Source organism: Spermophilus citellus, assembly GCF_964194105.1.
Source record: "Spermophilus citellus genome assembly, chromosome: 9".
NCBI lineage: Eukaryota > Metazoa > Chordata > Mammalia > Rodentia > Sciuridae > Spermophilus > Spermophilus citellus.
Genome location: NC_138191.1, coordinates 64,317,366 through 64,605,723, shown reverse-complemented (window position 1 = coordinate 64,605,723; position 288,358 = coordinate 64,317,366). Strand labels below are relative to the sequence as shown.

The window sequence follows — 288,358 nt, the reverse complement described above, 5'->3', positions numbered from 1 at the left end:
AAAATCCCCTGTTCAGGGTAACTTGTGTTCTTCTTATGGGCAGGGAGGAGCCTTCTGGGTTTGCACTTTTCCTGCAGATAACAAGTTGTTTGCTGAGGAATGTAGCATATCCTATTGACTAGAGCCAGGCAGAGCCTGAACACCCTCAAACCAATTGCCTGGCAAAAGAAAACGTGTGGGGATGGGAATAATAGGCCCAGTCTATAGAATTACCACTTAAAAGTCCAGTTTTCACTGTGCAGCTCTATTTGTTACCTACCAAAGAGAGGAGGCCTTGAGGAAGGGAAATCTTTCATTTTAATAACTTAATCAAAGGAACTGAATCAAAACACCATTGGCAATGCCTTGGTGCATAAATCTCTAAGGCTAATAAGAATGTTTTGACAAAAAGGGTAAATAACTACTCTTATTTATTATCTAAATAATTTTATTAGAAATATTGAAATCAAAGTACAAAGTGGGGAAAAAAAGTGCAAAGAGTAGAATATCTGAGGCAGTCCTTTTGACCCCAGATATCATATATAAAACAAGATTAGGCAGAGGGGATGTTTGTACCTAGAAGCTCTAAAACATCAAATTAATTTAGCCTTTCTTCTAACTGCTTTTTAAAAAAAAAAAAAAACTGTATCAGACATCTCAGGGTAAATTTGATCTAATTCAAATAAAGTGGGAAAAGGTGCCTCCTGACAAAGATCTCAGCCTTCTATGAAGTTAACAGTCTAAAAGCAAAAATGGGATTTTCCCCATTTTTTTTTTTTAGAACAAATATGCAGATCCGAGGGAAAAAAAATTTAAACACATTCTTAAGCAGACAGCTGATTGAGAAAGAGCCAGATACAAACTTTGGGCAACAAGACAGCTTTCTTTCTTTTCTCCTCTGCTACTATCCTTTCCCGACCCCTGTACCCAACCTGGCACCTCTTCCTCTCCATCCCCATGAAAACTCAACAAAAACTGTTATGATTAATGACTATAGATGGGCAGGAGCAGATGTACACTTTTCGAACACTTGAGGTTTGGATCAGGTTGACTCTTCTAACTCCTCTTTCTAAAGCCCTGCCCAGGGCCCCCTCCTCCCTTTTCCTTTCTGAGGCATGCTAATGAGAGCTCCAGGCCAGGACTGAGGAAGGACGAGAGCTGGCTCCTTCCCATGGATCCCCAGCTATCTCTGCCCCTGCTTCCTGCTGGAAGAAATCAATGCAAAGCAACTTCTGTAGGAGCAGCTGCCGACGCCTGTCCTCTCCCATCCCCCGCCCCATCACATTCTGTTGTCACATTCTTGGGCAATATTTCAGAAGCTTACTCATCCTGCCACTCACTTCCCCCACTCCCGTAGCTCTGCCCCCAAACAAGACATTAGGAAGGAAACATGAGAGATTTTATTTTAGCCTAATTGAACAATATCCCTTATTTCATCTTGAGTAAGATAAATGGGCTGTCCAACTTCACTTCTCACTTTATCTGTAATGAGGTTTCTCTCTCGACTGTTTACTAAAGTATTAAAAAGCACTTTGCAGGGCCTGCTGCTATATTCCATCAAAGAGAGTCAATAGAACAGATGAAGACACATGAGAAAGGCAGAGAGATAAGGTGCCTTTTATGAAAGTTCAGATTCTAGACTTATTAGAAAGAACTGTTTCCCCTCTATGAATTCAGTGTAAAAACACCACCTTTTTCTCTGTGGCAGCAAAGTGTTTTGTTATAGGACAGGACAGCACCTGACAGGTCAGACCAAGGTGGATAACTAATTGCAGTCATTAATGTCCAGGGGGTAGGAAATTGCCAGAATTGTGAGATTCTAATAGGCCATTAGCATCTCTATGCTGGATGTACTTGTGTGGACTCTTTCTCTCACCCACAGTGATAAAATGTCTGTCTGTTCTTGCCCAGACTCTGTCTCCAGCTGCTCTTAAAGAGAGGGGCACCTTCAGATGTTGGGTGCACAGGGGTTTGGGAGTCCTGGGAACAGATCTTGCTCAGGGTTTTGATGCCAAATGTGTGTCACTAAAATTAACTGCAATATAGTTTCTTCCCTTACAAAATAGAGAGTAAATATTTTACACGGATAGGTATTTCAGTATAGGATGAGTGACCATCTTTTGGATGTATCTCAATTTTTATGTAAGAATTAAGAATGGATTTTTATTGGATTGTAGCCACCGTCCTATTGGACACATTGATCAACAATTTGGGGTCCGACTATGTGCATACATATAGTAGGGAGGAAAACAAGACATAAACATGGAAAGTGAAAGAAAAGGCATGGTCTTATTATTAGAGGGGGAAGTCACATTTCTATTCTTCATTTAAGACCATGCCAAATACTTCTTGCACTCATTCCATAGCAGATCAATGCCTTTATGTCCTAGTACTGTCATCTACCTTTTCAGTCTCCCCTGTTAGATTGTTAGCTTTTAAAAGAAGGGAATGCATCCTATTCATTTCTTTATCCCCTGATCCTAGCAGCAGCTCCTGAAATATGGTCAACATGCAACCTTTGTGCATATACAAATGAATGGAGTGAATAAATATATGTCAAAAACAGACCATAAGTTCAAAGAGAGGCAGTTATACCATGGTGCAAAGAGCCCACATTTGCAACAGGTGCAAATGACAAACCTATTTTGTAAAAATTTGACTTTTTAAAAAATTTTTTTTGTAATTATAGATGGGCAGCATGCTTTATTTTATGTGTTTATTTTTATGTAATGCTAAGGATAGAACCTCACACAGGCTAGGCAAGCTCTCTGCCACTGAGCTACAGCCCCAACACCCCCCAAATCTGACTTTTATAGTGAGCCTCAGTGTCCACATCTGAAAAATGCTATTATCCAAACCAAACAGGGTTATTGTATGAATTCAATAAGAAAAAAATACTGTTAAATCAATTTTAACTCTTATCCTGTGACTCTGTTCCCTAAAGAATTGTAACAGAGCACTGGAGTTAAAAGGAAAGACCCAAATGCAACCACAGATTCCTAGTTTATCCAAGAAGTAAAGAAGTTGTGAGCCACAGGAGCACATGAACTCTCCAAGAGAAAAGAAAGAGTTAAGAAGTTGAAAAGCCAGACCCTCAATGAGGGCAGAGGGGTGGTATTTGAGATCATGACCTAGAGGAAAATCTAAAGAAAGAGGGTCTTGTATTATGGAGGTGATTCAAGAGCATGATGGTGAAATGCATGGTGACCCAAGAAATCAATGATTAATCTAAACCCAGTAGCATTTTGATTCTTGGGCCTTAAATTTTGATCAGTATTTAAAGATTCTTCTAGTTGGGTGATTATAAAAATTCTCAATGTTTTTTTTTTTTTAAGAGTCTATCAAAAACAGAAGATGAACTTTGTGGAGGAAAGGAAACTTATGAGTAGATCCTTTTAAAATCAGTCTTTTTAAATCTCAAAACCACACACATTTCTTTCCAGTAGAGACAAGCAGAACAGGCAACTGTTGTGGTTCAGCTTCCTTTGTTCCAAACACACCACGTGTGTTGTTCCATTTTTGGATTGCGTTCATATTTGTAACAACTATGTTCTGCTCCTGGCTCACATTGAGTCTGTGATTGACTAAAACGGAGTCAATTTTTTTTTTGAATGTTTACTAAGTCAGAAGTTGTTTAATAGTGCATTCAACTAATTAACTATTTAAACCTAAGCTAATGTTCAATTTGGACTTAATTGATTCTGGTTTTTCAAAACTTTCTATTGACTCAGACATGCAACATTTTAGTTACTCCTTCTAGGTTTTTGTCACTTAAAAAAAAACTGATTGTCGTTCTTCCTGTGTCTCCATACCATTCGTTTTTCTAAGGTTGAGTAGCACTACACTAAAAATAGAAATCCAGTTAATTATTCCTTAATTCTTTCACCTGCTGTATTTTTAATTTCTTAGAATTAAACTAAGTAAAAGCCCACTAAATTGAGGGCTCCTTGAGAGAAAACCTATGCTTAGTTATCTTTGTATTTTTATTATCTGATCCAGGGCCTGGGTCATATCCATCCTATATTTCTCTCTCAATATCCTTTAGGAAGTCTCATCCAATTCTCTAAAAGTCAGACCAACTGGACTGCAATTAACTGGGCCACCAATGTGGGTTAGGAGCAACATTGCTCATTCCTATAATGTTTATTCTGAGAGATGTCACTTTCTTTTCTTAGTTTTCAAAATATATGTTTAATAATCATTCTGGAATACTGCCAAACATAAGTATCTGAATACCTGTAGATACAGAAAATTAAGCTGGGCGTGGTGGCTCACACCTGTAATCCTAGACTAGAGAGACTGAGGCAAGAGGATCACAAGTTCAAGGCCAGCCTTAGCTACTTTGCAAGACTGTGTCTCAAAATAAAAAGTGAAAAAGGACTGGTGATGCAGTTGAGTGGTAAAGGGCCCTTAGGTTCAATCCCCAGTACTTACAAGAAAAAAAAAAAAAAGTCAAAACCAAGTTTTTCTAAGATTTCATTACTATCCCAGCCTCCCTCAGGATGGCCTCATGACAACATTCCTCACAATGACCTGCTCACCCTAGTCTTTCACTAGTGTCTGAACAGAAGACAGGATATGGGGAGGGAATAGCACCCTCAGCAATTTGTTTTGCAGGGACCTCGGTTTGTCCCTCGTGGCCCTCTCCTGGCATTGGGTGGCTGTGTGGATGAGTGGGGACAGTGGTTCCACAGTTCTCTTGTTCCTATTCTCTTCTGATTTTGCCCCACACTGTCCCTGTGTACTGTTTCATCCCTAGACTCAGCCCACCAACTCCACGGGGAAACACCGAGTCTCACACCCAAATGCGGTTCACAAAGATGGCACTTCAGCCAACTCCCCTGGCAGGCTTCTTTGGTGAGCCCAAGGCTCCATGCTTAACTTAGGATGCCAGACCTGTCCTGGAGGCCTAGTCAGCATAAGCAGGGAGTGACAATTATTTCTGGTTACACCATCTATCTTGTTTCTCTTTTGGAAGGATCATGCTTCGGTTATTACCCCATTGGATTTAAGAAACCCCATAACCTTTATACAGGAGAGTGGTTTATAACATACTTTCCCACATAGCTGTAATAAATTTCCACAATACTTGATTTCCCATTTTTTTAGCTAGAAAAACTGCTGTATTTCAAAGTCAATTGATTATTCAAAATAATCACCTGTTTCATAAGTAGCCAATTCTGCTCTGATTCCAGGTATCTTGCTCTTTCCATCAACAAATATTTACTGATATATCCAGGCCCTAGGCCAAGAGCCAGAATCTATTAGTAAACAAGCTGTGGAGCTTTCAGCTAAACAGGGAAGACAGAGTAAACAAACACTTGCAAGTGTTACAGGTGCTATGAAGAACAGCCACAGGGTGTTACAAGTTTAGGCTCTGAACCAGATGCCTGTTTTTGAATCTGTACTGCATGTGTGATCTTAAGGAAATTAACATTCCCGAGTCTTGATGTCTTCATTATAAAATAGAGATGATAATCCTATTATCAACCTCATAGGTTTGGAAGACTAAATGAGTTGATAATGTTAAGGGCTCATATTTGGCGCCCAATAAATATTTGCCATGATTACAGGGAGCTCTGAAAAGGGAGATCTTAACCTAGGAGCATGAGGATGAAGTAGGGGTGGATGAGAGTTAAGAAAATTTCCTGAAATGGAATTTTATCAGAGACTTAAAGGATGCATAGGAATATGGCCTGTGGGCAATGAGTGGGGTGTGTGTGGGCGGGGAGGAAGTTGAGGGGAGTGGGGACAGGTGCAAGGAAGAGAGGAGAGTGAGCAAAGTGAACATAAGTGCATAGAACCCATCAGACTGTCAACTAAACCTGCAGCTGCTACATCTCATGGGCTGGCCCCGTTCCCAGATCTTACTAACACTTGTCAGGGTAAAGTGTGGGGAGTTTATCAGGAAGAGAAAACATAAGACTTTAAGTCTAATCCTCTCTCCCCACCCCCCTACCCGCCCACCAACACATACAATGGAAAGAGGACCAAACTCCAAAGGGAACACAGGACTGATGCTCAGGCTCAACCTTCTACACTCTGTGACCCTGGGAACTCCACCCCCTATCTGGGCCTCAGATTCTTTCTCCATAAAAAATAGTGATAATAATTCTTACCTGGAGTTCTGTGAATTCACTTTAGCAAAATACAAAAGTTGCATGAACCTACTCTGGTTGAATTTCCAGTGTAGCTGTTGGGTGACATAATCACTCTGAATCTCAATTTTCTCATCTGTAAAATGGCAATGATAAGAATAATATTTCCCCCGATCTTTTATTTTGAAAACTGAATGTATAAAAAATTTAAAGAATGCCTTTATAACCTTCATATAGATTCATCAACTGTTACATTTTGCCATGTCTTTGCTTATTTTGTGTGTGTGTGACACAATGACATTTCCCTGTAAATATTTTAGCATATATTTTCTAAAAACAAGGATATTCTGTATATTCACCATACTATTATCACACCTAAGAGATTTATTACTGATTTAAAAATACCGTCTAGCAAATAGTGTATATCCAAACGTCATCAATCCCTACATAACTTTTACAGCTTCGTTGTTTGTTTGTTTTGAGACAGGGTCTTACTATGTCGCCCAGGTCAACCATGAACTCTTAGGCTCAAGTGATCCTCCTGCTTCAGCTTCCCAAGTAGCTGGGGACTACAGGCATGCACCACTACACATGGCTGTTCTATGAGTATTTTAAAAAGTTAGAATCTAATCAAACTTCATGCACTTGCATTGGCTATTGTAGATCTTTTGGCTTCTTTAATCTAGAATATTCTCCCTGTTTGGGGGGTGAGGGGAGCAGGGAGCAAGGCTTCTGTGACATTGATATTTTTGAAGCATTTATGCCAATTGTCTTCAGATTATCTCCAGATTTTTAAAAATTATTTCCTCATGATTAGATTTAGGTTAAAATTTTTGGCAAGAAGACTGCACAGGTGATGAAAGCAACTGCACAGGTGATCAGCAAGATGGTATAATAAGAAGGCCCAGAATTAATTCCTCAGTGGAGACATTGATTCAACAACAAAACACTGTCCAAAAGTCTTTGAGAACTCCTGAAACTGGGTAGGAAGTTGCTGTACCCCAAAGAAGCTCAAAACCAAGAACAGCCACATTGAGTAAGAAAGATTGCCTCCTTTCAACTGCATCAGCTCTTGAAACGAGGCTGGCCCAGCTCATTGCAATAAAAAGAGGGCATCTTGGGCTGGGGATGTGGCTCAAGCGGTAGCGCGCTCGCCTGGCATGCGTGCGGCCCGGGTTCGATCCTCAGCACCACATACAAACAAAGATGTTGTGTCCGCCGAAAACTAAAAAATAAATATTAAAAAAATTCTCTCTCTCTCTCTCTCTCATCTCACTCTATCTTTAAAAAAAAAAAAAAAAAAAAAAAAAAAAAAAAAAAAAGAGGGCATCTAGCTCACAGCTTCTCCCTTGGGAGGGAAAGGGGAAAATCAGAAAAAGATACTATGAGGAATCAAAAGCTATAAACTCATATCCCTAGTGAATATTAATGCGAAAATCCTCAATAAAATGTTAGCAAACTGAAATCAATAGCACATTCAAAGGATTATCCATCACAACCAAGTGGTTATATTTCTGGAATGCAATACTCAACATATGAAAATCATCAATGTAATACACCATACTAACAGAGTGAAAGACACAAACCACGTGATCATCTCAATTGATGTGGAAAAGTTATTTAACAAAATTCTATACCCTTTGATGATTAAAAAAACTCAGAAATTGAGGGAAAGTACTCAACATAATGAAAGCTAGATGTGAAAAGTCCACACCTAACAATATATGCATGGTAAATAACTGAGAGCTTTGCCTGTAAGATCAAGAACAAGGCAGAGATATCTGTCTACTCTTCTCACTTCCATTGAACATACTACTGGAAGTTGTAGCCAGACAAATCTGGTCAAAAAATCATAAGTAGAAGGTATCCAAATTAGAAAGGAAGAATTAGAACTATCTCTGTTCACAGATGACATAATTTTATCTGCAGAAAATCCTAACAATTCCAAATAAAACAAATACTTTTAGAACTACTGAACTAATTGGGCAAAATTGCCAGATACAAAATCAGCACTCAAAAATTAGTTGTATTTTTTATACACTACTGGTGAGCAATCTGAAAACTAACTAAATAAAATAACTCCATTTATAATGGGGCAAAATCCCATTTACATGGAGATAAAATATTAGTACATCAAAAACTGCGAACCATTGCTGTTATAACATGAAGAAGACATAAATAAATTGAAAAACATCTGTATTTATAGATCAGAAGACTTAATATTGTTGAAATGTTCATACTATCCAAAACAATCTATAGATTCAACGAATTTCCTTTGAAAGTCACAATGACATTTTTTTGCAGAAATTAAAAAAAATCTTCAAATTCACACAGAATCTCCAAGGAACCTAAATAGCAAAAATATTGAGAAAGGAAAAGCAAAATTCTTCACAGTTCCTGATTTCAAAATATATTACAAAGCTATCATAATTAAAACATCATAGTTCTGGCATAAAGACAGACACATAGACCAATGGATCGGAACAGAGCTCAGAAAGAAACCCTCACGTGTCAGGTTAAGTGATCTTTGACAAGTGTGCCAAGATCACATGAGGAGGAAAGGATAGTGTCTAACAAATGGTGCTGGGAAAACTGGGTATCCACAAGAGGGAACTAGACTCTCACCTTACACCAGACACAAAAATTAACTTGAAACATTTAAAGACTTAACTGTAAAATCTGAAACTGTAAAAATCTTAGAAGAAAAAAATATATATATAAGGACCTCTCCTCCTCTTCCTCCTCTTCCTCCATCGAAGTCATTGTCTTTGTCTTCACTACTTCCTGCTTCAGGCTCCTCCTCTCCTGTGCATTGAAGAAGATAACTTCATTGGAAAAGAAAACAAAGCAAAGAGGTAGCAATGAATGCAGATCATGAAGTTAACCTCCTAGTGGAGGAAATTCATTGTGTGGGTTCAAAAAATGAAGATGAAAAAGTTCAGTGTGAAATCTGAGGTCCTTTTCTAAGACAATTGTGCCAACCTTTTAGAAGCATTGACAGGAACCAAAAAAACTCCAAGCTGTAAAACAAGGGAAGATTGTTATGTACCCAGGAGAACTACTTTTGCAAGGTATTTATGATGATGTTGACATTATATTGCTGTGAGATTAATGTGGTTTGCATAACTTTGTGGATCGTTATTCTTTGTTTCTGATAAACTGGAAGGATAAAGAAATTAATATATACTTACTGTATTTTTACAAATGGTGATGTGTGGCACTTAGTGGTAGACTGCTTGTCAAGTGTGCTCAAGGCCCTGAGTTCAATCCTTAGAAACACACACACACACACACACAAAAAAAAAAAAAAAAAAAAAAAAAACACCTCTATTTTTCCCCATATTTTCTTATTGGTGCATTCTAGTCACTCATAATGATGGCCTTTGTTGTTACATATTCATACAGGCACACAATATAACAATGTAATTTGGCCAATATCACTCCCCAGAGGCTCACATTTTAAAAGTCTGTCCTTTAAATATCTTGAAAGAAAGTCTATTTATTGCACTGTAAAATGAATAAAGCCTATTATTTTTCTCAGGTACTTGACATTCTGTGAGAGCAAGAAACAAACTGAAGACCAGCTCCCCACCAAAAAAAAAAATATGCTCATGTAATAAAGACATAAAACTGTCTCTTTTCAAAAAAAGATAAGAACCAAATAAAGGGTAATCTTTATGACATTGATTTAACAATGGTCTTTTGGATATGACACTAAAAGTACAAGCAACAGACACAAAGTAAATGATGGAATTACATCAAACTTTAAAACCTCTGCACAGCAAAAGAAACAATCAACAAAGTAAAAAGGCAATTATAGAATGGAAGAAATATTTGCAAACCATACATTTGACATGAGGTCAATATCCCCATTATATAAAGAACTCCTTCAGCTGTGTGCTAGTGGATACTTGTAATCCCAGTGACTTGGGAGCCAAGAGGATCAAAAGTTTGGTTCAGACTGCAATTAGCAAGACCTTGTCTCAGAAAATGAAAAGGGTTGGTTGGGGTACTGCTCAGTGGCAGAACACCCTGAGTTCAAACCTTCAGTACTGTAAATTAAAAATTAAGTAAATAAATAAAAATAATAATGAGCAAAGGATTTGAATAGACATTTCTCCAAAAAAGATAACACAAATGGCAAGAAGCATGCTCAATGAATTAATCACCAGAGAAATGCAAATCAAAATTACAATAAGATATTTCAGGGGCTGAAGTTGTGCATCAGCGGTAGAGCACTTGCCTGGCACGTGTGAGACCCTGGGTTTGATCCTCAGCATCGCATATAAATAAATAAATGAGATGAAAGATCTACTTACAACTAAAAAATAATTTAAAAAAATGATATTGCATATCCATTAAAATGGTCACTATTTTAAAAAATGAAAATAGCAAATGTTTATAAGGACTTAGAGAACGAACCCTTGTACCTTGTTGGTGAGAATGTAAAACAGTAGAGCTGCTATAGAAAACTGTATAAAGGTTCCTCAAAAGAATTGAAAATAGAATTATCATGTTCTATCTAGCAATTTTACTCCTAAGTATATATCAAAAAGAATTGAAAATAGGATCTCTAAGAGAGATTTACATATTCATGTTATCAGCAGCATCATTTGCAATAACCAAGAGGTGGAAGCAACCCAAATGTTCACTGATGAGTTAATGAATAAATAAAATGTGATATATACATTCAATGGAATATTATTCAGCCTTAAAAAGGGAAGGTAATCCTGTCACATGCTGCAGCATGGATGAACCTTGGAGACATTTTGTTGATTTAAAGTGGACCAGTCCCAGAAGGACAGATACTGCTCTACTCCACTTATGAGTGGCCTTAGTGGTCAGACCTTAGAAAAAAAGTAAAATGGCGGTCACTGGTGGCTGGAGTGGAGGAAGGAAGAAGTTCTCTGATATACAGTTTCTGTTTTGCAAGATAAAACATGTTGCAGAACTCTATTGTACAATAGTATGCATCTAGTTGATGCCATTGCACGTATCCACTTGGGAATGGCTGAGACTGCAAATCTGTACAGCTTTTTGCCATGATGAAGAGTAATATTGCATAACGTATATGTACTTCTTCAGAAGTCACAGGATTCCAGTTTGTCCTATTATTGGTGATTCAGAGTTATTTACCTTGCTGAGGATTAAATGAGTTAACAAAGGAAAAGAGCATGGTGGCAGGCAAGCACACAATAAGGGACAGCAGTTATAATAATAATAGTTCTTTTTGAAGGGCCTTCCCTGAGTGAAGCTCTCAATTTCTTTTCTTCTATAACTGTGGTTCAGCCCCCTCAGGAGGACTGCCCATAATCTTGTGGTTGTATTTTTCAAAGCCCATAGATTTTAGCCTACACGTAAAGACTCTGAATTATTCTGGTAATGAGATAACAGCATGTTCCCAGAACAAAGACCTCTGAGCTATCTTTGGAGTTAGTCTGACCACTTCCCTATGGGAATAATTGATTTGGTAATGCCCTCAGTTACCTGGATGCTGAGTGATTTTTTTTTAACGTGAACCCAATCAGTCTTTCTTAACCATCTACATTTAGAATTGAATACTTGCTCAGAGCCGGAATAGGAAATTCCTTCATTCCTTCAGTCAATTAATGTATGCCAAGAACCACATCAGTGCTGGCAGTCATTAGACCCAGTCCTCAGGAGCTTGTAGTCTGGAGAGGGCACAGGAAGGGTAGGGTCCCAATCAGCAAGCATCAGCCACCTCATCTAGGGCAGGCACTGAGCTCATATTCATCCTTGTGTGAACTGTATTTATTCAAGTGACTAGAATTGAATATGGAAGAAACTAAAATAAACAAGATATCATGAACTAAAAGGCCACTCTCAGAGATAAAAGAGTTCAATTACAAAGGTGTCATGGAAAAGTGGCAGTAGGGAATAAGGAGGAAGAGCGCAGATCCTGGGGTGGACCGAACTGTCTGACATTACTGCTCTCTTAACCTTTCTGGGACTCAGTTTCTTCATCTGTGAAATGAGACAGCAGTATCCCCCACATGGTTGTTGGGACGTTACCTGAGATACCGGGATAAAACACCCTCAGTGGGCACGAGCTCCAGCTATGAAAGGGCTGTTGTATAATTTGGATATAGACATGGTATCTTATCATCTAAATTATAAATAAGTTAAAATAGTAAGGTTCTGGATTTCTATGGTGACCCCAGGAGAATTTTTCTTGCTAAAAGGTGGAGGTAAGGTTAGGGTTGTGGCTCAGTGGTAGAGTGCTTGCCCAGCATGCGTGAGGCACTGGGTTCAATCCCCGGAATCACATAAAAACAAACAAATAAAGATATGGTGTCCATCAAAAAAAAAAAAAAAAAAAAGGTGGAGGCGATCAATACCACTCCTTGAATCTTATTATCACTGATTCAGGAATTATTTGCGCCTAATTTTCTTTCCCTTATTATCTCTTGTGGTTGCCCCAGAAGTCCAATTCTTGGGCTTTTTCCTCCCCTAGGTTATATTTTAAAATATCATCACCATCACTCTCTTCCTCGGTTCAGATTGCCTGTGGCACCATAATTTTGCTTTGTCAAATTTTATGTGAAATAAATAGGTATGTACTAGAACCTGGACACCTTTCAGCTATTTGAATGTTTTGGTGATGGAATTTGACCAAGAAAGAACTTACTAGGACACATTTAAAAATCAAGTCATAGATAGCTCTGAAAAGGCACTTAAAATTGTATTAAGTCTAAGATTGTGCTCTATTCTTTTAGAAAAATTATCAGGAAAATGGTAAATTGAATTACTTCAAAACTAGGAATTTTGGTTCTTCAGAAGACACGAAGAAAACAAAAGAGAAGAGCTGGGCACGTGACACATGCATTTAATCCCAGCAACTCTGGAGGATGAAGTAGAAGGATTCCAAGTTCAAGCACATTTTCCATGTTGCTGTGTTTATCAACAGTTCATTCTTTTTATTGCTAAGTAATCTTCCATTCTAGCTATATCACAATTTATGTGTCCATTTATTTGTAATAACCAAAATGTGTCCATTTTGGTTATTACAAATAAAATAATAATGAATATTTGGGTACAAGTCATCCTGTGGACATGTACTTTCATCTCCTTGAGCAAATTCCTAGGAGAGGAATGGCTGGGTCAAATGGGAGGGGTGTATTTAACTTTTAAAGAAACTTCCAAACTGCTTTCCAAAGGGGTTATACTGTTTTACATTCCCATCGTCAGTACCATATGAGGTTTCCAGTTCTTCTACATCCTCACTAACAGTTGGTATGGTCACTTTTTAACTTTGGATTCTAATAAATATGTTATAGTTTCACACTGTGGTTTTACTTCAGACTTTCCTAATGATAGTAAGGAAAAGTAACTTTTCTTATGCTTTTTACACTTATGTATCTTTTTTGGTGAAGTGTTTATTCATATCATTTGCCCATTTGTTATTGGTGGTGGGATTCGGTTTTTTGTTTGTTTGTTTTTTGTTTTGTTTTGTTTTTCACTGAGGATTGAACCTAGGGGCACAACCACCAAGCCACATTCGCATCCCTTTTTTATTTTTTTTATTTTGAGACAGGGCTTTACTAAATTGCTGAGTTTGGCCTTGAACCTGCAATCCTCCTGCCCCAGCCTCCTGAGTCACTGGTATTACAGGTATGTACCATCACGCCTGTCTCATTTGACTATTTTAAAAACTGGGTTGTTTATTTTCTTATCATTGAGTTTTGAAGGTTCTTTATATATTCTGGACATAAGTCTTTTATGACTTTACCACAGAGATACATCCCCAGTTCTTATTATTTTTATTTTGAAGCCAAGCTTCTTCTCCCAAAATAAGTACCTTACATACATAAAATAAGTACTCATTTATGTAAAGTTCTAAGAAAGTCAAACTAATTTTCAGTGAAGGAAAGCAGACCAGAGTCAGCTGGGAGTAGAAAAGGGGGAGTGTGGGAAGCTCTAGCCTTCCGGTGGAGAGCAGGGATTACAAAGTTCGCTTGCAAAGGAAGTTTTTCAGAGTGGTCATCCCCGACCATAGGGATGAATTTTTTTTTATTAGCCTTTTAAAAATAGCCTTTATTGGTGGGGGCAGTTTTAGGTTCACAGCAAAACTGAGAGGAAGGCACAAAGATTTCCTGTACACCCTCCCACATGCACATGCACAGCCTCTTCCATTACCAGTGCCCCCCCACTGGGTGGTATGTTATCACAACTGATGAACCCACAAGGACACATCATTATGGTGTTGGGCTTTTCACAAGTGTACGCACATATCAAAACTTCTCAAATGGTACACTGTAACCATGTGCAATTCATTGCATGGCAACAATAACCCAATAAAACTACCTTTAAAAGAAAAAGTGATCAGGGAATGGCTTGGCTTGTTTTTTCTTAATCTCTACTTTACTATGCACCACCCTTTTTCTCTTCTAATAATCCTGGCTTTGTCCTCAGCAGTGAGTAACCAGAGGTCTACAGATCTGTTTCTACCCTCAACTATATCACGACAGCTGCCAGTGGGTGGAGGTCACCCAAGCAACTGCCCAAACAGCTGAGAGAAGCTTGGGGTCAGGAGAGCGGTAATTTGTGAGAGCTGTGGGCAGGAAGAGTGGCCCACACCTGCCACAGGATGCGGGCAGAAACAGCCCCCACTTGGGGTCCAATAGAGATGACTTACACACCAAAAATAAGGAGGCAGAAAGCGCATCTTTGATGGCATATCTTTTCCTCTCTCTTGTCCGACTGACCTCTTGGGCTTTATAAACCATTGGGAGCCCTTTGTATTTGTCTGTCTGTCATTGTCTGAGACTTACAGACAAGGGCCAGTTAGCAAGCTTGTCCCTTTGTTCAAAGAGCCAGAGAAAGAAGATCTTTGACCCCTGCTTCTAAGCACAGTAAACAAAGGCCTTCTTGGCTGCCAGTAAGCTCAAAGTGCTCATTAAGCAAGAAGTTTTCTGGCCAGTGGTTGAGATGACATCATGCTTCCTCCTGGAATCCAAGTAGAGATAAAAATCAGGTCATTCAATTTACAAAGGGAGAATGCTCCCTTCTACTGCCAGCTTTCAGAGGCTGCTGTCTTTCAAAGCTATCAGGGAAAAGAAGAGCCTATTTGAACTGGGACTTTGAAGACATCTCTTAAACTTCCTCTACTTAATTCCTGATAATATGCAAAGCTGGTCCACTCTAAACCACCCGCTGGTGTCAGAGAGCAAGGTGCTTCTCACTCACTGTTCCTGAATCTTCAAATTGAGTGTTTAACAAGACATGGCAGTGGCAGATAGGTCTTATTAGCTAATAATGAGATAGTCCTGCAGGCTCTCTTAACAAAGTACAAAAAGAAGGAAGAAATTGATCTTTTTTCATCTTTTTAACACCATTGATCACAATTTGACATGGAGAAGTAAAAGGCTTTGTGGTCTTAAAGATAAAACCCAAAAGTATAAATTTAAGAAGATAGTGATCTATTGTGTTCTTTTTTTCTTTCCTTTTTCTTTTTTAAAGACTACTATAGAACAAGCAACAATCGGCAATTTTAAAAATCCAAATGAATTTAATACAGTTTTACCCATAGTAAGGGAAATCCTTATACAGTATATTTGCAACCAAAAATTTTCAGATCTAGAATTTCTAAGTAATTTAACCAAAATACTAGACACATTTAATAAAAATGAAAACAGAAAAAAACAAAAACCCTACATGATAGGGGAAGTTTTGTGTAGCATTTTTCATTTGAAACAACACCTTCAAAATGTATTTGGTTTCAAATAAGTGAAATGAGTTTAAAACACATACTCACTTTTCACAACTTACTAACCAATATACCACTAAGAATGTTGCACTCATTAGCCAGGGTTTTTTTGTAAAACACCATAAAATTCTTGTTATTCAGAAAAATGATTCCAAGCTTAATAAGTAAAAACAGATAATTAGGTAAACTTTTGATCATGCGAGGGCCCATCATCTGATTTGGGTAGGGTCTAATGTTATGTGACTTACAAACTGATCAGAGGCCCAGAACTTTTCTAAGTCTATAAAATTTGAGTTTACATTTGTAGAAAACCAAAGAGTTATGATGATATTTGTGCCTCTATAACTTAAAAATTATAAATATGCTAGTGAGTTTTCCATTACTATAAGTACCTGAGATAAGCAACTTTTAAAGATAAAGGTTTATTTTGGTTCACAGTTTTAGAGATATCAGTCCATGATGGGTTGGTTTTGTGCTTTGGGGCCTATGGGAAGCAGCCCATCATGGCAGGACATGTGACAGAGCAAAACCACTCATGGCCAGAAAAAGAGGAAATGGAACGGGCTGGAGTCCCACTATCCCCTTCAAGGGCATTTCCCCAGTGATATCAAGACCTCTCACTAGGCCCCACCTTTTAAAAGTTCTGCTACCTTCCAGAAGCTCCACAAGATGAGGATTAAGTCTACAACATGTGAAACTTTGGGAGCCCTTTAAGATCCAAACTGTAGCAATGCTTTTATTGCCTTGTAGGACGTTAACCGGTTTTACATCTGCTCTAGCCATCTTATTTCAGCATCTCTTTTTACACTGACTATATACATTGAACCAGCTTTGTTATTCTGCCAGTTCTCTCATAAATGAATTAAATAAAACCTTGACACATGCTATCTATTTATACAAGATTTATCTTTCCAACAGTTTGAACATTATGCATTGACACACACCAGCATTTAAGAGAATTTGAAATAGCAGAATGATCCCATTTTGAGCAAACAGACCAGTCTTGGTTTGGATTCCCCAGAAGTAGACTCTAAGACAAGGATTTGAGTACAGGAGCTTATTTTGGAGGTGCAGAGACTCGTAGAAGGGGTGTAAGGAAGTGACACAGGAATGGAAGGCAGCCAACGTGGGCTGGATCATCCAGCCTGCTGCCATCTGCGTGACTCCGGAGTTCAATGTCACAGGGGAAACTATAAGAAACAGTATAAAACCCACATGTCACAGACCATCCAAAGAAGGCAGGGCTGGAATATTTATATTTTGATGATTGCTTCTGAGTACTATTAGTTCTCCAGTACTTCAGACAGATCAGTGGCAGTTTGTCTCAATGCTGAAATTCTTGGACATGAAGAAACAGACATAGGCAACTGGAAATCTTGGAATTTACTGAAATAGTAGAATCCAAAGGATGTAGACAGCAAATGCTCAAGTCATTTTTTAAAATCAAACAAAAATTTCTACATGTTACAAAATAATATCATCCTCAAGTTAACAGAACAAAACTTTAATGCACCAATATCCTTGTAAAACAAAGGAACACATTTTTCCTCTGATAAAATATACAGATTAGAATCTTTTCACCAAAAAAAAAAATTTCCTCAATATTTATCCAATACAAAGTACTCAGAGCATAATACAGTTGATTTTCTGAAAGACACAGCTATGTCCAGACCATTGGGGCTTCTTATATAGTACATATGCCATTAGAAGTAAATTTATTGGGCTGGGGTTGTGGCTCAGTGTCAGAGCACTATGTGAGGCACTGCTGGATTCAGTCCTCAGCACCACATAAAAATAAATTCATTAATTAATAAATTAAAGATATCGTGTCCATGTATAACTAAAAAATTATTTTAAAAAGAAATAAATTTATTAACAACGTAAGATTGTAATTATCTTTTTTCAACATGAATGGAAATTTCTGGTCATGTATTTCATTATTGGTCTTTTATAAAGTATATTTAAAACTTTTCACAATTAAACAGTCCTTTGCAAAATTTTTTCCTAAATGACTTTTTACAAATGATTGAGTTGTCAGGCTAGCATCATTCTGAATGGAGAAAAATTGAAGGCATTCCCTCTAAAATCTGGAACAAGACAGGGATGCCCTCTCTCACCACTTCTGTTCAACATAGTTCTCGAAACACTGGCCAGAGCAATTAGACAGACGAAAGAAATTAAAGGCATAAAAGTAGGAAAAGAAGAACTTAAATTATCACTATTTGCAGATGACATGATTCTATACCTATAAGACCCAAAAGGGTCTACAAAGAAACTATTAGAGCTAATAAATGAATTTAGCAAAGTGGCAGGATATAAAATCAACACGCATAAATCAAAGGCATTCCTGTATATCAGCGACAAATCCTCTGAAATGGAAATGAGGAAAAACACTCCATTCACAATATCCTCAAAAAAATAAAATACTTGGGAATCAACCTAACAAAAGAGGTGAAAGACTTATACAATGAAAACTACAGAACCCCAAAGAGAGAAATAGAAGAAGATCTTAGAAGATGGAAAAATATACCCTGTTCATGGATAGGCAGAACTAACATCATCAAAATGGCGATATTACCAAAAGTTCTCTATAGGTTTAATGTAATGCCAATCAAAATCCCTTCTTGTAGAAACAGATAAAGCAATCATGAAATTCATATGGAAAAACAAAAGACCCAGAATAGCAAAAACAATGCTAAGCAGGAAGTGTGAATCAGGCGGTATAGCAATACCAGACTTCAAACTATACTACAGAGCAATAGTAACAAAAACAGCATGGTACTGGTACCAAAACAGGCGGGTGGACCAATGGTACAGAATAGAGGACACAGAAACCAATCCACAAAACTACAACTATCTTATATTTGATAAAGGGGCTAAATGCATGCAATGGAGGAAGGATAGCATCTTCAACAAATGGTGCTGGGAAAACTGGAAATCCATATGCATCAAAATGAAACTGAATCCCTTTCTCTCGCCATGCACAAAAGTTAACTCAAAATGGATCAAGGAGCTTGATATCAAATCAGAGACACAGCGTCTGATAGAAGAAAAAGTTGGCTACGATCTACATACTGTGGGGTCGGGCCCCAAATTCCTCAATAGGACACCCATAGCACAAGAGTTAATAACTAGAATCAACAAATGGGACTTACTCAAACTAAAAAGTTTTTTCTCAGCAAAAGAAACAATAAGAGAGGTAAATAGGGAGCCTACGTCCTGGGAACAAATCTTTACTCCTCACACTTCAGATAGAGCCCTAATATCCAGAGTATACAAAGAACTCAAAAAATTAGACAATAAGATAACAAATAACCCAATCAACAGATGGGCCAAGGACCTGAACAGACAATTCTCAGAGGAGGACATACTATCAATCAACAAGCACATGAAAAAATGCTCAGCATCGCTAGCAATCAGAGAAATGCAAATCAAAACCACCCTAAGATACCATCTCACTCCAGTAAGATTGGCAGCCATTAGGAAGTCAAACAACAACAAGTGCTGTCGAGGATGTGGGGAAAAGGGTACACTTGCTCATTGTTGGTGGGACTGCAAATTGGAGCAGCCAATTTGGAAAGCAGTATGGAGATTTCTTGGAAAGCTGGGAATGGAACCACCATTTGACCCAGCTATTCCCCTTCTCAGTCTATTCCCTAAAGACCTAAAAAGAGCATGCTACAGGGACACTGCTACATCGATGTTCATAGCAGCACAATTCACAATAGCAAGACTGTGGAACCAACCTAGATGCCCTTCAATAGATGAATGGATAAAAAAAAATGTGGCATCTATACACAATGGAGTATTACTCTGCATTAAAAAATGACAAAATCATAGAATTTGCAGGGAAATGGATGGCATTAGAGCAGATTATGCTAAGTGAAGCCAGCCAATCCCTAAAAAACAAATGCCAAATGTCTTCTTTGATATAAGGAGAGTAACTAAGAACAGAGTAGGGACGAAGAGCATGAGAAGAAGATTAACATTAAACAGGGATGAGAGGTGGGAGGGAAAGCAAGAGGGAAGGGAAATTGCATGGAAATGGAAGGAGACCCTCATGGTTATACAAAATTACATACAAGAGGAAGTGAGGGGACAGGGAAAAATAATACAAGGGGGAGAAATGAATTACAGTAGAGGGGGTAGAGAGAGAAGAGGGGAGGGGAAGGGAGGGGAGGGAGGATAGTAGAGGATAGGAAAGGCAGCAGAATACAACAGACACTAGTATGGCAATATGTAAATCAACTGAAGTGTAACTGATGTGATTCTGCAATCTGTATACAGGGTAAAAATGGGAGTTCATAATCCACTTGAATCAAAATGTGAAATATGATATGTCAAGAACTATGTAATGTTTTGAACAACCAACAATAAAAAAAATGATTGAGTTGTGTGACTTAAAAAAAAAAAAAAAAAAAAACTAACAGGGCTGGGGGTGTAGCTCAGTGGTCGAGAATTTGCCTGGCATGAACAAGCCCCTGAGGTCAACCCCCAGCATTTCAGAGCAAACAAACAAAACAACAACAAAAACTCACATTTCTTTTCAACTTTAAAACAAGACTTCTAGATACCAAAAATGAAGGAAGGCTATGAACCACACCATCAGATTTACAAAGGAAGACCTTCTATGTTGCTTGATGGGTAGAAAGAAACAACATTGTAAGCTTGGAGGACAGTCACCAGAGGACCGGCTCAGCTGTGCTGCTCTGGGGCATCTTCCACATCCTTGCTGGGGCCATGTTGGCCTGGTAGTATGTCCCATAGATCCAGAAAGTTACTAAAAACACCTCCACCCAAGTGACATGGGCACAGAATAATAAATCATCACATATTTAACCATTACAGTCTCTATTTCTTTTCATCATGATGGTCTGATTTTCAAAGATCAGGCCTCCAGCCTAAACTAGAACATGAAAGTTCTTTACGGTTTTGCCCAATTACAAGGCAATGGAGCTCCACTGAACGCCCCTTGCATTGCCACACATTCACACAGAGACACACACACACTGCAGCAGGAACCACCCTTCCCCTCCAGACTCTTCTTTCACACCCTAGGTATTCCTAGGAGTTTCCACCTGGGCCCACGACACTGTCAGCCACAGGACTATGCTCTGCTCTTCCTGCTTGATTGGCTCTTTTACCTTTTCCTGTGAGCAGCTGTTAGGTAGCCCTTATTCTCTCCCAAATCTCACAGAAACACTAGAAGCAATTCTGTTGATTTTTCTTTGTTGTTTTTAACCAGAGAGGCCAGTTGGGAAGATCTGCACACCATCTACACCATCCATCACTGCTTCCACCTCTTCCTTTCCAGCTGGTCCTCCGTCACAATTCATCTCTCCTTCCTGAGTTACAAAGCCAAAGTTCCCTGGCACAAGTGGCAATGGGAGAAAATGCCTTCCATAGATCTTTCAGTAGTGCTGACCTGCAGCAAGAATTTACCACCCCATCTCTTCTGTTCTAACACCACTGATCACCAAGACAAAAGGAAATACCTGAACTACAGACACTGGGTCAGATACCAGTTTATCTGGTTTCCGTGTTACTCTTGTTCAACAAACATGCTAATATGAGTCAGGTCTGTGCAAATGGGGGTGTTGCAAGATCAACACAACTCTTTTCTCCCTTCTTAATATTACCATCTCCGTTCATCACTACATCTAAATTACCTCAACAGCCTCCAAACCCAATACGTTTTCTGTATTGTTGCTAGAATAATTATTCCAAGGTGCTAAAATTTAAAAGCAAAGTCCAAAGCCAGTAAAGCTCTTCTTTCCAGGCCCATTACTGACCTCCCTAATGTTGTCCCTGACCTCCCTAATGTTCTCCAGAGGTGCCACTCTCTCTCTCCTCACATCTCCCTATTCCAGGAATCTTCTTTTCCCTATTCCTTTCACCTGTTAATTCTCATCAGCTTTCAAATTCTCATCTAGCCATAATGTTCTCTGATTCCAAGCTGAGTTAGATTCCTTTCCTTAGGATCTAAGACTAGATTCCAGCTGGGGTGTCTAATCAGCTCAGAAACCACACTCTCTTTCTTTGAGACCTGAGACCCATTTTTCCATTCTCTCAGTTTAGACTCTGGCCCCCAGAAGTCATGTTTCCACTATGACCTGCTCAGTAGACAAGTAATTGAACCTCTCACCCATGGAGTTCATTAGATTCCATTTCCCAGGAATTTCACATAAGGACTTAGAGACAGCCATCCTGTCCATTGGTAAGGGTGGAACCCATAAACTGGAGTGAGCTGTGGGATGATTATATTCCTCTTTGAGGATAAGGAAGCGGAGGTGAGTCTGCAGAAAGAAAAAGAAAAAATAAGACTAACTAGTAGAGAAAGAGTGCTCCTGAGGCTCCCAGTGTTTTTCCAGTTCATGATGCTAGTCCCATCCTGACACCATGCTACATCCTCATTAAAAAAAAAAAAAAAAAAGCAGCAGCTGGGTGCAGTGGCTCATATCTGTAATCCCAGTGGCTAGGGAGGCTGAGGCAGGAGGATTACGAGTTCAAAGCCATTCTCAGCCACTTAGTGAGGTCCTGTTCAACTCAGTGATACCTGTTTCTAAGTAAACACATGCACATACACACAAAAAGTGATGTGGATGTGGCTCAGTTGTTAAGTGCTCCTGGGTTCAAGCCCCAGTACCAAAAAGAAAAAAAAAAAGTCTCTCAGCTAGGAGTGGTGGGACATACCTGTAATCCCAATGACTCAGGAGGCTGAGGCAGGAGGATCACAAGATTGAGGTCAGTCTGGGCAATTTAGTGAGCCGTATCTCAGAAAAAAAAAAAAAGTAAGAAGCGCTTGGAATGTACCTCAATGGTAAGTACCCTGGGTTCAATCCCCAGTACCACACACACACATTCTCTCTCTCTCTCTCTCTCTCTCTCTCTCTCTCTCTCTCTATATATATATATATATATATATATATATATATATATATATACTTTTATTTTTTATTGTTTATTTTTTATATGGTGCTGAGGATCGAATCCAGGGCCTTGCATGGGCTAGGTAAATGCTTTACCGCTGAGCCACAACCCCAGCCCCCATACATTCTCTCTTTTGCTTAAGAGAGTTCAGTTATTTTTTCTTTCTTATAACCAAAGTCTTAACTAATACATTCTTCCTGTGCTTAGTTTTCACACACTTCATTGCCTGTTCCTTCGATAGTCTACATTCTTCATTGGAAGCTGTAACCTTCATAACAGCAAAGATTGTTTTAGGCATTGTTATTCTATCCCACACACAGTGTTTGGAATATATCATAGGTATTCAAAAAATATTTTGTGGAACAAGATCATAGTGAATATTTATTGCCCACTATTGTATGCCAGGCACTATTGTATTAACTCATTCAATTCTCACAACATTTAGGGGTAATTGTGGGTTTCTATAGTCACTTTATAGATGAGAAAATTGAAGTGCAGAAAGGTTACTAGCCCACGACCAGAAAGTGGTAAAACTGGAATTCAAGTCTCCACAGTCTGGCTCTGGTTACCACGCTCTTAAACACTGAGCCATTGGCCTCCCTGTGCCTGCCTGAAATTAGAGAGGATGGAATCAGGTCACCTCATGTCTTTGAGTACAGAATTATTTGCAACCTTTCCTGTGGTTTTCCATGGTTTTGGTGATACCCATCTGCTACTTTATTTTCTGGTCATGTCTGAAATCTCCAGGTTCCTCTTCTATGTTGTTCTATTTACCTAATCACAATATTCCATCTCCAAAACTATTTTGGAAGCTCTTCTAGGGCAGGGACTAAGAATTACACTTCTTGCTATTACCTTCACATTGGTTAAGATGCTTTTATTTGCAAGCATCAAAAAACTCCAATAAAAGTGGTCTAAACAATCAACTATTTTCTTAATTTTTGCACTGAAAGGTTCAAAGGTAAATCTGGTTTCAGGTAAGGTTTGTACATGACTCAATGATGTCGCCAAGTCCCTGTTTCTTTCCTTCCTGCATCTCTGCTTTTCTCTGAAAGATGGCCTTTGTAGTGGTCCCACCAAAATATCTGCCAATAGCAATTAGGACTTTTTCTTCCCTATTCATACCTAGCAGAAAAGAGAGACATATTGGTTGTAATATTACTAGCAAATTCTTATAACTTATTCTAAAAGAATATCCTGAATAATCACTGGATCAATCATTATGGTTTTGTGTGTATGCCTATGGTGACTTGAGCTCAAGTCACCTACCCAGTCACATAGAATAAGCTCCTAAAATCATGTGTGTATCCAAACCAAATTGGGGATTGTTGAGAAGAAAGATAGAGCACCTCGGGATTAGAACAGACTTTGAAAGTTGACCAGTACATCCTCTCTTGTGGGTGCTTTAATTAGTCATTTCTTTGGACATTGCTACCTTTTAGAATACATATCTAAATCAAAACCATGGTTGTAGATTTCACTGCCTGATTCAAGTTCCCTGGAACAAGCCTATCTCTGTTCTCCATATGAACCCTCTACACATATGAACCCTCTTTACATCTGTCCTGCTTTCCTTCAGCCATAAGTAGCAGAATTTCATGATCCTTCACCTGCTTGTGGCTCAGGAAGCTCTTATGTTGGGAATCCTAGGAGCCCCCACGGAATGGACTTCTTTGTGCACTCCCAATCTGCGCCCAGCTCTTGTGGGAGGCAGGGAGAGCTGTCACTTGCTGTTGTGCCCCTGTGGCCCTGACTGAAGCTGTTGATAAGCCTGCACATGTCAGGGCTGGCAGGTATGAAGCTGAGATTTTAGATGCATATCTGTGGTTATTTTCCCCTTAACTGAGTTTTTTTTTTTTTTTTTTTTTTGCTCTCTAGAGGAAAGGGAAAGTGTAACCACAGTTCTCTTCTTTTGTTAGAGTCTCTTCTTTTGTTAGGACAAACAGAGATGTCTTGCTGTTAGGGAGAGTAATATATGGGTAGAAATCCATTTGTGGTTTCAGAAGCCCTTTGCAGAGAGGGCAGGAGGATAAACACTTGCTCAGATTCAAAAGCCCAACTAGGTCCTCAATTTGCTTCTGAGTACTGTTTCTCTTCCCATGAGCTGTTCTTTGGTTGTGATTAGAAAGAAGGGGAAAGTGAAGGAATTTGAGTTTAGTGCAGTGCAGGGATAGCAAAGTTCACTAGGAGAGGGGACAGCTCTGTTCTGTGCTTTGGGGCCACTGTGAATTGCTAGTGAGATTTGTCTGCTGGATACTGAACTTATTTTGAGTTCCATAGCAGGGAGGAAGAGGAGAGAATAGAGAATTTATCAGAGTAAAGGGAACAGCAAAAGAGGTTTGTTTTGAAGCAAAACTCACTTGCTTTTTATAACCTAAAAAATAACTGTCAAAGACAAGAATGAGGTTCGAGTTTAAAAATTGGGCAAGAGCAGGCAGGACTCCTCCGGTTTCACTGCCTAAGGAAAAATGGACTGGGGCCTTCCCTCTAGATCCTGAAGCTATTTTGCTTATTGGCTTTTTGAGGAGGAAACTGAAGGCAGCCTGCTGCTTAGGATTTGTAACCAAATCAGTCTAGCAGGCTAGAAAACTGGGTGGGTTTCTGGGTTGATTGGTGATATCTTTCTCATCAGCACCACTTTGCATTGTTCGATTTCTCTTCCAACTCACCCTTCTAGGTACCCCTGTTTCTCCCTCTCTGCCCCGGCTACAGTTAGCCTCCTTGCCTCCAATCTATTTCTAATTATTTATCCACACAAGACCCTGTCAGCCTTCTGACGGAAGTGCCGATATTTATAGAGCACTCCCCATGGACCAGGCATAGCTGGGGACTTTGACATTCACCCCTTTGAGGCATTTACTCTTAGCCCTGTTTCACAGATGAGGAAAGTTTAGGTTGTTCATCCAAGACCCCAGAGCCAATAGGCAGAGAGCCAGGATTTTTACTCAGCCTCAGGGCCCTCTCTCTATCACATCAGCAGACATTATCTCATATTTTTTTATATTCCCCTCAGCATGTGTTAGATATGGAGAAATAATCATGGTTTATTAACTGCACATTTCTCATGCCTAGTTTCGATCTGATTTATAGTTAAGTGAGAATGTTATAAATGGAAGAGGATGAGGAATAATCTTCACAGTGTCTATCTCAGCTCAAGCTGCGGTAACAGAATACCACAGACTGGGCAGCTGAAACAACAAACATTTATATCTCATAGTTCTGGAGGTTGGGAAGACCAAGACCCAAAGGACAAGCAGAAACAGCATCTGAGGAGGACACTCTTCCACAGAGAACTGCCCTATCACTGCATCCTCCCACAGCAGAGGAGGGTGGGGGCAAGTTCTCCTGTCTCTTCTTATCTACGCACTGACCTCATTCCTGAAACTTCACCCACATGATCTAATTACCTCCCCCAAACCCCCACCTCCTGACACCAATCATGTCAGAGGTTAGGATTCAACACATGAATTTGGGAGAAATAGAAGCATTCAGTCAAAACAATATCTAATGACATCTTGCAATTCATTTACTTGTCTTGATGAACTTTAATTTATACCCATGATTTCTACCAACCTATTCTATTTCCAATACCACAGATGAAGATAAAAAAATCTTAACAGGTGGGTAGCAAAACTAAAGATCAGATACTAGGGGTCATACTAAGGAAGGGCTTCATCTTGACCTTGACCTCTGAGATAGGTATTCTTGCTTCATTTGGCAGTTGTAAAACCTGAGACTGGAGAGATGTTGACTTACTTGTTCAAGGTCATATAGCTAGGAAGAGGGCACCCTGAGGCTCAGACCCACAACTAATTCCAAAACTATGCTCTTAACTCCTGTGCCTACTGGGTGGTGGTCCCCAGCACCTTCAGATAGACAACAGTAAGAAGGGACAATGAAAAAGAAAAACAACAGATGGAAGAGGTTGTTAGGCAACATATTTAAGATCAGAGAGCATAGGAAAACATTTCCCGCATGTGAAACTATAAAATTACTTTCTGAATATTAAGCCTTGTACACATAGTTTTGTGAACCCAGCGACTGATAGGAAACATATTTACATGGGGAGCCAGCAGTAAGTTAATAATCTGAATTTTAAAGAGAGGTTTTTTTTCTGACAACTGAGAATTGTTTTATAAATTTTAAAGAAATGTTAATAGGTGTTTGACATGAACAATGAAAGGAACACGAGTATTGCAGAATGAATTAAAGCTTTAAAATGCCTCTACAGAACCATGAGTAGAAGCAAAACTGGAATTATGAACTGGGAAATTGCCACTTCAAAACAGAAAAGCAAAGAACTGCAAGGCATCCTCCCACAGATCAAACGCTCTTAAGTGGAAGGGGTCTGGAAAGCAGGGAGCTGGGACCTGGGGCAGGAGAGGCCGTATGAGTGAGCCTCAGAATGGGCATCATGGATTGTGCCCAAGTAGGAGTATCTCTCCAGGCGCCAGGACCTCCTTCTTCTCCTCCTCTTCCCTTGGCTTCTCAGCTTTTCTCCTCCTTCCAGAAGAGTATTTCTGCTCACTGTTTCTCAAGCCTCCTTCATCACATGTTTAATACTGTTTTACAAAACTCCCACCACTTAAATGTAGCACTTTTGAAATCATATTTCTCCATGGGAAAGTGGCTGTGATGGTACATACTTGATAATAACTTCACCCATGGAAAACATAAAATGAAGTGAGCTTGGAAAATGTTTTAACACAGGATCTTCATTTTCTTTATAGCTGGGCTTACAATGGAAAAATACCACTGACATTAAGAACTTCATTCTACAAGTAGAACACACACACACAAAAATTCTTGGAGCAGCATGTTTTTAACTTTTGGAAAAAGCACAGTGGTTCATCCACAGTTCTGAACTCATTAGGAGAAACAAAACGTTGCAGATACACATTGTGTCATTATTTTCTTTTCTTAAGTGGTTATTCTTCATAGCAGTGAATTTAATCAAATGCTTGATGGCAAAGGAAACTGGGTGTTACCAGCTTGACGGTCTGAAGGAGTCTTGGGGAACTGGGGCTTGGAATTTGATTCTAGTAAAATTAATGCCATGGTGTTTGATTGCAAGAGTAAAACTCTCAAACTGATATCATATTTTATTTTCCCCTCCCTGAAATCTTCCTGAAGACAGCTTAGAGCTTGTCCAATTTGGGGTGGATGATTTAACAAATTATGGCCTATCTATAATCTATGAAGCCATTCAAAATGAAGATGCCAATCAATAGTTTTCAAGTTTTTATGCAGAACCTTAAATCTCAAAGGACACTGAAGGGAACAGATCTAGTATAACCCAAGAAGAGGACCTGGGACATGTTCACATGTTCTTATGGTGCTATGGACTAATCTGCCATATTCCAAGTTCTCAGCAACTTATGAAAACCTAAAATGTAATTAATCATTATCAATAGATGGTGAGAGAAAGGTAATCTTTTTCTGTTCTATTTTCCCTTTTTTAATATTTCCACAAAATGTGTCTTTATGAAGAGAAAAAAATGACATTTAATTTTAAAAAACACACACATGTAAGGACGCTCAAAAAATATACAGAACTTAGGTTTCTGAATCTTACTGGGGAACAAGCAAGTGACAAAATAAAGGACTTACTTTGATCACTTTGGGGTTACTTGGGAACAGAAAAATGCAGGAAAAGGAATTTTGGTCTTTCTGTGTTCAAAGACTCATGTTTTCATCTTCTTCACCAGGAGATGTCAGTGGTAAATAGTGTGTGTTTTAACTCTGCCCTTGATGCCCTGTGAAGGCTCCCAGCAGATAGAGCAGCCAAGTAGGTCTCCTGCTGTTTAAAATCCAAAAACACAGTCTGACTCACTTTGAAGGCTGTAGGTATCTCATTACTCTGCTTGGGCACCGAGGGTGGTCTCTCCTGGGGGTGTAGTGTCAACTACCTGCAGTATTTTCTACCTAAAGCCTCTTCAGCCCTTTTGCTGAGATGCTATTTTTGCCTCTTAAACTCTCTCTGCCAGCCCTTTGTTCAAGTAGAACTATCTCCCAGTGCTGTTTCCTGGGCTGGTTTCCCCATCCTGACTTCCCAGCTGGACCACATCTATCACTTGTTAGGTTTAAGTTGACAGCTCAAGGAACCAAGAGTGTGTCGGGACCATCCCAAGGCAAGTAACCTAGGAGTTATCAAAGTACTGGCTCTGCAACGTGGGTGGACCTGGAGTGAAATATGCCAGGCACAGAAAGGCAGACACCACATGTTCCCTCTCATTTGCAGAATCTAAAATAGTTGAATTCAGAGAAGTGCAGAGTAGAAGAGCGGTCAGTTTTAGAAGCTAGGAAGGGTAGGGACATGAGGGGAAGGGGGAAAGAGGGATGTTGGATAATGGTACCAAAATAAATTAGGTAGGAGGAATATGTTCCAGTGCTTTACAGCAAAGCAGGGTGACAATAGTGTATGACACTTTATTATAAGAGAGCTGAGGATGTAGCTCAGTAGTAGAGTGCTTGCCTAGGGAGTGCCAAGTCCTGGGTTCCACCTCAAGAGCTGCAATAACACAAACAGAAAACTAAAAGAGAAGAGTTTAAAGGCTGCCAACACAAAGAAATGATAAATATTACATGTTTAAGGAAATACAAAGGCTAATTATGCTGATTTTTATATGTGTGTCTGTATATGTAAAATTATTGCATTGTGCCCATAAATATGTACAATTGTGTGTCAATTAAAAACGTCAAAAAATGTAAAACTTTTGAATGACAAAAAAGAAAAAAAAAAGTACTTGCTTTGGAGGCATGCAGTGCCTGCTCTGCTCTACCGTTTACTTGCTACGTGACTTATGCTAGATTACTTAATTTCTCTGTGTTGGGCTTTTCTTTTTTCTTTCTTTCTTTCTCTCTTTCTTTCTTTTTTTCAGAGAGAGAGAGAGAGAGAGAGAGAGAATGCGTGCACGTTTGTGTGTGTATGTGTGTGTGTGTGTGTGTGTGTGTGTGTGTGTGTGTGATGGTAGAGATAGAATTAAGGATCTCAAGAATACCAAGACGCACTCTACCCCTGAGTTACATCCCCAACTCCAGGTTTTTCATTTGTAAAATGAAGATAATAAATACAACCTTCTTCACAGGGTAGCCTCACAGACTTGCTGTAAGGATTAACTGAGGTTGTGTGTGTAGAATATCCAGCACAACACTCACCATATTAAAACCCTCAGATGAAGCTGCTTATTATTATTGTATCTTTGATATTTAAATTCTAGAGGAAGGGTGATGATGACAGTGGGAAGGAAAAGAGCCCTGGACAGTCCTGGAGATCTCAGTTCTTCTTGTTTGACTTCTTTGTTGGAAAATGAAGGTGCCGTGTCAGACAGTGTCCCCTCAAGACACCGAGCACTTGAGGGGTAATTAAAGAGAGCTTATCAAGGGATTGTTTACAGAGATGTGGCATATTGGTCAGGTTTCTGTTGCTGTGACAAAACATCTGAGAAAATCAACTATAAAGAGGAAAGTTTTATTTTGACCCACAGTTTCAGTCTTTTTAGCACATGCTTGTTTGGCCCCATGCTTTGGCCTACAGACAGAACATCATGGGGAGGCGTGCACAGTAGAGCAAAGCTGCTCACCTCATGGTAGTCAAAAAGCAAAATGAAAGAAAGGAGCCTGGGTCCCAATGGGTTCTCTTTAAGGGCACGCCCCCAATGATCTAACGTCCTCCAATTAGGCTCCACCTCTTAAAGGTTCCACCACCTCCCAGTGGCACCAGAGGCTGGCAACAAAGCCTTTAGTTTATAGGCTCTTGGAGGACATTTAAGATTCCAACCATAACATGGGCAGGACTAAGGGAATGACCGAGAGGCTGTGAAGCATCTAGGGACTCACAGCAACAGGGAGCCATGCCACCCACCAGGCCAGCCTGAAAGGGGCAAAAGTAAGGAATAGTGTTACTAGAATCTGGTGAAAGTTGGAGCCCTGGAAGAGAAGCCAGCCCACAGAAGCTGTGGTTATAGAGGAATTCCAGCATTACCAAAACCCCAGTCCAACAGAAAGGAATATATTCTAGACTTCTCTCTCCCTGTGACTGCTAATGCCCTGCTTAGTGTCTTACTAGCTAAATTCATTAAGCTAGTGTTCTGCAAAAAGCAGAACTGAGAAGGGTGGAGAATAAGTACAGAGGGGCGAACAGAGAATAACCAGCCCAGCAGGTCTATAATTCCAAATCCAGCAGGTCTTAGAAAGTCCTCCTCTGTACTGGCCAGGTCTGCCTGGCCTGGAAGGTGCAGTGAGTCAGTGACAAATGCCCTAAGTCCTTCCAGGAAAACGAGAACCCAAATTGCTGATCTAGGATTGGAAAAAGTAGACCCCCACCCCACCCCCAGGTGACCCTTAGGATATAGACTATGAGCCTGAGAATGTCCTAAGAATCAGCTTCAAAAAACAAAAACTTGAACTGCAAGCCAGAAAGATGGTCCAACAGAAGTATCAGGCTGAAGGAGCTAAAGAGTTGGAATTCTGAGAAAGGGGAAATGAAGAGCCCTTGTGTGGCTGGACAGATGAGGAAGGCATTTAGAGTGGAAGTGCTAGGCTGGGTCTGGGACTTTCTAAGATACTGAAAAGCTCTTTGGGGTTCTTCTAGGGCCCCTGTGGTTCAGGCATGGGATGGCATGAAATTCATTTTCTTGTTCATTCATATAATAAGTATGTACAGATAATTTTGCCTACACTGGCAGAGTACCAGATGCTAAGGATAGAACAATAAGGAAGGCATAAACCCTGTCCTGAAGGAGCTCAGCCCTCTTGTAGGGTCAACAGCCAATCACAACACAATGTGTATGATAAGGGGGCTTGAGGGATAACAGAAGGGAGCCCATCCTAGACTGGATGGGTAGGAAGTGCTTTCCAGGAAGGCAACATCTATCTGTACTGACTCTAAATGCTGAATTAATCAAGAGGGCAGGGTAAGACAGGGAGGTGGGGACAACTGGAGGAAGCTTTTATGTATTTAAGAGACTGCTGGTATGGGAGTTCAGTATAAACAGGTGGGGAGAGATGAAAAGTTGAGGCTGGAGAGGCAGGCAAAAGCAGATCCTAACTGGCATTTTATATGAGGGTGAAGACCCTGAAGATCATGGGCAGCCAAAGAAGAGTTGGAGGCATGAGAGTGACATGATCAGATTTGAATTTTAGAAAGATCATTCGGGCATCACTGTGAAAAGATTCTCAGGAGAAGAGGCACCTCAAGGTACAGGGAAACCAGTAAGGAGGGTTCTTCCATTCTCTGAGAGCCACGGTGATTTTCAGGTGTGCCTGAACTAGGTGGTGCCAGGGGGTATGAGTGTGAGCCCTGGACATGTTTAGCATAAGAGCTGGCAGGACCTCATGACCGTCAGGATGTTCAGGGAGGGGAAGAAGAACAACTCTAGCTTGGTCATTGGGTGGCTGCTAGTACCAGTCACTGCGCTTCAAACCACAGATGAATGAGGCCCAGCTGGGCAAAGGACAATGCAGGGAAGAATTCTGCAAAGATGTGTCTCTCTTTTTGGTGAGTCAGCATGTTTCATAAGACTGAAAATGAATCGTTAAACAGATTACACTTTAGATACGTGTGAATAGTAGTGTTTTTTTTGGGGGGTAGGGGGCTGTGGTATCCTCATCCTATGTAGAAGCCTGGGAAACAATTAATTAAATGAAGCTAAATGGTTTTTGTTACTTCAGAACATTTCAGAGCCCTGAATAGTCTAGGGCCCTTTATCCCAAACTCACACATATTCTTGTTGCTATTTATGAAATCTATTTGACTTCCCCCACAGCAGCACTGCACATATCTGTATATGTCCTATACAGGCATGACTTAGAGCTGAGTTACTGCAAGTGTGGTGCATTGACCAGCACTTGTTCACAAACTGTTAACAGTCCATGACAACATAAGTACAGAAACGAAGGCTATTTAGAAAATTTTAACAGGAATTTTGTGTCTTTGAATCTAATATTGAAAATATCTGGGCTTGTATTTTGCATGTCTGCCTCTTAATCTCATTTTCTAGGAATTTATTTACTTATTGTATATTTTACAGATTCATCAGTCAGCAAAGGATTTGTAGTTCAAAAGAGAAAAATCCAAAGCCAGTCCTGCACTACAGGGAATTAGAGAGGTACCATCTCAGAAGACACTGTGGAAATGTGTTAGCTCTTGGCTCTCCAATGTGGTCATATTTCAATCACCTGGGAGATCCTGGGGCCCACCCCCAGAGATTCTGGGGTAATGCATCTAGGGAGCAGTCTGGCCCAGGGATTTTATTTTATTTTATTTTTTGTTTATTTTTTTAATTATTATTTTTTGGTACTGGGAATTTAACTCAAGGGCACTTTACCACAGAGCTGAGCTATATCCCCAATTCCTTTTTAAATATTTTATTTAGGGTCCTGCTAAATTGCTAAGGTCCTCCCTAAATTGCTGAGGCTGGCCGTGAACTTACAATCCTTCCAGACATCCTGGCTTGGTCCAAGGATTTTGGAAAGATGCCTAGGGAGGTTATGATGGTGCTGAGATTAAGGACCACTGTGGCTCGGGGGAAGCTTAGGTTCTGTGTGCTCTTATTTAATCTTCCCATGCCTTGATGAGAATCAAAGCTGGGATGGTGGGCCTGGGCTGCAGAAATGAATGGGCAGGACTCTCCCAGGTGGGCTCAGGTCTAAACCACCTAAACTAATTAATCCAGAAACTTTGGTGGTGGTACTAGTATTTTAATTAAAATGGTTCTAGATCATTCTAAAGGCAACCAGGGTTGAGAATCACTGACTTAGGAACTCTGGTTGTAGGTGAGACAGTTAAAAGCAGGCAGGTCAGTTTATTGCCCTCTCCAGGGCCTGGAGACAGAAGTAGCTCTCAGGATTGCAAATCATCTTTTACCTCTTCTGGGCCGACAGAGTCAGAAAGCCTTGGCTGTTGGGGACTTGTTGGGCCCCAACACAGGGACCAGGGAGAGGCTCTGTCAGCAAAAGGCGCCTGCGAACTCCTGCATCAGCTCCCACCGCCTGCTCCTGGCAGATGCTATAACTTCAGAAGGCAGCAGCACTTACAATTCTTTTCCACTGAACCGACATGACCCCTGAGAGGCAGGTTTTCTGAGACAGGAAAAAAGTATGGCTCTTTGTACTTGAAGTTGTAGCCCTTTGTGCTGAGCAGCCATTTTCAGTCCTTGCGGCAGCTGTGTTTCAGCGTGTTCCATCACTTCCTAATGCGTCCTCTGAAAGAGTCCAGCTGTTTATTTCCATCAGTCGCTGAAAAGGATGCCTTTTATTTGAGAAAAGCACAAATGCATTAGGACTTGATGTCTGCAAGGGGAAAAAAAGAGGGGAGAGGGAAACAGTAAGACTGGCTTTGACATTGCTAGCAGAAGTTGGGGGCAAATAATTGCAGCTTTTTTTTTTTAATGCTTGTAGAAGGATGATAGGACAAGGTCTAGAATCAACCGAATGCACCCATTTTATTCCCACACTGCTGGGTATGGTAACAGTTATTTCTCACAACAAAGTTCTGGAATACTCTATGATCTTGTCTATGTGACTGCTGCAGTCTAAACGTTTATGTCCTTCCAAAATGTATAGGTTGAAATCTAACCCTCTCTGTGGTTGTAGGAAGAGGCAGGGTATTCAGAAGGTGATTAGGACATGAGAGCAGAGCCCTCATGAGGAGATGAATGCCCTTATAAAAGGGGCCTGGGGAGCCTGTTTGTCCCTTCCACTATGCAAGGACACAGCTACAAGGTGCCAGCCCTGCAGAGAGCAGGAGCCCTCACCAGACACACAATCTGCTGGAGCAGTGATCTGACTTTCCAGCCTTGACAACTGTGAGGAATAAATTTCTGTTTTTCAATCACTAACACCACAATACAAGTAAATTTCTGGTTTTTATAAACTACCTGGTCTGAGGTATTTTGCTACAGTGCTGAGGACTAACAAATGTGGTTCTAAGACAATGGCCAACTTCACTTCTACCAAATGCTATATAGGGCAGTGATGTCTGAAATTGTTCTGAAGTACAGCTTTGTATCAAAATTCTCATCTTAAAAAGCATGTCTTGAACAATATTATATTCCCAAACCAAGGAAATCTTTAATAACAACAAAAGCTCAATAAGGAGAAGATCTCTTTACCCAAGATACTCAGCTGTAGAGCTAAAAAAAGTGTCAATATTTGGTTTCTGGTAAAAAAGGGGGTGATTCTGGTGATGTGGACACTGTAATTGTGTAGATGTGTTGCATTATTAACTCTCCAATTGTTCTAATTTTACTATCGTTCCTTTACCTAATTTATTTTTAAATATGTCTATTTAAAAGAATAAATAAACATTGTTTATTTTTTGCCTATTATGTTCTAGGCACTGCGTTAGGCCCTGGGGATTTGAGACCCATTGAGGAAGGCAGACATGGTCATTGCCTTATTGAAGTTTAAATTTTAGTGGAGAACATAACTATTAAATAATTCATTACAATAGTAGTAAGAGGTCCATTAAAAACATACATGACCATCTCTTTTCTTTTTCCTGTTCTTTCTTTTTCTAAAAAAATTATTGCCTGCCTGCCTGCCTTCTTCCTACTTTCCTTCCTTCCTCAAAAAGCCACTAGGGGGCTGGGGCTGGGGCTCAGTGGTAGAGCTCTTGCCTGGTATGTGTGAGGCTCTGGGTTTGACTCTCAGCAACACACACACACACACACACACACACACACACACACACACACAAATAAATAAATAAATATAAAGGTATTTTAACATTTTTGGTTTTTTTTTTTAAAAAAAGGCCAATAAGAAAGGAGAAGCAGAGCAGGCAGCCAGAGTGGAGCAGACAGGCCTAAACAGGAAATGCAACCTGTGCAAAAAGGGACAGCTTTCCAGCAGGGTCAAGAGATCCAGGAAGACTGAACAACCAAATAGTTATATTAAGGGCAATTCAGAGTCAGGTATGCCTTCAGAAAAAAAAAAATCCTTGAATGTTGAATGTTGAATTTGTTATGAACTCTTGGTTTTCAATACATACAAATATAGGAATAAATAAAGCTGTGAATGTGTGTGTGTGTGTGTGTGTGTGTGTGTGTGTGCATGCACGCAAACACGTTTCCTAGTTCTGTCAACTGAAAGGAGCTAAGATCAGTGATGCCCAATGAGTTAAGAGTACATTATTGCCAGATCTTTGAACCATGGTTTGTCCACTTCTCTCCAAAGAAGGGAGAAGACTGATTCTAGGACTGGGGAAAGGAAGGGACAAATGAGCCTAGATCACTTATTACTTTATGAGTGAAAGCAAGGAAGTGCTCAGGAATACAGTGAAAAGACATGAGTGCTAGAAGGAGCTCCCACCGACCCAAACTGCACCATTCAAGCATCAAAGTAAATGCCAATCAAAATGGATCATAATCTATTGAACCAAATAAAGAACCCATGAGTCCTCATGACATAAATAAATTAATAAATGGGGGGGGGGGAATAGTTCCTTTTTATAGTAGAAAACCAACTAATAAATGCAGAAAGAAGGACAGAATTAGAAAATCACCATTTGGCATCAGTAATAATTATAGTGGTGATCAGGCAAGAAGCATAATGGATCATAAAACTTATGTATGAAAGTGGAATAAGGAATAGGAATTTCCATAGACTGAAAGTATTTCTGCATGAAATATATATTTTTTTAAGATGGCAGCAGACAGAATAGATCCCCACATCGCATTTCCCCAAACCTGTGAACATGTCAAGGCAGGATAGAAGACATAAGGATAGGCAGAAAGGAGACACACTGGACAGCACAAGAGTAGCCACAATTTAAAGTACAGATGTAAAGGTCACTTTTGCAAACCTTGCTCACAAACAGCAATAGTAAATCAGTTATCAGACCTTATCCACAGGTATGCCAATGTGGTACTGCTTAAATTTACAAAGCAGAATACATCAAAAACAAAGAAGAAAAAAATGACCTCTATCTCAGTAATGCCCAACATGTCCATTTACCAACACAAAGGGAAACTAAAAACACACTCTTCAATCATGTTTCTGCACAATGGATTTTACATGTATAAATATGCCTAGTTTAGATGTGGCTCGAGCGTTCCTCTCCAACACTCATGCCCCACCACATCCCACTAAGAGTATGGGCTTGTTTCTTTCTCTTGATAAAAATCAATCTGTGCCTCCATTTGACCTGTCCTTAAATTCCTTTTTGTGATGATGTTAAGAACCCTCATGGCCTGAGTTGAAGTCCCTGTCCCTTTTGTTGAACCTTCTTCTCAGGACACCTGTCCTGGTGATAATGTTATCTTACATGGCCAAAGGGACTTTGATGGTGGTATGATTCAAGTGTAGATCTTGAGATGTAGAATATTCAGTGGGTCTGATGTAATTGCAAGGGCCCTTATAAGTGAAAAAGGGCAGCAAAAGGATCCAAGCAGGAGGCAAGATTTTTGGTGAAACAGGGATCTGAATCAGAGGAAGATTCAAAGTTGCTATCCTGCTGACCTGGCCCATGGAGAAGGAGGTGAGAGTCAAGAGATATAGGTGCCTCTAAAAGCTGGAACCAAGGCAAGGGAACAGATTCTGCCCTAAGACCTCCTGACCTGCCCTGCTGACACCTTGATTTTAACCCAGTGAGATCCATATCAGACTTCTGACCTTTAGAACTATAAGATTAAAACAAAAAGTTGTGTTGTTTTAAGTCACTAAGCTTGGGGTAATTTGTTAAAGAAACTAATATAATTATACAAGGAAAAGAAGTAACTTCACAACAGAGAAATCTGACAGAAATGACCTTAACAAAAGTTTTCAGAATTAACATCATCAGAAACTGTGCGTCACCAGATAGGATACAATGAAAAGACGAAGCAATCTGGCACTGTAATGTGCATCTGTAATCTCAGCTATTCAGGAGGCTGAGGAAGGAGGACCCCAAGTTCAATGATAGCCTGGGCAACAAGACCCTTTCTCAAAATAAATAAATAAAAAGGGGTCAGTGTGTATACAGTGGTAGAGTACTTGCCTAACGTGTGATTACCTGTGTGATTCACTCCCCCCCCACAACAATAACAACAAAAAAGAGCATGTTATATGTCAGCCCAAAACACATAAAACTGAGTTTTATTAATCAACATCAGACAAACCCAAATTAAGAAACACTCCACAAAATGGTCTGAAATTCTTTAAATGTCAACATTGTGAAAGTCAAGAAAAGTGCCAGGAATGTTCCAGATTGGCAGACACTAAAACAAAACAAGAAGCCTGAAACGGTGTGATCTTGAGTCAAATCCTTTGCTCTAAAGGAGCTACTGAGACAACTGGAAAGTTGGGGTCATTAGGAGTAGGCTACAGGGGGATTCTTTGAAGTATTGTAACTTTTCCATAGGGAAACTTAGCCCAGATTTTTCTCTAAGTAGATGATTGTCAAGGCAATATGAATCTTGTGCAAGCTGTTATTGTGGATGAAAGAATGTCAGGGTGGTGGATGGGAGACAGGTGGGGGATACAAAACAGATGGCCCTGGGAAAGACGGCATGTTTGTAGGATGGGAGGAGAATTAATTTAGGGATAATGGTTTGAAAGTTCCCTATGACAGGTGAGGGTCTTGTTCCTGAACAAAAATTAGACACCAGTAGTCTTTGCCTGAGTGCCTGGCTTTGAGACCTATATGAGGCCTGTCTGCTAATGCTGCCCCCCACCCCCAAGCAGCCCCAGAAGAGCAGGAGGACAGCTAAGGCCCATGTGGAGCCTCATTAAGAAATTTGGAAACCAGTGTGATGATAATTTTAGCTTGATATGGCCAGCAGATGGCAGCAGGCAATTCAGGGAAAGGAGGAGAGAGGCCAGGAGCTGGGAGGCTTGCTGCTGCTGCCCGTACCTGGCCCAGGAGAGGGCAAAGGCCTGGCTGGCACCTGGCTGTGGTTGGCCCTCGGTGAGGTGAAGTAAAGGGCTCCCATCAGGCAACAAAACCTCTGGCAGTCCAACCTCACTCTCTTAGAAGTAATGGGAGAAGGAGGAGGACCGAGAGAAAAGACTTCATTGTGTTTTTAAAGAGAAAAGCTTTTATTTCTTCTAAATGATGTAAGAGAAAAAGATATATCATCACTTAATGGAACTGGAATTAGGTGCCTTGAGAGTCCCAAACATTAAGAAGAGAAAGAGTTGGAGTCACAAATCAGGGAGCATAAAGTGGCACTAAAAATAATAAGAAGAATAGAGACCCAGTTTATTTACCTGTAAGATGGAGCAAGGGTTTTGAGAATCAGATGAGTCAATATCTGTAGAGTTTGGTTAAGTACTTAATAAAAATTAGCTGTTATTATTATTTACTAAGCATCACCAGTAAATAACACCTAGCATTGAGCTAAGTGCCTTATATGTATTGTATCATTTATTACTTACTCTATATTTTTTAGTTGTCCGTGGACCTTTATTTTATTTATTTATATGTTGTGCTGAGAATTGAACCCAGTGCCTCACACATACTAGTGCCTCAATCACTGAGCCACAACCCCAGCCCTTACTTGCTCTATTCTTACATATATATATATTATTATCTCAATTTTAAAATATCAGGCATGTAGCTGGGGGTGTGGCTCAAGGATAGAACATTTGCCTAGTATATGCAAGGCCCTAGGTTCAATCCCAGCATGGCAAAATAAATAAATAAAAATTTCAGGCACACAGACACACACTTTATATATATGGTGTATATATATAGTCTTTTTTTTGACTGATCAAACATTTAATAGTGGAATGAATACTCAAGGTATTTTTACATTTCAAGAGTGTCTTGATCAGAAAACAATTTCTGTCTGTCTGTCTTTTGGATGTCCTTGCTCTGTGCGGACCCCATTTGTAGTCAGGCTTTCCCTTCAGGGTTACAAACTGGCTATAGAACCTTCACCATCTGTAGCCTCTTACCTTCAAATCCAGTGGAAAGAGAACATCTCTGCCACATTCAAACAAAAGTCCTGGTTCTGACTTTCATTGGTTTAAATGGGGTCATATGTCCATCACCAAACCAATCACTTGGGCCAGGGGACTAAAATATGCTGAAACCAACTGGAGCCCCCTTGGAGCTGAAGGCTGTCAATCTCTCTTATGACTGACAGGATAAGAGAAGGAAGCACAATTTGGGGTATCATTTCTACTAGAAGGATGGATGGTTGTGGTTGTTGAATGTCTCTCATACCTATCTTTTAGTCCAGCTGAACTGTTTGTAGTGTCTGGAGCTCATTCTGTATTTTCCTGCGGGCAGCCCTGTAGTCATGCTCTTCCCTTGATCTGAAACCCTTGATTTTCTCTTCCAAGCTCTCCCAACTAAGCTGCCATGGCTCTTACTATTCAAATACTACCTTCTTACTGCCCCTGCATATAACGCTGGCTTTCTCCAAGCATCGATATCTCCCTTTATTCTCACATCTTCCCATTAGATTTTAGTTGCTTATATATTTGTCTTAATCCAACACATCCTAAATTTTGATTTGGACTTCTTATGTTAATGAAGAAGACTCTGATAATCTACAGAGGAAGGAATGATTACATTTAGAAATTTTAACCAATAGCAAAGATTAATACCTCAGTGAACTACTTAAAATCTGAATCAGTAGAATTCAAATGAATGAGAACTCACTACATTTGGAGACAGATTACATTTCATCAGTAAAATTTATATTCAGAGTATTATAACCAATATATTTCTGTTGCAACTCTTACTGAAAAATTGATACTGAGCCATCTTTAATGCTGTATGATATCTCTGTGTCTGAAAGGGAATCATTCTGGCAATGGATATTCCCCTTGAATGAATGTGATAGGTAAATTCGTCATTTTCTTGTCTTTCCTTCATGAATCTTTGGAATCCTTGCAGTGGTGCTTGGCCTGTGTCTTCACGGCCAAACTCAGTGCCTAGAATATTTCAGGTATTCCATAAATGTTTATTAAATGGAGAAGGAAAAGAAAAAAAACCCAAAAATGATTAGGGGAAATGTGTTCATCTTTTTAGGTGTTTGGGGAAAAAATCCTCAGATAGTTTATTTTGTTGTCTTTTCCCTATTTCTGCTAAAAGAAAAAATTTTAAGAAAGAAAGAACAAAAAAATAAAAAAAGAAAACCAGTTCTAAAATAATATTCGATGATAGGCTTTGGGTCATAGGCTAAAGAACTCTCCACTGTCAACTGTGCCTGGCATGTAGCAGGCATTCAAGGATTTGGGAAAGAATAGGGATAGTTTGCTATGCATATAATCATAGATCCTAACATTCTGACAGGTTATATAGTCAGATTCTGACTTTCAAACTGAAAATGGGTAAATGAGCAGTATTTAAAGAAGAAAGTATTGACAAAGTCTGGAAAGAAACCAGCCACGTTTTCATTGCAATGAGATAACATACGATGGTGATGTGTCCCAGGGCTAGCAACAGCAGTGAGACATTAACATCCCAAAGTCAGGGCCAGAGAGTGGAGCAGTTCCCCAAACCCAGAAAGAGATGAAGAGGAAGACCACTCAATAGGAGCTGTGGTCTTCGAACACAGCCATGATAGAATCAAGGAAAATAACTACCCAGCCTTTCTTTTTTCCATCCTTTGTTTATCTGCTTCTCCCTCCTATTGGCCAAACCCAGTGGGAAGCCATAGCATAGGGAACCTGTTGATGTTGTCCGTGCAGGTCACAAAGGCACAGAGTAGGGTGAACAAAGGTGAAGAGGGGCTTTACAAGAGCAAGCAAAGAATACTAACAGATCTTGGAGGTCTTCTAGCTCCATAGCTTTAAAAAAAAAAAAACCTTCTTTCTCAGATACTTTAATTCTTTATATATAAGTCTTAGGAAGAAGTCCAATGGAAAGCAGTGGAAATGATGTGAAAGAATGAGTATAGGGGAAACACTTTTTTAGGTGTCTTTTAATCTCTGCACAGACTCAAATACTGCTATGAAAGTTTCTATGTTCTATAGAACAGAGCTTGAAAATCACTGATGTTTAATCTGTTAATTTTATAGATGAGGAAACTGAGATTCTAAAAATTGAGTAACTTGTTCAAAGTTAGCCAGTAAGTTAGTAGTAGAGCCGGTCCCTGGAATTGAGGTTTGCTGAACCCAGGTAAGTGCTCCAGCATCACCCAGGGAGGGATGCCATCACAGAATGAGGTTCTGCTAGGCTAAGAAGGCAGGACAGCATAATTGTAGTTTGGAGTTAGACAGAAGATCTAGATTCCAATTCTGACTCTGAGATTTTTAGGGCAAGTTTGTTGTTGTTGGTTTTTTTTTTTTTTTTTTTTTTTTTTTTTTTTTTTGTGTGTGTGTGTGTGTGTGTGTGGTGCTGGGGATAGTTACCGCTGTTTACCTGTGACGAGTTCTTGCTTCCCCGAATGCTGAAGTATAACACCAGAGAAGCTTGCAGAGGCAAGTTTAGAGTGGAAAGTAGAAGTTTTATTAAAGGACAGCAGAAAAGACTTCTCCCTGGAGGAAGAAGGGGCCGCAAAAGGTGGAATCCGTGGAAGGGCAAGATCTTTCCCTTTTTTATAGCTAAGGTCTTCTTTCAGCTTTCCCACACTCCTGTCCTTTGTTTCTCTTTATCTTGCAGTGATAGAATGCAGGTGGGAAGGCCCAAAAGGTGGGAGATAGGTGGGCTGAAGGAGTAATCTGGGCAGGAAGGGCCTGGGGTGGTTTTTGATTAGCAATTCCCTGTTTTCTGGGAGCTGTTTCATTAACAGTTCCTTAGGTTGGGTTCTGGGTCTTGGGGACATTAAACTTTCAATTTCCCCAAGTGCTGCTCTGGTTTCCTGGACTTCATTCTCTATAATGGCCTCCATTTTATTAATCTTACTCGATATTAGACCCGATTTACCTAACTACACTAATTAACTACTTATCTGTAAATCTGGCTTCAGGATCAGACCCAGGGCTCACACATGCTAAGCAAATACTCTATCTACCTTTGTGCCACACCCCCAGCCCTTTAGGACAAGTTTTTATTAGATCTCTCATCCATAGTCATTCGTTAATAAATGGAAATTTAAAATGTCAAGTATCTTAAATTGACCTATTGATTCAAAGTGACCCCTTTCAGAATCTCAGTGGGTATTTAATATTTTTTCAAAAGCCAACACCCATATTTAAAAAATTCATCTGAAATGCAAAGCATTTTAAATAGTCAATATTCTCTTGGGGAAAAAAAGAAAAAAAACTTTAAGGATCTACTTAACTTCTGGACTTATTATTATACATAGAATATTCATAAATGTGGCAATGGCATCAAGATAAATAAAAAAGCCATTTGGAAGATAAACAAGGTAAGTTTATTAAGTGCTTATCTTAGTGTCTGGCACCAAACCTCATCAATAACTGGTCATTTTTAATAATATTTAAGGGTCGCTGAGATCACACTAAAGTCTCATTGACATGCTTTGAGAAATGTGTGAGATCAGAATGTCCACAACCCTGGGGTACAGGAAGAAGTTTTAAAATGGACCTTTCTTGTTTTGCCTCCCTGGCACCTTTCTCTCAGAGAATCTCTCCCTTATTCTCTGTTCATGTGTCTTGGATGTGGCTGACCCTACCCCAGCACCACAGATGATGGTGTGACCCAGCCCAAGCCATGCAGGTGATTTCCTCCTCACTACAAAAACATAAGTGTAAGGATGAGTACCTCATTCAAGTTGTCAGTTGAGTAAATTCAGGGAATTTTAAAAAACAGTTACCAGAAAAGAAATTTTATTTTCCTACTAGGATTATTAGCACAAATATCAGCATGGAATGAAACCCAAGAGTCAAGTCATCTTGGAGAAAGATCATAGCCAAGGGATGGCAAGACAATCCGGATGACATCATCTCAGACTTGGAGCCAGGGACTGGCAAACATTTTCTGGAAAGGGACAAACAGTAAATATTTTAGGTATTGTCAGTTATAAGGCCTTTCCTGCAAGGACTCAACACCATCATTGTGACATTAAAGCAGTCCAAACAACAGGTAAAAGAGTAAGTGAAGCTGTGTGCCAATAAAACTTTATTTGCAAAGTCAGGGTCTCTGAGATCACACTAAAGTCTCATTGACATGCTGTGCTTTGCCAGTTCCCGTCCCAGGCCGTGCTTAAAGCCAGACAACCCTGAGATTTTTCTGTTAGGTTAGCTACTTAATTGGATGTTTTTGGTTTATGCTAATTTGAGTTAGATTTTTATCATTATATTGGAAAGAGCTGTGATGTGGGCTTCTATTTGATAAAATATGACCTCCGTTAATCTAGTGTGTCACAGATTGCCTAATGCAAGAGAAATTGGTCCTTCCTGTCATCAAATGGAAATTTTCAAAAGAAAAAAACAATCCCTTTCTTTCTAAGCCCCTTCTGCAATTGCTGGTTGTTTGAAGTCATGTGTTGATGCCAGAGAAGTTTGATTTTAACTGGCATTTCCCCACTTCTTTTCACAAATCAGAAACAAGTACTCCCATGAGTCTTTGCTTTAGAGCAAGCAGTCCAACAAGAAACCAAAATGAATTACTGCAGACAAAATCATCCCAGAGCTGTCATCCTTAAATATTTAAGAACTCTGTAGAAGGCTTTTTATTCAGTTCTCAGAAAAGGGGGTGAGAGTGTGTTAGGTACAGGGGAAGGATGGGATCTTTAGAAAAGACAGGTCCAAATGTTCCTGTCAAGGGAATTTATCACCCTTCTTAGGAGACGACTTTGCTGTATGGAAGACCTCATATTCCTTGGATCAAGGCTGCCTGTTCTATCCTTACTGACTAATTTCTTACAGTTACTCAGAATTTCCTGGAATTAAGTTGATTTATTTGAAAGCTGAACACTGTAGTCCTGATCTCTAAAACACAGTGGAGCTCCTGCTGGCAAATTGCAGATATTATATCTAAAATATCTACTTAAAAGGAGTTTCAATGTTTGGTGAAAAAAAAAATGTACCAGGAACAGCAAAGAACTCAACAGTCCACAGCACCTTTATCTGAAGAGTGAAAGAACATCACTAGTGGAGGATGATCAAATGCTAAATTTTATAGTGCAAATTTGAAATACCCTCCCAATTAGAAGAGTGAGATTAATATGGGCTAGAGAATTTGTGAAGGCCTCTTGGAGGGATGCTGAGCGAGGACATTCAAGGTGGAGAGAATCATTGGGACCAGAACTTAGCACTGTGAAGGAGCATCTCATTTAATTTAGCAAGTATTTATGAAGCTCCCTTGTGCCAGACACTGGACTGAGCCCTGTGATTATAATGGCAATGAGAGGAATGGGGTCCCCTGCTCTAGTGGCTCTTGCAGTCTAACAGGGGATGCAAGGGATGCCAGTTTGAGGAGAAAGAATTTATTCATATCAACTGGAGGGAAAGTCATGAAAAGTCCTTAGCACATCACGGAGCTAAGGAAGATGGAAATGATGTGATTGTTGCAAGGTGTGACTTGAGGGGCTGTGTGGTGTTTTGTCTATGGTATACAGAGGGGATTGAGGTGGGGGACATGGAGAAGTAGAGGCCCACTGAATACTGGAAAGGCTGTACTCAGGCCTTGTGTTTCACCCTGTGTCTCTTTTTGTCTGATACCCCAGTAACCTGGGTCCTCATTTATTTCAAGCTCAGGACTGTTACATGTGTTTACAACCCTGAAAAATGAGAACAAATTGTTCCTGAGCCAAACTGGATTGGCCATGCTGTGCTGGTGACAACACATCATGGAGAAGAGCTTTGTCTTGTTAGTCTTTGCCACAAGAATAATTCCTCTGGTGTCTTCATAGCAGCCTCAGCAAACAAGAAAACTCCTCTGAGCTTGTACATCATTTCAAGAACTTTCTCAAGAAAATACTCTTCTATTATTTTAAAATATGTCTACTCTGTGTGAGACAAAGTACATTCAAATACAAGGTTTTCATTCAGATTCTTTTTTGGAACAAATTTTCTCATAGAAAATTGAACTTCAGTGAAGAAGGATGTTAGACTAATACATATTTGTGGTTGCCTGAACCAGAATAGAGTCTTCCAAGACTGCACAGGCAGAGTATAAAAACCATATTTCTGAATGAAGAAAGCTAATTATTCCATTCTTTTTAAAAAAAATTATATATGACAGAAGAATGCATTACAATTTTTATTACACATATAGATGACAATTTTTCATATCTCTGGTTGTATACAGAGTATATTCACACCAATTTGTGTCTTCATACATGTACTTTGGATAATAATGATCATCACATTCCACCATCATTTATATAGCTTTGATATTTTCGTACAAATAATAGATGTAGCACTCTCTGGATGGGTGTCACGGAAGGAAGAGGCCCTCGGGAGGCATGGAGATGACATTCTGGGAGAAACAGAAAAGGACCCTTTGGAAAACTTTGAAGAGAAAAATGATGTCACTTGGTAAAAGATAGTTCACCTGCTGTGTGTGAGCCTTCAGGGAAGATTGCTGAGATTAACCTCAAACTTGCCATCCTCCTGCCTCAGGCTCTGAAATTACTGGGATTATGGGCATGTGCCACTGTGCCTGGCTCCATTGTGGGTTTCTTTAAATAGGAATGTGTTTTCTATTTGCCAACATTCCCACTACTCCCTATTAATTTCACTGGCTTTTGTGTCACCTGCCTGAGCTGGTCCCTGCTGCCATTTGATTTCTTGAAACTTGACAGAAAGGAGGGATAACAAGGTAACCTTGAGAAAACTGCAGGGTCACTGGGGTAGGCGCAGGAGGAATAAACAGTGAAGAAAGATAGAAGAGAGCTAGAGAAAAAAACGGTGTTTTGGAAACAAAAGGTGTTTCCATATAAAGGTGAAATTAATTGGTATTGAAAGTTCAGGGGCTTACTGATAGTGAAGAGAGTTGGGTCAGATATCACAATATAATTGGGTTAAGCAATGCAAAGAACTAAAACAGAACTAGCAGCTAGTGTAGCCTTTATGATAAAATCATGATGCAGACTTGGAATCCAACCCTCCCAATGATAGGTAGCAATCATCATCAGACTTACCCATTTCCAAAAAAAATAAAATTTCAGTGATGAAATCTGACTCTGAAGCTGAGGGAAGGACCTTAACTAAGGTCACTGGGGAATGTGAAAGAGATGCCAAGAAGAAAATATGTTAATTTCTTGGCACAAGGAAGCTAGAGGTGTTCTTGAAGCTGTTAATGCATTCTATATGATTGCTTCATTTCAGGAAATTCTGACTCACTGTCCCTATAGAGTAAGAAGGAAATTCTTGTCTCAATTTACAATCCTGCAAACCAGTTTTGATCAGAGTAGAAATCATTCCTGGCAGAAATGTGTCTGTTCAGTGCCTATTTTAATTTGAAAAAAAATTGAAAATATATTGGTATATATATGTTGTGGGTTTTTTTTTTCTTTGAGAAAAAAACAGGCTTTACTTGGTATGTTCTGGAAATAGTTAAGACTAAATGGGCAAGGCAACACCTCTTGGCTTAACTTTTGAAAAGGAAATGGTATCATTATCAAATCTGTACAGACCACTAAGCCCTTGAAAAATGGCCAAGTAAAGCTTGAATAAAGAAAAATGAGAAAGAAGTCAGAAGCATTTGGATAAACCAGGGTGCTAGTGTTGGGTAATGCAAGAAGCAGAACATTACTCATAATGTCACTGGAAATTTAACCATTTTCCTATCTAATGCTCACAATAGTGTGGTATGTGCATAATGGCTATTATTAACTCTACATCACATAGGAAGATAACATGACAAATAATAAGAAGACAATTTAGTCAGAGTCTCATCGACCATCAGGAAAGATCCAGAGTTATACTCTGAACAGCAAAATCTGTCCCCTCCAGATCAGTCCTTATTCTCTTTTCTACTTTTCCTTAGGGACTATTTCAAACCTTCTTTACAAATCCATTGCTCGACCCTGAGTCTTTTCTCTTGAGTCTTAGAAAATGAGTTTGCTTTCTGCATCATTGAGAGAGCTGATAGCTTTCCATGTCACCTTCCCACTGTGTTGTCTGCTCTGTCCATCCTCACCTCTCTCCCTCCCTCCAGGCTCTCTCGGTTCTGTTGAAGCTTTCCTTCTCATTTATATATTTGACCTGCTGCCTCTCCAAACCCTTTTGTTTCTTCCCTAGCATTATCTTCCCCAGTCTGTTCATTCTCAATTTTTTCTCAGGCTAAAACACCCCTTCTTGGATGCTCAAATCCAATCTATTTTTCTTTTTCTGTATTATTCAAATTTCTCCAAACAGTTTTGTCCAGTTTCCATCTCCCAATTTCTCTTCGACTCATTTCTCTCCCCTAACCTCCCTGAAATCTGTTCTCTGGCAGTGTTTTGGGCTGTGTTCATTGTGCCCCGGACTGTTTACCCCTCATTAATATGCTTAAATCCTAATCCCCAGAACCTCAGAATGTAACTGTGGTTGGAGATAGGGTCTTTTAAAAAATTTCTTTTCATTACTGGGGTCTGAACCCAGGGTGCCTACCACTGAGCCACGACCTCGGTCTTTTTTAATTTTGAGACCAGATCTCACTAACTTGGCCTAGCTGGACTTGAACTTGCCATTCTCCTGCCTCAGTTTCTGGAGTAGGTGGGATTATAGGCGTGTGATGCCTCCCAGCTGAACACAGGGTCCTTAACGAGGGATTTAAATCAAATGAGGTCACTAGGATAAACCCTAATCCAGTGTGTCCAGTGTTTTAAAAAGAGGGGATCAGGACACAAATATCTGCACAGAGAGAAGACCAGATAAGACCACGTGAAGACACAGGAAGAAGATAGCCATCTCCAAGACAAGAGGAGAGGTCTCTAAATTAGAAACCAACCATGCCAAAACCTCAATCTCTGATTTCCAGATTTCAGAATGGCGGAAAGAGTATAAATTTCTGTTGTTTAAGCTTCCTAGACTAACGTACTTTGTTATGGCAGATGCAGCAAACAAATCCAGATAGATGGAAGGGTTCCACCAATGAATTTCTGACCACAAAATTGATATTTTTAAATCCCTACTCCACTAGAACATTTTTCTGTATGTGACATGACCAACCAATGCCTTGGTCCCCATGATACACTCTTGGGCCTCTTCATATCTTTCTGTTTCTTTACTTTTCCATGGGCTCCTCTTTCTCTGCTTTCCTCCTTAGACACTGGCATTCTTCTGGACCCAGTGAGACACCACTGTACTTTTCATTACGCTCTTCTTCAGGATGACCTCATCTTTCCTTATGGTTTTCATACAGTGGATTCAGATATTAAATGGGACACTAAAATTCAGTGTGGGGTGCTCTTGGTGCGGCTCAGCATAGAGTGTTGATTAGCACGTGTGAGACCCTGGGTTCAATTTCTGGTACCCAAAAATAATAGAAAAAAAATGAAATCAGTGGGTAAGGCAAAAATATTGTGTATAATGACATTTATCCTTGAAAAACACTTAGAGAAGCATCTAGAATTAGATGCAGTACAATGAAATGCTTCCTTTTAACAAAGTGGAAACTGAGGCAAAATGATGGGAGAGACATTTTCCATCTTGAACTCACTTTAAAGCATTCATTGAGTACAGAAATCTTCTATTTATTCGTTGTATTTTATTTTTAGTTTTTGATACTGGGAATTAAACCCAGCAGTGCTTTACCACTGAACCACATACCCAGCCCTTTTCTTTTTTTATTTTGAGATGGGGTCTTTCTAGGTTGCTGAGGCTGGCCTTGAACTTGGGATCCTATTCATCCTCCCAAGTGGCTGGAATTACGTACCTGAGCCATCACACCTGGAGAAATCATTCTACATAAATTGTTACTTCTCTCTGTCCTTTTTGTGCCAAATGTGCCTGATTGAGTTTGTACAGATTAAATGTGCATACAGTGAATCTTATTGTGTCAGCCTATTTGCTAAGGACTTCCAAACTTCTCTAAGGACTTTCTTCTGAGCTTCAGATGTATACAGCATTTCATCTGAACATCTCCTCTTGGAAATCTCTCAGATTTCTTAAACTCAAATCCAAAATGAATGCTTTCGTTTTTCTTTTAACTAGCTCTTTGTTCTGAATTCTTAGTCTCAGCATCTGTGAGTTGGTCAAGTCTCCCTTAATGTTCCCTATTTCATCTCATCCAACAAAAGATGGAGAAGGAGGAGGAGGAGGGGTGAGCAGGAAGTTATATTGCAAATTGATTTGATCTGTGGACTTGAAATTATGTTTGGCTTTCATTGAATTTAGGAAAAAATTAAATTTGTTGCCACTATTTGAAAAATGAAGTTTCATATTTTAAATCCCAATTTCCTATTCTCTTGAGAAAATACAGTATTTGATAGCACTGGACTTAATTCCAGCACAGCCAAGATTAGCTGGAACAGAGAAGCAGTAGTTTTTTTCAGATGGGACATGCATTGTGCATCCATCCCTACTTACAGTCTTCAAGTTTCTACACTCATTTACCTGATATGCTCTTATTAGCATTTTAATTTGGGACTTCCAATATATTTTCATATTTCAATTTTTACTAATACTCTATTCTATCCCCATCATTGCTTTCTCAGGTTACTGCAATAGCTTCCAAACTGGTATTTCTCCCAATTCATTTGCAGTGGAATGTATTTAAAACACATATGACAATGCAAACATGCCAAACACTTGCTTATGACCCTTTAGTAGTCTTATTCCTACAAATGTGTTTATAAAAGTGTGGTCTAAGGATTACTGTGTGCATATATGAATGTTACAATGAATTACATTATGAGTAATTACAATACACCAATAAAAATGGAAAAAAAGATAAAATTAAAAAAAAAAAAAGATGTCCCAATCCAGATATTACTGAACCAGAATTCTGGGACTGAGTTTCAGACTTTGTCTTTTTTTTTTTTTTTTTTGGTACTGAATATTGAACTCAGGGTCACTGAACCACTGAGCCACTTCCCCAACCCTAGTTTGTATTTTATTTAGACACAGGGTCTCACTGAATTGCTTCGTGCCTTGCTTTTGCTGAGGCTGGCTTTGAACTAGGGATCCTCCTGTCTCACTCTTCTGAGCCGCTGTGATTATAGGCTTCTGCCATTATGCCTGGCAGACTTTGTCTTTTTAAAGCAACTTTCAATTGGAATTCTAAGGTACTCTAAATTCTGAGAACCACTGATCTATAAGGGATAATGTCCGAGCTTCTTAATACATATTAATGAGTTCCTGGAAACTTGCTTACGAAACTAAACTTTTGTAAGTTAAGCCATAATTTAAATACATTAAATTTTGTGTGTAATGAAAATATGTGATGTGCCACACTATAAACAGTCCCCCATTCCCTAAAAAACAAAGGCTGAGTTTTCTCTCTGATATGTGGATGCTAACACACAATAAGGTGTGTATGTGGTGGGGAAATAGAAGTACATTGGATTAGACAAGGCAAATGAAGGGAAGGGTGATAGATGGGAATAGGAAAGACAGGAGAATGAATTGGACACAACTTTCCTATGTTCATATACGAATACACCACCAGTGTAACTCCACATCTTGTACGGCCACAAGAATGGGAAGTTATACTCCATGTATATATATATCAAAATAAATTCTACTGTAATGTACAACTAAAAAGAAGAAATGAAAAATAAAAATAAAAGAATCCCTTATGAATGTAATTCCTTTCTAATTTATTAGAAAGTGTGGGGACATGATCTCTATGTGGGACAGACTCCAATGCCAACACTTCCACAGAAGTGGAAGAAAGAAGCATTGAAAAGGTCAAAATCCAAAGAAAGCTTTTGATTCCAACTTGTAGAAATCCTAGAGCTCAGAGAAGACAAAGCTCCAATGCATTCCATAGTCATGACAGAAACTGACATGATGCCAGACACTAAAAAGAGAGGGCAGGACTACTTGTATGGATGACCGAAACAAGAACTGAGACACACAAGCAAATTAGTCTATTCCAGGAGAAGTTATAGGGAAGGGAAACAAGTCATGTGCCTAGGAAAAAAAATGACAGGGAATAAGAATTCCCAGCCATGATACCTTTTTCTCTGCCTCTTGGATGCTCACTGCCAAGGACCATGATTCTAGCAACAGTCATATCATAACGGAAAGCAGAAAAAGCCACTTGCTTTGTCCCATGTTGATAGTGATCTGTGGAAAGTAACTAAGAACAAATCCTTCAGCATTCCCACACACACCTGCTTTAAGAACAGAACCATTAGATCATATTTTTTCTAGTTTACAAATATTTATGTAACGTCAGACAGGATAAAATACCTAGTGACATTGAGGACAGATTACATCCATCACTTCCTCCTGTTCTAACAGGCTAATATCTCTGTCAAAAATGATTACATTAATTTGACAAGAAGTATTTCTTCCAGAGCTAGTTTATTACCCAGTAACTTTGTTTCTCTACTTATGTTTTCAAATCTATTACAAAACACATTTTTCGTTCTCTTCTGCCTTTCAGAAACTTCTGAACCCAATGTTGTTGTTGGTTGTTGAATCAACCAACAACATTGTTTACACTTAAAAGATGACTTTTTTTTTCTTTTTACATCTGTTAAGTCCTACCTTTAAACAGTTTTAAGTGACTCATTTAGTCAGCTTTGATGGTATATCCTTAGCAGAACCAAACATAAACACAATCCCACGTGTTACTGCTAATGAGGAAAATACCACCACCTTGGTAAAGGCACTTTGTTGAGGTGGCTGTGAGGAGGAGCCTGTCAAATCTGTTCACTATCATACACTGACAATCTCTGGAGATAGGTTATATACGGAGCCTACAATAGTCTAGACTTGTTGACCTTTTCCTTTCAAATCTTTATAAGTAAAGGTTAATCATTACTGCAACAGATATTCTAAGAGGTGAATTAGTATTCTCTGGAAAAACAGAATCAGTAGAATCTGTCCATATAAATTCTAAGGAATATATATTTTTTTCTATTTTAAGGAATTGACTCATGCAATTGTATGGGTTGGGAAATCTAAAATCTGTAGTGCAGTCTAACAAGCTAGGAATTCAGGTAGGAGTTGCTATTGCAGTCTTGAGAGGGAAGAACGTTATAGATCAGTGGTTCTCAGCTTGGATGTTACCCCTTATAGATCAGTGGTTCTCAGAATTTAGAGTACCTTAGAATTCCAAGTGAAAGTTGCTTAAAAAAAGACAAAGACTGCCAGGCATGGAGGCAGAAGCCTATAATCCCTGTGGCTTGGAAGGATTAGACAGGAGGATCCTGTCAAAGTTCAAAGTCAGCTTCAGGAAAAGCGAGGCGCTAAGCAACTCAGTGAGATCCTGTCTCTAAACAAAATAAATTAGAAAGGAATTACATTCATAGGGATTCTTTTATTTTTATTTTTCATTTATTCTTTTTAATTATACATTACAGTAGAATGTATTTTGATATATTATATATACATGCTCATTTATACAAATTACAGATAAAGTGACTAGATATACAAACTGATGCAGGCAAAGTGGGCAGGGGTCCTGTACCAGCTACTTTAAGGTTGAGAGGGTCTTGTATTAAGCTTAGAGATACTTACATTGCATTGAAAATTACTTTAGCAGTCCAAAGCTGAGGTAGTTGCTTTGCTCAAATTAAAAATCTGGGAGGCAAGTTCTTGTTCCTAGTTATATCACTGGAGTGCCTAACCAATGGACACACTTGGAGTACATGAAGCAACTCAGAACTTCTCATGTAAGCAAGTCTGAAGTGAGAGAAGTCCTTAAGACAAAAGAAAAATATACTTTAAAAAAAGTCACCCAAATGAGCTGGAATATAGTTAGTTATACACATGGTTTCCAGTCAGGGGTGGAGGCACATGTTTGTAATCCCAGCTACTTCGGAAGCTGAGGGAAGAGGATTGCAAGTTCAATGACAGCCTCAGCAACTTAGTGAGAACATGTATCAGAAAATTAAAAATAATAAAGGAAATAAAAAAATAAATGAAATGAAAAGGGCTGGAGATGTAGATCAGAAGTAGAGCACCCTTGGGCTTAATCCCTAGAAAGTACCACAAACAACAACAACAACAAAAATAAACCAATCTACTCTCTAATAAAATAAAAATGCTTCAAAAAGTATTTTTTTTTTTCTTTTTGTGGTACTGGGTTTGGAATCCTGCAATGCTTTGCTACTGAGCTATATCCCAGCCCTTTTAATTTTTTAAATTTTGAGACAGGTCTTGATAAGTTGCTGAGTTGGCCTTGAGCTTGTAATCCTCCTGCCTCAGCCTACAGAGTAACTGGGATTGCAGGTGTATGCTACTATGATAGGCTTCAAAACTTTATTGATGCCTGTTATAATTTGAATCAGGAATCTCCCCCAGTTTCCCATATGTTTAAGGCTTGGTCCCCAGACCGTGGCATTATTTAAGGGTGATGAAATCTTTAGGAGGAGGGACCTTGTGAAAGGAAGTTAGGTCTTTGGAGGCAACCCTGAAAAGGAATATTAGGATCCCAGGATCCCAGCTCTTTCCTTAAAAAGCTTCCTGGCTATCACTATGTGGGCATCTTCCTTTGCTATGTGCTTCCTGCCATGATGTACTGCTTTGCCACAGGCCCAAAAGCAACTGAGCCAAGTGACAATGGACTGAGGTCTTTGAAACTGTGAGCCAATATAAACCTTTCCTGTTTTTAAGTTGTCTATCTCAGGTATTTTGTCATAGAACTAGAAAGTTGATTAAGACAGCACCCCTCCAGTGAGTTTATGCTTGTTCCCCTAAATCGGGGATTTATGACTTAACATAGAAGATGGCAGAAGTGATACTGTCACTTATGGGTCCCAGGACTTAAGAAACTGGCAATTTCTATACTTAGGATGCTTATTTTTGGAACCAAGTTATATACTATGAGGAAGCCCAAGCTACTTAATAGAAAGGAACTGACAGTCCTAGTTTGCCAGTTTAAGTGATCCATGTTGGAAGTAAAACCTCTAGCTTCATTGGGCTGTTCCAGCTGACACCTTGTAAAACAGAGATGAGCTGTCCTCATGAAGCCCCGCCCAAATTACAAATTCATAAGCAAAAGAAATAATCAATGTTTCAAACCATTAAGTTTTGGGGTAGTTACTTAGCAGTATCTACTACAGATTTGTGGCTAGGGTTAAAGTCACTGTTCTAGGATCAGGTTAGGCAGGAAAATGTAGAAATAAGATCAGGGAATACGGGGTATAGGTCAGTACATAAGCCAAAAAGGAAGAATTAGGAACACAATTCAGGCCAGAATAGATTTCCAAATCTGGAATGGCAAATAGGGTGGTCTATTTGGGTAACAGACACTCATGCCCTGAGAGAACAGGTAACAAGAACCAGAAGCTTAGGTCAACAGTCTAGGTGTACAAAAGGGTAAAACTAGCCCCAAGAATCCTTGGTATCAGTTATGATGGAGTAGGAACAGAAACAATGACATAGATATTGAGCTAAATTTTTTCAAGATTAGAGCTCCATCATCATTCATTAGGGCTACAATTGAGATTAGTGTTCAGATCAAAGATGGGATATAGCTCAGTTGGTAGAGTGCTTAACTTACATGCACAAGGCCATGGGTTTAATCCCCAGCAATATACACACACACATACACCCCCCCCCAAAAAAAAAAAAAAAAAAAGAGAGAGAAAAGAACTTCTGGGCTTGGTGGTAAATACCTGCAGTAGTTTGGGAGGCTGAGGAGGGAAGATAACTTGAGCCCAGGGATTGGAGACCAGTTCGTCAAACAGTGAAACCTAGTCACCGTCATCACTACCACAAGAACAACAAAAAGATGGGAAAAGGAAGAGTGCACAAGTATGGTGTGAACCAATAGAATTTCCCTTCACTCACATAAGTAGTAAATGGTCCTTTTGAATATATGTGAATGAACATTACAATATCAAGCAATTTAACATTTATTCTTGGGCTTGCTTTTTTTAAATTAAAAAATATATTTTGTTTTAGCTGTAGTTGGACACAACACCTTTATTTTAGTTTTATGTGGTGCTGAGGATTGAACCCAGCACCCTGCACGTGCTAGATGAGAGCTCTATTACTGAGCCACAACCCAAGTCCTTGGGCTTCCTTTTTAGTTTTCTTCAAAGCTAATTGATGAATAGTTTTAAAAAGCAAATTGTTTAATTAAGACTCCCCAAAATGTTATTAGTCACTAGTGAAAGCATCAGATAAAGTACTTAAGTGTTCACATAGGCATAAATGAGTGTTTACTGGGGCTGGGGATGTGGCTCAAGCGGTAGCGCGCTCGCCTGGCATGCGTGCGGCCCAGGTTCGATCCTCAGCACCACATACCAACAAAGATGTTGTGTCCACCGAGAACTAAAAAATAAATATTAAAAATTCTCTCTCTCTCTCTCTCTCACTCTCTCTTTTAAAAAAAAATAAATAAATGAGTATTTACTGATTGTTAAAATGAACTTTAGAGTTGTTCTTGCTGGATTTCATCATTCCCCTGGTTAAGGATTTTTCCTTTTCGGGTTTTATTCTGAAGCTAATAATATACAGCTAACTTCTTCTTTAAATTTTTTTTTTTTGTTTTTAGTTGTTGATGGACCTTTATTTTATTTATTTATGTGTTTATATGTGGTGCTAGGCGAGTGTTCTACCACTGAGCCACAACCCTAGCTCCAATACACAGCTAAATTCCTAAGATGGTATGAACCATGTCTTCTTTGCCTGTCTTCCCAATCTCTGTTCCTCCTATTCTCCCCTGTCCCACTGGGTTCCAGTTGCCCCTTTTTAGGTGATGCTAGACTTTTTCCTAGGTCAGGGTGGTTGCACATGCTCTTCTTTGACTGGAAGGTGTTTTCACTCTTTTGCTGGGTAACTTCTCTTCATCTTTTAGGTCTCAGTTTAAATGTCATATAATCAAAGATCTTTACACTCATTTATGTTTCCTTTGTAATTCTCTTAGCAACTTTTTTCTCTTTACTGTAACTGCATTTATGTATTTGTGCTTTTAAACTGTTTAAAGATTGCCTCTCTGATTAGAATGTGACCTCTACCACATATGGAGACATTATGGTTTTATTCATGACTGAAGCTGGGGAAGTGGAAAATGACAGAAGCAGGTAAATTTATTACAAATACATTCAAAGATTTAAAGAATAACAGTTTAAAGACTATTTAGTGGAGGGCAAAGTGTTAGTGTATGTCTAACACTAAATGGCTCCTGATGCTAAGACTATAAAATAATGAGTATCTTCTTAAAGATAAACTAAGAAACTAGGATATGCAGAAATTAGAGCCCTCATACATTGCTAATAGAAACGCAAAATGGGTATGGCCACTTTGGAAAAATATGACAGTTCCTCAAAAAGTTAAACATGACGGGGCTGGAAATGTAGCTTGGTGGTAGAATGCTTGTTTAGAATATGGAAGGCACTTGGTTCAATCCCAGAACCACAGGGGGGAAAAATTAAACAAACATGGAACATGATTCAGCAATTTCACTCCTGTCTACAGAAATGAAAACACCTTCAGGGTGGATATATAGTTGCAATATTCATAATAGCCTCAAAATAGAAACCCAAGTGTCTACCAAATAATGGGTGGTATATCCATACAAAGGGATATTTGACCACTAGAAGAACTGAAGTACACTCTATTTTGTAGATGAATCCAGATGATTCACTAAGGGAAAGATGTAAGACACAAAGGCCATAAATGATATAATTCATATGGAAAACAGATTAGTGGTTGCCTAGGTCTGGTGAAGTTGTGGTGAGTGTAACAGGTACAATATATCTTTTGGGAGTGATAATAAAATGTTCTAAATTTAGATTGTGGTTAACAGTTGAATATACTAAAAAACTCCACCGAACTGTATAATCTAAATGGGCAAATTTTAAGATATAAATTATAGCTAAACAAAAAGGTTAATAAAGTTAGCTGATGATGAGTGTGGTGGTATAAGTCTGTAATCCCAGACTTGGCTGAGGCAGGAAGACCACAAATGTGAGGCCAACTTGGTCAACGTAGCAGGATTCTGTCTTAAAAGATTCGTTATTCGTGGTACTTATGATATAAAATCACTGAAGACACTGAAATACTCAATCATTGCTCCTAGGAGAAACATGGAATTAGGTTCATGGGAACTTCTGGTCACACTTTCATCAATCTATCAACATATAACCTTGTTTTATGTGTTTCTATTTAGAGATCTTATTTAGTAGTGTTAATAACATTCAACTCACAGCTAATAGCATTGTAACTCAGGACTGAACAAAGGATCTAAAACATATTCTGTATTTTTTTCTGTAACGTAACTTTCGACCTCAATACCACTCCTGAGGTCTATTTTAAAGTAAAATCAACAACAAAAAGTCCAAAAATGTGTTACTATATGCACTTCTTTACAGTATGAGAGCTGAAACAAGGCAAAGTGTCACCTCATTTGACCTTGGCTGGGAACCTGTGCTTTGGGTGATTCAATTTTTTTTTTTTTTTTTTTTTGCGGTTCTGTGCATATAGCATTGTGAGTATTGTGGGGTTACAAATTAAATTTTCACAAGAGGGGAATTCAAAAGCAGACTCTGAAAAGAGAGGATCAAATGTAGTTTAGTTTTCCTACCACTTATAAAAAAGGTTTTGAATTTTAAAGTCTAACCTTCAATTTCTTCATGATGCTGGATGGATAAAATATAATATTAGGGATGTATGTTTTAGAAGTTGCTACCAGAAAAAGTTCTCGTTTTATTATCTTTAGTTTTAGTTCTTTGGTATTTTTGAATAACTGTTTCATGCTACTGATTCCTGGGCTGAGCCAGTCCAAAGATAAAATGTTTACTTTTCATTAACAAAGATTTATTCTGAACTTTTCATCACAATTGCATATCCTCTTTCCCCCAGAAAGAATATTCTGCCACCACCAGATATAATGAAAACATGTTTTAATTTTCAAACAAAAAGAAATGTAGTTATGTTCATATACACAATCTGTATTGCTTCCCAGGTATTTTTAAACGTTTTTACACCCTAGCTATTGACAGTTTTAACTTTTAATATTTTTGTGATGCTGGGCATCAAACCCAGGCCCCTCTTTGTGCTAGCAAGTGTTCTACCACTGAACTGTACTCTCCAGCCCTTGATTCAAAATTTTGCAGTATTTGCTTTCAAAGGTATTTTCTGCACTTTAATTTTAAAATGGCTTTAATATCTTAAATCCTCTTAACAGAATTCGTCAGTTCTTGCTTATAGCTCCTTATAAGAGCCTTTGCTAAATTTAGAAATTTAGAGATAAATTCACTTTAGAGTTATAAGTAACATAATTTTGGCAGGGGGAGTAAAGTCATAAATATCAAATGACTACCACATATCCACATTTCTGAATTTGAATAAGCTTAATCAAACGTAAGAATTTGGCTATAAAATGGTACTTTTTGGATTAGTATTTATACCCCTTTCTTGGTAATCAGTGGTTTTGTTTCTTTAAAAAACTGTTCTTTGATTGCAATAGGCAAAAACCACTTGGAATTGGCCCATTAGTTTTGAATCTCCAAATTTGAATCTCTAAATTAAAACAGCAGGGCTTGATAGATACCCTTTTATTCATCAGTTTGAGGACCTAAAGCTCTAAGATATTGCAGGGTATTTCAGCTTCTTTGATCTCTCATAATAACTTGAATATAATAGACTTTTTAGGTCTTTCTTTTGTCATTCTATCCCGAATGCCAAATACTCATTTAATTGGCTCTTACTGCCCAGAAACCAATCCAATTAATTTTCTATGCCAATCCCAGAAGTTTTGAAGTTTCATCATTAAATACTACTATTCTCCTGCATGTGGGGACAACTCCTATTTAAAAAAATTTTTTTTACTGCCCACAATAGGTTTAATCTCCCCCTTATTTGGGAGTAGCAACAACCATTAAGGACTGGTGGCAAATTAACCGGGGCCTAGAACTATCAAAATGATAGCCCTCTCCACTGCTATTCATGATCAATAAGTGGACCATACTCTGTTTGCCAGGATTTCTTATATTATTTTGATTAGCCAAAGTATAGAGATTTATATTCATTCTCTTGCTGGCTTTTAAAGTCGACATAATTTATAATATTACATGAATAGGTGAATAAAACTGACCAAATAATGCTACATGTAGAAATATATCACAATGAATTCCACTTTTATATAAAATTATAAGGCACCAATGGAAAAAAATACATAAATAAATGGAAGGAATGGCAAAGAGTAGAAGAGAGGGGAAAAGGGAAGTACCGGGAATATATTAGGGCAAATTATGCATATATATGTATACTATATATAATTATATTGCAATAGGGACATAAAAAAGCTATATAAACCACTGGGAAAGATTAGTAATCAACCTCTATTGTCAACAATAAGAAATTATGATAAAGTTTTAAACAGTATAGTCATTCTTATATTGTGGCTAAGAGAAAAGCATATGAAAAATAAGAACACACTGAGAAGCTTAATCATTTTTAAACATGAGAGGACAAACCAGAATAATTTCAAATTCAGATAGATTTTCAAAGTTTTTATTTATATTTTGGTCTTGTAAATGGTCATTTTTAAGTGGAACTTTTCAGTAAGAACGTAAAACACAAAAATTTGCTAAATATCGGATCTACACAAATCCTCAGAAAGGTTTTTTGTGTAGTCTTCATTAATACAAATCTTTGTGAATGTTTCACTCTCACTGCAGCTTTTGAATGTTTTACAATAATTAGGCTACCAAGTTTTTAAGCAGTACATTCATTACAAACTATAACTTTTCCATTAAAAAGAAAATAGGGTAATACACAAATATGAGAGGCTATGAGGATCAGGCGTTTGAGGCTTGGCATGTCTTATTTGCTTTGTAGTTTTCTGTCATTACTTTCAAAATAGCACACAGCACATGAGGCATAGCAATCATCTCTTATTAACCTCTGTAATTTAAAAATGGGTTGTACATAAACCAGACCAATTATCACAAACTATCATTTGCATAATTAACCAGAAGCCTATTACAAAGCATTTTGTTAGTGGTATAACAAATGCAGGAGGACAGAAATTTATTTAAAAAAAACAAAAAGCAAAAAATGGGGTTTGTGAAGCTTGCCAACTCCTTAGCTATCACGAGCTGTGCTGCCACTTCAACTTCTAATTAGATGTTTAATGCCTCACTGTAAGAGACTCAACTATTTTCTAGGTGCTGTAATATTTCATTTGACAAGGTAACAAAATAGGACAAAACTAAAGCAACATTTATATGCGTTCCAATTTTTCACTCAAGAATTCTTCTACACTGTCTGTGTTCCATTTGAGGATGCTTAGTTCTTCAGCAATGTTCCCATTGTCGTCCAAAAGCTTTAGTACAGGGTCTGAACCACGAACATACTACAAAACAGAGGAACATTATCATTATTTTCTCCTTAAAAAGAGCCTTCTAAGCTTCAACCATGATCAAAGCAGCTTAATTAAAATAGCAATTAAAAAAAGCTTTTAGAAATAACATCACAATCAACAGATCTTAAAGACGTCTTTAAAAAGAATTAAATATAATTTCACAGAAAATGAGAATTTAAAAAATTTACATTTTAATTCTCAAGAGAAAAATGTCTGTTAGTATCAAGACCCCAGTGGTACTAAGGATTAAACCCAGGGGTACTCTACCACTGAGCTACATTCTCAGTCCTTTTTTTGTTTTCTTCCCCCAAAGAGAGGGCAACTAGGTGCATTTTATTTTTATGCAGTGCTGAGGATTGAATCCAGGCTTCACATGTGCTAGGCATTTGCTTGTTAAGTTGTCAAGTATGGGCCTTGAACTAGTGATACTCCTATCTCAGCCTACTGAGTTACTGAGATTTCAGGTGTGTGCCATCATGCTAGGCAAGACAGTTTTATTATTATTAAATGAAACAAATGTTTCTTGCATACAGGACTCTTAAACTCAAATGAGCTAATATTTAATGGTGGAGGCAAGTAAATTCAAAATAATTAGAGGCAGAATGCTTTTATAAGAGCAATGCTTTTGAGATAGGGATTTAGCTCAGTGGTAGAATGCTTGCAGAGAGGCCCTGAATTTTATCACAAGCTCCCCCCCCCCCCCCGGTTTTAAATTAGACTGTGGATAAAACATCAAACACAGAATCCCACACTGGGATTTCCTCAACTTAAGAAAAATAATGATTTTCTAGTGATCACTTTAGAATTAGGCTGGGTTCTTTAAATTTCAGATCCATTAATTAGGTCCAATAATGAGAGAGTTCTGAAAAATATTTACTCTGGACAAGGAAAGGCTGTAACAATAAACATGAACCCATTTATAACTAAAAATATAGCAGTGATGTGTAAGGGAGCTCTTAAGAATCTTTTTCAGCAACTATGCTTCATATATATATATATATTTAAGATATTCTGGTGCTGTGAACTTAAGAGAGAGATAAGCTCTGATATGGTTATTAGCACTTGGTATATTCCCAAACCATTTGTGAAGTTTAGAAATATGGGTACTCATTTTCACACTATTGATGGTGTTGTAAATTATTACAAACATTATGGGAATCATTATGGAGGTTCCTCAAAACATTAGGCATGGAACCACCATATGACCCAGCTATACCACTCCTTGGTATTTACCCCAAAGAATGTAAGTCATCATACAACAGTGATACATGCATACCCATGTTTATAGCAGCACAATTCACGTTAGGCAAACTATGAAACCAGCCTAGAATGGATGAATGGATAAAGAAAATGTGGTATGTGTACACATATTTTATTTTATTGAGCCATAACAAAATATGAAATTATGTTATTTGTAGGAAAATGGATAAAACTTGAGACCATTATGTGAAGTGAAATAAATCAAAATCTAAAGGTCAAGGGTCATTTGTTTTCACTCATATGTGGAAGCTAGAGAAGAAAAAGATAAAGGGGTTGGAAAATATGAAAAACAAAGGGAGATCAATAGAAGAAAGGGATCAGGAGGTAGGAGAAGGCGAGAAAGGTGGGAAATGCTAGGGATTGATATTGGCCAAATTATATTGTTATATTGTGAGCATGTATAAATACATAACAAATTCCATCTTTATGTACAGATACAATGCATCAGTAAAAAATGTGGGGGAAAAAGGAAATATGGGACCTCTGAATTAATAAATCAATGACAGCAATACTATATCTTTCTGTTTAAAATTTTTGATTATTCAAAAGCTTATTTTAATCTAGCAAGAGAAATAAAAAGTTAGACAAAATTGGGATATACTCCAAGTATGCAAGGCTGCTATAACATTTGAAAATTAATTAATGTAATATATCACTATTAACAGGTTAAATAAGAATCATCATATGATATTAACAGATACAGAAAAAGGGCACATGACAAGAAAATCCATCATCATCCATTCATGATTAAAACTCTAAGTATATTATGACTAGAGGAAACTTTATCAACTTGATAAACCAACAACTGGGAAAACTAGATGCTTTTCCCTTTAGATTGAGAACAAGGCAAGGATGTCTCCTTTCATTATGCCTATTCAACGCTGTACCGGAAGTCCTAGCTAATGTAATAAATCAAGAAATGTACAAGTTATGAGGTGTTCAGATTGAGAAGGAAGAAATGGGACAGTTTTTATTCACAGATAACACAACTATCTATAGAGGGTATTCCAAAGAATCAACAAAAATAATCATGAAACTAGGGATGACAGCAAGATTCAAAATATAAGGTTACAAAAGTTAACTGACTTCCTATCTACCAGTAATAATTATGTGGAATTTAAAATTAACATATAAATACATTAGCATCTATTATAGTTTGTATCTTAAATATCCCCCAAGGCTCATGCATTAAATCCTGAGTCCTACTGCTTGGCCCTACTGAGAGGTGATAGAACCTTTAAGAGATGGAGTCTGGTGGAAGTTTTTCCATTCACTGGATATACTGTGGGCCACAATACTCTTCAAGCTCAATCTCTTCCTCCCTTTCTTTTGTTCCCAGTCATGAGGTAAATGGTTTTGTTCTGCTGTGTGCTCATGCCATAATGTGTTGTCACAGACCCAAAGCAACAGGGCCAATCAGTCAGTCATAGACTGAAATGCCCAAAACTGTGAGCTGAAATTAGCCTTTCTCTTTATAAATAGATTTATCTCAGGTATATTATAGTAACAAAAAGCTGACTAGCATAGCAACAAAGGAAGAGAAATTCCCCCCCCCATATATGTATTTGTTAGATTTAGATGAGAAAAATGACAAAACTGATGAAAATAATCAAAGATCTAAAATAAAGATATATTTTTTATTAGAGCATTATAGCTATACATAGTAGGTGGGCTATTTTTTTTTTTAAAGAGAGAGAGAGAGAATTTTTTTAATATTTATTTTTTACTTTTCGGCAGATACAACATCTTTGTTTGTATGTGGTGCTGAGGGTCGAACCCGGGTCGCACGCATGCCAGGCGAGCGCGCTACCGCTTGAGCCATATCCCCAGCCCCGAGGTGGGCTAATTTTCACATCATGGAATTTGATTTTGATCTCCGTTCCCCTCTCTTTATTTCCCCCTATTCTCTCCTCTACTCCACTAATCTTCCTTATTTCTCCCCTCCTTTCTGGTACTGACGGTTGAACCCAGGGGTGCTCAACCATTGAGCCACATCCCCAGTCCTTTGATATTTTATTTAGAGACAGGGTCTCACTGAATAGCTTAGCGCCTCGCTAAGTTGCTGAACTAGCTTTGAACTCAAGATCCTCTTGCCTCAGCCTCCTGAGCTGCTGGGATTACAGGCATGCACCTCTGTGCCTGGCACTAATCTACTTTTGTTTGCTTATTATTTTTTTTTAAATATATATTTTTTAGTTGTAGAAGGACACAATACATTTATTTATTTATTTATATGTGGTGCTGAGGATTGAACCCAGGGTCTCACATGTGAGGGGCAGGTGCTCTATCACTGAGCTACAGCCCCAGCCCCTATTTATTTATTGATTGGATGCTTTCTACATAATACATAAAAGTGAAGTTCCCTGTGGTACATTTATGTGTGCATATTATGTGATCTTGTTGAATTCAATCCAAATTTCCTCCCCTTTCTTGTCCTTCCTCCCTATCTCCTTTACTCTACTGATATTCCCTATATTTATGATATCCAATCTCCATCCCTGTCCTCACCACCTAAAGAATGTTATTTCACATTCATACTTAGGTCTGGCCCTCTGCTTCCTGATTGCCATGTCCCGAGCTGCTTTCATCCACCACACCTTTCTGCTAAGATGTTCTATCTCATCTTAGCCCCAATAAATGGAGTTGGCTATCTTTGGACAGAAACCTTTGAAACTCTTAGCACCAAATAAACTTTTTTTCCCTCTAAAATTATTCTTGTGAAGTCTTTTAGTCATGGTGTGAAAAAACTGACTAAAACAAACCCTAAATGCAAATGATGGAATTTACTTAATACTAATATATCAATATTGGCTCAATAACTGTAAACACTGTTGTAACAGGGGAAACTGAGGGTGAGGGTGGGGGTCAAAGAGTATATGGAAATACTCAAGAAAGCTCAGTTTTTCTGTTAACGTTATACTGTTTATAGTAAACTAAAAAATAAAGCTTAGTAATTTCAAAATTTAAAAAATTTATTTACCCAAGTATTGATTTTAATACCAAAAAAAATGAATACTGGGGAAAAAAAAGACTGCATTTTAATCACCTTACCTTGATTTGTAGTCCTCTGAATAGTTTGGGTTTATCACTTCTGACGAAAGCTGAAAAAAGAAAAAAAAAAAAAAGATTCAAATTCTTCATTTCCAAATCCAAACTGGCTACAGATATCAAAATAAAGAGTGGAAATAAATTTAACAAATGAAACTTTATGTCCTTTGTTTAAAAAACTAATTTAAACAACGACTTATCCTAAAGAGAAGACTAATATTGAAGACATTGTTAAGTGTTTTAATTAAAACCCCACATTCCGATGGAAGTTTTAGAAATTGACAAAATTCTTACATATGTACACTATATTATTATTACATTATAGTGTAGCTCAGTTATAAGAGTAAACATATGAGTCAGGTGCGGTAGTCCATGCCTGTAATCCCAACTACTAGGGAGTCCGAGGCAGGAGTCCAAGTTTGATATCAGCCTAGGAAACTTAATGAGACCATGTCTCAAAAGAAAAAAGAAAAGAGCTGGGGAGTTAGCTCAGTGGTAGAACACTTTCCTAGAACATTTGAGTTAAATACCCATACTGCAAACAGATAAACACAAACAACAACAACAACAAAAATATATGAGAGCAGCCAGGGTAGTTTAAAAAATTAAAATATAAAGGAAGAATTTGTTTAGTAATGTACTATGTAACAGTAATACCAGAACATTTTAAACATACAGATTAGGAAATTTAGAGAGAGAAAAACATCTTAAAAGAGTTTTTAAAGATGATACAGCTACCAAATTAGAGTGGGGGAGGGAGATATTACTAGCACGTGAATTATTCAATCCCTTTGAGAAAACAGCCAACCTATTTGGAAAAAACCGTAAAAATAGGTACCCACACTCTATCTCATATTTAAATACATTTCAGATGGATTAAAAATTTAAATTAACAAAAACTGAGTATTTATTAAATGTCTGACAACAGAGATAAAGTGAAAAAGCTATATAAAACATATAACTTCTGCCCTGATGAGATTTACAGACTGATAAAGAGAAAGAATGGTCAAGAAACACTTGAAATAAAAGTTTACTAATAGGAAAAAAAAAAAAAAAAAGACAAATGAACATGGTACCCATATTGAGAACGACAAAAGATTTTTAGAATACGAAAAGTTAAAGAGGAAGAGAGAGAGATTTTGGTGGAGGTGAGTTTGGGAGGAAATATAAACTGTACCCTACGTAGGGTACTCAGCAAAATGAATCAAAACTCTTGAGCAGTGGAGTGCTTGACTACCATATGTGATGCTCTGGGTTTGATCCCTAGTAGTACAAAGAAAAAAAAGAAAGAAATGAAAAAGTTTGTTTCTTATGGTTGTTAAAAACAACAACTACTACTGGATAAATATTTATCCATAGTTTCATTTCTAAATGAAAAAGGCCAAACTAAACAATATAAAAACAAAAACCAAAAAACGTGCTGTTATTATTTTAAGAGGGTTACACTATTTTTTTAAGAGAGCTACACTAGGGAGTACAGATTTGGGGAAATTTTAATATTTCCCTCCATTTTGATTATTGCTAATCTATGTTTTATGAACTTTTCAATAATAATTTCTAATTATTCCAATTAAAAAGTTTATAATATTTTTTTCTAAAATAAATATATGTTTTATTTAAATACCTCTTCTTTTGTCCCCTTCCTAGTTGTGGGGACTGAGCCCAAGAGCACTTTTCCACTGAATCATATCCTCAGTAGTTTTTGTTTTGAGACAGAATATTATTAAGCTGTGAAGGGTCTCACTAAGTTGCTGAGGCTGACCTTGGCAATCCTCCTGCCTCAGCCTTCCAAATCTCTGGGATTCCAGGCATGCTCTGCCATGGCTGACTAGACCCACCTGCTTAATTCTTAGTAAAAGTTCTTGTCATTTAATCTCTTAAGATTTTAAAGTAACACATACTTTTGAGAATAAGAGCAATAGTATTATAGAGGTATTGTATTATGAAGGTCTTTACATACTTACATTCAGGAAAACAAAACAAAGATTAGAAAATGATATATTTTTAAAGGTTCTGAGGACTTGTTGGTAGACAATCAGATATCCCATGTAATTTTCCCTACAAAATTTAGTTCAAAATAAACTATTATTCTGGCTGATTAGCATATCTTCTCTATAAACTTCAGCCTTTAGAATTTGTTCAAAGGCATGTACTTGAATTCCGAAACAAAAGTGATCTTATGATATCCTATTGCATTTTAGACTGACCGAATGGCAAATGCTGTGACCCCTGTGCAAAACATCACATAACACCACTTTTAAATTTGTGTCAAAACATCTTTTTTACAATATAAGAAACCTCTCTAGGGTATTAAAAAAAAAAAAAAGTGGATCTTGCCGGTGGCGCACACCTATAATCCCAGCTGTTCCGGAGGCTGAGACTGGAGGATCATGAGTTCAAAGCCAGCCTCATCAATGGTGACATGCTAAGCAACTCAGTGAGATCCTGTCTTTAAATAAAATAGGGCTGGGGATGTGGCTCAGTGATTTGAGTGCCCCTGAGTTCAATCTCCAGTATCCCCCCGCCCATAACAAACAAACGAAAGAGCAATTCTTTGCCCAACTAGAGCTTAGCACATTTAATCATTTTTATTCACTCAATAGAGTTAAAAAAAAGTTATTGTAGTTGGACACAATACCTTTGTTTTATTTATTTATTTTTATGTGGTGCTGAGGATCGAACCCATGGCCTCGCACGTACTAGGTAAGTGCTCTACCACTGAGCCACAACCCCAGCCCCCATTCAAGAATTTAAATAAGCTAAAATAAGTGAACTAACTTAAAAGGAATACTGAGTCATTATGACCATCTTCATCAGTTCCTTCCTTTTTTCTCTGCTAAACATAGATCCACAGCATCCTAATTTTGAAAGTGGGGAATATACGTTAAGTGCCCTGTAGCAGGCAAATCACATCCTACAGGCAAGTAAACAAATCTTTGTTTAACAAATATTTCAGAACTTCTATACATATGGCATTGGACAGACCATGAGAATATGAAAAAATATATATTTTATTGTAGTTGTAGATGGACAGACTGCCTTTATTTTCTGTTTATTTATATGTGGTGCTAAGGATTGAATCCAGTGCCTCACATGTGCCAGGCAAGTGCTCTGCCACTGAGCTTCATCCCCAGCCCAGAATTCTTTAATCTAGAGAAACCTACAGGGTGTGGAAGTGAGGAAGAAACCCATGATTTATTTAAACAGATATGCAAGAATTAAAAAGGATAAAAGGTGGGGCTGGGGATGTGGCTCAAGCGGTAGCGCGCTCGCCTGGCATGCGTGCGGCCCGGGTTCGATCCTCAGCACCACATACCAACAAAGATGTTGTGTCCGCCGAGAACTAAAAAATATTAAAAAAAAAATTCTCTCTCTCTCTCTCCTCTCTCACTCTCTTTAAAAAAAAAAAAAAAGGATAAAAGGTGATCATAAAAACAACTGCTGAAGACAGGAGATATCCAGTTCATTAGTAAAAAATATTTTTAGAGTGTATAAGGCTCTGGGTTCAATCCACTGCAGGGCCTTAGGCATGCTAGGCAAGTATTCTACCACTGAGCTATACCCTCAGTCCAAATGCTGGTAAATTAATGATAGTTAACGAGTAAAAATTTAGAGAAAGGAGGCTTTACCATGTTGGTGCTAAAGAAAGAGGCAACAAAAATGGAACTAGAGAAACTGAAAATGTAAAAATTCACATGAATATAAGATGATGTCCTTTCTTCAACATATCTGAAGGATCCAAAAGAATTTTATCTCTCAGTACTTCAAACAATTTATTCCTAAAAACTGATATTTCACAATAGTCAAAATAGCCCCCAAATGTTTTGCTGGAGAAAGTAAACTGAAAATGAATGGTAAAAATGTATGGCAAGAAACGCAATAGTATCATTGGATCTCCATCCAGTCAGGAAAAAAATGACAGCTCCTTAAATCCAATACTGCTATCTCCATTTTAACTTTGAATGTAGCAATGTATTTATTTCCTCAGGTAAACATATAGCATGGTATAGTTTGAGGAAAAACTCTCATGATGATTTACAAATCATAAGCAATGTGACAGTGAATTTTTAAACATTTTACAAAAGATTGGTATTTGAATATGTAATATTGTTGTTTGTTGTAATCCTCTAGTTTAATGATCACACATTATAATCAAATTTCATGTGCTACATGAGTTGTTAAATATGCAAATAGTAAATGAAGTCCAGGGAAATAAATATGGGGCTGTGGCACCACTCCAAGAGAGCTAAAAATTAGGAAAAATAATCATCACTATTTATCACCTGAGTTCAGTGGATCTTGTTTTATACATCTATTTTTAAATGATTTCATAATAATTTTCCAAAAGAAGTAAAGTAAAAGTAAAAAGCAAATCTATTATAAATTTTAATATGAATTTAAACACAATAAACTCAGGTATTTACTCTGTATTTTTCTGATTTTGAAGGTAAATATAACAAAATAGGCAATGTGGTTTGACCTCAACTATGTGTTCACTAACTCACATATGAACCTGGAACAAAGCCGTCTTGTAAAATTGATTCCAAAATTCAAATATATTTCTAGTAGGTTCAAGATTTGATATAAAAATATCACATTTCCTTTAAGTCTTCGGTAATATATATTATTTACTGATTTCTGAATGTGAGAAAGTTCATTCAAGATATTTTTTAAATTTATTTTTATTTTTTTAGTTTTATATTTGCAGGGCTGGTGACCAAACCCAGGGCCTCATGCATACTAGACAGGTATTCTACCACTGAGCTGCATCCCTAACCTACTTATTGAAGATATTATCATATGAAATTTCATTCATAATCTTGAGATTTTGCTTATATCATTACTTTTATTATTATCATTTATAGTCTGTAGCAGCACTAATAGAACTTTCTTCAATAATGGAAATATTCTATATCTGATTTGTTTTGATGATTATTGAGTATTTGAAATGTGGCTACTATAACTCAGGAAATTAATTTTGATTTAATTTAAATGAAATAGTCATGCTGACTAGTGGCTACATAATTGGACAAGAGAAGTCTAAAGTGTCTCTTTGCATTCATATTCTGATCTACCTGATCATTTTGAAATACTTTTGTCAATTTTCTTCTATACCGTTATTTAAGATGGACATAATATCTTTACTTATTTATTCTTATGTGGTGCTGAGGATTGAACCCAGTGCCTCACATGTATAAGGCAAAATCTCTACTACTGAGCTATAACCCCAGCCCCTATTATGGCAGATTTGAAATCCCCAAATGAGTTCAATAAAAGCTAAAAAAAGAAAGAAAGCAAAACAAAACAAAACAATACAAAACATTACAAAGATGGTGTCATACTGTAGGGCACACAATAACAAACTTGAAGAATAATATATATTGATGATTCATTTATTATTCCATCATCCTTATTATATCTTGAGTCTTTTTTTAGCACAGTTGTAAATAAGAGATGTTTAATGATCTCAAATTCTTAAATATATAAATCAACAGCCAACAGAGTTAACTGCAAAATAGAATTTTTATTTTTTTAAAAAACATGTGTAATTTCTCTTTATGTTTTGAAAGATTTCTAAGAAAGAATTCATAAACAAAAATAGTAATCCTTAAAAACAGTAAGAACAGTCCAAAAAAAGAAATTCAAAGAAAACTGAGGTCATTGGACTCTGCTGGTATATTAGAGTTAAAAGTCCACAAACTTGCAAAATGATCTCATAAAGGTAATATATTTTCTAGTTTACTTTCTGTTGTTTTAAAAACAGCTTAATAATATTGACTTGGAGATTTTTAAATTAATCCTATATCTATAGAAAATGTTCTTATGTTAAGTGACCACCTTATGTTAAGTGACCGGGGTTCGATCCTCAGCACCACCTAAAAATAAAGACATTGTGTTGTGTCCATCTACACCTAAAAAATAAATATTTTTTTAAAAAAATGAAGCTCATGACAGGTATAATTAAGACTTGTGAACCATTATATAAAATTACATAGATGGACAGATGTTTTCTTGATTAGATGAGTACATATGAATTAGAATAAATTCTAAATAAAAATGCCATACCATATCCAGCAATAATATAAAATCAGCATAACTAAATATAATTGAATTTTCAAATGAACTCATTGTAAGTTATTGGTTATCCCTTCTACCCTCCAAAAAATCTAAACTGAGAAAATTTATTATTGTATGTGAACCTTTTAGAGTGCAAAAGTAGGAGTCATTTTAGTCAATACCAAGAAGACAATTTAAAAGCACTTAAAAATCCAGAAAGTACAACAATTACTAATAGGGCATTATGTAAAATTGTGGATGTGTAACCGACGTGATTCTGCAATCTGCATTTGGGGTAAAATTGGGGGTTCATAACCCACTTCAATCTAATGTATGAAATATGATACGTCAAGAGCTTTGTAATCTTGTGAACAACCAATAAAGGGCAACCCAAATATTTAAGAGAATTTGGGAGGTCACAGAGATAAAACACAAAAGCAAGACTAACTAGAAAGTCTGACTTCTTGGTTACAAAATAACAAAATCAGAAAAGAAATGCTTAAAGCCTATAAATTAATCAAGAGTAAATACACAATGTTAAAAAGGCTTTTTATTAGATTTCCATTTGTCAAAAGTGGGACATTCCTTGAATTAGAAAAATTCAGTAAATCAATGCAATAATTCAATAATTGAATTTCTCATGGAATAGTGGTAGATTCTGGGTATATTAAGAAATAAAAAAAATCTGGAATTTAAAGGAGTTTCTAGTTTGATAGAGGCAAAAGACTAGTTTGCTGAATATAGCACAATATTATGTGGGATCTGCTAATGGAACACAAAGAGTAAAAATTTCTGTCCAAAATAATGTTGGAACTAAATTTTGAACAAATAGAAATTTGCTGGGAACAGATATTTAATAAATTGGGTGCTATATCAGAATATGTAATTATTCTAACAAAGAATATATTCAATTAGATGTGTATGTGTATCTATTTGGGGTCTCCTAAAAAAAGTCCCTCAAAACAACTGTATTACATTTCTGTGCCAAAATGAGCAGTAATTTGGTATAAAACCATTCCAGGTCAGGAATCAAAGGCACGCGCTAACAAGAAATTTTAAAAAATACTAAATCCAAAAAACTCTCTTGTCAGTAAGTAAATAAGAAAATAAATCATGGGAAAATTCACAAAGTCAAAATAGAATTAGGCACATAATCAGAACACTTAATTAAATGTTCATATTTCTGTTAAATAAAAACAGAGCTTCATTACCTTCAGTTAAGTTCAATTTCATAAAACTGATTTTCAAATGACATATAAGAGTAGAATAAAAAAGCATTAGTTGAAGCCTCCTTGGAGATAAAAGTTCTATTACTATTTAATATTAACCAAAGGAACATATTTTTATAATTATCCTTTAATATATTTACCATTAAACTCCCCACAAGGATATACACATTATGGCTTTCTTTTGTGTATTACAAATTCTATGGTACTTATTCTCTTGGTGATTTGTCATGTTGCACCAGTCTACTTTCAATTCATACAACTGATCCTTAGGAGTTCTAAGTAAATAAATTCACATTAAAAATAAACTAGAATGGTATGTTATTCAAAGTAAATACATTTATATCTGGTAAAGGAAAGGCTGTCAAAGATTTGACCTGGCAAAAGAAATGCAGTGTCCTTTTAAAAATACAACCACTTCACACATTGTTTTAAATCTGAATTTCATATGCTGTTTGTTTATAGGACAGTAACTTGGTATTCACCGATTATGACAAAACTCCACCTCCATAAAAAGAAATGTGAAAAAACTTTGTATACTACTGAGAAAGTATAATCTTGAAAATTCTTATTTGTGAAATTATTTAATGAAACTATTATTTAATGAAACTATTCTTCTGCAATATTGATTTTAAATGATTAAACAGTTTACTACATACCTTGGACTTGAGGGAACCTCCCCAATTTTCATCCACAGACTTCAAGAATAGCTCCTGCATAGAGCTAAAAAAGGAAAAACAGACATTTAAAAAATTGGTATAAATTTTAAAATGTGGTCTGGGGGTATAACTTAATGATACATTATGCTTGCCCAACATGCATGAGGCCTTAAGTTTCACCTCCAGCACTAAACAAACAAACCAAAACAACAACAAAAAAGAAAAAGTTTACAAGAGGAACATTATAGTTCAGCAGATATATAGATCAAAATAATGTAAGACTTCAATAAAACCATATAGTTCCAGTCTAATAGGAGAAGAAATGAAGACCCAGCTACAATAGAAGCACCCCTTTATCTGTATTTTCAGTTACCCAAGGCTAACTGCGGTCTGAAATATTAAATGGAAAAATTCAGAAATAACTTGCAAGTTTTATTTTGGTGGTATTGGAAATTTAACCCAGTACCACTCTACATTCAGTTACAACCCCAGTCCTTCTTATCTATCTATCTATTTTTTTGAGACAAGGTTTGGCTATGTCACTATTTTCCAGGCTGATCTCAAACTTGCCATCCTCCTGCCTCAACTTCTTGGATAGTTGGTTTATAGGTGTGTGCTACTGCAACCAAGTAATTCTTATGTTTTAAATTATGCAGTTTTCTAAGCAGTGTGATGAAATTTCACTTCACCCTGCCTGGGGCATGAAATCATTCCTTGGTCCATATTAGTGTATCCAGGCCATATATGGTACATGCCCAGTAGACACTTAGTAGTTGTTAAAAGATGGACTTCTTGTGGTATCATAGTGCTTGTGTTCAAGTAACTCTTATTTTACTTAATAATGGTTCCAAGAGTAATGATGTTGGCAATTCAGGTAGGCCTGCACATTGCTACAACTGTTCTACTGGCAGCCTTGGAATATAACTCCCATGTTAAGTGGTAGGGGAATTTCAACCTTATTTGGAGTATTCTTATACCTAGCCAAAAAGCTTAAAAGACAAAGGAGATTGGACAATAAACTTTAATAATTCAGATGGCCTGGGAAGGTCTTTATGAAATCTTAAAGATTTCCTAAAGTTTTTTAGGCTAATAAATATACACAGGTATATATATCCATCTATGTGAAATAAATATTTAACTTAGAGAATTCTTTCAGGTTGCTTTTAATATTATGTGATGAATGACTTAAAATTAAATTAAAAAATTTAACACCTTTTCCCAAAGGATCAACAGAGAAAGTACTATGTAAAGATATTGTAGGAACATCAGTACAATCTCATTACAAAGGACTCATGCAAATACTTTCCTTTACTAAAATTCAGTTGAAATAGATACATTAGTAAACATTGTTTTTCTAATTACAGAACCCATACATTCTCTTTATAATAAAGCTTATAATAAAGAACTCAAATGCAAATGTTTTATTGTGATGAATTCAGAAGAAATGGATTCAAAGGTAAATATCACTTTTTTTGTAGCTGTAAAGCCAGCCCATTCCTTTTTTTCTTTGTTCTAATTAGTTATACAAGACAGTAGAATGCATTTTGACACATCATACATAAATAGAGTGTAACTTCTCATCCTTCTGGTTGTACATGATATAGAATCACACTGGTTGTGTAGTCATATATGCACCTAGGGTAACAATGTCTGATTCATTCTATTCTTTCCTACCCCTATACCCCCTCCCCTCCCTTCATTCCCCTCTGCCTAATCCAAAGTACCTCTATTCTTCTCTAACCTCCACCTATTTTGAATTAGCATCTGTGTATCAGAAGGTTGGTCCATAGTTTACCTATTTTGAGTTAAGCTGCTATAAACATTGATATGGCTGTGTCACTACAGTATGCTGATTTTAAGTCCTTTGGGTATAAACTGAGGAGTGGGATGGCTGAGTCAAATAGTGATTAAATTCCAAATTTTCTGAGGAATCTCCATACTGCTTTCCAGAGTGGTTGCATCAATCTGCAGTCCCATCAGCAATGTATGAGTGTATCTCTTCCCCCACATTCTTGCCAACATTTATTGTTGCTTGTATCCTTGATAATTGCCATTCTGACTGGAGTGAGATAAAATCTTAAGAGTAGTTTGATTTACATTTCTGTAACTACTAGGTGTTGAACTTTTTTTTCATATATTTGTTGATCGACTGCATTTCTTCTGTTAAGTGTCTTGTTCAGTTCCTTAGTGCATTTATTGATTGGGTTAACTGTTTTTTTGATGTTGAGTTTGAGTTCTTTATATATCCTGGAGATTAATGCTCTGAGGTGCTTGTGGTAAAGATTTTCTCCCATTCTGTAGGCTCTCTCTTCATGTTATTGATCATTTCCTTTGATTAGAAGCTTTTTAATCCATCCCATTTTATTGATTCTTGATTTTACCTCTCACACAATTTAAGGAAGTCAGATCCTAAGCCAACATGGTAAGATTTGGGCCTAATCTTTGATCCACTTTAAGTTGAGTTTCACGCAGGGTGAGAGATAAGGGTTTAATTTCATTTTGTTACATATGGATTTCCAGTTTTCCCAGCACCATTTGTTGAATAGGCTATCTTTCTTCCAAAGAATGTTTTTGGCACTTTTGTCTAGTATGAGATAACTGAATTAACATGCTGCCCATTCTTTTTATAGGTAGGAATATACTTGGAAATGCCATGGTCTTAAGAGAAGGTTAACAATCTTAAGAATATAACATATTCATTTTATCTTCTGTTAGTTCTTAGATTTGTTTTTTTAGGGAGGTCCAAGAGCTAAATATGGATTTTTAAATGTTTTTTTTTTGTTTTGATAATACTTGGGGACTAAACTCACACATGCAAGGCAAGAGTTCTTTGCATTGCTAGACCTTTTTACTTTCTACTTTGAGACAAAGTTGCTAAATTGCCCAGGCTCGCCTCTAATTTATGGTCTCCAGAGTAGCTGGGATTACACATGTGTACCTCTGTGCCTGATTGGATTTTACTTTTAAAGTTTTAAAATAGTATTTACTTAATTAATAACACACACACAAAAATAGATCCCATGCAACATACACAATTATATAAAATACTCTGGAAAACACAGAAAAGTACAAAGTTGAAATTTCAGAATTACCTTAGTTTAATCTAACAAAAAGATGATTTTTAACATTTTCGTTATTCTAGGCTACATTAGGAGTGCGGGGTATCATATGTCCTTTTGAGAATCTGATAGAATTTTATTTTCATGGTGACTTTTCATGTACTCTCTGAAACCAGATGTGTTTCAGATTAAGAATTCTGATGATCCTCTAATGTTTTTTTGCAGCAATAAAAATTTAAGATTAAATTGATCTGACTATATGACAAATTGCTTTTGAACAAGAAATATAGGCCATATTCCCAAAAATCTAATGAAGAAATGCTCAATATCACTAATATTTAGGGAAAGGCAAATCAAAATGACAATGAGATAGCACTTCATACCTATTAGGATAACTAGTAGTAAAAAAGCAGAAAACAAGTGGTAATGAGGATATGGAGAAATTGGAACCCTCGTGTACTACTGCTGGAAATGATAAGTGGTGTAGCTGCTATGAAAAATGTAAAGGTGGTTTCTTAAAAAAAATTTAAAAATCTAATTACCATATGACCTGAGATTCTACTTCTGGATATATAATCAAAAGAAAGGTGTTAGGAGTCCTAGGTCAGGAGGTCCTACTCTGGGATTTACTAACACATCATGCCACAGGCCCCAAACAGCAAACAAAAAAGGAATGATGAAAAGCAGGGAAAGAAGTATAATAAATATGGTCATAATTAGAAGGAAAAGTGAGATAAAGCATTTTAGCCCTGTCCTCAGGGTACTAACATGTGCTTCCAAATTATGTAGATAATGGAGCCCAGAAATATTACACATAGTCCAACGGTCTTGGTCAAACTATGGTCTGCTTAATCATTATCTCAGGACTGGTCAGGCGGTGATAAGAGTTACTAATGCCTGGGGAATAGTTTCCTCTCACCACAGATGTGACTTGGAATCTATGGTGACTCAGAGCAAAGAAAATACATGCAAACTCAAATGGATATTTGTATGTCATGCATAGCTGCCTTATTCAAAATAGTCATAGGGCAAACCAATTGAAAGGTTAAAACATTAAAAAAATGTGGCACATAGTGGAATGTTTTTCAAGTTTAAAAACAAAACAAATTCTAATACTATGTTACAACATGAATGAACCTTAAGGGCAACAAAGTTGCTCAAGATGAGAACCTCTAAGATATTTTAGTAAGTCAGCCAAAAGATCAAATACTATACAATCACTTACTTTAAGGAGGCAACCAGAGTAGTCAAATTCAGATACAGAAAGTAAAACGGGGGTTTATCAAGCCAGGGAAGGAAAGAAGGGGTATTTAATGTTTAATGGGTTATGGAGAGACTCTGGCAAAGATGGTGATAATGGCTGTACAGCAAACTGAATGTATTAAATGCCTGAACTGTACACTTAAGAATGGCTAAAATGCTGAACTTTATGTTTATATATTTCACCACAATTTAAAAAATGCAGGTCATATTAAAATTTAGCTATTAGATTTTATTTTTGACTTCTGATGTCCTGGAAATTCTTGGTGGAGATTCCACTGTGGTATATAATGGCATTTTCCTAAACCATTATTTATCAAAATTTTTTGTATTATGACACATGTGGAAAGTGGAAATTATATATGGGGCAAAAGAAGGAAGCTTCGTCTATCTGGGGATAAGTCTGGGAGGCCACTTACTCAGGCCCTTCTTTGTTGTGTAAAGGACTCTATCCCAGTAAAATATCGCATTCACAGAAAGCCCTTTTCTGTACCATAAAATACCAACTGCTGAATTAACAATAGTAGTAACATATCCTTCAATGAATAGATAGCTTAGATGTTACTTTATCCAGGAAAACTAGTGTTGATTTCTTACATTAAGCTAGGGACTTTATTAATAAACTTCCACAAAACTCTGCTCACCTCACAATATACTGTAAATATTCAATTAACTTAATGGTTAGTGGAAAATGTCTTATGGTAATTTCCTCCAGATTCAGAAACAAATCTGCTCAATATATGTGCACTGAATATAGATTACTCTTCTACAAAATCTAAAAGCCTCTTATTTCATCACATAACTTAAGAAATATTTTGAGGTAAACAGAAGAAAATATGACTGGAAGTTGCATACTGTTACTAAAGTCAAATTTTAAAAGCATTAATTGTGATGCTAGTTGGCATTGTGCTTATGAATTTACAGTGCTCACAGGGAAATCTTTGTTTTTCATGGCAAACACAAAATTTTTAAATTACCTAAATTGTAGTAAACTTTAAATGCCTTATAATTATAAGCATCTTTGACATTATACCCACAAATTCACAACAATGAAAAATATGCTACTTTTAAATAAATAATAGGAATTCTCCATGGCATAATTTATAAAAAGATTAATAACAGGTTAAAACATGCAATTCCTTGACATTAACTGAGTTTCAGTCTTTACTTTTTGAAAAAGTGACTGGCAAACAAAAATAACCTTCTAAAATTTAGGGAAAAATGTCAACAGAAGAAAAAAATAAGCAATTTATATAACTTCTTATATTAAATTAGTAGGTTTTTAAAAAATCATTAAGGAAGAATTATTTGTATAATCTAATTTAGGTACTAATAGGTCACTATTTAATTAGAATTTTATTACAGTAGCCAAAATAATTTAAAGGAAAATATATGGAAATCTTTAGAAATATATAAAAGTGATACACAAAACTATATCTTTTCCCTTTGGAGTTTTTATGCACTTCCATGTTACTTATGATTGCCAGATATTCCTAAACTTCTATAGGGTTCTTTGGGTGGAAAGTGTGATTATCTAACTACTTTGGCTCTTCCATTTATTTACTTTATTTGAAACAGGATTTCTGAATATGCCAATTTCCTTCATTTAAAATGCCTCATTCTTGAGATAAATTATAGCTTTCTGGTTACCTGATCTTTATCCCAGTTTAAATAAATTTTAAGTATTTTAAGGCTGTATTTGTATGTATCTCAATTTTAGATTCTCTATTTCATTTTTACTAAGATTTTGGGACAATGTATTCCTTCTGTTGTAGAAAGACTTCTGCAATAACTTTACTATGGGAATACAACTACACCCCTGACCTGACTAATATCATATTACAAAATTTTAGCAATGGTTTAAAAGTTTACTAAGAGGTTTCACACATAGTAAAAGGCTAAAATCTTTATTTTGGGGTGATAACTTTTCTGTGATTAGATTCAACTAGTTCCTACAAACAAGTTCACACAGTTTCATATTTACAGAAAGAAAAAAAACCCCAGTAAAATGCTGTTTTCTCATCAGATAGCTTATAAGCTAACTTATAAACTCAACAAAGATAAAATATGTGAATTATATAAACTTAAATAAATTTTTAAAAAAAGCTGCACCTGTTAACTTTTGCTGCCATCATCATACACTACTTACATAGCAAATCTATAAACCTGGTCTAAGTCACCTTCTGCTACTTTCAAACTCTAAGCACTTAACATATTTTTCCTGGTGGTAATAACCATGGCAAAGAAACATGACAATAAGAAAATCTTGAAATAAACTAATTATTTATGTTGAATAGTATTAAATATTAAATTTTCAACATGGCACTGAAAAAAAGAAGTCAAGTTATAACATTAAATGTGGTCCTAATTGGCTTTGCGCTTATTAGCAGCAAGCACCCATAGATGTCATTCTGAGCTCTCATTTACTGTTTGAACAAATGGGATATAAACTTCACTTATAGAGGTGTGATAAGGAGTGAATTGTTAGGATACTCAATAAGTAACAATAGCTATTACTATAGTGCTTTCTTTAATACTATCAGTAAAAATTCAAGTTGTGTACTTGAAACCCATTTTAAGGCACAGTTTAATAGGGTTTTTTTTTTGTGGAAGGACTATTTAAGGCTATTTATTCATGTTCTCCTGGATCAGAATGGCCATTCCAGAGTTTCTCAAACTTTTAAATTCAAATTACTTTAGAACAGTGTTCTCAACTCTCACAGTTCCCTAGAGTTACCTGGGAAGGTTTTGAAAATTACTGAACCATGGAACCCACCCCACATCAACTAAATTATTATCTGAAAGTAAGATTTAGGCATCAGGATTTTAATCGCCGCCACCACCACCACTACTACTACGGCTATTACTATTACTAGCAGCTCTCCAAGTTGTTAACATACAGCCAGGGGTGAGAAATACTGCCTTGTATTAAACTTTAATAATAGCCAAAACATGCAAAATGATGACATAGGAGGCTTTTGTTCAACAGACTATTCAAACTGGTTCTAAAAGGTAAACCCAAAGCAAGGCAAATGTTGCAGTGTTTTTCTTTTATTAAGTATGGCTTGTAGACATTCATCATTACATTAGAAACTCTTTGCTTAAAAAAAAAACCCTGAATTTATTTATGTTTTGTTATTTTTAAAATTTAAATTTGACACATAAAAACTGTACATATTTATGGGGTATCATGGCCTCTTTCAATACATTTTTTACATGGTCTAGTAGTCAAATAAGGGTAAGCTCATCTATTTCTGTATATTTATTATTTCTTTCTGGTGAAAACAAACCCTCTATCTGATTAAAGACAAAACCTTAGCATTAAAGATATTCAACAGTAACACTGAAAAAATTTTCAAAAAGCCTAATTAAATGTGGTTTTTATTTGCCTAAAGTGCTAATTTTACTTACATTCAAATAATTCAAAAAACCCGACATAACTATTAATATAATTATGCATATTAAGTAGTAATATGAATAAAATGCTATTAGGTGAACAAAAGCAAAAATTTTTACTGCTAAATAATTCCAGATCTGAGGAGTAAATATAATTTTTATAGATCTACTGAAGGGTTGCTTTAAATAAAATGACAAGATTTAAAACAAAGAATGGCTATAGTATGAAGAAAGCTGAGCATTATATTATTTTGATGTTCCAACCTTAAAAAATTATGATATACTCAAATAATAAGAAAGGTACTTTCTAAATATTACTTGTACCCATTGTTATTTCTTAAAATAAACTTATTCCTTCCATACAGTGGAAAAATATATCATGTGGAAAGTATTTTTAGCAAAATTTGGCCAACTAATAGTAAAAAAAAATATTTTCACCTAAACCATGTCTAGTGATCTGTTGGTTTATAATATATTGTTCATTCCCATATTTTCTTTTCTTTCTTTTTAAACTATGAATTGAACCCAGGGGTGCTTTGCCACTTGCAGTGAATCCTCTGTCCTTTTTATTTTCAGAAATCATCTGACCAAGTTGCTTAGGGCCTCACTAAGTTGCTGGGGCTGGCCTTGAATTTGTGATCTTCCTGCCTCAGTTTCCCCAGTCACTGGGATTACATATATGTGCCACCACAACTGGCTCATTACCATATTTTCTGATATTTTAAAAACGTCTGATGCTATGAATAAGCTATAATTTTATACATGGACAAATAATGAGAGTGTTAAAATTTTTGTGATCTAATAGTAATCTTTTGTTAAGATCTCACAGTTTAAGTCACAAAGCAGATTTTTTTTTTAACCATGTATAGGGCAAACCATATGTGTTGACATTCCCATATCCACAATGACTGATGATGTTATTATTTAGGAAACAATGGATACAAACTGAAGATTAGGGAAAAAAAATTTGGTTGTAAGTTTTGCAAGCTGGCAATGTACTTCTCCAATACTATACCCTTGAGTTAAACTACTCATTTTTGGATGCCTTCTACTGAACTCTCAAAATATATAAAGCAATGACTTTATGCCCAGTCATTTTAAATTTTTATTTTCAGACAGGGTCTTGCTAAGTTACCTAGGCTGGTTTTGAGCTGATGATCCTCCTGCCTCGGCCATACAAAATAGAAGGAATTACAGGCATTTACCACTGCACCCATTTAGTTTACACACACACACACACACACACACACACACACACACACACACTTTTGGCACCAGGGATTGAACCCAGAGGTGCTTTACCACTAAACCACATCCCCAGCCCTTTTGATATTTTATATAGAGTCAGGGTCTCACTGATTTGCTTAGGGCCTGGATAAATTGCTGAGGCTAACTTTGAACTCATGATCTTCCTGTCTCAGCCTCCCGAACTGGTGGGATTACAGGTGTGTGCCAATATGCTAGGTTAAAGGTGTATGCCAATGTGCCCAGCTCTGACACTATTAAAATGCTAATTATTTTTCTATCATTGTTTCTACTTTGAGACTGAGAAGAAAAGTTACCAAACATGCAAGGTAACTGTGTTACTCAGATTTGCATGGTTGTGACCCAAAGAACTTAAAGGAGGAAAGATTTATCTTGGCTCACAATTTCAGAGTTTGATCCATGATCTGCATTCTCTACTGCCTAGACATCATGGTGGAAGAGCATGGTGGAGGAAAGCTGCTCATATCAGGGCAGCTGGGAAGCACCAACAGAGAGGCAGGAAGGGACCAGGGACAGATACATTTACTAGTGACCTATTTCCTTTAGCCAAACCCACCTGCCTATGTTACCATCCAATTGTCTATACAAATTATTAATCCACTGATGAGGTTAGAACTCTCACAATCCAGTCTTTTCACCTCTAAACACTATAGCATCACCCAACACAGTGTTTCAAGGGGATACTGCAAATCCAAACTGTAATAGTAACATTTACTTTAAATTAGATTCTAAAGAAGGTAAGAATAAACTGGGGGACTTGTTCTACAAAGATAAAATCAATATCCCACTAAAAAGCTCAATGAAAATGTGTAAAAACAAAACAAAAGGAAAATGAAAATACTCTCACCTTCACTGCCTTCTAGATCAGCTCATTCTAACTATGAAACCAAGGGGAAAAAGAACTAGGTTTCTTTTAATACTGTGATGATAAATAGGACTTGTATATATACCTATAACAAGGGGGTAAGACTGTAATTAAGACTTTCACTTGGAAATCAATATAATACTGATGTACCCATACCATCACCACCAAATCTACGCTCTCTGGTCTACCTAGACTTCAGGTACAAATATAAATGACTTAAGCCATCATATGGAGCAATGCACTCAATTTTCTGATGCTTAGGAAATATCACACAATGAAAGAAAATAACTTGAATAAACTCAATTGCTACATTTCTTGAGGTTCAAATCTTCAAAGAATTGGTAAAAATAACTCCAACCTTGAATATCATAGGTAATAGATTAAAATACTTTAGAAAATGCTGAACTATATAGTATGCAGTAAATGTCTTTTTTGCTCCTAAAAGTTTGAAAAATACAACCTATTGTTGAGAGTCACAGCCAAAGCGGCCCCAGCAACATCTAGCTGATTGGCTCCTCTGCGGTGATGTTCATTGGGCTGTTTCCCTGCCCTTCAGACTGCCAGCTGATGATTGGCTCACAGCGGCCCCAGCAACATCTAGCTGATTGGCTCCTCCACGGAGCTGCTCATTAGGGGACTTCTTTGGCTCTGCCCACGAGACCCAGCCAATCAGCCTCAAGAGCAGGATTGTGGGAGGTGGTGAGGTTTGTGTGGGAGTGAGAGGCTTGGGGAACCCGGTGGTGGCAGTTGGGCTCTGAGGGTTTTTTCGGTGATTGGCGTTTGTAGTTCTAAAAATAAAGTTAGTTTCTTTTGACAAGTGGCTCCTGAATTGTGCCCAGCCAGACTGGGGCAACCTATATTCCTGTTAATTTGAGAAATTGAGATCCAGTGAAAATATGGCCCAGCATTTTTACTAGCTTCAAAAACTGAACACGAAGGTATTAATATATGGCAACAAAAGCTGATTTTTTGATTCTCTGTGCTAATTTGCTATATAAAGGGAGCAATTATCTTTTAAAAAAAACTTTTTAAATTGTCGATGACACGATACCTTTATTTATTTATTTTTATGTGGTGCTGAGCATCGAACCCAGGGCTTCACACATGGAAGGTGAGCGCTCTACTACTGAGCCACAACCCTAGCCCTGCAATTATCATCTTTAAGAAAGGTTACAAATATTAGAAATTAACACACAAAACATTTGGCACGTGTATATTTTGTTTATAGCACATATCTCATTGAATTCTTTTAAAGAAACAATGCATCTGGAAACAGAAACGTAAAAGAAATAGTACAAAAAGGCATAACACAGTAAGAAAAATCTTCCTCTACCTCCCTCTCTGCAATTCTAGCAGCTTGGGAGGCTGAAGCAGGGACTGCCAAGTTCAAAGCCAGCTTCAACAACTAGGCAAGGCCCTAAGCATTTAGTGGACCCTGCCTCAAAATAACAAGTTAAAAAGGACTGGAGATGTGGCTCAGTGGTTAGGCACTCCTGGGTCCAATTGCCAATACCAAAAAAAAAAAAAAAAAAAAAAAAAAAGGCAAGTGTGACAAAATGTTTTAATATACTTAAAGGCAGATCCTAATTTGTAAATACTTACAGACTACATTTATTTTTCATATTAAAGGCAGATGTAAAAATAAACTTACTTTCAGTTAAAATGAATAACTTCGCAAATAAACATTAAAATTGTTACACAAACGCATTATACGTATATGTATAGCCACTTATTAGCTCTATGAGTCAGGCAAGATCTGTTTGGCTTGGCTCAACTATGAAATGGGGATTCTATTGATACTTATCAATCATGATTGTTACTACCACTATTATTATTTTTGCACTACTGGAAATTGAACCCAGGGCCTTATGTATGATAGTCAAGTATACTATCAATAAGCTATACCTCCAGTTCTTTAAAAAAATTTTTATTCTGAGACAGGATGCCCAGGCTGGCCTCAAACTTGCTCCTCCTGCCTAATTTAGCCTCACGAGTAGCTGGGATTACAGGCATGTGCCATCATGCCCTGTTATGAGTGCCATATGAACAAATTCACTTATAAGTACTTGGGAGCTGGGCCCGGTGGAGCACATTTGTAATCTCAGTGGCTCAGGAGGCTGAGGCATGAGGACTGCAAGTTCAAAGCCAGTCTCAGCAAAAGCGAGGTGCTAAGCAACTCAGTGAGACCCTGTCTCTAAATATAAATACAAAGCAGGGCTGGGGATATCACTCAGTGGTCAAGTGCCCCTGAGTTCAATCCCTAGTACCCCTCCCCCCCACCAAAAAGTACTTGGAACAGTACCTTCCTATAATAACAACTTGAAGAATGTTAGTGGCCTTTGAAGTAAATATTTGTGTCATGATTTAATATTGCAGCAACTCAAATGTCTAAGTGATACTTAAAATACTTTGAAATGCTGACAAACATTATGTCAGAAAAAACCCTACTTTGTTAATGTTTTTATATTAGAATAATCTGTTGAAGGTATTTGTATTTTTTGTTTCCTTTGAAGGAATCAGTTCAGGGATTAATGCTACCAACAGTACAGAAATAAAGCTATTTTAAGCAACTGTGAAATCTCTTTAGTGACTATAATTTCACGCACAGTTAGCTTAACTTCCATTTCATCCTTCTGTGTTTTACACAGCAACAGGAATCAGTTTCTGACAAGTTAAAACCCAAAATTTGCCACTGTCTTGAATAATACTGTTTAACCTAACTTCTGAATTACCTTAAAAAGAACTACAGAATTTCCATGTAAAATTGAAAACAATGAAAATTCTTTTGCTCTTTTATCAAAATTAAGAAAATTATATCACTTATTTAAAGGTTTGTTCATATGGGCCTTAACTAAAGTAAAATTAGATATATTTTTGAAAAATACCAGTTAAGAGAAGCCACTACGACCTGTGATAAATTGAGAAATAAAAGATTTAATAATTTTAGATAAAAATTAGTAATGCATTTTTGCTAATAATTAGTCAACTATAAATGCAACGTCAGTCTAGAGTTTTATATTTAACTCACTTGGCTTCTTACAGAAAATCTGTGAAGTAAGTATTACTATTAACATTTTCAAAATGATAGGAAAAATAGCATAGAAGTTTAAAAACAGGGAGCTCCAGAGTCAAACTGAGATGCAATCAAGTTCTGGCAACTAACTGCCATATAACTTTGGGCAGATTATGTCCTAGTTTCTTTTTATGTCAAAAGTACAGAAGTATCTACATTATAGAATTGTTATAAGGATTAAACAGTGTGGGTAAAATACTTAGCATACAATCAGTATAAAATAAACACTCAAAGGTGAGCCAAAGTAATTATGACAACAAAACTGAGGATTCTGGAGTATTTGCTAGCTCAAAGTCACCAAGTCAATAAGCAATGGAGCAGAGATTAAAATTGAATTTTTTAAAAAAACTATTACCAAAAGAAGAGGATAAACTTCTAATGAACTATACACACGTTAATATTACCTTTGTATTGTCTCTGGCTCAGAGTATATTTAAATATCAAGGCATAGTATAGTACACACTGAAAATGATAATGCTACTATATTAAGTTGGTAAGTTAGCAAGTAGTGGTATGATAATAGCTTAGACTTTGATACTGTTAATGAGATCATGATAGTCCAAGACTCAAACAAAAGAAATCTCTTCTCCATCTGTAGGATTTGCATTATGAAGAAGAAAAAAAGTCACTTTCCAAATTTTTCTCCACCAAAATTACCTTGAACCTTTAAAATCTGTTATCAGATAGTAGATTAACAATATAAATAAATAGCAGAGGACTAGCAGTGGAAAAATTAAAAATATCAAGACTTTCCCTAGTTTGAAAATAAACAATGTATACTTTATTCTAAATTTACTTTAAAATATGGGTCTCTTTCAATTTTCAGAATAGTTTTATCCTACGAGAATTGAGGTGTTTAGTGGCATTATTTGCCTAGCATGCACAAGGGTTCTGGTTTGAATCTCTCCACTGGGGGTGGGAAAATAAAGCTCTTCTTTAGCAATAGCCTTGAAAAAAATGTTTAAGGAAATAGACACAGTGATCAATTAATTTGTACAAGAATACCACTTGAGTAGCAGAGAGGATCTGGACTGAAGTAGTCTGGTTGTAGATACAGTGTCTTGGCCACTATTCTAAACTCCCTAATTCAATCAAGAAAGAATAAATAACAAGTTAAGGTGAAATAATTTGATTATCGATTATACAGATGAGTAATTTAGCTAGGCATATTCTTATTTCTACCAAACACCTCTGATTTGTTAACAAGCTTGACCTTTAGAATAACTGTTCTGAAACAAAGTATATGTAAATGCAAAAGTGCTAAAACCTTATTTTGGTATAGTGTGTTGGCACAAGCCTATAGTCCCAGCTACTTTGGGAGGGTGAAGCAGAAGGATCTAATCCCAAGGTTGAGGGCCAGCCTTGGAAACTTAGTGAGACTGTTTTTTTTTTCTTAATTTTTATTTTAATTTTTTAGTTGTTGATAGACCTTTATTTATTTATTTTTTAAAATTTATATGTGGTGCTGAGAATTGAAACCAGTACCTCACACAAGCTAGGCAAGTGTGTTATTCCTGAGCCCCAGCCCTGAGACTGTATTAAAATAAAAAAATAAAGGGCTGGGGATGTCGTTCAGTGGCACAGAGGACCTGGGTTCAGTCCCCAGTAGCTCCCCTCTCCCTGCTCGCGTGCTCGCACCCACACACACAAAAATAAAGAAGAAGAAAACAACAAGAAACAATAATACTACAAGGATCTTGTTAAAACCCAAATAAACAGAACCCTAAAAAACAAAAACAAAACCAGAACAAGAGTAAGCTAAAGAATTAGGGGCATATAATAAGGAGAAATGCAAAATTTCTACATAACAATGTCTGAAAGAAGCCAAAATCTTCAAGATATGAAAACATAAACAAATGAAAAGACAAGGAAAAAGGACTTAGATGCTATAACAAGGTAAAGGTCACAGAATTATTGAGATTACAAAAAGATGAGAAAAATAATGCATCTATTTTTAAGTTCTATGCTTTAATTTTATAAATATTAAAAAACAAAAGCTTAAAAATCTTTAACACAAAAATATCTGATTTATGTTTATCCTCAGGAAAATCCTAGGAAACTATTTTAATCTGAAAATCATGTATACTTTCAAAAAGAACTGGAATCACTAAAAAGTTGTGCTAAAAAAATCAACATATGACTTTTTAGGTAGATCGAGGGTGTTTATGATAGCCTTTTAAATAAAATGTAGAAATGAAGGCTCTATATTTGTAGATAGAGAATTATAACCAAAGCATGTTTCCAATGGATAACTGCCAATATGGAGACAAATTTTCTTGTTCTTTCAAAATTTTAAATATCTTTCAGGTTATGTAAATGAAACATATGAAAAGGTATTTATGAAGCAATTACAAAATTCTAGCATATTTTAACATGAGTTTAAAAATCACCTTTTCTAACTTGTTTTTAGTAAAAACAGCCTATTCTAGGACAAAAACTTACGAAATTATGTGTGCTAAAGGCTGGGAATTCAGAAACACATCATAAAACAGTCTTAGACTTCAAAGAGTATATTTATTGGGAAAGAAAGTAAAGCAAAACAAGAGATATTCTATGTAGGTATAGCTAGTAACTTGGCAGTGGAGGAAATTAGATTCTCAGAAAAGGGAAACACTTGAGCTAAATCTTTAAAAAAAAAGTTTAAGATTTAGTAATAGTAATTGAGGGATAAAAAAATAACATGTCTATGGGATTGTTTACATAGTATCTACTCCTGTAATACTTTGATAACTGAGAACTGCTTCATCTATTGTTTCCTAGTGCACTAATCCATTCATTCAACTATTGGAGAAGTTAATAGCTTCTTTCATTATTCCATAACCTAACAAATAACTCAGGCAATAACTGGTCCTTGCAGAAAATATTTTAAAAATGTAAACAAAAAGAATTAGTCCTTTTCCAGAGGAAGAAGTATGATGCAGCTTCTTTTCTTACCTCAGGGAAAAAGCCAGGCAATAGTAAAGAATGTGTAAAAGCAAAAACTAAGAGAGAGACTGCAAGATACAGTCTGTTTCTGATTTCTAGCTGTCTCCTCCTCTAGTGTTGTTCAACTGTGGAATTCATGTGTCAAAACATTCACTTTTTTCTCTAAACCAAGCAGTTCAGATTGTTGGTCAAGAAGTTCAAATATAAGATCAATGGGAAGAACTCTACTCAACAGGATTGGGTATCTTTTTGATGCCTTCCCTTCCATCTTCAGATTCTTCATAGAAATCTTAAGTCATCAGACTTAGTAAATACTGCTTTGTCAGCTTTTTCACTTTTGTGATTAAAAGACCTGAAAAGAACAATTTTAGAAGAGGAAAAGTTTATTTGGGAGCTCACAGTTTTAGGTCTGTCCACAGAGAACCAACTCCATTCCTCAGGGCTAAAGGTAAGGCTAAACATCAGGGCAGAGGAGTGCAGTGGAAGGAAGCACCTCGAATGATGATCAGAAAGCAGAAAGAGACTCCACTTGCCATATACCTAATATATACTCCAAAGGCATGCCCCTAATGATCTACCTTCTCCAGTCACAACCTAATGGGCCTTCAGTTATCACTCAGATAATATCATCAAGGTATTAATTCACTGACTGGATTAAAGCTCACATAATCCCAATCATTTCTCCTCTGAATCTTCTTGCATTGCCTCATACATGAACTTTTGGGGACAACTCACATCCAATCCATAACACTAAATGTACAGAAATAGCACTAAAATTCAAATACTTTTATTAGTTTATATTTTTTCTTTAAGTTACAAATTGTTTTTTTCCTTATAATTAATAACCTTATTATTGTTCACAAACCATACCTAGGCATGTACTTGTGAGCAAAGCTAGTTAAAACAACAGTAAAATAGCTTAACAAAAATCTCATTCTAGAGAGATGTGGTGGTGTACATCTGTAATCCCAGCAGCTTGGGAGGCTTAGGCAGGAGGATTGCAAGTTCAAAGCCAGCCTCAGAAAGTTAGTGAGACCCTTTCTCAAAAAGGTTTGGGATGTGGCTCAGTGGTTAAGAGTCCCTAGGTTCAATGCCCCGTAACAACAACAACAATAACAAAACCCCCACAAAACTTCATTCTAAGTAGTATATGAAATGCAGATCCTTTATGGTAAAGTAGGTCCTTTATGATCAAAATGGGGAAGAAGATCAAATTAAAAAAATAATGCAATATCTACTGGAAGAATGATAAAGGATTTTGGACAGTTTACGTTTTTATTAGAAACATATTTTTTTCAAAAATTTTATGCTGCCGGCTACCAAAGACTAAAGTGAAACTGTAAAATGAGTGACCATTACTAAAAATGATAGGCCTTATCCTTGGGTAGACAGACCTTCAGTGCATTCAACTATGTAAGAATCAAAAGTTCTAGTAACATTTATTTATAATACAAGAAACTAAAACATTCTTATGTAAACTATAATTTTCTTCTAAAAAATTATATTCTCAATGATTCACACACAGAGCCATGTTTAAGTATTTTTTAGCATTTCTGATATAAAACACTAGGATTATATACTACAGATTTTTACTATGATTAAAATAAATTCAACTAGTACTTAAAAATTAAGGCTTAAGCCTGTGTGAAATAGAATATTTATTATATGTATTCTGTTACCTATGATCAAGTGTCAATAGTTGAGAGAAGTACTACACATATTAAATCAAGTATAATTATTTTTGAAAGTGGTTTGCTTTTAAATGGAGGCTTGCCCAACATGTTGTATGTTCATACTTGCAGCATAATTCTAAGTGTTTTTTCTGTTGGTTCCACTAGAGTTATTAAAAAAAAAATTCACTAATTTTTGTATAAAAGGTACTACTAAATGATTAAAAGAAATATGTCTTGGAGACTAGGGGTTAGGAATAAAGAGAAAAAAAACACTGGGTTTAACACAAAAAAATTATTAGGACATAGATTCACTTGTTTTTAGACATTAAATACTTTAGCTTGTAATTAGTTTGACATATATTAACTGGCAGACTACTTGCCTTTTGTTATTGTTGAAAGGTATCTAGATACAACACATAGCTCAATTAATAATGAAAATTGAATAATATAATTAGTTTTAAAACCATGTGATCTAAATTTGATTTCACTAAAACTACCATATAAAACCTGAGAATATGAAGGAGTACTGAGAAAAAAAACAATAAATAGTTTTTATATGTACTTGGTTTATAGCTTAGACATACTGTATATCAAAGGGTAGAAGTTCTCAATTTGCCATTAATTTTAAGGGAATGTGGTTTGTTATAAATTTATGGTCCTGATGAATAATCACTGAGTAGTATGGTCCATAGAACAAGGAAGAGATGATAACTCAAAAAGTTTCTTTCAGTAATGTTGGGTCAGGCCCCAAATGGCTATAGTTTTAGGCTCCCTTTGCTGAAGCTTCTAGCAGGCTATTATGTTTTTAGTGTGTAGTCAGGGCTAGGAACTGGCTGTTAGGGTTAGTCAAGGCCCAAACCCCACTGATTCAGCCTATATACTCAAGGTCATAAAAGTTAACTTGTCAATAGGTGCCCCCTTACGTAAACTGTTGGCAGTGTGTCTTCTTTAGTTGGGACTGCATATAAAAGCGCCTAGAGAAAAGACTGGGGGTTAAATGACTGAAGCTGAGGGCTAAAGCTGAAGCTGGAGCCACCTCTGAAAAAAGCATGTCTACTATCCTAACTCTGTTTACTGGGTCTGTATACGGGCACAAGAAATAATCTGTCCATATGGGTATCTCATCAAAAGCTAAATCCTGTTTTAAATGTATTTAAAATCAAGTTTTAATACTTGTTATTTATATTTTATTTATATGCAATAAAGAGTAATTTACACATATGGAAATCTAAATATAAACTATGTGAATCTAAACATCAAGCTGGAATCTTCGGGACACTTGAGAGTTTCAGGTTTATGATACTGAGAAACTGAGAAGTCACATGTTAACTCTTGGCTGGACTGAATACTTACATTTTAAAAGCTCGTTGGCCTGTCTTTTTTGCAGTACTGAGGATTGAACTCTGGAATGCTCTACCACTGAGCTGTATTTCCAACTCTTTTTCTCTTTTATTTTGAGAGAGTATCTCACTAGGTTGCCCAGGATGGACTTGAACTTATGATCCTCTTGCCTCAGATTTCATTGTAGTTGGGATTATAGGTGTGTGCCTGACTCTTGTTTTTCTTTTAGAACTACAAAAATGTATTTAATGTTAGAAATAAATCATAACTATCTAATCATGAGAAAATATCCTGTTTCAAAGTTATATAAATGAACACCTTAAATAAAATTCAGCATATACAAGTGAAAGAGAATACTAAGAGGAAACTTAGTAGAAAGATGCTAAATTTTTTCCTCAACCCAGAGATCTTTTTTTTTTTAGTGGAGGGGTGGTGCAGGGAATTGAACATGGATCCTTGTGCATGCCAGGCAAGCACTCTACCACTGAGCTATGCCACCAAATACTAATTCAGTTTTTTCTTTTCCTTTTTTTTTCTTTTGGTAGGGGTTGGGGGGAATATTGGGGATTAAACTCAAGGGCACGTGACCACTGAGCCATACCCCCAGCCCCATTTTTGTATTTCATTTCTGAGACGGGGTCTCACTGAGTTGCTTAGCACCTTGCTTTTGCTGAGGCTGGCTTTGAACTCATGATCCTCCTGTCTCAGCCTCCTGAGCCTCTGGGATTATAGATGTATATCACCACACCTAACCCCAAATCAGCTTTATTTGGATAAAACAAATGATCTTTTGAGACTACTTTAAAATTTTAAGAAATCTAAGGATTTTAATGAAAAGATTTAAAACTTGAGCAAGTTCACTATTTGTTTGAACAATACACTCAAAACAAAAATTCTGTTGGATAGAACTACCTATCCTTGACTCAGTTTTCAAATTTTAAAGTGAGTCTAGGTATTCAGAATTATTAATAATGGGTATGTAAGTAAGATTGTTAAGCACTTTTTTCTTTTTTTTTTGTGATACAGAGGACTGAACCCAGGGCCTTACAAATGCCGCAGGTGCTCTACCACTGAGCTTTATCCTCAGCCTTCTTAACCACATTTAGAATTATAATTTATTGCCTACATCATGTGCCTTGCTTTCATATCAAATTTCATCATAAAACTGACTTCTTGCTGCAAATGCACAAAAGTATTTAACTGATTATTTTTGTGTCTTCATTTGGTCAGAAGTTGACTGGAGAGGAGTGGGATCCGGGCATGCTATCGTGACTCTGTTCCCCTGTCTGCTGAATGGAAAACGAATAGGAACCCAGTATATAACCATACATTTCCTTTGTAATGACTTTGATTGTGCTAGTGAGCCAGGCAAAGTTAAGAAAATTCTTTATGCTTAAGTGTATTAAGCAATTTAGTCAAGTTATCCCAACTAAACCATCTAATGGAAACGATATAATAGGAAGCAGTACCTTTTTGGTTTCAAATTGAGCTTCTTCCTGACAGCATCCTCTGCAATCAGGATCCAGCTGAAGTAGGTTGAACTGTCCAAGTAGATCACATGAGCTGCAGAGCAAGTTGCTAGAGAAGCCTAACTCTCTACATGCCTCTGATGAAAATTCTGCCCTGAAAGCAGACACCTGAAAATACAAATGAGGAATAAATCACAATTCTACATTTACATTATAAAACTTCCAAAAAGAGGTTAATGGTGTTATTAAATCGTAATACACTGGAGATGAGTTACTGAAATATTAACTGGTGTAAAGTTTTTCAGTGTTTTGAACTTTATAACCCTACATGAGTTTTTGGTTCTTCCCATCTCTCCTATAGCTTTCTTCTTATAAATTGAACACTTTTTAAATTTAGCAAAACCGTAGACTAATATATAAATAAATAAATAAATAATTTTTTTGGTGTGGGGTTGAACTTGGGAGCATTTTACCACTGAGCTGTATCTCGAGCCCTTTTTAAAGATTTTGACAGGGTCTTGCTAAATTGCCAAGGCAGGCCTTGAATTTGCCACCCTTCTGCCTCAGCCTTCAGAATTACCGGGATTACAGTTGTTGTGCCACTGTGCCCAGCAAGATACATCATTTTCATGATACGTGTATCACATATCTTTTAATAAACATTTACTAGTTTTTAAAAAGGAATTTCCTTGTAAGGAAAAAATAATTCCTGTTTAAGAGCTTAGCACCTGTTTATGTGGACTATATGAAATAACATTAACTTATCTACAGACGTATTCAGCAGGAGAAGGATAAGAAAAGAGATGGGGTAGGGGTAGTAGGAACACATTAGAAATCAAACTTTTTGGTTTTAGGTATCAGCTTCACCATTTACAAGATGTGTGACTTTGGCAAGCTACCCTCCCTGCATTAATTTCCTCACTGATAAAGCAATGAGCAATACTTTCTACACAAAACGGCTGTAAAGATTTAAGGACTTTATTACTAACTGGATTCAGAGTGAAAGGAAAGTGAATTCAAATGGACCAATTTTTGGCTTGGATTTTGTGAAGGTCACTCTGTGGTACATTGTTCAATGGCCATAAATTCCTGTATGAGTATGTATTCTTCTTTGAAATGTGACTCTGTCACTCTTCCTACATAGACAGTTTATTTCCTGAAAAGTAAACTGGTCTTGTGACTTACTTTAACACTTTAACAAGTACTACATGGTGGAAATGATATATGTGATTTCCAAGGCAAGCCAAGGAGGCATTTTAAGGTTTTGCTATTTTGGAGCACAGTCAAGAGAATGAAAGGGGAAAAAAGTTGGTCTAGCTTTTGGAGGATGACAGCTCACACAGAGAAGAACAAAGTGGTCCCAGCTGACAGCACCAACTATGAATGATGATGACCCTCAAACTGTTCAGTTCTACTAACCTACTAGTTGAAAACACAGAATGGTGAGCAATCATTGTTTTTAAACCACTAATATTTGGAGGACAGTTACACAGCCACAGCTAACTGAAAGCCAGAGAAGGTGAATTGGGAGAAGAAAGCTTGAAATATTCCTTTTTATCATTCTGTGGTGATGAGGATGAATTCAAATGACCTAAGATGGGGAAAAACCCTTGACGAGTACAAAGTTCAGGGAACAATGTTCAGTAATTTTAAAGCACCAAAATGACTGAATAAAAGTATTGTAATGAACTGTTAATTAGAGAAGAATCCACCTTTTCCTCAAGATGGCAAAAGCAAAACCCAGGAAGTTGCTTCCAAATTCCTGGGTCAAACAAAGTGGTGCCCAACTTCCATAAACCTTGTATAAAAGAAAGTTTTGTCTTGGGAGAAAACTTTTCAGCAGGCTCAGTAGAGAATGCCTTAAGAATTAAACTGAAATAATAAATACCAAATTCGCCAGAACAGTGCCTTAAGTTTCATTATTCATGTACACTTCTTTGAGGAATTAGCCAATGTCTAGTTGTTATGTAAGCAATAAAATAAGTAAAAATTGGGTCGTCAAAGATTAAGAACCCACGTACTTTGTTAATGGAAAAAAAATATTGATTACACTGCTTGGTGTATGCGCGAGCACGCAGGAGTAGAGTCTGAAAGAGAAAGTAATAGAAGGTGTTCACCGTTCGCAAAAATCTGCTGGTTTTTCCTTTTAAGATTTTAGAGCCTTGTGTTCCTTGCATTTCTGCCTACTTAAAAAAAAAAAAAAACTTTACTCTTTCCCAAGCTTTACTGCTTCCCATCCCCACCGTGATCCTTTTTAGCTAGAGCTACATAAGAGAAAACTACCCAAGACTTGTCGGGAGAAGACGGCCTCTACAAACTCAACCGGGAATTATGCCACGTCGCATTCCGGCCACTGTTCTAAGGAAGCCCAATCTGCCCCCCTCCTTTTCTCAAGTGAGGCCCCCGAACCGGACCGAATATTTTTGTCTTCCTCATTAGTAATCCCTCCTACTCGCCCTAAGGCGGTCGCGGAGGTGACCTACACTCACCACTTGAAGCACAGTAGCCAACAGGAACCGCAGCCCAAAAGCTGGGCCAAGCCATCCACCTCGCCCAGCCGCCATCGCTATCATCTATCCTAAATCTCTGGCTACCCAGAGGACCCCTCGGCTAGGGGCAACCACTTCAGAGCCTGATTGAAAACAGGCCACGGAAGGCCGTTGCCATCAAATCTCTTATTTTGAAGAGACAGTATTAACTAAAGACATATGAAAGGTTAAAGGTAATCAAATATAAAGACAGTTATTGTCTCCTTTCAATTACTCAAATCAGGCACTTTCCTAAACTTCCCACTTCTGCGCTTCTCCGGGCTCCATTCTTTCATTCACGACACTACGTCGAGAAGCCAAGAAACCCCGCCTTCGCCAGTTTCAGTCCTGCCTCCTTCTCCAGGTTCACCCAATGGAATGCCGTCTTCGGTGAGCCCTGTGGCAGAAGAATTCAACCGTAAACCGAATCGACAGCGAAACACTGGGGTTCTTCGGGCCAATGCACACTACCGAATGGGAGGAGGGGGCGGGGCCTCTGGTTGCCGAGCAGCGTACGTAGATGCGTGCGCGAGGTGGCGGAGGGGGATGGGAGGGGGCGGGGCCGAGGGCAGCGCAGTCGCAGCCGCAGCGCTGGTGGAGGAACGCGCGGCCGCGAGCAAAGGAGGGAGGGAAAGAACGAAGAGAAGGAGGCGGGCGGGCAAGCAGGCGGGCGTGGGGGTCGGGGACTGAGGCTGTAGAGCGCCCGGCAGCCGCTTCGCGCTGTTTGCCGCGCGGGCTTTTGGAGGGGGCGGCTGTGGAGAAGCGGGCACCGGCTGCGTTGGTGCTTGACGCCTGGGGGCGGGGGACCCGAGTGGCGAGAAGGGGGGTCGCTGCGGTGGTTCTCCCTGTGGCGCTCTCCTCGCCTCTCTCCCGGCTCCGTGGACTCCTCCCGGCGTCTCCCTCGCCTCCGGGGCCCCGCTCCCCGCCCCCCGCGGTATGTCTTGATCCCGAGCAGCGGGTTTCATGGGGCTCCTCAGGATTATGATGCCGCCCAAGTTGCAGCTGCTGGCGGTGGTGGCCTTCGCGGTAGCGATGCTCTTCTTGGAGAACCAGATTCAGAAACTGGAGGAGTCCCGGTCGAAGCTAGGTGAGGAGCCGAGCCGCTATGGGCTGAGTGGTGTGGAAGGGGCCGGCCGGGGAGGCACTGCAACTGGAGCAGCGGGCTTTCATGTAATCTGGGGTCTGGCTTCGGAGCTGAGATGTTTCAAGGAGAGCTGGGACTGGGGGCATCGAGAGCACAAGCTCCAAGAACTAGGTGAATTACCTTGAGTAGCCGGCTGGGCTGTAGGTCAAGGGGCAGAGGTTGCAAGATTGGGCTTCTTGGAGCTAAGGGGTTGCCCCGAAGTAGGCATTCCAAGGAGAGGGAGCTACGGAGGACCGAACTCAGTGGGGAGCGGGTGCTTCTGGAGGAGAGAGAACTGCTCGCGCGTTCTCTTAGAAGTAGTACAACCAAGCCCCGCCAATATCAGGCGAGGGGTATTCTAATTTGAGAAATGGACACCTAGGTACAGAATCTTGGGGACAACGAGGGTGAGGGGAGGTTCACTAAGATGCGCAGAAATGTAAGGAGACACCAGGAATGGTGGGGAGTAAAAAGAAATACACTATAGCGAATTGCACTTGTGCTAGGGGCACCAAGGGATCTTACAATTAACGTTGGAGGCAGGCTGGCCTGGTAGGACAGGAAATCAAGTAAAAAGGTTCCAACGAATATCTAAATGAGGCATCCGGGTATTTAAATTATTAGTTGTGCTAAATGATTAATTTGGGCTTCCTGATAGGGTTGTATATACACTTTGCTTCGCGATAGTATTGATGTGAATTTAGAAGATGAAGGAAAGCTGAAAGGAAATTATAGTGAAGTTTATGAAAGGAAAAGTAAGATAATGCGGAAAGTTAACTGTACAGTTAAGTACCTTAAACAGTTAGTGGTGCTTTTATGGGCGAAGGGCTCGGAAACACAAAAAGCTGGAGTGTAAAATTGTGAAAGACCAGTAGAAAGAACGGATAATAGGTACTCTCGATTAGTAGAGAACTTTGACATTTGGAAGAGCTCAGGATGGAAAGGGAGTTTTAAAGAATGATAATGATGAATTTTGATTTGAAAATGTATATGGCACTTAAAATCACCTCAAGAAGTTGTAATTTGCATGTGTGAAACTAATGTGAAGTGGTTTTTGCATACTCTTTCACCTCACCATCAACTTGAACATGTTTTGAAAAGCAAGTAAAAAAATTACCTTCAGCAGTGTAATTTAAACAAAGGAGTAAATATGGAAAACAGCCAGAAACTGTTGTGGGTGGTGATTAATTTTTTTTTTTAGGAAAAATGTACTGGAAAATAATTGTAATTTTCCATATAGTAGCTGTTTGCAATTTTGATAGACTTTGCAAGAGACTTGAAGACACTTTAAAGAGCATTGTATCAAAAATCATCAAATAAATTTGATTGAAGTTCAACTAAATATGAAAAAGAGGCTAAAATATCGTAAATCCTCAATTCTATAGTATAATTTGAAATTATTCAATTTATTTACCTAATAAAATAAAATTAATTAATAATACAATGAGTTAATTCTGTTGATTTTATTAATATGTGTCTTGTGTTGTGAAAAATCTTCACTTTAAATATTAGAAGCTGGACAGTATGCTTTTCTTTGCATTTGGATCCATTTAGTGTCATCCAGTCATGGAAAAAAATTGACTCCTCTTAGAAGTACTTGAAAGTTAAAATCAAAAATTTTTGTATTGCTATTGAGAATTCTGCAGTGTTAATTTCTTAGACACATTTTAGTGGGTTAAAATGACTTAAGGCTTTGATATTCTGCCTTACCTAACACTTTTTTCCCCCATAATATTTGAAAGTGGTTTCTACAGACCCAACATGAATGCTTCTTTTAAAAAGAAAGTTATTTGGAGATGTAGAATGCAACAGGTAGAACATAATGTGCTTGCTTACGATTTTTTTAAGGAAAATTTCACCAGAAATAAGTAAGCATGAATCAAAATAAATAATTATATCAAAAATAGTAATCGTTCATTGAAATAAATCTCTAAAATAATCCAAGAAAAGGAGTCTCAAATACAAAACAATGGAAAATGCAGAATGCTGAGACAAATGATTGTGAGTTCAAAGCCAGCCTCAGCAATGGGGAGATGCTAAGCAACTCAATGAGACCCTGTCTCTAAATAAAATAAAAAATAGGTGTGGGGATGTGACTCAGTGGTCCAATGTCCCTGAGTTCAATCCCCAGTACTCCCTCCCCCCCCCCAAAGGAAAATACAAACACGTGGCATATAGAATGTATAACTTTATATCAGCTTAGTAGTCTTGATTTTTTTTTTTTTTTTAATTAAAGGAAAAGCGGTTTATATTGCTCAGGCTGACCAGAGTTTCCTGGGCTTGAGTGATCTTGCTGCCTCAACCTTCAGCCTCCTGAGTAACTAACTACAAGTGTACTCCACTGTGCCTGATTTTTTCTTTTTTGTTTTCCAAGTCTTCTAAAAGGTGGTACTGAAAAACACATTGCCAGTTAGTAATCTGACCTCTTTGGAAAGAAAGGCAAGAAGGCGGCATAGTGTGATAGACTTTATTACTAGACATTTTTTCATCTGTGATGCTCTTTATTTTCCAAGAACACCACAGAAAACTATTTTTGCAGCCCCAGGAATAGGGTAAGAGATTATGTAACTTGCCCAAGACCATATCCCTAGTAAGTGGCAGGATTGGAACTCAGGTATGTCCTGTTCCAAATCAAGTGCTCCTTTAAGTCAGGCTGCTTGAAACTTTATATTATACTAAGATTTAGTTGAATAGAATTTTTAAGTTGTAATATCAATGCATTTGTTGCTAAGAATGAGCATCATTCTGAGAAAATTCAATTTCTTACACAAAGAAATTGGTTTAATGTCTGTCCCTTTTTTGTGTTTATATAACTAGCATAATCATATTATCTAATGAAATGACTGAAATACCTTCTGCTATCAGAGAAGACGATCTTCTGTGGTTTTCTATGTTTGAAATTGCAACATTAAAAGTGTTTTATTTTGGCATCAAAAAAAAACTATTGAACATTTTTCCCTTAAAATTAGTTTTTATTGTTTATTATCTTTTCATTTAGAAGATTCCAAAGGATTGTATTAGCTGATATCTAATAAAGCCTTTAATGTACCTAGATTAAAGACATTATAAGACCATAATATCTTGTGGGTGAGACCTCTAATGGATCAGTAGGTGTATTTAAAACTAAGGTGTATGTATTCATTTAGGAAATTAAGGACATAAATAGAACTTCCTAAAAAATTTATTATTAGTTTCCTTTTCCTTTCTCTTTTTTTGAACAAATATGAGATCATGGTATACATTATTACTCTGCACTTTGCTTATTTTCATTTAATATTGTATACATAGACATATTGTAGTATGTATAAATTATAGCTGTATAGTATTTCAAAGTATACATGTATCAATGTGTCATAAATTATTAAGCTATTATATCAGTAGTGGATATTCAAATTTGCAACCCTCCCCACCTTTAAGGTTCCTTTTCTTTCCTGGTATTACAAATGGTAAGAACAAGAACTCTCCTTATATGTCTGTCTAACTTTTCCTGCATTGATGTCATTTTTTTTTTCCCTAACTAGGATAAATTCTGTATGTGGGATTGCTAAAACAAAGGATATATTATTTAATTGAGGGGTGGTGCATGCCTCTGATCCCAGCAGTTTTGGGAGACTTGAAAATTTCAAGTGAATCCAGCCTAGGAAATTTGGTGAGACCCTGTCTCAAAATAAGAAGGGCTGGGGATATATCTTAATGGTAGAGAATCCCTTCATTTAATTCCAGTACCATACATACATACATATTGTTACTTTCTAAAATTTTTATTTTTCAAAAGGTACAGTAATCTTTACTGTCAGCACACACCCACATGCATTGTAAGCTATCAGCTTTTAATTTTTGTCAGTTTGAGGCTGTGAAGTATGTTGTTAATTTAACTTAACATGTCATTACTTTGTAATTAGGTTGAACATCTTATGTTCATTGCCTTTTTACTTGCTAGCTAATTTTCATTTGTCAGTTTTTCTATCAATAGTTTACTAATTTTTAGTTGTTTTAATTTTTTTTTTTAATTGCTAAAATTACTACCCCTGGTCTGGGGTTGTGGCTCAGAGGTAGAGTGCTCGCGTAGCATGCATGAGGCACTGGGTTCGATCCTTAGCACCACATAAAAAATAAATATTGTGTCCACCTAAAAAACTAAAAAATAATATTTAAAAAAATTACTACCCCTGTATGTCTTGCATCTGTTTTTCTCTTAATTCTTTCATTTGTCTTTATATTATAGTGTATTTTGACGGTACAGAAGTTTTAAAATTTACACAAATAATTAATTTAAGCAAGTAATATTCTTAGGTGGGATTACTTTTACTTTTGAGCTGCATTCCTAGCCCTTTTTATTTTTTATTTTAAGACAGGTTCTGGCCAAGTTGCCCAGACTGGCCTTGAACTTGTGCTCCTTCAGCCTCCTGAGTAACTGGGATTTCAAGTGTGTACCACTATAACTGGCAGGATATAACCTTTTAATTGAAGAAAGTAATTCCAAATAGATGATGTAGTCATCTCCACTGATGAGAACTGTGTTATTATGATCTCAAAACTCTACTAAAGAACTAATTCCAGGGCCAAAGTTGAAACTGCTCTTTGGATTTTCAAACTTTCTACAAGTGCTTAATCATGCAAACAATATTTACAAGAAATTTCACAGTAGCTTCTGTTAGAGAATCTTTAGTTAATAGGAATGCAGTTATTCTAGAATTGCTAATTAGTGCCTCACTTATAGTCTTGAATAGGATACCTAGTGCTATTGAGTGGTCACCCTGAAGCAGTTGATTTCAATTAGTATAATTCCAGGATGTCTATCCACCACTGTTAAGCTTTCTAATAGGTTTTTAGTAAAATTGAAATATTACTAAAATAATTAATATTGAAAGATTGCTCTTCAGAGCTACTTCAGAAGAATATATTTATAGATAAACTTCATAATTGTGGTTCATGTTAGACTATTTACAATTATCCACCAACCTACTGGTACCTGCAGTGTTTTTTCTGCTTGTTAACTATAGATGAACTATAAAGATATGGTGGGTTTTGTTGTTGTTTTTGGTACTGGGGATTGGGTCTGGGCACTCTACCTTTGAGCTACATCCCTACCTCTTTTTATTTTTTATTTTTAGACAGGGTGTCATTAAGTTGCCTAGGCTGGCCTTGAACTTGAAATTCTCCTGCCTCTGCCTCCCCAGGCATGCACCACCACACCTGGTTCCCTCATTCTCTTATAATCATACCTCTCCATTCTGCTGGGTTATTCTCATTAGCACATGAGCATAATATTGGGCTACCATTTTAGCAAGTGGTTTTCATCTATGTGGATGATTCAGGGTCTTGGGTACCTATTATCTGTGGTTTTACCATCTCCTCTGGTCTTGAAGTTGTCTGTTTTTAGCTAGGATAGATGGAAGAGAAGGCTGAGTAGGTGTCCTCTTCTAAACTTCTTTGTCCTCCTTTATTCTTCCTCTGTTAATGAGGACTAGTTACTATCTACCTGCAAAGATGAAGCTGGAAATGGGATTTTAAACTGGCAATCACTTACCAGTTATAACTGTATACTATAGAAGGGGTGTGCACACTTGAGCTTTTTGATTCCTTTGAAATAAATCCTGAAATTTATTTAGACTTCTTTTATAACTCAATATAAACTACCTAACATCAAGATATCTACAAACCATGTATCTGATAATGGGTTAATGTTCAAAGTAAGAAATTAATCTGATTAAAAAAAGAGAAAATGATCTGAATATACATTTGTCAAAAGAAGACATACAAATATCTAACAGTTGTATGAAAATGCTCAACATCACTAATCAGAAAGATACAAATTAAAACTACAATGAGATATTACCTCACACCTGTCAGAATGCCTGTTATCAAAAAGATGTAAGCTAACCTGTGTTGGAGATAGTGTGGAGAAGAGGAAATCCTTGCACACTGTTGTTTGGAAGGTAAATTAGTATAGCCGTTATGAAAAACATTGTATTGTGGTTCCTCAAAAAATATGAAATAGAATTACCATTTGATCCAGCAGTTCTACTATTGGTTATATATCCAGAGAAAATAAAATCAGTATGTCAAAGAGCTTTCTATACTCTCATATTTATTGCAGTGTTATTCACTTATATGTGGAATCTAAAAAAGTTGAACTGAGAAGCAGAATAGGAAGGTGTGGGAATTGGGGAGATGTTTAGTTAAGGGACACTAAATTTTACTTTGAGCTAAAGATTAAATTCAAGAGAGCTATTGTACCACATGGTGACTATGGTTAATAAAAACAGTATATTGTATTCTATTATTTTCTGTTTGTTTGTTTTGTTCTGGGTATGGAACCCCCAAGGTGCTTTACCATTGAGTACATCCCCTGTTCTTTTTCTTTTCCTTTTGTACTGGGGATTGAACCCAGAGGTGCTTTACTACTGACTATACCATCAGTTCTTTTTATTTTTTGTTTTTAGATAGGGTCTTGCTAAGTTGCTGAGGCTGGACTCCAATTTGTAATTCTCCTGCCTCAGTTTCCCAAGTCCTTGGGATTATAGCCATGTGCTATCCTGGGCAGCTCAATGTTATTCTTAAAAGTTGCTTAGAGAGAATATTTTGATTAATGGGTTAAAAGAATATTTTAAGCCAGATGTGGTGGTACAAGCTTCTAGTCTCTTCGAAGTTTAAGTACAGGAATTCAAGGCTAGCCTGGGCAACAAAGCAAGACTATCCTTTAAAAGAAGGAAATATGTATATGTGGATATGTGTGGGGGGCAATATTTTATTTATTTTCTTTAATTTTATATTTTTTGTAATATCTATTTTAAAGGATATAAACTGTCTTGGTTAATTCCAAGTGAATGTGAAAAACATTTCTTCTATGATTACCAGGTGGAGTGTGCTATAAAGGTCTATTAGTTCAAGTTGGTTGGTAGTATTGTATCAGTATCCTTGGTTTTCTTTCTGCCTACTTATTCTATCAGTTATAGCATGATTTTGAAATCTTCCATAATAATTGTGTTTGTCTATTTCACCTTTGTCTATTTCTCCTTTAAGTTCTATCATTTTGCCTCATTTATTTTGACATAATTAATTAGCCCCCTTTTTCATATGAGATGACCTTCTTTATCCATGATAATATTCTTTGCTCTGAAACCAAATTCATGTTCTGGAAACGTAATTCCCAGTACAAGGGTGTTTTGAGATGGCTTCTGCCTTCTCCCATGACCCTCATCAGATACTGCTGCCTTGATCTTGAACTTCCCAGGCTTAGTACTGTCAGGAAATAAGTTTCTCTTTATAAATTACCCAGTGTCTAGTATTTTGTTATGGCAGCACTTTAATGTTAATCTAGATATTTAAGTTTTTCTTTTGATTAGTGTTAGTGTGATATAGCTTTCCCTATTCTTTTAATATTAACTATTTGACTTTTTATATTTAAACAGTATTTCTTATAGGCAGCATGTAGTTGAGTCTAGTATCTAATTTCATAATTTCCTTTATAAATGGGATATTTAAGGCATTTGCTTTTAATGTAATTATTGATGTGATTGGGTTTAAATTTTTGAGCTGCTGTTTGTTTTCTGTTCATCTTATCTATTCTGTTTTCCTTTTTCTCTTTTTCTGCCTTTAGGATTAACAGAGTTTTTTTTGTTTTTTTTTTATTAGATTTTATCTCATTTGATGTGATGCTGTTGATGCTGTTTGCTGTGTATATGTGTTCTTTCTTAAAGTGGCTGCGTTAGGGTTTATGTTATACCACTTAATGTAATGTGTAAGAACCTTAGACAACATTTTAATTTCCTCTTTCCTGGTTTCTTGTTATTGTTGTTATATACTTTACTTCTATATATAAGTCTTATAGTATGTTGTTATTTTTGCTTTAAGTAATCAGTGGTCTTTTAAGGAGGTCAAAATTGTTTTTTCAGTTTTTATTTATTTACTCATGTATATATTTATTCAGTTTTCTTCATTCCTTTGTGTTGATGCAGATTTTCATTGGGTACCTTTTCCCTTCATCTTTTAAGGATTTCTTTTAACATTATTCATACTGAAAAACTGGTGATGAATTCTTTTCAGATTTGTGTTCTAAAAAAGTCTTTAAGTCTTTTTTTTTTTTAGTTCTCGGGCGGACACAACATCTTTGTTGGTATGTGGTGCTGAGGATGGAACCCGGGCCGCACCCATTCCAGGCGAGCGTGCTACCGCTTGAGCTACATCCCCAGCCCCCTTTAAGTCTTTTTTTAAGCCGTAGTGTTATAAAGATATTTTTGCTGGTTGTAGAATTCTAGGTTGATGCTTTCCTTTAACATCACTTTTTGCTTCATTGTCTTCTGGCTTGGCCTGTTTTCAATGAGAAGACTGCCATTGTTCTTAATCTTGTTCCACTATTTCTGTAATATATTCTTGTGATTTTCTTCACTGGGTTTTAAGTAATTTGTAAAAGGCCTTTGCCACTATGTTTTTTGTACTTGGGGTTTGTTAGGCTTCTTAAACCTCTGGGTTCATAGTTTTTTTTTTTTGTTTTTTTTTTTAACATTTGGAAATTTGGAACCATTATTTCTTCAAATAGTTCTTCTGTGCTTGTTTCCCTCTTCAGGAAATCAGATCACATACATATTAGGCCTCATGGAATCATTCCACAGTATAGTGATACTCTACACTTTTTCCCAGTCTTTTTTCTTTGTGTTATTTTAAAATAGTTGCTGTGTCTTCAGTTCACTACTCCTTTGCTTTCCAGCAGTGTGTAATCTGCTTTTTTAAATTTTTTTTTAGTTGTAGATGGACACAATACCTTTATTTTATTTATGTATTTGTTTTTATTGCAACACTGAGGATCAAACCCAATGCCTTGTATGTGCTAGGCAAACGCTTTATCACTGAGCTGTATCCCCAGCCCCTGTAATCTGATTTAAATCCCATTTAGTTTCTGCAACTTGTATTTGGGGTAAAAATGGGAGTTCATAACCCACTTGAATCAAATGTATGAAAGATGATATGTCATGAGCTTTGTAATGTTTTGAACAACCAATAAAAATAAATAAATTCCATTTAGTGTATTTCAAAAAAAAAATTCAACTCCTCCCACCCCCCATTTCTAGAAGTTCATTTTGGATCTTTAAAAAGTATCTTCCATTTTTGCCCTTAACATGTTCTTATTTTCCTAAGCAAATGGAATATTGTTATTATTTTGATGTCTTTGTCTATCAGTTGTATCGTCTATGTCATTTCCGAGTTGCTTTCTTTTGATTTGGTATAGGACTGATTTTGCTCCATTACAGGGTCAGTACTTTGTAGTTTCCTTCAGAGTACTCTTTTCAGTGTCCTGTATATTTCTAGGTTTTCCCCCTCTGACTGATGGGAACACTGGTTTAGTGAACCCCAAGGATTTTTCTACCTGTACCTTTTGAATGATTCTTTTTAGGCCTCAGTTAGTTTCTTCATGTGCATGTACTGATTGGTATTCTGCTGAAAATTCTGTTTGCAACTCTGTTCTCTTCAGTACTCAGCATACTTAAGCTGTTTTGGCTTTACTGAACTCCTGATTCTAGCTCTTTTAATTCAGGGAGACTATTGGAATTCTGAACTTGACTGAATTCTCCCTATACTGTAGTCTGTAGTCTGGAAACTCTTCAGGCAGTCATAGGACCTACCTCATTTCCTTTAGCTAAAGGGTCACCATTCTGTGCTGATTTCCTGTTTTAATATACAGTGTCCAGAAACTGTTGCTACATATTTTATCCATTCTGTTTTATTTAAGATAGGAGTGTAAATCCAATCACTGTTATTCTATTTCATTAGTGAAAGCTGGTTAGATCTTTGTGTATTTTTAGGTTGACTTGGGGAGAAAGGAGTGCAATTGGATTATTTGGATTAAAACTAATATTGTAAATTCAGGGAAAGATTTGTGTTTCATCTTTGTTTATTTCTTCATAATCTTTTTTTTTTTTTTTTAAGAGAGAGTGAGAGAGAGAGTTTTTTAATATTTATTTATTTTTTTTAGTTCTCGGCGGACACAACATCTTTGTTAGTATGTGGTGCTGAGGATCGAACCCGGGCCGCACGCATGCCAGGCGAGCGCGCTAACCACTTGAGCCACATCCCCAGCCCTCTTCATAATCTTTATACGATGTTGGATATAGACCCTTGTAAATTGTTAATGAAAGTTAGAGGCAAGACTTACTCATGATAGCCCCACCTCCCTCTTTCCTTATGAGAGTTTCAAGTGGATAACAGTTAATTCTTTGGTTCTACCATCCCTGCTGCCCCTGATTTTAAGAAGTCATGCTTTATTGCATCCCTTTAGATGCAGCTAGGTTCAGAGGCTCTTTCAGATTGGCCAGTGAAACCTCTGGCCCCAGAAGAGGTGTCTGCTTTTGCTGTTAGTGTGATTATTGAGTTGATTGATCACAATCTTGCTGTGTATGCATGAGTAGTCTTCTTCAGAGATTTTTCTGTGTTCCTTTTGTAATACCCCAATTCCAAACTGAGTAGTGGGAAAAGGAAACATAAGGGATGGTGACACTGGTGATAATTATAGTTATTATGTTGTATTTACAGAAAATGTATCTGGTTTACCTTATGGTCAGCATTATTATAGTTCTTGTATATTCAACTTTGGATGACATAATTCTAGCTAAGTAAAGTTAGATTACGCTGTACTTGGAACAAAAAGTCAGAGAATATTTTTTACATGGCACTCTTGGGTTTTGTTGGAAGTTGGTGGTTTCGAAAACTGCACATTGATTGGGTACTTATGTAGCAACTTAAATTGGTTGTAGAGGGACAATAATGTCCACTTCTTAAATTCTGGTACATTTTAGGAGTCATCCATTAGTTTTGCCTTATATTTTTCCATTACTTATTCCTAAATTTATGACTAAGCTAGAAATAAGTGATTTTGTGCAGCAAAACACTCAAAAATGACTTCAGTGACTCATAAGATATCAGTTGAGAAAGGGAAGTCTGTTGGAAAACATCTTAAAATGTTGCTCAGGGTGGTTATGGGTTTGAAGTTAAGTGACTATGCAGGTACAAACTATTTTTTTTTCTTTAATATCTTTATTTTTTTATTTTTATGTGGTGCTGAGGATCAAACCCAATGCCTCATGCATGCTAGGCGATTACTCTATTACTGAGCCATAACCCCATCCCACAAACTAATTCTCAACATATTTATGTTTAATTATAAATTATGTTTGTGTTGGACTTAATAAATATAATTTAGAAGTGTTACTGGTTTGTTGATACATTTCTGGTGTGTATTCCCTTAGTGTTTTGTTATACATAGGCTAGAATAAAAGCTATTCACTGTTAAATTTCTTCTCTTTGAAGGTTAAAACAAAACAGAAGCAAACAAATATGGGGTTATATTTTAGTTTGTTTTTTTTTAAAGAGGAGAGAGAGAGAGAGAATTTATTTTTAATATTTATTTTTTAGTTCTCGGCGGACACAACATCTTTATTTGTATGTGGTGCTGAGGATTGAACCCGGGCCATACGCATGCCAGGCGAGTGTGCTACCCCTTGAGCCATATCCCCAGCCCTATATTTTAGTTTTGGAAGAGGTTTCAATGAGGGAAATTAGAGGAGCTTAAGCTTTGTGATATTATCTTCTAGAATGAAGGGACCCTGAATTTTCTAAGTAGATTTTTATCTTAAAGTTTTAGTTGGCTTTTTTCCTTGGGTTTTCTTTCTAAATAGTGTCTTAGGACAACATCTTTGTCAATTCTCCCATGCTGAATTGCCAGTTTAATTTGAAAAATTTCATTTCCCTGCCTAACCAAGTATGCAAGATTTTGTGTTCTTACATGAATTAACAGTCTTTCAAGCACTAGAAATTAAGTCCTTTTATGTTTTATTTCTCTAGGTGCTTATAGAAGAAATGAAAGATGAAGCAGAGAGTTGGAGAAAAGCCTTTCAAACTTTAAGATAAATGATAATTTTGGGGCATTGTAATATTTATTGAAGGAAGACTTTTTGAAAATGACCAATTAATGGACAAAATAACATGTTTTTGTTCTAATTAGTTATATACAACAATGCATTTTGACACATCATACATAAATTGAGTGTAACTTCTCATTCATCTGGTTATATGTGGTATAAAGTTACATCAGTCATGTAACCATATATGCATGTACAGTAATAATATCTGATTCATTTTACTAGAAAATAATATTCTTACCTCCAAAAAGAATCTCCTCTGAGATGAAAAGTAGTTTAAAAATTAGTGAATAAGGGGGCTGGGCCTATGGACTCAGTGGTAGTGCACTTGTCTGGCATGTGTGAGGCACTAGGTTCAATTCTCAGCACCACATATAAAAAAATAAATAAAGGTCAATCAACAACATATATATGTGTGTATATATAAATTAGTAAATAAGAATAGTAGGTTATTTTAATTATTGACTCACAAAACAGAGTTGTAGTATGTGATGTGAGGTACACAGCAAGTTTTGAGACTTTTGACTTAAATCTTGTTGGATGTAATTACAAGTTTGCAATTTAATTTCTAATTTGAATTAAATTTTATATTCTTTCACATTACTATTTATTTTAATCTTACTTTGTCCTGAAAATGAGTTGAGATTTATAGATGTATATGTGATACAAAATGGTTGAAAAGTGCAGATTTATGTAGGAAAAGTAGTCAAATCTTTGCATAGATGTTAATTAACTGTTTTTCATTCATTTTCTTTGTGGGCTTTGAGATCCTTACATTCCCAAAATATCTCTATAAATAACCCTTTCTTCCAGTTCTCAGGTAAAATTTGGAGTGATAGCATATTTGTTTTCTTTAAGGATTCAGGAAGGCAGATTTCATACTTGGCATTTGGTCCCAGAATAAAAATAAAAGTATTAATTTAGTAATAAAAGGATAGTTTAGGAAGATCAGGCATATAATCATGAGTTAGGACATTGTAGCATAAGTGATTTGTGCTAATGGTATTCTTAACTATGATACTGAAGGCTTTGTAGTTAAAGTTATTTTTAGTGTTGAACCTTGTATAATTACTGATTACTTTTTGACAGAAGAACATGTTATTGGTTACTTGGAAAAAAATTTATGATAAGCAAGTAATCTTTTTTTCCTATCAATTGTATTTAATGGGTTTTAAAATAACAGTATACTGCAGTGTTATTTCTTTGTGTGTTTTAAGGAAAATCTCATAGTTTATAATTTATGTAGCATGATAATTGAGACAGCTGTGGATTAAGTTGGTTATTCTAAAATACAGTTTTCAAATATGATTTAACATTTAAGTATTAGATTAATATTAAAGGCTAAAATGAAAGTGCTGAAACAGAGATTTGGGGAGAGCTGTTCAGTTTTTACTGTTTTTTTTAATAGTAAACTCTATAAAATTTTATATAATTAATGCAGTATATCCACTTAGACTCAAAGCAACAGCAGCTGAAATCTTGCCTGATGATAAAAACATTTCTGCATAAAGGAAGTGGTGCACAAAATTCATGCAGTGTTCATTTTAGAGTATGGTTATGATCAAATATACTGGTTTACAATTTATAAAGTAAAAAATTCTGATTTAATAGTAATAGCTTATTCTTTCTATATTTAGGATATAAGCAGGATAGTTGCTTAAAAGCACACACACTGTTAGACATAAGAAGTGGGAACTTTCTTTAAGGGAGGAGACAAAAGAAGGCAGGACAAATACAATCTAGATTAGTTTAGAATAATGAACCTATCTTATTCAGAAGTTTCTAAGCACAGTTCTGAAGAAGGTAACATAATTGCAGCATGCTCCTAAAACAACAGGATAAAAAATAGTTAGCATTTTTCAGAGAAGTCGTCTCAAAAGAAGTTTTACATTAAGAAATATAGTTGCTCCAAGTATTTTGAAATTCTTCATGAAATTGGTTTTAGAATCTTATAAAACTGTACCAAGATCATTTTAATTTTTCTATAGTCATAGTTAAGATGGAGTTAGAATTTAAGTCATGAAAATAATTATAGAACATTTTGACAAAAAGGAAAAGAAAAATAGCTTTTATTGTTTTACATATTAATGCTGCTGTTCTTTGCAAAGTTCTTTCATATGGATCCCTTAGATGTTATTTTTTTTATGCTAAGGTATAGATGTTTTCTGTTTACCTGATTTGCTGCTTTTTGAGCTTCATGGATCTGTGGTTTGGTACCATTCAGTTTTGGAAAAACTGTACTGGGCACGGAACCCCAAGACCTGTGCATGCTATGCTAGGCAAGTGCTCTATATACCCAGCCCCACTTTCCCCCTTCCTTTTTGGTCGGGAGAAAGATGTTTCTAAATTGCCGAGGTGAGCTCAAATCTGCAATCCTCCTAATTTAGCCGTCAGAGTTGCAGGAATTACAGGTGTACACCACTGTCCTACAGTTTTAATTGTAGATGGACACAATACCTGTGTTTTATTTGTTTGTTTATTTATTTCTGCCTAGCTGTCGTACAGTTCTTCAATTTTCTGTTCCATTTAAAATATTCTTTCTCTCTTTTGGTACTGGGAATTGAACCCTAGGGGTGCTTTACCACTGAGCTATATTCCTGTCTCTTTAATTTTTTGGAGGCAGGATCTCACTAATAAATTGATGAGGTTTGCCTGTAATTTGCTACTTTTCTACCTCAGCCTCCCAAGTCACTGGGTTTATAAGCATTCACCACTGCATCCAGATGTTCTTTTTTTGCTTTTCAGTTTGGGAAGTTTCTGTTGACATACTTGAAGTTCACTGTTTTTTTTTTTTTTTTCTATGTCCAGTCTTAATAATGAACAAGTGCATTAGATCTGTTAGATATCTTGATATCTGTTACAGTGTTGCTGATAGTTGTTATTTTTCTTCAGATTCTTGGTGCTTCCAAGTCTATGCTTAGATTCCATCTGTTTTTAGATAGTGTCTACATTTTTTGCATTAGAGTTTTCAGCATACTAGTCTTAAGTTTTAATTTTTTCCCCTCACTTGGGAAGTGGGGATTAAACCCAGGGGTGCTTTTACCACTGAACTACAATCCTAGTTCTTTTTTTTTTAATTATTAAAATTTTTGAGACAGTTATGGAGGCTGGCTTTGAACTGATGATCCTCCTGCTACAGCCTCCAGAGTTGCTGTGATTAAGAGAAGTGCAACACTGTGCCCTGTTTAATTTAAAAATTCTTGGTGTGAGAATTACAAAATTTTCATGTCACATCTGAGTCTGGTTTTGATGTCTGCTTGACTCTTCAGACTGGTTTTGCCTTTTAGTATGTCTTGCTTTGTTGTTGTCAGTAGCTGGACATGATATATGGGGTAAAAGGAATTTATGTATACTTCAATGTTCTGCTCATGGCTATTAAGTTCTAAGGGTTTTTCGGTTGTTTTCATTGAATTTTTTAGTTATGTAATCTCATTTGCTAATATTGTTTTTGTCTCTTTCTCTTATAGTATTGGGTTATTTAATTGTGAGTTAGGTTGTGTTTACTGTTTACTATAACTTTGATGTCAGAGATTAAAAATATCCTCCAGTGTTGTTAAAAATAAACACTTGATGTATGTACTAAAAAAAAAAAAAATTATCCTCCCTGGGCTGAGGTTGTAGCTCAGTGGTAGAGTGCTTGCCTAGCATGCATGAGGCACTGGGTTCGATCCTCAGCACCACATAAAAATAAAATAAAGATAAAAATAATTATCCTCCAGTGTACTTATATTTGTCTCCCTTTTCTTTGGTTTCCCTAATAATTCCCTTTTTATCCTTTTAATATTTTTTTAGTTGTAGATGGACACAATAGCTTTATTTTATTTGCTTACTTTTTTAAGTGGTGCCAGGGATGGAACCCAGTGCCTCACACATGCTAGGCAACCACTCTACCACTGAGCCACAACCCTGGCCCTAATAATTTTTTCTTAAATAGGGTCTGTGGTTGTTATTTAAGCTATAATCCCCTTAATTAATATAGGAACCCTGTTAATGTGGGTGAGGGCAAGTTTTTTTTATGATTAGATTTGTCTTTTAGTGAGTCTGTCTCTGGGTCTTAATGAGTGCTTTTTATTTGTAGGTGCTTTTTAGCTTCCTCCACCTTTTCATCCCCACACTTAAGCCAGATAGGAATGCTAGTGGGGCCTGATGTTTGCTGTTTCCCTCTCCACAGGTTTGGTTAGGCTCTGATAAAATAGTTTCCTTAGGGGGCAGGTCTTCCCCTCCCTTCCTTTCAGTGCAGACATGGACAGTTTCAGAGTAGTTACTTTTTTTCTTCCTCTGCTGGAAACAAGGGACTCTTCTCAGATCTTCACAGTGTGAACCTACCTGGTAGGACACTTGGAAAATTTGCATCCCATCTCCCATCCCCAAGTTTTACTTCTTAAGCTAGTCTACCTTGAGTCTCTAAGTAAAGGTTTAAGAGTTCCAGTGGGAACTGGCTCTAACTATGGGGTTCTGTTCCTACAGTTTGTGATTCTTTTTAAGATGTGGTTTTCTGAATTTACTTCTCTTCATTTTGGGTGTTATCAGTTTTCTTTGGACTCCAGTCCTCTATTGGGTTTAAGAAGAATTGTTGATTGTCTTGTTTGTTCAGTTTTTTTGTGAGGATAGAATGATGACTTCCAAGCTCTTTAGTGTCAGGCCTGAAATCCATATGATGATATTTTATAGTCAAACACTTTTTTTCTGTTACTTTTTTGTTGACTCTATCCTTTGGTCTATCTGGAATTCATCTGTGTAGGAATATAGGGAACAGGGTATATGTATAGGGCTTCTATATTTCTCATGTTAGGATTGTACTATTTTTAATTCTTACAGCTTTATGTTCATTAGTACCTTGTAGGCTAATATTTTCTGCATGATTCTTTGCTTTCTTGACTGTTTATCATTCCAAATGACCCTCAGAATTTTTTGTCAAATTAAAGAAAATTAAATAAGAGTGTTTAATATGATTAGAATGATAGTGGTTTAATAATTAGACTTCCCTATTGGAAACATCCTTATTTATCTTTGTATATTCAGGTCACCTTTTATTTTTGGGAGGTTTAATAACTTTGTCTCAGTTACATAAGTTTTGTATGAAGTGTATTTTCTGGATTCTTAAAATCTTTTTATTTTGGAATAAATAACACAAAAGCTGCACAAATAGTACAGAGTTCCTGTATATCCTTCACCCAGTTTCCCCTGATAACATTTTGCCAAAATATAGTATAATCAAACATAGGAAATTGATGTTGGTTTAATACTATAAACTATAGCCCTTGTTTGGATTTTATCAGTTTATATATGTACTTTTTATTTTTTGGATGTGTATTTTTGTTATTGTTCCTGGAATAGTCTTTCACTACATTCCTTTCTGTATATCTTAATAGCTTCCCCTCCCTTCCTTTTTTCTCTCCCTCATTGAATACCATCAATGTTTAGGAAGGTATTCTGCTAATGGATATTAAATTGTAAGCGTTTTTCAGTTGCTTTCATTGAATTTTTTAGTTATGTAATCTCATTTGCTAATAATATTGTTTTTGTCTCTTTCTGTAGTATGTCATATTGTTTTGGTTTTATTTCTAAATTATACTTATTTGTGGCTGATTATATACATAATTGTGTTTGGGCTCCACTTTTTAAGAGAAAAATTAGCTACTATGTACATTATTGTTGATGTCTCTAATAGCTGGTATACAGATTAATCATTGATGTAATGTGTACTTTTATTATGTTTCAGTAATCTTAATTACTTCAAATGATGATTGCATTAATCCTCTCAACCTTCAAAAGTGTCAGTATTATTCTTGTTTGTAGATGAATAAGTTGGGTTAGGTTAAATAATTTATTTGCTTAAAAGTCACCTGGTTTAGGAAATAGGTCAAACCAAATTTTTTTTCATTTAGCTTTTTTTTTTTTTTTGTAACATTAGGGAAAAAAACCAGCTTTCTGTGAAAACTGTTACAACTTAGAAAGTTTATTTTAGACTAATGGTTTTAGAAGTTCAGTCCATAATTGGCTCATGCTATTGCTCTGGAGCAGAGGAGAGACGAAGGGCATGCAGAAGAAAACTGCTCAGACATGGAAGCAGGGAAAGCAGAAAGAGGGAGTGTAGGAGTATGTGAGCAAGGAGCCAGGGATCAATTATCTCCAAGCAAACTCCCCAAATGACCTACTTCCTCCAGCCATACTCTGCTGCCTACAACTACCACCCAGTTATCCATTCAAATTGTTAATGCACCAAATGGATCGGATCAATCTATTAGGTCATAATTCTCATACTTTAATCATTTCACTTTTGAACTTTTCCTCCTTCGTCTCAAAGATTTAGGTTTTTGGGGACACTTTATATCCAAACCATAATAGTAAGTTATTTAGATAAATTTGATTCTAGGGCATGCATTTGTACGGAAGTGACATTCTAAATTGAATAAATTAGTTTAAAAAATAAAATTTAGGTTAAGCACTGTCTGCAGATACTCCAGTGTTTTAAATAGACATCAAAAATGTATGTTTGTTTTTTAAAAGATTGCAGTATGAAGCTCAGCTTTTCTCTGTCCCTTAGCTTCCTTTTTTCCTCCTTTCCCTTCCTTTTCCTTTCCTTTCAGAGGTATTTGTTGGAAAGTATAGCCATTGTTAAGAATCTAGATGTGTCAAAAATTTATTTCAGTGAATATGGAGTTAAATGTAGAAAGTACAAATAAATTAATATTTTATATTTAAAAATGAAGGACATATAATTAGCTTTTTGAGGGATATAAAATATTAAAATGTAAATTCAGCATGCATTTTTGTATTTCTTTTAACATTAAGACAATGTTAAAGTTTTACTATGAATAGGTTGAATGAATCTTAAAGAGAATCTTATTTCCAAGAGGCCTTGAGCACATTTCACTAAGCTTCCTTCCCATTGTGACAGTGTGCTCCTCTCTGACATATAGCATATTTTGGGGGGCTAAGCATTTTTTTTTAAATTCCTAGCTACAATCTTTAACAGTTTTCTTAAAACTGTGTTACTCATGTATTTGTTCTTGTCACATTGCGTTTTATTTTGCCTGGCGCATATTATTTCCAAAACTAAGCTAATCAAGGATGTAGAAAAAAGGGAAAGCTTATAAACTGTTGATGGGAATGTAAAATAGTACAGCCATTACAGAGGTTTCTTAAGATATTAAAAATGCAATTACCATATGATCTTGCAATTCCAGTACTGGATATTTATCTCATTTCCTTGAGATCAGTATTTTAAGAGATACCTGAACTCCCATGTTCATTGAAATACTATTCATGATAGGCAAGATATGAAATCACCTGGGTACACATCAGTGAATGAATAAAGACAATATATATGCACGGTGGAATATCATCAAAAAAAAAAAAAGAACAAGATCCTGTAATCTGTGATAATGTAGATGAACCTGGAGAACAGTATGTTAAGTGAAATAAGCCAGGCACAGAAAGACAAATACTTCGTGTTTTAGTTAGCTTTCCATTGCTGTGACAAGAACCACTAGAGGAAAAGTTTATTTTAGCTCATGGTTGACTCTGTTCCTCTGGGCCCAGTGTGAGGCACAACATATGGTGGAAGAGTGTGGTAGAGGAAAGATGCTCAGTTCATGGATAGCTAGAAAGAGAGAGAGAGAACGTGAACTCGAACGAGCAAGAGCCAGCTCTGCTCACCAGGGCCAAAATATAAACCTCAAAGACATGCCTCCAGTGACATACTTCCTACAGCCAAACCCTGCCTGCCTACAGTTAAGATTCAGTTAATCCATATCAGTAGATTGATCCACTGATCAGGTCACAGCTCTCTTAATCTAATCATTTCACTTCTGACTGTTGTTGGATTCTTACTTCAGCTTTTGGGGGATGCCACATATCTGAACCATAACACTGCATGATCCTACTCGTGAAATTTTAAGAAGTGGATTTCATAGAAGATAAAGTAGAATGGTAGTTACCAGAGGCTTAGGTTAATAGGAGGGAGAAGAGTATGGGGGAGATGTTGGTCAAAGGATATATACATATAGTTAGTGAAAAACGAAGTCCATAATAGGCAGAGATTTAGAGACAGAATAGCTAAATGTATAGAGACAAAGTAGATAAGTGATTTCCTTGAAGCAGGGAATATATAGGAGAAGATAGATGGGAGTTGGGGAGAAGGAGAAATTGGGAATGACTGTTAATGATTTTGGAGTTTGTTTCTTTGGTGATCAGTGCTCCAAAACTGTGGTGATGATTCCACAACTCTGAACATACTAAGAACCATTGGATACTTTTATTGGTGAATTGTATATGTGGATTATATATATATCAATAAAGCTGTTTAAAAATTAAATGCTCTATGGATGTGTGTTCTGTAAACTCAAAGGCTACCAAAATAAAAATTAGTTGGGGAAAAAAACCCCAAAGCTTTGTTTTTACTTTCTCTTCCACCTGTCCTATTCTTACTTTAGTAATTTAGCTCATGTAAAATCTGTAAAACCACATTGTGCTTTTAGAGCTTAACTATATATAGTAAGCCCTTTAAAGTATAGCATATATATTTCTCATTGACAAAATGTGTATTCAGCCAATAATCATTACATGTGTACTCGAAATAATCATTTTGGGGAATTTAACTAGATCACTTGTTAAGCGTGTGTAGGTTGTGTGCCTTGCACTGATCTTACTGTAACATTGGCACTCTGAAATCCTCTGGAGGGAAATGATAAGATTATATATTGTCTCCTTGTCAAAGGTCATCTCCCCGTAAAAGTTTTGTTCTAAGTTCATGAGAAGTTAAATGAGCTTATTTTCTTCTAGAGGCAAACAGCTAGAAGCTTTTGAAAGTGTGGTGTATACAGGCTTTTCTGTTTGGGAGTGGGGAAATTTCTAGATTTTTCAAAAACAGTTTTGCTTATTTAATGAGGAGTTTCTTTCCCAACACTTAAGTTGCAAAGTGATTTTTTTTTTTTTTTGTGAAGAAGTATTCTTGTTCTTCTTTTCAGGGTTTTTATTCTCTTCCCAGTTGAGTTTTTAATTTTTACTCTTGTTATTTTTTTGCCCATTCCACCCTGCGCCCCCTCTTTTCTGTCTGTCTGTATTTCAGAAGGCGAGGTCTTCCTAAATATAGCCTTTGTGATAGCCCAGTTTTAAAAAGTAATGGGATAAATGTTCACATGCTGTACCATACTTTTTTGACTGGGCTGGGCTGGATTAGTAAAAGATAAGTAAACTAGTGAATGTTTGCAGTTCAGATATTTCTTCTTTTGTGCCATCACCTTGGCACAGTTGGATAGCTGCTTATGAGTAAGTTTCATACAGTCTCCTTGAAAACACAGAGTTGAGATAAATATGTGTAACTGATTAGTATCCATTCCACAGTGTTGGATGGATTAATTGAGTCTTATCTTAGTTAAACTGTATAAATGCAAATTACTAAATGCTAACTACTATTATAAACTAAGTGCTATTTTGGGAAAAAAAAAACAACTAGTAGAAGAAACTTGCTTAAGGGAGAGAGGATTTGAGTTTCTGTTATAATCTTTCATTCTGAATACTAATTAGTACTTGAACATATGTAAAACTTAAGTGTTATTTTTAAAAAAAATACAGTTGTGACGTATTTATGCAAATATATTCAATTTAGATTTATTGCCATATAAAATATGTAGGAAGGCTTCTTGAGGTTTGCTTTCAAATGTGGTGTTTTCTCATTGATAGAGGTGAACCATTTCATCATTGCCATTTGGACTTTTAGTAAGGACAATGATTAAATGTTAGCCCTGAGGAAAAATAAAATTTTCATCTCAAACTTAATTTAAGGTGAAGACTAGTTACAACCAAGAACAAGAGTTAGTTTTAAAAAGTCCTTTCTATTTCTTCTTAGTTCTTCTGGCTTCTCCCACGTCTGATCAATTTGCTCCAAGTTTGTTTCTGTGGTGAGAAGATTAGTTTGAACTAAATGTGTCAGGGAACACTTAGAAAAAAACTTATTGTTATGTTGTCCCACAAAAAATTCAGATGTTTAAAAAAAATAACCTAATCAATAAGTGGACCAAGGACTTGAAGAGAGACTTCTCAGAAGATGATGTGCAATCAGTTAACAAATACATGAAAAAATGTTCATCATCACTAGCAATTAAAGAAATGCAAACCAAAACCACTCTCAGATTTTATCTCACTCTAGTCAGAATGGCAGCTCTTATGTATACAAACAACAATAAGTGTTGGGAAGGATGTGGGGAAAAAGGTACACTTATACACTGCTGGTGGGACTGCAAATTGGTGCAGCCAATATGGAAAGCAGTATGAAGATTCCTTGGAAAATTGGGAATGGAACCACCATTTGACCCAGTTATCCCTTTCCTCAGTCTATACCCAAAGGACTTAAAAACAACACACTACAGGGACACAACCACATCAATGTTTTTAGCAGCACAATTCACAATAGCTAGCCTGTGGAACCAACCTAGGTGCCCTTCAATAGATGAATGGATAAAAAAAAATGTGGCATATGTACACAATGGAATATTACTCAGCAATAAAAGAGAATGAAATCATGGCATTTGCAGGTAAATAGATGGAGTTGGAGAAGATAATGCTAAGTGAAGTTAGCCAGTCCCCCAAAACCAAATGTTTTCTTTGATATAAGGAGGCTGATTCATAGTGAGATAGGGAGCAGAAGCATGGGAGGAATAGACGAACTCCAGATAGAGCAGAGGGATTGGAGGGGAAGGGAGGGGGCATGGGATTACTAATGATGGTGGAATGTGATGATCATTATTATCCAAAGTACATGTATGAAGACACAAATTGGTGTGAATATACTGTGTATACAACCAGAGATATGAAAAATTGTGCTCTATATGTGTAGTAAGAATTGAATGCATTCCACTGTCATATAAATAAAAAATAAATTTAAAAATTCAGATGTTATTTAACATTTTTGTTTTTTACTTCACATCATGGATATGTTTGTTTTTGTGGAATACTGAATTCTCTTCAGAGTGTTAGAATTTTAGAGTGGTGTTTCTCAATCTTGGTTACATGTTAGAACGATGTCAGAAGGGTTAATAAAGTGCCAGGGTCTCAGTCTCTAGAGATTTACTTGATTGGTTTTATGTACTTAGGATTGAGAGCCTTTTTTCAGGATATTCATTGAACCTACTCACTTTTCAGTATGCAATGGTTTGTTTTCTTTGTAAAAGTCTTACAGTAATAAGACTAATATAGTATAAATGTTTTATATTCAAATTATATTATTGAGGTTACTTTGGTCATATTTAAATGAACATTATTAATTCTACATTGATTTTGAAAATTGTTTACCAATTTGGCCCAAAGACCAAAAGGCTCAACAGTTAATTACCCTTAATAATAAGCTATTTCCTTTGAAATATAAGGAGAAATAACAACACAGGTAAAGAAAACTGTTTTCATAGTTCAATAAGTCAGATGTTTCAGGGAGTCATAAAATTCCTGTCAGTTCATTTCTATAAGCTTTTTGGAAATCTACCATGTACCTTCTAATACTTTTTCTCACATTCTCAAAACTGAAAGTGATTTTTGAAGTTGTATGTGTAAATGTTATTGAAATAGATTCATCATTCTAATAATTACTGTTTATTAAAGCTGCATGTTCAAGTGTTTCTTTGGGTGACTTCACATACTATTTTTAAATTCAATGGACCGTGGTAGGAAGTTCAATAAGATTTAAGCTGATATTTAATGTTCCCAGAATCATTACTGTCACTTGGAAATAAGCTCATAGCAGTCTTCTTATTTTAGCAATATATTTGGGCATGGAAAACTAATTAAATCAAAATCCTCATGTGACTTGGGAAAATGATGACTATTGAAAACATTGGAAAGTAGAAGAGCTGCTTATAATCTAAATAAAGATGAATGTAATATTTTAATATTTCATAAACTGGAAAATGATTAAGGATAAATTAGAGACGCTGTGATAAATGCTAATTCTTGGCAAAATTATTTCATTGGTTTATATTTGGTGCTTGCCTGTTTTCTAGAGTCCCTTCTACTCTAGTCTCTAGCTTTTTGATAATGTCCATCTCATTCACCTTATATAAAATACCTGCGTTTGTAGTCTTGTGAAATTTGTAATATTCCCCAAATATTTGTTCTCCTCCTTTGATCAGACATTTTTATTAACTGTGGAGTTTTTATTATGGGGAAAGAATCAGTGAGTTGAAAGACAAACTAATTCCCCATAATTTATTATGGGGAAAGAATCAGTGAGTTGAAAGACAAACATTTCCCCAATTATATACTTACCATAAGCCTGTGTACCTTTCACTTGGCTTTATTAAATATTAGTGTGTTTCTACATTTGTAATAAAACACAGATATATGAAATCCCCTGGTACTTCATACTGAATCAGTTGCCTTCCCTTTTCCTCACAGGTAACCAGTGTGTGGAGTTTATCTTTTTCAAAAACCAAATTAGTCTCTTAAGTAATAAATTAAAATGAGATTTGGAAGGGAAATGTGAGCCGAAACTTCACACCTGTTTTAGAATTATACAGTTTTATAAAATGAATTCTGTATCTGGATTTTTTCATCTTTCTGAATTTGAATGTTTAATACTGGTTGTTTTAAAGACTTTCCTGTTAAAAAATTGTAAATGCTTGCTATAGGGGGACACAGAGGATTAATTTTGCTTTGTAAAATTCTACTAATGTGGCAAAATGTGATTATGGCTTGTTAACAAGGAACCATTGAGTGAACAAAATTCATTATCAATAGAACTAGATTGTTGGCAGGCAAAGTTAATATCACCAGCATCTCTTAAGTCAGTGCTCTTACCTGTAGTAAAGTCTGTGTCAAATCTGTGATCAATCCCTTTAAGTTTTAGATAATGAATAGAATTCATTTAGGCTTTAATTTATGATGCACAGTTAATCATTGATTAGATTGTCTTGGTTTTTTAATGATATTATCTTGGTTTTTTAATGATATTCTCTTTGCTTCAGATGAAAAGGGATGAAATAACCTGGGGGCAGGGGCAGGTGGTAGAGAGCATAGGAGTTCTAAAACACAATAAATTATTTCAGAAATTTCTTTTTGTATTATTTGTAAGTAAAATCTGTTTTCTGGGGTCTTGTTTTTCTAGAGTACTCTTTAGCCATTTATTTGTGGCAAATGAAAAAGAAGCTATGTATCGGGGTAGAGACACAGGTTTCCTTGTAACACTTGTCCCATCATCCTCTATCTCTCTAAGAAGCTTTTCTTCATTTATAAAGTAAAGGTAGCTTCGTACTTAGTTTACTTAAAAACAATAGCATAACTCTTATTCAATTCTTTCTGCCTCACAGATAACTTCCTGTGGAGCTCTACTTTGGTCAATGACGCTAACTTTTTTTTTTTTTAATTAATGGATTTTTATTGAATGTTTTTTAGAACATACCTGTTTTTTGTTAGTGAACATTGAAAAGGCAACTTTATGATATACATATCCAGTGTAATCATTACTTATTAGGCAGCATGTTTTCTGTACGATCTATCTTCAAAACACAAGAATATTTTGCATGTTTTTCCAGTCGCAGGGCTTATGGTTACTAATTAATAATGCTTTTGATATTTTGGCCACCTTTGCGAACTAGTTTTCAAAGAGGAATCAATCAATCTATCTATCTATCTATCTATCTATCTATCTATATATATATATATATAATTTAAACCACTGTTCGAGGCAAGCCAACCTTATAACCAATGAGAAAGTCCTGTACTGTTAATGGCAGTGATCTAAATATACCCTATTATCAACACTGGAAGTAGTATAGTTTGGTGGAATTATATTCCCAGTTTTGTTTTATGTTTTGGGTGTTACAGATTGAACCCAGAGCTTGTGCTTACTCTCAGTATGCTCTTCTACCACACCCTTTAATTTTGTTTTAAATGCCATCTTCTTTTTTGGGGCCATCAATTCATGTTCCTATAATAATGAACTTACATTTGAAGTTCTTCTGAAGTCTGCCACACAAGTAATCATGGTTTTTCCCTTTTTTAGTGTTAACAGTACTCGCCTATGAGCACAAATTCTTGCAAATTTCTTTTTGTATAAAATCTAGAGGTCACTGAAAGCAATCTTAGAGGGGGCCTATTAGGGCAGCATATTTTTAAAGGTGTGTGTATTCAAATCTAACTTATTTAGCTATTTAATCTTATTAACTTAATTTCTCTAAACCTAGTTTCTTCAGCAGATAATATCTACCAAATGAGACTGTTAGTTGTAAAAATTAAGTGAGATATTTTCATGAAGTGTCTAGCATAATTGGATGCTGGTGAGCATTCAGTAAATGATAAATAACATTACTCAAATGACCTGGAACTGAGTTTCATGATCTTTATTTTTATCCATTATTAAAATTCTATCAGTATTCTACATTTCTACTCATAGCATGTCACATCTCTTAGGTTGAGTATACTTTATTCATTTTCATATGACCTGCTGTCCTCTCTGCCTGAATTTTCCTTGTCAGATTCTTATCCATTCTTAAAATCCTTAATCAAATTCCATTCTCCTTCAAAAAAATGTTAAATAATTGCTCAAATATTAAATAATTGCTCTTTTCAGGTAGTCTGATTCCTGGTGCTTATTTTGCTGGGAGTACTCAAAGGGAAACAGTATGATTCCCCACTACAATTTAGGGGACTATAAGAGATGATGATGCTGGTTTTGTTTGGAAAAAAATTATTAGAAATAGGGTCAAAGGAATAAATCTTCAGTTTGAAGCTAAACTTACAACAAAAGAGGATAAAGATAGTATGAGTGTCCAGTAAACACAAATTGAATTAATGATTATGAGCATCCTAAGTGAAGTCATAGGTACAATTTTAAATGGAGGTGAAGAGTGGGAAGCTAACTAATATTTATCCAAAAAGAAAACTTTATAATCAAGAAATGGTAGATCTATATATACTATTATATGTACAATTATATATGCACATATATATACACACATATATATTTCTTTGAATGTATTGTTATGAATTAAAATAAGCAGAGGGCTTTGGCAGCAATTCTTTGGGGTTATTGACTACAGGTGAATCCATTGTTTTATAGTATGAACAAATGATAATTTTGACTCCTTTTCTGAAAGTTCAGGATTTAAAAGGATTTCCTTGATTTCTTTCCTTCCTTCTCTCCCTCCCTTCCTTCTTTCTATGCTGGGAATAGAACCCATGCTGTACCACTGAGCTTCACAGTTTTTCAGAAGAAACAATTCTGTGTCTGATTTAGTGCCTGAAAAGTGATCAGTGCTGTTAAGTCCTCAAAGTTCTTTACAACATACCATTGCTTAGATACTTGTGGCTGGGAACATAACTTAAAACAAAATTTTCCAGTTGGCTACATTGACTATAGAAACCTATCAGTATTACTACCATGAAAATTTGGTTTTGAACAGTGTGAACTTGCCCAGGCAGAATTGATAACTGGAGGTATTGTTTCCCCCTTTAGATGATTTCCTTGCAGTGTTCATTCTCAATCACTTCTGTGACCTGACTTTGCTACCTTGATTTTATGTTCTTTAGGAAAAATCATGTAGAAGCTTATCCACTTATGATGGGTAATGTCCCAACAAGCTCATTTTTAAGTTGAAAATATCATAAATCAAAAAATACATTTAATACACTTTAGTGTATATTATAGCTTAGCAACACAGTGTACTGCAGAGTATTGTTTATCCTTGTGATTGTGTGGTCAACCTAGAACTGCAGATCTGCTGTCTAGCCTCTGGATATAGTTATTGCATTGCATATTGCTTAACCTGGGTTCAAAATTTTGAAGTATGATTTCTGTTGAATGTTTATTGCTTTTGCACCACTGTAAAGGTAAAAAAAAACCCTAAGTTAAATCATTGTAAATCAAAGATAACCTTAGTTTATTTAGGAAGGATTGGCTTTTTTATAGTTTCCCCAAGAAGACTTTACCATCAGGAAAAATACCACTCTACTCCATTTTGCTTGGTGCATTTCCATTATAAATTATCCTGCCTTTGGAGAGGTTTATACTGATATATGCTTTCTATCTAGACTTTGAGTAACATTTTCTTGCTAGTTACTCAGATCCTTGCTAGTTAAGTTTAAGGAATTAGGGGGGAATATACAAAGAAACTTTAAAATAGAACTCATCCTTGAATCTTTGGACCATAAAATACATTGTATTTAACATTGAAGTCATTCACAATTTTGCCAGTTGAAATTCCAGATGGTAAAGTTGTGAAAAGATCTGCCATATTTTGCTCCTTATGTTTTGATGGGGGCTATATTAATCCAAATTAGGAATTGAGTTGTGAGCTTCAAATTGTATGCATGTATAAAATGAATTTTTGGGTAATGTGCACAATGCTGAATGTTTGAAGTTTCTTGAATAAATTTTGTCACTTTAAAGGGCAGTGGTAAGTCTGGGGATATTACTCAGTGGTAGTGTGCTTGCCTAAAATGTACAAGGCCCTGGGTTCAATCCCTAGCACCACAAGGGAGAGAAAGCAATGGTAAATTGTTGATATTATTATTGTTGATACAGGAGATTGAGCCCAGGGATGCTTAACCACTGAGTCACATCACTAGCCCTTTTTATTTTTTATTTCAAATCAGAGTCTTGACAAGTTGCTTAGGGCCTTGATAAGTTGCTGAGGCTGGCTCTGAACTTGTGATCCTCCTGCCTCAGCCTACTAAACCACTCTGATTGCACGACCACACCTGAATGCAATGGCAAATTATTAAAGAAAAAATGCCTGCCTTTATTTCTTTATGCGGATCATATTACTTAATTTGATAATTTAATCCTTATAAAACCTTGGGAGGGTATTAATTAATCACCTCATTTTATAGAGAAAGAAACATGATGGCCCCAGTCTCATACATCTAGCAAGTGATGGAATCAAGATTCAAACCATGGTATTCTTAACACTATGCTGTTGCTCAGAATATGTTGAATAAATACTATTGCAACATTTTATGCCCATCTCTGACCTAACATTGAATTTCTAAGTTGTCTGGTATTTCATTCATTTTTGCTTCCTAATACCTAATTTTTGCTTGTTGTAAGAATGACAAAATCTAGAAAAGAAATAGAATTAATGTTAGAGTTAAATATACTTGAGTTAAAAGACTGAATTTTCACCTGGTGAGGTGGCGCACCCCTGTAATTCCAATGGCTAGAGAGGCTGAGGCAGGAGCATCTTTACTGAGCCAGCCTCAGCAAAAGTGAGGCACTAAACAACTTAGACCCCTATCTCAAGAAAAAAAAAAAAAAAGGCTGGGATGTGGCTCATTGGTTGCGTCCCCAGTACCACCAAAACAAACAAATAAATTTTCTGTTGTAACTATGTAACCACAAAGAAGTTGCTTACTTTATTATAGGTTTGTTGAAAAGATCACTCAGACACTATTTTTAAAACACTTGGAGATATTATGGGTTTATTTTTTATTTATTTTTTGATACTTGGATTGAACCCAGGGGTGCTTTACTGCTAAGCGACATGCCCAAGCCTTTTTATTTTTTGACACAGGATTTCTCTAAGTTGCTGAGGGTCTCATTAAGTTCCTGAGGCTACACTCAAACTTCGGATCTTTGTCTCAACCTCTTGAGTTGCTGGGATTACAGGCATGTATCACCATGCCCAAATGATATTATGGGTTTTAAAATAATTATTGTACACATGAATATTTTATATATTATTCATATTTCCATTTGAAAAGCTGAATGTTTTATGTTTTAAGATTTTCCTGATTCTGTCAAAAAGGAGGAAATTATACCAGTTCTCTATAATCTCTTTGAGAAAGTGGAAGCAAAGAATACTTTATCTTAATATCAGAATCAAAGACATTGTAGGAAAGGAATGTTACAGACTAATGTCTCTTACGACTATGGATGCAAAATCCTCAACAAATGTTAGCAAATTGAATCAAAAGATATATAAAAAGGATCATATGCCACACCCAAGTGGGATTTATTCTAAGTATAAACGGCTGGCTAAAAATCAGTGTAATCTATCACAACAGTAGGATAAATAATAAAAATTATATGATCACATCACCTCAATTGATGCTGAACAAGCATCTGACAAAGTCTAACAAGTATTCATGATAAAAATCTCTCAGCAAAGTAAGAATTAGGGAAACTTCTTTGACTTAATAAGAACATCTATAAAAATTCTACAACTAATATCATACTTAGTGGTGAGATATTAGATACTTTGTTCAGATTAGGAAAAAGGCAGGCATGATTCCTCTTCTCTTCAACATTATCCTGGAAATCCTCATTAATGTAATAAGGAGGAAAAGGAAATTAAAGGTGTACAGATTTGGAAGGAAGAAATACAGTTTTATACACAGATGACATAGTGGTGTATGTAGAAAGTCCTAATGAATCAACACAATCTTTTGGAACTAATGAGTAATTATAGCAAGGATGCAGAGAATCTGAGCATAATATACAAAAGTCTATTTCTTTGTTATATAGTAAATTAAAAGCAGAATACCATTTACATTATCACCAAAAAAATAGAAATTCTCAAGTATAAAGCTGGCAAAATATATATAAGATTAATAAAAGTAAAGTAGCAAAACTCTGTTGGAAAATTAAAAAATATGAATAAACCTATATTCCATGCTCTTGTTTAGACAGACTCAGTATCATTACGAGGTCAAGTTCTTTGTAGCATTATCTGTAGATTCAGTGTAATTCTAGTCAATCCCTCCATTTGTGTATTAATGGAGCACAATGGACATCAACAAACTGATTCTAAAGGTTGTATGAACCTAGGAATTAGACCAGAGACCCTGCACCTAATAGAAGAAAAAGTAGGCCCAAATCTTTATCATGTTGGATTAGGCCCCACCTTCCTTAACAAGACTCCTAAAACACAAGAAATAAAATCAAGAATCAGTAAATGGGATGGATATAAACCAAAAAGCTTCTTAGCAAGAGAAACAATCAGGTGAATAGAGAGTCTACAGAATGGGAACAAATTTTTACCACATGCATATCAGAGCACTAATCTCCAGGATATATAAAGAACTCAAAAAACTTAACAGCAAAAACAAACAAACAAAAAAACCCAAATAACCCAATCAATAAATGGGCCAAGGAACTGAACAGGCACTTCTCAGAAGGTGATATACACTCAATCAACAAATATATGAAAAAATGTTCAACATCTCTAGTAATTAGAGAAGTGTAAATCAAAATTACTCTAATAAGATTTCATGCCAGTCAGAATGGCAGCTATCAAGAATACAAGCAACAACAATAAGTACTGGCGAAGATGTGGGGGAAAAGGCACACTCATAAATTCCTGGTAGAACTGCAAATTGGTGCAACTTTTCTGGAAAGCAGTATGGAGATTCTTTAGAAAACTTGGAATGGAACCACTATTTGACTCTGCTGTCCCACTCCTTGGTCTGTACCCAACGGAATTAAAAACTGCATATTGCAGTGATGCAGCCACATCAATTTTTATAGCAGCACAATTCACAATAGCTAGAATGTGGGCTCAGTGTAGATGAATGGATAAAGAAACTGTGGTATATATACACACAATGGAATATAACTCAGCATTAAAAGTGAATAAAATAGCATTTGCAGGTAAGTGGATGAATTTGGAGTACATCATGCTAAGCGAAGTAAACCAATCAATCCCCAAAAACCAAAGACCGAATGCTTTTTCTGATTAGTTCCATAATGGGGTGGGGGTGGGCATGGGAAGAAAGGAGGAACTTTGGATAGTGCAAAGAGGGGAGGTAGAGGAAGGGAGGGGGTATGGGGGTAGGAAAGATGGTGGAATGAGTTGGACATGATGACACAAATGGTGTGACTCCGTGTACAACCAGAGAAATGAAAAATTGTGCTCCATTTGTGTACTAAGAATTGAAATGCTTTCTGCTGTCATGTATAACTGATTAGAGCAAATAAAAAGATCACAGACACAGAATAACCAACACAGTACTGTAGAACTAAGTTGTACTACTGATACTGCTGAACTTGGAGAAGCTATGAAGCTTTGATAACCAGAACATTGTGGTATTCATGAAAGAACAAAGAGATTAGTGAAATAGGGCTTCAGATGTAACCTGAAAGGTGGAGCACTTGCCCAGCACATGGGAGGATCTGGGTTTAATCCCAATACATCATTCAATGAAACAAAATAGGGAGCCTGGGAGTAAATTTACACCAGAATAGCCAATTTGTCTTTGACAGTGAAGCAGAGGCAAGTAAATGGAAAAAGGATAGTTGGGGTTTGTTTGTTTTAAACAAGTGGTGCTGGGACACCCGAATGCCAAAAGGTGGTAAGGAAGAATCTAGACTCAGATATCAACCTTACCTTTTATAAAATTTACCTTAAAGTGAATCATAGACCTTTATGACAAACACAGAACTATAAAACTCCTAAAAGGTAACAGAAAATTTGGTGATCTTAGGTTTGCTGGTAATCTCTTCAAAACATCAAAAGTACAATTCACAAAAGAAACAAATCTATAAGTTGAGCTTCATTAAAATGAAAAACTGCTGGGTTCAGTGTCGCACACTTGTAATCCCTAAGGCTTGGGAGGCTAAGGCAGGAAGATAGTAAGTTTGAGGCTAGCCTTGGCAATTTAGTGAGACCCTGTCTCAAAAATAAATACGACAAAGAATAACCCCTGCTCTGTGAAAGATACTATCAAGAGCATGAAAAAAGAAGCTAAAGACTGGAATTTTTTTTTTTTGTAAAATACATGTCAGTACTTCGGTAGTTTTGTGCAATACTGAACATATTCTTACCATATGATCCGGCAATCATACTCCCTAGTCTTTATTCAAATGAGATGAAAACTTTAGTCCACATGAAAACCTGTATGGAAATGTTTGTAGCAACTTTATTCATGATTGCCAAATCTGGGAGGCAACCAAGATGTTCCACAGGTGAAAGGCTAAACAAATTGTGATACATTGATAAAATGAAATATTAACCAGAAATAAAAACAAATGAGCTATCAAAACAAATAAAAACTATCTTGAACTATACAAACCATAATTAAAAATATCTTGAACTATACAAGCAGTAAAACGAATTACAGGTATCCAACAATATGAATCAATCTTTGAAATACAATGTTGAATGCTATTGTGATAGGTTACGTAGATAATCATTTTATAAGTCTTCTAACTTGTATGCAATTTAAAAATTTTTTTTTGTTGGGGGAGATTCACATAGAATACAATTAAGCATTGAAATCATACATGAAAGCACGAACAAGGCTCATCGTTGGAGAAAATGCCCTTTTATTGAGGAACAGCTCTGCATATTTATAGCACTGGGGGTGGTTTGACAGTTATGACAGTTTAACAGTTTAATGGTTTGACAATTGGCATGGGGTGCTTTCTGATTGGTGGGTAAGGATCATGTGAGCCAGCAGGGCTAGTCTGACTGGTGAGTAAGGATCATGTGAGCCAGCAGGGTTCACCATTTCGGCTCTTGGGGGGGGGGGATGGGGAAGTTAGTCTTTGGAGCCAGGACGACTCCCAACAATACCATCATCTGTGTATTTGTATTATGTGCAACTGGTAGCATTCTAGTTTTTAATTTTTTCCTTACCACATACAAATACTCCCCCACCCCCACCCCCGACACACACATCCCCTTCTGTTTTCAGGTTTTGGTCACTGTGACCAAAATACTTGAACAGAACAACTTGGAGGATGAAATTTATTTTGAGTTCACAGTTTCAGTGGTTTAGTATATACTCAGCCAAATCCACTTCTCTGAGGCCAAAATGAGGCAGAGCATCATGGCAGAATGCTATGGTGGAGAAAAGCTGGCCACCTCTTGGTGGCCAGGAATTAGGGAGTAACTGAGGTATCAGGGCAATGTAAACCCCATAGTGACACCTCCAGTGACCTACTTCCTCCAAACACATTTTACCTGTCTTCAGATACCACCCAGTCCATTCAAATTATTAATCCGTCAAATAGATTGCTGATTAAAATACAGCTCTTATAATCTAATCATTTCACCTACAACATTAACAGTGTTTCGGGTGGAATACCTCATATTCAAACCATAATAACTCCCCCTACCACCACCACTAAATTTCCTAGGAACTTTTAATCTGCTATTTGTTTCAGTGGATTTTCTGTTCTGAAGATATCACATGGAAGAAGTCATTCAACATGTGACCTTTTGTGCGTACTTTCTTTCATTTAGCATGATATCCAGATTCATTCAAGTTGTGGCATATATCAGTACTTTGTTCCTTTCAATGGCCAAATCATTTATACTTTATATAAAGTGTAACAGTTTGTTTATTCATTTATCCACTGATGGACATCTGGGATATTTGCATCTTTTGAGTATTATGAATAACATTGCTGTAACCATTAGTGCATTTAGTTTTATGCACTAAAATGTATATCATGATTTAAAAAACACAGAAAGATATTGTTGGGATCTTATGCACTGCCACCAGTGACACTGTGCTAGATATATATGAGATACAAAAATAAATTAAGTATGGTCATTACCTCCAGGAGATTTAAACATAATACAGAATATTAAATGTTATTATGGAATTAATCAGTAAACTGTACATTTTAAAGAGTTCCAATAGAACTGGGCCCCTCCTGAGATAACTTCAAATTAGTACAATTAATTTGATGGGGACAGTTTTAAAGTATGAAATTTACATACAGATGATTGGTTAGAATATTAGGCTTACCTGGATTCGGTGATTAGATGAAATCCTGCAATTTACAAATAAAAAACTCCAGTTGGTTTCTTCTCTTCCAAAGGAGTGGTTCTCTTCTAGTCCTCAATCCTTATAAAAAGATGTTGCTGTAGAAAAAGATAGTATTGCTGTATTTCTTTTTGAATAAAGGCTAGAGGCTAGACTTGTAGCTAAAAAGAGTCTTGAGAAATTTGGAATGCTTTTCCACATTTTTTTTTCCTTTCAAAAAATGTGCTTACTAAATTTTAATGCAAAGTACTTTTCAAAATATTTTTCCATATGTGCACAAGCTCTCTTGCTCGCCCCCCCCCATATCAATATATAATGAGCAAGTGACAGATGGTTCAGTGGAAGTGTGAGTATAAAGGTATAATTATAGAGTTTAGTTTATTAGTTTTTATGTGGTTAGCAGCAGTAGTAATGGCAGGTATAGTCTTTTTGTATACAGGAGACAATCTTGTGGGCTTATAGCTGTTTTTAGTCATGATGGATTTGCACTGGTGTACTTACACTGGACCTCTTCGAACATCACATCTTTGTAGTCTTATTGGTGGTGTTCGTAAAATACTAAGTGATCTGAGCAAACATTAGATGAGTCTGGGTAATATTTTAATTGATTCCCCTAATCTCAGCCTCATTTAAAAAATAATTGTGTCATTTCAAAAGTGTTGTATCAATAATACAACAAGACAGAGTATATAATTTAGCTAAGGAAATCGGGATTTCAGGAAAACAAGCACAAGGAATTTAGATTGAAGGATAATATTAGCACAGAAAACTACATATCATAACATCAACCATTTAGAGATTTCTAATGGCCAATGAACAGTAACTAATCTGTGTGGTAAAAGACATTTGTCCTTTTTTGTGGGAGGTTTTTGTCAGTATATATATTGGTTATAGATAGCTATAGAATTACAACATCTAGGGTTTTTCCCTCCATCATTCTCTAGAAGAATATGAAGTCATTTTTATTGCTGAAAGTAATGTTCTATAATTTAGATTTTTAAATGAGTATTCTTTTTTTTTTTTTTAAAAAATACTTTTTAAGTGTAGATGGACACAACACAATGCCTTTATTTTTATGTGGTGCTGAGGATCAAACCCGAGTCCTGCCCATGCGGCAAGCGCTCTACTGCTGAGCCACAATCCCAGCCCCATGAGAGTATTCTTTATTGTGGATTACTCTGACATCTCACATTGGTTCTTTATATTGTTTTAACGTTTTTAACTACCTGTTTCATACTGAATTTACTCCTTTTTATGAATTTCAAAATCAAACATTCAAACAGTTTTTCTACTTCTGCTTGGATTGTTATGGAAGATTGAAGTTTCAGGAAATGGTTCTAATTTCTGTTTGCAAGTGAGACTTATCTTGGCCTGTTCATCCATTGAGTGGCTTTTTGTGCCAGGAACTTTTCTGATGTTTCCTCACTTCAGGAAATGTCTTGTACCTTCAGCCCACTGCTTGCTGGCTTATCTCTGCTTGGTTCCTTACCATTCATTCATTAGTTTCCATTTGAGGCATGGCATTTTCTCCAGAATACAGGAATCTCAGGGTGTTTTTTTCCCTGTGAACAGCTCCTTCATTACCTTATTTTATCATATTTAGGGTTCCAGAATAGCTCCCTGCTGCCCTCTTCTGGTTGAGACTTAGGGTGTTATTGAGCAGATTTTCATTTTCAATCTTTAGAATTCTATCAGTGTCTTGAATAAACCAGTGGTGTCCAAGCCTGGCTACACATTGGATCATTAGGAGAATATTTTTGAAACTATCAGTATGCATGAGTCCTGCCTTTATGAAATGTTCTTTTCCCATCTCCATTTTCCTTTCTGAAATTCATAAAACATTTGTGCTAATGTTATTTCTTAGTTGGATAAGAAACTTGATGGGAATATCTTTACATGAACTTCTAGAATACAATTCATTGTTAAATTATTCTTTGTATTCTTCATCTTTACTAATTCTTCTTGTCTATTAACTATTTTTCTAAGAATAATTTTGTACTAATTTTATATTTAATATTTTAATCCATGGTACAGATCTCTCCTAGTAATCTTCTAATTTAAATAATTAAAAAAATAGAGTGCATTTATTCTTTTTGTGTTTGTTTTGGGCAGGGGCACTGGAGATTGAACCCAGGGCCTCATGCATGCTGGAAAAACACTTATCACAGAGCTATACATACTCTCAACCCTAGTGCGTTCTATTCTTCAGGGTTTTGGAAATAGAACCACTATACAAGTAGGGTACTTGAACAAGGACCCTCTATTTTTATTTTGAAAAGAAGATTGTAAGCATTTTATATTGGTTGCTTAGAGCATATTCTTGATAACTTATCTGATTGATTGTGTCTTGCTTTTTTTTTTTTAATCCACTAGGGAATTTGGAAATATAATATTAAATCAGCTAATACTTAAGACATCTGCTAAGTTTAACATTAATTATATTATAGATCCTTATCCTTATTTAGCCTTTGAAAGAGTTTTAAGATATTTACTTTTTCAAGTTTCATATTAAGTAGTCGATTAATATGTAATCATTTTGCTCTATTGTGGGATATATTAATATATTAATATTGCATCATATTCAAAGCATTTTATGTATTTGGTGCAGAGTTTTCAAAAGCCTGGCAAAAACACAATAGGTGTTTTGTGATTTTGGCTAAGGATTATTTATTTCTTCAATCTTGGGATTACTTATTTCTTTAATCTTTGAAGCATAAGTTTTTCTTCTATCCTCTTTCTGTAGACTGTTTAATTGTCTTTGCTTTTATTGTTTGAGACAAATAACTTCATGTGACTAGATTATAAGATTCAAGATATATTTGGAAACTTAATTTGAACCTTCTTAAATATGAATGTTGTAAGTTAATTCTCTTTATATGTGTGGAGACATAAATATGAGATCACTAATATTGTTCCGGGGAATAGTGTAGAGTATTGTTTTTTTTTTTTTTTTTTTGCTGTTGTTGTTGTTGGTTGGTTGGTTGTTTTAACTGAAAGAATGATTTAGAAATATTTTCTCACTCTTTTTTGTATCAGTTTCTTTTAAGTAAGATTATTCCAAATATATGATGTTTTGACGTGTATTATTTAAATGGGAACAGTTTCTCATTTCTTTTTTTTTCCAACTTTTTTCCCCCCCTACCTTTTCCTCCTTATTTTTTCCTGTTATTTCATCATTCTGCTCCCCTTAGAATTCTCTCCTTCAACCACTTAGCTGTGTTTTACTCCAAGGACGGAGCAAATACTTCCATCCCCATTTCCTATTCCAGTTGTTTAGATGGTTCTTGTGCTAGATGGGATGTGTGAAATAAGGAAAAGGAGAAAATACACTGTGTTGGTATCTGAGCAATTGAGTGAAAGGTTTTCTGACAATTTAAAAATTAAACAGTATAGATTGAGTATTTATTATCCAAAATGATTGAAACCTAAAGTGTTTTAGATTTTAGGGTTTTTTAGATTTTGGAATATTTAAATAGACTTTACCAGTTAAACATCCCTAATCCAAAAATCTGGAATTCAGAATGCTCCAAAGTGTGAAACTTTTCGAGGATTATGTCAACCCTCAAAACATTTCAGATTTTGGAGCATTTGGGATTTCAGCTGTATATATTAGGAATGCTCAACCTGTAGAGTATAAATATCATTGCAAACCATAAATAAATTTCAGCTGAAATATGTTTTTAGAGGATGATTGGGGAATCTGACCTAGCTACCTTTTTAATTTCATTTATTTGGGAAAAATGTATTTCAAGATACAAACAGCAAATTTAAAATTTAAGCGTGTTTTTATTTATTTTATTTTATTTTTTGAAGATGAATTTCACATGCGCTCAGGTTCCTATTGAAAAATATTCTGCCAGGTTAGGGGTAGAAAGGTAGAGATTATATTCTTATGCCTTGAGTGCTTTTTTGGAGTTTGATTTAATTGGGGATTTTTAATTCTTTGATCTTTTATATGTGGTTGGTATGAATTAAGATGGTGGTGCTTAAGATTTTTTTCACTTCTGAAAATGATATATATTTCCCATCCCACGCCTTCCTTTCCTCTATTTGTATATCCCAGTCTGATTTCTTTCCATTTTTATTTGGTTTTACCTTTTTACTTCTCTAACTTATGGAATGTCTTTTTCTTTTGCCTGAAGAATTCTTTTTTTAAAACATTTATTTTTTAGTTGTAGGTGGACACAATACCTTTATTTTATTTTTATGTGGTGCTAAGGATTGAACCCAAGTGCCTCACACATGCTAGGCAAGGGCTCTCCCTCTAAGCCAAAACCCCAGTCCTTCCTGAAGGATTCTTTACTTTTTGTTGTTATTGTTGTTAACATTAAGGTTTTATCTTACTTGCTGTTTGTTGGGCTTTTGGATATGTCTTATTACTACTTTTGGAAGATATGTAGCCATCATTTCTTCACATTTTGCATCTGCCTCATATTTTTGATTACTAAACTCCTTAAATGTGTATTAGAGTGTTTCATTGTTGTGTTTATATCTTATATATAGTTTCTTTTACCTCTCCTCTTTCTGCAGGTTCTTTTTTTTTTTTTTTTTTTTAACCTTCTTGTTTGGTAACTCTTTTTAGATGTGTTAAATTTGCTATTCAGCTCATCCATTGAATTCCTAATTACTATGTTTTTCTAGAATAGATTTTCTAGTTGTTTCTTCCCCAAATTTGCTTACTTTTTAGAGTTTTCTAGTTCTCTAATTTTTCCAGTTTTTAAAAAAACAAAGCAAAACTCCTGTATTATAATAAGCATACTTCAGTGTCTGCAACAGTTAGTTTCATTATCTGAAGTCTTGGTAGACTGTTTCTGTTCCTTTTTTCAATTGCTCATGCTTTTTGTTAGGGAGTCTTGTTTTCCATGTCTCATATATATGTATGTTGGGCATTGAAATTTTTAAAAATATTGTTTTTAGTTGTAGTTGGACACTATACCTTTATTTTATTTGTTTACTTTTATATGGTGCTGAGGATTGAACCTAGTGCCTCACATGCGCTAGGCGAGTGTTCTGCTGCATTGTATTTTAAAAATTATTTGTAGAAATAATTGGAAGTCTTGGATTATTTTCCTTCAGAGAGGAATTTCCTGTGTTTCTGCTGGTCCCCTGAGAATACTAGCTTTTAGGATCATCTTCTGTTTTGGGACATGAGATTTTTGTAGGCCATCTAAGTAGATATTTGAAGTCAGGCCACTACAGTTTGTCCAAGGGCTATTTTCATTTCTGGTTCACTTGTATGTACTCTTTAGGTGCAGCCCTTGAGGTACTGCCTAAACCACTGATATTATTTCTAAAGTCCTCTTTCACATAATCCAGGTTTTTCTGAGGTTAGATTGGGGGTATATTTCACATTATTATTCCTGCCAACTACCAATCAGTATCCCAAAATGAAGTACTGGCACCTCAGCCTGCTCTTATTCAAAGAAATAAATCTATGACCTTGACCTTGTAAGTAGCTGTTTTGTGAACACCCTCTCCCACCCCAATACTACTTGGCTGGTTCTGACACTTGGACTCCCAATTATTCTTATTAGTATTCTCTTTATCTAATACAATTCTTGTTTGATGACAGGAACTGCTGAAAACAAAGTTAGGCTTCCCTTTAGACCCTAACTAAACCTGTGGCTGTCAGCCCTAGTTCCATCCAAGATTACCTGGGGAATTTAGGAAGGAAGGAGGAAGAGAGGAAGGGAAGAAAGGAAGGAAACCTCTTAAACCAAAACTCTGGGTTTGGGTCCTGGACAATTGGTAGATTTTAAAAGCTTTCCAAATGATTTTAAAATCCAGGCAAGGTCAACCATTGACTTAAAGGTTGTTTTTTTATAACCACATCAAAGTTCTGTGAAAAACATCAGCATATTATTTGTCTTTGATTTGAATGAACATATGGAGTAGGCACTACAAGGAAAGATTAAAAACAAAAACTTTCAAAAGATTCTGAAGCTGTAGTCTAGTCTAAATAATATTTTGCAGTACTTCCTGCATAGTATAATGTTTAAGAGCATTGATTCTAGAACTACATGGGCTCCAATATTGTTTCCTTCATTCTCTAGCCATTTGACTTAGGGTAAGCTATTTTATCAGTTTATTTCTAAAATGGAGGAATAAAATTACTTCCCTTACAGAGTTTTGGATTAAATAATGTATGAAAAGCACTTGGAATAGTGCTTAGAGTTTAGAAAACTTTTTTTTTCAAAGCTTAAAAAACAAGAAAGACAAATAACTTGGTAAGCATTCAAAACTTGAACACCATGGTACTTACAGTATTGCTATTGGTGGTGATGACATTCATCTAGGTTGGTGGCTCTTTTAACCAGTATTCTGTTATTACACATTTATATTATTTCCTTTTTAAAAAATTATTTGTTTTTAAGTATTGTAAATAATACTTTGTTAAAGAACCATTTACATAAATATTTGTCTCTTCAATTCCTACAAGTAGTATAGTTTTAAACATGTTTGAAAAATTAGTATTGGGAGTTGGTGTTAAAAGAAACTTCTTAGAAACCTCTGTTGTTAAGGTTTTCTTGTTAGGTTGGTATGGTATTGTTAATCCAGGGATAACTAATTGGTCGTCTGAAAAGTGCCACAATAGTGTCTTTATTGTAATGTGTTTCAACAACAACAATAAACTCCTTACTTTATCAATCAGTTATAAAAATCACTAGCATGTATTTTAAACGCTACTTGCAAAATACAGTTCCAAACCTTTTACCTTTATCTTTACATTGATATTTACAATAAACCTATTAGGTTTTTGCAGTTAAAATAACTGAGGCAGAGCCAAGCTAAGTTATTCACCTGAGGTCATACATAGCTGATTGATGAACCATCTGAAGAAAATTTGATTTCACATTTTGTGTTATGAAATCCTCAGTATCAAGTGGTGCTTTTCTTACTTGACTTGTAATAGTTTTATTTTTACTTATGTATAGAAGTTCTCTTTTAAAAGCCTGTTCTTAACTTTACATTCATATTTCAAGTTTAAAATTGCCTTGCAAGTTTAAAATTTTATTTTTTAGTTTTAGACTCAATTGCATGTCACTGGTTATGCACTTCTGAAACATCTATTAGGATTTTTTTTAAAGGTAAATTTTTTTTAACCTTTTCTTTGAAGAAGACGTCTATGAAGTCCTTTTCTCTACTTCTAACTTGCTGGAATTTCTTTATAAACAATTATATGTATATAGAAATGATGTATAATTCATGGGAAGCTGATAGCTGTAACTCATTCCTTCTCAGCTAGTTTCATATAATTCTCATTTTGAAGATTGGAATGACTTAGTGGTGTTCTTTTATGAAGGTACACTTTAATAAAGTTATATATTAAAACACATATAGGTATTACTAAAACTTAGAATTCTGTTTGTAAGAAGCAGAGGTGTCAATTTTACAAATTTGTACAAACAGTTTGATAAATTGTTTTGTTTGGTGTTTTACTTTTAGCTGTAGTGATTATATTAAATTTATTTACTGACAAGACTGAATCATAAAATCTTTTAATTGAGTATTTAGACTGAGCATGATGGTACATTCCTGTAGTCCTAGCTATTGGGAAAGCAGAGGCAGGAGGATTGCAAATTTGAGGCCAGCTTTAGCAATTTAGTGAAATCATGTCACAAAATAAAAAGCACTGGGGCTGGGGATGTGGCTCAAGCGGTAGCGCGCTTGCCTGGCACGCGCGGGGTGCTGGGTTCGATCCTCAGCACCATATAGAAATGAAATAAAGATGTTGTGTCCACTAAAAACTAAAAAATAAATATTAAAAAACTCTCTCTCTCTCTCTCTCCCTCCCCCCCCCCCACTCTCTCTAAAATAAAAATAAAAAGCACTGGGGGATGTAACTCAGTGGTAGAGTGTCCCTGGGTTCAGTTTCCAGTACCATAAAGAAAAAGTGTTTAGTTAAAAAGACAACTTTAATATCTCATAACAGAATGATTAAGTATCACTTAGGTTATTTATTCTTTCCACAAATGTACATTTTACAATTAATACTATATTAATGTAAATAAATATGATTAAAATAATTTCCTATGTAAGCAATCTAATAATACTGTTAACATGAAAGAAATGTCGATCACTTGTGAGTCAATAAACTGAAAGAGGAACGAACTAGAAAACATCATGGTAAGCGAAATAAGCCAGACTCAGAAAGTTGAGGGTTCGATATTTTTTCTCACATGTGGAAATTAGAAAAAAGGAATTTAAAAAGGTGGATCTTGTGAAACTAGAAGGGAGAGCAGTAGTGTAGAAATAGTGTGCTGAGTGTGAGGGAGGAGTGGAGCAAAGGGGAAGAACTAGGAAATAAAGTTGGCCACATTGTGCCAAGAGCATGTAGAACATATCACAAGGCACTCCAATTTTATGTATAACTACAATGCATGAATAAAAATAAAAGAAGGAAGACCAGTAGAGTAGAGGAAGGGAATTGGGAAGAGGGAGGACGGGAGGGATGGTATAGTACTGGGGATTGATATGGAGAAAACTATGTTATATACATTTATGAATTTCAGAATAAACCCCACTATTATGTGCAACCACAATGCAATAAAAATAAAATGATATACAATAACTGAGTGACCCAAGCTACTCAATGAAACTCAAAAGGTTTTAAGTCTGATTTTAATTTATGCTTTTTATTTAGTTTCACTAGGGATGACATAAGTGAATGCCTGTGTTTAAAGTGATTTTGGTTCACATATGGCTTTTGCCTTATTATTTATGAGAAATAAAGACAAGGAAATTAAGGGATGATGCAAACATGCTATATCAAATAGCTTTCGATTGGCACCACTGACAAGTTTCTCCTTTTAGGAAAGTTTCAAAAATGGCTTCTACTGATGTGAGATCAGTTGATTGATCCTAGGAGTAGATACTTGAAACAAGCTGAACAAATCAGATTTTCTCACCCAAGTTACTTTATTAGCTAATTTTATTAGTTCATTTGGTGAGATATATGTTATATTATTAAACTGTAGATATTTAGTTGCTGTAGAGATACAGTGGTAGGACAGACAGGTAAAAGTTTCTACTCTCTTGAAACAAATAAATCAAGTGGTAATTAGACATGAAAATAGTGGCCTCTAAGAGGTAAGACCCATAAACTTATGCCATCAGTGTCTATAGAATTCTTCTGCCATTTTTAAAAAGCCTCGGGATTCAGATCTTTATTCAGTGTTTAGAGCTACTCTAGTATCCTTGCAGTACAGCTGATTGCCTCCTTTCCACTCTTATTTTAATTTCTTCAATTTGTTTAAAGCCTAAAAACCTTAATTAATATAAAATTTGGACCTGGAGTGGGGTTTTATGATGGACTCAGCTAAACTCATTTATCTACTCCTACACCTAACAATGTGGTCATAAATATGTCGAAAATGAATACCAATGTTAGCTTTTTTATAGTTCCGAACTTAGAGTAGTGAAATGAGCATTTCAGAACAGAAAGTTTTGTTCTGGACAGAGAAAATGATGTCCACTAGAGTATATATCTACTATATATATTATTTTTCATTAGAACTTTAAATTTTATTCCAATATATCTCATGTTTTTAACAAGAATTTGTAGAAATTTTGTGCAAGGAGAGGATTTAGTATTAAACTTAATATTTAGTAATAAATGTCTGTGAAATTGAAGTCTTCATCCTTCAAGAAAGGAAAAATATTTTTCAGAATACAGGTTTTATGTTTTGAAGTAGCTCTTTTAGTAGTTTGACTTTCAACTTCCTGAGTTTGTTGTAACTCACTTATTAAATCATAAATAACATGAAGGCAATCAAAGTGTCACCAGTCTGTCCTAGCTTACATGGAAGTTGTTCAATGTTTACATGACTTGAATTTAACAAAAATCAACCATACAGATTTTCATGATAGGATTGCTTTAATGGTATTCATTATTGCAAGATTACAAATTATGTTTGGGATTCAGAAAAATAATCAAGAACCCCCTTTTAAAACCTTTCTATTTTTGAACTAATTTAAATGTTTGAACTACCACACATTTAAAGAATACCAGCCCTCCTTAATCCATTCCAAAAATAGAACAGGAAGAAAATCTTCCAAATATATTCTGTTAGGTCAACATTACCCTAATACCCAAATCAGGTAAGAATACACACACAGACACAAAAGGGCCAGACTGGGAGAAATTTTTTTTAAATACAAACCTATTGAAGGCTTGTATCAAAAGCATATAAAAATCCTTAAAATTCAACAATAAGAATATGAACAACCCATGAAAAAATGGGCAAAAAATTTGAACATATTCCTTACCAAAGAAGGTATAGATAGCAAATAAGCATTTGAAAAAAATGTTTAACACTACATACCTGTTAGAATGGCAAAAATCTTAAAACACTGACACCAGAAGCTGACAGTAATGTGGATTAATTGGTCTGCTCTTTCATTGCTGGTGTGAAATGAAATTTGTATTCCATCTCTGCTCCCTGTTTTTTATTGCAGCACTATTCACAGTAGTTAAGAAACTGAAACAACTTAAGTGTCCTTCAACTGATGAAATGAATAAGAAAATATGTTATATATGTATGTATATATGTATATATATATATATATATACCATAGAATACTATTCACCTATAAAAATATATGAAATCCTGTCATTTGTGACAACATGGATAGAACTGGAGATCATTATGTTATGTAAAATAATCCAGGAACAGAAAAACAAATGCTGTATGATCTCACTCAAATGAGGAATCTAAAGAAGTTGATCTTATGGAAGTTGAGAGTAGAATGGTGATTATCAGAAGCTGAGGAGAGTAAGGGGGAGGGAAGAATAGGTACAAGAATTTCTAATGTACTGTTGAACAGTAGGGTGACTGTAGATATATCTAACAGTGAAGCATTTATTTCAGAAAGAAAGAAGAAAGCATATTAGAAGTTTTCATCATAAATAAATAATAAGTAAGCCCTGTATGATGGTGTACACCTATAATCCCAGTGGCTCAGGAGCCTGCGGCAGGAAGATCATGAGTTCAAAGCCAGCCTCAGCAAAAGTAAGGCGCTAAGCAACTTAGTGAGACCCTGTCTCTAAATAAAAATACAAAATAGGGCTGGTGATGTGGCTCAGTGGTTGAATGTCCCTGAGTTCAATCCTCTCTGCACCCTCCATAAATGCTAAATGATTGAGGAGATAGTTTAACCTGATTTAAACATTATCATATACATGCATCAAAACATAAGGTAACCCTATAAGTATATACAATTATTTTATGTTTTTATTTGTTAGTTTAAAAATTATTTTCAACTTACAAAACTCATTTTAGACTTACAGAGAAGTTGTATAAATTGTAGAGTATACATATATCCCTTAAGCAGCGTCATCTAATTTTAGCAGCTAACATTGGAGAGTTGTCAAAACTAGGAAATTAACATTATACTATATTATTAAACTAAATAAAAGGCCTAATTTGAATTTCATTCTGTTTTTCCACTAGTGCCCTTTTTTGCAGGGCCAGGATCCAATCCAGAGTTCCACACTGGTTTCAGTTATTTTCTTTTTAATTCCCCTGAAGTGTATAATAATTCCTCAGACTTTCTTTTTCATGACTTTAATTTGAATTTGTCCAGTATTATGATTGAACTGAATCCATGAATTTGAAAAGAATCCCACAGAAATGATGCATGTCTTTCATGGGGTTCATTATGTCATGTCTTATTTTACTGGTGATATATAGACCTTGATCACTTGGTCAAGGTAGTTTCTGCTGGGGTTCTCTACTATAAAGTTACTATCTTTACCTTTGTAGTAAATAAATTACTGGAGAAATTAAGACTATGCAAATGAAACCTAAAGATTTTTTATTTTTCTTTTTTCCATTAACTATTAAGACCTACTGATTATTCAAAATGAACATTTCTTTTTGTTGAGTCTCAGTTCAGCTTAGTATTCTTGAAATTCATTTCATCATTCAGAGTGGTCAAATGGACAAGTCCCAAATCCTGTATTATTTATTATTCAATAGTAGTAACTAACATATTTTCCTTTGGTGCTCATTACATCATGGCAAGTTCTTAGGTCAAGACTTTGAAGTTACTCTTATTTTTAAGTGGATTCCAAACCCTTAGGATCTTCCTGATCTCTTTTGTTGTCCCTAGAAACTTTTAGTTAGATTATCTAAAGGTTTATATTGACTTAAGTCACCTTCTTGGGGCTCTGAATTTTATACTTTCTTTTGCAACTCCAGAGCTATCTGGAATCTGACAAGCTCTTGAAAGTTATTATTTGGTAATCAGTAGTTAAGATTTACTTTGTTGGCATACTTAGGTGTATTTTTATAAGCCTACACTTATTCTCTTCCAGTGACTTAGGACTTTAGTAGAAAAGAAAGTTTTATATGCATATTTTAAAATTATATTGCTTTTTATATGATTTTAAAAGTCATTCTATGGAAATGACACCAATTTTTAAATTGTAGATTTTTTTTTTCTTTTTAAAAGATTTTCCTGCTTTGGTGGAAGACAAAGGAAGGAGTGCTACTGAAATCTGTAGTCCCTAAAATGCTAATTGACCACATAAAAAGGCAGCTTAAGTTTTTTTTCTCTGATCAAGGTAATATTAATGGATAGCTCTGCCAAAACAACATCGTGTATTTATTTGGGTAGTAATATATTTAAATAATAATTCTGAATCTGTAGATGAGCTTTTAATTGAGACAACTTAAAGCGAAAGGCAGAGCTTTTGACAAACATGTAATCAGCCTTCAGAAAACTGTGTTGAAGATATCAGAATGACTTGGAACTATGCTGAATAGGTTACAAATGTTTAAGTTTGAGATAAGATTTAGATTCCAGCTTAAGGTATTATTTGTATCTTGTGCCAAATATTGTGGTACTCTTTTAAATGTAACTGATGGCATTTAGCAAATCTTAATATATATATTTTAAAACATTGAAAAACAAATTTGTTCTCAGGGTATGTGAGAATCTAACTCTATTAGGGTGTGATACAGAGGATATTAATGGAAAATCACCATCCTTCTATTGGCTATTTCTACAGGCTATAAATTTTGATCAAATACTTAGGAGGATATAAATAGCTCTTGTACGATCCACCTTTATAAACTGAAAGTTAAAATGCTATTGCAAACACATCTTTAGAATTTTTTCTTTGTCCTAATTCTGTAGAGTAAAACCGAAGTACACATTTATTAAACACATGAATAAGATTATGTCTGAACACTGCACTTTTAGTATCTGTAGCAGAAACATAGTTTGGAATTACATATTTAAAGATTCTGTTTCTGTTCAGTGGTGGATATTGTTAAACATCCTATGTTGGAAAACCTCCTGATCATAGATTTTGATTGAGAAGTTGTCAGTCATTGTAGCAGCTGCTTTAGACCACATTTATATTTAAATAGGAAAAAGTGATCTGTTTAGAATTTTAAAAGTTGTTGCCATGGCAAAGAACTTTGCTGTCTGATCTTTTTATCTTTGCCATGGAAGTGATCTGTCTGCCTAGTCCCATGAGTGGAGAGGATGAACTGTTCAGTTGGTAAGCTTTTACTAGGAAAATGCTGAATGCTTCCTAATAGGATATTAGTTGGAGAGGCTGAATCTTTCTGAAACCATTGGCTTTTGTTAGGTATAGTTAGAATTGATTTTTCTCAATTTAAAAACAGGCAAGATAAAGCTACAACATTTTTAAAGAAGAAAAATATGAGCCTAATTTAATAGTACTTTTGACATTCAGTGAGTAACATTCAAATTACACACTAGGAAAATAATTTTATTTGAACGAGCCTATTTCTGCAGCATGAGACAATGTGGAAATCGATCTTTTCTTTATAAAATTGTGTATCTGTGTTTTTAAAAGAAAGAACATCACAGTGCCACTTGCTGCTCATTTTCTTGCTTGTTCTCTTGAAAACCATGGCATCATAATCTGGTTGGTATAAGTGATTTTAAAAGACTAATTCGTTTCACATTAACTTTATTTTTATTGCATCAAATTTCTTTATTGGAAAAATGGTAATTCATCTCTTGCCAGACTCATAATTGTAGTGAATATTAACCCCAAAGTAAAGCTTAGTCTTTTTATTTGATTTTGTCATCAGACAATGTAAATTTAGAGCTGCTAGAAGGGATCTTTTCACTTCCTTGTGTGTACCTTTTGAAGCCTTTTTTTTTTTAAATTTAAATTTAAATTTTTATTTTTTTTGAATTTTAATATTTTTTAGTTTTCGGCGGACACAACATCTTTGTTTGTATGTGGTGCTGAGGATCGAACCTGGGCCGCACGCATGCCAGGCAAGCACGCTACCGCTTGAGCCACATCCCCAGCCCCCATTTTTTTTTTTAAATTGGGATGCCTTTGTTAGTAAATGCCTCTTTGCCATTTATTCTTAATTTATGTGCCTATTAATGTGTACATTGAGAAGTGTCTGGGTATATTGTAAAACTAATAAATAGGTCTGACTAATTTGAAATATATTGTATCATCAGCTTGGCAGCTTTAAATCATACTCCAGATTTGTAATGTCATATCTTGAAATTATGTAGCTATTGTAATGATATCTACTGAGATAGAATTATGCTTCTTTGGTCACCTGGGCATGTGAATAATAATGTAAACCTATTTTAAAAGTTTTGTATTTAAAATGAGAGTGCTGGTTTGATATTTAAACAGCCTTTCAAATAGGAAGAAACTTTTAACCTCAGTCTCTTCCCCAGACATTGTCATCAATTTTCAAGTTTCATCTTTTGGTTCTACTGATAGTTTGTTTTTATAGCTAATTACTTGAGAAAATTGAATATATTAGCTAAAGGTTATTTTCTAGAGAAGCATTCTACCATTGAGCTACATCCACAACCCCTATATTCTGTTTTTGATAGATGCAGAAATGTAGAGGTATGTTAGTCAGCTTTTACAGTGCTGTGACTACAAGACCTGACAAGAACAATTTTAGAAGAGGACAACTTTATTTGAGGGCTCACAGTTTCGGAGGTCTTAGTCCATAGACAGCTGGCTACATTCCTAGGGGGTGGAGGTCAGGCAGAATATTGTGGCGGAAGAGTGTGGTAGAGGGAAGCAGCTCACATGATGATCAAAAAGCAGAGACTCCACTTGCCAGATAAAAAATGTATACCTCAAAGCCATGCCCCCAATGACCCACCTTCTCTAGTCACACCCTACCTGCCTTAGGTCATCACTCAGGTAATCATATCATGGCATTAATTCACTGATTGGGTAAGGCTCTCAAAGCTTGATGCTTTCTTTTTTTTTTTTTAATATTTATTTTTAGTTCTCGGCGGACACAACATCTTTGTTGGTATGTGGTGCTGAGGATCGAACCCGGGCCGCACGCATGCCAGGCGAGCGCGCTACCGCTTGAGCCACATCCCCATCCCAAAGCTTGATGCTTTCACTTCAGGATGTTCTTACATTGTCTCACACATAAGCTCTTGGGGAACACCTAATATCTAAACTATTAACAAGAGGTATAGAGAATATCAGAAAATACAAGGTAACTCAAGGAAATTTCAGGACATTGATTTTTGTTTATTAATATACATATAAAAGTTAATCAAGGTGTTAGAGAACCCAAAATATTTATAAGTTTTTAGAGAATTTATCAACAATTATACATCATGTATATTTTACTCATTAAATATTGATCATTGTCATAAGGTAGAACAAATTGAAATGTAACTGTACTAGTTAACATATGATCCAGAAATCTCACTATTGGGTATATCCAAAGGAAATGAGATTATCATAGATAACTGCACATGTGTATTTGTTGCAGTATTATTTACAATCACTGTGATATGGATGGAGTCATCCAAGGTGTCCATCAATTTATGAGTGGACAAAGAAAATGTGGTATATATACACAATGCAGTATTATTCGGACATAAAAAAGAATAAAATCCTATTATTTGTGCCAAGGTGATTGAAACTAGAGGATATCATTTTAAGTGAAATAAGCCAGGCACAGAAAGACACAATATCATTATGTTCTTGTAGAAACTAAAAAATTAGTGTCATACAAAATGAGAGTGATATAGTAGTCACTACATGTTGCCGCAGTCTGGCTGGGCACAATTCAGGAGCCACTTTTCAAAAGAAACGAACTTCATTTTTAGAACACACACCGCACCACACAGCTCTTCAGGAATCCCCTCAGAGCCCAACTGCCACCACCCCTCCTGCTCTTGAGGCTGATTGGCTGGGTTGCGTGGGCGGAGCCAAAAAAAGTTCCCCAATGAGCAGCTCCATGGTCTGAAAGGGCAGGGAAACAGCCCAATGAGCATCACCGAAGAGGAGCCAATCAGTTGGCAGCTAGAAGTTTGCTGGGGCCGCTGTGAGCCAATCATCAGCTGGCAGCTGGAAGTTTGCTGGCAGCTAGAAGTTTGCTTGCGCCCCTTCAGCTGTGGCTCTCAATATCTCCCCCTCTCTGTTTAAACAAAAAGCATGTGGCTTAGGGACCGTGCCTGCCTTAGGTTGTCCAATACTACATATGGTCCTTACCCATCATCAGATGAGCTGACCTCAAGGCATCAGCCTCCTGTCTTAGGTTGGTACCATTGCAATTGGATCTTACCTGTCATTAACTACCAGTCCAGCATACAGCCACACCTGTGGATAGGCCTTTGTACCAGTGGGGGGGGGGTGAGGTTCTTTGCCTCACCTTTGTTGGCCCCCAAATTTTAGCTCGACGACCATGACAAGCAGAAGGGAGGAAGATACACCAAGCCAATTGACGGCTCCTTTTGGAAAAATTGTACCACCGATGACACCATCAGCAAAAATACCCCAATACTACCACAAGTCGCTGCACCAACAGATAGTTCACAATGCATACAAATGAGTTCACAATGCATACAAGTGATACATAGTCCAGGCAAGTTCTGCAAGCAGTTCAGTGATAGCTATTGCAGAAGCTGTAGATTGGTTTTATCTTTGTCTTCACCGGCACTGGGATGAAGATAGGAATTCTGGCAATAATGGCTAAAGAAAAAATTATGTAACATTCCAGAAGGCACTAAAAGAAAACAATTTTCTTAACAATTTACATTAACTTGAACAGAATTATTAAATATAATGAAAAGGAAAGGGGAAAGTAAACAAACAGATCTGTTAACCTCCTTTTTTGTTCACATATTAAAACAATCCTCAACAGCTGTTTACCCAATTTGAATTAAACCATTTAAATCACTTGAATAAAAAAAAATATTTGGATCCATTTTTTCATGAGCGCTCATCATATATTGATATATGGACATACATACATACAAACATACAACATAAAACACAATGTGCACACATAATACATACAACACATAACATAGTAAAGGCCTTCTAACTTTTTACAGGTGAAATCTCCTTTGCAATGTTTAAAAACTATAGTCAAAAAATAGAACTGATGAGCAAAACATTAACCTAGGTCTGTATGAGCTCAAAAAACAAAATAGAACTTCATGATGTGGGAAAGGGTAATAATAAAATAGATATTGAAAAAAGCATCCTGGTTCTGTCGCAGATGTAAGGATGGTCAAACTGGAGTTTTGGATATCAGCTGTTATGGATTTGAGCCAAATCATCTTCTTTTTGGTCTGTAGAAATCACTTTAGTTAATCTCCCTGGAATCCAAATCGGCTGCTGTTCTCCCTGTGGAAACATACAAACAGACCCCCGACTCCAGACAATCACTGGGTCAGGACGTTTCCATTGTCCTGTTAGAATATCCTTCCAAAGTACTTTGGGCTTATGTACATTTTTTTGGACACATGCCTTTCCGCAGCACTAAGTCCTGATGAATCCAAATTTAAAAAGTTTAGAGTAAAAAGGGTTATTTTAAGTTTATCTTTGGGGAATATATACCCCTTCCCAGTTCCCTCTTTTTGCTTTAATAAGTACATTTTAATAGTTTGATGAGCTCTTTCAACTATGCCTTGTCCCTGTGGATTGTATGGGATTCCTGTTATGTGAGTAATGCCAAATGATGAACAAAATTGTTTAAAAGAGGTAGAAGTATAACCAGGGGCATTATCTGTTTTTAACTGTTTTGGAACGCCCACAGTGGCAAAATTTTGTAAGCAATGAGCTATAATATCTTTAGTTTTTTCTCCGGCATGAAGGGAGCCCATTAAAAATCCGGAAGAAGTATCATGCAAATATTTTAATTTTCCAAATTCTGGCAAGTGTGTGACGTCCATCTGCCAAATATGGTTAGGTATCAGTCTTCTAGGATTGACTCCAAGATTAACTTGTGGTAAAAAGGTCACACAATTTTGACATTGTTTTATTATTTGTCTAGCTTGTTCCTTAGTTATTTTAAAATGCTTTTGTAAAGTACTAGCATTGACATGGAACTTTTTATGAAAATTTGTAGCTTCTTCTAGTGTAGAGAAAATATGCATGTCATGTGTAGTTTTATCTGCTAAATCATTGCCCAAACTAAGGGCTCCAGGCAATCCTGTATGTGCCCTGATATGTCTTATAAAGAATGGATCTTTTCTGTCCCAGATTAGACTTTGTATAGTGGAAAGTGAAGAGAAAACAGTAGAGAAAGGGGAAATCCTACCAGCATCTTCAAGGGATACTATAGCATTAACTATATACTGACTATCGGAAAATAAGTTAAATACAGAATTCTTTAAACATCAGAAAAGCTTGTAATACTGCATTAAGCTCTACCTTTTGAGCTGATTGTTTGGGTACTAAAAATGTAAAAGTTTGATCAGGTGTAACTATTGCTGCTGTATCATTATTTGACCCGACAGTGAATATATTTGGAGCTTTCATGATAGGTGTTTTTTTTGTCATTTTTGGAAAAATTACAGGATGCAACGATCAAAAAGACAATAAAGGATTAGATGGAAAGTGGTTCTCAAATGAAACATTAGATTTGCACATGATTATTGCCCAAGTATTTAACTCATTAGCTAACTCATCAATTTTATTCATAGTATATGGAGTAATAATTTTATTGGGAGAAATTCCAAACACTCCCTTTGCTGCTTTTATTCCTTTGAGTATTAATTGTCCTACAGCCTCAGGATACCTAGTAAGAATAATGTTAGGAGAATAAGATAAATGTATCCATAATAATGGACCTTCTTGCCAAAATACTCCTGTAGGAGTATTTTTTGTTGTTAGTACAATAAATAATAAAGGCAAACTTATATCAATTCTATCCAAAGGCATATTTTCCATATATGTTTCAATGATTTTTAATGCGTTTCTTGCTTCAGGCGTTAACATGCGGGGTGAATTTGGATCTGATGGACCTTTTAGGATATCAAATAAAGGTCCCAACTCTCCTGTTGGTATACTTAGATAAGGCCTGATCCAATTTATGTCTCCTAATACCTTTTGAAAGTCGTTAAGTGATTTGAGTTGATCTACTCGTATTTGAATTTTGGGTGGATGGACCATGGTTGAGGATAATAGAACTCCTAAATAATTAATTGGAAAATTTAATTGTACTTTATCTATTGCTATCTCTAGATTATAATTTTTTAATAAGTTTGTAAGTGTGGCATAACATTTTAGCAATGTGTTTTTATCTTTGTGTGCTAATAATACATCATCCATATAGTGAAATATTTATAGTTCAGGATTTTGATTTCTTAGTGGCTGGATTACTTTGTTAACATAAATTTGACACATAGTTGGGCTGTTAGCCATCCCTTGAGGGAGTACTTTCCATTCATATCTCTGATCAGGACCTTCATGATTCAGTGCAGGGATAGTAAATGCAAAATGTGGAGGACTATCCTCAGGATGAATTGGAATTGAAAAAAACCAATCTTTAATATCTATAACTAAAACATACCAAGTTTTTGGCAAAGCAGACAATTGAGGAATCCCTGATTGAGCAGGTCCCATAATAACCATCTCATTATTAATGGCTCTTAAATCTTGCAACAATCTCCATTTACCAGATTTCTTTTTGATGACAAAAATGGGAGTATTATGGGGAGATACAGAAGGTTGTATATGTCCTTCCGCTAATTGTTGTTTAACCAGGTCATGGGATAGTTATATCTTTTCTTTAGTCAGGGGCCACTGAGGAACCCATACTGGTCTTTCTGATTTCCAAGTAATTTTTATTGTCTCAATGACCCCTTCTGAAAATCCAACCCATGTCTGTCCGTTCCTTGATCTATTTGTATTGGTGCTGCTATACCTTGTTCTTGTTTTTCTAATCTTTTTCCTTTCCTAAAACCTTGTCTAGCCATAATAGTGGGCGCATTTGGATTGATGTTATTTGTTAATGTTAGTCCTAATTGATCTAGAACATCTCATCCCCATAAATTTACGGGAAGGTGATCCAATACATATGGCTGTATAGTTCCTTCACATCCTTCAGGATCCTTCCAGTCTAATACCATTGCACTTCTATGGGGATTAGTCACCACTCCTAGGCCTTGAAGCGTTTGAGTGGCTTGTTGTAATGGCCAATGTTTTGGCCATTCTTGACGAGAGATGATGCTAAGGTCTGCACCTGTATCCAGTAACCCATTAAACTCATGTCCTTGAATATTTAATTTTAGCATGGGGCGAGAATCTAAATTTAAAGAAAGCATAGCCCAATTTACACCTGTGGAGCCTAATCCCCTAAATGACTGGAAAATTTATCATGTAGGCTGGGTATTATTAGTAACTGTGCTATTCTATCTCCTGGTGAAATTACTGATGTACCCTTTGGAGAACTGGGTATAATTTTTATTTCACCTACATAATCGGGATCAATTACCCCAGGACTTATCATAAGTCCTTTTAGAGTAGAAGAACTGTGTCCCAATAATAAGCCTACTGTTCCTTTTGGAATAGGTCCTTTTACCCCTGTGGGAATGATTTGAACTCCCATCTTTGGAGTTAGTACTGTTCTGGTGGAGGCGCAGATGTCTAATCCTGCGCTTCCTCTGGTTTGTCTAGTGAGGGATTTAATGGACAATGTGTCCTGGGCACTACCCTCATGGGGTTGCTGGGTTCCTCCAGTGCTCCATATATTTGTGGTCTTGGGCCTCGGAGTATTGGGCCCCCCTGTCCATTTTTTGGCAATGGAGCCCGATGCCTTTCTCCACGATATCGTGGATAAACACCTGGTCCTTGTTTGTTTTTTGATAATGGAGTACCCTCTATGGTGGTTTGAGAATGGCATTCATTAGTCCAATGTCTCCCTCTATGGCATCGTGGGCAAATACCCGGTATTCTACTCCTTTGATACCTAGTTTTGTTAAACCCTCCTCCTATGGGGCAATTCCTTTTAAAATGTCCTGTTTTTTTCACAATTGTAGCATGTTTTTGGCCTGGCATCTAAAACCTGTAGTACTGCAGCTGCCCTGACTTGCCCTTGTTCATTAATATCTCTACATAATTTAATATATGTGTTTAAATCTTCATGTTTCCATGGTCTAATGACTTCTCTGCACCAACGATTCACTTGCTTATAAGCCAGTTGTGTTATTAATGGCATTGCTTGTTCTGTATTCCCAAAAACTCTCATAGCCGTTTGAATAAGTCTATCTACAAATTCAGCGTAAGGTTCATTAGCTCCTTGTATTACCTTAGATAATTGACCTTGTAAACCTCCATGTCCTTGTAAAGTCTTCCATGCTCTAACCGCGTCAACAGCAATTTGTAAGTATACACCAGGATCATATGCAATTTGTTGCTGTTGATCCTCATAAGGTCCCTTTCCTAACAACATATCTAGATTTCTCTGAGGATAACCAGCTGCTGCATTTCACCTAGCTGTGTCCTTTCAAAATTCCTCATTGGCAACCTTTCATAACTGGTATTGTCCTCCATTTAGCACAGCTTTACACATATTAGCCCAATCTGCTGGTGTCATGTTCAAGTTGGTAATGGATTCGACCATGCTTATAGTGAAGGGTGCTTGAGGACCATAGGTTGTTACAGCCTCTTTTAGCTGCTTCACTGTTTTGAAATTTAAAGCATGGTGAATTCGCTGCCCTCCTGCCTCAAATACAGGGCATGTTAATATTTGAGATCCTGTCTCAGGATCCCATCTATCAACTGCGGGGGTTGGGGGCCTCCCAGCATATGGAGGTGGCACTGTTGGTTGGACACTTACGCCCTCTGGTGATAGAAAGGTGTTAATAGCAGTCTCCTGTAGAGGTGGCGCTGTTGGTTGGACACTTACGCCCTCTGGTGATAGAAAGGTGTTAGTAGCAGTCTCCTGTTGTAACTTTTCCCCTGATGGCTTTTTCTGCTCTAAACTTTCTTCCTCTGTCTGACTAGCTTGAGAGACCTTCTTTTTTACTTGAATTTTTTCCTCTCTCTGACTAGTTGGAGAGACCTTCTTTTTTACTTGAATTTTTTTGCCTTCTCCTTCCTCTACCATTGTCTGAACTGAAGGTTTTGGACTAAGCAAACAAGATACAAACGTCCACAATGGCAATGTGCCAACTGGCAGAGTCCCTGGGCTTTTCTTTTCTATTCTTTTTAAATCTTCACCATGATGGTTCCATTGTGATATATTTAACAACGCCTCCTTAAAAATCCATGGGCTACATTTTTGTATTGTATCATCGTATACCCTGACTGCTCTTGATTTTACTGGAATGCCTCCTTCCTCTAACAATTTACTTAATGCTCTTTCGGTTTGTTTTTTACTAATTTCTGATCCCATATTTCTACTATAACTATAATCCAACCCAACAAGATAACGCCAAACAAAACGGAAACAGAATGAAACAAAAATGGAACAACAAAGAATCATTATATCAGCCTTTCTATCCTCCTGGAATGTCCATCCACCCTTTCTCCCTATATGCTCCTCAAACACAAATAGTTTTTCCTCAGATGTGAGCGGTTTTTCTTCCATCTTACACATCTCCAGGGACAGGCAACTTAAAACAGAAAGGAAACAAAAGAAGAATCTTAGAATGGCTACCCATCCTCTCGCCCTGCCCTCAGGGGCGAGCAGTTTACCTTATCACTTACCCTCAGTCATTCCCTTTGTGGGCCACCAAATGCCGCAGTCTGGCTGGGCACAATTCAGGAGCCACTTTTCAAAAGAAACGAACTTTATTTTTAGAACACACACCCGCACCACACAGCTCTTCAGGAATCCCCTCAGAGCCCAACTGCCATCACCGGCTTCCCACAAGCCTCTCCACCTCCCCCACCCCTCCTGCTCTTGAGGCTGATTGGCTGGGTCGTGTGGGTGGAGCCAAAAAAAGTCCCCCAATGAGCAGCTCCGTGGTCTGAAGGGGCAGGGAAACAGCCCAATGAGCATCACTGCAGAGGAGCCAATCAGTTGGCAGCTAGAAGTTTTGCTGGGGCCCCTGTGAGCCAGTCATCAGCTGGCAGCTGGAAGTTTGCTGGGGCCCCTTCGGCTGTGGCTCTCAACATGTAATGAATATGGGGGATGGAAAAAATTTAGATAAGGGACACCAAAAAATGGGAAGAATTAGTTCTGGTGTTTTATAGCCTAGAAGGGTAATTATAATCTGCAGTCATCTGTGGTACATTTTAAAGTAATTAAAAGAGTACTAAGGTTCCCAGTGCATAGAAATGATTAGTGTTTGGGAGATGGAAATATTAATTATCTTCATTTGATCACCATGAAAGCAAAGTTTGAGATGAAACTAGATTTCACTGCTTCTGCTGGCAGGTGGGGTGTGTACAAGCTGCAGGCCTCTGCAACCAACAAGTGTTGCAGCTCTTTAATGGTGGGCTATGCTGTCCAGTGTTGCAGCAAACCCCAGCAGCTCACCATCCATTTCTTCTTCCTGGGTTCTTGTCTCATAAATTCAAAGAATGAAATCCAGAGACCAGGATGTAAGAGTAGGATTTATTCAAGATTGCACAGAAACAGAACTCCCACAGGATAAGGGGGGACCTACAGGAATTGCCGTCTGAGTGTGTTAGTCTAGGGTTTTATGTAGCACTTGGATCAACACTATTGGTCTAAACTTAGGCTAATTAAAGTTTGGAAAAATTTAGTTGCACTATGGTTAGTCCTGAATCCCATTCAGGTTTTCCAGTGCATAGAAATATGTATTATATACTGGACAAATTTACTCTAAAAGATAGCAACTACATAAGATGACTTTTTTTTTTAAGGCAGTTTGTAGTCTTTTTAAAAAAAAAAATTTTAAATTTATTTTTTTAGTTGTACTTGTACACAGTACCTTTATTTTATCTATCTGTCTGTCTGTATCTATCTATCTACCTATCTATTTATGTAAGGTGCTAAGGATGGAACCCAGGACCTTGCACGTGCTAGGCAAGCACTCTACTGCTGAGCCACAACCCCACCCTTGTATTATTTTTTAGGTTCATAATCCATTCCATTTCCCCCAGCTTTGGGAAGTGGAAGCCTGAACTCATGGGATTGTGCGTGCTCTGTGGGGCTTTCTGGAGTTGCAGTACTATATAGAGCATGCTCTTTCCTTTTGTGTCCACACCATGCTCATACAAGGCTATTGTACAGTGACAGGTCAGCTTGTCTCCACTCACCTCATCTCATCTCTGGTCCAGCACCAACTTGGTGGCCTTGACACTCAGTCTCTAATTGATGCTTGTTCTTCAGCCCACCTGACTGCCACTCTGCCACTTCTTGACAGGGACCAGTGGACTGACTGCATGGCTTGCCTGCTGGGGAGCCATGTAAGTTACACATTGTATACCTGTATCATAGTATCCTATGTAACTCATAAATATGCATAAATATTATGCCAATTAAAAATATTTTTGAACGTATTATGTACTAAACAAGTTTACTCTAAAAGATAGCAACTACCTAAGATGAGTTTTTTTTTTTTTTAAGGCAATTTCTATTCTTTTTTAGGTCCATAATCCAATTTTGAAATCCTTGAGAAATAGTCTTTTTCTTTCATTCTTTTATCCACATATGGCCACAAATCAGATAAAATAAAGGAGTGTATCTCATTTCATTTTGAGATTCCTATGTCTACAAGGTGAAATCTGTTAATTGGAAAATACTAATTCCTAGGTTTTTTTCCCTTACAAATCTTTATTTTTACTTTTTAAAAATTGTGATAAGGTATATACATAAAATTTACCTTGTAGATCCATTTTTAAGTTTATAGTCCTGTATGTTAAGCACATTCATATAGTTGTGCAGCCATTATTACTATCTCCAGAAGTTTTCATCATGCTAAACTAAAACTGCCCATTTTCCCTTCCCCCAGCACCTGATAACCAGAATTGTTTGTCTATGGATTTTACTATTCCATGTACATCGTGTCAGTGGAATATTTGTCTTTTTGTTCCTGACTTTTTTTAATGTCTTCAAGTTCATATATGTTGTACCATGTATCAGAATATCATTCCTTTTTTAAGCCTGATAAATAGTGCCTTGTATATATGTATCATGTTTTGTTTACCCATCCATCCAGTGCATAATATCTCTGTAACCCTGTAAAAGTACATGTCATAGATGAGAAATGTTAATTTTTCTAAAGTCCTAGTTAAGGTCTATGGTTGACGTTTAAAAAAAAAAATAGTTGCTAAGAAAGATATTTCCAATAAGACCTACAGGTGGATGTTTTTGTAGAATTCCAATGTTTCATTCAAAATGACTAGCTATATATTGACCTGACTTGTTTGGTTTACAAGGTGATCTTTGAATTATTTTTTTCCCAACTAAACGTCTAAGGATGTTTTTCTCAAGAGTATTTCTCTTTCCATAAAATAAGAAAATAGAGGTAAATGACTAATTAGGTTTAAGTGTGTCAGAATTTTATAAAAGGAAGGAAAGTGAGAGATTGAAGATATACTCAACTTAATCTGGGATTGAAGTAGCTCATGTAAATTAAATTCTAAAAGAAATAAAAGTTATGATATTTCTTACAAATAATATAATTCAGTTGAATATAATAAATTCTTTTATGAACTTATTGTAGGAAATTAAAAGATATGTAAGACCTCATTATCTTAAATATTGATATTGATATCAGTTTCTTGTGTGTTTAATGTGAATTAGTTTCTCAAGTTTTTTTTGTCTTATGAATCTTATAAAGCCAGTCATTATTTAATTTTAAGCCTATTTTGTTTTCATTTTATTCTTCTTTTGATGAAAATGTTGGATTTTTTTTTTTTTTTTTTTCATTTAAACCTATTCTACACTGTAGCTCCTGGTAATTGTGGTCAATTAGTTTCTGAAAGTATATACATTTCTAACAGAATAATCCCAGTTACAATCTTGGTACACATTTATAATTGTTTTTTGGGATGCATTTGAGGTTAAATTTTCTTTTTAAAAAAGAATTAACAGGCTACGTTGTTTGCTTGACAAAATATATGGCAAGAGAGTAAAAAGCACTTTCAGTCTCATTAGTTTAAGATGATTTTATCTGTTGAAAGAACATATTTTCAAGAACTAAAATTTCTAAGCCTTTTATGATATTCTGCTGCATGCTTTCCCCCCTTTACTTCACCTTAATTTATACTATTTATAATTTTGATCTACAGCAATCATGCAAAGGAAGCCAACCATTCTATTCATCTAGAAGTTAGGAAGTGCCATCTGTTGCTTTTAAAAAGTAACACAATTATTCTTTTATAAAGTCAACTTAAGTTTATGAGCTATGATTTGCAGTTTAAGATGATCACCCATATATAATATATTAATGCTTTATTTCTTCAAAAACAAACAAACAAAAAAACTGGGCTTAGTGGTTCACGCTTGCATGCAATCCCAGCAGTTCAGAAGGCTGAGGCAGAAGGTTTGTAAGTTTGAGGCCAGCTTTAAGCAACTTAGTGAGACCCTGTCTCAAAATAAAAAGGATTGGGGATATAGCTCAGTAGTAAAGCACCCCTGGGTTCAATTCCCGGTACCAAAAAAGAAAAAACCCACCTCACAGATTTTCTGCAACAGCCCTAATTTCTTATAGTCAAGGACGATTTTCTCTGTATTTACTATAATTATTTTTTAATTTTTAAATGTTTTATTAAGATGATTTCATGGGCTGGGAATGTGGTTCAGTGATAGAGCACTTGCCTAGCATGTGTGAAGCCCTGTATTCCATTCCCAACACTCAAAAAAAAAAAAAAAAAAAGGAAAGAAAATGTGATTTCTTTCAGTATATGACTTAAGGCTCATATCATTTAGTGGGGGGTTTAAAAAAGAAGCTATTTATATAAATTTATAAAAGGCTTTTCCTGGATACTGTTTATTATAATTATCTTTGTTATGCTTTGTCCATTTCAGAGCTACATTAGTTTGGCTAAGTTGATATCTTATTGCTCAATGGGTTTTGCATCCTAAGCATCCTGTTATCCATCCAGTCTTCTAATTTTCTTACCCTTGATAGGTGGAATAATGCCTCCCCATAAGAGGTCTATCCCCTAATCCACAGAATTTGTCAATGTTATGTCATATGACAAAAGAAAGTTAATAATAGCAGATGAGACTAAGGTTGGTAATCGGCTCTCTTTAAAATAGGGAGATTATTTTGGATTATTCATATGGGCCCAAAGTAATTATTTAGGATCCTTAAATTATGGAAGAAGGAAGAAGTACTATGTGAGAAAGACTTTACTGGTTTTTGTTGACTTTGAAGATGGACTGAATCAAGGAATGCAGGCAAACTTTAAAAGCAAAAGGCAAGAAAATGGATTCTCCCGAAGAGATCCATTTAGGTCTTCTCATCTCCAGATATAAGGTTAAAAATTTGTGTTGTTTTAAGCCTCCAAGTTTATGGGCCTTATATCCAGTTATTTTGTGCCATTTCACTTTGGTCTAGGAACATTGCCTTCTTGCTGATATTAAAAGTATTAGGTATGCTCCTTCCACAGGCATTTGACTTGTTCTGTCCACCTAGAACCCTTTCCTCAGATGAGCTAAATGGTTTTCTTCCTCACTTTCAACTCTTTGGTTGAATAATACTATTTTGGTGAGAACCTCTCTGCCTTTCCTGTTTAAATCTGCAGTGCTTTGTGCAGGGTGAAAGGTAGGGGTTAAATTTTATTCCCTACATATGGATTTTCAGTTTGTCCAGCACCATTTGTAGAAGAGGCTGTCTTTTTTACAGTACATGTTTTTGACACCTTTGTCTAAGGTAATGGTATTTTTGTGGGTTTATCTTCGTGTCTTCTCTTCCATAGTGGATCCAAGATCTAGAAATGAATGGTCAACAAATATGAAAATATGTTCAACATCTCTAGCAATTAAAGAAATGTAAATTAAAAATTAAAACTACACTGATATTTCATTTCACTCCAGTCACAATGGCAGTTATCAAGAACAATAAGTAACAAGAACAATCAAGTAACAATAAATGTTGGAGAGGATATGGGGGAAAGGTACACTCACACATTGCTGATGGGACTAATTAGTATAACCACTCTGGAAAGCAGTGTGGATATTTCTCAAAAAACTAGGAACAGAATCACCATTTGACCCAGTTTTCACATTCCTTGGTATATATCCAAAGGAATTAAAACCAGCATACTACATTTATACTGCCACATCAATGTTTATAGTAACTCAGTTCACAATAGCTAAGCTGTGGAACCAACCTAGCTGCCCTTCAAGGGATGAATTGATAAAGAGAATGTGGAATATATACACAATGGAATATTACTCAGCCATAAAGAAGAATGACTTTATGACATTTGCCAGTAAATGGATGTATCTGGAGACTATCATGCTAAGTGAAATAAACCAGTATCAAAAAGTCAAAGGTAGAATGTTTTTGCTGATATGTGGAAGATAATCCACAGTAAGCAGGGAAAAGGGAAGAATAGATATTCAGTGGATCAGACAAATGGGAATGAAGGGAAGGGAGGGAGCTAGGAAAAGGAAAAGTAGTGGAATGAATCCAGAATAATTTTCTTACACACTCATATTTATATTAGCATAGTGAATCCAGTGAATCTCACCATCCTGGGAATCAAGCCATGAACCCTTGGGGCACAAATTACATCCAAACCATACCACCCTTGAATCTCTATTGCTTTCTGTCTCACCATGTGATCTCTTTCTCTTGCACCACTCCTACCATGATGCCATCCATCATATTCTGATATATCCAGAAAGCCTTCATCAGAGAATAGGGCTTTCTGGTCTTAGACTTTCAGGTTCCAGGACTGTGAACTAAATAAAGGGCTTTTTCTTTGTAATTAAAAAAATAAAATGAAATGAAATTGTAGTGTTAACCCATCTGAGTACATTTAATTTTCAGTTTTATTTTTCTTTTTAGTATTTAGAATCTTTTAACATAATATGCAATTTACTCATCTGAATTTTTAAACATTATCTCTCATTTCACTAGAACAATTATTTTTATTAATGTGATTTTAAATGATCCAGAACAGTGCCAGGACATTACATATGGTTAATAAAACTTTGCTCAGGGAATGAATACATATTCCTGAAAGTGCTTTGGTTTGCAAGAATTGGAAAGAGTAGATGGCCCACTGTGTCCTTTTTTAATCTTCTGAGATTCCTTAATTTAAAATTAAGATTTCTGCTGAATGTGGTTTTAATGCTCTTTAATTTCTAGATTAAATGATTATTAATGTAAAATATAAGTAGTTTAGCAGATTGTACTAAAAGAATTGTTTTTAATTTTATATATACTACTATATTTTTTGCCCTCATGCAATACATATCTTAAACAGAGTGGGTTTAGCTTACTTCTTAATCTTTACCATTCCCATTCACCCATAGTTTATACATTTTTCTGTTCATTTGTGGTGAAATAGAATCTTTTATAACTGAAATGGCTTTGTCCAAAATATGTTATAGTACTTGAACATAAATTTTAAAAGATGCCTTTATTTTTGCTTTTTCAAAAAGACCACTATTAGATGGAGAAAAAATTTTTTAAAAGTGTTTGCTTACCCTGGAGTAAAAATACACAATACTTACTGTGATTTTTATAGTGGAAACTATAAAGTAAGCTATTTTTTATTCAAGTACTAATTATCCAAATTGTAGATTTAAAAAAAATAGAATTTGGTGGGGTGCAGTGGTGCACATCTGTAATCCCAGCATCTCGGGAAGCTGAAATGGGAGGATCAGGGGTTCAGAGCCAGCCTTAGCAATGACTAGGTTCTAAGCAACTCAGTGAGAGACCCTGTCTCTAAATGAAATGCAAAATAGGGCTAGGGATGTGGCTCAGTGGTCCAGTGTCCCTGAGTTCAATCCCTGCTACTACCCCTCCTTACTCCCCGCCCCCCCCAACACACACAAAAAAAGAATCTGTTTTTCCCCTTCCTTCCTTCCTTCCTTCCTTCCTTCCTTCCTTCCTTCCTTCCTTCCTCCCTCCCTCCCTCCCTCCCTCCCTCCCTTCCCCGCCTCTCGCCCCATTTTGGCAATACTATGGATTTAATCAAAGAATGCTATAGCATGAGCCACATCCCCAGTCCCCCCCCCCCCCGCTTTTTTTTTTGGATACAGGTCTCATTACCTTGCCCAGGCTGACCTCTAACTTGCTGTCTTCCTGCATCAACCTCCCAACTAGCTGGGATTATAAGAATGCACCACTGTGCTGACCTGTTTCTTATTCTTGTTTTCTGCCTTATGCTTAATATTTCAGAGGTTAAAAATGAAGGGTAGTGAAAAATCAGTCTTAAATTTTCTTTGCAACTCTGATGCTTTTATCAGATTTTTGCAAAATCTTTTGTGATTAAAATTTGTGATCATTAAATTAGAAGGTAATGGTCAGAATTAGAAGGTTTTGTTTATATACAATATTTAAATTGTATTGTTCTCTATTATGGATAATTGAACTGATTGCAAGAACTCCTTAATTGTCTCTCTGTCTCCTTAGTTCCTTATTAAAATTCTTTCAACTCTTTGCCCATTATTTTTTCTGTGGTTGAAGGAACACTGTATCCTATTTGTTTTCTTAAATGTTGCTTGCACTGTAAGTGGTGTTTTCTGTGTAAGCAGGGAAAAGTAATGTTAGGAAACGGATTTATTCCAAATCAACCTAAACTACTAGCACATGTGCCAAATTATTAAACATATTTAATACTGAGAACTATTTATTTCACATACTAACTAGAAAATGAAGGAGTGCCAACTATTCTTCCCTGTTTTGAAGACTAGATAATATTAACTTTAACCTTGTTTCCTTTATTAATGTGGCTTACGGTGGATATGTTGTTAAGAAATTTGGACCATGATTTGACTGCACTGAGTATCATCAGGCCTCTGTGAGGGGCCACAGTGGGTCTCAGGCATTCATACAGTAAATTTCAAAAGTTAATTATCCCAGCTCATACCTACTTGAGGTCTGTAAAACAACTTCACTCTTCTTTATTTTCCCATATAGTTTTTTTTCAAGCAGATCTTTAAGGCATTCTATGAAGTGAGTGTTTGTGTTCGGATCTTAAAATGTATTTGCATCTTAAAATGACTGTTGTTTTCTGTATTTATTCTTACCTCCCTTCTCTCTTTTGAGACCTTGCATTCTTTCATTTTCCCTGGAATATTTTCATGGTATTTATAATACTCTTCTACTGAGTCTTTAAGATTGTGCTGAAGAATATTATATTCATGTGGCTGCCATATAGTAACAAGAAATTTATTTTCTCTATGAATAAGAGAAATGATCCAATCGTTTAGCCAAGAACACACAACCACTTCTTTTAAATTTGTAGCATTGCTATTCCCCCTTTGACTAACCCCTACCAACTTCTTTTGCCTTTTGGAATCTGCTACCACTTATTTTAATTAAGGTTTTCAGGATGAGAGACTTACTTCCTATGCTGATCTAAAGAAGGGTTGCTTTTCTTTGTCACCTCAGTAACACAGTGGGGCTTTAGATCTAAGAGAAGATAAAATGCTTTTAAGGTCACATAAAGCAGATGTAAAGTAAGATTAAAAAAAAAGTCTCCTAAGTTTTCTGGTCACCGAGAGTTAGAAGCAAGAGTGATGGGAATGGTACAGTGCTAGCTTGGTAAGAGATGTCATTTTGATTATTGTTCAGGACTTTTCCTGCCTTATCCTGTGGAAAAGGAAATTGTAGGATAACTGCAAAGCAGTATCTCAGAAGGCCAGACAACAGGCACTAATAGGTCTTTCTCTGTGAGTTTCTATACAGGCTCTTCTTTGTGGTGTTATTTATTTATTTGCCCTAAATATGGTGGTCTTTATTTCCTCACCTAAGAGGGTTTTCTTGTTCTGGCACTCAAAAAAGCATCCTTTTTTTTTAAAAAAAAAAAAAACTAATTCATTTTGCTACTGCTTTGATTTTGTTCCATCTCTTTTATATTTTATCCTATTTATTCCCTCCTCCCAATCTCCCCAGATGTGAGTTACACTTATTTTGTTTTTTTATTTTGTACTTTAATTCAATTAACATTGATCACAATTCTCTTGAGGCACCAGATTCATAAGAGCATGAATCCATTATCTTAAAGATAATTGTGGTTTAATTTTTTCTTCCCTTTCTTTCAATATTTTGACTCAGTATAGAGTAGAACTACATTCACTATTGAAACTTTATATGTGCATGTTAAATAAAATCATGTTAATAGTATTTTCTTTGTTTTTTAATTGGGGGCAGACACTTTATTACGTCATATACTTAAATCCCAAGTATGCCACTTCCTTTGGAAAAAGCTTAAATTTTCAAGACTGTTTTTTCAACTGCAAAATGGAGATAAGATTTGTTTTGTCGAGTTGTAATATGAATTAAGTATGAAAATGTATAGTTTGGCCTTTTCAGACATTAATGTATCAGTAGAAGAGGATAAAAGTATGTCCAAAGTACTCTTTTTAATAAAAGGTAGATTTTACTAATTGAAATGAGTAAGTATTCTTTGAGCCTTAAAGATTAGGTTGTAACTATCTGGAAAAATTTCCTGTCTTGAGTAACTTATACTTTGAAAGTTCAGGTTACGTGGAATTTTGTAATATTTTAATTTTCTGTGTCTTTTATGTACTGTGTAGGGGATGAAAAATATCTTTTCTTTTTGTCCAACTTAGGTTCATTGAATGGGGTCAGATTAATAGGAAAGAGCATACAAATTTATTTAATACAGGTTTTACATAAACCCTGGAGCTTTCATAGAAAAATCAAGACTGAAAAAAACAGTTGAACCTCATGTGTTTTTATGCTAGGTATGTTGAAGTGAAAGTTTGTGGAAATTGTCATAGAATAAAGAAAAAGTATGAGCTAAATATAATTAACTGGAGGTGTCTGGCAAGGCCTATTGGTTCAAATTCATCTGCATCCTTCTGCCTATGGGCGTGAGGATACTGCTTTCCTCAAGGTGCAGGGAGAGTACCTCTCACTGAATCTAGGGCCTCTATCAAGGGAAGATCAGAAAATCTTTATTGTACATTCTGTTTCTCAAATTCCTTCAGCTTAAATATTCAGTGCCAGGTGTCATATTTTCAACTGGCATAATCTATGTGATTGCAGTTTTTCTTGATTCAGGTTGGTATACTGGTGTTTTCCAGGTACACAGTAATGTTCCTGAGATAATTCAGTTTTACACATTTTTTCAGTGCACTTTATGTATGTGTATCAGGTGCTGTATTTTCCACAGGCTTTCCTCAAAAGCTTTTTAATACTCTTTGATAACAGGTTCTATTTTTAATTTATGCAAACATATTTGGAAATCTAAAGACCAGCAGGACTTGGGAAGGAGAGCCCCTATATCTGTGACACTTTTTAAAAAATCTGTGTGTGGTGTTTATAGAAATATGTTATACACATACACACACTTTACCTTTTATACTTAAAAAATATTTTTCTTAAGCTTCGACACTGGTATATTCATTGAAGTTTGTTCCTTAGCTTGTTTTTTAACACTGAGGAAACCTTCAGGAAAAGCTTCCAAGGGACTTGAGGCCCTCACAGGTGATAGTTTATTACTGACTGAAAACATGAGCCAATGCCAAGTCATCTCTGTCTGAAGTCACTTCCTCATAAGTAATGAGCTGTGATTCTCAGCCTTCTAGATAGAGAGAAATGAACTCTGGAGCCAGGAAGCAAGGAGGAAGGAGGGACATCCTCAGGGGCTTAAATAGGCATAAATGCCTTCAATCTGACCTCTGAGCAGAAAGATCAGATTGCCTGAGGAGTGTCAGACTTCCCTTGACACTGCCTACCTTGTAGCATAAGTCAACTCAAAGAGGATTTTCAGTGTCATTCTGAGCCAAAAGCTATTTTAAAGCCAATGATATATGTGTTTTGGATATTTCCCACTTCATTCCAGCCAGAGACTGAGATGATACAGAGCCCACCCTGACTATGTCTGTTGTAGAGTTGGAGTTGGGGTGGGTATAGCCTGGTGCTGTGAGACCTTGTCTGCATGTAGTAGCCACAAAGAACACAGTTAATCCCATGAGTCTTATATTCTCTGGCCCAGCTCCTCTCCTCCTGGTGAAGCATCAGCTGTGTCTCCTTGAGATCCATTTCCCTTTCTGGGAGGTGAGGCCACAAGAGAGGTTAGAGATGGATAAATAGCAAACCCTCTTATAGGAATTGTGGTACAAGAGGAGTTGTCCCAGTCCCCTGGCTCGGGTATCCCTCAGGGAGAATTTCTCATAGGCTCAGAAAAGAAACTGGTTAAAATAGAACCCACATCTTTTTCCTGTGTTACAATCTGGACCTACAGGACCCCTTATGGGCTATAAGGAGGTAGTTTTAGGACACATAAGAGGTACACAGCAGGAACAGACCAGCAGCTTGCTAGTTATACCAAAATATTTTGACTGAGCCTATGGACAGTACCCAAATTGGCAACAATTTCAAAGGGACTTATGAGAGAATGCAGTGGGAAAATGGGGGCAGCCTATCCCTCAGGGTCTTTCTTCCCCTGTATTGAAAGACTGAGGCTATGAAATTGTTGAGATAGAAGGAGACACAAATGTAGCCCTACCATTGCTCTCCTGAATGCAGTACAGGATAACCAGCATATTTTATTTCTCTTCATATAGCAGTTGTTGTACAACATAGAAGTGACATGAAGAGTAGAGGGGATTAGATTTGGCCACTAGGATGAGATTGAGCTGTTAGAAATTGTAGGTTTTTCTAAAAGAGAAAATGAATGAGAGGCTTTTGGGAGCATACTTGTTTATGGAAACCTCAGGTTTGTTATCCTATTTATTGATTTAATGTATTTCTTTAATATCTATTAGAACAGTTATGCTCTGGCAATAACTGCTAGATAAATTCTGGGGATATATTTGCTAACCAGGATAGATAGACTTAGTGCTTCATTGGAGTTTACATTCAGGGATAGCAAAATAAGTAAACAAGATAATTTCATAGAGTAATTGTGCTATGAAGAAAACAACAGAGGGCTGGGAATGTGGCTTAGCTGTAGAGCGCTCGCCTAGCACATGTGAGGCCCTGGGTTCGATCCTCAGACCACATAAAAATAAATAAAGATTGTGTCCAACAACAACTAAAAGATATATAATATATATTTTATATTATATATATTTTTAAAGGAAACAACAGAGGATAGAGTGAGTGATAAAGAGTAGGGAGACTATTTTAGTTTTGGTGAGCAGGGTTCTCTCTTAAAATGTGATCATATGATAATGATAAGTTACTGTACCAGTACTGTATTGTTTATTAAAATGGTAAGATAAATTACTCAGATAACTTTTCCACAGAAATTAATGAAACATACTGGGTAAATGAAAAGATAACCACTTTTTGCTTGACAGCCTGTAACTAGTTAGGGACTAAAAAAGAGGTATAGGTTAATGCTGGTCAAAAAAGAATAAAATGGAAAGAGCTTTTTAAAAGAAGTTAACAGAAGTATGGCCACAGACTGACTTTGATACATATCTGCATCAGATATAGAGCACAGTTTGGCTGGTGATGATCCACTCTTTAGTAATCCCTAAAGCAAATGTAATACTATACAAATGAAGCACATTACCCAAGACCTCAGTGAACTCCTACAAAGACATTTTCAAACAAACAGACATCATAAAACATCACTATCTCAATTATGGCTAATAGTAAAGCATATGAAGAAACAGACAACTGAACAAGAACCAATGAGAACAGACAGCAGAATCAGACGCCATAGACTTCATATATTGAAATTATTAAATATAGGTTTAAGACAACTCTGCTTATGAATTATGACACACCTGAAAGTTTTTGCAAGGAAATAATAAAAAGCAACATAGATTTAGGAACCATACAAAATTTAGAAATGCAAACCACAATAACTGAAATTGAATGAACCCGCTGGTTCTTCTGCCTTTTTTCTATAAGTTTGTATCAAATGGTCTCTGCTACTGAAACATTCTAAAAATTGGGCCGTATATAAATACAGCTCTATGAAGGCCTTGGAGAACTGGGAGTATAGCCTGGACTTGAGGGCCTGTGGTTCTCGAGAAAAAAGAGACTTGTAAAATGAATCACTATTCATTTTAGTTTTTTCCTTGAGGGCATTTTTCCAATTCTTGTGCTGGTTGGAACTAAGCAGAAAAAAAAATTTTTTATATGACTAAGAAGTCCAAAGAGGCCAAGTATTCGAGTGGAGAGAAGTATAGAGCATTGAATATTCTCTTCATATCATCTGCATTAAAAATTCTCCCTCAAGTATGGTAGAATTCCAGGGCCAGAGAAAATTCCAGCAAACTTGGGGGGGATACAGATTAAAATTGAAATCCATCAGGCAACAGTAGTATGTAGCACACTGAAGCCATTATCTTAAAAAGTACTTAATTTCCAGAATGTTTTCATGTGTATGATTATATTGCTTATGAGAAGTAAGGATGAAAGTTACGCTTGGGCTGGGGATGTGGCTCAAGCGGTAGTGCGCTCGCCTGGCATGCGTGCGGCCCGGGTTTGATCCTCAGCACCACATACAAACAAAGATGTTGTGTCCGCCAATAACTAACTAATTAATAAATAAATAAAGAGTATTAAAAAAAGAAAGTTATGCTATGATTATTCAGTTATGCTAGTAAGTATACCACAATAGTTTGACTATAAACATTAACTTCTATGTTTCTATGTTTTACAGTTAACAGATTTTCCATTTTGTAATAGTAACCAACTTTTAACAAATTTTAACTTGTTAAAAACGAAAAGCTAAATGAAAACTCCAAGGATAGAATAGTTCTTATAAAGCAAACAATCAGTGCCCTCATACTTAGGTACTTAAGAAATGGAACTAATTTACATTGGATGGCTTAACATTTTATATACAGGTAGTTAGTTATGGGGGCTGCTTTGGATTAGATGTTAATGAATGCTGACTTTAAAAAACAATTTTAGAACTAAGGAATGTTAAAGATCATGTTGTCCATAATTATAACAGAAACTAAGCAATTAAATGTTTGCATTTCTTCCCAAATACTATGCACGGCATATCTTCCAACTTTTGATTTTGAGTCTAAACCCCAGAAACTTGAAGATGAATAATTTCCAAATTCTGCTCACTTTTAATTTGGAAAAAAAAAGCACTGGATTTAATAGCGTTTGGCACCAGATATCAAGTGAGTAGCTTTAACATGAAAAATCTTAATGTTCCAAAAATGATCCAAAAAGTAGAATGTGTGCTGAAATAATAGATTATTGGGATTGTGTTGAGAGCCACAGCCAAAGGGGCCCCAGCAAACTTCCAGCTGCCAGCAAACTTCCAGTTGCCGGCTGATGATTGGCTCACAGCGGCCCCAGCAACATCTAGCTGATTGGCTCCTCTGTGGTGATGCTCATTGGAGATGCTCATTGAGCTGTTTCCCCGCCCTTTCAGACTGCCAGCTGATGATTGGCTCGGCCCCAGCGACATCTAGCTGATTGGCTCCTCTACGGTGATGCTCATTGGGCTGTTTCCCTGCCCTTTCAGACCACGGAGCTGCTCATTGGGGGACTTTTTGGCTTCGCCCACGCGACCCAGCCAATCGGCCTCAAGAGCAGGAGGATTGTGGGAGGTGGTGAGGCTTGTGGTTGAGGGAGAGGCTTGTGGGAAGCCGGTGGTGGCAGTTGGGCTCTGAGGGTTTTTCCTGAGGAGCTGTTTTGTTTGACCTGTGTGGTTCTAAAAATAAACTTCGTTTCTTTTGACAAGTGGCTCCTGAATTGTGCCCAGCCAGACTGCGGCAGGAATGTTTAGCATTGTACACTTAAAAAACTTATGAGAGTTTGTCATGTTTTTCTCTGCATTTTTTTTTCTACATTTACTTTATAAAGCATTGCAAACATTTTACCTTTTATACCTTTCCTGTACTTTAGCTATGTAACACAGTGAGAATATACTCACTTTTGCACTTGGAAAACTACTACCTTGTTTGCTATGTTAACTGTTAAAACAATTTTAACAAATTTATCCACAGTTTCTGTTTCAGACTAGCATGATGCTCATACCATTTTAGTTATTTGAAATTTAAAGTTATTTGAGATATCAGTCACTCATCCAAATTGCAGTCTGCTACATTAGTTTCAGGGGTTTTCCTTGTTTTCAGCAGGTACCAGAAGCCTTATATAAGCATGAAGGGAAAGTATGCTTATTCAAATGGACATAACTCTGATAATCTTATTATATTACTTTGAGGAGTAGAAAGTATAAATGAAAAGTTAGAGCAAAAATATTTTAAAATAGCAGCCAGGTGCGGTGGCACATGCCTGTGATTCCAGTGGCTCCCGTGGCTCAGGCAGGAGGATCTTAGTTCAAGGTCAGTCTTAGCAACTTAGCAAGGCCCTAAGCAACTCAGGAGACCTTGTCTGTAAATAAAGTATGTCTATTAAAACAAAAAGGTCTGGATATGTGGCTAAGTGGTTAAGTGTCCCTGGGTTCAATTCCTGGTACACAAAAAGAAAAAATAATTAAATAGTTATTTTCCTAAACTATACTCAAGTGTTTGGTGAGGACAGTTAGGAGTAAAGAGGTACTGTATGCAAATACTTTTGAATTTGCTGTACACAAACAGTTCTTCATATCCATTGTTTTATCTCTTTGAATGAAGTTCCTGTCTCCATAATATACCCATATAATTTCTTATGTTGAATCATGAGATTTAAATCTTTATTTGCTTTTGGGAAACAAAGTTTGGTTTAATGTTTGTTTTCCAAATTTTCCTTGCCTTGACCTCTACAATATGGACTCTTTGCGAAGGAGAAAAATATGAAATCTGTATTTAATGTAACTTTAGATATATTTTTTAAATGCTTAAAAAAATATCCAAAATAATTTTGCTCTGAAAATTAATTGAAAGAGGCTGATGGTACTTAGAGCTAGATTTAAAGTACTTTAAAAATAAAGTATAATAAAAAAAGAAACTGAGTAACAGTTTTTATTGTATCAATTCCTGTTAATAGTTTTAAAAACATTTGCTTCTACATATTTTGATAGATGAAAAATTTGTATATGCTTAGACTTTAAAATGATAAACCTGTCTCAATCTCTATGTAGTTCATTGTTCTTACATAAAATTTTTATTATTTTCCTACACAAAATTCTTATTCTTTGTCCTTTCAAAGAAATAATTATTTATTTTCCCTTTACCACTGAATACCTTGTATAGTCCACTTTTTGGTCACTGACAACCCAGAGAATCCTTGTTTGGGGGTCAGTTGGAAATTAATATTTAGTCTGGAATGTAGACAGAGTAGTGGTTCTCTGACTTTTTAGTAGTGAAATTCCTTGAGTAAAATCTTGCATAAAGTTTAGTATGTATAAATGTAAAACACTTAAACTTAGTGTGCTTTTTTTTAAATTTTTTTTTATTGGTTCTTCACAACATTACAAAGCTCTTGACATATCATATTTCATACATTAGATTGAAGTGGGTTATGTACTCCCAATTTTACCCCAAATGCAGATTGTAGAATCACGTCGGTTACACATCCACAATTTTACATAATGCCCTATTAGTAATTGTTGTATTCTGCTACCTTTCCTATCCCCTACTATCCCCCTCCCCTTCCCTCACATCTTCTCTCTCTACCCCATCTACTGTAATTCATTTCCCTCCTTGTTAATTTTCCCATTCCCCTCACAACCTCTTATATGTAATTTTGTATAGCAATGAGGGTCTCCCTTCATTTCCATGCAATTTCCCTTTTCTCTCTCTTTCCCTCCCATCTCATGTCTCTGTTTAAAGTTAATCTTTTCTTCCTGCTCTTCCTCCCTACTCTGTTCATAGTTGCTCTCATTATATCAAAGAAGACATTTGGTATTTGTTTTTTAGGGATTGGCTGGCTTCACTAAGCATAATCTGCTCTAGTGCCATCCATTTCCCTGCAAATTCCATGATTTTGTCATTTTTTAGTGCTGCGTAATATTCCATGGTGTATAAATGCCACATTTTTTTTATCCATTCATCTATTGAAGGGCATCTGGGTTGGTTCCACAGTCTAGCTATTGTGAATTGTGCTGCTATGAACATCGATGTGGCAGTATCCCTTCAGCATGCTCTTTTAAGGTCTTCAGGGAATAGTCCGAGAAGGGCAATAGCAGGGTCAAATGGTGGTTCCATTCCCAGCTTTCCCAGAAATCTCCAAACTGCTTTCCAAATTGGCCGCACCAATTTTCAGTCCCACCAGCAATGTACAAGAGTACCCTTCTCCCCACATCCTCGCCAGCACTTGATGTTGTTTGACTTCATAGTGGCTGCCAATCTTACTGGAGTGAGATGGTATCTTAGGGTGGTTTTGATTTGCATTTCTCTGACTGCTAGAGATGGTGAGCATTTTTTCATGTACTTGTTGATTGATTGTATGTCCTCCTCTGAGAAGTGTCTGTTCAGGTCCTTGGCCCATTTGTTGATTGGGTTATTTGTTATCTTATTGTCTAATTTTTTGAGTTCTTTGTATACTCTGGATATTAGGGCTCTATCTGAAGTGTGAGAAGTAAAAATTTGTTCCCAGGATGTAGGCTCCCTATTTACCTCTCTTATTGTTTCTCTTGCTGAGAAAAAACTTTTTAGTTTAAGTAAGTCCCATTTGTTGATTCTTGTTATTAACTCTTGTGCTGTGGGTGTCCTATTAAGAAATTTGGAGCCTGACCCCACAATATGTAGATCTGAGCCAACTTTTTCTTCTATCAGACGCAGAGTCTCTGATTTAATATCAAGCTCCTTGATCCATTTTGAGTTAACTTTTGTGCATGTCGAGAGAAAGGGATTCAGTTTCATTTTGTTGCATATGGATTTCCAGTTTTCCCAACACCATTTGTTGAAGATGCTATCCTTCTTCCATTGCATGCTTTTAGCCCCTTTATCAAATATAAGATAGTTGTAACTTTGTGGATTAGTCTCTGTGTCCTCTATTCTATACCATTGGTCCACCCGCCTGTTTTGGTACCAGTACCATGCTGTTTTTGTCACTATTGCTCTGTAATATAGTTTGAAATCTGGTATCACTATACCGCCTGATTCACACTTCCTGCTTAGAATTGCTTTTGCTATTCTGGGTATTTTATTTTTCCATATGAATTTCATGATTGCTTTATCTAACACCTTAGACAGATGGAATGGAACCTTAAAGAGGATACGAGACAGCAAATTCATGCAGCGAAAGAACACATTGAGAATGCATTACATAAACAGATAAAAGAAGAAGTCAAGCATCTTTATCAGGAGATAGAGATTATAAAAAATAATCAAACTATAATTCTAGAAATGAAGGAAACGATAAACCAAATTAAAAACTCAATTGAGAGTATCACTAACAGAGTGGAGCAAGTAGAAGCCAGAACGTCGGATAATGAAGACAAAATATATCATCTTGAAAAGAGTCTAGCCAACTCAGAAAGGCTGGTAAAAAATCACGATAAAAACATCCAAGAGTTATGGGATAACATAAAAAAACCAAACTTACGAGTCATCGGGATAGAAGAAGGTACAGAGATTCAAACCAAGGGAATGAGTAACCTGCTGAATGAAATCATTACAGAAAACTTTCCAGAAATAAAAAAGGAAACAGATATACAAGTTGAAGATGCATACAGGACACCGAGCACACAAAATCACAGTAGCCCAACGCCAAGACACACTGTTATGAAGATATCCAATATACAGAACAAAGAGAAAATATTAAAAACTACAAGAGAAAGGAGGCAGATTACATTCAGGGGTAAACCAATAAGGTTAACAACGGATTTTTCATCATAGACGCTGAAAGCAAGAAGATCCTGGAACAAAGTATTTCAAACACTGAAAGACAATGGATGCCAACCAAGAATTGTGTATCCAGCAAAATTAAGCTTCAGGTATGACAACGAAATAAAAATCTTTCATGATAAACAAAAGTTAAAAGAATTTGCAGCCAGAAAACCAGCATTGCAAAGCATTTTGAGTAAAACACTACACGAGGAAGAAATGAAAAACAATAACCAAAACCATCAGTGGGAAGTGCCTCGGTAAAGACAGAGGGCGAGGGGAAAGATAATCATGGAGAAACAAACTAAATTTTTTTTAAAAAAGGATAAATAATCAAACATGGATGGAAGTACAAACCATATATCAATAGTAACTCTGAATGTTAATGGCTTAAACTCTCCAATAAAGCGACATAGGCTGGTATCATGGATTAAAAAAACTTAGTGTGCTTTTAAAACAGAGGTAGTGTTTGGGGTCTACCTACTTTTGTGAGAAAGGGATGTGTTTGGCCTAAACTTCAAGGGCTTTGTGGATCCCAGTGCAGACTAAAGGAGTGTGTGTTTAATTAGTGCTGTGTCCAGTGAAGAAGGATCTTTGAAAAGGAAAAACACAGGTTTAATGCCTCGTAAGTTTTGAAGAATACTTGATTGGTTATAGCTATTTCTTAGAGAGAGAATTAAACCAAAAACTGTGTAGCATTTATTTTTTCTGTTTTGTGGTAGGTATGAAATTAGCTGGGGCATAAAGAGTCTTGAACTTGGAAGGAAGTTTATCTTTAGTATTTATACTAGATGAGATTTTATATGCAGTAAACCAAATTTGAAAAATAATTTTTGAGAGGCTAAGTGTATACAGCTCAGTGGTAGATCACTTGCCTAGCTTGTGTGGTGGCCTGAGTTCCATCCCAGGGCACTACAGAATGAGTGAATAAATAAGTAAGTAAAAAACTACTTTTTGATTACTTATAGTATTCACAAATAAAAGATATTGAGATGTTTTTCTCCTTTTTATGGAATAACAGTACAAAATTGTGTGCTTATATTACCATTGACCCATTTTATCAAATGAGCTCAGGTATGCATATTCTGGTTTGCATTAGAACAAAAATAGTCAAATTTTGTATTTATTTCTATGCTTTTCTGTCAAACTTTGATGCTGTTATCTTTATAGACATTGTCAAACATACAATTGTTTTTTATTCAGCAGCCAGTGTTTTGTATTTTTCAGCAATGTGGTTAAGGACAGTGTTCTATTATGCCACCAGACATAGTTCCTTCTAGATTCAAAAAGATTGAATACCAGCTAATACATCATAACATTTAACTTTTTAAGATTTTGTTATGATTTGATATGAGGTGTCCTTCGTCCTCCTTTATGTGTTAATGTTCAGTGGGTAAATGATCAGATTATAAGAGTTGTAACCTAATCAGTGGGTTAATCTGTGTGATGGATGAATGATTTGAAAGGGCTACTGTACTGGGTGATAATCTATAGGCAAGCAGGGTATGATGGAAAGAAGTAGGTTCTGGGGTGGGGGGTGTCTTTAGAGTTTATATTTTGTCCCAAGTACCTTACTCTTTGCTTGCTGGCCACTATGAGCTGACAGCTTTCCTCTACCATGCCTTTACCTACAGCCCAAAGCAATGAAGTCCAAGGACCATGGATTGAGACCTCAGAAACTGTGATCCCCAAATTAACTTTGCCTCCTCTAAGTTATTCTTGTCAGGTATTTTGGTCACAGGAATGGAAAACTGACTAACAGATGTAATAAGGTTATATGTCATTATTTAATAAGGAGATATTTGTCAGAGAAATGCATAGATAATATAAATATTATTAAGTTAAATTAACATAAATATATAAATATTATTTATAAGGTTTTATAAAAGGAATATTTACTTTGTATCTGAAGAATGACTAAATAAAATTTTATGTACCAATTTGAGTGTGTTCCCTGAACTATTTCAATGCATAGTTTGATAAAAGAATAGAAAATAAAAGTATCCTTTCTAACAGTATTGGCAATGGACTCAGGATGAACAGTAAAGGTGTTACAGATCTATAAGAATTTCAAAGAGTATTAAGAGCTACGATGAGATTTAGAAGTCACATAGTCCAGCAGTATAGAAATCCATTCCATATTGTTTTTGATGGACAGGCATCTATTCTCTATCTAAAGTTTCTAGAAATGATGATTTTAGTAAATGATAATATATTTCAGTTTTTAAATATATCTCAACTATTAAAAACAATTATTGGAAATGATTAGTTGAGCTAAAAGTACTTTTTATTTTCCATTCTGTGGTCCTGGTTATGATCTCTGGAATTAAAATTTCAGCCTTATCTAATCTGGCCTCCACAGGATGTCAGTTGGTATATTTAAAGATATTATCATGTCTCTTTAGTATGCTTTTTTTTCCCCCTTTTTACCAGTATCTTTTTAAGTTGGTAAATTCTGTTTAATAAATCTCAAATTCAGAGGGATTATCATAATATGAATTTCCTTTTGCCCAATAAGAGGCAGAATCCTCTTCTGTATATGTTAGTTTTGTCATTTTACTTTAATTTTTCGTGTTTTATATCTTGAGAACTTGAGAACTACTGTGGGCTTCCTGATCCTGTAATTACCCTGAATGTTCCAATAAGTCAATTATGATACCCTTATAAGCAAAGAAATTATTTCAGTCTATTTTTGTGCATTTAAATAATTGATTCTTAATGTTTAAAGATACAGCAAATATTAAGGTATTGCCATTGAAAATATTAACTACAGTTAAAAAATGATATTAGAAGTTCAGTGATTAAATAAATGTCTGTGATTGACACCTTAGAATTGTAGTTCAGTTGTGGATTCAACAAAGAACTAATTGGTGTATATTTTTGTAGCTTCCACTAGTAATATAAACAAAATAGGGAAAAAAGGATTCTGGGAAAACAGTAACAATTGGGTAGAGGCATTAATGACAAAGTTTTAAACATTTGCCTCTAATGTTTTTCTAAACCACTCACTCAGAAATTATACAGGTGCAAGATAATTTGTAGTGCTCTTTCATTGTAAATCATTCGTTGGATATTTGATCATTCAGATGACTTTAGTGGCATGTTTAAAAGATTCCCTTTTACAAGGTGAACTGAGATGTTCTTAAAAAAAGTAATTAGTGAAAGACCTCATGTGTCGATTCTTATTCTCCTCTAATCATGTTACCAAAATTTGGTGTATTTGGAAGAATTCTCCAGTAAAATAACTTTTTTCCTAGGAGTAAAACTTTGGAAAAAAGTGGATTTCTGTTAGCAGTTTATTGAGCAGTGGAGATTCTTTGCTTTTTTTTTTTCCTATGTAAGGAATATCCTATTACATATTTGATTTTGTGTAAAAAATAGGAATTTCATATTTTATTTTTTTAAATTTTTAAAATTTTATTTATTTTTAATTGATTTTTAAATATATGACAGCAGAATTACAATTCATATTACACCTAGAGCACAATTTTTCATATCTCTGGTTGTATATAAAGTATATTCACACTAATTTATTTCTTCTACATGTACTTTGGATAATGATGTTCATCACATTACACCATCATTTCTAACCCCCGGCCCGTTCCCTTCCCTTCCCACCTCTCTGCCCTATCTAGAGTTTGTCTATTCCTCCTGTGCTCCTCCTCCCTACCCCACTATGAATCAGTCTCCTTATATCAGAGAAAACATTTAGCATTTGTTTTTGGGGGGTTGGTTAACTTCACTTAGTATTGTCTTCTCCAACTCCATCTATTTACCTGCAAATGTCATGATTTTATTCTCTTTTATTGCTGAGTAATATTCCATTGTGTATATATGCCACATTATTTTTTATTCATTCATCTACTGAAGGACATCTAGGTTGGTTCCACAGTTTAGCTATTGTGAATTGTGCTGCTATAAACATTGATGTGGCTGTGTCCCTGTATCATGCTGTTTTTAAGTCCTTTGGGTAAGACCGAGGAAAGGGATAGCTGGGTCAAATGGTGGTTTCATTCCCAGTCATATTTTAAATATTAAGTAGAATGGAAGATATTCTTAACTTGTTATGAAACTAAATTTTGTATAAACATTTTAATGAAATTCTTGGATTACAATTGGTAGGTTTTTTATAATAGGCTGTTTAGCATCCCAGTGAAATTTGAGGAAATGCTTAGTGTTTTTTTTTTTTTTTTGTAATGTTTTCTATTACCTTGAAATGCATTACTAATGCCTAGGGATAGTAGTGAATTAATGAAGAATTTTAGCATTGACATAATCTACTCAGCTTATTTTTTGCCACATGATATTTAGAAGACATTTAGTAATGCTGTGAGCCTTCAGAGTTGCTGAGTTAGTTCACAATTATAGCACAAGCCAGATATTTAGGGAATCCGTTATAAAAGGCATCAAAGTAAATAATGAACACAGAACATTTAGAAGTCAAAGGGACCTGGTTTGCATACATAGGCAGTGCCTGCCAACTGATTGATGAGGCCTATTACTCTGAGATTATATTTGTTAAGGGACTACTTCAGTTATTATATGCAAATACAATAGCCAAAATCATTGTAGATTTTAGTTATGTAGAATGGCCAAGGTGAAAATTCTGAATAAAATAAATTGAATCATTTCTTTATAGTGATTCATTCATTCTACATGAACTTATTAAAGTTTAAGATTGCTACTTAAGACTGGGGTTGTGGGTCAGTGGTAGAGTGTTTGCCCAGCATGCATGAGGTACTGGGTTCAATTCTCAGCACTGCATATAAATAAATGAATAAAATAAAGGTCCATCAACAACTAAAAAAATTATAAAAAAAAAGATTGCTACTTAAAGGTAAGTCATGCTATGAATATTCTAACTACCAACTAAAGTTTCCATCTATTCAGTTCTTATTAACATTTCTATTAAAGTTGACCTTCAGATATGTGATAAGATACTAGTTTAATCCCTTTATTAGCAATAATGAGTTATTATTGGCATTGTTTTATTTAATTCTTCTAGTGCTTATAGTCATTGTATGGTTGCTAGTACCTTTTTCCTCTGCAGTATGGATTGAGTGAAATCACAATCTTATGAAGAGTGTTTTAGACTGGGGCTTTTAAAGTAATTGGATGATGGTGTCCTTTGCATAGGAAGAATTCTTTTTAGACAATTACATAAGGGCTGGAAATGTAACTCAGTGGTAGAGTGCTTGCCTACCATGCATGAAGCCCTAATTATAATGATCCAAGTAATGGACACACACACACACACACACACACACACACACAAGATATCAAGCTAGAAGGTATTAAAGATTAGAAAATTACTGTGTACAGTATTGCTGGTGTCCAAATGGTTGCTACTACCTCTGTTATACACAATGTGTATTGTTTTCCCATCCCCTAAAAGTGCATATGATACAATAAGCGTGATTATTGAATTCCCATAATCTTTGGAAAGTAGGAAGAAAAGGTAAGTGGGCTAAAACTAAATGCAATCTCAGACATTGAGGAAGTAGCTAAGAAAATGGGAGTAGGTGGCCTTGCTATTGTGGTAGCCTCCTGACATACAGTGGACTAGTACATGTGAACATAGAAACCGTATTTCATTTTGTACGGTTGCCATGGAGATTACAAACACACACACCATGTAACATTTTTAATGTCTGTATATTTATAATACTGAGCATTTTTTTCTTCTTCTCCATAAATCAGGGTGTATTAGCTTTTGCTAAATTGTGATAGCAGACAACTCCAAAATTGCAGTGGCTTATTTCTTTTCATATTATTTATACAGTATTTTGTGGATCTGCTGTGACTGCTCTGTGCTCTCACCACTCTGAGACCTAAACTGCAAGATAGGGGGGAAAATGATGGGAGAACTTGTCTGATGGCTCTTAAAACTTCTGCTTGGAATTGGCATGGGGCACTTTCACATTTCATTGGTAAAGGAGGTCAAATTGATAGTGCTTCTGTAGGATAGGCTCAGGATCACAAATATTAGAACTGAATATAATCTATCATGTAGGGGTCAACATTTCTATCTCTCATCTTCCATTAACCTTTGCCCACACTCTTACTCTTTATGGTGAAGAAGTACAAATTTTTTTTAATTGTATGTGATTCTTGATTTTCTTCTTAATTTCTGTTTACATATTAGAAAATAGGAATTGGGAAGTAACATTAAAATCTGTGACCCTGGTAATTATAGAGAAATCAGTTTGCATAGTTTATCATGCCATTCTGAAAACTTCATCTAGTTACTACAAAAAGAAAGTTAACAGTAGTGTAACTTATAAAAAAATAATCTGTCATCTTCTCCTCTTGTATAGAGTAACTTTCTGATGATTAAGGAAACAATAGAGAAACTTGGAACAACATATTGTACATGTTTGTATCTTGTGTTGGTATTTTCATAAGTAGACTAAAAGTAGAGGTTTGCTTTTGTATTCGTATGACTATAAATGTGAAATCTTTTGAACTACCAAAGATTTTAAAGTAAGAGTTCTTATTTAAAGTTGAATAAAAGCACATAAAACAGATTTCCATACCTTCACTTTGAAAAAATAATAAACAATATATATAGTTATTTTTACTGTTAGGTATTTGTTTTTTGTGTTGCCTTCAAAAAGCTAACCTGAATTCTCCGTTTAATTCTTACTCTGTAGAAACATTACTGTGACTATGTGAACTAATGTTGGTGTATTGTGTTTGTATCATAACAAAATATTCTGCCTGTTCCTGATCAAAATGGATGATATTTTTACATATTGTTAGTCAAGCATTTGTTCTTAGCATTCGTGAAAGGGCATTACTTTAATTTTAGTGGGTATCTGTCACACAAATTTAGTAATAAACTGCTAAAAATACAAGCCATTGTACTCAGGAAATTATCAAGGATAATTATAAATTCTTTTTTGAAAAAAGCATACCTTTTAATATATCTTAATTTAGAGGCCCTATGTTATTTGTAGATTGTGGACTTTTGCTTTTTTAGCACCAAAGTAGTTCTCTGCATTCTTTGATCATTTTCCCTCATCTTGAGATCCTCCTGTGTCAGCCTCCTGGGTTGCAAGAATTACAGGTGTGAGCTATTGTGCCTGGTTTAACTAGATAGCTTTTTTATTTTTTGTTTTGATGGGTTTTTTTTAATCTTTGATGATTTTAGTTAAAAATTTAACATTTCAAATGTTGTGTTGTAATAATAAATGCTGTGTTTGGTTCTAGACTAATTGAAACAGAATGTTGGTTTACTTGATACAGTCCTTTCTCTAAAATCACTAAATTCCAACACTCATTTTGTATCATTGCATGTTACATCCTATTAATCCAAAATATTTGTGGAAAGTAAAATAATTTTAATTCATCTTACTTTTTAAATATTATTTTTAAAGTTTTCTAGCTTCTCTTAACATGCAAAGAATTTGAAGCAAATTGTGGGGAGGGGAATGGAGTCCAGGCTACCAAAAAACAAAAAAAAGTTAGAGAAATGTAAAGATGAAAGGAAAAAAACATATATAAACCATAAAGTCCTCATTATTTATTGTAGATAAGTTTAAGAAAGCAAAAAAAAAGTTTAGAAATTTTAAAATGGCTTTTGCATTTTTGTGTTAAGTATTATGTACTGCCTCATTAAGAATGCTAGATTTTCTGCTAGAATTAGAAACATTATTAATAAATATGAATGATGAATGCAAGGGACTTTTGCTTCTGAGATATGAAATTACAAATTGATGTGAGATAGTCTATATGATGATAGAATGTTTTTCTTAGTGCCTGTCACATATCTAGTGATATTTTTGCTACTTTTCGTGGGGAGATATATTCATGCTCTAAATAAGAAAAAAATCATTAAATAGATAAAGTGATAATCCAATTAGAACATAAAATACCAAAGATTGGTTTTACTTTTACTATTTAGTAAATAAAATATAATTATATTAGCATTTTATGTGTAATACTAAAGACAGGCAGATGGCCAAGTTTATCTAGGTCATGAAATAATGGAACTCACAGATTACATCAGAAATTAGTATATGAATATTACCAAACTCTTGGTAGCATACATCTATAATTCTTTATAACTAAAAATAACATATGGCTTTACAGTTTGCAGTACACTTCTATATGCATTGTCTCATTTAAGAAAACGCATTTAGAGAAGGATTTGAGAGTTTTTTATGTGGTCCCAAGTTACTTATTTTTCTCTCTTAATGACATGACAGCACTTAAGAGTTGATGCTATTAAGCAGGATGGTAAGTTATACTGTTTTCAATAAATCAAATCCTTTACTAATTCTTGTCTTAAATTCAGAAGTAATGTTTTCTTCTAGGAATTTCACAGAAAAAAGATTTTCCTCACTAAAATAACCAACAAGGATCCAGAGAATATGAGTTCCAGTGTCATTGCCCCCACCTTCCCTTACCTCTGCTTCATTTGTGGTTACCTGCACATTGGAAACGAGCCTCAAACCCCTCAAATGATAATCCTATCAGTCAGAATAGATTTTCCTTCCCAGTTCTTCTCTGCTCAAATTGTATGTAAGCTTTCTTATACTTACATATTCTAATTTATCCTTAATAACATTGACAGTCTTTTACCTACTAGTATCCCTTTTTTGGAAGTTGTCTCTGCTTGTAATTTTTCAGTTTTATAGTGTTATGTTTTACTCCCAGCACAGGGTCTTAACAGTAAGAACCTACATACTATAGACCTCCATAGTGTCTATAAAGTGAATGAAAAGTTCTTTTCCTTTTTTCATCCATAATTTGTAGATGTTCCCCTCACCAAAAAAAAAAAAAAAAAAAAAAAAAGATCAACATTTTATTCTTTTTTTTTCTTGGTATTGGGAATTAAATTAGAAAACACATCTATCTGCCCTCTTAATAAACTTTTAAGAGTACAATATTATTAACTGTAAGCACAATGTTGTATAGCTCTCTAGAATTCTATTATTTTTTGTGACTGAAAATCTATCCTCATTGAATAGCATCTCCCTATTTCCTCCTTCTGTAAGCTCCCAGCAACCACCCTTCTATTCTGTTTCTATGGGCTTGGATATTTTAGATTCCCCATGTAGTTGGTATTCTTGTTATATTTGTCTTTCTGTAGCTGGCTTATTTCATTAAGCATAATGTTTTTTAAGTTTAGCCATGCTATCACAAATGGCAGAATTTCCTTTTTAAAGGCCGGATAATATTCCATTGTACATATACACCACATTTTCTTTATCTATTTGCCCTCTGATAGACAAGTAGGTGGCTTCTTTGTCTTGGTTATTGTGAATAATGATTCAGTGAATATGGGAATGTAACTATCTCTTGGAGATAGTGATTTTATTTTCATTGTGTACGTGGAAGTAGGAGTGCTAGATTATATGAAAATTTTATGTCTATTTTTTTTAGAAGAATCTCCACATAGTTTTCTATAGTGACTGTACAGTGAAATTGCTCTTCTTATTTCTCTGTAGCTTTTCTTAGTTTTGCTCACCTAGGGTATTAACAGCTTCTTAACCGGATTCTGAAATTCTGATAAAGTTGTTTTCATTTATATTGTTATGTTGGTGTTTCTTTGAGTTAAGAAAGGCTGAGAGTTTCTACTGTATGTCACTTAAGCATTGCACTCTTAATCCTATAAGCATCGAACACTAATGAAGCACCTCCTATATGCTAAGCTAGAAACTTGGGTTACAAGATAAGTCAATATAGTCATTGAGGGTTTGGAAGACAGATTTATAAATTGTAAATAAATGTGAAAAATAGAAACAATTATTTTAAGTAACAATGTATAGAGGAAGGATATCTTCAAGAATGTGTGATTTGAGCTGGACCTTGAAGATGGAGTAGGAAGTTTAGAAGGGCATTCAAGAAGAGGAAAAAATATTCGGAGTATGGGGAACAATATAAGTCTATTAATAGGAGATAGGGAAAAATCTACTGAGGAGAAGGAAACAACGCATTTGGAGAATAAACTTAGATAAATTTAGAATAGTAGATTAGGACAAGAGTACTAAAGTATTCATTTGTCAAGCTAAGGAATTTTGTTTTTTATCTGTGGCACAAAGTTTTCATTATTGTTTTAATAGGATCAAAATCAACAATTTCTTTTGCATAATAATCATTGCTCTTATGTAGTATGAATAACAAAGTTATTGCTTTGGGGGGAACCAGTTGCAAAGTCTAAATTAGAGATTTGAAAAAGAAATGTAAAACTATTACAGTGACCTTATAGATGGAAAAACAGGACTTGACAAAGATTTCTGGGGTGAAGCCAAGAATTGCCAACCAAATGAAAATAGGAATTAAAAGAGATGAGAGGTGGCTTAGGAGACCATACAAGATTACTAGAGGCATGGAAATGGAAGATAACATAGAAGCAAAGTAACAACTAGAGATTTTAAGATATCAGAAGTAGAAGCATTATGTAATAAAACTTAAATTTCTGTGCTTGCTCTAATTTCCAAGTTTTGTGGAGACTTCAAAATGAAAGAAAGCTGAGAATGAAATAAACAATTAAATACTTGTCCAAACTGATTTGAATTATATGCCAAGTAAACTCAAAAAGCATTTATTTCACTCTAATGCTACCCTGCCTGGCTTTGCTCATTAAAGTTTCTACAAGAACATATACCTGTGTTTTGCACCTTATAGCATTATTGTATTCTGCAGCAGATATGACCAAATCAGAAAGGAATTCCCAAATTATACAAAAAAATGAAAATTTTGTTATTTGTAATCAAATTTATATTTCCTGTGAAAATTTCATTTAACAGCATCACCTTACCTAGAAAGCTGACAGCCATTTCTCTGTTCTACCCCTTACCAGCTGTTTATACTGAATAAATCCTTAAGCCTCAGCTGTGTAATAAGGAGAAAAATAGTGCTTACCCTGTAAGATTGTTAAGATTTTTGTGGAAAATTTTAGGCAAGGTAGTGTCCTGGGGATGAGAATATAAGGTTAAAAAAAAAAAAAGAACAGGAAAAAAAATTCCCAAGTTTTTTTTTACTGACAGTTTTAGAATCTAAAAACTGTTCAGGCTTCAAATTTGTTGCAAAAAAAAAAAAAAAAATCCCCTGTTGATGAACAGCAAATCATTCTGAACATACATGTCAAATTAACAGACTCTAAGTTTTACTATGTTTTTGTTCAGTTAGTTAGCATTTGCTTTTTACTGAAATTTTGGCCCCAGTGTTCTTAATACCATTGACTCCATAAATGTGTTCTCTTTTCTTTTCATTCTTGAGTTTACTCATTAATAATTGAATTAGTACATTACATATTGTTATATCATAGGACAGCCATCTATCTTATCTAACAAAATCAGCCTAACTTGCATATTTTGAGCACCCCTATCAGTGTAGATATGAATTTTTCTTGTTTGGCAGCACTAAGTCCTAATGAGAGGTAGTTTAAAAATTGACAGATTTAGGTCTAAGATATGAGGAATTGTAACTTCCTCATGTACAATTTTGGAGATGCAAGTTGCATACCTAGTACATATGCAATTAATTATATTTTTAGTGGCTAGGGATAGTTAACTTGATATCTTGCTGAATTTGTTTTTAAAATCTGCATGGTAACATAATTGTCAGTGTTCCTTCAGCATGTTTGCAATGCATTGATTGATAACTAGTTGATTCCTCTCATCACAGTTGTTATGATTTGGATATAAGGTGCCCACCAAAATCTCATGTGTGAGACAATGCAAGAATATTAGAGGTAAAGTGATTACATCATAAGCACTATAACGTGATGAGTGGATTAATCCACTGTATGAATTAACTGGGTGATAACTATAGACCGGTAAGGGTGTGACTGAAGGAGGCAGGCAACTGGAGGCATGCCTTTGAGGTTTAGAGTTTGTTTCTGGCGAGTCTCTGTCTCTGTCCCTTTCTCTTTCTCTCTTTCTCTCTGTCCTTGGAGGAGGTTTTTGAAGGAAATGCCTTAAAGTTGCACATCTTCCTCTAAGTTAAAATTTCTGGATTGGAGTGATAAAATTTTGAATTTCTGCCATGAAATTAAAAGTTAAAATCAGTGAAAAGTAATTTAGCTCTTTTTCTCAGTGAGAATGAGGGGTTTCCCCCCTTCATTACTATATCTTGTTTTATCTCAGAAGTCAAAACTAAATGTGCCAACCCACTGGATAGAGCCACTTAAAAACAGGATGGCATAGCTTCCAGGAATCTTAGTTTATCTTTAGTGATATTTAATGTTGAGATCATTAATTCTTCACCTCCCATTAGAAACCTGGATGGGAAATCAGCTTTAAGGAAGGAAGAATAGTCTAATGCAACCTGTTGTCCAAATTATTTAGTCAGTTAATTAATTAGTTATTTAATTCTTCACCCTTCTTGCTTTCTTTTGTCTCTTTTACATCCTTTCCCCTTTATTCCCTTTTCCCTTCTTTCAGCAGAATTCTCTTCTAAATAAAAATGTACAGAAACAGCACTATCGATTCTATTACATTGTGCCTGCCTCCCCTTCTTCCTCTCTTGTACTGGGGATTACACTCATGGGCACTCTACCACTGAGCTTCATCCCAGCCCTTTTTATTTTTTGTTTTGAGGCAGGGTTTTTCTAAGATGCTGAGGTTGGCCTTGAACTTGTGATCTCCTGCCTCAAGCTCCCAAATAGAGTTGCTGTGACTACAAGGCATGTGCCACCATGCTAGGCTACATTGCTCATATTATAAAATAATTTAACTTGTACATGATTGGTAAATAAGAGAATAGTGTCAGTATAATATGTAAAGTAGAATTAGTTTATAATGATATTTCCCAGAACCTCCAAGTTGCAACAGATATATGCAATTAAATATAATGTTGCAGTGGAATGCTTACAGTATATGTGTACACACACACACACACACACATCACCCCAATTCTACCATTTGGTTCTGCTTGGCCACATGATCTGTCTTCAGAATATTTATTCCCTGTACTCCAGTTTTTGATCACTTTGCTCTTTTTTTCATAACTCGGTTATTCCTTACAACACTTTCTGTAAAGCACTCCTCATTTAAAAAAAAAAAAAAAGAATGCATATTTATATAGTAGCTAGATGTAGGGAGCATTCCCCCCCCCCTTCTCTCTCTCTCAATGTAACATTCCTCTGAGTTCAACCTAAGTTTCAGAGGGAAAACAAGCCCCAAATCAGAATCTTTAGATATAGAATTTTATCTTCCCCCACAAAGATGTCTTAAAGATGAATGGTTATTTCTTCATTATGAAGTTAGAGAAATGGAAGTTCAAGGAGTAAATTTTATCTAAAGTTTTCCCATTCTTGACTCACTGAATAACAGCTTGTCTTTTGTTCCCAAGGTAAAATGTGTAGCAATGTGCATTTCTAGTTGAATTTGCCACTCATCTGTCATCTCCATATTCATTCTTCATTGCCTGCTGTAGGTAAATGGAGATGAACCCGTTAAATATTGTACCCTTGTCAGCTGGTGTTAAGTTTTATCAGGTAAGAATGCTACCACAGTGCTGTTGAAGGAGGAGGAAGCTTCTTTCCTATTTCTGGAGTTTGCTCCTTCAGTACACAGTGGTGAGCAGGACCAAGTAGCTTCCTACTACATCTTGTACTCTCCCACCCAGCCACCAGTTTGTCGCAGAGTACCTCTGCTGCCTGTAGCACTTGTACAGTGTTTGGCTCCTGCAGCGCATGACAACTAGTAACACTTAGCAGCTAACAGGGGGGTGGTTTTTTTGTGGTATACTTGTGATGAGACATTTTCATGAACAGTTTGCCTTGACACCAGAGAGGGCAAATTTCTGGTAAGTTCTACTTGCACAAAACCACATCAACTTCTGTGTCATTTAAAGAACCATAGAAATGGTCTTTTCAGCAAAATCTTTCAGTCTTAGGGATTGTGGCTACTCTTTATATCTGCTGTTTGTTTTTCATGTTCATTAGAATTCTCTTTAATTCGTAGGAGTTAATATTTTGTTACTTTAGTAATGTGTTTAAATTAATAATTCTTTATGTGAATTTTACCTGTTTAAATTGCTTTGTATTCTAATTCTTGATTGGACCTTGACTGGTATATTGTGAATTCATTAAATACGTGGAGCCTTATCCATGTAAGTTATTAATTAATACCGCAGTCTGGCTGGAACAATTCAGGAGCCACTTGTCAAGCAGAAATGAACTTTATTTTTAGAACACACACGCCGAACCACACGAGCTCTTCAGGAATTCCCTCAGAGCCCAACTGCCATCACCTGCTTCCCAGGAGTCTCTCAACCCCCCACTTGTCTTGCTCTTGAGGCCGATTGGCTGGGTCGCGTGGGTGGAGCCAAAAGAGTCCCCCAATGAGCAGCTCCGTGGTCTGACAGGGCGGAGAAACAGCCCAATGAGCATCACCACAGAGGAGCCAATCATCTGGCAGCTAGAAGATTGCTGGGGCCCCTTCGGCTGTGGCTCTCAACATCTCCCCCTCTCTGTTTAAACAACAAGCATGTGGCTTAGGGACCGTGCCTGCCTTAGGTTGTGCAATACTACATATGGTTCTTACCCATCATCAGATGAGCTGACCTCAAGGCGTCAGCCTCCTGTCTTAAGTTGGTACCATTGCAATTGGATCTTACCCATCATTGACTACCTGTCCAGCATACAGCCACACCTGTGGATAGGCCTTTGTACCAATTGGGGGGATGAGGTTCCTTGCCTCATCTCTGTTGGCCCCCAAATTTTAGCTGAACGACCATCACAAGCAGAAGGAAGGAGGATACACCAAGCCAATTGACGGCTCCTTTTGGAAAAATTGTACCACCGATGACACCATCAGCAAAAATACCCCGGCACTACCACAAGTCTCTGCACCAACAGATAGTTCACAATGCATACAAATGATACATAGTCCAGGCAAGTTCTGCAAGCAGTTCAGTGATAGCTATTGCAGAAGCTGTAGATTGGTTTTATCTTTGTCTTCATCGGCACTGGGATGAAGATAGGAATTCTGGCAATAATGGCTAAAGAAAAAATTAACATTCCAGAAGGCACTAAAAGAAAACAATTTTCTGAACAATTTACATGATCCTGAACAGAATTATTAAATATAATGAAAAGGAAAGGTGAAAGTAAACAAACAGATCTGTTAACCTCCTTTTTTGTTCACATATTAAAACAATCCTCAACAGCTGTTTACCCAATTTAAATTAAACCATTTAAATCATGTGAATAAGAAAAAAAATATTTGGATCCATTTTTTCATGAGTGCTCATCATATATGATATATGGACATACGCACATACAGACATAACAACACAAAACACAAGTGTGCACACATAATACGTACAACACATAATAGTAAAGGCCTTATAACTTTTTACAGGTGAAATCTCCATTGCAATGTTTAAAAACTCTATAGTAAAAAAATAGAACTGATTAGCAAAACTTTAGCCTAGTATGAGCTCAAAAAACAAAATAGAACTTTATGATGTGGGAAAGGGCAATAATAAAATAGATATTGAAAAAAAAAATCCTGGTTTCATTAGCCTCCAGGTGTGGGAGAACCACTGTGGAAGATGTAAGGATAGCTAAACTGGAGTTCTGGATATCAGCTGTTACGGATTTGAGCCAAATCATCATCTTTTTGGTTTGTAGAAATAGCTTTATTTAATCTCTCTGGAATCCAAATCGTCTGCTGTTCTCCCTGTGGAAATACACAAACAGGCCACAGTGAGCCAATCAGCTGGAAGTTTGTTGGGGCTGCTGTGAGCCAATCAGCTGGAAGTTTGCTGGGGCCCCTTCTGCTATGGCTCTCAACAAATTAACATTGATTTTTTTTCAGGCTAGGGCTATAACTTAATGGTAGAACATGTGCTTAGCCCTGGGTTCAGTCCCCAGCAACCCCTGACCCCAGTATTTCTTTAGATTAGCACAAGTCTGGAAAATATTTCAAAATAATGTAAGTTCAGAACTTAGAATTTCAGAAGTATTGTAGGAAGACACAAAAGGTGTGACTCTACTCTGTATAACCAGAGAAATGAAAAATTGTGCTCCATTTGTGTACTATGAACTGAAATGTGTTCTGCTGTCATGTATAACAAATTAGAAAAAATAAATTAAAAAGTAGAAAAAAAAGAATTTCAGACGTATGCAATCAATGACATGACCTTATATTATGTGGTTAATAAATTAGATACCCATCTACTGAGTTAAAAAGCCCTTTCTTATAATTTTATGAAGCAGATTGCAAGTATCATCACTCCATTTCCTGTGGGCAGAAATTGCAACTCTGAAGTTCAAAGGGTATTCCTTAATATCTTCTTGACCATCTTCACTAGAACATATATCCTGTGGTTCAGCGAAAACTAATGTGCAATGCCAGACTCTGTATGTTGAGGATATCTTACATATCACCTCTTTTCCCATCCCTGCTTCATTATAGTCTTGATTAACTTTGTGAAGTATCATTTTAATATTTTCTTCCCTGAAAGCCACAGTACATTAGATTGAAGGCATTTATATTCTCATGTCACATTACCATCACTTTAGCTTACTAGAAAGTATTTTGTTTTTAGTGGTTGCAAATGTTGATTTCTTCTTTTTCAGTTTGCAAAACTATATGACAGGAAATCTGTAGCTAAATATCACTTTATGATTTCCATCTGTTCAAGTACAATAGTGTTTATGGCATAGTCCAGATTGCAGTGTTATAGAAATATCCTATTATAGCAGATAGAGTTTTAAATGATCATTGTACATTCTAATGAGAAAACATTTTTAAACAAGTACTTCACTTAATTTCAAAGCAGAGTAACTGAATACTACAATTTGATGACAGCATCTGCTCTTTACAGTGTATTTGTGCTGTCAACAATAAAAACTTTCTGACTCTCATAGAGATCAACTTTCTCAAACGTAAACCAATAATGGAAGCTGGGCAAGCAGGGATTTTATTGTAAAATTCAGTTTGGATAGCCTTTTAAAAATTTTCAGAATATCTTCTGTTATTTTGTGTTCATGACCTCAAGGGTAGGGTTGAAGATGTTATTTTGGCCTTTTTATTATGTGCCAGTACAATGTTTGCTAAATTTTATTCTGAGAATAAGTTCTCATTTGCTGTTTAGGAAAAAAAAAAAAAGCCCCTTATCACAAGGTATGCTGGCCATTTCAAATCTTGTTGGCTCTGTACTTGAGGTGTAGGAAAAAAAGGTAAAAATGAAGTTCCCTGGAGTGTCATAAAGTATTGAGTAATTTCAGGGTTTTAGTTTCAACAATGTGCATTTGCCTCTCTCTCATAATCATATGTTGTCATTTTTCTGCTTCTTACTCTAGTAGATGCAATATGGAAGTGAATGGGGAAGACCGTGTTTCTTACCATCAGTGCTCTACTGCACTCAGCTTACAGATTAGCACTATTTCCTGAATTTCAAACAGATTTTAGATATGGTTCTTAATAAGTATTTGTATAGCCCACTCTATTTAGGTCTATGTCAGTTTGCTAGGGCTACCATAAATAGTACCAGGTACCTTACTCCATAGAATTTTATGTTCTCTGTTCTGAAGGCTAGAAGTCTGACAACACAATCAGCATGGCTGATTTCTTCTGAAACCTTTTCCTCAAAATACATGAACTAAATTTATTTAATAACTATTAATCTATTTACAGATATTTAGGATGCTTATAATGGTTGCAATGCATAGCTTTGTAAATATGTCCCTTTGCATAAGTAGTTATTTATTTTTAGAATAACTAGAATTTGTAGGTAAAAGGGCATGTACATTTAAAAGTTTATATGTATTCCCAGATTATTCTTCATAAAAGTTATACCAGTTTAATCAGTTTTGCTGTAACACTAACTTTGAAACATGAACTGGTTACAGCACATTTGACACATTGGAAACAGTTGGAGCATAACACAAATTTTGTGTTTATGCTTGATTTTATCCCCAAGAAACTAGATAAATGTAAAAAAAAAAAATTACATCTAGTACCCACTGAGCAGCGTAGGAGGAATATACAAATCACACACAGATTAAACAACTACCTCAGTTTTCTTCCTGTGCTGTGCACCACACCCATTCATATTACTTTTAAGGCCCACTTTCAGAAGCAAACTTCAGATCTTTTTCAAGGTAAAATACCATGTTTATTAAAATCATTTATGTGCTTAACATGCTCTTATATTAAGTCAAAATCTGTCTCTTTGTGCTTTTTTATATTCATTAGTTCTATTTTCATTCTTTAGCACTTCCTAATGACAACTTTTCAACTGTTAAAAACAACATGCCTATTCATTGTCCTGTTCATTCCTTTCTCCAATTTCTTCAAGGGCTTTTCATCAGTTATCTGTTAGGTTTATTTTCCAGCAGCACAACTCAAGAAAAGTTTATTTTCCAGCAGCACAACTCAAGAAAAGTTTAAATCAAAATCCAGAGACTATAATCAAGCACTAAATAGGCATGGCGGGGGGGGGGGGGGGGGGGATCTCATTGTTTGGGAAAAAAACAGAAACACAAATGAATACCTTATTGACCTAATTATCCTCTAAAGCCTTTTTAGCTTATAGGCATATTAGTAGCTATTAACAATTGAAAGAACAGTGTCATAAGACTTTTGATAGTAGTTGTGCATCAGATTAATCAAAGGAGGAAACTTGGCAAAATGGAGAGTTCAGAGGATCAAACATATCTCAGTTTTCAAGTTGTGCCACTTGGGAACTATTATAAACTTTGACAAGAAACTTAACCTTTTTAATTTTCTTAACCAAGAAATGGGAAAGATTAAATGTATTTTATAGGATTGCTGCAACACCATATTACAGTAGGTCCTCAATAAATGGTGACAATTGCTGTTGAGATAGAGATATTTAAATAAAAGTTTATAGTGTTTGGTTTCCAAGATCCATTCTAAAGCTGGTATGTTTTATTTTACTTATTGTTTTCTGTGAGATGTGTTCATGTTTGAACTGTACCATAATTAAAATATAATTTTGACTTGTGAGAAATTATCTAGTAAGTGACTCTACAATGTACTTATCAAACCTAATGTATATTTTAGTAATTAAAAGATGTATTTTGTAGTTAAATATGTAAGATTAAATAGCTACCGGTATCACTGGAGATATGGCCAGGGTTAAATCAGTTAGGCAAATTTACTATGTGTTTCATCAAGGGAATATGGTATAGAGAGTTGGTTACATAAATGTTGGAGAGTTGAATTAGCAAAGTGAAAGCACTAAGGTAACTGAGTGATGATAACTGCTGAAAGCAGCTGCTGCTTCTGTATTGGAGAAACAGAAAGGAGCAGGGGTTGTAGAACTAAGTCCCATTGAACTGAGGAGATGGTGCTATCTGGCTGCTGCTGTTATGTCTAAAGAATTGTGATGGACCAATATTTGCTGCCATCAGCAAAGCATTGTTTTGCTTTGATAGGAAACAAGAGGGAGTTTCTCATGTTTTCTAGTCTCCCCCTAGTGTTCCTTACTGGCAGAATCTTGCATAGAGTCAGGTGACAAACAAGAAATCTAGTTTGCAGATACACAGCCCTAGGATCACAAAATAGGGTATGGGAAGGTGTGACTTTGAAATTAAGACATAATTGTTTGAGAAATGGAATGGAGACCTGAGACCTTTGTGTGGAATATATTATATTTTCAAGACCTAATTTATATAAATTTTTTTCATGTAGACAGTTTATGTTTTGAAATCCTTTTTTCTCTAGAAGGAACTTACCTGTACATATATTTTCTATCAATATTTTAATGTGTGTTCTTTTTATAAAGGATGATTGAATTCATTAACAATTCTACAATTTGCTCCCCATGCTGAAACTTAAAAATTTGTTTTAAAACTTCATGAATCTCTAGGAATCCCTTTTCTTCTTTATTGTATTCTTCCTAGAATTATGATTTGCATAATATAACATGAATTAAAAATTAAATCTGAGGGCTAGGATTGTGGCTCAGTTGTAGAGCACTTGCTTAGCATGTGTGAAGTACTGGGTTTGATTCTCAGCACCACATATAAATCAATTAAAAATAAAGGTCCATCAACAATTAAAAAAAGTTTAAAAAATTAAACATGAAATATGAATTCATTTTTACAATCACAAGTTTATCATTTGAGTAAAATTACTAGTGTGGTTTTTAGTTTCTTGAAGTTAGAGTAGGGTGGACTTGTAGAGATAAGGCTGCATCTGTGATTTTTAAAAGATAATATATTAAAAAAAAGATCTGTTCTTATTTTTTTACAAAAGTGAGCCAATAGACTACAATCACATTTTTTTATTAGGAATAGTTTGGTGTTTTTGAAGGAAGTAATTTTTTTTTCAAATACTAGTATTCATAGCAAATGTACTAATATTACCTATGACAGGCCCACAACTCTGTTATGACTATTAGTTACACAGTTTCCAGTGTACATCTATTGCTTATTTGGTTCTTGCTTTCACTGAGTTGTGTTTGTGTGTTCTAATGAAGAAATCTTGTATTTGTTCAAAAAGCATGCATGTAACATTTGTAAAAGTATGGTAAGACTATACTTTGGTGAATTATGTCACATAGCATATGTTAAATAGGATGTTAAATAGAATTGTTAAATAAATGTTAGTGAAATTTAAAGTCAACTTGTTTTTCTGGTTTATATTTTATATAATATATATTATATAATTATCTGAAACAGAACTCAACATTTAGAAATAATTTTCTTCATGTTTTTAACCAGTAATAAAGATGGGTAATGGTCAGTTACCTAACACTAGTTGAGAGCATAAGTTTTTTTTTTTTTTTAATACATTTGGAGTACCAATGTCAGTTTTCAAACACTGCAGCCCCTTTGTTAACCCGTTCTCTGTCCAGCTGTATTTATTCTTGTGAGTTGCTTCTGCATCCTTAGTTTAGTGTCTACTTTCTTTTATCATTTGTGTAAACTATTTTGATTAATGCCCTAGCTTGGTGTGCTGGAGAGTCATAAGATAAGAGCTACAATTAAGTCATTTTACTACCTATTGGTAGGAGGGATATGCTTGAAAATGATGGAAAAGAGGCATAATTCTAGTTAGCTGAGAACTCATAGCATTTAGAGCTCAGGACATTCTTTCCTAGCTGAGGGCGTGTCCTAGAGGTAGATCAAAATAGGTGAGGACACAGTTTGAAAAAGTATATTTAACCTTATAGCATACTTTTATACTGGGAAAATGAAAATTTAAAAAATTTGAGAATGCAGTGAAGTATAAGTTTAGTTTAGTTACCCTCAGCCTCTGTGACACCAAATTGTTAAACTGAAAATTCCAGGAATAAACAATTCATAAATTTTAAATTTTAAATTGCACACTGTTCTGAGTAACATTACAAAATCTCACATTGTCCCACCGCATCCCACTGAGATGTTACCGAACCGTGCTGTCTATGCTATTTAACCGTTAGTTATTTGGCAGCCATCTTGATTATGACATCAGCTGTCTTGGTATTGAAATGCTTGTATTCAAGTAACCCATATTTTACTTAATAATGGCCTCAAAGTTCAACATTAATGATTCTGGCAGTTCAAATATGCCAGAGAGAAGCCATAAAGCATTTATTTTAAATGAAAAGTTGAAGGTTCTCAATAAGGAAAGAAAAAGAAAAAAGAAAACCTGTATACTAAGATTGCCAAGATCTACATTAAAAACAATCTTCTATCTGAAATCATGAAGAAGGAAATTAATCTTATGTAAGCAATATAATCAAAAGTGAATGGAGTCTGTTATTTTATTTTCACACCCTAAAAACTGAGGATAAATTGTTTAGTTCTCCATGTCTCAGTATTCCTATTTACAGAATGAGATAGGACAAGATCAGTGGGAATACTCATGCCCCAGTCCAACCTGAGACCAATTAAACCAGAGTCTCTGGAGGTGAAGTCCAGATGTTCATATTTTCTAAAGTTTTCCAGGTGGTTCTAATGTGGGAAGCAAAGGTTGAGAACCACTAAATTATATGACAGTGCTACTCAAAGTGTTGTCTGTGAACTCCCTGCTAATCCACAAAAAGTATTTATTATTATACCGCAAGGACATATGTATATTTGGCAGAATATAAATCAGAGCACTAGTGTGCTGTTAAATTTGGTTGATCCTCCCACCCCCGCCCGATTTTGGTAGTAAGACCATTGATTGATTATGTCCCAGCACTGTTGCTCAATTTGTTTTGTTAATGGGGATTAAACTCCTGGGTGCTTAATCATTGAGCCACATTCCCATTCCCAGCCCTTTTTATTTTTTTATTTTGAGACAAGGTCTCACTAAATTGCTAAGGCTGGCCTCAAACCTGTGATCCTCTTGCCTCAGTCTCCCGCATCACTGGGATTACAGGTGTGTGCCACCACTTCCAACTCAATTTAAGTTTTTTAAGTGTCCTATATATGAGATGCTGGGACATCATGGGTTAAGGAGGTGGTGAATTTAATTTTTACATTCTGGCAAAAACTCTTTATTTGGTTTTAGACCAGAACTTGGAGTAGTACTTCTCTAAGATTATTTCCTGGATTTTAAATTCTTAAATTCTGTGTGTGGATATTTAATATATGGTTGTTTAAAACTTGATCTAGAAAGCGCTCTTGCAGTACCAATTTATATTATAATGAAAAGAATGTCATTTAGATAATGAAAATGGCAAAAAAATTGAAAGATTAAAAATGTTGGATTTTTTTTTTTTTTTAAGAGAGGGAATACTGTTTTAAAACCCTTCAGAGAAATGCACAGCTTGGGTTTGTGACAACGCATTCATGTTTTAAAGCATAGGCCAGTAATTGTATGTGAGAGCATATAATACTACATACAGATTAATTGATCAGACCAAACTTTTCAATGTTCAAATCAGAATAAGCTTCCCTATAAAAGCAGCACCTTTGTGACATATTTTAACTTTAGTATTCCTCTCCTTCTTTCTCATCCTCTCCTTCAGCAGAATCTACATCAATCACATAATCTTTCTCTTGGGCAACCATGTCTTCAAAGGCCTCAAAAAACTTTTTCCTCCATCCCCTCACCCACCTCCAGTGAACAAGGCATGCTTGGCATACATCAGATCAAACTGTGATCCAGGTGAGCCCAGGCCTTAGCAGTGGCTGTGATGTTACTCAGCACACTGTTCTATGGCCAGGTCTCCAAGGTAATTAATGCCAACCTTGAAGCCAGTGTAGCACCAGTCCACAAACTGGATACACTTGATTTTCATGGTGACAATGGCTGCATTGACATCTTTGGGGACCATATCACCACAGTTCAACAGGCAGCAAGTCACATTTTACCATCTGGTTGGCTGGCTCAAAGCAAGCATTGGAGATCTCTGCTGCTGAAAGCTGTTCATGGTAATCTTTCTCAGCAGAGATAACAGGAGCATATGTGGCCAGAGGGAAGTGGATACGGGGAGAGGATGCTAGGTTGGTCTGAATTCTGTCAGGTCAACATTTGGGCCTTCATCAAATCTGAGTGATAAATGACACAATTGACCTATCAACCTATTCAGGTTGGGCACACAATGTCAAGGTTTCTGTGATAGGTGTCATAGATGGCCTCATTATCTATCATGAAAGCACAATCAGAGTGCTCTAGGATAATGTGGGTGTTGAGGACAGAGTTGTAAGGCTCAACTACAGCTTTGGAAACCCGGGGGACTGGGTAAATGGAGAATTCCAGCTTGGACTTCTTATTCCATCAGCAGAGAGGTGAACCCAGAACCAGTTTCCCCACCAAAGCTGTGAAAAACCAAGAAGCCCTCAAGGCTTGTGCAGTGGTCAGCCACTTTATGAATTCAGTCCAAGACAAGGTCAATGCTCTCCTTGCTGATGGTGTAGTGGCCTTGTGCATAGTTATTGGTATTATCTTCCTTGCCTGTGATGAGCTGTTCAGGGTGGAAAAGCTGACAGTAGATCCCAGTGTGAACTTCATCCTTGACACTGGGTTCCAGGTCTACAGATACTGTCCTGGGCATGTGCTTGTTGCGCCTGTCTTGCTAAAGAAAGTGTTGAAGGAGTCATCTCTTTCCCCAATGGTCTTGTCACTTGGCATCTGGCCATCAGGCTGGATGCCATGTTCCAGGCAGTAGAGCTCCCAACATGCGTTGCCAATCTGGACACCAGCCTCACCAATGTAGGTGGAGATGCACTCACACATGGTTGCTGCTTTGTGGTTGCAGGGCGAACGGTGGAGAGGAGAGAAGTTGTTGCTTCTTACAGTGGGACTCTTAGGCAGTTGTTATAAGAGAACTTGCTGGATGATTATTTTTTAAAGAACAAATGGATAGTTTCTAAAATGGAACATGTTCCATGCTACCACCAAATTATCAGTAATGTTGTATGGTATAATTTCCTGGCATTGGCCAATGCACCATTTTTTCTAAATTGTTGCAAGAGATACTTGAATTACACATGATTAACTATTAATAATTGCAAAGCAGTTTTAAAATGTAGAATATTCTGTGTGATATTTAATAGAATCCAACAGCGATAAGTAAAGACAATTCTTAATAGGCATTATTTTGCAAATAACTTAAATCATACCAAAAGGATGGTACATGAATAGACAGAGAATACCAGACTCATGAGAAGTTTTGCCTGTGACAGAAAAACATTTTAAAGTGATAGTATATTGTGAAACTTTTAGTTTTGTATTTTTTTGTATTTGAACTCTTTTTTTTTTTTTTTTTTTGAACTCTTTTGTATTTGAAGTTAGTAGTATCAAAAATAGTATTGGGTGAAAAGTAATTTATTTTGCAATTGTAGTATGTTAATTCTCCTTACCAAACTGTATAATTTTGTTAAAGGTCAAAATGGACTTGAATATTAAAATGGTAATTTAATTGAAAGTCCATTCTAAACCTCCCACTAACTTTTAAAATAAATTTAAGGTCATCTTCAAAACTTTTTTCTCTGGTTATTATGATAGTTTATAGATTATTATAGGAAATTACTTACTTTAATGATCCTAGGGAAAGTGTTTATAAATTATTCTGGGTTAGTAATGACAGCTCTTCACTATAAGAGGTTAACTCAAAGTCATCTGGATTCTTTTTATCCATGGTCCTGCTTGCTTATCTTCATTGAGTTCTTATTAATAAAAATGCATTTTTCCCTTTTATCACTTTTTTAAAAAAATCAGTGATTTAAACAGTGAAGATAATCTCAATAACAAATATTCACTGAAACTATAAAATGTATATAGGAAAGACCAGTGTAATTAAAAGTTTTGAATAGGGTTAACCACTACGGATTTTTTTCTGGATGAACAACTGGCTATGATTAACTGACCTTTGTAAGAAATAGTTTTCTTCCTTTCAGTTGACTTATTCCCAATCTTTGTCTAATTCATTTAGTGCGTTGTAATCCCATCTTCTAATCATAGGGGCCTCTGGATTGAAAAATAATAATAAATGACATTGTTCAGATGCTTTAATAAATCATATTTGGGATTATACATTTATGAATTATTATGGCTATTATCAGAATATATACAAATAGAATAGTAAAATGGACCCCCTACATATTTATTACCAAATTATCAGTTTGTCAACTTACATCTGTCCTTATTTCATCTGTACCTTTTCCACTGCAGCATATCTCAGATAACATGTTATATTCATAAATATTTTTCAAGGGAACTGAATTTTAGTTGGTAACTACAATGGACAATGTCTAAAAACCCCATAGGATGCTTAGAAGTTCTAGGTAATGGAGAATCTTTGCTAAAAAGTAGTTAAGAATTTTCTGTTAGAGTGCAAAGATTGTATCACATAGTAACTATGTTACTATGATCCTGTGCAGTGTATGAATGCCCTCATAACAGCTCTATAGTAAGGCTCTGAAATTATCTTTTATTCTTCAGTGCAAGTTTTTATTTAAACAGTAATTTTTTAGCTTGTATAATGTTTTGACTTGTGTTAGCTGAATTTATAATTTAGCAATTATGAACTTAATAATAAGAGACAAATGGAGAAAAATAAGATTTATGGGTTTACCAATTGAGACACAACCATTTAACAGATTGTATTATTTAATAGAGATATTTTTGCAGATATGCAAAGATTATTAATTTTCAAACATAAAGAAGTAGTAGTTATGAATCTTAGGTTTGTCTTTAAAATGAGTAAACCATTTGCCCCTTAAATTTGTTTCAGTGTATTCAACAAAAATGGGATTAGTGTTGAGAATGGTTTTGAGATACCAGTGAGGAGGGTCATGGTCAATATTCCATGATAAATGAAAATGTAAACTCTTATGTTGAAAATGCTAATCTTACAAGAGAAATAGCAAATGTGCAGTATATACATGAAGAATTTTTATTCTAGAGCACTTGAGATTTTTTTTGTGTTCTTTAGTTTTTGGTGTTTTTGTTTTGTTTTGTTTTGTTTTTTGTCTGTGGCCACTAGGATAACAACTATGAATGGTTTTTCTAAATTCCAAAGGGGAGAAGATTAACAATGGATTGATAATTTTATCATTTAAGCTTTAGTGATTCTTTTCATCAGATTTAAGTTGTTCACTAAAATTCTGTGTTAGAAATGTGCTCATAAATGCTACATTTTAAAAAATGCAATATACTTTGTCACCTTGTAGAATAAATTTCTTAGAGGTCAGAATCACATTTTGAAAGAATCTTAAGGTTTCAAAATCCTTCAAATTCTGTCATTCAAAAAGCTTTTACAGTATTAATAAGTGTATGTACTCAGCATCCTTCTAAAAGACTATTGAAAGGGTCAGTGATTCTTATAAAATTAATAAGGCATATATATCATTGTGGTATACTGAACTCCAAATGTGTCTCCAAATATGCCCACATCCTAATTCCCAAAACATGTGAGTATGTTAATTTATATGGCAAAAGGAATTTTACAGATGGGATAAAATTAAGGATGTTGAGCTGGGGGGAGATTGTTCTGAATTATGTCGGTGATCTCAATGTAATCCTAAAAGGGGTGTCAGGAGAAACCGAAAAAAAGGATGTGATGACAGAAGCAGGGGTTATAGTCAGAGAGATACTTGAAAATGCTCTACTGCTTTCTTTGAAGTTGGAGAAAGAAGCCATCACCCAAGGAAAGCAGATAGCCAGCCTCAGAAGCTAGAAAAGGGTGTCTAGGGAGTAGATTTTCTTTTAGAGCCTCCAGAAAAAACACAACCTTTTCCAGCACCTTGATTGTAGGACTTCTTAGCTTCAAAACCATAGATTATAAATTTATATTCCAATAAGCTATTAATTTTGTGGTAATTTGTTATAGCAGCAATAGGAAAATGATGGTACATCCATACCATTAAAGTGCTGAGCTGCTTTAAAATGGAACATGGAAAGTCTTTATGTTTTAATATAGAAAGATCTTGACAGTTGGTAAGTTTAAAAAATAAAGGCAGGATGAAGAAAAAATATACTATTCTAATATTTGTGCAAAAAAGAGATAGTTGTTTCTTTTATTTCTTATGCATGCTATAATGCATAAAATGATATCTGAAGGGTTAACTAATAATAGTGGTTAAGTAATATGGAGCTTGGGAATTGGGCAAATTAATATACCCTTATAAAAATACTTCTTCAGTGGTGGTGCTGTAGGCCAGTGGTAGACCCCTTTCTTAGTATTTTGTGAGGCCCAAGGTTTGATCCCTAGTATTGGGGGGGGGGAGTGAAATCAAAAAACAAACCCAACAGACATTAGACTAGTCTATGGGGTTATTTTGTAAATGGTTCTAACTAAGCCTTTAGATTAAACCATTTTATGAGACCATATTATGTTTAAAGTGCCTTATACTTTGATTTAATGGGCAACAAAAATTTTTTTATTCTAAATTTACTTGTAAAACAGGAAACATTAATTGGAATTATTGTTTCCCTAAAGAACCAACTGACAAGAGATATATTGTTTACTGAATTCTGATGTGGTCAGAAGTAAAAAGTAAACAAAGGCTTTGTTGTGAATATAATTATGTTATATTCTGCATGGTAGTTCATGCCCTGTTAGGAGTGTTGTCACTTAGAATTGAAATAATATCTTATTGTTTAAAAAAGTGCATGTGTATTTGTGTGTACATAAAAAAATGCTTTTAAAATATGACTACAAAATGCATCAAATCTATTTCTACATATGACACACACAATCCACATATAGAAATAAATATAACTAGGTGATTATTTTGTACCATAACATGTTTTGTGACAATAAATTTTCTTTGGATATTAAAAGTAATTTTTATTTAGAAATTCTGGGAAATGATAAACCGTGCTCTTATATTTTAAATCTCATAATAACTTAAATTAAAATTCTGTAAAATTTGTATAGAGCCATTGAAATGTTGGGCCCAGAATGAATTCTTGGTAAAAATTATCTAGTTCAACAGGCTGTAACACTGGTCAGGAAAGAGGTTATATAATATAGAATATATTCTATATTATATATAGAACTATTCAGCCTTGTAATATTTATTTATTTATTTATTTATTTTTAGATTCAACCAAATCTGTTTTATTAATGCTCATCATACTTCAGATATGCATCCTAATTCTAAGTCCTGAGTCTACACCCAAGGGTCGCATGCACTCACCTATGACATGTCTTAAGTCTGGGTTGCTGGGGCTCCATCTGCTGGAGGAAGTGTGGCACAGGGGGGACAAACAGCAATGGAAGTCTCAGTCTCTCTGTCCAGGTCCTGTTAGTCCTGCTGGTGTCCAAATTCTGGGTTTTTAAGTCCTAGCTTGGTTGTGTTTACAGCTGATAACTGTTTAAAGCCTGGAGTGTACACCCGGGGTGTAGACTCTTGTATCACTAACTTAAGTCTAAGTTCTGCAGTCTATCTGAGTTCTGGAGTTCACATTATGGGCACATTGCTTATAGTCATTCACTTTTTAATCAACACACATTTCACTAATCAATATACTCAACATTTGTAACATTCCTGGTATTCATATCAAGTGTTCCCCAAAAGCTCATTGTAATGCGAGAGAGGGATCACAGGGAAGATCATTGGGTTATGAGAGTCTTTACCTGGTTGGTGAATTCAGCCCTGATGGGATTAACTGAGTGGTGGCTGAAGGCTAGGGAGTGTGGCTTGAGGAAGTGGGAACTAGGGCATGGCTTTGGGTATATATTTGTATCTGGCAAGTGGAGTCTCTCTCTGCTTTCTGATCACCCTGTGAACCACTTCCCTTTGCCACACTCTTCTGCCATGATGTCCTGCTTCACCTCGAGCCCCAAGGAATGGAGCCATCTGTCTATGGACTAAGACCTCAGAAACTGTGAGCCCTCAGATAAACTTTTCCTCCTCTACAGTTGTTCAGGTTGGGTCCTTTAGTCACAGCAGTGAAAAAGCTGACTAAAACAGCACCTCTGCCTACTGGGGCATTGAGGGGACTTGAGGTGGGTCTTCATCTCCAGTGGGAAAGTTGACCTCAGCCACAGCGTGTCTCTGGGCCACTGAACTGCTCCAGGCCACATGACCCACCCTGGCCCTCTCAGAGCACACTGGATGCTGACCTACCACAGGGGCAGAGAGGGTAGACCACCCCAGCGAAAGAGGAGGTGGCTGAAGTGGGACTCCACCAGCCTCCTCTAGGGCAGGGAAGCTGAAAAATCTCTTTAGCAATGACCAAGGCAACTCTGTCCCTAAGGATAGTATAGGCTCACTGGGCAGGATGACCAGTAGAGGAAGGGGCACACTCAGATTGGGCAGCATAGGGAGGGGCTCACCCAGGCAGGGGCAGCAAGGGGAAGGGGGTCACCCAGGCAGGGATGTCAGAGGGAATGGCTCACCCAGGCTGGGACAGTAGGGGAAGAGGCTCACCCAGGCTGGGACAGCAGGGGAAGGGGCTTACCCAGGCTCGGGCAGCAGGGGGAGGGGCTCTCCCAGGCAGGGATGGCAGAGGCACTCACCCAGCTGTAATTTTTAAATGTGGCAGTATTTTCATATGGAGCCATCTTAGATGAACTGTTACCGTTTTTGTTATCTGTATTATTTTTATCTTATTGTTTTACTAGAATGCTAACTTAGGAAGTCAGTACTTAGGCACCAGACATGAAATGGCATTGCATGTTTCTGTCTTAGCATTAATACATAAGGTATGTTTTTAAACTCCTTTTAAAAATTCCATGGTATAGGTAATTTTTTTTAACTGTTCTCCTTTGAAGTGGGAAGTGCTTTTATTATAACTGCCACAGGTTGTTACAGTTTTCTAGTTGGTTTGCTTTGTTTTTTTCTGAGAAGGTGCTCATGTAGATTTTAATAAACTGAGAATTCTCCCATTAGAATGAAGGGAGAATTATTATGGAAGATCTCTCTTTTAAAATGTAGTTTTTTATTGCCTGTGGCATCTTAATCAGGAATCCAATTTTTAGCTCATTTTAATCCCTATTATCTTTCCTATTTATCAGTTCATGAAGAAAGAAATACTTCTTGGTAAAAATGAATACTTGGTAGAAATGACTACTTCTTTTGTACAATATCATAGGGAGACATCAACATCTGTATGTATGGATTCTATAATTTTAAAAGCCTGTGCCAGGTGCAACTATTTTAAATAACAATGTTTTCAAACAATATAGGAGCACTAGCCTGTTTGTAAAGTTAAGGGGAAAAGACAGGAAATAAATGTATTTATATTGTCACAAATTGACGTTTTAATACAAGCATAGAAAAAAAAACGGTAAAGAAATATTCCCAAATATATACTTTGGTTATATTTGAATGGTAAGATTATATGTTATTTCCTTTTTCTTTCTGATATTGTTGATCCATCCTTTTATGGAGTACATTTGTTTTTATGATAGAAGGAAAAATGAACTTAAAAGGCCCTGGGAACCCATCTTATTCTTTGGTGAAGCCCTATTTTAATGAGTTGATGCATATGAGAATTGTAGTTTAAATATTTGTATAACTGTGCATTCCATTAATGCACATATCAAAAATGCAAAAAAAAAATGTTTTCTTGAAATTGGGTCTACTTATGGGAGTTTCACATTTTGTTTTATAAAAAGACTATAATACTAATTTTGTATTTTCTAATTTCCACATTTTGTTTTATAAAGAATATTTATAATACTTATTTTGTGTTTTCTAATTTAGGTTTCTTTGAAGTAAAGCAAAAATGTAAGGCCTTTGAGAAACAATGTAGTTCTCTAGATTTTTCCTTCAAGTATTTTGCAACTGCCTTATCATTTTCTGACTTTAGATCAGTATGTACTAGGTCTTTCTGGAGAATTCAGTTTGGATTTCATAGAAGCAGCAGTCCTCTTACTTTGCGTTCACACATTATTGATTTTTGCAATAACAATAATAAGATAAACTTGCCATAAATTAGTTTGGAAACAACTAGAATGTGAACTTTATGAAACTAGGAACTTAGCTTATTTTTGTATATATTATATAGCATATATACTTTTTGGAAAAGAAAGGGTCTACTTTAACTCAGCATTATGATTTTAAGACTCTTTCATTGTGTGTGTATGTGTGTGTGTGTGTCTCTCTCTATATATGTATGTGTTTATCAATAGTTTTTGTATTATTTAGCAGTAATTCATCATATGAATATAGTATCATTTGTTTAGTCATTTACTGGTTGATGGGCATGAAAGTTGTTTCTCATTTGGGGCTATTAAAGAGGTAGTGAACATTTGAGCCAAGAGTTTGTATTGATGTATACTTTTATTTCTCTTGAGTAAATTCCTAGATATGGACAGACTAGATTGTATAGTTAAATGAATATTTAACTTTTAAATAAAATTACAAAACATTTTTCTAAAGTGGTTGTCCCATTTTCTATACCCACAAGCAGTTCATGAGAATTCAAGTTATTTTATATCCTTGACAAGACTTGATATGATCAAGTCTTTAATTTCAACCATTCTGCTAAAAGTTTATATGATATGTCATTATGGTTTCAATTTTCTTTTCCCTAATGACTAGCTATGTTGAACATCTTCTCACATTATTATCTGCATCTCTCTCTTTGAGGACAATGTTCAAATCTTTTGTCCATTTAAAAAAGTTAGAGGCTTCCTGGTTGCTTTGTTCTGAGCTGCTTTCCTTCACCATGATGTTCTGCCTCACCTTGGGCCCAGAGCTATGAAATTGACTGACTGTGGAATAAACCTGTGAAACCATGAGCTCAAGTAAAGTTTTCCTCCTCTATGTTGTTCTTGTCAGGCCTTTCAGTCACAGCAATGCAAAAGCAGACTAAAACAGAAATTGGTACTGAGAAATGGGGTCATTGTGGTGACTAATCTGACCATGTGGTTCAAAAGCTTTTGAAGCTGGTTTGTATGGAGATAAATTTTTGAAGAGTTTAGATATGCAGACTGGAAAACCTTTAGAATGTTGTTATCAGAGCTTAATGGACAATTCTGGTGGGACTCAGAAGACCAGAATGTCAGTAGGACAGTAGTAAAGACTGGGCTCATAAGGTTTCAAAGTAGGATTCTCTGGGAAATTAGAATAGAAACCATTCATGTTATATTCTGGCAAAGAAGTTGTCTACATTTTGCCCATGTTCTGAAACTTTTTGTATGGCTCAATTTAAAGGTGATGTACTAATTATTCTAGTGGAAAAAATTTCAAGACAGCATAGCATTCAGGTGTCGGCATGGATATTGCTGATGGCTTCTATCCAAGTTTTCTCTGATAATCACGCGCAGAAAGCAGATGGAAATATTTGAAAATCTTGTAGTTTTGTCAGAAAAATGTGAATAAAACTGGGGCTAAGGAGGTTGACATTATGGCCACTAAAGAGATGCTAAATACTTTGCACAGAGATACTATGCAAAGATAGTTTCAGGAAATCTCATGGATTGGCAAGACCACACTCATCTCAGGCTCAAAGGATATAAAAGTAAAAATTCCTTTGAGAAGAGGCCATGGGAGCACCCTGCTTGCCCAGACAGACCTAGGAAGTTTTTTTCAGCATGCTCAGCCACCCAGGCATTGAGAGGCTGCTGCAGTTGAGGTCCCATGAGGCTTGGTTTGAGACAGTGGCAGACCTTGGCAGCAATCTCATAGTGCTAGGTCTATAGGAATATAGGATGCTAGAATTGAAGGGTCATTGAGGCTTCCACAGAAATTTCAAAGGAAGGCCTGGGAAACTAGGCAAAGTGTAGCAGGGTCAGAGTCCCTGCAAGCTGTTCCTGAGAGGGTGATGCCTGAAGATGTGAGAAGGAAGCTGAAGCTACAGTAGTGACCCCTGAGATTAAGAGATGCCAATAAAGGGGATGTCTCCCAAGGAAAGCTATGGGAATCAAGCAGAAACAAGCCAAGAGAGAGGCCATGTGCGCTACAACCAGCAAAGCCATAGGAGCAGAGAGCTACACAAACCCTTTAGAGAGAAAATCATGATGCCAGATGTCCCAGATGCTGGGTGTGGAACTACATGGTTTCTTTGCCCAGCTGGATTTCCAACTTGCTTTGGTCTCATCCCTTCTTTTTATGTCCTTATTTCTCTCTTTTGGAATGGAAATGTTTACTGTATGCTATTATATTTTTGATATATATAACTAGCTTTTGATCTTTACTCTCATAGCTAAGAGTTTGCCTTGAGTTCTAGATGAGATTATGGACTTGGACTTTTGGGCAATGTTGGAAATGTTAAGACTATGAGAATGCTTGATAGTGGACTAAATGATTTTGCATTGTGAGATTGACATGAGATTTGGGGGGCAAGAGGCAGAATGTTACGGTTTAGATATGAGGTATCTCCCAGAAGTTAATGTGTTAGATAATGCAAGAATTTTCAGAGGTAAAATGATTAGATTATGAGAGGTGTAATTTACTCAGTAGATTGATCTACTTACATGGATTAAGTGGCAGTAACTATAGGCAGGTAGGATGTGGCTGGAGGAAGTAAGTCACTGATAGTGTGACTTTGGGGTTTATATTTTATCTTTGGTGAGCAGAGCTCTTTCTTTCCTGGTTGCCATGTCCTGAGCTGCTTTCCTTCACCATGCCCTTCTGCCATAATGTTCTGCCTCCCTTTGGACCCAGAGTGATGGAGGTGGCTGACTGTAGACTTGACACTGAAACTACAGCCAAAATAACTTTTCATCCTCTTAAAAAAAATTAGGTTGGTGGTTTTCTTATTATTTAATTGTAAAATACAAATATTCTTTTGCTGTTATACATATCTTTTGTTGGTAATACATCATGCACAGTTTTCTCCCAGTCTGTGGCTTTCTTTTCATATTTATATTTTAATTTTGGTGCAGTCCAGTACACTGATGTTTGCTTTTATAGTAATTGATTGTTTTGTCACGCCCAAGATGCCTTTGCCAAACCCAATGTTACCGAGATTGTTTCTTTTGGAAGTTTTAAAATTTTAGCCTTTTAATTTACATCCATGATTAATTTTGAATTTGATTTTTTTATATGGGTGAAATAAGAATAAAAATTCCTCTTAAAAAAACCACATGGCTATCCAATTCCTATACTTTCTGTTGAGTGGACAATTGTATCCTCCATTGATCTGTCTTGCCAACTTCCTCTAATATTGATTATGTGTGTATAGTTGTATTTCTGGATCCACTTGTCTGTTCCATTGATGTAGGTGGTCTTTGTGCCAGTACCACATGATCTTGTCTACTGTATCTTAATAGTGTCTTGAAAGAAATGGAGCAAGTCTTCCAATTTTGTTCTTTTACTTTAAAATGTTTTGCCTATTCTATGTTTTTTGAATATGTCTGTGTTAAGTTTTAGATTCGGGCAATTTATACCAAAAAGCTTGTTGGGATTTTCATAGGGATTACATAGCATTTATATATAAGTTTGGGAAGAATTAATGTCTTAATAATAGTATTTAACCATGAACATCACTTCTTTATCTATTTAGGTCTTAATTTTCTAAGTAATGTTTCATCATTTTTTACTATTTTATTTTATATATCTTATTGCAAGTGTATTTTTTCATATTATTTTGCATGGTATTTTAAATGTTAATTACCGTTATCTGTTTTTAATACATAAAAATACAGTTGATCTATATATTGATTTTTGTGTCCCATGAGGGATAAACTCTCATAAATTCCCATCTTTTTTTTTTTTTTTTTGGTAGATTTCTTAGGAATTTTTACATAATCATGCTGTCTTGGATAAAAAACAGTTTTATTTCTTGCTGTCTAATCTGTGTACCTTTCTTTATTTTTCTTGCCTGATTTCATGGGATAGAACTTCCATGACAGGGTTGCATAAAAGTGGTGAGATGGATATCCTTACTTTATTCATAGTCTTAGGGTGAAAACATCCAGTTGTTTAGTACAATATGATGTTATCTGTAGGTTTTCCAAAAAATATTCTTTCATCAGGTTGAGGACATTCTCTTTTATTCCTAGTTCTCTGATTTTTTTTATCATGAATAGAATTAAGATTTTATTTATCTAATGTTAAAGCAGCCTTGTATTCCTGATGTAAACTATATGGATATGGTCATAGACTTTTATACATTATTGTATTTACTTCACTAAATTTTTATTAATTTTGCCTTCATGTTCATATGGGATCTGATTTCTAATTTTCCTGTAATGTCTATCTGATTTGATCATCAGAATAGTGTTACCTTCAGATAATTAGAAGATAAATGTTCTCTTTTATTCACTATTCTTCAAGAGTTTATTTTGAATTGATATTTTTCTTCAGCATTTGGTAGGATTTTTTCTGGTTAAAACCATCTTTGTGGGAAAGTTTTGTTTGTTGGTTGGATTTTGGGTTTTCTATAGGATGATTTTTATCTACAAATTCAATTTCTTTAACATATAAGTTTATTTTATTTAGCTGTTTATTCTTAATTGAGCTGTGTTAATTTTTGCTTTTTAAGGAATTTATCCATTTCATTTGTTATCAAATTTATTGTTATCGAATTGTAATATTCCCTTATTATCCGTATTACCTCTCCTCATTTCTATTTTGTGTCCTTCCTTCCTAGTCTGGCACGGGGCTATTAGTTGGTTTTTGTTTGTTTTGTTTTTATTTTAACACACAGAACAGGATTCAGTTTTGCTGTTTTTTCTATGTTAGTTTTCTGTTTTCTATTTCATTGATTTGTGCTTTTATTTGCTTTCCTTTTTCTGTTTTCTTAGTGTGACACTTAGATCATTGATATAGACCTGTGTTCTTTTCTGTTATGATTATGTAGAGCTCCAAGTTTCCCTATAAGCACTGCTTTCTTTACATTTCACAATTTTGATGTGTTATCAGTTTCGTTATATTCAAAGTACTTTTCTAATTTTGGTTTTTGTTTTTCCTTTGTCTCCTGGGTTACTTGAAGCATGTTTTATAGGCTAAATATGTGTGATTTTAAATATTCTGTTGGAGTCCGATAACATGCTTTGTATGACTTGAATCCTTTTGAATTTATTGTATCCATTTTATGATTCACAGTATGGCTTATCTTATTAAATCTTCCATGTGCAAAAAAAAAAATAGTATCTGTATCGTGGTTGGAGTTTTTCATAAATCCCAATTAGTTGATAGTATTATTCAAGTTCCATATATCTTTATGGGATTTCTATCAACTTTGTTTCAATTATTGGAGAAATCTCTGATTATACTTAGATTTGTCTTCTTTTTCCTCTCACTTTTTCATTGATATGTTTTAAGAGTTTCTTTAAAGTTGTTGTGTCCTTGTGATAAATTGACTCCTTTAGCATTATGACATGGCCCTCTTTTTTCTGTCAATATATTTTGCTCTGAAGTTCATTTTGTTATTAATGTGACCTCTCTAGCTTTCTTTCTTTCTTTTTTTTTTTTTTTTTGAGAGAGAGAAGGGGGGGAGAGAGAGAGAATTTTTTTTAATATTTATTTTTCAGTTTTTGGTGGACACAACATCTTTATTTTATTTTTATGTGGTGCTGAGGATCAAACCCAGCGCCCCACGCATGCCAGGCGAGCGCGTTACCGCTTGAGCCATATCCCTAGCGCCTCTCTCTAGCTTTCTTTATTTGTTGTATTATAATGTATCACTTTCCATTCTTTTATTTGTTTCATTTAAAGTGGTTCACTTGGAGGTAATATATAGTTGAATACTTTTTTTTATTCTGTTCAGCAGTCTCTGCCTTTTCATTGGGGTATATGGATCATTTATTTTTAACTTACAAATATCAAGTTTAGTAGTTATTAATAAGGATTTAAGAGTTTATATAATTTGATGGTTTCCATCCAATAAACCTCTCTCCTAAAATTTAATTAAACCAATTTGTTTTATTTACACTATTTCTAGGTTATCTAGAAGGTTATCTCGGCCACCAAAAAAATATTTTTTTTGAGAAATAAACAGGGGCTATATTAAAATCAGATGGCTTCCGAAGACAAGAAGTTATGCTGCAGAGAGTTCTTCCTTAATACATTAGGTATGAAAGGGTGAAATGGAGAGTTGTAACCAGAGGGTCACAAACTAGTCAGCCAAAATGTGTTAAACAAGTACCAGTGTTGCTCTTGTGTGCTTTGTAATGGCTTCTGTTTGGCACAGATTTTAGCTCCCTCACTCTTATATCACCTCAGGAGAATATCCTGACAACTAGTTTATACCATTAAGTGGAATAGCCTTGTTTTTCACTGATGTAAGCTAGATTTAAATTTATCACAAATGCCAAGTTAATGGGAGTATCAATTAGTTACATGGAAGAGAGCATATTCTGCATCTGTCTTCTTAATTAGTCAACAGAAATACTTTCTAGAACATTGATTTTCAGAGTGTTCCTGGACCATCATATCACTGTCACCTGGGAACTTGATATGCAGATTCTTATGCCTGAATTAGTATCCAGTGAAGGTGGGAAGGCAGAAATCTGTTTTTTCACAAACTCACCAAGTGATTTTATTGAGTACCTCTGCTCTAGAATATCATGCACATCAAACTCTAGTAAAATAACAGCAAGCTTTCAGCATCGCTAATTCTAATTTTCAGACAGCTGCTGCATTAGGTTTTAGATAATGATCTCTAAATCCAGCTGGAGCTGAGTCCTAGTTACTCATTATTCCTTTTACTTACTACTGAATAGAGCACCAGGTGCAGTTGTCGAAGTGTGAAAATAATTCAGCTTTGTAGACACTGCTGGCATTTCTTTCTTGATTTTTCAAAATGCTTTAATCTTCTTGGTATGGTATTTATTTCAACAATCAAAGCACATATATTTTAATGGCAGTTTGGACCTCTGCTAAGAAATGAAGAAATCTCTGAATATTTCTGCCTGTTTAACATAAAAATTAATATTTTAGCTGTATTACAAAGCTTATATATAATTGAATCCTTCCAATTGTGCTTTTCTGCCAGTGTTTTCATTTAAGAACAATTTTAAATGTCTTTCCAGAATAATTTACTCTTTACCCTCTTCACATTTTCCACTTTATCACATCTTTATTTTTACTTTGGGGAGAAGTGCCAGCAGAGATTTATTTTTATAATAGTAAAACCCAATGGATATGGCAGTAAAAAACAAACTAAAGAAACCCTGTAAGGCCCACCTATGTGCTATGTGAGTTAAAACAAAACAAAACAAAAAAACCTCATCAAGCCTTCAAAAAGTATTCCAAAGACAAATCGATAAGACAAGAAACAAGCACATATGTTTTAAAAATGCTTTGTTTGCTAACATACACCAAATGTAAATATTGAACAGTGGACACATGATCAGAAACCACATATTTCATGCTGGGTACTGTAGCACATACCTGTAATCCCTCTGCCTCAGGAGGCAGAGGCAGGAGGATCATGAATTCAAAGCCAGCCTCAGCAGCTTAGTGAGGTCCTAAGCAACTCAGCAAGACCCTATCTCTAAATAAAATATCAAAAAGGGCTGGGGATGTGGCTCAGAGGTTAAATGCCCCTGGGTTTAATTCCTGGTACCAAAGAGCAAAAACAAACAAAACCCCACAATATTCATTAGTAGATAAATGCGTGGTCAATACTGCAGGGTTGTTTTTGGTTATATATGTCATAGATATCTGGATATTCCATGGGTACCTAAAAGTGATAATCCACGTTTCCCTCTCGTTAGCCTCTCACTAGAATCAGAATTAACATTAATAGAATTACATTTAGCCTCCAGCCCAGATGCTTATATAGGACTTCATTCTCCATTAAAAAGCCTTTCTAATATTTATGCAAACATTTCAGAGATACCTCATATGTGTTTTTTAAAAAAGGAAAAGCAGAATTCCCTCTGCCCCTACACATCTTCCTGGTCACCTCTTTTTCCACAGGGTAACCATTTCTAATCAAGCACCGTCATCCCTGCTGCTGCCTCAAGAGGAAAGCCATAAATATTTTTTAAATATTTATTTTTTAGTTTTTTAAGTGGACACAATATCTTTATTTTACATTTATATGGTGCTGAGGATTGAACTCAGTGCCTCAAGCATGCTAGGCGAGTACTCTACCACTGAGCCACAACCCCAGCCCCGAAAAAGCCAGTAAATTATAGCCCTCATGGTGTCAAGATTGATGTAGGAATAGAGATGATTCTACAAGAATCTATGTAGAAATTTCTATAAGATCCCATGTAGAAATAGAGATGATGAAATACTATTTATCACTTGTGAACCTGCTTTGTGCACCTTTGTGAGGAGATGACTGACCATATATCCACTATTCATTCATTCCTCCTCATGCTATGTATTTATTCTAGGAATCAGCTGCCCAACCAAGAATTAAATTTCTCATCATGTATCTAGATAGAGCCAGCTGACTAGTGTTTGCCAAGATAATTAATAAACTAGCATGAATTTTCTATTTTGTTCTCCTATATCTGCCAAATAAGGTCCTGGGGCACATGGCAAAGTCACAAGAGAAGGAGCCCTATTCCCTGAATCACTGCATAAAAGCCATCTGCCAACCAGAAACACTCACATTGGTACCTGGACAAGAATTGTAGTAAACAATTGAAGTTTTATTTCTTATAGGACATGTATCAATTTCCCAGTATGTTGATTAAGACATTATGCTTTAGTTTCTGCCCATTTGTCTACCTCATGCTTTACACTTATTCGTCTCACTCATTTTCTAAGCTACTTAAGAACAACTTTTAGGGCCTAACTACACCATTCAGTGCTGTGCCTCCAAGGGCATTGCTCATGCTTTTCGCTATTTTCTTTTTTTATTTATTAAAAAAAATTTTTTAGTTGTAAATGGGCACAATGCCTTTATTTTATTTATTTATTTCTATGTGGTGCTGAGGATCAAACCCAGTACCTCACACATTCTAGATAGTGCTGTACCACTGAACTACAACCCCAGTCCCCCTTTTTATTTTTCTTTTGGTCTATTCAGGAAATAGTTTCTTATAAACTTTAAATTTTTAAATTTTAGTGTTAATTTTTTGGGGAGAAGGAGCACTGTCACTATGTTTCTTTGGCTGGAACCACACCCCTGGGCTCAAACAAGCTCTTGCCTCAGCCTCCCACATGCTGAACTGTAGGTGCACACCACAACACCCATCTTGTATAAATTTTTGTTATGGCACTATACCACCAGACTTTCCAAGAGTAGGTTTATCTCCAGAACCCGATTCAGTACCTAAAATTAATAATTCTCATCAAATGTTTATGGAATTAATGAATCCAGTGCAAAAACTTGGTCATATAGATCATAATAATCTTATTACACAAAGCTATATAGCATAGTATGACAATGCTTAGTTACTTGAACTCTTACAGTAATTGTTTTAGTCACCATATTTGCTACTGTGACCAAATGCCCTGACAAGAACAACTATAAGAAGGAAAAGTTTATTTGGGGCTCACAGCTTCAGAGATCTCAGTTCATAGATGGCCTACTCCATTCCTTGGTGCCTGACATGAGGCAGAACATAAGGGTGGAAGTGTGTGGTGGAGGAAAGCAGCCGGAAACATGATATCAGGAAGCACAGAGAAAGAACTCTCCTCACCACAAACAAAATATAAACCCCAAGGGCACATCCCCATGGACCCACCACCTCCTGGCACATCCTACCTTTTTATAGTCACCACCCAGTTAATCCATTCAACTGGATTAATGTATTGATCAGATTAAGGATCTCCTGGCCCAATCATTTCACCTTGTAACTTTTTGCATTGTTTTACACGTGAGCTTTTTGGGGGACGCCTAACATTTAAATCATAACAGCAATCATTAGGGATAAATTCTTTGTCTTTTTCAAAACAGACAAAAATATATCTAGGTATCACTAAATAAGATTGGGAGATAGTAATTCCATTTCTTTCTTCCTGCTCATGTCTATATTTCTGCTGCTTCTTACTTTGAGCTTGGAAGTGAGTGAGCAAAGGGAGTCCTCCAAAAACATATCTGTAATGTTAAAGGAGAAATTAATGTATCTCAGAGGTTCCCTGGTTTCAGCTTTCATCAATGCAGAAATCCCTTCCTTTCATCCTGGGGCAAGTCCTCAGGCTGCTTCTATGTGAATAACCTTAGGGACTAATAACTTATTACCACTTCCTAAACTTCTTATGCCTCTACTGATGATTTGAAAGCCCATTTTATATTGAGCCACAGTCTACCTTGTCTCCTGGATTAATTCTTTGGAAAGAATGCTTCCTACTTTTCATGATAACCTTTGAGATACCTTAACATACTTAGTCCTTTTATGGATTTTCTGAACAGTTTTTTGTATAGCATGATCGATCCAGCTCATTTGCATTCTGGATGTGCTGTGGTTTTCAGTGTGTGCCTAGAATGACACATAATATTCCTCTGTGTTGGAATGTAATTTTTTTTTTTGAAATTTTCTTCTGTGATTTAAGACAAAAATTTGCTTTTTAGTTAGAAATGTACATTTTCAGGGCTGGGGATGTGGCTCAAGCGGTAGCGCACTCGCCTGGCGTGCGTGCGACCCGGGTTCGATCCTCAGCACCACATACCAACAAAGATGTTGTGTCCGCCGAGAACTAAAAAATAAATATTAAAAAAAAAATATATATATATATATATATATATATATATATATATATATATATAAAAAGAAATGTACATTTTGGTATCAGATGAAGGTTTGAATTCAGACCTTATTCCTTATAACTCTGTAATTAATCTAACTTTAGACTCCATTACTATATGTAGAATTATTATCATAATTAAATAATTAATGTGCCTTTAAATAGTAGAATTGCTCCTGGTCCATAGTAAAGGCCGATAAGTGGGTATTTGCTATTCTGATAATTATGTTTATCAGTGTAGCCTAAAATGCAATAGATTGCAGCTGCTTCATATTACTGTTAAGTAATTTTATCATTATTATACTAGTATATTTGTCATTTACCAACTTGTGCTACTATTTAGGCTTTACCTGCATTATCTATCTACACATTTTTAAAGTCGGCTCCATTTATTCAAGGCACAATTTATGCAGTGTATTTTCCAGAAAATTTTCTCCCAATTCTTGGATCTGGAAGTATTTTGTTCTCATGACATTTGTTACAATGGCATTTTTTCAATTTTGTGCAAGATGGAAATTGAAAATAGAAACAGTGTACTTGAAAATTTATATAAAGATGAAGGGTAATTTGAGATAGAATGTCTTGGTAAAACACAAGAAAAAGAAATAGCAGATTAGTTGAACTCCCCATTTTGTATCAAAGTATTCATTTCAAGTGATTGAGCCATGTGAAGATTGAAACCTCAAAGTTAGCACCTGTGATTTTTATATTTCCAAAATAGGTACTTGGCCCAAACATTATTGACAGGTTAAGAGACAAGGGTAAATGGCTGTGGGTGAATGTGAAGAATCTCTTTCCAGGAATGCTATCCCCAAAACATGGATGTTGGCCAATCTGGCTTTGTTCCGTCACCTGTGTTCCATTGATACAGTAGGAAAGGCTGATTTGCATTTTTCTGAACTACTATTTGGAAGAGGTTTTATTTTATAATTTTAGTAATAGATCCCATGTTTATACTGGTACATTAAAGAAAAACCTCAGTATTTATATTGGATCCACTTCAGACTTTCTTATTATCCACATAGTAACCCACAAATGAATAAAACTTGAAGTTTATCCCTCTTGATCATGAATGACACGACTATTACACAATTATGAATTGTGAGGGTGATGATTTCAAGAATTGTTTTTGGCTTTGTGGGGTTTTTTTAACCTTTTTAAATTTTGAATTACATGTTCACAGAAAATTGCAAAGATAATACAGCATATTTTGTTTTTTTTAACACCTACAAGACAGTCAACTTCTGTCCTCCTCTTTTACTAACTATAGCATATTATTTACCATGCCTTTTGCATAGGAACATTACAGGAAAAAGCTGCCAAATGCTTTTGCAATTCCAAAATAAAATACTTAATTTTTTTTTCAAAGATGCTTACAAAAAAAATTATACTTCTATAATATTGTCATAGGGTATTTAAGTGTGAGGCTCTACTCCTTTCTAATATAGCTTAGAAAAATACTAAATCTCAGACAATTAATGTAATGTAGAGTACAGACCCTGGAGTCAGAGGGACTGAATGGTATACTGACATCAGTAATCAGATAGTGATCACAACTTCTTTGACACTCAAAGTTTGCTAATCTAAATTAAGATAATATCTAGCCCCTATTAGCATTGGCCTTTTTAAAAATCAATACCTAAGGGGCTGGGGTTGTAACTCAGCAGTAGAGCACTCACCTAGCACATGCAAGGCCTTGGATTCCATCCTCAGCACCACATAAAAATAAACAAACAAACAAATACATACAAAGGTATTGTGTCCCAACTACAACTAAAAGAATAAATATAAAAAAAAAAATCAATACCCAAGCCTGGTACAGTGTCAATAATACCACCAACTCAGGAGGCTGAGACAGGAGGAGTTTTGATGCCAGCCTGAGCAACTTAAGATCCTTTCTCAAAATAAAGAAATAAAAGGCCTAGAGATATAGCTTGATGGTAGAGTACCCCTAAGTTCAAACCCCATACACACACACACACACACACACACACACACACACACACACCAGAACCTTAGGTGATGCAAATAAAACACTTGAACAGAATATGCCTATGACACATGATGTATGTAAAACACAAAACATATAGAATTCACTTTTTACAAACTATTTCCAGTGTTATTTCGTATAGATGATTAATATATTTCTCAAATTGATAATAAAGTTGTAAATTGTATAAGAATTTCACACTTCTAAACGAGAAATAACTGTAAAAATCTGTAATCAAAGACTGGGTGTGGTAGCATACCTATAATCCCAGCTATTTGGGGAGGCTAAGGCTAGAAGATCACAAATTTGAGGCCAGTTTGGGCAACTTAGCAAAATCTTGTTTTAGAAATAAAATAAAACAAAGGCTAGAGGTGTAACTCAGTGGTAGAGTGCTTGCCTGACATGTACAAGGTCTTGTATTCAATCTTCATTTCCATCAAAGCAAACCAAAATTTATAATCAAATTTGGCAAGTATATAAAATAAAATAAATATAAAATGCATTATAACTTAGTAACCTCAGCAACAGAAAGAATTATATTTGCTGTTCTTGTATTGATAGGATATTTAACAACTATTTTTAATATTCATAGATCATCTTAGGAACATTAACCAATGTGATTTTAATGATGTCAGATGAAGTTTGGAAGTTTGTTTCTATTTTGTAATGTGTTTTCATAAATATTAAGGATTAATGTATAGTTAATGTGACAGCATAGTGTATACATAAAATATGTATGTACAGGGGCCTAGAAAAAGTCCTTAACATGGAGGCATTCAACAAATATTTGAATTTTATAAACTGTTGAATGTTTTATAAGCATTTTTGGTTTTAATATTATTGTTATTAAAGTGAACCCATATTATAAGATCTCATTAATTTTTGAGTACTTTCTTGTTTTTGATAATTTTGAAGCAAAATTTATCAGCGTAATCCATTTTAAAGTGCACTGTTCAAAACTGGGCATGGTGGTACATACTCATAAAACAGTGACTGAGGAGGCTGAGGTAAGAGGATTGCAAGTTTGAGACCATCCTTAACAATTTAGGGAGAACTTGTTTCCAAAAAATGGATACGAAGGGGCTGGGATGTATTTCAATGGTAGAGTACCTCTGACTTCAATTCCCAGTATCACAGAAAATAAAAAAATGTTGATATTTACAGCTTTCACGGTATTATACAACCATTACCACTATCTAGTTCCAAAAACGTTTCATCACTCTGAAGGAAACCTTATAACCATGAAACAGGTGCTTCCTTCATTATCCCTGACAATCACCAATCAGTGCTCTGTTTCTGTGTGTTTACCTATTATGGCTATTTCATATAATAGTGACCAATTAGCATCTGGCTTCTTTCACTTAATTTGTTTGAGATTCATTGTTATCATTAACATATATTACAACTTTATTCCTTTTTAAGGCTGACTAGTATTTCATTGTATTTATATTCCACAGTTTGTTTATTCATTTTTAAGTTGATGGACATATGGATTGTTTTTAATTTTGGCTATAATATGCCATGAACATTTATAAGTACTCGTTTGAGTAACTGTTTTTAGTTCTTTTGTTGTATACTTAGAAGTGAAATTGCTGACTCATATTCTAATTCTGTGTTTAACTTTTTGATACACCCCTAAATTGTTTTCCGTCAAAAGTGTTCCATCCCACCAACAATCTTTTTTTCTGGTTATTTTATGTATTTCATTATGTAAATATAATTTGTCAGTTAACTGGTATTTTTTCAGAAAGTCAAGTGAAGTATAGAAACCTTACCTCCATTTATGTTCTTTTTTTTTTTTATGATGTGAAGTTACTCTGATTGTGTATTCATTTGTAAATAGGAAAGTTATATCCAATTCACTCTAGTCTTTCTACTTCTTGCCCCCCACCTTTATTCTCCTTTGTTCAGAACTTCTGTTCTTCTATCTCTTCAGCCTATTGTGAGTTATCATCTGCATGTCAGAACATTCCACCTTTGTTTTGGGGGGATTGGCTTATTTACTTAGCATGATAGTCTCCAGGTGCATCCATTTATTGGCAAAAGTCATAGTCATTCTTTTCTATGGCTGAATAATATTCCATTGTGTATATATACTACTATGTTTTTTTTGCTCATAGCAGAATGAAAAGGATGGAAAATAGCTTAGTGAACTAGAACACAAAGCAAAAGAATTACCCAATCTGAATAGCAGCAGTAGGAATGTAAGCTGAGAAAAGGAAAGCAGCAACAGCAACAACAGTAACTACAAAGACAGCCTCAAGGAACTGTGGGCTGCAATGAAACAGTTTGTTATATAAGTCCTTTTATTCTCCCCCATTTACAACACAATTACCGTAAATATTTGCTGTATATACATTTAGAATCATATCACACAGGGTTATAGGTTTTGCTTTCCTTTTAGACATATTTTCAAAAACTCAAATGGAAAAAGAAAGTTCATTGTATTTATCCATATTTTTACCCTTTAAGTTTTTTGTTCTTTTTGGTGTAAGTTTCCATCTTTTATCCTCCTTTTCTGTTTAGAGAACTTTCTCTAGCCAGTCTGTTAGGGTTGTTCTACCAGCAATACATTTTCTTAATTTTCTTGCATATAAGGGTTATTTTCTCATCATCCTGGAGATTGTTTTTCTATAGGTATATGATTCTTTCTTTTATTTCAGCACTTAAAAAACCTTGTGCTACATCCTTTTACTCCACGGTTTCTAATGAGAAATATGTTGTTATTCCAGATTTCTATAGATAAGGCTTCAGTTTTTCTCACTGCTTTCAAGATTTTTTTTTCAGAAGTTAATTATGATGTATATTGACCTACATAGATATTTTCAGATTTTATATGACTTGGAGTTTTCAGCCATAATTCTTTTGAAACTATTTTTAGCTCTGTCTTCTTTCTCCTCTTCTTATAAGACTCTGTGACTCGAAAGTAGATCTTTCATTGCAGTCCACAGTTCCTTGAGGCTGTCTTTGTAGTTGCAGTTGCTGTTGTTGCTTTCCTTTTCTCAGTTTACATTCCTACTGCTGCTATTCAGATTGGATAATTTCTTTTGCTTTGTGTTCTTGTTCACTAAGCCATTCTCCATCCTTTTCTTTCTGCTATTAGACATTAACTGAATTCTTCATTTTAGTTATTATATTTTTGAGTTCTAAAATTTCCAATTGGTTCTTATGTGTTCTATTTTTTTTACTAAAACTTCATTTGATGAGGCTCTCTTTTCATTTGGTTCAAGCATGTTGATAATTGCTCCTTAAAACATTTTTATGGCTCTTTTAAATCTTTAATAATTCTTTGACATGTCATCTCAGTGTTGCCTTTCTTAATTATCTTTATTCATTGAATTTGAAGTCTTCCTGTTCTTGATAGATAGTATTTGATTAACCTGAACATTTTATCCTGGGTTCATTATTTAAATCTTTTATTTTTTTATTTTTCTGATCCTATTCTTGCAATGGAAGGAGATACTGCTTTATTACTGCTGAGTTCCAAGTTCTTCATTTGGCCTCAAACAACACCTGATAGGTTCATTCTTACTACTAGACCAGGGTACAGGTGGCCTTGTTACACTGGATGATGGCAAAAGTCCTGAATCTCTGTTAGGCCTCTTCTGACACCACCAAATGGAGAAGGAAAGAGTCCTCTTATTAATGCCGTGTGAAAGTGGAAGTCCAAACTCTAATTGTTCTTCACTGACACTGTGGAAGTGCCTCATTACTGGCTTCCTGTGTTGAAGGTCTTAATCTCTAGTTGGCCTTTTCTGACACCACTCTACCAAGAATCTTGGGTACCTTGTTACAGCTTGGTGAGGGGTAGAAGTTTAGCTTTCCCACTTGCCTATAGCAGTGAAGGTGGAGCCAGTTCCTCAACCCCTGTGGAATTTGGCCGAAGTACAGTGGTTAACATCTAAATGTTCTCTATCTTCTTTTGCTGTTCCTATCTTGACCCTTTGGATAGAAAGAGCAGACTTTTGTCTGTGCCTGTTTCTGGGTTGCCACATACCTCCCACATAACAAATTTTTATTTTACTCAGCAAAGTTATCCTTTAGAATCAAAGAAGAGATGAAAACCTTTCAAGATCAGCATAAAGTAAGAGTTTTCTAAGCCAGCACTGCAAAAGATACTTAAAAAAAAAAAATCATGTACACAGAAGATAAAACCAAAAACAGCAGGGCTCAGGAAAGAGTGAATTTCATTAGAGGAGTAGTTAAGCAAATGAAAATTAGGGTTGAATTAAACATTAGAAATAAATCAAAATGGCAGGAAAAATAAACACTTCTGTATAATAACACTGAATTTAAATGGTCTCAACTCTCCAATTAAAAGATATAGCCTGGCAGTTTGGATCAAAAAGCAATACCCAACTATATGTTGCTTGCCAGAGATACACCCCACAGGCAAAGACATCCATAGGCTGAAAGTGAAAGGATGAAAAATGTTACTCCATGTACATTAAACCTGAAAGCAAGCAGATATAGCTACTTTCATATTTGACAAAGCAGACTTCAAACCAGAATTAATCAGAAGGGACAAAGAAAGTCATTACATACTGGTAGAGGGAATAATTCAGCAAGATGATATAGCAAAAATAATGTGCCCACACCAAATTGCATAAAACAAACACCTCTTGACATAAAGACTCAATTAGATCCCAGTGTAGTAATATTACGTAATTTTAGCACACCTCTCTCACTGATAAATAGGCTATGCAGACATAAAATCAGCAAAGACACCTTAGACCTAAAAATACTACAAATCAAATGGACATAACAAACATCACCAACAGTAGCTGAATATACTTTCTTCTCAGATGTTCATGGAACCTTCTTCAAAATACATAATATATTTTAGGCCACAAAGCAACTCTTAGTAAATACAAAAAAGTCAGTATAATTCCTTGCGTCTTATCACATAATAATGAAATCAGAAATCAACAGCAAGTAAAACTATAGAAACTATAGGAACACATGAAAATGGAATAATATACTTTTGAATGATGAACAGATCATAGAACTCAGTAGAAATTTAATAATTCTTAGAATCTAAGAAGAATATATAACAAACCACAGTTTCTGGGACACTATGAAGGAAGATCTAGGGAAAGTTTATAGCTACAAGTGTCTACATTGAAAAACCAGAAAGATCCCAAATAAACAATCTAATGATGGGTCTTAAGACTCTAGAAAAATTAAAAAAAAAAAAAAAACTAATTCTGGAGCCAATAGGAAGAAGGAAATAATTAAGATCAGAACCAGAATTAATGAGATATAGAGAATAATTTAAAGGACTAATGTAACAAAGAGTTGGTTCTTTGAAAATATAATGATTGATTAAACACTTTTCGAAACCAAAGAAAGAGAAGGCCCAAATTAATAAAATTACAGATGAAAAAGGTAATATATACATAAATGTCATTGAAATCCAAAAGATTTTTGAAAACTTACATTTCAGTAAATTGGGAAATGTAGAAGAAATTAACAAATTTCTAGAGATAATAAGTTACCAAAATTGAACCAAGAGGATATTGAAAACTTTTAACAGACCAATAACATGCAATGAGATTGACAAAATAATAAAAAGACTTATAACGAAGCAAAGCCCAGGGCCAGATGGTTTCTGAGCTGAATTCTAGCAGAACTTTAAAGGAGAACTGATGTCAGTGCTCTTCAAGTTATTTCTTGAAGTAGAAAGGCAGGAGAAACACTTCCAAATTCATTATTTGAAGCCAATAATATCACCATGATTCCTAAACAGATAAGACATGTCAAGGGAAATTGCAGATGAATATCCTTGATGAGTATAGATACAGAAATCCTCAATAAAATATTAGGGATGCAAGGATGATTCAACATTCAGTAGTCAGTAAATAAAATTGACCACAAAAAAAGAATAAAAGACAAAAATCACATGATCATCTCACTTGATGCAGAAATAGCCTTCAACAAAATTCAGCATTCATTAATGATAAAAACACTGAAGAAGCTAGGGATAGAAGGGTTTTTTGTTGTTGTTGTTGTTGTTTGTTTGTTTGTTTTTTGTTTTTTGGTAGAAGGATCTTACTTCAGTATCATAAAGGCTATATGTAACCAACCCAAAGACAACATCATACTCAATAGGGAAAAACTGAAAACATCCTCAAAGGTTAGGAGCAAGACAATGATGCCTACTCTTACCAGTCCTATTCAATATAGTACTTAAAATTTTAGCCAGAACAATTAATAAATAAGAAAGGAAGAAGTCAAAATATCACTGCAGATGATATGATCCTATTCTTAGAAAATCCAAAATGCTCTACCTAAAGACTTCTACAGCTGAGAAATAAGTGCAGCAAAGTAGTGGAATGCAAAAATCAACATACAAAAATCAGTAGCTTTCCTATACACCAGTAATGAATTCACTGAAACAGAAATCAGGAAAGAAGTTCCCATTCACAGTAGTCTCAAAAACAAGCCCTAGGAATAAATAAATCTAATCAGAGTGGTGAAGGACCTCTACAGGGAAAATTACAGAGTACTGAAAAAAGAAATAGGACCATGGATAGGCAGAATTAATATTGTTAAAATGACCATAATCTACAGATTCAATGCAGTCCTCATCAAAATACCAATGGCATCCTTCACAGAAGTAGGAAAAAAACACAAAGTCCTCAAATTCATTTGGAAGAATAAAACACCAAGAATAGCCAAAGCAATTCTAAGCAAAAAGAGCAATGCTAGAGACATCCTAATACCCGATTCACATTATTTTACACAGCTCTAGTAACAAAAACTGCATGGTACTGGCATAAAAATAGACACACAGACCAATGAAATAGAAGTCACTGAGACAAACCCACACAAACACAGATGATAATCTGATCCTTTACCAAGATACAAACACAAACACCAAAGAAGAGACAGCCTTTTAAACAAGTGGTGCTGGGAAAATTGGATACCCATATCTAGAAGAGTGAAACCAGATTCCTCTCTCTTACATTCTACAAAAGTCAACTTAAAATGGGTTAATAACCTAGGAATTAGACCAGAAACTGCAATTGCTAGAAGACACCATAGGATCAACACTCCAGCATACAGTAGTGCAGGAAATTACTTCCTCAGTAGGATTCCTAAAGCTTAGGAAATAGAAACAAGAATTATAAATAGGAGAACAGCAAATTAGAAAGTTTCTGAATAGCAAACAAAACAGTTGAGAGTATGAACAGAGGTCCTACAGAATGGAAGAAAATCTTTGCCAGCTACTCTTCCAACAGAGGATTAATATCCTAAAAATACAAAAAACTCAAAAAAATTACTGCCAAAACAAAAACAAATACACTCAATTAGTAAATGAACAAGTGAACTAAATAGACTTTTCTCAAAAGAAGAAATACAAACGACTAACAAATAAATGAAAAAATGTTCAACATCTTTAGCAATTATGCAGTGTAAATCAAAACTATGCTGACTGTCATTCCTTTAGCATGGCAGTCATCAAGAATACAAATAATAGTAAATGCTGGCAAGGATGTATGGAGAAAGGAACATTTATAGACTGTTGGTGGGACTGTAAATTAATACAACCAGTATGATAATCGATATGGAGATTCATTAAAAAATTAGAAATGGAACCACCCTATGACCCTGTTATTCAATTCTTCCTTATTTATGCAAAAGAAATAAAGCAAGCTATAGCAATACATGCACACCCATGTTTATAGTAGCACAATTCACATTAGCCAAGTTAAGGCACCAACATTGGTGTCCATCAATGGATGAATAGATAAGAAAAATGTGATATATACACAATGGAGTTTTATTCAGCCATAAAGAAGAATGAAATGCTGTCATTTGCAGGAAAATGAATGGAGATACAGAGCATCATATTATGAGAAATAAACCAGATTCAGAAAGTCAAGGCTCAAATATTTTCTCTCATGTGGAAGGTAGAAAGAAAAATGTAAAAATAGGAATCGCTTGAAAATAGAAGGGAGACTAGTAGCAAATGGGGATTAGGATGAGGATAAGGGGAAGTACTGGGCAACAATGAAAGTGATCAAATCATGTTCATGTATGAATATGTCACAGTGAATTCCACTATTATGTATAACTATTATGTACCAGTAATTTTTTAAAAAGTCATCGTCAACTCTCTTTTGTACAGGATAATTTATACAGCCACAACTTGTAAATTTTAATAATGATACTTATATATCTTGTTGACTCTCTGGAAACCACACGAGGAAGTACTTACCAATGTTCAGGGTCCATCCCTCCATCTTACATTTATAAATATATTTTGTCAGTCCCTTACAGTGATTGAATTCAAGGGAAATTTTTTTTCCTGCCTACAGTTAGCATCAAGTTAATCCCAGCACAGGCGATTAATGTGCTTATTAGGTTAAACCTTCTATAGCCCAATCATTTAAAATATTTTTATTTGTTCTTTTTAAATATACATGACAGTAGGGTGTATTATGACATTTGCCAGTAAATGGATGGAACTGGAGACTTATCACGCTAAGTGAAATAAACCAATCTCCAAAACCAAAGGCAGAATGTTCTCTCTGATATGTGGATGCTAAAACATAAAAAGGGAGGGGAAGGGAAGAAAAGAAGTTCATTGGATTAGACAAAGAGGAAGTGAAGGAAAGGGAGGGGGATGGGAATAGGAAAGACAGTAGAATGAATGGGACATAACTTTCGTATGTTCATGTGTGAAAACACGACACTGAAATTCCATGTCCTATACAACACCAAGAATAGGATCCTAATTAGAATAAATTTATATTCTATGTATGTATAATATGTCAGAATTCAAGGAAATTGATTCAGAATAACAACTTAAGAAAATCATGTATACAATCAGATAGCCAATTAATATAATCCACAGTGGTTTTAAAATATTACTTCTGTGAGGATCAAATAATGTTTAGCTGGACAGTGAATACATTGTCAGCCATGCTGAAAACGGAATCAGTTAAATAGCTTCAGAACAGTTTTCTTGTACTGCAGCTGTGTTGTGTCCCAGTTGGCATTGCACATACATTTTATCAGGAATAAATTGCTCTTCAGAACAGTATTTGGAGATGCACACAACTCAAGATTGACTTGAAATACTATGTTAGAATGAAAAGTGACTTTTGAACTACCCTTCAGTATCTCTAGTTGATGCTGTTCTAAATTTGATGTCAGTTTATTCTTTTTTGGGTTTTTTTTTTTTATTGGTTGTTCACAACATTACAAAGCTCTTGACATATCATATTTCATACATTAGATTGAAGTGGGTTATGAACTCCCAATTTTACCCCAAATGCAGATTGCAGAATCACGTTGGTTACACATCCACAATTTTACATAATGCCCTATTAGTAATTGTTGTATTCTGCTACCTTTCCTATCCCCTACTATCCCCCCTCCCCGCCCCTCCCATCTTCTCTCTCTACCCCATGTACTGTAATTCATTTCTCTCCTTGTTTATTTTCCCATTCCCCTCACAACCTCTTATATGTAATTTTGTATAACAATGAGGGTCTCCCTTCATTTCCATGCAGTTTCCCTTTTCTCTCCCTTTCCCTCCCATCTCATGTCTCTGTTTAATGTTAATCTTTTCTTCCTGCTCTTCCTCCCTGCTCTGTTCATAGTTGCTCTCATTATATCAAAGAGGACATTTGGTATTTGTTTTTTAGGGATTGGCTAGCTTCACTAAGCATAATCTGCTCTAGTGCCATCCATTTCCCTGCAAATTCCATGATTTTGTCATTTTTTATTGCTGCATAGTACTCCATTGTGTATAGATGCCACATTTTTTTTTATCCATTCATCTATTGAAGGGCATCTGGGTTGGTTCCACAGTCTAGCTATTGTGAATTGTGCTGCTATGAACATCGATGTGGCAGTATCCCTGTAGCATGCTCTTTTAAGGTCTTCAGGGAATAGTCCGAGGAGGGCAATAGCAGGGTCAAATGGTGGTTCCATTCCCAGCTTTCCCAGGAATCTCCAAACTGCTTTCCAAATTGGCCGCACCAATTTTCAGTCCCACCAGCAATGTACAAGAATACCCTTCTCCCCACATCCTCGCCAGCACTTGATGTTGTTTGACTTCATAATGGCTGCCAATCTTACTGGAGTGAGATGGTATCTTAGGGTGGTTTTGATTTGCATTTCTCTGACTGCTAGAGATGGTGAGCATTTTTTCATGTACTTGTTGATTGATTGTATATCCTCCTCTGAGAAGTGTCTGTTCAGGTCCTTGGCCCATTTGTTGATTGGGTTATTTGTTATCTTATTGTCTAATTTTTTGAGTTCTTTGTATACTGTGGATATTAGGGCTCTATCTGAAGTGTGAGGAGTAAAAATTTGTTCCCAGGACGTAGGCTCCCTATTTACCTCTCTTATTGTTTCTCTTGCTGAGAAAAAACTTTTTAGTTTAAGTAAGTCCCATTTGTTGATTCTTGTTATTAACTCTTGTGCTATGGGTGTCCTATTAAGGAATTTGGAGCCCGACCCCACAATATGTAGATCGGAGCCAACTTTTTCTTCTATCAGACGCAGAGTCTCTGATTTAATATCAAGCTCCTTGATCCATTTTGAGTTAACTTTTGTGCATGGCGAGAGAAAGGGATTCAGTTTCATTTTGTTGCATATGGATTTCCAGTTTTCCCAACACCATTTGTTGAAGATGCTATCCTTCCTCCATTGCATGCTTTTAGCCCCTTTATCAAATACAAGATAGTTGTAACTTTGTGGATTAGTTACTGTGTCCTCTATTCTATACCATTGGTCCACCCGCCTGTTTTGGTACCAGTACCATGCTGTTTTTGTCACTATTGCTCTGTAATATAGTTTGAAATCTGGTATCGCTATACCGCCTGATTCACACTTCCTGCTTAGAATTGCTTTTGCTATTCTGGGTCTTTTATTTTTCCATATGAATTTCATGATTGCTTTCTCTATTTCTACAAGAAATGCCATTGGGATTTTGATTGGCATTGCATTAAACCTATAGAGAACTTTTGGTAATATCGCCATTTTGATAATGTTAGTTCTGGCTATCCATGAACAGGGTATATTTTTCCATCTTCTAAGATCTTCTTCTACTTCTCTCTTTAGGGGTCTGTAGTTTTCATTGTATAAGTCTTTCACCTCTTTTGTTAGGTTGATTCCCAAGTGTTTTATTTTTTTTGAGGATATTGTGAATGGAGTGTTTTTCCTCATTTCCGTTTCAGAAGTTTTGTCGCTGATATACAGAAATGCCTTTGATTTATGCGTGTTGATTTTATATCCTGCCACTTTGCTGAATTCATTTATTAGTTCTAGTAGTTTCTTTGTAGACCCTTTTGGGTCTTCTAGGTATAGAATCATGTCATCTGCAAATAGTGATAATTTAAGTTCTTCTTTTCCTATTTTTATGCCTTTAATTTCGTTCGTCTGTCTAATTGCTCTGGCCAGTGTTTCGAGAACTATATTGAATAGAAGTGGTGATAGAGGGCATCCCTGTCTTATTCCAGATTTTAGAGGGAATGCCTTTAACTTTTGTCCATTCAGAATGATGCTAGCCTGAGGCTTAGCATAGATAGCTTTTACAATGTCAAGGTAAGTTCCTGTTATCCCTAGTTTTTCTAATGTTTTGAACATAAAGGGATGCTGTACTTTGTCGAATGCTTTCTCTGCATCTATCAAGATGATCATATGGTTCTTATCTTTAAGTCTATTGATGTGATGAATAACATTTATTGATTTCCGTATATTGAACCATCCTTGCATCCCAGGGATGAATCCTGCTTGATCATGGTGCATAATTTTTTTGATGTGTTTTTGTATTCGATTCGCCAGAATTTTATTGAGGATTTTTGCATCTAGGTTCATTAGAGATATTGGTCTGTAGTTTTCTTTCTTTGAGGTGTCTTTGTCTGGTTTCAGAATCAGGGTGATGTTGGCCTCATAGAATGAATTTGGAAGAGCTCCCTCTTTTTCTATTTCCTGAAATAACTTGAAAAGTATTGGTATTAATTCTTCTTTAAAGGTTTTGTGAAACTCTGCTGTATACCCATCCGGTCCTGGGCTTTTCTTGGTTGGTAGTCTTTTGATGGCTTCTTCAATTTCATCCATTGATATTGGTCTGTTCAAATTGTGTGTATCCTCCTGACTCAGTCTGGGCAAATCATATGACTTAAGAAATTTATCGATGTCTTCACTATCTTCTATTCTATTGGAATATAGGTTTTCAAAATAATTTCTAATTATCTTCTGTATTTCTGTAGCATCTGTTGTGATATTGCCTTTTTCATCCCGTATATTAGTAATTTGAGTTCTCTCTCTTCTTCTCTTCATTAGCATGGCTAAAGGTCTGTCGATCTTATTTATTTTTTCGAAGAACCAACTTTTAGTTTTGTTAATTTTTTCAATAGTTTCTTTTGTTTCAATTTCATTGATTTCCGCTCTGATTTTAATTATTTCTTGCATTCTGCTACATTTGCTGTTGTTTTGCTCTTCCTTTTCTAGGGCTTTGAGATGAAGTGTGAGCTCATTTATTTGTTGGTTTTTTTCTTTTTTTGAGGAATGACCACCAGGCGATGAATTTTCCTCTTAAAACTGCTTTCATTGTGTCCCATAGATTCCGATATGTTGTGTCTGTATTTTCATTTATCTTTAAGAATTTTTTGATTTCCTCCTTTATGTCTTCTATAACCCATTGATCATTCAGTAACATATTGTTCATTTTCCACGTGATTTAGGATTTTTCCTTCCTTCTTTTATCATTGATTTCCAGTTTCATTCCATTATGATCAGATAAAATGCAAGGCATTATCTCCACCCCTTTATATTTACTGAGGGTTGCCCTATGGCATAATATATGGTCTATTTTTGAGAAGGATCCATGTGCCGCTGAGAAAAAAGTATATCCATTTGAGGATGGTTGATATATTCTATATATGTCATTTAAGTCTAGGTTATTGATTGTGATATTGAGTTCTGTAGTTTCATTATTCAACTTTGTTTGCAGGATCTGTCCAATGGTGAGAGAGGTGTGTTGAAGTCACCCATAATTATTGTGTTGTGGTCTATTTGATTCTTGAACTTGAGCAGAATTTGTTTTATGAATGTCGCAGCACCATTATTTGGTGCATAAATATTGATAATTGTTATGTCTTGTTGGTGAATGGTTCCTTTTAACAGTATATAATGTCCTTCTTTATCCCTTTTGATTAACTTAGTCTTGAAGTCGATTTTATTTGATATGAGGATGGCCACCCCTGCTTGCTTACGAGGACCGTGTGCGTGGTATATTTTTTCCCATCCTTTCACCTTCAGCCTGTGTATGTCTTTTCCAATCAGATGTGTCTCCTGGAGGCAGCATATTGTTGGATTTGTTTTTTTAATCCATGATACCAGCCTATGTCGCTTTATTGGAGAGTTTAAGCCATTAACATTCAGAGTTACTATTGATATATGGTTTGTACTTCCATCCATGTTTGATTATTTATCCTTTTTTAAAAATATTTAGTTTGTTTTTCCATGATTATCTTTCCCCTTACCCTCTGTCTTTACCGAGGCACTTCCTACTGATGGTTTTGGTTATTGTTTTTCATTTCTTCCTCGTGTAGTGTTTTGCTCAAAATGCTTTGCAATGCTGGTTTTCTGGCTGCAAAATCTTTTAACATTTGTTTATCATGAAAGATTTTTATTTCGTTGTCATACCTGAAGCTTAATTTTGCTGGATACAGAATTCTTGGTTGGCATCCATTGTCTTTCAGTGTTTGAAATACATTGTTCCATGACCGTCTTGCTTTCAGTGTCTGTGATGAAAAATCTGTTGTTAACCTTATTGGTTTCCCCCTGAATGTAATCTGCCTCCTTTCTCTTGTAGCTTTTAATATTTTCTCTTTGTTCTGTATATTGGATATCTTCATAACAATGTGTCTTGGCGTTGGTCTACTGTGATTTTGTGTGCTCGGTGTCCTGTATGCATCTTCAATTTGTATATCTGTTTCCTTTTTTATTTCTGGAAAGTTTTCTGTAATGATTTCATTCAGCAGGTTACTCATTCCCTTGGTTTGAATCTCTGTACCTTCTTCTATCCCGATGACTCGTAAGTTTGGTTTTTTTATGTTATCCCATAACTCTTGGATGTTTTTCTCGTGATTTTTTACCAGCCTTTCTGAGTTGGCTAGACTGTTTTCAAGGTGATATATTTTGTCTTCATTATCTGACGTTCTGGCTTCTACTTGCTCCACTCTGTTAGTGAAACTCTCAATTGAGTTTTTAATTTGGTTTATCGTTTCCTTCATTTCTAGAATTATTGTTTGATTATTTTTTATAATCTCTATCTCCTGATAAAGATGCTTAACTTCTTCTTTTATCTGTTTATGTAATTCATTCTCAATGTGTTCTTTCGCTGCTTGAATTTCCTGTCTTGTATCCTCTTTAAGGTTCCATTCCATCTGTCTAAGGTGTTCCTTGAGTTCTTTATATGACCATTTTTCTGACCACTCTAGGTCCTCCTGAATATTTAGGCTGTCCTGCATTGTTTGTACTCCTTTTCTTCCTTGCTTTTTGAAGCTGCTCATGTTACTTCTTGTTCTGTTTGACTGATGAGTTACTGTTTACTCCTATAAATTTATTAGATGCTTGGGAGGAAAGGTATTAGAAGGGAAGGGAAGAAGTCACTAAAGAGAATGGGAGTAAGCAGGTAGAATTCAAGGAAGGAGGGGTAACATAATTGAAAAGAAATGAAAAGACAAAAGAAGAAAAAAATAGGAAATAAAAAAAGAAAAAATTTTTTTTTAAAATAATAAATTAAAATTAAAATTAGAAGAAAAAAAAATTTTAAAAATTGTAAAAAAAAATTTTTAAAAACAACAAGAAAGAAAAATGAAAATGAAAGAAAAACCCAAATCAAAAAAAAAAAAGAGAAAAGAAAAAAAGAAAAAAAACTAATAAATGCAGTCTTAGAGTTTGATTAACTTCTCTTCCAGTAGATGGCGCCGTCCCCACCAGGCAAAGTTTCTCCTGTCAATACGCGGGAACCAATCACTGTGCAGCAGCTCCTCCCAGACTGGGCAAGTCTCCAATCCTGAGTGCCTACGGCCTCCTCTTGTGTCTAGTCACTTCCCACTTTTCCTCTAGCCAGGCCCCTCTCACGGGTGCCGCTCACCACAATACTGGCTACACGCCTGGTCTGCTGCTCCCGGGAGCCCTGTTTTCATGAACGACTGGGCACACTCTCCCAGTTTGCCATTCCCTCAGACCCTAAGTTTGTAGAGCTTGGGGCTGAGAATCCTCAGCAAATTTTACTTGCCCTCCGGTAGCCACGCCCCTGGTAGCTGGTGCAAGAGACCTCAGCTGTCAGCACTGGTGGGAGCGGTAGTTCCGAGCCGCGGGTTCCGAGCCGCGGGTCCCGCACCACCTCTGATTCCCTCGGTCTGGCTATCGTGCTCACGGGAGAGCTGGGAGGGGCCCTTAAGGTTTCCCCGATGTGTGGAGAGGGAAGGCTAGGGAATTACACACCTGTAGCTGCAGGTTTCAATGAGGTTATCTCCTCCGCCGCAGTCTGATGACGTCAGTTTTCTGCCATGGTGGTATCTCTTGCAAATGGCGACAGTTCGTTTCCCTTTGCCGGGCGACCAATGCAACGGTTGGGTCCTTACTGTCTCTCCCAAGCCCCGTTTCAAACCTGTGGCCACTACGTATGAAGGCTCGGTAGGCATTTACCTCTGTAGGATGAGAAGGGCTGACCAGTTGTTTCAGCCGGATGGATTAGTGCTGAGTCACAGCTGTTTGTCTGCGGGAAGCAGGCGAACGGGAGCTTGAATTCAGCCGATCCGGGCTCAGTGTGTGTTCTGAGAGGCCCAGACTGTTCGCCCCAGATCCACGTCAGCTCAGTATTGCCTAGTGATCCTGAGCAAAAAGATTTAGGTTGTTTACGACTCCCTATGCCTGCACAGCTGAAGAGGTCAGAGACTTGATCTCTCTGCGCCCGCCACCATTTTGGAATCCCCTTATTCTTCTCTTCTTGATATTCATATGTATTAAGCCTTGCAAGTAATTTTGAAGATTTGATTCTCCTAACATATATTAAATTGCTCTTACCTTGTTTTTGAATAGGAAAATTATGTTCTAGGCTAAAGCTGTTTTAGACTCAACTGGATTGAGCCTCATAAAAACTCAAGCAGTCTATCCATATTTTCCATATATCTTGGTCCTATACTTTTATTTTTCTTGTGTTTACATTTTGTCTTTCCTTATTATAGTCTAGAGTTTGCTGTTCATAACTTCCTTATTAAATAATTTAAAACTTAGTTCATATTTCTTTTTCTCCGTTTTAGAAAGAGCTATTGCAAGACATGAAGTTCGGGAAATTGAGCAACGACATACAATGGATGGACCTCGACAAGATTTATCTTTAGATGAGGAAGAGGATATGGTGATAATTTATAACAGAGTTCCCAAAACAGCAAGCACCTCATTTACCAATATCGCCTATGACCTGTGTGCAAAGAATAAATACCATGTTCTTCACATCAATACTACCAAAAATAACCCAGTGATGTCATTGCAAGATCAGGTAATTAACCAGTGTTTTCTGGGACATCCACAAATTTAACACTACAACAGTGTTTTCTGGTACATCCACAAATTTGTATTTCAAGAAGATAAAATATTTTAAAGAGCTATGTGTGCTAATTTCAATGAATTATAAGCCTCTTACCAACTTTTATATAGTTTTGCATTTTTCATAGTGTTGGACATAGTTCCTTGCCTAAAGTACGTAATAATATATTTGTGAAATATATGAATTAATGTATAACTTGAATTTTTAAAGAAAATATTGATACTTTTCAGTATGAAATCATTTTAAAAATGTTAAGTTTTTTTGGCAAGATGCCCTGCAATAAAAATTAGTATATTGTTTCAACTTATTATAGAGAAATATATGTTGAGTACTTGTACTTGATTTTATGACTAGCCTCCTGAATTTTGTCTTATCTTTAGTAATTAATATAAACATTAATTATAAACTCTTGGAGAACATGGATTGTGGCTTATATATTTAACATAATCTGGCCTTTAAATTCTCAATGAATTTTAGATAAACACATGGATAAATAATTTTGTGAAATGAGCCATGTTCCAGTGGTTCACTCCTGTAATCCCAGAAACTTGGGAGGCTGACACAGGAGGGATGCAAGTTAAAGGCCAGCCGCAGCAACTTAGCAAGACCCTGTATCAAAATAAAAAGGGAGGAACTGGGACTGTAGTTCAGTGGCAGAGCATTTGCCTAGCACATGAGAGACAATGGTTTCCATCCTTACCACTGCATAAAAATAAATAAATAAAATAAAGTGTTCTGTCTGTCTATAACTAAAAATATTTTTTTAAATGAATAACACAAAGGGATAGAGATATAGCTCAGTGGTAAAGTCCTTGGGCTCCATCCTCAGTACAAAAATAAATAAAAGGAAAAAATTTTGTGAAATGATTTTAAGTAAAATAGAGGAAGTTACAAAATCAAGTTTACTCATTAGCAACAATAGCACACATTTTCCCTACACCTGGAGCTTTGATTATAATTATAAATAATGTTCCCTTTATAAATATTGAAGAGGATGAGAGTTTGTCCCATAAGGAGAAAAGATATTTGAAAATACTATTTAGGATAACTGCCATATTGGAGTAACCTTGTTAGATTATAACAAGTTACTTGTTATAATCCTATTATAGTTTGATTTTTTTATCTGTTTGAAAGCAACCTAAGTTGGTTTTTTTTTGTTGTTGTTATTGTTTGTTTTGCAGTACTGGGATTGAGCCCAGGAGCAGTCTGCCACTGAACTAATCCTAGCCCTTTTTATTTTTTAAGACAGGGTCTTGCTGAGTTGCTGAGGCTGTCCTTCAACTATGCTCCTACTGCCTCAGCTTCCCAAGTCACTGAAATTGCAGGCATGCGCCACTGTACCTAGATGGACTTGTTTAATTGTTACAGAATTGACTCTTCCCACTATTAAGCATAAATATAACCTTTATACTGAAATCAGAGAATGACATTCATGCATGAGATTAAGTTTGGCCTTCTTGCTAAAGAGATGTTTGTAAAAGATTATGGTATATGGCATATCATCTGCCTATATCATTTTTAGCTCTCAGCAGGATCTTTGATTACTCTTTTTTATGGAACCAAAAATATATACCTGTCAGCCAAACCAAATAATCCTTCTGAGAAGAGACAAGAATTTTTTTTTAGCTAAGTGTGTCATAAAAACTATTCATTATGTAATAATGTATATCTCAAGGACAAGGATTCTAAATATTCTGTTTTTATACAACATATAGTAGGTTATAAATCTGTTTACATTACTGCTTCTCAGAATATACCTTGATTTAAAAAAGGAACATGTCTTAAGCTCACAGAATAATTTCAGATTTCCTTAGTAATAAACATACCCCCCCCACTTTTTTTGTAGTACTAGATATTGAACCCTGGGGTGCTTTACTACTGAGGTATATCCCCAGTTATTATTATTTTTTTTAAGGCAGGTTCTTACTAAATTGCTGAATTGACCTTGAATTTTAGATCATCCTACCTTGGCCTCTTAAGTCTCTGGGATTACACACATGTACCACCATGCCTGGCTTTCAGTAAAATCTTTTAGAAAAGTAATGATAACTTGTTTGCTCAGTTTTTAGAGTTATTTTGTGTCTTTCAGCTACAAGATATCTGGCAGTGATAGGAACCATTTTTTTCATGAAATATAAATCTGAGGCTTACCATATATGAATGACTTTTATGGCCTGATGTAGTAGTACATTTTCCCAGTTGCATTTGGATGAGATAAAGCTTTTGTTTTTCTTTCATTAGTTTATTAGATATATATAGCTGAAAAGAAGAAGCATTATGGTATCATAAGCAATTGGATTACATAATGAACAACACTTAAAACATGTTTGTGTAGGGCAGAGTAGAGGAATAATTTCAATAATTAGCTGACTTCTAAACATCAGCTGGTAGTTGAAAATATGGTCTTAATTAGAATGACTTGTGACAAATACTTTCTAAAGTACAAAATCTACTGGTCTCTTGTTATGTATAGCAGCAGTTTTTCAAAACAAGTCATATTTACTGCTTCCTTGTCCTTTGTACAACATATTAGATAGCATTTTTATTTCAGTTTCAATCTAATCTTTATCTGAATGTGAACTTTTAAAATTGTGCCATGTTTCTTGAAAGTATTTTTAAAATATTCCCTGGACCCTATTTTATATACTGTACTTTTAATCTGCTGTTGTCCAAAGCTCCTTTTAAAAGACCAAGCTTACTTATAAAAATACCTTGAGATGAAATTAAATCCTCATATATCAGTCTTAGTAGTTCATTCTGCTCTGTATTTGCCTTCAGTCCCAATTCTTTCCTAGACATATTTTGGACATACTGTATTAGACACTGCAAAATTGTTTACACATGCTTAATTTTTTTCTTTCAAAAATTTTAGAGGCAAAGCCCAAATATTTTTAGTCCAATATAAAACTATACAATATGTAATAGCAATACATACTCTGCTAACCTTGAAAATAGTTGTCATATTTGCTGTCCAGTGTTTCATTTATTTATTCAGTAGGTAATGTGTAGAGAGATTGTACTGCATTCTTTGGGGAAATACCAAAGAAAGAAATGCAAAAGCACTTCTTTCAAGGAGCTTATTTATAGTTTATTTGAGCACCTAAAATGTAGACAAAGGAACTCTGAAGACAGTTAAAATATCAGTTTATGGTAATCTCACTAAAATGTTTAATCAAAAATGTGTCTTGCCAGAATGTTTTATCTGGACCTAATCCTGAAGAAGTAAACAAATTCATATTGTAGAGCATTCTACAGAAAAATTATCCTGTGCTTTTCTAATGTCTCAATGTCAAAGCAACTAAAAAAGGGGGAAGTAGGGTCTAGGTTCTCAAGACTAGAGGAGACTAAAAAGACATGGAAACCAAAGGTAATATATGATCTGCTTGCCTGCTTGATATAAAATGTTCATGTCCTTCAAGGATGTCCACTGTCACCACTCCTATTTAATATAGTAATAGAAATTGTAGCCAGAGCAATTAAGCAAGACAAGGAAATAAAAGAGGAAAGGAAAAAGTCAAATTATCACTGTTTGCAGATGATATGATCTTATACTTAGAGGATTCTAAAATCTCCACCTGAAAATACTTAGAGCTAATAAATTCTGCAAAGTGTCAAGTTACAAAATTAATACAAAAATCAATAGCTTTTCTGTACACCAATGATGAGTTTGCTCAGAGAGAAGTCAAGAAACAATCCCATTCACAATAGCCTTTTCAAAAAAGAAAAGAAAAAAAAACCTAGGAATAAATCTAACCAAGGAAATGAAAGACCTCTACAATGAGAACTATAGAACATTGACCAAAGAAATTGAAGAAACAAGAAGACAGGAAAACCTTGCATATTCATAGATAGGCAAAATTAAAATAGCCATAATATCAAAAGCAATATACAGTTTCAGTGCTGTTCCCATCAAAATACCAATGACATTCTTCACAGAACTAGAAAATATAGTCCTGAAATTCATTTGGAAGACTAAAAGACCCAGAATAGCCAAAGCAATTCTAAGCCAAAATGCAGTGTTGGAGGGATTGCTGTACCTGATTTCAAATTACAGCAGAGCTATAGTAACAAAACCTCTGTGGTACTAGCATAAACACACTCAGATACAGTCATCTGATCCTTCCTTGACAGAGGTCCGTAAAACATATATTGAAGAAAAGATAACCAGTTTTCCCAGCACCATTTATTAGAAAGATTATCTATATGTAGAAGAATGAGACTAAACCCTTATCTGTCACCTTTATAAAAATTAACTCAAAATGGTGAGTGACCTTGAAATTAGACCAGAAACTATGCAACTCTGAAAATATAGGGTCAACACTCCAATATATAGGCATAGGCAACAACTTTCCTAACAGAATCCCTAAAGCTCAGGACATAATGCCAAGAATTAATAAATGGGAAAAAAATCTTTGCTAGTTACTTTACTGACAGAGGATTGACATCCAGTATATATAAAGAACTCAACATACATACACAAACACACAGTCACACACACATACACACACACACACACACACACAACCCAATTAATAAATGGGCAAATGAATTAAACAGACACTTATCAAAAGAAATGCAATTTTTTTCATAAGAATATGAAAAGTTTAACATCATTAGCAATCAGAGAAATGCATATTAAAATGACATTCAGATTTCATCTCACTGTAGTTGGAATGGCAGCCATCAAGAATATAAGTAAGCTAGGTGTGGTGGCACTCACCTATAATCCCAGTGACGTGGGAGTCAAGACCAGCCTCAGCAATTTAGCAAGGCCCTAAGCAACTTAGTGAGACTCTGTCTCAAAATAAAAAATAAAATGGGCTGGGGATGTAGCTCAGTGGTAAATTGCCCATGGGTTCAACCCCTAGTTAAAAAAAAAATAATAAAATAGAATAAAAACAATATAATAAATGCTAGAGAGGTTGTGGAGAAAAAAACCACTTTTATACTGTTGGTAGAATTACAAATTAGTATAACCACTATGGAAATCAATATGGACATTTCTGAAAAGACAAAGAATGGAACCACCATGTATATGACTCAGCTATTCCACTCCTTGATATTTATTCTAAAGACTTAAAATCACTATACTATAATGATATATGCATACCCTTGTATATAGCAAAACAATTTACAATAGCCAAACTATGGAACCAGCCTAGGTGTCCGTCACTGGATGAATGTGTAAAGAAAATGTGGTATATATACACAAGAGTTTTGTTCCACCATGAAGAAGAATGAAATTATGTCATTTGCAGGAAAATGGATGGAACTTGAGAAAATTATGTTAAGCAAAATAAGCCAATCTCTTGGGCTGGGGTTGTGGCTCAGTGGTAGGACACTAGCCTTGCATGCCTGAGGCACTGGGTTCCATCCTCAGTACCACATTAAAAAAAAAAAAAGATAGATAAAATAAGCCAATCTCAGAATATCAAGGGACATGTTTTCTCTCATCTGGAAGCTAGAGAAGAAAAAGGAACAGAATCGGGAGGGGCGGGGGGGAAGAATCTCATGAAAATTTAAAGGTGATCAGTGAAGTAGGGGGAAGGGACCTGGGGAGGGAAGTTGGGAGGAATAGAGAAATACTGGGGAATGGTTATTTGCCAGATTTATATTGTTATACTGTGTGCTTGTATAAATACATAACATCAAATCCCACCATTATGTACAACTATAGTGTACCAGTGGGGGAAAAAAGCAGAAAATGATAATGTCCTTGTTCATAGATAATACATGCTGTGAGGCAATTAAAGGTGAAGTATGACTGTCTTCTAAATATGACTGTCTGTTTTCATGTAGTAGGTGTATGCATATATAACTAGAAAGAGGGAGAAAGTAGCAAAATGTCAACAAGTAATCTATGTAGAATATATGGATGTTGACTGTATAATTCTTTCTACTTTTCTGTAGTTTAGAATTTTTTAAAATTAAAAGTTGGGATAAAAGAGGAAAAGTTAAAATACGGAGATTAAAAGAAACATTTGAGACTATAAGGCATAAGTAATTAGAAGAAGTAGACTCTGTCAGAGGTGTGTGTGTGTGTGTGTGTGTGTGTGTGTGTGTGTGTGTGTGTGTGTCCAACCATCTATATCCATCTACCCACCACCCACCCCTAGTACTGGTGATTAAAATTCAGGGTACTCTACCACTGAGTAATATCCCCCAATTGTTTTTATTTTTTTATTTTGAGGCAAGGTCTCACTAAGTTGCTCAGGCTGGCCTCAAACTTGAAATCCTCCTGCCTCAGACTCCCAAATTGCTGTGATTTCAAATATGCATCATCATGCCCAGCTAAGAATTATATTTTTGAGTTGAGCTTTAGTCATTTAAAAGAAATTGATAAGAGACAGGTCATTAATCAGCTCTTCTAGTTGAAAGTGTAGTTTGCTCTGTTATGAAAATATCTTCTACATAAAAGATATCTTATCTTTAAAGTGGCTAAGCCAAATAGGTGTGATTGGCAGCATTTTTTATGATTTTTCTTAAATCCATTCTCTCATTTGTTTAGATCATAGCCATATTTAGCCCCTCTTTGTTAAAACATTGGCACTATCTAGGATTTGCACTTTCTGTAGAACAATACAATAACATACACATACATACATGTTCCTTTAATTCATTTTCAAGTTAATCTTTAGTCATTTGAATTAGTGTCCATAGTTTGCTCTAAGTTGCAGATCCTTTTCAGAGAATGTTCTCAACCTATAATGTGTATGCTAATCACTGGCTAAAATACAGTTTCTGATTCAGAATGGCCAAGATGGAGCCTGATATTCTGAATTTTGTAAATGCTTCCACTTGATTCCCAAAACTGATGGTGCTGGTCATTAAACAATAATTTAAATAGCAATGATGTATAACATGATTTTCAGTGGAGAGATGAAGAGATGTGTACTATAATTTTCCCAAAAAGCTTTACTTGCCTTTAAATTCATGCACCTATTTCCCTACAAAATCCAAATTTCTTGGCCAGGCATGGTGGCGCACGCTTGTAATCCCAGTGCCTCAAGAGGCTGAGGCAGGAGGATCATGAGTTCAAAGCCAACTTCAGCAATGGCAAGGCGCTAAGCAACTCAATGAGACCCTGTCTCTAAACAAAACACAAAATAAGGCTGGGGATGTGGCTCAGTGGCTGAGTGCCCCTGAATTCAATCCCTAGTGCTCCCCAAAAAAATCATCATCATCATCATCATCATCATCATCATCATCATCATCATCGTCATCATCCAAATTTCTTACCTAGGCCAAGAGGCCCTATTAAATCTGGCCCTTGTCCATTGTTCCAACCTCTTATCTACTAACCATATTAGCCTCTTGATTCATTGACTTTTCCCACTTTGAAGGCCTCTGCACTTATTATTTTCTCTTAGATTACACTTTTCCTGGCTTCTCCTTTAGTTCCCTTTATATTATCCATTTAAGGTTTCAGATAGATTCAGTGCCATTCTCCTAGAAAAAGTTTACCTGGCCATCCTATATATTAAATACATCTTCCATGTTACTGAGTACTATGTCACTTGCCCTTTCCTAGTACAAGTCAGCTTATAAAATTATCTTATGTATTGGTTTGCTTGCTATTTGCTTTTTCTCTATAATAAGATCTTTAGGGACTGGGGTTGTGGCTCAGTGGTAGAGCACTTGCCTAGCATGTATAAGGTCCTGGTTTTTCAGTTCTTTTTTTTTTTAAGAGAGAGAGAATTTTAATATTTATTTATTTAGTTTTTTTAGTTTTTGGCGGACACAACATCTTTGTTTGTATGTGGTGCTGAGGATCGAACTTGGGCCGCACGCATGCCAGGCGAGCGCTCTACCACTTGAGCCACATCCCCACCCCTGGTTTTTCAGTTCTTCAGCACCACATAAAAATAAATAAAGTTATTGTGTCCATATACAATTAAAATAAAATATATGTTAAAAAATATAAGCTCTTTAAGGGCAAGAACTTTGTCTTCTTCACCAATATATCTCTTGTACTTAGAATAATGCCTGAGTCATAGTAGATACTCCATTAATGTTCTGTTAAATGCAATTTAAATGATTCTGGATAAGCCAACTTAGATTTTGATAGTAGTTCTCAGCTAAGCATGACATCATGGTGGTATTTACTGAGAGAGTTGAACTACTGTAATTGATAGGAGTATGTATGTGATTTAGAAATCTCCACTTCCTCCATGAAAAAAAAAAAAAAGAAAGTTGGGCAATACTGCTCTCAACTTTGGACAATAATCCATTACAGTAGAACTTTTCTTGTATTTTTATCCACCCACTACTTAGCTTTCCCTTTAGTGTGGAAAGCTTATTTTCTGGTTTAGTTTCATAAAAATATCCACAGCTATGCAAGTAATGTTTAAGTAAATGCCTTAGTAGAATTTTAGGATATCATAATTACTCAAATTAGTAGTAGTATTCATTCAGTAGATGGTAATTGCAAAGTAGGAATCTGATCCAAGTATTCAACATGACATTCCTGCTCTTTTTATATAGTGAAAACAGTTTCATTTGTGATTACAGATAATCATAATGTTGAGCTTAACCTATTAAGAATGTATGTCTAGATACTGTTTGTTGTTAGTGATATAGTGTTTTCTTATAGTATTGGCCAAGATCTTACTCGACAAACAAATAAGTTATAACACCACTACCTCCATTGCTTGTATTTTCCCTAAAGGTATCTTTTGATTACTTGCTAGCCTGACTTTGCTCAGGTTATAAAATCTGACAAAAATCAGAGTTTAGGTATCTGCTCCAGGCTAGCCACAAAAACATTTTTTTTTTAATGTACTGTGTCTACTACTGCTGAAAAATTCTTATTGGTAGATTATTTCAGTCAGACTGAGAATTCTTTCTGAATAAAATAACTATGATGGCTTCATTTCTTGTCTTCAAACCAAAGGGTTTCATTGTTTCAATCCCCCAAACTTCACCTGATACTATTACTTTTTGCTCTACTTTACCATTTTGCCTTCCACTTCATTAGTACCAAGTTTAGTCAGCAAATAAACTGAAGTGTGCTTGCCTAATCTCCATTTCCTCTTCTTACCCCTCTGTATTCCAGAGCTTGTGTTGTGGTCTTAGCAGAATGTCCCCATTGTAGATGAACACCAGGGGAACACAAACTGAAAGACAAAGCAAGGGGTCAGGGGAAGTGAGGAGGCAGAAAACAGAGAAGGACCTGGAACTGGGGTGAGGAAAATGGAAATGTAGGTAAAAGAGTGAAGACAGAGAAAATCTTGGAGAACTATATTAAACATAGAGAAGTGACTAAATTAACACTTAAAAACGAAGACTTTTTTTGAAGACACTTTTTTGGATTAGAACATAATCTAAGGTATAGAGTTCTTGGGCTTTTAGTTTCCTTTTTATAAAGAGTACAGGATATTTTTGGTCCCTTCCACCTCTAAAATTCTGATTCTATAAATGAGAGTTTGGGATTGGTTATAACACTGGATGATTCATGCCTTGTTCTGTTCTGTGCTTTTAGTAAATTCTTCTCTCACTCCAACTGGAAGCACAGACCTCTTTCACAGAACTTTTTCTTATTTTATTAATGTTTAAATTATATTTCTTAGAGTATTTGGTCCCAGTATGCTTCAGGCATCACTGGAGGAGGGGGAATTTAGGAAGATGAGGCCAGTTACACAGAATTCCCTCTGCTTCTGTCCTCCCCTTTCTGTTTTATGTATCATGGTGGTTTATAAGATTATAAACATCTGCTGAATTTTAGTATAGTTTTATTGAAACAGTATAATAAGATTAACATGGCTTGGAAGCTTCTAAAGACCTCCTTTGCAAGCACAACAAAAATACACCTCATATGATGAATAAAATCAAAAGCTAGCTCCCACACATGCTGAAGCCTTGGTTCTCAATGTTGCCCCTGAACTAGATGTGTGGCCATCACCTGGGGACTTGTTAGAAGTAAGAATGTTCTACATTAAAACTTCAGCATCAGAATCTGCATTTTAAAAAGAGTCCCAAGTGATTGACTGACTGTACATTCAAACTCAAGATGCCTGATATCAGTCCAAGTATTACACAGAATACCTGGGCTATTCATCCCAAATTGAAGGACACAAATTGGATTAGGTATCAGTCATCCTCATAAGTTTAATTTAATGTTAGGAGGTTTGGAGGAAAAAGGATACTTGAAGTTTATATCTCTTATTTCTGCCAGAATCTTTCATCACAGTATACTCCAAGTTTGTACTATGGTCTTCTCTAAAATTTGGTTTATATAATAACATTTTCTCAGACTTCAATCTCACTTCTCCTTTCATTTCCCTCCCACACCACCATGTCCATGTTAAATCAGCTTCTGGGAAACAGAGATGAGTTGCTAAGTTTGTCTTAAGCTCTCTTTAACCACCACCTCCAATTTCTTATTCTTTTTGCCTTCTCTGTTTTCCTTCCATGTTTGTTTGAAATACTGGAACTCATTTTCAAAGAACCAAAAGTTTATATGAAGTAATTGACCATTAAGTAGTAATACTTTTCATGTTCAATACGTAGTTGTTTTGAAAAATACAAATTTTAGATTAACTAGTTATTATTTAATTAACTAATAATTTCATTTGCCATTTGATATTTCCATTCTATTTGGTTCCTTATTTGAAGAATGAATAGGAAAGAACATGAGAACTTCAAATCACATATTTCTGTGGCTTTTTGTTTCAGTAAAAAAAAATTAATTAAAAATTATGTTCCAAAATGAAATTATATATTTTCTAATGGAACCTAAATTTATATACATTTGATTTTCAGATTTTATTTCAAGGGTGGGTATGTGTATAGAAAAGATAGTAAGTAAGGCTTACTTCATTTCCATTCTAAAAGCTTCATTATTTCTTTTATTAGTATATAGGTTATTAATACTTCCCTTAAAAAATAAATTCTTGCAGAATCTTCCATAAGTATGTGATGGACAGACCTATGCTTCAGAGGCTGATGTCATAGCTTGCAGATGCCTTCAGTGTAGTATGGAATGGTGGGCCTCACTACCCTCTGCACTGTATCTAGTCTTAAAAATCTGTTTAACTATTTGGTATTCATCATTACCGATATTTGCTTATCAAAAATCTGCCATTTTTCTTTGAGAAATTGTATATCATTATTTGGTAGCTGGTGATATTTGCGTTTATCAAATTCTGGTATCCAATTCTTTAAAAATATTAATATATTTACACTTACTCAATTTTTCATATTAACCTTTACATACTTTCAATTCTAGTAAATTCAGAAATGTTTAGATGTTTTGAATTTTTTTTATTTGATCGATATTATCTCTCTCATTTTACTAATCTTTTTATCAACAAGGTTGTGATACCTGCTCTTAAGTCTTAAAATCTCAGTCATCATATTTTCTTTAATCATTGGCTTAAGAATTACTTCTTACTTGTCGAATTGCAAATAAAAAATTATTTTTAATAACAGATTATTTGATAGATAGAATGTTCTTGTGTTGCTAGTGTTGCTTGCTTGCTTCCATATGTGTGTAAGGATTGAATATACTCCTTTCATCCCATGTAAATGTATACACTATACAGGGTTATATATGGTTGCATTGTGCAGTTTTGTTTCCGGAATCATCTTTTTTTTTTTTTTTCTGAGTGTGGTCATAGGAACTCTCTATGATGAACTGTTAGAGATTACAGTATAATTTGCTTAGTTCAAACCTATGTTTTCAGCTCCGTAATTCTGACTGTGGTGTGACTGGTTTTAAATTTACTTTCATCAAATTTCACTTTCTATAAATTTTACTTAACTAATGAGTATGTTTTCCCTTTCTAGGTACGGTTTGTGAAGAATATAACTTCCTGGAAAGAGATGAAACCAGGGTTTTATCATGGACACATTTCTTATTTGGATTTTGCCAAGTAAGTTGTACCTAAAATGACAAACCAAAGAATGCTATGTACTCTAGCAACCTAAAAAGGAGTAAATTTATTAAATTGTTATGCGTATGATTTCTCCCCCAAAAGGAATATATTCACAACTTTGGCACTTTAAGATTATAAATATTCCTTCTAGTGCTTTGCTGCCCTCTAGTGCTCATAAATTGGCAATTCTCATGTTAATTATAGAAATTCAAGTTAAATTTAGGTAATGATCTTTAAAGTTATTTATCATCATTATTATTATGTATATGTTTCTTGTCCAAAGAGAATGATGCTTTTCTAGAAGAGTTCAAGTTTTCACTTGATCAGTCAGATTATGACTTAGCACATCATTGAGAATTGTGAAAGCAAAGAAACTCACTTTGTTATTAATGTCCCAGAGTTTCTGCTTCTCATACTTTGCCTTGACTACCTTGTTTTAGCTTTAAAGTTATGAGAATTAGAAATACATTTTTAAAAAATAATGATTTTCTTTTATTTCTGAATTTACATGTGATTGGAGACAAAGTCTCATATCCCGTATTTTTGGGAGGAATGAGGTCAGGGTTATTTCTATCATGATTCTTTCAAGAAAAGTTCAAAAACTTACAGGCCTGCTTTCAGTATTAAAGCACTATGTGGCCTCCTCTAGAGTCTGTGCTACAATAAATACTAATCAGAAAATGGGTTAAAGTTATGGTTTAAACATATGAGTCTCATGAATCCATTTCAACTTTTTATATAGTGTACATTGTGCCATTCTAGTAAGGCCTCAAATTCAAATGTTTCCCCTAATACTACTTCTGCATTAACTTCAGAAACACCCATCCCCCAAACAATCTTTTTATTATTTAGTCCTAGACCTGTTCAGTTTTTTAATTTAGTAATCACAATTTAAAGGAATACACCTTTACCCATGATGGTGGCCAGCATGAAGAAGGCAGCTGCAGGAGATGTCAGTATCACTTTGGAAGGTCAACAAAAGATAGATTTTCATGGAATACAAGTAGAATGACAGAGCTAAAGGAATAAATAGAAGTAAACAAAAAATAGCTCCAGAATTTGAAAAATACTCATGATGACATCATGCTTGCAGATGAATAGCTGCTTAATGATACCTTATCAAATTGGAGATGTTATCATTAGTCATTCTCTAGAAGAAATACAGAAAGTGTTAGAGGAAGCAAAGAAAAATTTGCAAGAAGAAATTGTCACCTTAGAATACAGAATGGAATCAATTCAGTGGGTGTTAGCAGATTTGAAAGTTCAGTTATAGGCAAAATTTGGCAGCAACCTAAACCTTGAAGCTTGTAAAAGTTAAATATTTTATTATAATAATTTTAAGACTCTACTTAATAAACTTGAATATTATTTAAAAAAATAAAGTAATACACTTTCATGTAGTTGTCAGCTTTAAAAGACATTCTGTATAAAATTTAAAAGGAAAATGATATCTCACTCTCCTAAAATTTGAACAGAATGAAATATTACTGATTCAGATAAATAATAAGTCTTAACTTTCTTGAAAATTATATAATTTTTAAAAAGGACTTACCCAAATAGTACATGCATAAATGATATATTCCTGTTTTTAATTTCTTCCATAGTACTCAAGCTCTTTCAATAAAATGGTGACTTTAAAGTTAGATGTACATTTTTCTATAAATAATTCATACTGCAATATTGAAAACATTTTATAGGCAGCTTTAAAATAAACTAATTATTTTTTCTTTGCAGAGGCATTGAACCAATTTCATAAACTTCATTCATATGCATATTTTCCCTCAGGGCTGCATTATCCTTGAATTGAATGTTTGTTACCCTTTCACCTAAATGATTTATTTTTTCCACACACAGCTTGGTTTCTAATACTTCAGGTTTTCATTATTAAAATTATGTATTGAATGCTTTTGCTTTGGGCAAAGTCTTGTACTCAGAACAAAACTCTGGTATATGCTGAGGTTCTTGTATTTGAAAAGTATAAAGCTTTTTGAAAGGAATAATCTTATTTATTAAATACTGACATGCATGTTTAAGAGTTTGAATATTTTAATAATGGTTCTGATGTTATAAAATACTGTGAAAAATTTTAATAGACTTTTGCAAAATTTGAAACATCTAAACAAAATCAACTGGGAGAAATGTATTTAATGTATTTTAATGGTAAAGAACTATTATAGATGTAACTATATCTTTTTGATTATCTTTTAGCTCAATAGCCATATACTCCATGATTGTATAAGGAAAAGGAAAGAAGCATCACTTCTAAATTTTTAGAATACTTTATTCTTCAGGACATTTTTTTGACTGACATAGTACTTTGTGGAGTCCATTAAAATATTTGTTTTCGGATGAAAGTGATGAATTTGATGAAAGAAATACTTAATCATGTATTTTTCAGTTGCTTTAGTGGAGACGTTAAAAAGAGCATGAACCCCAGGAAATAAGATAGGCACATAAAAAATGAAAAGTCATTTCTAGATTAGACTAATTATTTACTAAGAACACATATACTGTTTGCAAGCTTATGTCTGCTCAAGCCGTAAGCCAGGTTTCTTTCCCCCCAGAACTTTAGGATAATAACAAATATATATTTTTTCAAATTTTGCATTCTTATCCTGTCTTGCTTCCTTTTTATTTTAATCTTATTCTTTTTCAGCATATTTCCTAGTTCTTCCTTCCCATTTTTCCCTTAAGTGCTCCCTTTATTTTGTTTTTAGTAGTGGACAATTTAAAAATAATGTAGATATAATAAATTAATGTCATAAATTTAGATATTTTCTAGTTTAAAACTATATAGGTTGGACATTTTCAAAATGTCCTACACTGTAGAAAATATAGTTAAGTTACAATTCTTAATCCTAATGAGTCATTGAAAACCTCACTTTTTTCTAGACTTACTAGTTCATAATATTTCAGTATAAACAATGAAAATTTTAGATTTCCTTTCCCTTTTAAATTCATGTTATTTATTTATCAGTAGCATCTATTAAATTTGAGCCATTCTAATAAATATGTACTAAATGCCCTTTTTAAAATAGATAAATAAATAACAAATAACAATAAATCATTCACTTTTTTTGAAATAGGACAATGGGAACTTCCCATTAGAATTGAAAAGCTTCTGTGACCCTTTAGGGCTTAGAGAGTTCAGAATAAATATGAACAATACAAGGTATAAATGTTCCTGGTGAGACTGATGCATAAATAGAGATGTTAAATCTGGTGTGAAGCAGAAATCTGAAATCATAGTCCTTCCCAAAGGCTATTTAACCCTCTTACAGCTTCATCATCTCCCTTTCAGACTTGGCCAGTAGATAAGGTTCATTGCAAATGTTCTGAGTATGCACTCATTCTTTCTGCTGCTGTTCACTCTTCTGGCTATGCTATCTACAGAACATAGTTGTGAAAAATGAACCTAGTTTTAGTTTCTCACTTTTAAATACCACATATGTTGACATAGCAAGAATGAGGTTCTTAAACCATCTTTTAACTAACCTGCTGATAAGATTATGGGCTTTTTTTTTTTTTTTTTTTTTGATAGCCAAATGCAGAATCTGCCAAATATACTCTTCTTTTCCTAAGCAGAACATTCTAACAGGCCAGTAGTGTGAAATAGTTTATTTTCCTTGGATAAAGATGTGTATATTATATATGTATATATTTTTTCTTCCACCCAAGTCCTCCACAGTTCAAATTAATTGTCAGGATTAAAGATGAAAATTGTGACTGGAGAACTTACTTTTTCCCATATGTAAACTACCTGCTTGGGAAAAGATTTAAAACAACAAACCATGTTAGCTTTGTTTCCCAACCAACAGAGCTATGAGCCCAGATTTTTTTTCCAGATGCCATTTTATTATGCCCACCTTGTGTTATATAATTCCTTGCCCACATCCCTTCATGCCTATATAACTATTTCATAACAAATACTTCTTATCCATTTTCAGAATGAGTTTACTGATGATCTCATTAAAATCATAATTCATACATTAAAAATGTTCCCACAAACACCATTTGCTAGACAGTAAGAAAAGTTTTGTGATGTGCCATATCCCCTTTTCACTGGTGCCTAGTAAGAACTGCTATCTACTCTACATGTCAGGGATAAGAAGAAAGGGGGAAAAGGAAGCATTTGTGTTCTAGGAAGAGGTAGTTCCCAAGGAATGGCTCAGAGTGGGGTAATGACTAGTAGAGAGTATAGAAGGAATTCCCAAGGAATTCCACAATTTTAAGAATGAAATCATTATCCAGTTATTCTGTATTCTTCCCTTCTTGTATCTTCCTACTACAAGACTCTCAGCTCTGTCAGCTGAGGTAACAAGAATGTATTTCCAATGCCTCCCTACTCTCCTGACTACTGGGTACACTCTCCCACAGAAAGATTTTTATAAATGATACATTCTCTAACAATCTATTTGATCTATCTATATTAATCTTCAACCCCTCTGTGTTAAGTGTGGTGCTGAGCACTAGATAAAGCCATGAACAAGAGGAAAACAGACTCTGCCTTCATGGAACTACTAGTCTAATAACCTTATGTAACAGTGCTGCCTATCTGCAACAGTACTGTTTACCTCTTTAAATATTTGAGAAATAAACTCTTACTGCATTATTCTCATTTTTAAATACCGTGTATGTGGACATGGCAAGAATGAGGTTCTTTAACCAACCAGCCGATAAGATTATGGGCTTTTTTTCTTCATCTCTTTTGATAGTCAAATGCAGAATTATTATTTATTATTGATAGTCTCTACCCTCAAATGATTTCTAATGCCATTTGGGGAGAAAAGAGGAGCAGGAGAAACACTAGTAGGACAAGCTGAGTTAAATTTCCTGATGGCACTAGCTCCAGGAACCAGAGGTATCCAATGAAAGCAGATAGCATTGAGTGCTACAGTCATCAGGAAAAGAGGTCACAAGATTTTCTTATAACTCCTTGACTTAACTTCAACCTTTTAAAATAAGTCATATCAAGACATTTGTCTGCTGAAATCTTCCAGTGCCCTCCCTTGGCTCCATAAAAATTGTGCTTACAATGGTCTACAAAGTCCACACAATCTGCATTCACTTTACCTCCATTCCTGCCTCTTTACTTTCATCCTGTGTTACTAGTTCCTCTCTGATTTTGCAGCCGATTGATCTTACTATTCCTCAAACTGCCTGACACTGAGAAACTTCAGAGCCTTCATTCTTCCTTATTCCCTAGATAATTTCTCCCAGATATCTGCATGGCTCCCTCCTCATTACATAAATCTATGATGCCTTCCTAAAAACACACCATTTTGAATGGCATTCTCCCTTACCTGCCCTCATATTCCCTTTCATTGCATCATTTTTCTCCTTAGTGTGTTTTACTATTTGAGATATATTCACATATGTATATGTTTATTTTCTCCACCAGGTAGAATGTTAGCTCCAAAAAGGCAGAGAGTTTTGTCTCCCCCTACCTCCTGCACACAATACCCACACTTCTATTTTCCTAGTATCTAGAATACAGTTTGGCATATATTAGATACACACAAGGTTTTTGAGTGAATTAATATAAAGGAAGAAAAAAATGGAAGAATGAGAATGGCATTCTAGTTAAGGAAGACAGGATGAACAAAGGCACATAAGGAGGAATAAATGATACAGGGGAGGAGGTAGAAGAGGCAGACCCAAGTTGAAGAAAAGAACCAATAAGGTGGTAACTAAGACATGTCAAAACAAATGTAAGATAACCAACCAAAGGAGTTTAGTCAGGTTTTTTGTTATTGTTGGTGGTGGATCAATCCCACTGCCTCGCACATGTGAGGCAAGTTGTTCTACCACTGGGCTCCACCCCCAGTCCCCAGGAGTTTAGGTTTGATGTTATCTAATCAACAGAATTGTTTTTTTTTTTGTTTTTTTAATATTTATTTCTTTTTAGTTCTCGGCGGACACAACATCTTTGTTGGTATGTGGTGCTGAGGATCGAACCCAGGCCGCACGCACACCAGGCGAGCGCTCTACCGCTTGAGCCACATCCCCAGCCCCCAACAGAATTGTTTCAGATTCCTAAGAAGAGTGATCTAGCAAATGGTGTTTTAAGACCATAAGTTGGGAATTGGTATGGAAAGTAGATTGAAAGGGAAAGAGACTGCATACAAGAAAACCAACTAGATTATTTCAGTCGTCTAAGCAAAAGGCCAATGAAAAGGAAAGTGGTGAAGAAAGAATGATGAAGATAGGTCAAACCTGTGAGAAAGGACAAATCAAAAGGACTTGGTAACTATTAAATGAAGAATAAATGAAAGGGAAGAGTCAAGACATTTCAAGACTGGGACAAAGCAGGATATTAGGACAAGGAGCCAGTTGGACAATTCAAGGGTCTGCAGGTGTTGCTATAGTAAAAATCATCTGTGGTCCATTAACTCTCTCATTCTCTAAGGAACTAATGCTGAAAATGTAATGTCTTCCATTTCTATTATGTCTTTAAAATCAGCAAAAGTGGAAAGTAGCTTCAAATGGTCACCATTGGGTGGACTAATACTGTAGTTACGTATAATGTTTACTTTGTTTAGTGAGCCAGAAATGACAACTCATTGCTGTGTAGTTATGTGCTAATTTGAAAGGGACTTGTTTACTTGAACTGGAACTCCAGAAGGCTATGGAATTAACACTTCCCGTATAATTCTTGTCAATAAAGTTTAAAATTATTTTTCATTCATTATTCCTTTACTTTAGCTCTCGCCCGTGTTCCATATAGGCATTGGGAATGGGGTTCCCCTCAGTGGAATGGGCTGGCTGAGTAATAAAAACTAGGAAAAATAGAATGAGAATAAAACCACAGAACACAGAAAATATTTCAAAAGCAGGGGCGGGCAAGCCAATCATACATATCGAGTTTCTATACTAATGGCAAGATGGAGCCCATGCCTGCTTTATTTATATTGGGGGACATCAAAGGCCTTCCATAGAATGTTCTTCACCAAGAAAGGTTAAAGGTGGGCTGTCCAGTTCCCATCTCTGGAGCTACTATGAGGGATCTTCTAGTAGAGCAGAGATAAAGGTCATATGCATTGGACAATCTATTTTTGTGGAGAGCTACAGATAGTTCCCAAAGTTAAACCTAAAATCTCCTTGGCTAGCATACAAAAGAAGACTCTCAATTAATTCACGGGTGGCTTCCCACATTCAGCCATAATTTTAAATATATATTTATTTTTAATTGACATAGTAATTATATATAGTTATGGGGTATACTCTGATATTTAATACATGTATGCAGTCTCTAATGATTAGATCAGAATAATTGGCAGGTCACCTCAGATATTTATCTTTGTTGGGAATGAGAACACTAAATCCTCTTGACTAGCTCTTTTGAAATATTCGATTAATTGTTGTCAACCAATGTTATCCTATTCTGTTAGAAGTTGTTCATGCTCTCCAACTCCTGTACCTGTTAACCAACCTCTCTTCATCTCCTCCTCCTCCCTCAACACCCTTCCTACATTCTAGTAATCACTGTTCTGTTTTGGAGATTCACATATAAGTGAGAGCAAGCAGTATTTTTCTTTCGGTGCCTGATTGTCCTCTAGTTCCATTCATGTTGCTACAAATAACAGAATTTTTCTTTTGGCATGACTGAATAATATTCCTGTTTGTGCATGCGTACACACACACACATGTGCACATGCTATATTTTCTTTATCCATTAATATGGATACCTAGGTTGGTTCCATATCTTGACTGTTGTGAATAATGTTGCAATAAACACATCAGCACAGATATTTCTTCAACATACTTATTTCATTTACTTTGGATATATATATACCCAGTAGTTGGATTGCTGGATCATATGATAGTTGTGTTTCTAATTTTTCAAGGGAGCTCTATGCTCTATGCTGTTTTCCATAATGACTGTATTCACTTTTAATCCCATCAACATCATATAAGTTCCCTTTTCTCCACATCCTCATCAGCATTTGTTTTGTTTTATTGTCTTTTTTAAGCATTTTAAAAATTTATTCTTTTTTAGTTGTACATAATAGTAGAATGTATTTTGACATATCATACAGAGATGGAGTATAACTTCCTTTTTTGTCGTTTTATAAAGCCATTCTAATAGGGTGAGATGATATCTCATTACGGTTTTGATTTGCATTTATTAGTGGTGGTGAGTATTTTTTCTCAGGTGTGTTGGCCATTTATATATCCTCTTTAGAGAAATATCTATTCAAGTCATTTGCCCATTTTCTAATAGGATGTTTTTTCCCTTGCTGTTGACTTGAGTTCTTATTTTTCTAGATTTAGTTTGAAAATATTTTTCCTCTCTATAGGTTGTCTTATCAATCTATTGATGGTTTTCTTTATTGTGCAGAAGCTTTTTAATTTAATGTAACTTGTTAGTTTTGCTTTTTTTGTTTGTTTGTTTGTTTGTATCATATCCAAAACATCCTTGCCCAGACCAGTACTCCATTTCTTCTGTTTTCTTCTAGTAGTTTCATAATTTCAGGTCTTAACTTTTCAGTATTCTGCCTATTTCAAGTTGATTTTTGTAGATGGTGAGAAAGAGGAATCTAGTTTTTTTTCTTCCTTATATAGATGACCAGTTTTCTCCACATCATTTATTGAAGAGACTTTCCTTTCTCTAATTCTTGCTGACTTTGTCCAAAATGAGTTGGCTATAAATTTATGGATTTATTTCTGAGTTCTCCTTTCTGTTCTATTGGTCTAAGTATCAGTTTTTATTCTAGTACCATTCTGTTTGTGTTACTGTGGCATTCTGATTTGTTCTTTTTATTCAGTATTGCCTTGGCTACTTGAGGTCTTCTGTAGGTCTCATACAAATCTTAGGAGGGTTTTTCCTTCTGTGAAGAATGTCATTGATATTTTGATAGGAATTGCATTGAGTCTGTAGATTCCTTTAGGTAGTATGGACATTTTAGTAATATTAATTCTTCCAATGCATAAACTTGTGATAGCTTTCTATTTTTATATCTCCTCTTCAATTTCTTTCATCCGTGTTTTATAATTTTCATTATAGAGCTCATTTGTTTCTTTGGTAAATTTTATTATTAGGATTTGTTTTTATAGATTTTATGACTAAGATTTCTTTCTTGACATTTTCTCAGCAATTTCATTATTGGTATATAACAAAATTACTGATTTTTGTGTGTTGATTTTATATCCTGCAACCTTACTGAATTTACCATTTCTAACATTTCTTGGTGGAGTCCTTTTAGATTTTTCTATGTTATACATCATATCATCTGAAAACAGTGATATTTTTACCTCCTTTCCTATTTTAATGCCCTCTATTTCTTTCTCTTGCCTTATTACTCTGGCTAAGACTTGCAGCACTATATTGAATAACAGTGGTGAAGGTGGACATCCTTGTTTGTTCCTAATTTTAGAGGAATCAGTTTCAACTTTTTCTATGTATTATAATATTGGCTAAACAGTTTCATTTTTGTTGAGGTATTTTCCTTCTCATATAACTTGTTGAGAGTTTTTATCATGAAAGAATGTTCAATGTTAGCAATGCCTGTTCTGCATCTATTGAGATGATCACATGATTTTTAATCCGTGACTCTATTTATTCTATTATTTTTATTTATTTACATATATGGAATCTTCCTTGTATTCCTAGAATGAAACTATGTTCATGGTATATAGTTTGTTTGTTTTGTACTGAGGTTTGAAACTAGGGCCGCTTTACCACTGAGCTCCAGTCTCAATCCTTTTTATTTTTTACTTTGACACAGTACTTCACTAAGTTGTTCAAGCTAACCTTGAAACAACTCTTGCCTCAGCCTCCCAAGTTGCTGAGATTATAGACTTGTACTACTGCTCCCAGAAGTGTTTGGTCTTTTTAATGTGTTGTTGAGTTTGATTTGCAAGGGTTTTGTTAAGGATTTTTGCACCTATCCTCATCAGGAACATTGGTCTATAGTCGCTTTTTGTGTGTTGTGTTCCTGTCAGATTTTAGTAGCAGGCTAATGTCATCTTTGTAGAATGAGTTTGGTCGAGTTTCCTCCCTTTCCATTCTTTGTAATTATTTAAGGTATACGGGGTAAAAATGGGAGTTCATAACCCACTTGAATCAATCTGTGAAATATGGTATATTAAGAACTATGTAATGTTTTGAACAACCAACAATAAAATAATTAAAAAAAAAGAAGATTTGGGATTAATTGTTTTTTAAAGGTTTGGTCAAATTAATTCAGCAATAAATTCATATAGTATTTGGCTTTTCTTTTCTTTGTTATTGGTTCAGTCTCATTATTTGTCATTGGTCTGTTCAAGTTTTCTGTATCCTCATGTTTCAATTTTGTAGGTTTTTATGTCTAGGACTTTATTCATTTCCTTTATGTTTTCTTCCCTGTGAACTTCCCTCGGTACTAATTTTGCTGTATCCAATAGCTTGATATATTTTGTTTTTATTTTCTCTCTAGGTTTCTTCATTGACTCATCCATTTCTTCTAGGGTTTCCAGTTTGTTGGCATATATAGTTGTTCCTAATGAATCTTTGTATTTCTGTGATAGCAGATATCCTTTTTCATTTCTGAATTTATTTACTTGGGTCTTCTCTCTCTTTCTCCTTCCTCTCCCCCTTTGATTAGTCAGTTAACTTTAAAAAAAAAAAAAACACTTCTTTGTTTCATTGATCTTTAGTTTTTAGGGTTTCGTTTTATTTTTTCTTTTATTTTGGTTTCTATTTTGTCTATTTCTGCTTAGATCTTTGTTATTTCTCTCTGCTAGTTTGGTTTTTTTTCCCTTGCTTTTCTAGTTTATTGAGTTGTATCATTAGGCTATTTGTAATCTTTTTTTACTTGTTTGTTGTCATAGGCAATTGTTGCTGTGTATTTCCCTTAGTAGTGTTTTTGCTATATTCCATGACTTTTGGAATATGTTGTTTTCATTCTCCATCTTGATTTCTTTATTGACCCATTGATTATTCAAGAAAACATTGCTTAAGCTGGGCATGGTCACACAAGCTTATAATTCCAGTGATTTGGAGTCTGAAGCAGGAGGATGACAAGTTGAAAGCCAGCCTCAGCAACTTAGCAAGACCCAGAGACCCCATCTCAAAAAATACTAAGGTCTGGGAGTGTTGCTCAGTGGTAAAGCCCTCTTCAGTTTGATCTCCAATATGAGAGGGAAGAAGGTGAACTAAAATAAAACGAGAAATCAATATGAGAAATTTTAGAATTGCACAAATTTTTGGAATGGAAGAGTTGTTAAATTTGTATGTATTTGTACAATTCTAAAATTTCCCTTATTGATTTCTAGTTTTATTCCATTATGATTCAAGAAGGAACATTCTCTAATTTCAATTTCCTAAAAATTTTGTTGCAGTTATGTCCTAATTATGGTCTACCTGGAGAATGCTCCATGTTGTACTAATGAGAAGAATAAAAATTCTACATTGTGTTAAATATTCTGTAAATGTTTGGTAGGTCTATTTGGTATATAATACAGTTTAACTCCAGTGGGGTTTTTGTTTGTTTGTTTGTTTTGATATTTTCGTCTGAATGATCTAACCATTGATCAAAGATCAAAGTAAGTTGTTGAAATCTCTAGTTATTACTGTATTAGAGTCTCTCTCTTTTTAGATTTAGTAATGTTTATTTTATATAATTGGGTGTTCCAGTGTTAAGTACATATATATTTACATTTGTTAATTTCTTCTTGTTGAATGTATCCCTTTACCATTATATCATGACCTGTTTTGCCCCTTTTTACAGTTTTTTACTTAAAATGTACAGTTATTCTGTGCATTTTTGGTTTCCATTTGCAGTGTGTATTTTTTTTTCCATCCTTTCAGTTTCAGCCTATGAGTATCTTCACTGGTGAAGTGAGCATATTACTACATCTAGTTTTATTATCCATTCAGTTAGGCTCTATTTTTTTAACTGGAGAATTCAACCCATTGCCATTCAAGGTTATTACTGATTAGTACAAACATACTCCTATCATTTGCTTTTTTTTTTTTTCCTGGTTGTAAATGTTCTTTGTTCCTTTCTCCCTCTTCCTCTTTTGTTCATCCTTCATATTTGGTGATTTTCTGTGATGATGAGTTTTGATTTTCTTTTATTTATCTGTTCTTTTAGTAATTTTTGTATTTTCTCATGTTTTTATGATAGTAGTTATCATCCTTTTGCTTCTAAGGTAGGACTCTCTTAAATATTTCAGGTCTAGTGATGATGAATTTCCTGTTTTTGCTTGTTTTAGAAACATTTTATTTCTTCTAAATTTCTGAACAATAGCTTTTCTGGTCAGAGTATTCTTGGTTGGCATATTTGGTTTTGTTTGTTTTCCTTACAGGAATTTGAATACTTCATCCATTTGAAATTTCGTCCATTTTCTCTTGGCCCTTCAGATTTCTGTTGAGAAGTCTGCTATTAGTTTCATGGGGATTCCCTTCTATGTGACTTGACACTTTTGTTGTTTTTAGAGTTTTCTTTGTCTTATGCTTCCAACAGTTTAACTATAATATGCCTTAGAGAACATTTTTATTGATTGAACTTTTCAGGGTCTTTTGATCTTTCTGGACCTGGATGTTAATATCTTCCCCAAGATTTTGAAAGTTTTTAGGAGTTCATTGAATAGATTTTCTTTGCCTTTCCCCTTCTGTATTTTTTTCTGGGACTCCCCAAAAGCAAAAAGTTACTCACTTAATGGAGTCCCGTCCCAGGCTTTCTTTAATTTTTTTTTTTTTTTTTTTTTTTTTTTTAGTTCCTGGTCAGGCAATTCTTCAGTTTCCTTTTCTTTGGGTTTGTTGCTAAAGAGTTTGGTTTAGGCTTCTTGTATCCCTAAGTTGATAACTTATCCATTGGCAATCATTTGCCTCTACCACTTTTATAGGGTGGCTTTCATTGTAACAAACTTTCTCCTGGTAATATGTCCTAGGGTGTTGGTTTGATAGGCTGTGTTGGCTTTGGCTGCTTTAGTGTAGTGTCTATGTTTCTGATTCAGTTATAATCAACATTGGTGATGTCTGTGTGTACCTCAGTGGCCTAGGCTACAGAGGTATAGAACTGTACTATTAGCTGGGATGCAGCTTTCATAGATGTGGTAGGTTTGCTGCCAGTTGGGTGTAGTGCACTTAGCTGCGGATACAGGACACCTGTCAGTTTCGAAGGGTTGCATGAGGGGAGCCACCCTGCCAGGCCTGGGCAGGTGAGGCACAACTGGTGTGGCAGCAGAGGTATGCTACTCATCAGTTCCCAAGGGATCTGGGAGGGTGGGGTGCTATAGTATACCCATATGGTTGTGACACAGTGGATCCAGTAGTGAGGTAGGGTGCCTGTCAGTGTCTGAGGGCTACTTGGAAGCCAGGCCACACCAGTGGGCCAGAAGAGGTACTAATCAGGTCACCTCACAAGGTCTCTGGGGTCTGCTTCTAGAGTCAGTGTGCCAAGGTTCTGTGAACAGGCTGCCTAGATGCTCTTCAGATTCCTTTGCCTGCTGAGCTACTTAGAGCAGGATACTTGACTACTTCCTCAGTGATGGGTGGCTTGGCAAGACACACCTGAGTGTTTTACCTAGGATTCTACGCGCCAACTCTCTTGGGGAGGAAGGCCTAGTGGTTGCCCCATGATTTTTTAAATTCTTATTTCTCATTTACTTTATTATGACATAAATAATGATAAAATATTTCCCAATCTTTATGTATTCTATTTTACTTAAATTCATCTCCTTTCTTCTTTTCATATAGGTCAGTACTTAAGAATACAACATAATTTCTGGACTTTATTGAAGAGAATAAAATGCTGATTTCAGCACTTGTACTTTTGTTCTATTTCAGATTTGGTGTGAAGAAGAAGCCAATTTATATTAATGTCATAAGGGATCCTATTGAGAGGCTAGTTTCTTACTATTACTTTCTGAGATTTGGAGATGATTATAGACCGGGATTAAGGAGACGAAAACAAGGAGACAAAAAGGTAATACTTTAGTTTTTAAGACATTATCATACAGATAATTGTTTATTAAATGCAATGGCTGATGCTGTTTTTAAATTTTTTGTTGTTACTGATAATAAATGTACTGCTTGCTATTGTGGAAATTTTGAAAGGAACTCCAAAGTATATAGCAGCAGAAGTAAAAGTATGTATGTAGCTAATATCTTGAAATATGCATGATTTCTCGTGATTTTAAAAAATATTTTTCTTGGCCTAGTACTGAATATCCACTTTATTATAGTCCTATTAATAATTTTCCAGGGCTAGGATATAGCTCATTGTTAGAGTACTTACCTAGCATGTGTGAATGTGTGAGGTCCTTGTCCAGCCCTAGGGGAAAAAAAAAAAAAAAAACTAGGAGACCATTAAGATCATTATAATTATTGATTAATAAAATGGGTTTTCATATATAGTTTGGTTCTCTTAGTCTTAATGATGGCAATTTATATTTACTTGTAATCATCAGGATTAGTATTTTGCTAAAGCAGCTATTCAGACAAGAAGAGAATAATGGGTGGACAAAGTTTATATCAGGTTCAGATTTGTATTGTCTTCCATTTCGGTGCATCCTCTAGAATATCACCAGATTTATATTTCTAAGAACTATACTCATTTTTCCCTTTTCTAGCAGAATATCTTTATTGGGACCTCATTGCTCACAGAATTACCTAAGGCATAGGAAACATAATCTGACAGGATCTGAGACCTACCTCTCCTGCCTTAATTTTCCACCAGACGCCTAGCCAACTGCTTCAACAATATGAAATTTCACCATCCTCCAAATTTATTATCGATTCGTATTCTTTGCACATGTTATTCCTCATATTTAATATGCCTTTTATTCACTCTGAAAACTCTGTTTACCTTTCAGATTTCTTAACATTTCCTCTTCCATAGTCTTTTCTGTTGTACTCAAGCAGAATTAGTCATCCCTTTTAAAGTTCCCAGAGCATGCCATCTCTACTTTTTTTTTTCTTTTAATATATTTATTTATTTATTTTTATGTGGTGTTGAGGATCGAACCCAGGGCCTCACCCATGCTAGGCGAGTGCTCTACCGCTGAACCACACACCCATCTCTACTTTTAAGCATTTATATTATTGTCTTCCCCCAAATGTAGTGAACTTCCTGAAGCATGCATTTAATTTATATTTGAGTCCTAGTACTTAACATGGTACCTAGTTTATATGTGAGTGCTTAATAAATGACTTAATGTGTAAATTATGCACATTTTAAACTTTAAAATGTTGTACAGGAGTGATGCTAAGTATGTTATATATAATAGTAATCAACATGCAACAAAAATTTTTAAGTTAGGTGTTTCTTCTTTGTCACATGATGGGGCAATATTTTTTTGTTTTGTTTTCTTTTATTATGTTTTCTAGAAATTGTATTTCTTTGCTTAGTGTGAAAACATTAGGCAAAATGTACTGACTCAAACACAAATAAGTAACCAAATCTTTTTTCCCAGGGTGCACTTATCTTTAAGCATTAATTTTCTAAAGAAATATTATATTCTACAGAATTTTGTGAAATCTATTAACATAATTCGTTTGTGGCCTAATACTTTATAGAACTATTTTGCTATTTATTTCTAAACCTGCTTTTTAGAAAGTATTGGTTTTGCTCATTTTAGTTATCATTTAGTCTGTTACTCAGTAAATGTTTGTACCCTTCTTTCTCCATTGATAAAAGGAGTAAGTCATGTCTGTTCCCGAATGCACCATTTGGCACTATCAGCCTTGGATAGCATGGTTGTGTGGTTGCTATCCTATGTAGTTTAGGGGATTGAGCAATAATTCTTAATGAAATTAACAATAATAACTTCCGTTTATTGTATACCAAGCACTGTTTTAAGTTATTTATACGTGTTTTCAAGTAGCTCACACAATTCTATGAGGTAATTGCTGTTATTATCCTCATGTTACAGTAATTTTGACACAGAAACATTATATACCTTGCCTAGTGTCATACAACTATAAGCTGGAATTTAAATTGAACCACTCTAATTTTATAACCCATAGTTATAACCTCTCTTTTTTTCCCTAAAAACATTTTATGCGAAAGACGTGACAGAAATACTTTTAATACTCATGGAAATATCCAAGAAGATATTTTAACATCAAAGTTGTTGAGACTGCATGTGTATAAAACATTTCTCAAAATGAAGACATACTTGAAGATAATGTGATTAAACTGTGGCCATGATTATGTTGGAAATACAAAGTCTCTTATTTTCAAAACAGTTTGAATCTCTTCATTCCCATGAAATTGTATATTCGTACCTCAAGTGATATGCAAAGAACTATTAGGCAATATTCAGTTCATCCCTCATGGCAATTATTATGTTATAAACTATAGCATTCCAATAATTTGAACTGCTTTCTGGTTATACTGTCAAACAGTAATTTGAAACACATTTCATCTATTTATACTTAGCATAGGTTTCAGTTGGTCTCATGAGGAACAAAAGATTTGTTTTGCTAGGTGAAGTAGTACCACTTACATGTCTTAATTCCAGCTACTCCAGCTACTTGGGAGGCTGAGGCAGAAGGATTAAAAGTTCAAGGCTAGCCCCAGCAACTTAGCCAGACTGTCTTAAAATTAAAAAAAATAAAATAAAAAGGGATGAGATATAGTTCAGGAATAGTGTCCCTAAGTTCAATCCCCAGTACTGCCAAAAAAAAAACCAAAAAAACAAAAACAAATAATATTTTTGTTTTACTTGGGAAGTTTTAAATGCTCTGTGTTTTTTTTTTATATTTTAGAATCAGAGTTTTACCTAATTACCTAGAAAGTAGAAACAAACAGAGATTTGAAGGCTTTTATTGAAGAACCATATAGATTAAATTACGGTTCTCAAACTTTTTAATTTCAGAACTCCTTTTATATTCTTAAATAAAAGTATAAAGAAACTCAAAGAGCTTTGGTTTGTATAAGCTAGACCTATTGATATTTTCCAACAACAGTGGAAAGCCCATTTTATGTTAACATAAATAATTTTAATTCAAATAACCATCCCCCACCATTAAAAACTAAAAATACTAGTATCATTTTACATTTACAAATCTTTTAGCATCTGGCTTGAACAGCCTGATTTTCATATCTGTTTCTGAATTCACTCTGTTGTTATAGTCTTTTGGTTGGAGTCTATAAAGAAAACCCAACTTCATACAGATGTCATTGGAAAAGAGAGAATGTTAATAGCCTTTTCAGAAAATTGTAGCTATTCTTCAATATTTTAATACAAAAAAAAATTAAGTTTAGTCAAGGAATCTGAAACCATAGCAGTGAACTTTTTATACTCTGCTACATCAATATTCATTAATATATGTTACACTTTGAATTATTAATCAAGCACAATTAAGTGTGGGCAGTAGGAAGTATTTATCACAACAGATATCATCAAAGACGGTGTGGGAGCACTGGGGTTGAATCGAGGGCCTTGTGCATGCTAGGCAAGTGCTCTACCAGCCTCCTTTTAAATTTTATTTTGAGACAAAGTCTCACTAAGTTAATCAAGCTGGCCTTGAACTTGCAGCCCTCCTGCCTTAGCCTCCCAGGTAGCTGGCATTATGGGCATACACCACTGTACCCAACTAGAAAAGTCTTTAAGTATTGAGAAATTGTTAGGCATATGGCAGTAAATGTGAATTTGCCAAAATTTTATTTTTTGCTTAAAAGTTAACTAGTGTGTGTGTGTGTGTGTGTGTGTGTGTGTGTGTGTACAGGGATTGAATCTGGGGTGCTCTACCGCTAAGCTACATCTCTAGCCCTCCCCCCCCCTTTTTTTTCTTTCTTTGAGACAGGGTCTTGCTAAGTTACTCAACCTAGCTTCAAACTTGCAGTCCTCCTGGCTCAGCCTTCCAAGCTGCTGGGATTACAGGCGTGCACGACTATACTTAGCCAAAAGCTATCATGGTGCCTTCAGCATCACACTGATTGCTCAGTATTGCTTTGGCTATATCTTTTATATCATTGGATACCACAGAATTTCTCAACCTGGACACTGTTACTCTTTTAAGCCAGATAATTCTTAGTCATGAGGGACTGCCTATCCATTGATGGATGTTTGAAAACTTCTCTGGCTTCAAGTGCAGAGGCATATGTATATAATCTTAGCAACTGGGGAGGTAGGAGGATTATAAGTTTGAGGCCATTCTCAGCAACTTGATGAAGACCTAAACAACTTAGCAGAACTCTGTCTCAAAAATGTTTTTTAAAGACTGGGGATATAGCTTGGTGCTAAAATGCCCCTACATTCAATCTCCAGTACCTCACTCCCCACCCCCACACAAATCCTCTGGCCTCTACTTGAGGTTCCCATGCCTCAATTGTAAGAACCAAAATGTCTCCAAACATTGCCAGATGCCATTTGGATAGCAAAGCAGCTTGTACATAATTTTAGCTTCGTACTGTCCTAATTATTAAATACTTTTATTAACTTTTTTTTTTAACCAGAACACCAACGGGTTTATACTTATAGAAAGAGTAAATGTGTATGTGCTTTAAGTAAAAATCCAAAGAGAATTAGTTTTACTGGCTCCAGAGAACATAATTTCTTCCCCAATTAGCCTTTTCTATTTCTTTCTCTAAATTAAATTAAAATAGCTAGGAATTATAGTGAATTTAGTATATTATACTTAAAAATAGATGTTGATGTGCAAAAGATAATAACAGTGTCAAAAGAAGTCCAGACTTACTGCTACCTGATCTTAACCATGGGCTTACAAAATATTGTCTCCATAGTCCTTAGCAATGCACAATTCTATGAGCATGTTTTGCTTGTGGAATGTGAATTTTACTATTTTGTGTGACAATAGCGTTTAAAAATTATTACTGCTGGGCACAGTGGCACACATCTGTGATCCCAGTGATTTGGGAGACTGAGGCAGGAGATCATAAATGAGGTCCAGCCTGAGCAATTTAGGGAGATCCTGTGTTCAAATTAAAAACTGGGGATGTAGCTCTGTGGTAGAGCACCTCTGGGATCGAGCCAAAAAAAGGAATATGTTACTGTTGTTTAGAAAAATATTTTATATGTAAAACACCACAGAAAATCTATATAATAACTTAGTAGCTGGCATACTTAAAGATTTAATAACTTCTCATTATGAATCACGTTCTTTATCTCAGTAAAAGATACCAGTATACACCCAGTGTACAACTCAAGAGTCAGCTTTGACCTCTCTTCTTCCTAGGTTTCTGATTGGATCATAGGTAGTTTCTTTTCACCAAAAGAGAGAAAATAGGAAGAGGAGTAAATTATAAGGGAGTTCAGGGAAGAGATGATGAATTCTATTTGGACTTGGCTTTGAGTCATCCATAAGTTGGGAGAGGTATCCACTAGAAATTGTATTTGTACCTTAGACATATGTCAAGAATTCATGTCTGTTTTGATGCCAATACTATGATGCTGTTTTTGATAGTATAGCTCTGTAGTACAATTTGAGATCAGGTATTGTGATGCCTTCAACATCACTCTTATTGGTCAATATTGCTTTGGCTATTTTGGTTCTTTCAATTTTCCATATGAATTTTAGGATTTTTTTTTTCTAGTTCCACGAAGAATCTGTGTATTGCTTTGGTAATATGGCCATTTTTGACCATGTTAATTTTGCCTATCTAAAAGAAGATGGATAGGACTTTCCATCTTCTAAGGTCTTCTTCAATTTCTTTCTTCCGTGTTTTATAATTTTCACACTATAGAAGTCTTTCACCTCATTAGAATTATTCTAATGTGTCTTATTATTTTTTATTCTATTGTGAATGAAATTATTTTCTTGATTTGATTCTCAACAGATTCATTGTTGGAATATAGGAAAGCTATTGATTTTTTTATGTTGATCTTGTATCCTTATGCTTTGTTGAATTTGTTTATCAGCTATAGAAGTCTTCTGGTAGAGTATTTCAGGTTTATTAAGTATAGGATCATGTCATCAGCAAACATAAATAATTTGACTTCTTTTCCCATTTGTATCCCTTAATTTCCTTGGTGTTTATCCAAAAGAACTAAAATCAGCATACTGTAGAGATACATGCATACCAATGTTTATAGCAGTGCAGTTCACAATGGATAAGTTATGGAACCAGCCTAGATATTCCTCAGTAGAAGACTGAATAAAGAAAATATGGTAAATATATACAACAGGGTTTTAGTCAGCAATAAAGAAGAATCAGTTATGCCATTTGCTGGTAAATGGATGAATTTGGAGAACATCATGCTGAGTAACATAATCCAGACTCAGAAACACTCAAGGGTCATATGTTTTCTCACATGTACATAGGCTAGAGAGAAACAAGAATTTAAAATGGTGGTGGTAGGGGGGGATCTCATGAAAATAGAAGGGAAAACAGTGGGGTATGGGAAAGAGATTCAGAGGGAGGAGGGAAGGATAGCGAAGGGAGGAACTATGAATGAAAGTGACCAAACTACATCATGTACATGTATGAGTATATCACAGTGAATTCCACTTTTATATGTCTATACTGCACCATTAAAAATAAATTTATAGAGGGGCTGGGGCTGTAGCTCAGTGGTAGAGTGCTTGCCTCGCATGTGTAAGGCACTGGGTTTTGATTCTCAGCACCACATATAAATAAAAAAAAAGAAAAAAAATTTTAAAATAAAATAAATAAATTTATAGAATAAAGGCCAATCAGTAGAGGGAGGAGGGGGAAAAGGGATAGATTGGTGCTATAGTCAGCTTTTTTTACTGCTGTGACTAAAAGACCTGACAAGAACAATTTTAAAGAGGAAAAGTTTATTTTGGGGCTCATGGTTTCAGAAGACTCAGCCCATAGACAGCCAGCACCAGTCCTCAGGGCCAGAAGTAAAACAGAAGAAGTGTATAGCAAAGGAAAGCAGCTACAGACATGGCACCACAAAGCAGATAGATGCTCTCTTCACCACAAAATATATACCCCAGAGGCATGGTCCCAATGACCTACCTCCTCCCTACCTGCAGTTAACACTCATTTAATCCCCATGGAGAGGATTAATTCACTGATTAGGTTAAATTGCTTATTTATAACCCAATCATTTTACCTCTAAACTTTCTTGCATTGTCTCACATGTGAGCTTTTGGGGGACACCTTATCTATACCATAACAATTGGTGATGGAAATAAAACAAATTACATTATGTGCATTTATGAATACATCAAAATGAACCCCACATTTATGTATAACTATAATGCACTAATTAAAAAGAAATAATTCTAACACTAAATAAGAAATTGTCAACATTAGGTAGAAGTTGAAACCGTGAGACTAAATGTGATTGCACTTAGAAAATATAGTATGAAAAAAGGACCATGTAAACAAGGAAAAGCAGAGGTACAAGTGTGTATGTCTGGGGAATACTAGCACTTAGTAATACTAACACTTAAGGAGTAGGCAGAAAGAGTAGAACATGGCAAGGAAACTAAGAGAAGAGAATCAGAAGACAATGAGGCAGGTCCTGAAATTTGAATTCAAAGAGGTTAGTGAAATGAGGATTGAAAACTGGCCCTTAAATTTGTCAATGGGGAGATTATTAGGGACTTCAGAGGAAGGAGTTTAAGTGGAATCCAAAGGGTTAAGGAGTGACTAAGAAATGAAGAAGTTAGGACTGAAGGGTAAGACTACTCTTGAAATAGAAGTTTGGCTTTGAAAGGAACAGAAAACATCAGGAAATGTTTCTCTTAGGTGATAGACATTTGGGCATATTCATACATCTAAAGAGACCAAGAAGTGAATGATACAAGAAACTGGAAAAACTGATGGAGCAGGGTCTCAGAATGGGAGAGGGTGGTATTCCCATGTTAAAGATGGGAGCAATCAGAGGCTACAGGTGCTAGTAAGGTTTTACCTAAGAAGAAAATCAAGAGAGCTCACTCTTAGCTTCTGTTATCTATGTATAATATGAAGCAGGATCATTTGCAGAAAGGGATTAGAATGTAAATATAGTGTTCATCATTGTCAATCATCAAACTTTAATTTTTTAGCTTTTAATTTTAGGAGTCAAATACCTAAACTAATAATCTAAATGGCCTAAAGAACAATTTAATGTTTTATAGTTTTTAAAATCATTTGGACCTAGTTTACAAAGAAACACCTCCCCACCTCTATCCCTAGTTATAGCATTTATTGTCAGCTGCTGATCAGGCACTGTGTGGGGTACTTGCAGTCACATTACACCTCACAACAATTCTTTGAGGTCAGGGTTATTCCTGCCATATATTCTAGACCCCAAGACCCCCACTCTAGCACGTTGCCACAGCTCACACAACTGGGAAGGTGGTAGGATTTGGGGGACTGAATTCAGTTCTTTTTGACTCTAGGCCCAACCCAACTTTTGGTTCCTTCATTTCAGAAAATATAATAGGCTTTATATTTCCAGGCAACTCCATTAAATAAGATTATGGGTTTTGTTTCTAACTCTCACCCCTATAATCTTTTTTGAAGTTTGGTAAAATATAATTAAAAAATTAACATTGGTGTGTTTTCTGGAGCCTAGAGATGAGAGCTAACGGCTGATCAAGATTTCTCTTATACTGAACTGGGTTTTTGAAAGAGATTGGAGTGTTTCTGTTCATTTCATTTGTCTGGTTGTTTTCCTTTTTATTTTAAGGACTTGAAGTTTAACAAGAGAAAATTAGTCATTTTTAGGGAATCCTATTTCTGAAATGTGACTGTAATATTAAAGAGATAGTTAATGGGAGTTAGCAAGTAACCAAGAAAACTTTGGTGATCAGGTACTGTGTGACAATCTTGTGATGTAAATAGGGAAGCCCAATGCTAATGTGATTGTTGGAAGCAATGTAGCAGTTCATGACTGAGATCCTAGTGGATCATAACACTGTATATAGTAAAGATGGTATTGAGTTGTCTTAATTTGATCTCTTTCACTAGGAAATTAATGGTTTACTTTATTCATCAAAAATTTATATAGGAAAGGGAGAATTTCTGGTATAGGCTAAACTCTGGAGCATTTACATGTATGAACAATTTTTGATTATTCATAAGTGTTTTTTTTTCTTCACATCTTCCCTGCTACTGACCATCTTTGGCAGGAAAAAAACATCTTTCTCAAAAGATAAGGATCAGTAAAGAAGGCAAAGCCCAAACTACTGTTTCACTTTTATATTGTGTAATTAACTATTCAGTAGGTGAGTCAGGCAGATGCTATCAAACTGCTAAAACAAAGAAGCCCAGATAGTTAAAATAAGATTCTCTCTTTCACACATAGAAGCCTAGAGATGAAAGGTACAGGTTCTTGGGCAGCTTTGCTCTACACTGTCCTTCAAAGACCTAGGTTTCTCTCACCCTGCCATTATTTAAGGGTGGTTGTTATATCCTTTTTTGAATTTCGGTCTCTATTACATCTGTTTTCTAGCCCATGGAAAGGAAGGAAGTGTAAGGTAGTTTCCTTCTAAGCAAGTAACCTAGAAGGTATGTACATCACTTCTGCCTTCCACTGCATTAGCAAGACCTTAGTCATGGTCACATTCACCTAATGACAAAAGAGGCTAACATTCTGACCTGTGGAAGAAAGTAAGAATTGATTTTGGAGGTAACTCTTAGTCTGTCAAAGTGGTTTAGCAGATTTTAAACTACTGGCCAAAAAGAGATTTGAAGATGTTCTAAATATTTTCTTCATTTGAAGTACTAGAATACTTAGAGAAATGCAGAAACTGAGTTGGCTAATTTAAAATAGCCATCCTGCGTGACTGTTCAGTTTTAATTATAATAGTATACATTTAAATTTGCAAAATTGTCTACATAATAATTCTATGGAAACAATATTGCAGCCTCTTTTGATATGCTAGTTTCTTGTATTTAAGTAAAACCTTTATAATGTCTTTGAATCACACACACAAAATAGTGGTAAATGTGAGTTCATCCATAAACACTTTAGTAACTTACTCATTTACTCTCTTATACTCTAGTTAGATACAAGCATAAAGAAGCAGAGTAGCTCTGTTAAGTTCCAGAGACAACATACTATAAGCTAAAGCCTGTTAGAAATTTAATAGAAATGGAATCAGAAATTTTTTTCCAATCTATCATAACTCAGTTTATTGAGCCAAGATTTCATGGAAATTGAGACACGGTAGTGATTGTTAGTACATACTTCTTTTTATGAGCTAAGTTGACATAAATGATAAAACCATTTTTTAAAAAATGGCTTAGAGTAGTAAATCTAAGTCAGACGATCTTCACTGAAATGAGTTTATTGGATCTTAAATGTAAGCCACAGTATTTTCACTTTTAAAAAAATTATAGAAAACTCTAAAGGAGTGTCAAGATGCTTCATGAAAAAAATTTAGTCTTTATCTGCACTAGAATTATGACTTTAATACTCAGTTTAAGCCCCCAAAGTGCTGTCTTTCCAGTAGCAGCTTACAACTATTAATTATGCAGTTTGTTTAGCACTATATTGTGTGCTATGAAGGACATGCATACTGCATGATCTTTTCAAGTCTTTATGATATTTGGGGAGACAGAATGTAACACACGTTAAAACAAGAAGGCACATAAAGCAAGTTTTATTGATTATGATGTACATGTATAGATACCCAGATCCTAAGCAGGTTCTTAAAAGGCAATATTAGCTAACTTATACAATGTGAAAGAAAATAAGTAAACTCTACTTTAGGTTAGAATAGTCTCTGGAAAGATAGTCTTTATGTGAACTCTATTGGAAGAAAGAATCTATGAGAAGAAAATGGAGTCAGCAGAGGTATAGAGTTGGGAGTGCATATGGTGTGCTTGTAAAGCTGTTAAACAGGTTCATGTGGTAAAGATGGAGATTACACAAAGAGATAAGGTGAGACTGGCATGCTGAAATCAGATTATGAAGTATTCCTGAAAAGCAAAATTAGGAGTTTAATTTTTGTTTTAATTAGTTATACATGACAACAGAATGCATTTTGATTCATTGTACACAAATGGAACACAACTTTTCATTTCTCTGGCTGTACACAATATAGAATCACAACATTTGTGCAGTCATATGTATTTAGGGTAATGATATCTGCCTCATCCCACTATCTTTCCCATCCCAATACCCACCTCCACTCCCCTTTGCCCAATCCAAAGTTCCTCTATTCTTCCCTTCCCTTGCTCTCCCCCCACCCCACCCCCATTATGGATCAGCATCCACGTATCAGAGAAAACATTTTGCTTAGCATGATATTCTTCAACTTCATCAATTTACCTATAAATGCCATAATTTTATTCTTTTTTAAAGCTGAGTAATATTCTATTGTGTATATATACCAGTTTCTTTATCCATTGATCTATTGAAGGGCATCTAGGTTGGTTCCACAGTTTAGCTATTGTGAGTTGAACTGCTATAAACATTGATGTGGCTGCACTATAGTATGCTGATTTTAAGTCCTTTGGGTATAAACTGAGGAGTGGGATAGCTTGGTCAAATGGTGGTTCCATTCCAAGTTTTCTAAGGAATCTCCATACTGCTTTCCAAAGTGGTTGCACCAATTTGCAGTCAACCAACAATGTATGAGTGAGCCTTTTCTCCTGCATCCTCGCCAATGCTTATTGTTGCTTGTATTATTGATAGTTGCCATTCTGACTAGATTGAGATGAAAGATAGAGTAGTTTTAATGTGCATTTCTCTAATAAGATGCTAAACATTTTTTCATATATTTGGGATCAATTATATAATCTTATGAGAAAATTCTTTTCAGTTCCTTAGCCCATTTATTGGGCTATTTGGTTTTATTCTTTTTTAAAGCTTTACAAAGCCCACTGATTGGGCTATTTGGTTTTTTTGGTGTTCTTTTTGAGTTTTTTTGAGTTCTTTGTATATCCTGGAGATTAGTGTTCTATCTGATGTGTGTGTGTGGTAAAGATTTTCTCCCACTCTGTAAGCTCTCTCTTCACATCATTGATTGTTTCCTTTGCTGAGAAGAAGCTTTTTAGTTTGAATCCATCCCATTTATTGATTCTTGATTTTATTTCTTGGACTTTGGGAGTCTTGTTAAGGAAGTCAGGTCCTAATCTGACATGATGAAGATTTGAACCTACTTTTTCTTCTGTTGGGTGGAGGGTGTCTGGTCTAATTTCCAGGTCCTTGATCCACTTTGAGTTGAATTTTGTGCATGGTGAGAGAGAAGGATTTAATTCTATTTTGCTGCATATGGATTTTCAATTTTCCTAGCACCATTTGTTGAAGAGACTATCTTTTTTTCAATGTGTTTTGGTGCCTCTGTCTAGTATGAGATAACTGTATTTATGTGAGTTATTTTCTGTGTCCTCTATTCTGTACCATTGGTCTACATGTCTATTTTGGTGCCAATACCATGCTGATTTTGATACTATAGCTCTGTAGTATAGTTTAAGGTCTGGTATTATGATGCCTCCTGCTTCATTCTTCTTGCTAAGGATTTCTTTGACTATTCTGGCTCTTTTATTTTTCCAAATGAATTTCATGATTGCTTTTTCTGTTTCCTTGAGGAATATCATTGGGATTTTAATTGGAATTGCACTAAATCTGTATAATGCTTGTGGTTGTATTATGGTCATTTTGACAATGTTAATTCTGCCTATGCAAGAACATGGGAGATCTTTCCATCTTCTAAGGTCTTCTTCAGTTTCTTTCTTTAGTGTTCTGTAGTTTTCATTCTAGAGGTTTTTAACTTCTTTTGTTAGATTGATTCTGAAGGTTTTTTTTTTTTTTAAGCTATTGTGAATGGGGTAGTTTTCCTAATTTCTCTTTCAGAGAATTCATCACTGCTGTATAGAAATGTGTTTGATTTGTGAGTATTGATCTTATATCCTGCTACTTTGCTGAATTCATTTGTTAATTCTAGAAGTTTCTGGTGGAATTCTTTGGATTTTCTAACTATAGAATCATCTCGTTGGTGAAGTATGATAGTTTGAATTCTTCTTTTCCTATTCCCTTTAATTTCTTGAGTGTGTCTAATTGCTCTTGCTAGAGTTTAAGACTATTTGAATAGAAGTGGTCAAAGAGGGTATCCCTGTCTTGCTCCAGTTTTTAGAGGGAATGCTTTCAATTTTTCTCTATTTAAAATGATGTTGGTCTTGGGCTTAGCATAGATAGCTTTTATAATGCTGAGGTATGTTCCTATTGTCCCTATAAGGTACTGGAAGCCATTAAAGGTCTCTGAGTAGAAGATGTTAGAAATGACTATATTAAAACTAATCCAGTTATTATACGTAGCAGATTAGAAAGAAGGGTGGGAAAGGAGCCCAATTAAGAAACTGTTACAAGAATAAGTACACACAATATTGTAAGATCCTGATGGAAGTGAAGATGGAAAAGGTAAAGATGAATAAGAAAGACATTACTTCAGGGATGTGAGGCAAAGGAGAAGAATAAGAAATGTTCTGAAATCTTAAATCTAGTTATAAGGGGCACTATGACCCTTCCATAATATTAAATATGAAGTAACACTAGAAAAAAATTTAAATGCACAGTAGGTATTAGAGGATAGATAATAAGTGATCTGGAAGTATTCATTTGGAAGTCTTTTGCCTACAAATTATCCATCAAGCCAAGAAAGTGTTGATGACTTTGCTGAGGAAGGGAATCGGCAGAGTGAAGATGGCTGAGATGAATACCTAGTAAGTAGAAGGACCAAAATATACATTCAAATAAGATAATGATAGTATATTCAGAAAAACACCAAGAACCACCAAAAGAAGCCAAAACAGAGTGTTCAAGAAATAGAAAAGAATGTTTTAGTGTCAGGAGAGACCAAGAGCTATTTTAGAAAAGAGAAGGTGGGACCAAGGTCAAGGAGGCAAGAACCAACAAAACATTGTGTTTGACTTAGGGAGGAGAGATGGGGAGAGAGAGAGACACAGACATAAAGACATCTCATTAATGAATGCCTACTATGACCCAGTCTTTGTGGTTGATTCATTCCTCAAGGTAATATTATTCTCTCAGTTTTTAGATGAGGAAACCTAACACAGAACTTAAGTTTTCTGGGTTAAGCATTCAAAGCCAAGTTATGGGTCTTTTCACTGTGTCATGGCAGAGGTCTCCTATAAGAGAAATGAGCAAATGGTGGATTGTGATTTGCCAGGTTTAAGAAATTTGGGGCCTTATTCTTATAATTTTTTTTGTTTTAATGGACCCTCTGAGTTTATTAAATTGTATGAGTTAGAGTAGTACAACCTGAAGGCCTTAAAGAGTTATTTTAAGTAGAGTCAAACATGATTCTAAAACCTTGAAGCCAGGGCTGCGGTTGTGGCTCAGCAGTAGAGCACTTGCCTCCCACATGTGAGGCCCTGGGTTCGATCCTCAGGACCACATAAAAATAAATAAATAAAATAAAGGTATTGTGTCCAACTACAACCAAAAAAAAAAAAACCATAAAAATAAATAAATAAATAAATAAATAAAACCTTGAAGCCTTCTCTCAAAACAGATAGTCTAACTGCTCTTTCAAACCTCTTTCCAGAAATAACAGATGGTATTGTAAATCCTTCACTGCAACAACCAAATTTCCCAAGTTTGTTCTCTGGTATCTCTATGTCATATCTCAAATAGATAATTCCCTTTAATAAGAAAGTGATATAAACCAGTGTTTACTTTTTTAAAACAAATTATTATCTGGGAGAATTTCCTTTCATGCAGTAAGAATTCTTATAAGCATTAGCATAAAACAAAGTTGTAGAAAAAAATTCCACTTTTAACTTTCCTCAGTATCTTGAATATGCTCTCATAACCTGCCCAATTCTTTTATTTTATTATCTTGCCTCACCTACTCCCATTCATTTATTTAATAACTTAGCACATTAAGGAATTTGATAGGTGAGACTTGAATTTATGGCTTACCAGTGCTCCTTTGTCTTTGTTTCAGACCTTTGATGAATGTGTAGCTGAGGGCGGCTCAGACTGTGCTCCAGAGAAGCTCTGGCTTCAAATTCCATTCTTCTGTGGCCACAGCTCAGAATGCTGGTAGGGATATAGTTAGCTTAAATTATATTCCTTATTATTTCTATAATCTGTGTTTCACAAGTGAATGTGTTGATCAAGCACTAGCTATAGGGAAGTCAGTAAAAGATATGACTGAAATAATATGTAATTAAATAATATCTAGCTTTGTTGTTTCTTTTTAAAATGCATTTAAAAGATTGCTCCCATAAATAATCTTCATAGTCTTTTTTCAGAAGCTAGATTGTATTTATTTATCTATCTATCTATCTATCTATCTATCTATCTATCTATCTATTTATGTGTTTGATATCCTGGTTTGCTCTATTCCAGCAAAATTCTTAGAGATCACAGGTCACTTCATAAACCTTATTTTTTTTTTTTTGTACTAAGCTTACAGTTTAGTTTTTCAAGCTAGATCAAGAAAAGGCTTAGGGGATAAATTATTATCCTATCCTAGTTTTACTGTTAAACTGATTTTCACTTTAAGAGAGCCAAGGTTACGGTTGTGGTTTAGTGTATTAACAAACATAAGGTAGAAAATGTATTTTATCTTGAACAAAGAATTTGTTTCTTCAGAGTGTGCAGAGTGTTCAGTTTTTAAGAATAATTGTACATTATTTATTCTAACTCATTTTAGTAGCAAAAGTAGGGGGAAAAATAGGAACATATTCAATGTTAAATAGCCCTTAAAACCATAATGAGAAATGCAAGAAATTTCTTCACTGTTTGAGATGTATTATTTGATTTCTGTGAAGTCGAAGGTCCTACTTGGTAGATTATTTCAAAGCATCAATGATAACACAATACTTGGAAGCATAGGAAGAAAGTCTTCTCAATTTTTAACCATTTCCTTAAAACTCAGATTGGCAAATTAAAACCTACAGACTACATTTGGCACATCACCCAGTTTTGTTTTTTATAAATAAAGCTTTATTGGAACACAGTCATATACATGTGTTTACTTATTATCTATGGCTGCTTTCAAGCTGCACTAGCAGAGTTGAGTAATTGTGACCTAAACCACAGAGCCTGCAAAGCCTAAAATATTTACTCTCTGAACCTAGAAAAAGTTTGCCAAGCCCTGCCTTGAAACTATAAGGAGTTATTTCTCTACTGGGCATTACTAAGATTGTAATTGAATTTCTTCAGTACGTTTCATACTCAGAAGTGGGGGAAATCTTGGAAATCAACTGATTCAATTCCTCTTACCCCTATTCCTCCCCCCCTTTAATTTTAATAAAATAAAAATAAGAAAGTGACAAATGTGGAAGCCACCAGCTGAAGCGTACACTGTTGCTTAAAATCAAAACTGGAACTAGGATTAAAGAATGTTAGAGCAAAATCTATTAACAGCTCTAGTTGACAAAATAAATAAAAATAAAAGATTTTTAGTCAAGCCTTTTCTTACCTGTTTTCTGTTCCTCAAATATTTCAGGAAACACAGCTGGGTGCAGTGGTACAAATCTATAATCTCAGCGACTCAAGAGGCTAAGACAGGAGGATTGCAAGTTTGAGGCCAGTCTCAGCAACTTAGCCCAGATCCTGTCTCAAAATAAAAAGGGATGGGGGTGTAGCTCATGGTAAAACATTTTCCCCCCAAGAAACACTATGCTCAGCAAAAACCAAAAACACTAAGCTGAAATTAAGATAAGTGCTAAGTCAGGAATGGTAATACACACCCATTATCCCAGCTCTCAGGAGATAGGCAGGAGGATCAAAAGTTTGGTCTGCCTGGGTCACTTAGGGAGGCCCTGTCTCAAAATAAAAATTTCAAAAAGTTTGGGGTCTGGCTCCATGTCAGAGCCCTTGCCCAGCATGCATGAGGCCCAGGTTTGATTCTCAGTACCTCACAAAAAAAGAAAAAAAAAAAAGGAAAGAAAGATAAGCACTAAACACAAATTCTTAGACCTTCCTAAAGAACTCTTGAAAGGTTATAGTGATTTAAAAAAAGAAATTATATTGACTCACTAAATCAGATAGAAGGAATATATGTTATATATGTGCATTTTAAAAAACTGCCCTCAAAGTAGACTTTATTCATATTAAGAATCCTCTAGTGAAGTCTGAATTGCACTGCATTTTGAGCAGAAACTGGATGGAAGCAAAGGAAATGAAAAACAGGTGTGCCTACCAAAGGATGTTAATAAAAGAGCATTAAAGCTTTGGATATACATGTGTTTATCTGTTTTTTCCATAATATACAGTATCACGGTCATCAGATACTTAGCAGATTTCACAGCCAGTTTTTTAACTCCTTTTCTTTGGTTTCAGGAATGTGGGAAGCAGGTGGGCTATGGATCAAGCCAAGTATAACCTAATTAATGAATACTTCCTAGTGGGAGTTACTGAAGAACTTGAAGATTTTATCATGTTATTGGAGGCAGCTTTGCCCCGGTTTTTCAGGGGTGCAACAGAGCTCTATCGTACAGGTATATAAATGATAGGTTTCTTTTTTGTTTTGTTTTTTTGTTTTAATTAGTTATACATGACAGTGATAGGTTTCTTTGTGAAGCTGTCCCTAACTTTTTTTGTTTGTTTGTCTGTAACTAGAAAAATATGTTATTTGAAATTACTTCAGTAAAACACAACAAATAGAGAGGCAGGTATATTGCTTATTTCTGTTAAGTATTTTCAGTACAAAACAGTGCCTAGCACACAGTTAGTGTTCATTAAATAATCTTTTTAATGAATAAACATGTATAAGGTGAAATTATAAGGCATTGTAGGAACAATGGAATACTTTAAACTTCAGAACTAGCTTAGAAATGTGTCATATGCAGTAAGGCCAGATACCAAGCATTGGGACGAGGTATTAAACCCTTAGACCTACTTACTACCATTTTAAAGTAGGCTGGGATGGTGGCTAAGACACTATAATACAAACACCATGTGCTGCTTCTGCTGTAGTTTGCTAAAGGTCTGATTCAGCAGCCTTGATAGTTTGGAATATCTGAAAGTATGTGTGCAGGTCCAATCTAATTCTGATTTTTTTTTTAATTTCTTTGGCTATTGTTTGATAAGATGTAGTCATTGGAACTCCTGTCCTAGAGTGTGCATATGTCCTAGCTTCTACATGGTTATAACAAATATAAATTATGAGAAAGTAGAATTAAGTTTGGCAATAGATATTTTATCATTTTTAAAAATAAACTGGTCTTAGAGAACCAAGCACTTGAAAATACAGTGTCTGAGTTGACAGCCTACAGATAACTGAATGGTAATCCTTACTTTTACTGTTGACATTTCATTAAGTCTTCAATGTGTTAAGGATTTACATTCTAAAAGAATAAATCACAGTTCTAGTATGATCAGAGCTTCATTTTTTCTGAATTATGTTAATATAAGTTTGCTTGCCTGTCCTTCAGTGTGTCATATTAATTTAAACCATCGCTTCAAATAAAGAGGCCTTGATCTTTTGTGTGTTCTCTTAATTGTTTACTTTTCCTTTTTTTCCCTTTGTAAGTAGGAAAGAAATCTCATCTTAGGAAAACCACAGAGAAGAAACTCCCCACAAAACAAACCATTGCAAAACTGCAGCAATCTGACATTTGGAAAATGGAGAATGAGTTCTATGAATTTGCGCTAGAGCAGTTCCAATTCATCAGAGCCCATGCTGTTCGAGAAAAAGATGGAGACCTCTACATCCTTGCACAAAACTTTTTCTATGAAAAGATTTACCCTAAATCGAACTGAGTATAAGGTGTGACTATTAAATTCTTGAACTAGAACTTTGACCTCGTCTTCACCTTAGTTCTCAGCTTCACAACCTAGATCATTGATTATATGTATAAGACCGTTTATATTGAGCTGAGTTAGGAAACAGACATTACCATCAAGGAATTAGATACTGGCTGCTATGTCAGTGTTCTGAGAAGTTTTGCGTTTCAGGCATTTTTCTTTTTTTCTGTTTAAATTTTGGTGAGAATTATAACCTCCTGCCTGGGGGGAAAAACTTGCATCACCTAAAATAAACACATAGCAAGTCTAATCAAAAGACTAAATACAATTTCAGGAAGGGTTCTGATTCTTTTGTTTTGATAAGCATTTTTTCACTTAAAGATGAATCTATTTGCCACTTCACCTCTAGTGAATAGTGTTAATAACTGTTTGGCAGTATGTGCTTTGTTTTTGTGAACCATGTCTCATGAAATTTATTGGAATGTTTGATCATGTTTGCTAAGAAATATTTCTGCTGGAGTTGGACTTGCTCATATTTATGTAGGTGGTTTTAATATTTTTTTTTTGTGATCATTAGTGTTAAATCCCAAGTTAAACCATGAATGATGCTATAAAAAGTTAAAGCAGTATTTCTCATTCCTGTCTTCCCAGTATCTAATATTGGGAAGATACTTCTAAGAATGTTGGCATTATCTGAAGTTTTAGTTAAGACCTAAACACATTAATATTTTAAAAAGCAGATTTAGTATTTGTTCCATCATGGGTTATTTGTATAGCTGTAAACGGAGATATTGGTGACTCCATATTATGACTCCATTAGTGAGCTGTGGTATGGGTAGGATTTTCCTACTTCTTCTGTACTTTTTCCTGTAGACTATTTTTACTGAGGTGCTTTATAATGTGTTTTAAAGCATTGCATTTACAAAAACAAAAAAAAAAAAGGAAAATGCTGTAAATATTGCATATTTTATGTATTTGGACCAAAAGGTTACAAGTAATTAGACAAAGTGATTTTGCACCAATTTTATTATGTCGACTAGAGTAAAATCATCAGGTCTACTGTTCTTGTATTCTCATTTAACTTTACTGTTAAGACGTCACTGAAATGAATTTCAATAACCTTTCAATTTTGATATACTACATTATTCATTACGGGAGGCAGAATACTGAAAAGAGTACTAAGACGAGGAGTCAAAATTTTTTGATTTCTGGTCCTTGTTCTGCAATTTCCATCTGTGTGATCTTGAGAAGTCACTTAGCTTCTCTTTGCCTCAATTTCCTCATCTTGAAATGAGGATAATAATACCTGCTGTACCTACCTCACAGGGCTGTTGTGAGGACTAAATAAGATGGCATGTTGAAAGCACTTTGAAAATTGTAAAGTGATATATAAATGTAAGGTATTATTATAGAAACATCTTTAACATATAGTTTCATACCATTCATTTTTTAAACAAAGAAAAGTCCACTTTTAAGCTTTGTGAAAAAGAAATTTATCTTGATATAAATTTGTGTTTGATAAATATCTTCCCAGTGTTTTATCTTCCATGTTTCAACAACTATTGAAATATGAAACATCTGTGAACTCTTGAAGATTCATGAGCAGCTGAGCAGCTGCTTGAGTTCAGAAGATTCCCTGTTGGAAATAGACTTGGTTAGCTCACTAGAGATAGGGAAACCTTGCTCTTCAAAGTTGAAAGATTTTTTTTTTTTGGCTGTTATTCTACATTACCATTCAAAAACGGTAGCTATTTTATACCTATGGTTTTTAAAATATATTTTGCAGAGTTTAATTTCCCAGTGCATTCTTTACCTTCTTTCTCTTCTTGGAGTAACAGAGATGAAGAATTTTAGAAATGTTTTCTAAAAGAATAGTCTTTAATATGATTAGTTTAAGTGAATATATCTGAAAAAGGCTTCACCAAACTCAACATGTTAGGCAGATTGCCTTAGAGAAGTGTAGGGGAGGAAGGAGCATTATTTAGCAGCAAACATTTATAAATAGCTCAAGAAACACTAAAGGAATGACAGAATCATTTTTAGCCTCTTTACCCCAAGTGAAGGGAAATTTAAGAGAACATAGCCAGGCATATATTGGGTGGGGGGCGGTATTCTTGTTTTAAATTTAACTTTACACATATTTGCTGAAAACACAGATTGTCCCACCACTCAAAAGTAAAACACCACTCTAGTCGGGTGTTTGACATTCACCCACTCATGAATAACCCCAAGTTGTTCTTGGAGTACATGCTAAAGCCTTCTTTAGGTGCATTAACTCATAACTAGAGTAGTTCTTAGTAATACACCGATCAGGGGGTCAGTAAACTACTTCTGTGAAGGACCAGAAAGTGAATAATTTATGTCTTTGTTATAAACACTCGATTCTGTCATTGTTGGGGAAAAAAAAAAGAAAAAGAAAAAGTACCTTAGTATAGAAACAAATGAACATAGTTATGTTCTGAGAAAACTTTATTTACAAAAACAAATGACATACTAAATGTGGTCCATGGGCTACCAGCCCCAGCACTAGAAAAATCATTTATGGAGAATCATCTTTGTACCTGTACTCTAGAGGCCTAAAGGAGTTCATATACTTCCAAAAGCTCCTGGCTTATGTCCAAAGAATAACTTTCTGATTCATGCAGTCTCTCCCACAGATTCATAAACTTTTATGTATATTGCTTCCTAGTGGGCATGTTTTCTTTCCCAGGTTAACAGTTCAGAATAGGGACATATATTTTAGCATTTTTTAGGGTGAGTTAGGAGTGTTCTTCCTGTAGATTGAGAAAGGGATAGATTGAATTCCATCCGGTCCAGTACAGTCCTAGGAGTCTGAGTCCTTATAATACATAACTTTATAATCAAATAAATAGAATCACTGAGACAATATGTATTTTTTTAAAGTGGCAAATGTGGTTTTCTTTTTTCAGCCTTCGTGCTTTTTCAGTATTTTGACCATAGGGAGATATTTTTTTTATAATACAAAAGCAAATTAACCACTTTGAATTTTAAAGAAAATGTTATATGTGTATGTGTATATATATCTATATCCCTAAAAAGTACCTTTTTGTTCAACTTGTATCAACTCCTGTTTTCTAATTGCTGTGAAATGACAACTTGATAAATTATTGTGATTGTTTTAAAAATGTAATGGGGAGGATATATTTTGGTTTTACCCAGCTTTAATCTGTAAAGAATCACTTAAATATATCTGATAGCAACACTTAAAATATTGCATGGGAATTACTTTTCTATCATCCATATGCATTTGTGCAATTTCTAATATATTGGATGCATCTGAATCCTTGATGATTGGATTTAAACGATTGAAAATCAAAGAACTTGAAACTTGCTGACTTTTAAATTTTTAATTTTATTCCCTATTCTTAAAATTCAGTTAATGCCTATAATTAGAAATCTATTATTCTTGTTCTTTATATGTCCTATTGGAAATTCCTAAAATTTTAGTGCTGTCAGTAATTTCCCAAACAGTATTTTGATATTGCAGATGATTTGCTCATTGTATTTGCATAGTTAGAAAGAAAATAGTTTGTAGACAATGATTCTTTTTTAATAAAATGAAATAAAATTTTAAAAGCATTAGAGAATTTAACTAAAGACTGGTTCCCAAATGCATAGCTGGTATTTTAATTTATATTTAAAATTCTACAGAGAACATCTGTGTAAATCATCTAGCTGGATTTTCCCATTGGTCATTGTCAAACACACCTATGGTCTCAGAATCCTTTATTATGAGGAGCACCTGGAACTGTAACCTTTTATGAAGTTTGTCTTTAAGAGGCCCAAGTGCTTCTGCTTTATGATTTGAATGTTTGCCTCTTTTTAAATTTAGTGCTATTTACTCTGAGAGGAAGTGGGGCAGTTGCCATTAAGTTTTTGTATCCATGTACCCAGGGCAAAGTTGTTGTGAACTGCTCTCCAGGCAGCTTCCTGAAGGGAAAGCAACCCTGTTTCAAATGCACTGCCAATTCAGCTCCTCTGGAGTGGAGCTTACTTTGATTCCCTGGAGGGGGAATTTTAGAAATTGAAATGAGTGACCATTTAGTCAGATTTATCCTATAATTTAAATTCATGCAGCTTTGTGACCTTTGCAGTACTATTTATAAAATGGCCGCTGATGATAATGACCTCTTTAAAACATTCTTGGTAAACCTGTGACAGACACACTGGTGCTGTCCATCTGGTTTTTTAGACGGCTTTTGTAGCTTTCTTTTTAGAGTCAGTATGTGAGCATCTCTAAAGCTGTGTTGAATGTAACTTAGAGAAACACATTGTCTGTTTTGACTTTTCTTTTATAAATAGCTAAGCAGTGCCTTCCCCCCATCACACGCAGTCCTCTTGGAAGATGCTCATTACTTCTTTTCCTGCCCTCCCCACCTGCCAGTTGGTTCATTTATGCAACTGTTTCCAACTTCAATCCATTTTGTCACATCTGTTGGAGAGATAATCACTCCTTTTCTTTAACGCTCTGCCAGCTTTCTGTTGTTGAAGTGTTTCAGTTGACTACCTGATGCAAAAGCTATAAAATAAACACTCAATGGGAAGGGGAACATGACTTGGTGTCCTGTCTTAATATTTCCTTCTGTGGCTTTGATGCTAACGGGTATTTCTAAGCTGACTTGGTGTTCAGCACCGTCACCTTAACTCCCAATTATTGTTGCCACCAGAAGGGCATGCATCATGGTTGGTTTGTAATGATTTCATGGCTCCTTTGTGGCTATTTTATCCGGACTGACATTCCGATGCTGCTCTTGCTTGTGTTTAAACACTGGTACTGAAATTTCAGATAGAAAATTTGTAAGATATACTTAGGGTATATACTTAACTAGATGAAAACAGAAAAATGGGCAAGGTCTATTAGGACAAAAAGGAAAATTGAAAGGAAAAAAATTATCTAACATTTATTATAAAGTTTGGGCATTTCCATAATGCTTGAGAAAACATTTCTAATTGTTTTTTCACCCTAAAAATTGAAAAATCTCAACTCCCAGCCCCTGGCTTATTGTTCTAAGTAATGCTGGTTTGAGTTGTTTATATTTTATCATCAGGGCGAATAAAATACCAGTTCAGTGATGAATTTTCTAAACAGAATTTGGTCTGTACCACAGAGGCAGAGCAGAAAGCATGGATTTGACAATTAAATGGGCCTGCATTTAGCAGTGTGACATTATTAAATGGAGTTAACAGGATCATTGTAAAGGTTGGTCATGAGAGATGCAAGATGCTGGCCTAGGGCAGACTTACTAGCTTTCCATATGCTGTGCTACAATATTGTTAGGAAGCCAACCTTCCTTCTCATCCTACAGAATCTTAGTTGTGTCACTTCATAAAAGATGGTTTTATAAATATTTTTTAATGCAACTTAATGCTATTTTTTTTAATCTCTTAAAAAAACTGTTACCTTAATGTCTTCTCACTTATATACCTGTAGCATAGATATTCCTGGTTCTGACACTGGCTGACTTTCCATGTCCTAATTTCCCATGAGAAAAGCAGGGGTGTGTTGGAGTGGGAAATGCTGATTGTTCTAAAGGAGACCACACTTGGCTTATTCCAGAAGTGGCTTTGTCCATATTTTATTGCATTTGAACAGTATCAACCACCAAGTAATACACACAAAACTGACAATACCTGGAGTAAAATAATTTGAACTCTTTCAACAGAAAGGAAACTCTTATTTCTACAAGAAAAAGAGAACACTTGCCTTATAATTGTACATTAACTGATCACATTAGAATTTCAGGTTCTGAGAATATCTGAAAAACAAACTCAGTATACAGTGATCATTACCTAGACCTGCATATTTTCATAGTAGTCTTGTGGTTGGTTGCCAGCTACTTTGTAAAGCAGGAGGAGTTGATCTTTCCGAAATTTTCTTCTAGTAGTAAGGAGTACAAAAGTGCAAATCCCCAATCACTGTCCACCTGTTTTCTTTCTCTGAAGGAAGCCCCTTTGCCCTTCCTGTACTTTGTCTTCATTACACTCTCTTCCACCTTTGTTGCCACAGAACACAGGTGTGGTACCTTGGAACAAAACAGCATAACTGACTTCAAAATGCATGTTTCCCCTCTTGCTATTTAAGGGATAACCAGTTGAGTGAACAAGGAAAGGTTTCATAAACTCACTGCTCACTTTGTGGTTTGTTGTGGTTTTTTTTTTCTAGTAGCATGGGACTTACTATACAGATAAGAAAGTTTTTAAAATATTTCAAGGGCCTATTTAGTGTACAGCATCCTTTTGGGTAATATATTTAGCACTGGCGACCTGTGAGGGGAAGCAACAGGAATATAGGAAAGACCTTTTGGCTTTTTTTTTTTTTTTCCTTTCACTTACTTCATTTTACAAAAAAGAAAAGTTGAGTAGATTTTTTGTTGTTGTTTGAAAACAATGGGGATTCATGAAAAGATGATCCCTAAGAGCTAGCTATTTTTTTTTCTCCCACCTTTGGCCCTAAATTTATTTAAAACCAGATAGATGATTAGTTTAGGCCGCCATACCCTTTTAGAATAAACTTTTGTTGTTTTTTAAATCAGGGCCTCCATCATGCAAGGCAAGTGCCTTCTACCACTGAGCCATACCCGAGCCCTTGATAAATCTTGATATCCTTGGTTTTTACCTTGAAAACTCAGGTCTCAGGCTCTGTATGGTTTCTGATATTCCTGTAGCATTTGGAACTTGCCTCTTCCCTTTCTCTATAGCCCTTTACCATATACATTGTTGTTGAATATTCTCATAGCTTAGCAACTGGAAGTGACATTTGAAAGGTGCAGTTGGAAGGTGTCAAGATCTACAGTGAAAGAAAAAGGCAGTTTGCAGAATGTCCAGGTGAACTCTGAAGCTCCATCACTTATTATCTGATCTTGAACAAATTAACTCCCCAAGGTGGAGTTTCCTGATCTGTAAAGTAGAACTAATAATGTCAAGAGAGAATTAAGTGTGCTGATGTACATATGTGTAAACTTGGGACTTAGTTCGTATTACATAGTAAACACTAAAGAAATGCTAACATCATCGTAATAAATATGAAAAAAAAAGACGAGGAACTATCTATTTGGACAAACTATTGAGGTATATATCCACTCATTAACATTTGCCTCAGTTGAGAAATATGAAGTATGAACAAAAGGCATGGCCTTTATTTGTCAGGCAGAGACGGGTAAAGAAGAAACAGCACCATGCAAAAGTCCCTCTTAGACTCTGGGGAACTCAGTGACAGAATGTGGACTTTTCATGCATGGGGCCCTGGGTTCCATCTCTAGCACACCACACACACACAAATTCCTTTCTTATCAAGAAGTTGTTTTCTGTTCTCCCTTTGCTGTTGTTCAAGTTTTATAAAACCCCCTGGACCTTTTAGTTAAATGTACTTAATTTAATCCTTTAGTTTTAACCTGGAAATAGCAGAAACATCAACGTATCCCATGTGATCAAGTTCTAGACATCCTGTACACATTAATTTGTTCTGAAGTATAGACCTATATATTCAACTATGTGATAGGCTTAATTTCATAATATATCTGTACTCTTACTTGAGATGCCCAATTACGTTCATGGGTTAAGATTTTACTTTGATGGGTATGGCTAACATCCAGATGCAATTTTTAGTTCTATTTCAATTCCAAAGTAATTTAAGCAATAAGAAATACAAATAAAGCAATATACACTTAGTCCCAATCTTACAAATGGTTTATGTTTTCAGAATCCATTATAGACTGGTTGTTTGGAATCTATGTAGAACCAGTATTATACCTGTGGGCCCAGCATGCAACAAACCATTTGGACATTCATGGATTTACCCCTTCACCAGAGTAGAGCTTCCTAAGGCTGTCTCTTTCCTGGGGCGGCTTGTGGTGGGGTTTTTTTGTTTGTTTGTTTGCCATTTTCTCAATGGAGGTTTTTTCAATCTTGAATCCCAAGCTGGGTAGTAGTAATCTGGATTTTAATGTGTGGGTAATGGAGATTGTAAGGCAAAGGGTGAAGTGGTCATTTTTGAGGTTTTAAAAGATATTTGCAGCAGTGCCAAGAATGGGCCCTCAGGCTAAAGGTAAAGAATACAGAAACCTCTGAGGAAGTGACTACATTTGTCCAGAGAAGTGATAAGGCTGGGGAAAAGCAGATGAATTTGTGGGCCAGAAACATCAACATTTTGGTGACAGGTGGTGTATGGCTAGTAAATAGGCAGTGGAGATGATAACATGGGTTGTGACAACATCAGTGCAAATTTTCAGTGTCCCTTATCTTTGTGTCAATTACAGAATGATTATTTTCTAAATCAAACAGACTATTGTTTGCCCAAAGAATCTAATATCACAAAGAATTCCACATCTCCCTATCAAATGTTAATTTTTTTTTTTTTTTTTTTTTTTTTTTTTGCCTCTTGCTCATTTAGGTTTGGTCACCTGGCATAGGGGGTTTAACAGAACTTGCCAGAAACACCCCTGACACCTTGTGGTTTGATGATGGAGGCATCTAATGAAACACCAGCCTCAGCCTCAGTTCATCACCGTGACTTCTCCGAGCTGTAGCTTTAAAACCAGAGTCACACCTGGAAACATTGTACATCATGAGCACTGAAGGCAATGACAGCAGCACAGAGAAAAAGTTGTTGGATCAGTTTTCATTTCAGGGTTCTTGTCAAGGGTTTGAGCACTAGATTACCAGAGTCTTCACTTGTCTGTCAGTAATGCTGGCAAAGGAACAGGATGAGCTGAAAGTGGGGCAACTGACCTGGACAGGTTTATTCACTAAATACCCCTGCCCCCATGAAACAGGCAATGTAAGTATTTTGAATGGTCAGAATGTTAAGCTGGGCATGATGGCACACACCTGTAATCCCACTGGCTGAGGCAGGATTTCAAGTTCAAGACCGACCTTGGTAGTTTAGTAAGACCCTAAGCAACTTAGTGAGATCCTGTCTCAAAGTAAAAATCAAAAGGGCTGGAGATGTGGCTCAGTGGTAAAGCACCCAGGGTTACATCCCAGTACCAAAAAAAAAAGATAAAGAAATTTATTTCCCTGATCCAAAAGATTATCCTGGGATTCCAATTCCTAGTTTAGTTATTTCTTCATCTCCCTCCTTCCCTTTCTCCAATTTAAATTACTCAATCTCAGAAAATTGACATCACAGAAACTCTCATTTAAACTCCTAATTTGAGTTTTTTTTTTTTTTTTTAGCACATGCATTCTTAAAGGACCAAGTTAAAGCTTTAACCTGCATCTAAATAAATGTTGAAATCTGGTAAGGAGTAAACTTTCACCAAGTGATTTGGCTTCTGAACTTTGGTTTACTCTCACAAATGTGAACCAAGTTGACCTAAAACTTGTTATTTCATGTAGCATCCCTAGAAATTTATTTAATGTTGGTGGCAGTTCATTAGTATCCATTTGATTGATTCTGGATGCCCCTTGATAATGCAACCAGGTTGGGCCATAAAATCAATGTACAGAGTTGTTAGTCTTAGCTATTTGACACTGTCCCATGTTTTTAAGCATCTCTCAAGAGAAACTAGCTGGAATACATCTTTTCTGGATAACACATATACTAGTAGTTCCATTTGAAGTGGGCAGAGCCTTCCTGAAAATGGCTGACCAGGAATTAGTGGCATTTTATTCAAATAAGAGTAACCAGAGACTTATTTTTTTTTCCCCTTTAAAAGTCATTTAAAATTCTCCAGAGGATTAATAAATCAGGTCTCTTGGCACAGCATG

At 35.6% G+C, this 288,358-nt stretch overlaps 2 protein-coding genes and 3 pseudogenes across 7 annotated transcripts; 3 read left to right on the top strand and 2 right to left on the bottom strand.

Annotated features, from left to right (window-relative positions):
- Positions 1-8,938: 8,938 nt before the first annotated feature.
- Positions 8,939-9,183, top strand: LOC308655157 (costars family protein ABRACL-like; annotated as a pseudogene). The gene has a single exon. The product of its transcript is annotated as a costars family protein ABRACL-like (transcript).
- Positions 9,184-60,074: 50,891 nt separating this feature from the next.
- Positions 60,075-96,337, bottom strand: SELENOF (selenoprotein F). 2 transcript variants are annotated; one of them, XM_081305665.1, is made up of 5 exons: positions 96,010-96,333; positions 93,521-93,688; positions 73,194-73,257; positions 65,255-65,304; positions 60,075-60,934 (listed from the first exon to the last, which is right to left on the bottom strand). In XM_081305665.1, the coding sequence occupies exons 1-5, from the start codon at positions 96,091-96,093 to the stop codon at positions 60,803-60,805; spliced, it is 498 nt and encodes a 165-aa protein (XP_081161791.1). In that variant the 5' UTR covers positions 96,094-96,333; the 3' UTR covers positions 60,075-60,802. The 2 variants fall into 2 exon arrangements, with proteins under 2 accessions (XP_081161791.1, XP_081161792.1); XM_081305666.1 differs by lacking the exon at positions 65,255-65,304 and having other exon boundaries at positions 96,010-96,337.
- A 280-nt stretch (positions 96,338-96,617) lies between these two features.
- Positions 96,618-281,178, top strand: HS2ST1 (heparan sulfate 2-O-sulfotransferase 1). Of its 2 annotated transcripts, none has more exons than XM_081305664.1 (7): positions 96,618-97,135; positions 233,938-234,176; positions 246,012-246,097; positions 259,875-260,013; positions 274,875-274,972; positions 277,223-277,380; positions 278,418-281,178. In XM_081305664.1, the coding sequence occupies exons 1-7, from the start codon at positions 97,012-97,014 to the stop codon at positions 278,642-278,644; spliced, it is 1,071 nt and encodes a 356-aa protein (XP_081161790.1). In that variant the 5' UTR covers positions 96,618-97,011; the 3' UTR covers positions 278,645-281,178. The 2 variants fall into 2 exon arrangements, with proteins under 2 accessions (XP_081161790.1, XP_081161789.1); XM_081305663.1 differs by having other exon boundaries at positions 278,415-281,178.
- On the bottom strand, positions 196,639-197,887 carry LOC308655612 (tubulin alpha-1A chain-like; annotated as a pseudogene). Its single transcript has one exon. The product of its transcript is annotated as a tubulin alpha-1A chain-like (transcript).
- LOC308657127 (prefoldin subunit 4-like) lies at positions 247,017-247,418 on the top strand (annotated as a pseudogene). Its single transcript has one exon. The product of its transcript is annotated as a prefoldin subunit 4-like (transcript).
- Positions 281,179-288,358: the final 7,180 nt, after the last annotated feature.

Coding starts and splice junctions, on each gene's coding strand:
- HS2ST1 (XM_081305663.1), top strand. CDS start 97,012: ATGGGGCTCCTCAGGATTATGATGCCGCCCAAGTTGCAGCTGCTGGCG. Junction 246,098..259,874: donor TCTTATTTGGATTTTGCCAA/GTAAGTTGTACC, acceptor GTTCTATTTCAG/ATTTGGTGTGAAGAAGAAGC. Junction 260,014..274,874: donor GAAAACAAGGAGACAAAAAG/GTAATACTTTAG, acceptor TCTTTGTTTCAG/ACCTTTGATGAATGTGTAGC.